Source organism: Cyanistes caeruleus, chromosome 4 (genome assembly GCF_971803275.1).
Source record: "Cyanistes caeruleus chromosome 4, bCyaCae1.hap1.1, whole genome shotgun sequence".
NCBI lineage: Eukaryota > Metazoa > Chordata > Aves > Passeriformes > Paridae > Cyanistes > Cyanistes caeruleus.
In genome coordinates this window covers 15,682,339-15,953,205 of record NC_141704.1, presented here as the reverse complement: position 1 = coordinate 15,953,205, position 270,867 = coordinate 15,682,339, and the positions used below count along the sequence as shown (strand labels likewise).

The window sequence follows — 270,867 nt, the reverse complement described above, 5'->3', positions numbered from 1 at the left end:
CTTCACTGCAGAAGGCAAAATTCTAATCTCCATCATCATAATATCCACAGTGTGTTTGGGGGTATATTTGACTTATTTTAAATATTTTCTTTAAGAAGAAAAATGTTTTTTGAGTAATTCTGGCTGAACTTCTAGAAGACAAGATTTCACATTTCCTTCAGCAAGAACAGGATCAAGACATTATATGCTACGGTGCATGTAAGAATCACACAACTGAGAGACCTCAGAGGCAATGAAAAGGAATACCCTGAGACCAGAGGGATCACAGCAGTTTTTTCTAAGCTACCATTGCAACGTTAACTGCTGTAAAGCTCAGAAGCAAGAACCCACTGGCTGGGACATGGTGGGAAATGCAAGGGCTGTATATAAAATTACTATTTTTCTTTATTTTAACTTCCAGTCTGGGATCCCTTTTGGCTTAGAGCTTTTATTTTTATTTTTTTTTTATTTTTTTTTTATTTTTTTTAAATTTAAGTTTCATTGAAATAAAACAAAACATTACTGATTTTGAAAACTTCCTGATCTCTTTGAAGAGCTGACTTGGAGACAGTCTGCGTATATTGACCTCACATTTGTGGTGTGGCACCATTTCAGCCAAGAAAATACAAACAAGCTAAGACTAATAACCTAGTCTCTTAGTTTAGGAATTGTATGCTTATCAAATTGCATACAAGTGGAAGATCTCTTTTGCAAGTCCTCTACTTTAAATGGAAGGACAATATAGTGTTGCTTTATGTCATTAGGTCTACATGGTACATGTGTTCCTTCATATCTAGGAGACCCCTTAAAATAGTCCTGAAGCAAGTGGTCTGGTTAGATCTGCAAGCACTATCTTAATCATATTCTGTGAAGAAACAAAACAGTCATAGCAAACAAAGCTTTCATTATTTTTCCACTATCATAAATGCAACAACAAGAAATGATTCTTTCTCTCCTTAAACCAAAGTTCCTGAAGTGACTTGGAAATACAAAATAAGGTAACACTACGTAGACTTCATTTTCTCCAGCATAAATTTGCTGAGGAGATAGTTAAGAAATTAAAAAAAAAAAAAGAAAAAGAAAGAAACCAAAAAAACAACCCAGCAAAACACTGAGCAGGATCCTTCTTTCCCTGGTTAAAAGGCACTACCACGCAGATGTTGTGTAAATGGTTCCACACCATCTGGCAGCTATAAAGGGAAAACAAACCATCATTTGCAGGTTACTGTACTTCTCACATTTTTAATAATGTACCACAATGTACTCATTGTCATAACACACAGCACAATGTACAAAATATTTAAAGTGCAGTATGTTCCCTCTCATCCATATTTATGCTACATAGCTCAGGAATGCACTTGCATGGTGTGCCATTGCTGCTCCCCATGTTGCCCAGCTGTGTAGATTGGATGGGATATTTGAGAGACAGTGTGTTGTACAGCAATGACATACTTCCCACAAGGCAGCCTTGCTCTGCACCATGGATGGCAATCGCAGCAACCCCTTCTTCCACCATGCTGATGCAGGGACCCTGTCACCACCCCACAGCCTGCTCCAGCACTCCCACAGACTGAAGCCTATCCTGCAACTCTTCCCACTGCATCCCTGCAGAACTGTACAGACATCAACAGCCAGCTCCCTCAGTACTTGGCCAAACCCTGGGTCTAATAAGAATCAACAGATTAATTTAGGACGTGCCATTTTGTCTCTGAGAGAGCCCTGCATCCACTTGCTTCAGTGATGATGAACGTAGCCCCAGCATACCTACATCTATATTTTTCTCCATTCAGACAAGGGGAGACAAGTTTCTCCATTTGCCTTGCTTGATTATGATGGTCACTGGAGGCACCAGTATCTGGAAGGAGTCAGAAAAGTTGTAACCTTTGTAATGTTTGCAGCTCCCTATGTTATTTTTGAAGCCAGCCAGAATGGCAACATAGTCCTCTGCTTCTTTGCAAATACATATCTGTCCATACAGAGTTCACTGACAGAAATTTAGAGAGGACAAGTAAGGGGCATTTCTCATGGCCTAGAAACAGTGACAAGAAGGATGTCAGGACTTGGTGCATACATAGTCTTAGAAATGAGATGGTAGCAAATTATTCCTCACAACCTCTTTCAGCAGCTCTCACATTTTTATAAATCACAGTCTCTATCAGATGTAGCTAAATTGGGGGGAAAACTCATGATTTCTCTCTTCCTGGTTGACACTTACTAGACCTCTTTTTTTCCTAAGGAAGGCATCATTAAATTTATACAGCCAGACAACTTAGCATGTGTCATCCAGTCTGGGATAGCTTTCTATACATATCTTCTCAGCCCACACCAAGGCAATTAGCTATTTTAACCTTCTTTCTCTGAAAGTTTACATTATGGAAATGTCTTGCTCTAGCAATTGGAGAAATACACTTAGTATCATCTTCCTCACCAGACTCTCATGCCTTCTGTTATAACAGTTTTTCTCTCATCTTTCACTCCTGTACCAAATGCAAACTCCATGCCCACTCCTGCTCTTTCCTCATCCGCTATCCATCCTACGTCCCCTGCTTCAACTCAGTACGGTTTTTCCTTCATTATGTGTGCATGCTATCCAGCAGGCTGAGCCACTGAGTGAAGCTGGCATCCTACAAGGTCCTGCCTCTGCCTTCTGTACATCTTCATTACACTGAGAAATACATTATCTTGTTAGTTACATTATTATATTATAAGTTGACAAGTAAATCTTATTATAAAAGTGTAATGATACAATAAGATATTTTATTCATGCATTTAGCCCTCACTCTCTGACACTTAATTATATCTACTGCTGCATGGTGATCTGAAACATTAATTTGAAAAATCAACTAAAATCCTCCATAATAGACATTTCCTGCCCTGCTCTTAGGGTTCTCTTTTAACATATACTGAAATTACTTAAAACATGTCCAGTGAACCTTAGAAGAGCTTGATGGTAATGGGAAAAAAAAAAAAAAAAAGAAGCAGGGGTATTTTGTTAAGAACTGTAGAGAGAATCAAATCTTAACTTGTGTACAGGATGAAGTTTTGCAAGGGCAGAAATAGGATCTTCCCTAACAAGAGCAACTTAACACCCCTGCACCTGCCCCACCACAGTACAGAGAGCACATAACCAAAGAGTGTTATTATTGCACAGTGCAGCCGAGGCTGCTTCCCAGATTTTCATGGTGCTTTGGCCCAGGGACCTTGATTCTCATGAAGACATGCACACATGTCCATACTGGCCAAGGAAGCTGTAGTGTGAGCTGGACACTGCACACCGTGGAGCCCTGAGCACTCCTGGGATACAGCAGATCATCCATTTTTTTTCTTTAAGGCAACCAGCACTCAACCTGAGTTTAGATTCCCTGCAACTCCCCACCACCACAATATGGATATCCCCAGAGCTGTCATGGGTCTTGAATGGAAAATTAGAGGTTATTCCTCCTGCTCTGCAAGTGTACACCCCTTATCTCATGGTGGGAGCTGACGGGGAAACCAGTGACTGCAAAGAGAGTCAGGGCCAGACATCTCACAGGTAAATCAGACCTGGGGTCCACTTGTGAAGTAGAAGACCCATTTGAAGCTCCCCAAGAACTCTAGCTCCAGCAGGTAGACTTCACCACAGCCCTGAAGATATTCCAAGACAAAGAGTTTGATATATTCATTGGAGCACTATTTTAGGGATATTTTTTAGGAGCACTATTGAGATGCACCAAAGCCCTGTTGCACAGCTCTTCTCCACCTGCCTCCCTGCATCACTGAAACATCCCAGTCTGCATCTTAAAAGAACCCCAGAAGTGCTTGTAGGTGTAATTGCTAGAGACTCACCTTCATGGAGGTGCACACTCTGCGTGGAGTTAGAGCTTGAAGGGGGAGGCAAGTCAATTGGATCTGCAAATCTTAAGGTAAAAAATATTCTGAAATTTAGAAAAAAAATTATAGTTCCCAAACTACCTATAAATTGTGTTCCTGACACAGGGTTGATTTCCTAGCAAATAATCTTCGCTCACTCTGAAAACTAGTCTGACCCTGCACACTTTCAGTAAGGAGTCCACAGACAGTAGAACAGGGACATTTTCCTCTTCTTAATGTGAACAGAAAAAAGCATCTCATAAACATGAACATCCACTCTCTTTAACTAAGCAAGCTGAAAAATTTTCCCATCAAGTGTAAAGGAAATTGTAAGAAAAAAGTCTGAACCTCTCCTTGTGGTGATAAATAAGTCTAAGAAAATTCCAGTAGAGTTGCTGCACAAAATGTAAAGGACAGCTTAAGAAACTTTGGCACTCAGTTTTTGCTGAACATCACCTGGAGGTAAATGACTAACTTTTCTGCACTCCTTCAAAAGTCCTTCTGAAAACTATATTCACTTCATCATCTCAGTAAAATTTTGTCTTCCACTTGCATATCACATATCCCATCAAACCTGGGACTTGCCACTTTAAACATCAGACTTACTATCAGTAAACATGTCTTTTCAAGACTTACTCTTGCATGATTCTATTCATCAGTAATAAACTCCGACTATAAATCTTTTTTACTGCTGTACTTCTCTCTGTGTCAAAAACTCACATATAGATTTGGTACAAGCAAGTCCAACTTCCTCTGAAAGTTTAGGAGGCAAACTCTGCAATGACACAACACTGCAAGTTATAGGCAACTATAAAAACATTCGAGTGACAAAATATGCCTGTTTGCAATTCAGGGAGAGTATCAAGACAGCAATTCATGCTACAGTTTTCAGAATAACTAAGCCTCAATAGCTGCAACAAAAGATTAAAAATTCAGATCTCACTAAGACACCAAAGTAAGTGACCAGGCTTTAATATAAAGTGAGTCCACAAGTTGTCTACTAGGAGCTCAGCATTTTCTAAAAGTCCAACTCTAATTGTGATCAGCTCTACTGAAACTTCAAAAATTAGCACATGAATTATATTCAAGGACTGTTCCCTAAGGACATTTCAACAAAATTCTGGAGAAAATGATATGAAGAGTAAAGTAGCTCAAAATCATGACTTAACCCACATGTCCATACTGCTGAACCATAAGCTTGGGTGCAAATTTACCATACGGTATTTAAGTCATCTGCAGAAGACATACTCTAAGTTACAAGTCTCCTTCAGTTAGTAATATTTAGGCAGTAAACATAAAAATGGTGCTGCAATGTTATGAATGGTTTAGGGTTTCCTATAATGGTTTACCTCAGACTCTTTCTAAAAATCAGCTATCTTCTGACTGGGAATAGGTGTAAATTAATCTTTTCATCTATGAATAAATAATTCCTTCTTAATACAGTCTCCCTCTGATTTTCCAGTGATTCTTTCTTCTTTAATGCTGTTTTAAGAGGTATCTTCAATTAAAGAGTAAACAACCCATTATGAACATGTTATTTTTAGCTCAAGAAAAATTACTGGTTCAGTTCCTTGTAGTTAAACTATCAACTTAGACAATTATTAAGGTCCAATTAGTTACAAAGCAGTTCTGAAAGAAGTCCTTAAAAATACATGTATGAATATAACCTAAGTTCCACCAATAACATGGAGAAAGAATTTTATATATTAATCATTATTCTATTTTCAGAGAACACATTTGGTTTTTAAATTACAGGTCTGAAAAACACGCATGAAAAACTTCTTTGTTTAGTAACCAAGAAAAAAGTTTCAAGAATAATGTAACTCAAAAATATACAATATTATCCTCAGTAATTAGGAAAATCAATACCTTACTGCATGACATATAATTTCTGTTCCTAGGGGCAGAGTAAATTGAATCTACTTCAGAAGAGGGAATAGTGGTAAACAGAACCCTAAACTTTTCTAGAACTTCATTTGTCATGAATGATTTATCATTATTTTTTCATTTCACAATGCAAGTGTCACTTGTTGGTTTCATCTTCTGTAGAAAGCAAATTGTTTTGATGAAGGTCAACTGTATGAGTTGGGTAAAAAAGGCAGACTGGTCATGATAGTTCACTTAAATGGAAAACCATCTACATGAGTGCCATTAACAGTATCCTTCCTGATGGCAGAGTATCTTTATGCAGTGACCCAAGAAGGGAAATGCTCTATCTCTGAGTTTTACCTCAGGCATATTGAAATATTAAGTCAGAGTGTAGAAGACTAAATACCAAGCATTTTTCAGCCTTCCTTGCACATAAAAAATAGACTCTAAAGAAGACAGATTTTATTTGCATTTCCAATTACATTATAACACCTAGAATTTTCCCTACCCCTTAACCATGTCTTACCCTATTAAGTACTCATTGTGTTAAATACTGTTGATAGATAGAAGCCCCCATGGACTGCAGCTCAATTGGAACAAAATGAATGAGAAGAAATGGAGTAAGAAGTCTGGAAAAAATCCCATGGTTATTATGTTAGACTATTAACATTAAAAATTTGTTGTACATACACAAGTGATGAGGGAAGGACCATGAACAGATGACCTTTCTTTGGGAACTTCTTTATGGGATTGATGATAGGGAGCAAAGAGCACATTGTCTGTAGAAGTGATTGGACTAGTGGAAATTGGTGCTGTTGTCAAAAATGGGGTGCATGCACAAGAAAAATTTTGAAGGAAAAGCTGTGAAACCTCTACAGGACAAGAACCTGTGATGTACCTCGATTGCAGTTTAAGGTTCAGTCTGATACTGACATGACCATTTTCATTATAAGAGAAAAAAAGCACAAAATTTATAGTTTTTGTAGGAAAAAAATTGTAAATACTTTGTAAGAAATTAGTGTCATGTAAACTCTTTGATTTTGCAGAGTGTTCAGGGAGATTCCACCACAGCTATCATACTTCCATGTTACCATTGGGTAGCACCAGTTTTTTACATAGACCATGCTCTGAGTGGAGCTAGCACAAATCTGCATTATTCAAATACATCTGATATGTAAAGCAGCCACATGTGATGTAAATCACATTTAATCATGTGATTAAAACCTAAACCTAAAGAACTCTGCTCCCTCTAAGCCCCAAAATTCTCTTGAATAGAAAAATTAGATGATCTCCAAAATGTCAGTCTCTTTCTTTCACACAGTATTAAATCAAAATCTCTCTAATGCCTTGTGCTACTCAATTTGTTTTCAGTAATGTAGTTTTTTCCCTCTTTTCCTACATAAGTAAAAGTTTTTTAAAATTATTTAATCACTGCATAGAAATCTGTCTGACATTAAACTACTAGTAATTCAACCACAGATCTTTAGATCTTTCATGTCTCCTTTAAAAGTGAGCTGTCTCCTCTGAACAACAGAACTTGGAAGGTGAATTTAAAAGTCCACATCAAAAAGAGGTAGCAGTAAAATGGAAGACTGATGGATATAAAAAAGACTGAAGCAGCTACTGTTTTATATTTTATTTCAATACTTAAATCTCTTCTGCACTAAAAGTTGCTAAATCTTTTCCCTCGATCATGATTTGTGAACAATTCACTTACCAGTTGCTCAGATATTGTTCATAATTCCAGAGGAAACGGAACTGTCCATACACTATGGTCATGCTGCAATCTTCTGAACTACAATTATTTTTTTTAAATATATAAAGATATCCTTCTGGGTAATTATGGGAGTAACATGGGCCAGGTGCTCAGTCCTGAGGTGAGCTGAGACCCTGGAGCCCTGGGTAGGGCGTTCTGGTAGGGTCTGAGGTGAGGGGAATCAGGGGTTCCTTGAGGACCCCTAATACAAATAATTTCAAAGGCTTGTCTCCACTCAGGGGTAGCATATTAGCTACCACAAGTAGACAAGTGAAACTTGTTCTGAGTCATCTTTCATCCTAAAAGGATGGCTCCCTGGGAAACCTGAAATTCATGCAGCTATCTAAGGCATTCTGTGATCAGTTTGGTCCTTCTCATCTCCTTTCTCATGTCCTTCCTCTTGTTTTCCTCCCAACACACAACTCCCAATCATGGAGTATTCTGCCAAGCATGGTGGAAGCTGAAATATTAAATTCACTTTGAATTATTCAAAGAAACAAGATTAAACACACTTCCACCTCTAGATCAATTTCTCAACTGCTTAACCTGCATTTGCAAAAGGGAAGGAAACAGTACTGAGGCACAAAATGGTGCCCACAGTGGCCCATTTCAGTTTTCAGGCAACCTCGTGGGCCCTGGTCTCAGGGCTGGCAGCAGTGGATAAAGGAGGGGAAGAGCAAAGTGTAAAATTGCTGGAATGGTGTGACAAGCCTCTTTGGCAACAGTTAGTGACTGTCTGGCAGAATTAACAAAAATCAATCATGCAGTAAGTTCATTGGAAAAAGAAATTAGAATAACAAGGGGCAAGCTAAACAGTAGCTCAATAAGGTGGAAAGGCAGATTCTCAACAGGCTGGTGAGAAGCAGTTGATGGAGGGTATTACAGCCACTGAGGCAGAATTAGGGCAAATAATTAAGCATAGGGACGTTGTCAGAAGTTGGGCTTGAGCTGGGAAAACACTACTGATCAAATGTGGGAATGGCTCTGGTCATTAGTCCAGCAGAGCTCAGCAAGAGGATGATCAGAGCTGTCAGGATGAAAGAAAGAGTCTGATTAACCCCTGGGTGGATGGATAGATATATTTTTTAACTACTGTGCCACGTACAGACCTGCTGCCTTACAATAGAACATAGCTCAACAGGGCTTATAAACTTTAATGGCAGGACTTTCATACTCATATTTCTGTGTCTTGACATAAGAACTTATTTTTACCTTCCCCATACAACAGAATTGCATAATCTAATATCAGTGTTTAATCCCATTTCATCCACAACAGTCTCACCTGCTTCAAGAAGATAATCATGAAACTCTTAAAGTTATCCAAAGGATAACTTTGTCCATTCATTAGTAAGGAAATAAAAGGAAGATAGTATATAGCCTAATAGCAAAATAGGGATTCTAGCTTCTGTTTACTTGCATTTAAAATGTTTGATTGTTTTAATAACAGGCTCACTGGCAAACTTCTAATTTGGATCTATTATCTTCCTCATTAGAATTCCAGTGGCAGGGTGAGCACATGGGCTGCTTATTATACAGGAGTTCATTATCAAAATTTACCACAGATTGATTATCAATAAAGTGTTTTTCATTTCCTTAGAACTCTCATCACAGCACTCTTTTTATTTATTATCCTTCCACTCTCTTTTCTTTATCTAATCAGCCTGTGTTGAATCAGCTGCTAAGTATTCAAGAGCAAATGGTTTCTTCAGCCTCATAACCATTACAAGTCGGTAGGAGCTATCCTTCAGACCAAACGTGTTATTGTTCTGCTTAAGATCCAGCCCTCCTTTCATTTTTAAATCCTTATACATCAGGAGTGTAACCATACCAAATGACAACCAACAGTTTTTCAGTTAGATATAGAAACCCACTTCAAACAAAGAATTTACCCTTCTGATCTAGAAAGCCGGAGTGTGGACATGCCCACTGGAACCCTCCTCCTCACCAGCTGGGCAGATCAAGTACTGCCCTTTCTGAATTTCTGCTGGGAGAGGGGCCTGAGGAGGAACCCAGTCAAGCTGGAACCCAGCAGCTATATCTCAGCTAGATGGCTGAGGTTGAGTTGCACACAGCTGGTCTCTCTGGATGCCTCTCTGATTAACGAGGGTGTGTTAGGAAACAACACATGGCAGCTGAAGTTCCTGCTCTTCTGCAGTCGGTGAAATGGAAATAAGCCTCTTCCAGGGCTGTGATTGGTAAGAAACAAGGAAATCGTGGGCAATGTTTAGACACATCTTTTGTACTTAAAAGTTGCCAAAGGTCACATCAATAAATTATAGAAAGAGGAAGTGCTGGGCACTCCTTTCAGTGGAAAAGAGGAAAAATAATTCAGGAGGCTTAAAGGAAGACCACAGATCACCCTGTGATACTAAACCAGGGAAATACTTCATTCATCACTTATTTGGGCTGAAAATACTAGAGGGAACTGAGATGACTGGAAAATTTTAGTAGCTCTAGTAAAGTTCATGTATATGAAAATTTAGTTGCATTCTTTGAGTCTTAGTATGAGTAGGTGGAGATAAAATTGGAGATATCTGCCTCCACCCACAAGCTAAAAAGAGAAAAACCTAATTTCTGCTCTATGATTTCTGTCCCAGCTGTTCTTATTTACCTGAAGTGTAGTACAGCATACAATATATTACTCTGAACTTTTCTATTTTCCTCTTACAATGAATGAGACTCAAAACTAATAATGACTCAACTGACTTAACTGATAACATTCCATGAACTGCTCAAAGCACACCCTCATTATCAGTCGTGAACTGACTGTGGTTCCATCAGGCATTTGGGAAAGAGTATTTCAAGGGGCTTTGAGATGAACTCTCCAAAGTTTCCCAGCTGGCCCATGATGTGTGATGGTCCATGTGTGATGGCCGGTTTTGTGATGGCTGTTTTTGCTGTGCCAACTGGGCTATCCTTGGCTGGAAAGGTGATGGCTCTGCTGACTGGAGACTGTGGCACTGGAAACCTTCTCTCTGCAGCTGAGGCAGATAATGCACAGTTTTAACTCGTGAGTGAAGTTTCAGAGTGGAAGGAGGACAGTATCAAAGCACTGGCTCCAAACAGGACAACCACATCTGAACTGGAGCAGCACTGCAGCATATGGCTGATTTCCTGCTGGAATTTTACTCATCTTTGAAAAGAACATGTCACATATTTTACCCACAGAAGGCACACGTCCGATTCTCAAGCATTTTTTCATAACTGAGGAGAAAAAAAATCTGTAAAGACTGTAAAGTACCCAAAAATCCTGTGACACTGCATCCAAGGTATTCGTTTAAGAGAAGCTCCTTAGCAAGTGGCATCTTTGTGATTCTCTCATCCCAAAGGCAGTGTTTTTTAAGGAAACAAAACTACTGTCTAGCTACAGGCTATCCAAAATTTTCTACCTAAACCATTCTTCTCAAATCTGTCTTTCTAAAGTGACTGTCTCAGCTCCCTGTCTCACCATTGAGCTTTACTAGAAATAACCCTGCAACCCTGTCCTGTGTGTTCTCCTGCTGTAGGTCTACAGAAATAATTCTCCTTTTCATTTGGAAAGCTGTTATTTTTCTTCTTGTATCTTGGACCAGAAGTCCAGATAGAGTGGGTGAAAGACTCAATTTAATGTTCTTAAGAAAAATCTAGGAGTCATATATAAACATGAAAACTTAGAGGGGAAGGATCCTGCTCCAAAAAATGTGCATAAAGTGAAATGCCTTTTTTTCAGTTGTTTTGTTTATATATAGGTAGACCACGAAAGTTTTTTGAAAGCAGATGTTTTCTTAGCATTGAAAAAGGCTTCTCATGTTATATGCAAATAACCAACACAGTACTTTTTAGCCAAAACATTAAAATTATAAAATCTTACCAATATAAAATACAAGTACACAAAAAAAGGGCCATAGGTAGCTCATACTAGCTGAAATAAGAACAGTAAAGTATATAAACTAAAGCCTGAGGGCTCAAACTAATCAATGCTGGAAGCCAAAGAGGATTTATACCATCTTATATAATATTTTATTCCTGTCTAGATATCCTGTGAGCCTTTTCTGCCCTCTTTGACAAGCTAGTAGGCTTGATGAATCATTGTTTGTTTTCTGATTTGGCAATTCCCATGTTCTTATAAAGAAAATAACGTATGACAAGGTCAAGATTATGAACACAATTATAAAGGAAGCTTGACAGATCAGATAAAACTTCTGGGGTATAAAGGGAAAAAAGTAAATAAGGAGTTTGAGAACAGACATTAGTGAGCATAGTAGGAATACAAGCAAAAAAAAGACAGCTTCAGTCCTGGAAAGGCACAGCAGTCAGTTATTTCTCAGCAATAGGAAAGAAGAGGGGAGAAGTAAGCATTATTACCTGCTTGCAAAGTAAACCAGGACTGTTAAGGTGTACAGTCATTATTGGGTTTTTTTTTTAACTAGACTAAATTTAAATGAAAGTGGTAACAAAAAAAAAAAAACAAAAAAAAGGAATCCGATTCTGAGCTAGCATAATTGCAAATAAATCAAAATCAATGTCAGCCCACCTACAGGGCATGCTCCCTGTGAGGATCTGGTCTGGATACACTGCAGTTGGTGTTCAAAAATGTGTGCAAGCCAAGGGCACAGAGTTTGTCAGGAAATGAAATGAGATGAGTAGATTCAGAATGAAGAAAAATAATAAGAAACAGCATATCAGGTTTCAGGTAAGCAAAGAAAAGAAAGTCTTCTTGAATGAAAAGCAATTTACAAGTGAGCAGAAGAAAAGAAAAGATCTGAGGAACATCAAGTCTTTGGTGCAAGAGGGGAAAAGTTTAATAAAAATTAAATTGTTTTGATATAAATTACGGGAAATATGAAAGGATTTGGGGTGACAGTGAGAGATGGGCATACAGGAAGAAGGTGTAGAGGGGAGAGAGAAGAGCTGAGGTAGAAAGAGGATGGTGTAGCAGTCCAGGTGCTGCGGGTGGGACTGTGATGAATAGCATCTCTTTAATTTTCTGGTTTGCAGTTAATGTTTTTTATGTTCCTTTTAAAAATCAGGGGCTGGTAGCAGGTAAGAAGACTGCTTGTCTGTCTTGCCTTGACTACTTTGCCACTGGGCTTTGGCAACAGAGGAATGTTTTACGGACAGGGCAGTGGCTTTTTCAATGACTGCAACTAAACTTGCTCAGCAGGGAAAAGGTGAAGGAGAGCAGAGCTCAGCATCTGGGAAGGGACAGACTTGGCAGGCAGGGAACTGCTGAGGTGGAGAAACAGGTGGAAGGGAGCAGAAAACACACATGTAGTCCAGAGCTAAAGAAAAGGGAGTTTTCTGAGATACTGGGTGGGATGGTGGAAGCTGATCCAAAGCAGCAGGCTATTTAAATGTTCTAGATTAAAAACAGGGTTGGAAAGACAGTCCTGCCAGCCCAGTACAAGAGATGAAGGTTTGTAGTCTTGTTTTCAGCCCTTATGAGTTTTTAACTTGAAAAAAATACTTACTGTTCCGTTCCAATAAAAAATAGTTAGACATTCAATGTACTCTGATACATTTTGCAATAGCCACTTTAAGAGACAGAGTCAGACTGTGGCTTTACTTCAGGATGAGAATATATTCAGCTCAGTTTCTAGCCCCAGCACAGACTTTTAGGGCATGCTGTGTAATATCCTTTTTGTTTCTGCTTCAGTCCAAAGTTTCTGATATATACACAATATATAGTCAGTGTATGACAATAAACTTTTGCTTAATTCTGGAAATGGCACATATTCATATAAGTAAAAAGAAACTACCTCTGTATGTCTTTCAATAATTTGTTCCGTTTATCTCATTTGATACTTTTGCAAAAGCTTTTCCATTAACAAAAATATCTTAGGTTTTAGATGTGGTATAATACAGTATTAGTGCTAGTGTAGATATGTACACAAAACAAGAATATATGGAAAAATGAAATGCCTCAGAGAACAGGGTTAAATTTTAAGAAGGGAGAGGGAGCACTGGAAATGGAGTTGCTTGGTTTTGTTGCTTCTGCCAGATGATTCCTGCAAGCACACAACACTGTCAGCAATGACAACAGGGAGAAAACAGGATCTGTCATGAGCTAACCCAGACCTTGTGTCCTTTCATTGTGAAAATCCAAAGGAAGACCCTCTGCATTCTTCAAGCTCCTCCATAAGACCACTGAGCCTGGCTCTGAGCTGTAAGTTATCTGAGGACTCCATTCTCTTTAGCAGAAAGATAAAAAAAGGGTTAATTCCTTATGCTAATGAGAGCTACTGGCAGCATGCACATCCTTGCTTATGGACCTGCAGCAATGGAAGAACCTTGTCAGTGAGAATGCCTCTGGTCAAATGCAAAGGGTACCTGAATCATGATTTGGTTGCATTATTATAGACTGCACTATGAAACCTGAACTGAGTTTGTGAGCCTACAACAAAGTAATGCACTTTCTCAAAAGCCAAGATATAAACTCAAGAGCTCATCATCACAACAGTGATGCCTACAATTAAGTTGATAACTGCTACTGAGGTGAGCAAAAACACAGGGCACTGAAATATTGTGGTGTGATTTAGCCAACCATATAGGTGAAACAACTAGAGGTATTTTTGTGTACTGAAACACAGTGCAGGCACTTCTTGACCCATATCCTTGTAGTACAGTACAACCTGTTCAGTAACAAAACTATTTAAGGAAGGAAAGCTGATATTTATTTCATGAGACCATAGCGCAATACCACCGCTTCAATGCCTCTGGCTCTGTTTTGGCATGGATGTTGTTTAGGACAGAATTCTGATAAGTAGGCTGGAGAAATGTGGCATATTAATGTGCTGAGAAAAGTGACATATTGAATTATGTGTGCATTCCATTAGCTGACACTATCTCCATATCACCAGGCAGTGTGTCACGCCTGCTTTGAGATTTTTTTTAGTTGATAAGTTATAAACAAAGAGAGTAAATTTTTTAAAAGGTGCACCTGTATTGCACCAATAAAATGGGCAATTTTGTGCCTAACAGGCCATACAGATGCACTCTCATGCTCTTGAGGATTTTCTAAGCACAAACATTATTATGGACCTAACTGAGATTGAAGTGACAAATGGTGCAGCCAGAAGCCATGTTATCTATTTATAATAATAATCTTTCCCTCTTGAAAGCTGTACCCAACCCATTACATGACTTCAAGGTAAAATTAAAGGAATGTGTTTCCTGAAATGGAGTTTGGGTCGATCCAGCCAGAGTTGGCTGAATGAAGGATAGTCTCAATCCTTTACTGCAGTCTGAATTTGCAGGGAAACACCATAATTTGAACACAAGACCTGTGTAACTGGAGAATGGAATAAAGAAGCTATAATAAATTGTGTTACTCTGTTAAGGACTCAGAATCTTACAGGCAGCTGCAGCTAGTGCCTTACTTTTTAATTATGTAAGATACCATCTTTAAACATAGAGAGAAAACCTTTGTTAGTGACTTGTCCTTCTGTCACAAAAAATGTGTATTATTGCTGAATTCAAAGGCATTCTTTTTCATGACCCATTTCAGGTCAGAAGTTCACAAGTGCTTTAAGCTGGCATTTGCCAGCTTTGACCCTAAGGAAATTGCCCTACTGACTTCCTCCACTTCTCCAGCCCGCTGTTGCATTTCTGCACCCTGGCACAAAGATATGTGTGCAGCTGAGTGGCAGACTGGGGCAGGGAGCTGAAGGAAGCTCAGTCTGAAGTGAGAAAGGGGACAAAATGTTCACTATATTATTGCATGGGAAATTTAAGCATAAGGATGAAGGCAGTGAGCTAACAAGATCAGGCAGAAGCTGCTGGGGAAAGGTGTTCAGCAGGGTTGGTGCTCTGAGTGCCAGTGCCAGCTCCTGGAATTATGGTGTGTGATTATCCTGCTCTTGCCAGTGACACTCGGCACTCTTCTCCTTCCATTCACTGAGAAATCTTCAAATGCTGAGAGGAGCAGGCTAGGCATAGCCCTAACCATGTAAATGTGTGCCTCAAGCATTTTTTAAGTCACTTATAGGTACCTCTAAAACTACAGGAAATCTGTAATTTACATCCTACAGAGTTTTAATTTGCACACTGAAAACAAGTTTGTCAAAGCAAAATGTCAGTTATTTGGTATTAGATTCAGGTTAGTTATTTGATTCATGTCAACTCTGTCCTAGGACTTTCTTTTTTGCTCTTCTGCAAGAGTAATTGTGACATTATTATACAACTTTGGTCCAATCTAAGACATGTGTGATGTGTGTAGTTTAAGTATGAGTATCTTGTATCCTATGCTTCCAAATGGAAAGTAATTAAACATCCTGAATTACAGTTTGTTCAGAAAATACATCACATGAATTCTCTGTGGGCGATAGTCCACATTTTGTCTCCCATTCCAGGACACCAGAGCAACAACTCTGCTAGGGCATTGCATGTCTAAGGAGGTAAAGCAGAAGTTCTAATAACTATTTTAATAAGTGCTCTTTTTTACATGATTTTCTTTTTTAATGGATATGAGTTCAGAAAAGAGCATCTCATTTTTCTATGAGATAAAATAGGAGTGGGAGCAAATACTCATCAAAAGCTGATAGGTCATGACATGCCTGGTTTGGAGTTGGTATTAACTAAGGAGAAAAGCTTTTGTTTCTCTAGGAGGGAAAGGGAAAAATATTCAGTGAAATAGAAAACCTGAATGATGATTTCATTATGTGAGGTCAGTGATCCAGTTTGATGGACTAGGACAGTACCAGCAAATCTGGCTAAACATGCAAAGGAGAAGGTTACTCACCCTTCCAGGCTTATTAAAAAAGACTGCAGGCATCATGGATCCTTTTAAGGACAGTTAAAGATGCCAGTTGTCTTTGCTGGTCACATATAGTTAGGTAACTTGTTGCCTGGAAACACAATCTCAGTGGTTTATACACTATAAAGAGTCAATTAAAAAGCTGCCTTTGTTCCAAATTTTAGGTATTCTCCTATTTTCAGCTTTTGCCTCCTATAAGGCAACTGCTCTATATCTTATAAATTAGCCATAATAGACATTACACTGATTAAATCCTTTCATAAAAGTAACCCTTAGTAAAAAGAACTCATGGTAGGAATACTTGAAAAGCACAACTTAGAAGTGGTGTAAAGGACTGAGCATCCTTTTGTCCATTCTTTCTTGATTGACTGAGTAACAGAAAGGTGTGGCATAAGATAAAGATCACTTTAAAGTGCCCAAGAGGTAAAAGTGAGGAAAATAAAATAGCAGTGGAAAGCTATTAAGGGAGCTGGCTGCAGGCAGCACACTTGTGTTTGCATAAGGGCTGTCCTTCAGACAGACTCGTCAGTGTGCTTGGCCCTTTATGGAACATCAGAGACTCCGAGGCTCAATTTAAAATAAAACCTGATCAAACACTGTATGTAATCTATGCCTACCCTGAAGTGAAGGGAAATACTCCTGAGGAATGAGCTATGTGCTGCTTCTGAATTACAAACACCTCAACCCAGATTACAAAGAGACAAGGTGCTCAGTCTCACAGCCCCATTTTAGGAACTTGGCTCACTATCTGAAGAGATGCCTCAAGAAAGGATCACAAAATAAACCTGCTGAAGGGGAAACTGCTTATCTAGCCCAGAGGAGTCAGAACAGGCTTTTCCCTTTTTTTTTTTTCTCCCTGTTCTCCTCCCTTTCCATCTCCTCCCATCTGGAGGAATTTGTCTGAGATACTCACTGCCCAAGGGTAAATCTTTCTTCCCAAAAATAGCAGGCTTTTACGCAGTTGCATGGTATTTAACCCACCTAAGATGCAAGCTGTTTCATTCCCTTAATCTCTGCATATTTTGAAACGGGAATTTCGGAACTACCTCCCTGGAGGAGACTGAACTGCTGGCCAGGCTGAGGACAGGCTGTAAGGACTTAAGAGCAAAGCAGCCTGTCTCAAAACACTGATCCAGAGAAGAATCTTGCCATAAGAAAAGCCACCACAACAGGTACTTGAAATAAGCACAGAGGGGAGGAATTTGCAATAGGAAGTGCTAATTCCCAGTCTGGTGAGGCAAAATCTGGTTCGCTCATCCTGGTTAATGTATCCAGACAAAAATTCCCACTGTGGCAAACTGAGGAAGGAGGCAACTGCTCATACACATATCACCCAAGTTATAGGGACAGCATCTGCAACCACCCTGTGGATACCCTGAACTTGGGCTGTGTACAGGTGGTACCCACATAAGAACGACTCCAGGCCCCCACCACTGAGAAGCCCAACATGGACCAACAGGACACCACTGGATCCATGGGTGGTGCCTATCTTCTGCTTGATCTCTCTCCCCTGCTGCCACCCTTCTCTATTTCTTTCCACTTCTCTACCTTATTATTGAATAAAATCCATGTTACTGACTTTGGCATGTGGTCTCATTTGCACCTTACTTCAGACAGAGGCACCTCTCACTAACCAAATCATAGCGCCAGCTCTCACCCTTCTTGAAGTCACAGCACAGTCCTGGCTGAAAAAACAACCAAAGCACAAAGAAAGCTCCCAGCAATGAAACTGGATTACTACCTACACCACAAAGGAACATGCTGGGGAGGGGATCTCTGGCATTTCAGAGCCAGGTGTAAGCATTGTACAACTTAGCTAGCATTTTACTCAGATACTGCATAATATATCAGTATGTACAATATATCCTCAGAAAAGGACTGCAACTCAGGATTTTCCTTTCCCTTCTTTCAAGTGAGGATCCCAATTTCTGATCCAGGAGTTAGGCTGAGAGCATGTCTAATACACCAAATATCCATGCTGAGACAGATGGCACAGCATCCACTTTGTGAAACGTGAAAGCACTCAGGTGTAACACCGATGCCAAAATGTTCGATATTGTCAAATATAAGGCATCTGTGAGCATGCACAGAGGCGAAGTTCCGTGTTTCTATAGTACATAGGGTTATCTAGCAGCTGAGCAAAATGCTTTGGGATTTAGTCATCAAACAGTACTTACGTCTTTCAGAGCAATATAGGATTTGATCTTCAAACCCATGCGTGGGATTATTGTTTGATACTTTGTCACTGGCCCATCTGGAGCCTGCCATTAAAGCTTCCTCCGGGACAAACCATTTCAACATGTGGAATCTGCCACCGGAAAAGAATTAAGCTCTTTTAATTTGGAGGATTAGAAATCAGTCTACAGGACTGTGTTTTGTGAGGAATGGGTAGGTGTGGTACAGATTCCAAAGTAGCGGATAAGTCTGCAAACTAATTGCAATATAGGAAAATTAATTAGTAGCTATTAGCTTATTATCCGGCTTATTATGCACTCCAGACCAAAGTCCCAAATGCATTTGTATATTCTCTCACACAGTACTGCCACATTTTATGTCCCAGACATGGATTCCCTTTTCTGCACCCAGGAGGAAATGGGTACTTTGGTCTGGAACTGTTGCAGCAGCACTGGGAGTGTGGAGAAAGGTCAACAAAAAATGAATGCTGAACTGAAACCTGTATCTGAAATATTTTGTGCAAAGGGAGTCTGAAAACATTTCTTAGAGTGAAGTACTCATATCAGTCTTGATATACAGACCTTTCATCTATGGGTTATTTTTGTTTTGTTTTGTGGGGGTTTTTTTGTTGTTTTTTTGTTGTTGTTGGTTTGGGTTTTTGGGAGGTTTTTTGTTTGGTTTGGTTTTGGGTGGGATTTTTTGTTTGTTTTTGGGGGCTTATTTATGTTTTTATTTAGTACAATAAATTCAGAAGGGAAGGGTCCTCGGGTCACCCTGAAGACTCAGGATGTCTCTAGACAAACCTCCTCAGAGCAGAGACAGCTCTTAGATAAGACCAGGATTTTCAGGGCTTTATTTAGCTGAGTCTCGAAAAGCTAAAAGGACAAAGACTGCACATATTCTGTGGGCAACCCAGCACATAGCTTCACTGTCCCTACAGAGAAAAAGGTTTTCCTTCCTTGCCTTTCTTCCTTTCCATTTCTGACTGAACATCCCTGTTCCAGCTCATGCCTGTTGTGTCTCACTCTCCTTCCATTTCCCGCTGCGCAGGGCCTGGCTCTGTGACTTCCTGCGGGTGCCTGGAGTGGTTCTTTAGCCCACCAGAAGCTTTCCTTGCTCCAGGCCAGACAACCTCAGCTCCCTCTGCCTCTCCTCACAGGGCCATGCTCCAGTTCCCCACCATCATGGTGGCCCTCAGCTGAATTCATTCGTGGTTATCAGTCTCTACCTACGGCTGGGGACAAAAATCCTTTTCCTCTCTTTTCTACAACACTTCCACCAGATGATAGAAATACTCAGGAAATAGAAAACTCCTTTTCAGAGCCTTCCTCCCCTTGTGGAGTCAGCTTCCAAGGCACTTCTCTGTGCTCTTTAAAGGCTTCTAGATACCCGGTGCGCTAGGATGGGAAGGTGTGTGCTCTGCAGGTTCACCTGGCCTGTACAGCTGGGGATGGAAGGTGATCGTGCCACTGTTTCAAATTTTTATCTCCAAGCTGTGTAGGAAAGGGGGAAGAAAGATGATTTTTTTTTTGCACTTTTGCACTTCTTTGTTTTAGCTTAACAGCTGCTTCATTCAGGTGAACTTTATCATTTCTCATCCAGACTGATTTTGAAAGTCGCAGCTTCTCCAGCTGTTTTGCGTGGCTGTAAGCCTTAAGTTTCCTTGTTAAGATGAACTTCATTTTCCAGCTATTGATCTTACCTTCTAAATTTTTCATGTTCTTTTTGAAGCTACAGCCAAATAGAAATGTTCCTGCCACTGACTGTGATTTTCTCACCTGAAAATTAAGCTCAGTGTATAGTGGTACGTGAAGGCAATGAAATCACGTCATCATCTGAGAAAAATCAAAGCCTTTACCAAGTAGCTTTTATGAAATTTTTCTCTGTTTTCCTGTGCAATGGAGGGCCACAGTCTCTCTTGGCCTAAGTGGGGCACTGCTCAGATGATAAAGACATTCTGGTTCCATATAAGATTCATAATGACTCTGTTTACTCTCATAGATTCACTTTCAGCAGATTAATGATTGTTTTCTTTCTAGAGAAGATGATTCAGTAATAATACTTTCAGGTAAGAAAGAAAAAACTGGATAGAATTGCTAATGTTTAGGTGAAATATTGCACAGGACAGAATTTTAAATTAATGCCACATAAAGACACGTGAAATGCCTAAAATTCAGCTGAATTTTTTGTACATTTACTCTTCTGTGAATGTGAGGAAATTAGTTAGAGTAAGGTGGTGATCATTAGTCAACTATCATATTAAGAGGTAGGAAGTGTTGACTTCCTGGACCCACAAGACTATGTAATTAAATTTTCTTCCATTTTTAATCAGTGCAACCCTAATTATAAATTCATAAACCAGTCTACTGACCAATATACTCCATGTAAATTGTTTCTGTGCACAGCACCTCAGTTGCAGGAAGGGTATTTGTCATAGAAATGGAGGGACAAACAAGAATTAGAAAAAAAAATCCGGAAAATATTTGTTCTGAGTTCTATTTAATCATAGCTGGGAGAGTTCTTACCTATTGTAGGAAAGCTACAGTCAGACTTTTTAGGCATCAAGTCTAAGCTCTAAAGCCTGATCTTGCACCTCCTGGAGGCAGATGTTTCAGTGTCCTCACAGTCACCAAGTGTTCCCTGAGATCTCAGTGTCCTTCTCTGAGTGCAGCTGAAGCCGGGCGGTGGCAGCAGCTCAGGCACGATGGTGGGATGCTCCTGGAGCCTGCCAGTGTCAGAGCATGGGTGCTGTGCTGTCTGAGGAGTGCTGGGCTGCAGGACACACTCAGCACTTGCAAAGCCTGGCCCTCAGCTGTGGGGGGATGCAGTGGCACCTCGTGGCTTCCAGAGCCTGGCAAGGAGGAGCGGTGGCTGCCAGCCCAGACGGGTGTCAGAGGGGTGACACTGTTGCTCCTGCACCTGGGCCAGCTGCAGGGCATGGGAGGGCCAGGCACTGCCCTGCAGCTGCAGAGGGAGAGCTTGTAGCTGGGGCTGAGCAGCCCAGGGGTGTGGGGACACAGTGGGGCGTAAAACAGGCTCTGGTCCCCGAAGTCAGATGGGTGCAAGACCCATACAGATGGCACCAGATAGAAAATTTCCCTCTAGTTTGTATTCTCAAACTAGAAAGACTTTTGGCTACCTTCTACCTTCCTCTGGATTTAAGTTTCAGCTAGCAGTTTTACATGGAAGTCACTCAGATACCCCAGGGATGGAAAACTGTTTCAAGCAAACTAACAATTACACTTCCTTCACTCCTAAGCATGTTTATCACTGCAGATGTTAATACAACTGTTAATTCTCCATTTCATAATGAAAATGGCTATCTCAAAACCATCTGACTTTTATCTGTAAGTAATGATTCGACAATGCTCTGGCCATCCTTTGATCTTAGATACAATGAGACTTTGAAAAGCAGCAGACTGTCCATTGCAGCCTCAGAAGTCTCCTCTCTGATCACAATGTTTCTGTCAGAACAACCCTACTTTTATGCTGCACTTGCAAACAAAGGTCCTGCCTTCTTTCCTTGCCTCTTCACATCTTTCATGACCTATTTCCCAACAAAACTTTGTTCTTTTCAGAATGGTAGCTAAGAAAAATTTGCATTTTTTCTTCATTTCTGTTTTTTTTTCTTTTCCTTTTGATGCCATTGGTGACATGCTGAACTCAGGACTCTGCTCTCAGCACTCCCTTCCTCCCTCTGGCTCATTTTGTGCCACCCCTCCCCACCTTCCTGTGCTCCTTCCTCTTTATGCTATTTGGTTTATGAACTCAATGAATGTAACTGTTCTGTTTAGGGAAAAAAAGATCACCTTTTCTTTTGATCCACTTCCAGTGCTCATTGTACTACCTCTTATTCCATTTCTTCTACAAAAGTCATTGTTAAGCCATTTTTTTTCGAAAGTATATGCCTTTTTCTGATTCAAAAATCACTACTTCAGTGCTTTTTGAGAACTCTTTTATCAGTGCTGGTATCTTTTGTCAACTCCCACCACATTTAAGATCTCCATTTCCCTCAGTATGATCTCTGAAGAGTTGTTGTATTTTTCTTTCCTCTCTTCTCAGTGCTCATTTCACACAGGTTCCCATGTTACAAACAGCACAGTTATTGTAATCCTGCATATTTTTGGACAAACTACACATTTACCTTCTGAACATTAGTACACTGAAATTTGTTTCATGCCTGCCATTCCAATTCATAAAAGTCATCATTTTTTGTTCTTCAGAAATAAGTGATCCTGCAAGTAGTTACATTCACCCTCCACTAATCTTTGAATACAACTTACAGTTTCCCTGTCTAAAAAAATGCCCATGTTGTGATTTTCTTCATATTTGTGATGTATTTACTTTCCAAACTGAAGAACCAGCATCTTTCTGACCAATAACTTATTTTTGTACCATTGTCCCCAGCCACTTAGAGCTCAGCTTTTGAGTATACTGTGCCTAACAGTGCACTGGAGCACTTAAACATTGACTTACTGTTCAGCACATGTGCAATCTGCCCCAGCTGTAAGCACCTGCTCACATATTTAAATTTAAGTATGAAATTAAGTCCTCAGGTGGATCACAGCTCATGGGTTTAGTCACAGAGCTGAGCCTTATGTTTTACTCTGACATCCTGGGGTGCTGCACAGTGCAGAACCACATCCATGCAGCACTGAGTTCTCCAGAGTCAGACCTAAAACATTTTTTGTAATACTAATGGGGGGAGAATTCTGTGTCTTCTGTGTCCTCCAGTGCTGACATTCAATTTCAGTAAAGCCAAATATAATGCTGGCAGACACACCCACCTGCTAATCACCACATTACCAAGTAGCTGCCTATTGATGTATCAAGTCATTTCACCAGTTCTCTGTTGAATAATTCCCCCATGCTCTTCAACCACCACCCCAGACACTCCCCAAATTAAACTAGATTTCCTACAGTACTGTTGCAATAACTTTAACATACACCCTAGATTGCTTTTCAGTACAATGATCTGTTCCTTGTAGCATAGGAGAAAATACAGCCTGAAATATAAATTTGGAAATGAATAGAGTCCAAGTAATTATAAAACCTGATACTGGAATATATTATAGTTATGAAAAGCATGCCAGAGAAATTGGAATAAATTGAAAACTTATAGGAGAGAGGATATTAAAAGAACAGTACAGTGCAGGGATCAAATTTACTCGTGAATATCTGAGCAAACTCAAAAGTGGTAGTGCTGCACATGCTAAATGGTTAAGAGAATTTTAACACAATTTAAAATAATTGTGTCTTTCCTACAAAGCTTTCTCATTTTCTGCTTACAAAAGCAGATGATTAGTGTCCCTTGAATCAGTGTCCCTTGAATATCAACTTTTTCCTGTGCAAACTTGACAAGGAGTGATTGAGTTTCAGTAAGAAAGCCGTAACCCAAGCTTTCTTGCACATTTATCTTATGTAGTTGCTTTTCCTATCTAGATAATTTCTGCATATTTAATTAGAAATTCATATTTTCACTCTGGGTCAAGATTTTAATTTACTTTCTAAAGTATGTTCCCCTACTGAAAATGCAAAATATAAAAGCAAACCATACAAAACCCCCACTTATTTCTCTCTGTTTTAAAAAAGCCACTGTCTTGCAGAAAATAAGTACCAAACACTGAACCTAATCTTCAGAAATAAGTGTTTAGTTTTATAGCACCTGCAGAACAACAGGAAATTGAATAAGACATTTAGATTAAAAAATATATATTCTGGAAACTGATTGCTGAAGAGCAGGTTTTATCTGGCATTATTTTAAATCCTTTATAAATTTTTAAAAGGAATGGAAGGTGAGACGTATTTTGCAGATTTAAATAGTTAAGACACTGATTGGCTAAGAGGACTGGATTACTACCAGTGGTGCCCGAAACTTCCAAGTGATATGACTGCTAGAGCCATGCACAGTTGCCCTGTCTTACCTGAGTTACTGAAGTTACTTGGGTTTCCACCAATGAAATATCCCATTTGGATATTTTTTTGGAGATTTTTTTACATCAGGAAGTTAGAAGCTTGACTTGAACATCTGACTCCAGAAAAATAAGGAACAACTTCAGTATTGCAAGAGCCTGCATTGGCTCCCTCCAGGGTCGAGTCCCAGGCAGCAGCAAGAGTGACTATGAGCTGCTTTAAAAGTTTCTTAAGATTCAACTGAGAGCTTGGGCACAGAGCTCACAACTGAGTAGGAGAGATAAGGACCTGAAAATCTCTTTTGTGGACTTCTTTGGACATGCTCCAAACACATGTGGTGTGAGCAGGCTCACAAGTTTAAAGCCAAACAGATGCTGAGACATCCATGGCCCTGAGGACTGCAAGAATCCTTTGGGAAGAGCTGTGATGTTCAGTGAAACAGCCGTAGTGGCCCAGCACCTGCCCGGCTGCAGAGATTGCAAGGCAAGCTGAAGAAGCTTGTTAAGAAATGCTTCCAGCAAAACTACCCAGAAAATATCATTGTGAGGGAAAAAAAGGGAACACTTCAAACACAGCCTAAAATGATTATTCTGCAAATAAGTGCTGCCTTCTATCTCAGTGAAAATACCTGTTAGCACAAAGCTAGCTGTGGAGAGGAACAGTGCATGCTTTAATTTATAAAGCAAGGGGAGAGAACCTTTGGGGTCACACACCAGAGCAGCACAGCACAGCATGTGAGACATCTGCTTCCCTGCCCACTTCTCCTGTGAAATCCCCACAGAGCTTTCCTCTGTGCCTCAGGGGACATCTCAGCCTCACGGGGACCAGCTGTGGAGAGAAAGGGACTCAGTCTCCCCCAGGCATTCCCTTGCTCTCATGCCCAGGTTTCCCAGGGCTGGCAACACCCACAGCACAGCAAGGCACAATGTGTGGGCACCTGCCTGGCAGCACCTGCCTGGCACGTCTCCCATGCTCCAGGTACCTTCCTCAGCAACCAGCTTAAGGAACAAAACAGAGAACTCAGTTGTCCATGGTAGAGACCCATTTAGGGACTGTTTTACCAAGTTTCTTTGAAAACAATTAAGTAAACGCAGAGCAGCCAGCCTGTAAAACAAATTCCTTCTTCCCTTACAGCCACTTTCACTCCTCAGTTCAGGGAGCAGCAGGACTTAAAAACAGATGGGATCCTCTGGAGGGAGCCAGGCTTTGGAGTTTGTGGTGTCTTTGAAACACTGTGTTAGCTCCAGCTCCTCCTTGCTGTTCCTCTGGAAACTCCGGAGAGGAGGATGCCGTGGGCCTTCCCCTGTGTGCTGCAGGGCTGGGGCACTGCAGGCCTGGCTCTGTCAGCCCATCTGGTCACGTCCAAAGGAAGGGTTCTCAGGCTTGGCAGCATTCTCCAGTGGCTGTGTGGTGCTTCTCCCCTGCCATCACAAAGCAACTCTGTCTTCTCCTGAGTACTGCCCACCACAAGGGGAATTTTAGCACTACTCAGCATTCTAATGGATTGGGATTGTACTGATGTTGTACTTCCTCTCCTCAGAGGGTCTTCTTTGTGAAACTGCCAGGAAGGAAGGTGGAACTTTGTTAAGTGTTGCCAAATCCAGTAGCCTGGCACAGGAGAGGCTGCCACTGCTCCCTGTTCCCAGGGCCATCCCAAAGGGACCCGAAGGTCCATGCTGCCTACTGGGAATCCATGGGGCTCCAGGGACCATTCACACCAGGTTTCTGGTCCCTCCAGTAGCCAACTCTCAGCATCTCTGGACTCTCCAGTGCTCATCCCAGAGTGGGGGCTGTTTGCCTGACTGAGCTACTGGAGCTTACCCTCTTGCCTTCCCTTCTGCCCCTCTGTTCTTCACATCTGCATGGAGAGGGTCGTTCAATCCCATCATTTAAAAATTCATAGTAGTATCCCCATGTTGTACTGAAATGAGAAGTTTTACTGTGGAAACAATAATTTGGTGGGTATTTAAATTTTACTGGTATTCATGTGATCAGTAAAAATATGTACCTTTTAAGAATATCTTCATATTTCCACACCATAACCATAACTTTCTTCAGATGGGCTGAGATTTATCACAAAGGACTAAGGAAAAGATCATGCTGTTTCTACAGCTGCTGCCTTATGTCTCTGTTTTCCTCTAATGCCTCTATGTACCCCCCCTAACCTAGAAAAAGCTTCTCTTGTTGAGCAACTGAAAATCTTGGGAGTGAGACATAGAAAGATACTGTGCACTTAGTGTTATATTTGAGACATTTCTGGATGATTCTTATATTTCCGTTTAGTAGGTCACTTAGAAAGAAAAGAATATAAATTATTAATGGGAGAATGGATCTCTTTTTTTCTTTTTTATCACTCCCACTGGGCCCTGATCGGTGGAGTTACACCAGAGATGAACTGTACCACAAGCAGGTTTTTTTACAGTCTACTTTGTACTAATCAAAATGCAGGCACGACTTGTTAATTAAATTATTTCAGAAGTTGCAGCCTAGTGTTCAGTGATTGTTCTAACTCATTACTTCCAGGGCAGAATCAGCTTTCAGATTCTTTCCTTTTTTGCCATTATGGAAGTGTGTGCACTGCTGCGACATAGAGGAAAGGAATAAAGTTCATGTATTCACAGCAGAGATTTCATGTCATCAAATGTTACTTCTGCATGCTGGTATATGTTATTGCTCTTAAATAATCAGACCTTCAATTTGTGCCAGTAAAAGTATTACCATGATTACTGGGGAAACATCTTTTGGAGATAAAAGCCCACTCTGAAAGGCCAAACTGTAGCTCTCAACTTACTGAACTCAGTAGGATTTAACTTAGGTCCAGTAACAAAATTTCTGGCAAATTCAAATGAAAAAAGGATCTGTCTTTTTGATATTACACATCTCCTTTTCCTTTCCATCTCTACAGTTAAAAATACTGAGTTTGTTTCCAATTATCTTTTATTAAGCTTGTATAATAAATTGGGCTTTTTAATTACAGAAATAAAAATATGAAAAGCAATTTGAAACACAGAATGATTTTTTCTGCCACCAGAGGTGGAAGATAATTACCACCAGAGTAAAGCATTATTTGTAAAAGACATTAGGAGAGGAACAGCTTTTCACAGTCACAAGTGGCAATTATACACTAACCTCTCCAGGAATCTCCATGGCCACTGAATGCTATCAATGCTTCTGTGAAAAATAACCTTGTTAATGTATTTCAGCATCTCTTGCTAGCACTAAAATAGGTTATTACCTATTTACAAAATAAAATGCTAGAAAAACACTGGCAAATCTACAAATGCCACAGTTGACATCCAGAGGTTTGTGAAAGTCTAATGACTGAAAAGCTCACTACTGCTGTTGCCAGGTGAGCAGTGAAGGAAGCATGTCCATAGACAAATTTTATTTGACAATTATGTGGTCCCTTCTATGGACTTTCTTTTATGTGCAGAAGCAGATAGCAATGCCTAAAATATTAGTTCATGTTTTACACTACAGCCTTAGGTGGAAGAAGATGATACTGGCAAAAGGAAGTGTCAGTAAAAACCACTCTGGAGTAAACACAAATTTTAGATGCTACTCAGTGGGAAGACGTGTGGTTCAGAAAGTGCAGGGAAATACATTACAAGAGTTAGTGCAGGCTAAGTAATGAAAAGCATGCAGAAGCACATTCTGCAGTTATGAATCATTTTTCTATAACAACTATCATTTTTATTAGCTACAATACTAATTGAGTTTCTTTGTAGCTACTTCAGTTCATCTCACTATTAGCAGAAGAGATATTAAATTGCGAATCAGAGCCTGTGGTGATCTCATAGAGGTAGGTTCATCATGAAGGAATAAAAGTGCCCATTTCTGCAGCTATGCTTCCTGAAGCTGCAGAGAGAATTTACTGAGGTCTCACTCAATTTTCAGCTTCTGAAGCTGACAGGTAAATATTTACATGCCACAGGAAAATTAGGAAGAGTGGGAAGAAATATGATGTATAGGAACCAGTTATGGTTCTCATCGTGCCCTGAGCTTATTAGAGCCTTCTTAGGAGCGAGCTAGTGGAACCCCAGCAGGAACAGTGCCCGAGCCCTCTAAGCTGCCTTTTGTCCCTTAAAGCCGTGCTGGCTGGCTGCATCCTCTGCTCACAGGACTTACAAGCAGCGTTCTCTGCAAACCTGACATCACCCCACAAAGATGTCAAATCCTGAGCTCAGTCAGAATAACAGGGCAGCATCCATTTTTCTTTTCCACGTAGCACAAGGGGATAGCTGAACATGAATTCTGAGCAAAACTGTCACCTAATTATGTTTTTTCCATGTGAAAACCAGCCTGGAAAATAACAATGCCATGTCACAGTTTTCAGTTATTAGCTGGCAAGTTGATCGATTTTCAAATAATAAGTCAAATGCATCAAAGTTCTGCAATAAAGATCTGGTCTCTCTTTTTCTGTTTACAGTAAAATACTTTGTACGCATTTATGTATCATTGCTACATTTCTGAAATTAAAAGGTTATCAGGTAATGCTGTTAGTAATTAACTTTGGGGCTAGAAAGTGGAAGTAGATATGAAATGTAAACACTGGCATGTCCCCTGCTGTCTGGAAGGATTTTGCATGCAGGGAGCTGTAAGGTTTGGGATGTCTGATATCCAAGATCAAAGTTACCTGCCTGCAGGTCTGTCCATTGTGAACACAGCCAGGTTAATCACAAGGCTGGTTTATGCAGGTGAGAAAAGGGGATTATAAACTCCAGTAGCACAAAGTGGTGAAGGAACCAAAGGTGATTTAAAGCTGTAAAATATCATTGGTGCCACCAGGTGGACTGAACCAAATGGCTGCCAGAGAAAGGCAGAGCATGAACAATTCTGTAAGTAGAAGAGGAGAAAGAGACTGACAATGACTTAGTTGAGAACAGGAGACTTTCTGCAAGTGAAGAAAACAGCCAGAATCAATGAATCAAATTTATTCAGAAAGAGAGAAGAAAGTCTATGTGTTTGCTTGTTCATTTTTTAGGTTTTAGCAGAATTTTATTTCCTGCAGAGCTATATGTTCTGTGTTCTGTTGTAGGATATGTTCTTAGACCTCAAAGTCACAATAGGCCGTACCTCTTTCAAACTGTGAAAGTTTATCAACATGCATTTGCATGGAGCAATAACTGCTTTTGACTGAAACTGTTCTAGATGAGCACTAAGAGGAGCTGAAGCATTCAACACTCTCATAGTTTGCTGTAACAGATAATCCTTATGTGGAGGACCTGAGCTCTGTTTCCTCTCTGAAACAGGAAAAGAGCTTTGTTCATGGCAGTGGTTGCTCAGGATGCTCCTGTTCTGTTTGAGAGAGCTCTCTCACAACAATCCCATGCAGTGTTGTAGGCTGGAGGCAGAGTGACTGGAAACTGCTCAGCAGAACAGGATCTGGGGGTCTTGGACTTGGGGGGTGCAGAGCCTGTGTGTGCCCAGGTGGCCAAGAAGGAATCCTGGCTTTTATCACAACCAGTGTGAGCAGCAGGAAGTGATTGTCCCTTGGCAATGGTGAGACCACATCTCAAACCCTGTGTTCAGTCTTGGGCCCCTCATTACAAAAGAAAGACATTAGGGTGCTGGAGAAGGGCAACAAAGCTGGTGAAGGGTCTGGAGCACAAGTCTTATGAGGAGGTGATGAGTTAGTCTGGAGAAGAGGAGACTCTGGGGACCTTATATCTCTACAACTGCTGGAAAGGAGGTTGTAGCCATCTGGGGATCAGTCTCTTCTCCCAGGCAGCTGGTGACAGCAAGAGAGGATGAAGCCTCAAATTTCTCTTGATGAGGTTTATGCTGGACATCAGGAAGAAGTTCTTCACAGAAAGGGTGATTAATCATTGGAATGGGCTTTCCATGGAGGTGATGCAGTCACTGTCCCTGGAAGTGTTCATGAAATGACTGGATATGGCAGTTAGTGCCATGGTCTTGTTGACAAGGTGGCAATGGTTCAAAGGCTGGACTCAATGATATCAGAGGTCTTTTCCAATCTTAATGATTCTGTGATTCCTAGATATCAAATGTATTTTTTCCTGGGAGGTACTTACACATTGGAGTAAATCATCTCTCTTGCCTTTTTCATAAACCTAACCATAGCAATCTCTTTAAATGTGATATTATCAGGCTTATTTTCCAGCCTGTAATCATATTTGAAGGTTTCTTTGACAGTCACTTGAATTTTTCAGTGTTTGTTGTTTGTTCAGTGTTTGCTCTACGATTATTCACATGTATTTGATGAATTTATAGAGAGAAAGCCCCTTCTCAGCTTCCCTTCTCCTAGACTGTAGAAGCTGAACTTCCATCTTCTAAAGCAGACTTGCCACTCCTCCACCCTACAGCCTTTTCCTGTAGCTAGTCAACACAGAAATCCCCTTTCCTCACCAGGAGTCACCAGAAATACACACAAACATTTTATTCATCATCTTACCCCCATGTCAGTGGTTTTCCTTACAGAAGTCTGTAGTTTTTTGTGGGTTTTTTGGTTTGTTTTTTCTTGGGAGCCATTAAATATTAACATTTGTGCCTCTGTGCCACATAATCATTTCCCAGACTGAACTTTACAGTGTTCCCTCTGTCTTTGGCAGTAAATAAGTTCTGGAATATTCAAGGAATGTCTTTTTCAGTCATTCCCTTGTTGTCCATATCTGCTACCTGGTATGCAGTGATAACCAGCAGTCCAAGTGTGCTGCCCGTGCCAGCAAGCCCTGCTGGAGCTTCAGTCAGATGTGTTTGAGAATGACTGGGGCAGAACAAGGTTCTGCAGGGACCTGAGAAAGCCCTCTACATCTGTCATTTGTACCTAAATAGAGACACAGCCATACCTCCAAAAGAATACCTCATATTTATTCTTGCTTTCTCTCAGAAACCATAAACTAATTTTTGCTGCTTATATCTGTTTATTCACTGAAAGAGGGATCATTTACTCAAGGACTGAAAACCCCAAGTCACCTCAGATGTCTAAAGATCTGAGCCCAGTGCTCCTCTCAGTCAAAAAAGAAACCTCTTAGACATTGGCACCTAATAGCCAAAAACACAGAAAAATATATAGGAAATTTATTCCTTGCAATATCTTTTGTTCCATCCCTCTGCATTTGAAGGCAGTCAACTCGTTATTCAGGGGAATCAGTGCTGTGGGATGTAGCTGTTGGATAGCCAAGGTCATTTTGAAATTTATGTTTCTGACTGAGGCATACCAAGGCACCTGTGGTGCAAAGTTGAGATCATTTAGAGTGTCTTCACATAAAGGAGTGCACATATAAAGGAATCAGTTTAGCTTTTTGGCTCCCTGTATTTAACTCACTGGTAGCTACTTCCCCAACAATAAGAGCATCAGCCATCAACTGATTGCTGCATTCGGCTGTATTTCATTGAAGTGAAATTGAAAGTTCTGACAAAGAAAGGGGAGAGACAAGATCTTGTTTTATCATTTTGTTGACTTGTTTTCTAAAGAAAAAATAATAAACTGTAATTAATAAAACAGTTCTTCAAGTGAACACCTCTCTAGGTATTAACAGTAGACAAAATGTTCTGAAGGCTCTCAGAATAATAGAAATTTTATTAAAGAAATAGAAAAATGGCATCTTATATGACTCAGAGTCTCAGACTTCTGTTGCAAATTGATGCCTAAAGAGTCATGCTCAGCAAGCAAAAGGGTCCAGTTCTGCACATGTTTTTCAAATATCCTGCAGTACAACTTGGAAAGAACCCCTACTGTGTAACATCCAGGCTCGGTGCAAGGCCAGCCACTGAGATCAATACAGACACTCAGAACCCTGCAATACTTACAGGCCATTACAGCAATTCTAAAATCAATGAAGTATTTTAACAAGGTGCTAATGTAACTCCATTGAGACCAAGATAGTGAGCCAGCCACAACATGCTTGTGACAGATTTTTGCAGAAGCATTTTCAATTACTGTGTAGTTTTGAAGAAAGGATAAATAGCAGTTTTCTCTGTGCCTGGCATCCTAAACACAACCCCATCCCCAGCCTGCCCCACTCTGCTGCCCACTCAGGGTGCTGTAGTGAGGCTGCTGTGCTTGAACCAGCCCGACTGCTAAGCCAGTCCTTTCCAGCAGTGCTCCTCAAGGCAGCTCCCAGCATCCAGTGTCCCTGTTTTAGTACACTGCCAGAAGATGTACCAGAGATAAAAAAGCAATGCTCAGAGCAACCTCTTCAGCTGCAGCCAATTAAACTCCTCTAGAGTGACCTATATACAATATACCTCAAAGGCCACTTCTAGCTTAATGTAGGCCAGCAAGCTGCCCCTTCTTAACATCTAGTGTCCATAGCGGGTGCCATGGCAGCAGCATTGATGGAAAATTCTCTCTTTGCATGGAAACGTGTGACCTGCAACTGCAACTTTTTGATCCCAAAGTAAAAAAGGGACAAGAGAACTGAAATGATACTGCTGTAATGGGTCATCTCATTATCCAGTCTTAGTCAGTGACTAGATGCCAGTCCTCTACAACAAAGGCAATATAAGAAGTTCCCCTCATTGCAAACATCTGTTGGAAAAATGTTCTAAATTGGAGCAGTCAAATGACTGTGGTTTCAAAAACAATTACCATTTAAAAAAGGACGACAACTACCACTCAAAAATAATTTACCTTGATCCTATTGCACAAGTGGTTTGGATCACGGACAACAGGACAACAGGCCGTGATCCATTTGTGAGACCAACTGCAGGCAGCTTGTGGAAAGCTTTGCATCACAAAAGAAAATCAGCATGAAACCTGAAAAACCACTTTATGATTGTTGCCTTAGTCCCAGAGACCTTGCTTCTGGAGAGCTCATAAATCTGTCCTCTCTTCCACCCTTTTCAGCTGCTATAGCGAGCTGCTGGAAGATGCCTCTGTGATACAAATTAAGATGCCAGATCTATACTGATGGACTTGGGAAATCTTTGGTAACATACAGAAATCTTTTATTAACTTTCCTAACTTACAGAAAAACTGTTGTTCCAAAGTCTTTTCTTTGATGTAGCATTTGGACACAGGAATTTGAGACTGCAGGGAGAAAAGAAAGGGTAATTTTTTAAAAAAATAAAATTAGGGAGTCAGTCAAAAAGGTAGATGCAGCTTGCAGTTGTTACTTCATGCTTTTTATCTCAAGAGTCATAGAATCTTAAAATGTTTTGGGTTCAAAGGAACACAAAGATCATATAGTCCCCCTGCCATTAAACCAAGTTACTCAGAGCCCCATCCAATCTGATCTTGAACAGCCACAGGGATGGGGCATCCTCAGCCTCTCTGGGAAACCTGTTCCAGGGCCTCACTACCTTCACTGTAAAGAATTTCTTCCTAATATCTAATCTAAACTTTCTCTCTTTCAGTTAAAGGCCATTTTCCCTTGTCCTATTACTACCTGCCCCTGTGAAAAGAACTGAGTAAAGCATCCATGTAAAAGGCTAAAAAAGGTAAAAGCACTTGGACTCCATTTCCCCCTTGCAGTCAATCAATACCTGAAGCTGTGGGGTTGAGCACAGCTTTCCTAAAGGGAAATATTTTCTTTTGCACTCATCCATCTTGCTTCTCTCCTTTCTCCCTCATCTTCATCTCTTTTTATCTGTTCCCTGAATTCTGCTTTTATTTGAGGTCTTTTAAATTCACCAGTCTAGTAATTTTTACAGTTCAATCTTCTCCCAGAGACATTTAATTGGGCCAGAGATTTGTCTCTGAATGCTAGTTCTTGCACAAAGTAAACTCTGCATTGCTAGGAACCACAGAAGAGAGGGGGATACCATCACCATTAAACCATGATGCTGCATGAAGCCATTCACTGGGTACCTAATGTCAGGGTTTCTTCAGGTGATGTTCTCAAGCTATTTTCACTGGGATATGATGCTGCAGTCAGTAGTCATTCTGAATGACTGAGTTGTGGTACAATTCTTTGAGTCTTGATTTCAAGAATCTGGAATTATCTACTGCCTGGGAATAATTAGATACCCTTCTGAAAAACAAGCTCTTTTTGCTTGGCTGTTAGTACTGAGTATTAGGATATTCTTAGTTCCTGGTATACAAGTATTTCTCTAAGGCTGTTTTTATAACATGTATCAAGTTACAATTATAAGTCAAATAGCTTCACAATTAAAAGACATACTTGGCCTTTTTTTATCTTGTGAACATTTGCGTGAAATTGGAGCCTTGCTGTGGGGCTTTTTTTTACATAATTGAACCTTTTAGTGAATCCCTCAAATAAAAGATATAACAGCTCTTTATAAAAAAGAGAACAAACTCATCAAAACAAGTAACAGCCCAAATTGTCACCAAATTGTTGCTTCTGTGTTTCCTTGTCACCTAGTTATATATCTGGAAATTAATGCAGAGGTGCAGATGACATTTCATTCTTCTTCACTGATGTCACTACAGAATCCCAGCACTCCTCCACCTGTTCTCCTTCAGGACAGCAAAATCAGTAGTTCCTTAGGAGCATGACTGCTATTTGCAGCTCATTGATAACATCTTTCTACTTAACTATTGTTTTACGTGGTCTTTACCATTAAAGGTGTTTATTCAGCAATAATACAGTCCTTCTCTTCTCCACAGCCCTATATATCATCTGTCAAAGGGATTTCTACTCAAATGGAAGAACACATAATCCACTTTCTAGGAAAACAAGTTATCTTTATCCCTCCTATCACAGACCTACCTAATTTCAGAGAAAGCTCATTTTTATTCTGTCATAGACTCCAGCTTTCTCATGTTTGTCTGCATCATAGCATGGTGCAGTAAGCCTATGACAAAACATGAATTAATTTTTTGTGGCTGCAGGAAAAATCTTGTGTGCTGTAGGCTGCAGTAATTGGGTGATCCTACTGGGACACTCTGATTGTCACTGCAGGATTTGAAGTGGCAGGTGTTTAGTTGTGATGCAGATTCATCCTCTCATGCCTGCACTGCCTAACAGCATGAAGGCAAATCCAAAGCTTCCAAAAGCCTGTAAAACTCTGATAATCCTGCTAAGATTTATTGCAATGGTTCAAGAAAGAGATACAAGCAAGTCCTACAATCAGATAAGGAAAAAAAGAAACTTTTTTTTTTAAAGATAAGCAAGTCCACTCTAAAGGAAGAAAGCCTGTAATTCACCTTAAGTACTATCCAAGGAGAAACTAATTCCTTTCAGATGTGGGGTCAAGTTTTATGTGGAGTCATCTTGACCTGTAATCAGTTTGGCTATGAATAAACATATGTACTCTAAGGAAACATGGAGTGAAGATAAAATATGATCACTGACATATCTAGTCCAGCTCTCTTGGAGCTCTGTGGAAAGGCTGCCACTGATTTTGATGGGATTTGGATGTAATTCTGTCATTCAACACAGGTGCTTTGATTCAGGACATTTTGGTTCTCTCAGTGTCAGAAAAAAAAAGCAGTCCACATTACCATCAGGAGAAACCAGAAAAAGCACAGTACTTCTCAAAATTAAGCCAGAAAATCTTTTAGAAAGAGTTGTGTTACCCTCAAATGAGTCCCTCTCTGCTGGTGGTGAACACTAGTTCAAATGCTAGCTTAAATTGGAAAAGGGTTTTCAGCACAGCTGGAAAAAGCAGGGAGAGATTTTGCGAAGCTGGAGGTTTCTACTTCTGTCCTTCCATGAGTGGCACTTTGTTTAACATATGAATTCTGGGGAACTTATTGATGACAGCCATCACTAAGCAGTGGTTCCACTTCCTAAAGCGTAGGGAATAAAAATACATAATTGCATTTTGCAGTGGTCAGTGCATTAACAAAAGAGTTCCCTATTTCAGTGATTTCTATAACTACCAACAAAATGACCCAAATTGCTCTTTCTCAGGCACACCAGCTGTAAAACTAAATTCACTTCACAGCAATGAGATCCACGGGCTAAGTTCTTCTTGGTGCATGACAAACAGGGCCATAAAAAAATTTAAATCATACTTCTGATTGTTAGAGCCTTGGAAAAGGTATAAAGAAAAATATCACTTTCCTTGACTTAAGTATTTGAATTTCAACTTTTGACTGGAACAGAAGCTAGAGGGAAGTTGCAGAACCTTGGAGGCAAGGCTAGAAGCAGCTGTTTATATCAGATAGTCATACCAATCCACTCTGACCATAATGACATTGGACAGCAGATCAATGGCTGAGCATAACTTTGGCACTCTGTATAGCCTGTTGATGATATTTTGTTTCACAAAGTTTGTGTCAGAAAACAGTCTGAAAATGAAAGCAAAATTCCTTGTGGAAAAAAGTCAATATCAATGATCCTTTCCACTAAGCAGAAGGAAGGACCCCACAGACTCTTGTCAGACTGGATTCAATTGGAATATTTCTGGTTTTTAGGTGGCTTATCCTCATCCCCCAGCAGAACAGACTCCTTGAGGCTGTACCCCAGCCATCAGTCCCCACACTCCATGTGAGCCTTGCAGCCTGGGGAAGTGGGAATGATGGGGATCCCCTGGCTGAGCAGCCCCAGTCTCAGGGCCCACCTGGGCTGCCCAGGACAGTCTATCAGCTCAGTGCAATGCCAGTTCCTAGTGGCACTGACACCACCTGCTCCTTCATCCTTCCCCCTTTCCTTGACTCTTGTTGGCCACTGAGGACCATTCTTTCTCTAGGAATTCAGGTTGGCTAAGTGGAAGCCCATTCTCCTGTCCTCAGGACAACCATCCAAAAATGATGGAGCCTTGCAGTTTTGCCAGTCACTCTGAAACTGCCCTTTGGAAAGGGTAGGAAAAGCCAAAAGCAAATCTGTGTACCAAATTCAAGGAGAGCAGCTCCACTGTCTGTGGAAACAGTTGGACAGAAATGAAGGGAAACGAAGCATGCCTCACACGTGACTGCTCCGTTGGCATGGCCCAGCTGAGAAGTTGCCAGCCACTGTCAGCCCTTCTGTTGAGGACACTTTTATCCAACCTTGTGTCCTTCATTTGTACTCTTAGAAGAGGATGGGGTCAGAGGGCATTCTGCTTTCTTTCACAATCCAGCTCCACACCTGGGTGTAAGTCAAATTCTGAACTTCAAGCAGAAATATCTCTACCTCCCTCACATAAACTCATTGCCTGTTACAACTGCTTTGCATGGGCAAAGCCACTCTCAACTGGTCATTGCTGACCAGAAGCAACAATGCCCACAATAAACCTTAGTAGAGAATTAGCTTACCATAATGACTTTTCCAGGGATGTCATGCAAAGGCAGGAATAAACATTTTCACATGTAAAACTTAGGTTCTGCATATACATCCACCTTGTAAATCATGTTCAGTAGGATGTCACAACCAGACTGATACATGCAGTGTGTTACCAACAGTCAGCTTAGATACAATGGCAACCAGCTCTGAGAAGGGAACGAATTTGGGATTTTCACATCATCCTCTCTCCTACAAGCTTGACTTTAAGGTTCACTTTGAAGGCAATCATCTGGATAGCAGGATGGCAGTTAAATTTTCTGGACTCTGAAAAGCAGACACTCACTGGCTGGGTTTCCTAGGAAGCACCTGTCAGACCACACATGGCTGTAAGAGATGCAGCTGAATCAAGGCACAGAAGACAGCAAATCTGTAGCCAAGCTGTCTGAAGCAGTTGAGAGAAGAAAAACTTTCAGTCATCCAGGCTGGGAAATTACCGTGTTTGGTTTTCACAAGGTACAGTAACACCTACATTGTTTGCCACTGAAAAATTATATTTACAGTCTGTTGAGATGAAATAATGTACTTTAATCCATGAAATTTAGAAAAGCTGACAGGTTACTTTTTAAATAGCATTCTCTGTTGCCTGAAAGTTTTTACTGCAGACTATAAGACACAGCAGTAAATGTAGTCCCTCTTCAGAGCCTGAAAGCTAAAGTGGCAGTGCTGACATACAAAATAGTGAATAATACAATTAAAGTAGTCTGCTTTCCTTCTAATATGAGCTTGGAGATGTCAGTGTTAGTACTCTTCAGAGTAATAACATTGTGCATTATTAAAGACAAGATCTCAACAGCTGTTTAATGTTAATACAAGAACCCTAAACACATTCTGAGAGGCTCCATGTCAGTCCAATATAGGCACTGCAATTTTAACTTACAGTACAGTTACTACTTTTTCTTGCACTCTGCAAGTTTATTTCCTGTTTTGTCAGGGAATCATTAATCTTTAAAAAAAATTTGAAAGTTCAGAAAAGAACTTCTAAAATGTACCCACAGTTCTCCATATCCTTATGTGAAGAAAAAGAAAGTTACTTTAGAGTCAGACAAATATCTGTCCCCTTCCCCACAGCCTTGGTATTCATTCCTCGTCTTCATTTTGCCTTGAGTAGAATTCCACCGTTCCTCTTTTCCAAGACCGAGCAATACTGGCAGCAGCTGTGATTCGTAAAGAGCCTCATGCAGGATCTGAGTTTAAATTCTAGCTGTTCACACACTGTGTGCTAGCATATGTTATAAGCAACTATAAATTGTGTACAGATGTGTTCCAGAATTCCAGTGAAGCCAAGCTAACAACATTGAATAACGGCTCGTGTGCTTTGTAATTATACATAATGAATGTGCTGTCATATAACAGAGTCCATCTCTGTGTCAGGATTTATCCACTGGCTTTGGAAGCAAGGAATAAGAATTACAGCGTGAATTTTTAAGCAAGATTTTTAATAGAAGATATGCAAACCAAAGAGAGATGACTGATTTCTGGGGAATATTTTATGTAAGAGATTCTGATTAAATGAGTGCACAAGCCAGGGCTCAAAAAAATATTTGTTTAGAATACTCTTGAAGGTTTAAAGAAAAAAAAATACATATAAGTAAAAAGAAAAAACAAGCAAACATTGGCCCAGTTGGAAAAGCAAAGTGCCAAAAAGCAGAAAATAGAAGGAAGCACAGTAAAGGAATGGGGTGGGGTGGGCGAGGAAGAGGGCAGGCCGCTGTCAGAGGAAGATGACTCTAATCACCAGGAAGAGCAGGGCTGAAGGGAGATAAGCATCCTTAAAGTACCCTGTACATATTCTCTGTTGTACTCTTGCACAAAACTGATGATTTTAGAGAGAAGATTGCTCTTTGTAAATTAGAGTTTGAACAATAAATGCTGGGAATATTGACCATCTTTGTTGCGTGGAGAGCGCAGCCCATCATTGCTCAAACACCAGATGTGCCCTTCCCAGGAGTCCAACAGAACAGCAGCACTGTTGTCAGTTGCCACTGACCAGTGGCAAACACCAAGAAGATACAGAAAGTATGACTAGAAGAAATAATTATTTTCTTTAAGCTGTGTAGACAAAGCAGTAGAGGAAAGAGAAAGGCTTGAACACAATATCAAAATGTGACCATAAGCTAGCTAGCTGGCAGAAGATCTGTGGCCTGCCCCACTTAGAGCCCTCAGAAAAAGCATCTCAGCATGTATTTTAAGTTAATCTTGATCAAGCTCTGGTCCCACTATCCTGCCCATTTCCAGCTTTTCATGCCCTTCTCTGTGACTTTAGCACAAGCACTTATTTGATTGCATGGTGAAGTGCTTCCCAGAGCTGGAAGAACTGAAAGCTTATGAAATAAAATAATTAGCTTTCAGCAAGGCAATTTCTCTGGATGGGATCCATGTGAAATCAGAGAGCTGCCAGGGTTAATGCAAGGGTGGGGATAGAGGTGTGCAGCCTTGGTCCACAGGGTGTATGAAGGTTACACTTACCTAGTCCTAGATTACCTTGAGCTGCTCTGGAAGCATACTCTGATGCCTCTCAGAAAATGCCATAAGCTTCTTTGCAATTCTATAGATAAAATTTTGCTTCTTTGGCAAATAGAGAGAGATACCTTTTCTTATAAACTAAGATAATTAGTGGTTCCTCTACCCCAGGTTGCTCTCCTGATTGAAAGAGGGCTTGTAGGTGTAATGAGAGTACTCTCCAGCAGACAGTAGCAGCAAATCATTAGTGAACAGCATCAGCTCTGACAGAGGCACAGCTTTCAAGATTCATCCTGTGTTTGAAGGTGATTTGCTACATCAAAGCTGAGAAAATATATAAATAAGGAAAAGGAAAAAAACTCTGATTATATCTTGCTTTTTTGTTATTGAGCTTACCTTTTGGTATAGATCTTCTTTCTTGTGTTATACATTCCAGTGCATTTCTCCATATGCATTGTATTTGCATCATTTGGCAAAGAACATGAAAACCTAAACGATGATCAGACTGTGCTGGAAAGGATCTGTTAACAGAAAATACAGGCAGTTAAATCACATCATATTAAATCAGCAACATTCTTACCCCTGAAGCATGGCATCTTATTATTTATGGACTATTTATTTTTGACTCTTTGGTCTCCTTATATCTCATGAGCCTGATTAGCTACATATTTGATGGTTTCATTTTCTCCTCTCTGAAATTCCTTGGATTAATCCATGCAGGTCATTTTGCTAACCCATTTTGTCCAGACTTGTGATACTGCTTGGTACCCTCAGAGTCTACCTTACAATGTTGATATAGCTTAACAACTGGCTGGTCTCCAGCCTTTCTCTGCCACAAACAAAAAGATGAATACTCCTATCCCTTATCTGGGAGGGACAGATGCAGCTGTACTTCCTAGCTCAATTTTAACTGCATATTTCTGAAAGATTAAGTGCTATATACGAATTCAAAGTGAATCTTTTGAAAACATATCTATGGAAAACATGTAAAAGCACAGAACTAACACTAGAAAGGGCTGTGGCTCAAAAAATCTCGGGTAACATTAGATTGTCTGCCTACAGACTGTCAATGAACAACATAGATTTCTGCTATTTTATTGTCCTGCTGCCTTTTGTTGTGTTAGATGCTATATTATTTCCCTGAGTCTTCTCTTAAGGCAGACTATATTTGAACGCTTTATATAGCAATGGTTCCTGATTTTCTGGACGAACTGATCTGAATTACATGACATTATGTCACATAATGATGATGGTAAGAGGCAGCAAAGTCTGATACTGCTTTTCAGACAGGATAAACTGCAATAGAAGAGGACTTGGTGACAAGTTACACTGGAGGAATTTTTGCAAGGGATGACACTTCCTCTGAGTGTCCTAAACTTCACCTTAAAGCATGTCCTGTGTTGGGCAATGGAGTTCAGTAGTAATGGTGCAGGACTTCACAAAGGGCTGCTGTCAGACCAGAGTCACTGTGGTAATCTTGGTAGCAAGCACAGGGTGACTCAGTAAGTAAGAAAGAAAATATGAAGGTAGTGTTTTGCACATATAGAATAACCTGGTCTCAACAACAACAAACATCTCTTGTTGCTGGCTCTAGCCATTTTAATACATTTTGGAGAAAAGCAGCACAAGAGGAGTTGCTCCATCCCAAAGGGTATGTGTTGCTACATCAAAGAGCAGCTAACTACATTGTCAGGACTTCAGCTGTTAAGACTTAGCATGCTCCACTGCATTCCCAAACCAGCATTCCTTACTTAACAGATAAGGAATTAGTTTGGTGATTAAATTATTTCCATCAAATGCTCCCCCTTTCAGCTATGTTAGTTGTCCTTTGTTGCTTTATTGACCCCGTTTTCCAGGCCATTACTTTCCCAAACAGCAGCCCTCAGAAGAACTATTCCATTAGGGAAACAGTAAGTTTGCAGATTTTAATTTTTCTGGGGCCTAACTGGTATCTGGTTGCATTTCTTCACCTGTTAGCTTTCTTCAGGAGGTTTTACATGGCTTTGCTGCCAGTCCAATCAATTGCTTTTGTTTATTAGGAGAAGCACTAGCCCAGATGCAAAGACCAATGCCCAAGTACTAGACACCTTGTGCTGATGTGCAGTGCAGCAGCTCCAGAGCTTCCCAGATTTCAGAGGCAGGGAGAGAGCTGCTTGAAAATTTTTGCCACAGGAAACAATTGTCTTGCCTAAGGACAAGTGAGTTCAAACTGGAAAAGGTGAGATAAGCACCATAATTAAACTTTCAGAGGTTGGTCTTGTCTCAAGGACTTTGGCATGGTCTCCCCATTGGTGCAGGAAGACAGGGCTGCCTTGTGCAAAAAAGGAGGCAGGAACATGACTCTGCTTTTTCTCCTTCATGATACCATGGGACAATACCTGTCCTTGTAACAAAGAAACTATAGACACTTTAACTGGGATTCATCCCTACGTGATGCACGTGCTCATTTTTGTCTTCTTCCGTTTCAATATTGAACCAAGTTGCAGAGACAAATTCTGGCCCCATGGTATTACCCAAGGTGAACAGCTGAAGCATTCAGATAGTCATTTTCTGAATCAGCTTGCAGAGCCTAAGTAGCTAGATTAAAAGAATACAGGTGGGAGAGTGATAAATCCCATGATCAGAGGCATTTACAACGAGCTATAAGACTCTGCTTTGTGCTGTTTGTTGCTTTAGGCTGGGATTTTTAAATCCCAGTCTTTGTTGTTTTCCCAGCTTTGTTTGCTCAAGGCAAAGTGATTGTTGAATACCTCACACAGAGGCCCCTAATTCTGGCTGGGACAGCCTGTAATATAAAACTTTAATGAGACACAGTACCAGTATGGAAAGATGTGTCATTCCAGTCTTACTGCTGCTGGTATTTCACTAATTTTACCATATGGTCCACGTCTTCAGTACGCTATTTTCCTGTAGTTTCAGCCCATATACCAAAGCATAGAAAGATGTACACTAAAGGCCACATTTTGCTAGGTTTATTCCCCTGAAGATGTGTCCTGTCAGATCTGACCAGCCCCCAAAAAGCCACAGAAACCATGCACATGATTTCCCTGGTTCTGAAGGCAGCATCATGGCTGGTTAAGCAAATTTTTTTTGACTGGCCTGACTGAAGGGAAGCGAGTAATTTCTGAAGCCTGGCTTGTAATGTAACTATCCCTGCCTGGCATAAGCTCCTGGACCGCGGCTATTTTTACAATTCCTGTGCTCCAGCTGGAGACTTGATTGCCTAAATCGGCTTTTGGATCTCAGAAGCGAAGGGTTAGTGCTGCAGAGCCGGCTGCCGAGCGCAATTGTAGGAGGGATGCGCCCTCCCGTGTAGCAGCCCTGAAGTGCGGCAGAGCCACAGCGCCCGGGCAGCGAGGCAGCTCCCCGCAGATCCGGAGGGCTGGGGCTTTTAACAAAATGTTCTCAAATAGCAACTCTACAAATACTGTCGTTCAATCTGCCAGAACTTACTCATAAAAATTTAATTTGGAAAAAATGGAGGAGCTTATTGCTAAAAAGCAATAATAGTGGGGTTGAGTCCTCCCCACATGGCTTTTTTTTTGCTTGTGCAGCGAACCCAAGTCAGAAGAAACAAGAATACATACACCAAGATATTTTTCTACTCCCAAAGAGGATAGAATAAGACTTTATATATCAAAAAATCAGTAAAATCTCTGTCAAACAGAGCAGGGTAAAGAAAGAAGCATTTCGAGGTGATAGTCCTTTTGCACTAATTTCTTTGGAGGAGTGTAGCACCAGTTGCACATTTTAATTTCAGGGAACCAGCGGAGTTTAGGTTGAACCACTGAGAAATCTTTTACTTTTTACTTACTTTGATTTTGACACCATCATTGCTGCATCGATTCATCTCAAAACATCAAATCAAAGTAGTGGCCATCAGTATCTGTGTCTACCAGTGAAAATTATTATGTTTTTCAAGAATCTGTGTTTCTTCTTAAAGTTTGAGTTCATATTATTAAATTGTAAGGTATCCAAGTACCTTGTAATACAAGAATCTCCAAACTGCCCAAGAGATGTTCTCCATTGGCAAGGAAAAAGTCCTGAAGATAATTCTATTTCAAGTAGCAGAAGAGTTATGTCAGCTATTCCCTATATTTTGTCTCAGCAGTGGCATGGAGTAGCAAAGGGAAGTATTCCTTTTCATGTAGCTGACTAACCCATCTCAGCTCTTGGCACGTGTCCTCAGGGGCTGGGAGCAGGACAGAGGTTGGAGGATGTCTCTGTGTCTTTGTCTCTTCATGGTCCCTGGAAGCAACTTAAAGAGAGATCTTCTGAGCAATGTAGGCAGTAAACTGGATGTTTGAAGGTGGTGATGTGAGTAATAACTATTGGGTGACAACATAGCTGCTTCAATAATGTGATTTGCCTTCCTTCTTTCTTTATTCTCCCTTCTTTATTCTTTCTGTATCCAAGACAATCAAATGGTCAGTATCTTTACTTGGTTATAGATGTATTGGACTGCTTTACAAGAATGTCATAAAAAATACAATCAGTGTATGCAAGTAGCAAGACAAAAGATTGAAGTTATTAATTTAGTTGAGGAACAACAATTTAAAGTGGACTGGTTGGGTTCTGATACAAAGATGGGTTTCTAAACTAAAGAGGGGATGATATGGAAACTTGCTATTTCTGAAGCCCTCTGCATCAAATTTGCCTTTTCTCCTGGTGGGGTAAAAAATACAACCCCATTCATAAAAATGAATGCAAGGTTTAAAAGAGCTCTGGGAACTAGTTTAACCTCTAATATGCAGACACTGTGTGTCACCTATCACATGCTGGTACTTTTCAGATCTTGGATTCATTCAGCAATAGCTTCCAGTTTTTCTATTGATAATACTGTTGCTTGATATCAGTGTATTTGAACAATGGTTTCACAACAATGAAGTTGCTTTGTTTATCCCATGGATTGATAATATGCTACTGGTGGATTATTAATTTGAGAGGGTTGTTTATTTTTGTTTTAATAACAACACATTCAATCAGGACACAATCAGGCCATTTTGTTGCAAACAAACTGTGTTCCCAAGAAACATGCAGGTGTATGGAGTGAATGTATTTCACACTAATTTGTGGATTGGAAATCTGGTCAGCTAAGCAGGGCCTCTTCTGGACATTTGTCAAGTCCTCGGTCCCTGTCAGGTATCACCATCCCAGCCAACACTCCCTGTAGTGCTCTGCACATTCCATTCTGTGGGGTAGGATCTTTATCTTCCTTACTGTCTGGAAAACAGATTATACAGTTTGGATGCTACTTAAAGAGGAAGAGTAAACCCGACCATTACTATTACTTTTGGTTAGACAGAATGGGAATTTGTGTCCTATACATTTTACTTAGCAGCCTATAAAGTTTATTTACATAAGAAGCGGTAGGAGGAAGATCACAGTGCAAAGATTCCATTTTAAAATGAAGTAATTTGTCAACATTTGTTTTTCCACTCATTTCAATTTGCATGCAAAGATACTAAGTTTTATCTCTGGCTGTGCTACAGGGCTATAGTTTATTCACAGCAGGAGAGAGAGCAAATATAAACAGCAAGCTAATGGGCTGAGCCACCATCTAGCTGGAGCTGAAGCTTACCTTAAGTTGATGTCACAGTACAGTAGCTGCAGCAAACAAGTCATTGTGACCTGCAGATCATAACTTATTTGGGCCATGAGAATGAATATAAGGTTTGAAATTTCAGTGTGCATTTTAAGAATGTACCTGAGACAGCTTATGATTCTTTCTAATTTAGGTACAGAAATGCTGTTTCAAACTGTAATTGTAGCAGCCACTTCAAAATACCAAACTGGAGGTGTTGACATCTATCTATAGATGTCTGCTATTTGTCCTCTGGGCTCCTTTAGAGCCAGTGGAGAGACAGGAAACATTTTGGGTGTCACTCACTTAGAATCACAGAATCATAGAATGGTTTGGGATGGAAGGGACCCTAAAGCTCATCCAGTTCCAAGCCCTCTGCCGTGGCCAGGGACACCTTCCACTAAACTGGGTTACTCAATGCCCCATTTAACCCAGCCTTGAGCACTTCCAAGGAGGAGGCCTCCAGAGCTTCTCTGACCAAACTGTTCCAGCGCCTCACCATCCTCACGGTAAAGAATTTCTTCAAAATATCTAATCTAAATTTCCCCTCTTTCAGTTTGAACCCATTACTCCTTGTCCTGTCACTACAGTTCCTGATGAAGAGTCCCTCTCCAGCTTCCCCCTTCAGATACTGGAAGGTTGCTACAAGGTCTCCACACAACCTCCACACTGAACAGCCCCAGCTCTCTCAGGCTGTCTTCATAGTGGAGGTGTTCTAGTCCCCTTATAAATTTCATATTCTTCCTCTGGACTTTCTCCAAAAGTTCCATGTTCTTGTGTTGGAGGCACCAGGACCTGGCTCTGGCACTTGGCACACCCCAGGAGTGTACCCAGAGGCAGGGGCGATGGCACCTTGAAGGGGCTGAGATCAGCTCAGCTGGCTGGAGCCTGGAGCAAATAACAACACCAGGGTTGTGAGTTCAGTCCTCTACAGGTCATTCACCTAAGAGCTGGACTTCAAGATCCTTGTGGGTCTCTTCCAAGTCAGAATATTCTGTCATCTGAAAATAAAGACCTGATTCTCTCCCCCGGCTACGAAAGGAGCATGACAAAAGCTCAGAGGTGGATGTCTCTCCATTTCTGACATACTGTTAGACTGGGGAAATAGTAACTTGAATAAGTAAGCAAAGTTGCTACTTAACCAACACTAAATCTTTTGTCCATTGACATCCCCCTGTAAAGACAAATATTTTGTGCTTACTACATTTTGTGGGAAATGCTTGTTGGACTTGGGAATCCTTTGCTGGCTACAAGTATCAATTTAACTTAAATTTCTATGAAAATTGAATAATACTATATATGCATATTATATAAAAATATATTATTTTCAGAGTTTTTCCATAATGAATATAAATTTTTGAAACTGAACAGGTGTCCTTGGATGAGGAAAGATGGACTTTTTATTATTATTCCTGCATAAATAGCAGAGACAATATTGTCCAGTATGATTTGAATTATTTGGAGTAGCTATTACAACCCAGAGGATGAGTGCACATGCAACAACAGGCTGGCTCGTACCATCAAAACATCCACATAAAGTTTCTTTACTGAGTATGTGATGGCTGCTTCACCTGAATGTGAAGAAGTCTGATGCCCTGTATTTGATGACAGTGATGGAGAGAAAAGTACTCCTTTTTAAAATTTATACAGAATTTTTCACTGATGCAATAATAGTAAAATATATGGGGAAAAATATAACAGTGAAAATTTTCTTCACTGATATGCCAACTTTATTCATTTCTGCATGCAAAAGCTGAATTATTTATTTGCATGAGACAATTTTTTCTATACAGTTACAGCAAATACTTGTTGATGTCTTAGGAAAAGTTTTTACTTGATCAGGTAAGCATAAGACTAAATTTCTTTCATCAGATATATAGTTTATTGCTAGCTACAGTCTGAAAGTGCACAGCTTTGAGATGGAGCTACAGACTTATTTTTTGACCACAAGAGATGAAAAATTACCAAGTCTGTTTGCTGTTTGAATGAGATTTTAGGAGTGAGATAGCCATATAACTCTTGATAAGACTGGGTATTTCATTACCTCCTGTGAGCTGTCATGACAGCTATGTATTTTGTATTTCTGCTGCTGTTAAAAGAGTGAACAGAATTGATCAAATGGGCTGCTAGCAAGAACTGTTCACTGGAAATCTCAGATCTTTCCGGAGGAAGATGGAAATATATGAAAATACTTAAGCTGAATTCCAAAAAAGCTCTATGTGAGAGATTGTATCATGAGTTTAAGGATCAAGTGGTCTAAATACCCCAAGAGGCACGTTTTCTCCTTTCTGTAAATCAGAAATTAATGGGAATAAAACTCTTATATAACTTATCTTATAACTCTTATCTCCCTGTTTGGTTTTGTTGGGTTTGGTTTTTTTTCCTTCTATTGCTCTAAATTTCAGAATGCTCTTCTTCCCATGAGGAGGATTTCTGAGAAGGCACAAGTAAGTGATGATTGAATAAGAAATTTCTGGAATAAAGTGTATTGGATCCCCAAATCCAGATCTCACAGAAATGAGATCTCAATTCTGAAGGTTACATAACAGGAAAATCAGATAAATATGTATACTCAATCTTGATTGATTTGATAACAAAGACCAAACAGACATTGTGATAGACTTCTGCTAGAACTTTTGGCCATTTCTGACTTGCCTTTCTAGATGATTCTGTACAAGGAACAAAATTAATAACTGTACTGTAGTTCAGATTTTAAGCTTGTGCCTGGGGCATGAGTTTCCAAACACCTCTGTCCATACTGGTTGCAATTTCAGACTTCTATTTTCTCCGATGTAGAAGCTTGATTACAACAAAAATGGAAGCCCAGTTCAAACAACTATGTACTGTGCACATTAATTCTTCTTTGCAAGCCTGTAGGAAATTCTTCTGGCCAGAAAAAGCCCAATTTTCAGAGCACCTGTCTCTGAGAGGCTTTCTCTAGCATCACATCTCTCAGCCCCTCATTTCTGGCCCATGCATTGACTCTCCTGTGGGTTCCACATAGAAGACCTTGAAGTGTTAAGAGTCTTTGATATAGTGCCACAGCAATTTAATTATTTTCTCCTGTGCTGCCTCAGCTACACTAAGCTTAAGGAATTAGATGGGATGCAAGATTTTAGCTTTAATTTATAAAAATGCAAATGATCTGGAATTAAATTGCTCAGAAACTTGACTCTCCATCATACAGTGATAAGCAGCACTTGAGCTGCAGCTCTTTCCCATGGCACAGAATTCTGCCTGAGTGATCGCTGGACTGGGAGCTTTTCTACCTCACCTCCTCTTCCCGTCTCCAAAGAATTTAATGTGCTACAAAGTACTTCCACTCCACTCTGTTTTCAAGGAGGAAGTGACCTGAAGCACAGACCAGATTTTCAGAAAGTCCTTTCTGTTGAACTTCCCATTCATATCCATGGAAAGTCCTCCATCTGCCCAGAATATCAGTTTTCCAGGGCTCCTCTTGCACAAGAAAATCAACAAACAAATACCAGCACATACCTTGTGACCCCTTGGGTATTTACTCCACCTTCTTGATCTCTTCTGCTTTTGAAAAAAACAATTTGAAGCATCTCCCATTGCTGATTTTATGCAGGATCTTTAGAGGATTATAGCAGATAAAGAAACACAAGTTTTATTCAAGGTGAGAAACCAGCATGATTACAATTCATTGTCATTCAAGCACATAACACACAGACTGCCTCTGCAACCCTGTCTCTTCTCCCTTGAATATGGTGTGGAGTTTTAAAGAGTTATTGTCTTTGCCTTCCTTTTCTCACCAGACACACTGGATTATTGGAAGTCTGCCAGTAGCTTTCTTGACTTAAGGGACTTGAGATACATATACATACATACATATACATATATATATACATATATATATACATATATATATACATATGCATCTCTCCCTGATAGTTAATCTGTTTAAATCATCTTAGTTTCCAGATCTTATTGACCCTATCACCTGTTTACTCTGTTTACACTTAAACTGAGCTGAAGTTTCCCCTTCTCCTGCACCCCCAGGGCCATACAGAATTCTGTGCCTCCTCTGTGCGCCTTGCCCCGATTTACTCCACCTTCTCTTCAGTTTAATTCTGCTGCAGTGTCAAATCTGTCATCATCTGCTTTTTCCAGAAAATGCTCAGTACCCTGTATGTCCATGATCTATGCACAGATATACCCTTGGAACTTGCTTGGATTACCGACTTGCAAAACTTACAAGGTACACGGGTGGAGTGGCAGAAATGTAACTGAGAACCGAGGTTTGGTTAATGCCTTTCCTCTTGTGATCAAGGTGTTTGAGGCTGTAAAACAGACTTTGGTGTAGGGTGCAGTATGTTTGAAGAAAACAATAAACACAAGCTTTCCACTCTGTATAGCACTTGATAAATATGTGTTTATTTCCTCATCTTTCACCAGTTTTACAGTTTTAACCAGTGCCTCAGTGGTTATGTTTGTCAGAAGCATACAATGGAACTTCAAATAGTTCTATTCTGTAGTTATGAAATTAAAAACAAATTAATAGGCCTTTCCATATGGATCTGCGCCAAAAAATAACAAAATTATTTTTTTATAACATATTACAGAGTTACATAAGATTTCAACTTACATTTCTAACTTACTCCACGTACTGTATTTACACAGTTAACTAATTAATTATTTACATTTTTCAAATTCTGTAGTCATAAATCTTTTTATATTGTACATTCTAGTTTAAACTTTTATTACAGAAATTATTTAACACGCATTTCAGACACTGGAATTTCAATATTTCACATGAGTTCTAAGAAATTACTGCCTGGTTTCACTAGTGATGTGTCAGGATGCCTCCTTCATAAGAAAATACATATATTACAAAGGAATTTTATAATATTCAGAATCTTAAATTTTGAAAAAAACTAGGTACATGGGATGTAATAATGATAATGCTATTTTTGTTTCTATGTAATATTTTTTTTTTGGAATGACATTTTACCTGAGATGTAAAATTGTTAAATGTGTGGGCTTTTGGTAAAAATCTGAAATTTTACATAAATGTTGGCCTTCTATTTACTGAGAACTAATCCTATCTGTATAGATATATAAATGTTATTTATATATCTATATCATATTTTCCAGAAAAGTCTATATCTACATAAATAAACATTGGTATTATATTAGGAAACTTCCCACTATCCTTAAAAAGCAATGTGCTCTAGTACAATATTCAACTTCTGACACAGACACAATAGTAAATGTGACCTCTAATGGTAATACTTCCTTCCAAGGGAAGTAAGAGGTACCTGTTGAATTTGGAAGACGTGGCAGACAACTTATGTGGACCCAATGAAAGAAATTTTATATATCCAGTCCCAAAAATGTTATGCAGGAGCATCTGACACAGCAGATAACTTTGGGTCAACTTTCCATGTTACATGTAACTACCTAAACACCGTCTTAATAGAAAAAAGTTAATTATAGAAACCCCTTACAACAGTTAATGCTGTGTTGTCTTCTCTCGTTACAATAATATGCATTTCTATTAACAAATGATTGCAGATACCTAGTTTAAAGCAAAAGGTCATAGATTTCATGTTTCTTTTATTCTGTTATTGGTAGACACTGTTAGGCACAACATGACATTCTTGTAAACATGAATTTTGATACATTAGACCACAAACTGAAGTTACAGAAAGCAGTACACAGACATGTAAGAAGCACAGACCCACTACACATTCCAGGCACAGATGCAGCCATCTGGGAGGCCTGACCCTGTATCCATCACAACTGAAACACCCGGCTGACACCAGTGGAAAAGAAACGCATCCGGCTGCCAAACACTCCGGCTTCTGAAATAATTCTCTTTTTGTGTCTTCTACCAAACATTTCATAGACTTTTAAAATATAGATGGTCTCATAATCACACGTTGGTAAAAATGTATTTTATTTTTACCCTGAAACACCTAATTATTACAAAGTTTGTATGAAGAACTAAGGCCCCTACAGCAAGTAATGCAACTAACACATTTAGAAAGCTCTCTTCAAAATATGTATCTACATATTTTCAAAGAGTTGAAAATAATCTTCCAATAACAAGTCATAAGAGAAAATCTCTGGAAGAAAATCTCTTTTTTATTTCCCAAACTTAAAATTGCACTACACTTTCTGTGCAACACTGTGCAACTCAAAAACCAAACTGAGGAATAATTTCTGAGCTTTTAAGTGTATTGCTTATTGCAACTCCCACCCTTCATAACCTGCATGTGTATGGTAGGCACAAATTAATATGAGTTATTTACATCCAACAGAGAAAAATTAGAATTCTTATCAGAAACTATTTATTGAAAAAAAATAGTGCACTTGAATTATGTAACTTTTAAGAAATTGTTCAGTATCCCATGGTTATATGAAGAAACACTAATTTTAGTCTATAAACTCATAGAGGATTTTTGTTCCACTAAGGACCCACGAGCAATCTGAGTAGACAGTTACTGTTATTGTTATTGGGAGAGAGCTCTCTTCCTCTGAATAATCAGGAAAAAAAGGTGGTAAATTATTTAACAAACAAGCTTTGGAAAGATATATTAATTTTCCTTTTCTAACTTGCTAGAAATGGAGAATAAGGCAACAACTGAGATAAACATATATCTTGCTTTGTAAACCAAGCTTCCTAATACATTTCTTAAAAGTGAACTTTCACGCTGAAAAATTGCAAGGCCTTAAAAGAGAAACTTTAATTACTTTGACAAGACCATGCCTTCTGTTTAATTCACTATTTTAAAGCACTCCAAAAGATATTGGGAGGGATTTATTTCAGTGTCATAGATGAGTCTTCAGCTTTAAGTAACTCATTTTTATGGGTAAAAAGTTTCTATAGCATCCTTCATGACTGAATAATGTTTAGAAAAATGCCACCAATTTCCATTACAACCTTCTATGGAAGGTTTTATGTTTATATTTGTTTATGTAGGTTTATATTACGGAAGTATTCTAACCTAATTCCATGGAAAAACAACAGATGGTGCGCTAATATCAGTGTCTTTTGACTGGTCTTATAACCAGACCTCAAAACAAGGGCCTTGCTGTCTCATATGGTCTGGATGAACATGGAAAAGTTCTTTTTTGCCACTCCAAGTAGATAATTTAACCAACCAGAACTGGCTGATAAAGTCATGGCAAGTGACACTGAAGTGATGACAAAATCATTCCATAAGTAGTTTTAAGTCTAAAATACGTAAAAAAAAATGTTCAACATAAATAAGACAGACTACAATTCTCCTGTTTAGAGAAGGGGATAAAGGAAGAAAATTATGCTATAAGACTTCTGAACTCATTTTTCATGCTGAGCAAAAAAATTCACTTTTAAGTTCATTCAGTGCTCGATATCCTGCTTTGTCCACTTCTTTGGTATTCTGTTCTCATTCTGCAAATTCTAACAGAATTTTAATGGTCATCTTACTTCAAATGAAAGAGCAATGAGCTGAAAGCATAACCAGAATAACAGATGCCATAATACTGCAGAACACATTGGTTCTAATGATTTCTGTCTCCTTATATTCACTTCTTGTAATGATTGGGGGCATCCGCAAATGCAAACTTCAGTCTGTAGGCCTCTGCTAGGAGTACACTGATGTCTTCATTTCCCCAGTGTACTGTAGGCAAATTCTGTAAAAATATCAATAACTCCTAATTGAAAAGAAAAAAAAAGAAAATAAGTAAATATGTTTTTTTCAAATATCAGTGCAATAACTATGTATTTTACAATGATCATTTAGAAGAAACCACTCAGGTAGCACCTCTGTATTCGAAACAAATCTGGGATGCAATTAGGTTTAGTGATTTTTACACAGACACTTGCTATTCAACCTAGAAACCTGCTATTAATTGTAGCTGAAATATGGTTATTTGCTTGATTTTTTTTTTTTGAGGAAAATAATCTATGTTTCTGCCTATCGAAATTATTTTTATGCTTCAGGGCATGAAGTTATACAATTTGCTACATTTTCAAAATTATGGATGATCGTTAAGTCTGGATTCTCACACACCAACGCAAAGATAAGCTACTTCTCTACTCATACATGAAGAATTATGAAATAAATTACTATTTCGGTCAGTTACAATCAACTCCCACCTCAATTCTTAGCCCAGGTTTCCCACTCCCTGCTGGTTTCTGATCCCAAAATATTCTCCTGTGGGTCAGCTTTCCCTCTCTCTCATACTAGGTTTAGGCAAAGTTCACTTCCAAGAAGCCTAATCCCAGAAACAGAGGTAACAAGCTCACTGGGACAGTGCCTCTATGTTCACTTCTGATGAAGTGAACATCACCACGATCCTCAGCAGCACAAAGCCTCAAATCCTCATCTGTAGGTTGAAATCTGCCAGCTCTGAGAGGACTCTTTGGAAGATCCACCACAAATTATCTCCTGACTTCATGCAAATGACAATTTTTATAAGGCACATCATTTGACTAAACTAAGGAAATTAGTTTGCTCTTTAAAGAAAAAAAACTGGTGACCCATAAGGTCAAAAACCCCCAAACACGATGCAAAAGCCACCCTAGGCCAAATTTAAAGTTCATGTTTGAAGGTTTCCATAGTGCAGATCACCTCATGCTTTTAATTGTTTTGATAAACTGGGGCAAACCAGAAAAAGAAGTTTTGGATGAGTCAAAACAAAATGAATGTGGATTTTTATGATGGGAGGTATAAGGCAATCTTAGGAATAAGTGAAGCTGTTAGGCCTGCTTGTATCTTCTAGGTGCTCTGTCTTTGTAGAAAAAATGCAGACAATTTGTGCATATTTGTATACATGCATTTGTATTTGTGAGGATGTGTATATTTTTGTGTATGTCTGTTAAGGTTCATTCTAAAGATCAGAAATAAGTGAACAGGAATGCAATTAAAACCACAACCATTATCTTGTTATAAATCAGAATCCTGCAGTATCATGCATAAGTACCCAGGGAAATTATTCTTCATAAGAGTCTTATTCTGGTTCTCCCTTCTCCCTCCTCTGCACCTGCTTTCATAGAAGATGGCTGTAGAAGCCCTTAGCAAGAATTCAGTGATTTTAGGAAACAGCCAGGAGCAGAAATTAACATTAAATTATTTCCTTGTGTTTGTGAGAAAATTATTTTGACTTCATTTATTTCACAGTCTTGCTATACTGGTTCTTGTAATATGAAAAGAGAAAGGACAGAAGTTGAGCAGTACTGTATATTTAATTATGAATAATAAGTAGTAATACAACAGAGTTAGCATGAGAATGTCTCTATTACACTTGAGAGAACACATTTTTAATAAAGTATTGCACAATTGTCAAAATCCCACTCTTTTTCCAAAATTTCTATGTACTTATTTGACAGTTATGCTGATAACTGTAATTAATAAATTAGCAGTAGAGAGTAGGAGGGTTGGGGGGGGATCATAAATGCCTAGCTCCATGAAAGTTCTTTTCTCCTTTTACAAAAGTCACTTTCAAGCAGCCTAAGACACAGCAATTAATTCAGTGAGCTTTGTGAAATTACCTCTTTTACTGTTTTTAGTCTCAAGAATTTTCTGGGTCAGACTTCTGGTGCAAACTGGTGCAAATGATTCATATTGCTGGAGCAATATTTTGGTTTTCTTTTGGGCTTTGGTGTCTTTGGGCTTTGGAACATCCAAGGACTATAACTTCAATATCCATGCTATATGGAATTTAACATATAGCTCAAATCTGAAATAAGACTGTTAATGATGAACTAGTTTAATACTTCTACCATTAATATTAAATTTGATAAAAATTTCCATTTGAATTAAATATATATATATATATATAAATGGCAGAGCAATGCATTGACTGAGTGGGCATTTTGCCATATTTACCAAGTGGAAATACCAATGTCTAAGACTGATACTGACTAGTGAATATAAATCCAAGTAATCCAAGTAGTGAGTTATAAATCCAAGTAAAGTAACTGGCCAAAGACATGCTACTTGTATGACCATCTAAAGATAAGGATGATCATCCTGTGATCTATTAGAGAGCTTCAAAACTTGCTCAGATGGAAATAAAGGTTACATCTTTTTTTAAAATAAAGTGAAAGTTGGCAAAAATTTTACTAAAGAAAATGCTATTTTTGTTAAATAAGAAAATATTATTTTTCTTTAACTGCTAATGAAAATCATGATGCCTTTATTGCTGCATATGGAGCATTCTTTGGAAATAAGGAAACAAAAACAATCAAAAACACCCAAAGTCATTGGATTTGAAGATTTGTACAAACACACTACTAATATTTACAAGACCACATGACAAGTTTGTCGAAAACTGCTCAATTCAGTATTTTACAGTTAAAAAAAAAATATGAGTAAGAATTACTACAAGTGACTCAAACTTGCTAATTTATTTTAAATTATCATTCTTTTTTGTCAACAGATAAACAGGAAATACTAAGCAGCATGTACAAATAAGGCATGCATACTAACTTCCTAGATTAATTTTCCTATCCAAAACAGTATTAAAATATGAGGCATTCTTTGAAATATTATGAATCATAATGTGAATTAATATTTAGCATTAAAGACTTGTAGGTGATAAACTGCCTGGTCTATTTCAGAATAAAACTAAGTCTAAAAATCAATATTTGTAAAATATTCCTGGAAGAGTTTTCTTTTCTGCTTAATTTAAATGGTATTGTGATGACACCTGGCTGAAGAATCAGGGCAGCCAGTAGATCATCATCAGAGCTGGGGTTTCTAAAATCCCAGTCCAATGTTTGTTTATACTTTGGCTGTATCAACAAAAAATATGCTCAAAATTATGTCCTCTCAATTTGGCAAACAGAGTGCCCTGGTTTCCTGGACTCTTACTGAGAGGAACAGGCACACCAATCCCTTGGACTGGGGCCCACCTGCATGGCCCAGCCTGCCAGAACAGCTTCATCTCACTCATAGTTTGTGATTGTGGTGTCTGCCCTGTCACGCCACACCACGGAAAGGCATCTCCATCCTCCCGCCCTCCTCGCCAGCCAGGCAGAGCAGGAGCAGGGACCACTTGCACAGAAAGTGAAGGGGTTTTAGGCACAGTGTTACCACCACAGCCAGGGGGCTGCAGCTGATGTCAGCCAGGACAGTGTGAGAAAACTGGCATTTTTAGCAGGGAGAAGAGAAGGTGAAGGCAGGATCTAATAGCAGTTCTACACAGAGGGGCTTGGAAAGTAGAAAACAGGTGCCAAGAGACAATAGTAACAATCTGAAGCTAACTTGTCACACGAAGTTAACTTGTCAGAAAACAATCCTTTGCCATGAGGGTGCTTGAGCAGCTTGCCAGAGAAGCTGTAAATCTGTCCACTGGGATTTTCACAGCCTGCCTGGCACACTCCTGGACAGGCTGATCTAGCTCTGATGCCAGCCTGGCTTGCAGCAGCCACGTGCACTGTGAACCTCCCTCCACAGTGAAATTTGCCAGTGTTTTATTTTTTAAAGGACATGGGCTTAAATAGAAATCCGAAAATGCAACAAAAACAAAGCACTAAACATTTACCCCTTTGGAGCATTTCAAGAAACAGTGAAGTTATGTTTCTTGACAAGCAGAAGTATTGTATTTTTCATTTGTAATTAAAGGATATAAGGGGCTGGTGCAGCAGGGTCAGACTATGAATAAATTACAAATCTATAAATCAAACTGACTTTTAAGTATGGCAGAAGATTTGAAAGTAAACTCTGTATTAGCCTTTGTAAGAGAGTTCTGGTTTATATTGACTTATTTAACCCACAATTCTGAAATAATTCTCCAGTACATTTGAAATTCAACATTTTTGTTACCAAACAAAAACCTTATATTTTGTAGAATTTCACTCATCTTATTTCCACAACTACATTTGGATTTACATGATACATTACATATGCGTGTTTGTAAAATATGCTGAAACACTTTATAAAGCAAGGTCAACTATGCTACTATATATAAAGTATTTTTAAGCACTTAGAAGCAGCTATCTACAATTCAACTTTAAAGTAAATGTAAATTCAAAATGTAATTTTTCTCAGATAATTAACGTGTATTCTAGAACTACTCTCTTCACATTGTAGTCAAGACAAGACAGTGGCAAACATTCTGGAAGTGCTGAGGTATAAAAGCACCTCTAGATGTATGAAGAGTAAAAGCATGAGGTCTGTGTTTCACACACCACAACAGTAAGAGTAATACTGCAGGTTAAGCAATGGCTGTTACACACAAAATTATTCTTGAGGGAAAAAAATGTTATCCCAGAAGATCCAATGCATGCATCTAAAAGAAAATACCGGACTACCAGCTAGCTCAAAAAGGTGATTTCCAAAGCCTTTATTCCTCAGTTTCTGCTAAAAGCAAAAAGGTCAAGGTCTGCTCCTTGTAGACTAAATCAAAACTGAATATTAATAAAACTCCACAAAATATAGTAATTATTACAAAGTTATCAGCCTCTTTCTCCTCATGGAGATTTTAATCCAGTGAAACCTCAGCATATTAAACAATCTTTAAAAACCCCCAATCCAGAGCAAAGAAAGAAAATTTTATCATGTTTTGAAATCTGGTTCATTACCAAATCTCCTTACAGTATGAGATCTGCTATAATCCTGTTTGAAGTACAATTTTTAGCATAGGATTGGACAATAATACTGGTTATTTGGCAATGGCTATCTGTAGCTGTTATGCTATTTATTATCATCCCTACTCTGACTCCATATGTGGGTCTTGAAGGAAGGAACATCAAAACCAATTACAGAAAAAATAACACATTGATAGTTTATAAAACATAAAAATGTTATTCTAATGAGTAGAACACTACGTCATCTTCTGTGCTAACCAAACCAATATATTTACTTTGAAAATCCAGAGTTTTTGTCTGTGTGAATTATTGACAAAGTTCAATGGCAAGATGTGTTTTTTTTAATAGAAGAAACTTAATAGGACATAAAAACTAGTAATAGTGTTTCCATTTTAGATAATATAAAATGGCAGTAACTAAAGTTAAAATCAAACTTGAACATACTGAGGACATTAACAGAGTTAGTTTTTAGTGTCAAAACTGAGAACTGATCTATTAATTTAACAAATAAAGGCGCTCCTAAAATGCAGTACTTTTCTACGAGAGTTGTTAATCCTTACTGCTGTTAACTGCAATGTAATTATGGTCTGAGTACTCCTGGCCTACCACAGCTCTCTTTTATACTGATAGGTAGAACTTACAATCTTACTATATTTTATGATCATAAACTTTACAATATTATACTTTAGGACTATATATAAGTACATAAGTAACTGAAAGATAAATTAAATGTATATAAAATCTTCAATGATTTGATAAGAATATGCTAACAACTATAATTTTAATGAGCTGTATGTATTACACATTATGAACACATATAAAACACCGCAAAATTTATGTTGCCAATTTGATTAAATGGCCCCTTTATGAGAGTTATTTGTACTTTCCAAAATAGTATTTGAAATACCAGAACAAAGCACCTACTTTTAAAGAACTAATGAAGTGAAATTCTACTAAAATTTACTTAGAGTAATTATTGAGACAACCAAGGAGGAAACCAATTATTGCCAGGGGAAAAAAATGCTCATTTATCTTTTTAGATAATAGAAAAGAGAAATAAACCCTATGCATGCATTAAAGAAATCTAAATGTTTTTATGGTTTTATGAGAAATTGCATAATGTTGGACCAGAGACAGAGCTGGCTGACGATTCATACATTTGTTTGCAAACAGATGTACCCACTTTACAGGCAAAAAAGGAAATCCCTAATATAGGGATTATTTAATTCCTATTTCCTTTACAACATTCTTTTTCACTTGATTGCGTTTGGGATTGTCAGGTGTGAAAGGAAAGGAAAGGATGGCTAGTGCCAAGTGGGCATCCCCTCTGTGGCCTGCACTGTGGAGCAGCCAGCCAGGTGTGCCAGAGCTGCAGGGCCCCACACCCTGTAAGAGCTGCAGTAACCAGGCTGGCACGCTGCTGTGCCATGTTAACCACTAATCCTCTTCACAGATATTTAGGATGAAGGATACCTGCTGCTCTGGGACTCAGCCAGGCTCACTACAAATCCTCCCCCTCCAGCCTGCTATCAAAGCAGTAACTGCGCTGGCTGGTGCCATGAAAGCACAGGTCCAGCACACCCTGCAGAGCCTGGATGACCTTGTTCAGCTGCCTTAGTGCTGCCTTTCCCTTCCCTCTGCCCCTTGCCGTTGATATGAGAGTGCACCAAATTAATGTGGCTCTAGCTCTGAGACAAGCTCTCTTTTCTTTCTTTGGTACTGTTTCTTGCAAAATGCTCAGCAATATTCCCTATGCTGCTGCCACCTCTTACTTCTCCAGATGTCCTGACCTGCTACACAGAGTTGCAAATAATGAGCTCTATTTCTAGAGTGCTGTGCATCTTATTAATTACCTGTGTCTTGGAGTCAGAGAAAATATTTTCTTCCTGTTGGGCCCAGCTGGAATTGAGAACACTAAGATTTCAAAATCTAATACTAAAGAGATAGTAGGAATAGGTCACCTACTGCAGCTTAAGAAATATTTGCTGCAGATATAGGTTAAGAGGCATAAGTAAACCCGGATGCTTCAGTGGTACAGCTGAGCCCCTGTGCTGGTTCCTGAGCATGGAAAGCACATGGCAGCAGTGGCTGAGGCAACAAAGAACAGTCCCTTTTGGATCCTGGATGCAAAACTGCCTTCCTCGTTCCTGTAACTTCAAAGACTATGGATGAACCACTACTTTGATAGGCACAAGATGGGGCAACACTGGTTTATCTACGCCGAGTGGTAGGAGCATTGAAGTCTGCACTCAACACAGTCTGAAAGACTTAAGAGACATATTCTTGGCCAGTCTTAAATCAGTGTCACCCAAAAATTTCCACCTGGACTGTGAAAGTTTACAGGAAAGAAACAAGAGTCATAAAACCACAACTCAAATATTTGCTGAAATACTGTAATGTTGAACATCCTAAATTCAATGCTAAATTTGATCTTCTCTAGTACATTGCTTTATTACGCATTACTTACATTATGCTCCTATAATTCCTTGAAAGGAACATTAATTCTTTAAATCAGCCTTATACATCTTAATTTTAACCTTTTTTTCACACAACATGACAGCTCAATGAACAGACTATAGCACACAGAACTCAGAACAGTTGGAATCTAACTACAGAGAAAAAACATTCAGAATTCCAAATAGACTTGTTGCATCTTAAAATTAATATTTTTTTAAAAATCTAAATACTTTAAAGGTTAATTTCTTCTGCTACCAGCTTACATTCAGCACTTCAAGGACAGTGGTTCTCAACAAGTTAGTATTTTTTTATCCTTTAAGTCAAACACATTATAAATATATACACATAAATATATATATTCTTTGATTCAAACATACATTTTAATTCTTCAATTCTTTATTTCAACTGATCAATTTGCCATTAATCTTATGAAAACATAAAGAAGTATGCTATTCTTATAATTAATTTCATATTCCTAATAAGAACTTCACAGAAACACACCTTAACGTCCTGAAAATGAAAGCTTATGGAAAGTTGATGGTTTTATCATTTCCCTTTCATGTTTTCCTTTTCATGACTACTGAAAAAGATTCCAGGACTCAGCATACTAAACTAGCAATTAAAGTCCTGTTTCATCCAGTACGGATCTCTTACACAAGTCATTAGCAGCCTTAATTGCTAATCATAAAATATGTGGTTCTAAAGGACTATGTCAGAGATGCTGCGTTTAGCTTCAGCTCACTTAGCTGAAGAGAAGATTTACATCTTCATTTCTAAGAGTATTGGTTAAAAAGTACATTAAAGGACCACATCTCAGCTGGTATTATAGGTAGTCTTATTACTTTGGTCTCAAATAAAAACCAAACACACAAGTAATCTCCATCCCTAAAACAAGAATCAAATTTGCATGCTAGATCTTTTTCTCAACTAAATTTACTATCCACATGTTATTATCCCAAGTTTATAAGACAAGGTTAAGGAGTTAGAATCAAAGCAAGCATTGCCACAGACCCTAAAGGATTTAAGGTCCCTTCCATCCCAAAACCTCCTATGATTCTATTTTTTATTATCCATGATAATAGATATCTATGTTCTATGATTCTATGATACTTGAACACTGATTTAAATTCAAACTTAAATTGGACAGTCAAACAAAAAACAGTCCTAGGTTCTTTCTCACATTAAAACTAGAGAAAACAGAACTTCAATTTTACATATCTCACATGGAAAATGAGAAATGAGTATCTCAGGAAGCTTCACACTTCTATCCAGGAAAGTTTCACAGTTGACAGAGCAGTTCCAGTAGAGCTGACAGTTCCAATTGCTAGAGCTCAGAACAGAACAGCCCTGAACTGCTCTGAGTATAATTTTTTCCATATTGTTTTATGAAATATTATTATATTGATGGAATTTGGAGATACGTGTACTTCTCATGTACCAAAAGCCCAAGTATGTCATTTACCACTAGTTCCATCCGAAACTCAACAAATAATTGAGAACAGATGCAAATATCCAGAGTATAAAAAGTCATGAAGTTTGGCTGTCATTCTATAAAAAGAAAATCCAAACAAAATCCATCTAAATGAGGAATGTACTGTGCCAATTAAGGCTGCAGCAATTATGGCAGAATTTAATTTCTCAAATGACTTACCAATAAGTTACTATATTCTATCTGTTTTTTTCTGTAGTCAAGCAAGATCAAAATATTTCTATAGCAGATTCCAAGAGAAAATTTACAATTCTGCCTCTCCATGAAGTCCATATGCTAACCACTCTTCTTGGTTTGGTTTTCCTGACCATAATTTGGCAATGCATTTTAAGTAGGACAATTCTACAGCTACAAATTCACACATATTTCTTTTCCTTATCTACAATGACTTAGATTTTAACACTGGAGTATGAATAGCTAAAAGCTCAGCCAAAAAAAAAATGAAAAAAAGAAGAAAATCATAAAATACCAACTGAATATAATGAAGCACAGGACAAAAATATATCAAAATTGTGTGTATTTCTAACCTAAAGTAATTATTACAGTTTGAGAAAATGCTGTAAATTGTTACGAGCAAAACCTCATCTTGTTTTAGAGAAAATATATATTAAGGATGACTAATGCAAAATTACCTGTTTTTTATAACTTAAGCAATACTGTCTGAGATATGTAACTTTTACATCCAATAAATATGTCACAGTGCAGAGCCTACTTAAACTAGTGTATTTTTAGGAGTAAAACAAGTACTCCTAAAGAGAGTTCAAATGGAATATTGTCAGTATCCTAGGGGATATAGGACTGAAAGGCAATTCCATTACATTGCTCAATCACCACCAAATGAAGCCACATTTTGGTGTTTTGCTCTGAAAAACAAACAATCATTCCCCACTTGCCACATCAAAGCCCATAAAGCATTTGTGCACCTCAAAGAGACTTAAGAACAGCAGTACAGAGAGGCCATGACTTGGCAGTGGAAGAGACCTTCATGAAGATATCACAGTTAAAGGAAACAACCTACCCCATCTGATAAGTGAAAATTTCCCAGTTAACCTGAGAAGCCTCTCAAAAATCAATAAGAAGTAATCTGGAAATCCCTCCAGCTCTGAGGAAAATGCCACTGTTCAAATTAAGAAATCAATTAAACTTCCTTGGTGACCACAGAGGCACAAGAACACGAGACAGGGGATCACCCAAGCTGCATAGGTTTTCCCAAAAACCTTTGTACAAAAATAACAACATCTCCACAAATTTCTATCCATTCCTTGATGCTTTAAGAAAAAAACATATGATACAGAATGCTTCAGTCAGAGAGAAACTCCAAAAGTACATCCATAGACAACAGACTGAATTGTAATGCAATTCAATTGTACACTATAAGCTAAAGAATTAAAATATCCTAAACCAATAAATGCTACATAAGAAACATGATTAGTAACTGAGACAGTGTTCAAGACACCTTCAGTTTGTCTGGGGACAAGAAACATCCTGAAGCAGGATTAATCTTCCTGTACCACACAATAACATAAATTTATCAAGCTTTGTTAAAAAATATATGCTGCTCTTCATGCCCTGATATTTCACATACAAGATGCTTCATTTTGTATAATGGTTTATAAATCAAAGTGAAATAATTTATGTACTTTTGATCTTTAATCAAAATTACATTATCACTTAAATCTTTACCCTCATTATAAAGCAATCCAAAGGCATTCTATAAGATGTTCATATTCTCTACCAAGCTTTGCTTTACAAGGTTAAACAAGCAACATTCTTCTAATACTCTCTGCTAAGGTCAGTTTTTCATTTCCCAGTCTACTGTTGTTAAACACAATTCTAAAGAAATTACCAAAACCCAAATATCTAATTCTCATGCAAATCCCAGAGAAATGCAATTTTTCAAAACGAGAACTGAAACCACAGAAAAATAATAACTCTAAATGGAGTACCTGGAAACCCTAAGGTACATACAAATATCCTAAGGCCCTGGATTTTTAAGACAATTAAAATACTATCACACATTCTTTATATAATATTTAATTGCCTTGCACATCACTATACTGATAAAAATAGATATCTACATTACAACTTTGGCCAGCCAGAATTTGAGATGAAATTTCTATATAAGATGATAAATACCTCAGCTTTCATAAAAAATATGTTTGTAAACCAACAGCTGAATGCAGGGTTTATTCTTTACTTATTTACAAAAAGCCTCCAGACACAAACATGAGAGAACCAAACTTCTTTTCAGTACAGTGGATGACAATGGGCTACGTTAATCTTTTCTGACTGCTCATTTTTAAGACTTCCAAGATGAAAGTCCTAAAAGCTCTCAGGCCATGACTACCTCTTCTTGGTAATCCTGGTCCACACACATAAAGAAATAAACAAGTTTACACTCCAACTTCAAAAGAATTTGCACATTGAAAGCAGCGGTCTCTGCCATAGTATCAATATCCAAAGAGCTGTCTGGCCAAGGAACACTCTGACAATTACACAGCTGCTCCAGAATGGTCATCAAACATCAAATAGGTCCAAGTCCTTGATTTCTCACTATGTAAGGAGAAATATTACTAAAACCAGAAAGAATCAATATGGAGAGAAAAATACTGTTTTCATAATAATTATTTTAGCCTGTGACAACTAGTATTACATAAACTGAATATGAGTAATATTTTTCTGTATTTCTCCCAAGTGTCAGATTCTTATGCCTACTTGGTTTTGTAAAAATTCCAATTACATTAAGAAGAAGGTTGTGGCATATCAAAGAAAAGCTGAAAAAAAATCTATCTGAAATGGTTATCCAAAGAATCAAAACAACACATAAACCAACTAGGTTTTAAAGACAACTTTATACCTAAATTAATTTTCTTTGGATAACTGGACTTGTAACAACATTTTTTCTTTTACAAAACCATACATTTTGAATAAAATATCATTTTATTTAAATAAATAAACACAACCAAGAAGTGTTTCCAGGTCTGGCAAAAAATCTGCTAACAGTTGTAATGGATAAACATTTCAGTGATGCATTGTATGGTGTAACCTAAGTGTTTGATGGGCTAGTCTGACACTGACGCATCACTCATCTGTTTCTGCTTCTTTAGCAGGCAGATGAGAGGAGGAAATCCTGTATTTATCACAATAATCTCCTGGAAAGGAAACTATAACACAGCTTGGAAGATGTGACCTTTTCTCACAGAAGAGAATAAAGACATCAACTACATGAAATATCTTTCAGAGGTATATTGCTGCTGGCAATTTTGGGTTGCTTTGATAGGCTTGCCTGCGAGCTGGCACTGCCATAGCAGTCCCGTGCCATGCTCTGCCATCTTTTCTCAGGGGTGGCAACACTTGAGAAAGGATGTGGTAGAGAACAACTGTTACTAAGGATTTCAGATGCCCCTTTTTAACCTGCTGACCTATGGGGATCAGCACCTGAAACTAAGCAAGATGTGTGAGAATTGTGAGGAGAAAAAATTAACACAAAGCTTTAGTGGATCAAGTCTGGAGGACTGGATGGAATCATTGCTATTCATTCAGCTAACAGCATGCAAATGCTACTGTGAAGAAAACAAATTAAGGAGGGATAAATGACAGCTCTTAGTATGTTTGAAAAGGGATGTCTAATGCAAAAACACTACAGAGAGCAAACAAGTTGTGCAAAGATTTTACTCTTTATTGCAGCTGAAAGATCTAACCAGGAGGCTACGATAGTAATAAATGAAATTTCTGGAAAAAATCTAATCCTGATTTGTTTACAAGGGTGACAAAACAATAGGCATTTCAGTTCTCTTTATTTTTACTGTCTTGCAGTTGCCAAAAGACAACTTTGTTGTAAGACAGCAAAATCTACAAGCACAAGCATTTAGGAAACCATAGGCAAAAACAGAAAATTGAAAGAAAGAAAATTAACCCTCCTCCATCTTCTTGTCTCAAAGAAAGGCATATGTCACTTCATCCCATTACTCAGCTCATACTCCAAAAACTTCTGGTTTCTCTTTGTTCTCTTATCAGTAGTTTTGATTGAGTTTGGTTGTCAAGTGTACAGGCTCCTGTGATTTTAGTCTTCTCCAGGGTTACACACTGATAAGGCCAATAATTGACATTGTTATGCAGCAGGTTCTGCTGAACAAATAAACATGGAAAGAAAACAGTTTTCTTTATAGAGAGACGTCTCCAGTGACAGCTGTGAATTACTAACTAAATGGAAGTCCTGCCAGTGCATTTAGTTTAGCAGGTCACTTAAATTGCTCAGGATGAACAGGAGTTCTTCCTTTGTTCAAGAAAAATCCTTTTTATATTGAAATGGAGAAAATGCAAAGATCCCTTTGTGGTATTTACTGAAAATAAATTAAAATACTGGCTGGTGAGAGAAACATATCTTACAGAAATCAGAAAGTGCTTTTTCTAAAAACGTACAGGACAGTAAAATCAGATTTTCATTGTGTGGAAGATTTGATTTAAAACTTGGACAGTAACAGCAGCACTGTGAAGTAGAAGCCATAAAGCAAGGCTTACTGCAAATCCCTTCAGATTACACACACTTAGCATCACGTCTTTCCATTCCTATTGCAGGAATGAGAACAAACACAGCTCTTGCCAACATGTGCAGATGAAGGGTCTGAACAGAAAAAATACATATATTTCTTTTTAGTTTTTTTTGAGCCTTCGGGGACAAGGAAGGACACAACTCAGAGGCAGAACAACTTGCTTCTAGAGTTCAATAATGTTATTGGATACAGTGACAAAAATTAAAAATAATAAGGAAAAAACAGTGGTTACTCAACAACTACTGAACTTTTTTTTAACCAAAAATAGCGCTTTTCATCTGCAACTAGGCTTTACAGAGAATCACAGTTTTAGACATATTTACCACTGCAATGTGGTTCTAATACTGTGTGCTTTCAGTTGGTAAAGATCACTAAAAATTAATAGATTCCAAAATGCTTACAAGGTATTTGTTTGTAGACAAAAACATTATACATGTTTTGGAAATGGTGACTGACATTTCAAAATTATACTCTAAGGCCAGTTCATTACCTGTTTCAACAACTGCTTTTTGTACCTATACATGATAGGAACCATGTCTGTCAGTGGGAGTACAGGTACAAAACATAAATTTGACAGGTACAAAACATAAATTTGGGGCTGGTTCCTAGCATCATAGATGATACTGCTAGAGAGGATCATTACTTATCCTGGTCTGACCTCCTGTGTGGATAATAGGAGCCAAACCTAAATATATGGTTGGTGTTTTTTTTAAATTTCAGGAAAAACACCAATATGAAATCTTTAAGAGCTACAGAAATTCATTATTAGTTAATGTCTTGGGGTTTTTTTTCCATATCAAATTTCTCAAATATGAATCAATTCACCTGTTGGTTTTCCTTTTGACAAATTAAGTAGGTCAAATAATTCAGTCATGCTCTCTGAGCCCTTTCTCTGTCTTTGACATCAGAACTGGATGCAATATTGACAAAGAAAGAAAACTACCAAAAGCCAAAACAAGCTTTTAGGTTCATTAACCCAAGGATCCAATCACTCCCACGTGCCACAGCATCATTCTGGGAGCTGATTAGGAGAGATGTAGGCATTCCCCACCCCACAGATCTCTTTTGGAGCCACACATCACAGGGTACAGTCTCACACTCCAAAGGTATGACCTACTCTAATTTTTCTTTTTTTTGCAAATTTTTTTCATTTGACTGCGTCAAAATACGGCTCGCCTGAAGAGCTCACCTGAACAAGTGATTCAAGACTTGTTTATGTAACTGCTCTGTTCTCCACACTTTGTCAGAATGGTACATCTGTGTCATCTGCAGATTTGTGTTAGCAGCTATTTTGTCAGTGGAAGTGCTGAATAGCCTCATACTGACTCCCACAGATACTCATTAGACAAGCCTCCTCTTGAAGATGATTAACAAAGAAAAGTATTTTTTTGTAGGATGTTGTATTATATTTCTGTTGATACTGTTAAATGCTATTTAAGTGTGCAGAATAAAATGCCACACACACCACAGTATGAAATTATTATATTGCACATTTGCATGCACCAATGTAGATTCACTTTTTAGAATTAAAGACAGAAATGAAGCTGTTAAGAATGACATGGGGGAAAAAATGCTTCATTTGCTCTTCTTAATTGATAGTAAGAAAAAAGGCTAAGTAAATAGCAATAAATAGTAATTATCAGGGAGACAGTAAGTAAAGATGATAGAATTTAATACTTGTAATCAAAACTATATCTTCATTATCTTCCTGAACACAGTATTTTCTTCCCACAGTGCCTTCTGAGACAGATAAACAAAAATTGCCCCATATACAGGAAGCACTTTACATGTTACAAGATTTCCATTACAATCCATAAAGGAAAATGAGCATAAAGCTCTTTTTGCAGACAATATTAATAACTCATTACTATTGTTAGCTGGACACACTGTGGTCATTTGAAAACCAATCTCATTACAGCATTATCCTCTGATATGTTGGAGTTTCCTTATTTACAGCCTTCCTGAAAATTAGGAATAGCTTTGCATAGCATATTGAACAAGCCTATCATTAGGAGGAGTTCTGATACACATGTAGATATATCACCAAAATTGACTGAGTATTCAAAACCTACATGGAGGCAAAAATAAATATCCAAAAACTATCCAAATAGCTAAAAATATCAAAAATCATTTTAATTTCCTTCTGAAAAGTAAACATAAATAAAGGTAATAAAATGACAAATTATTTCATTGCAGTTCCACATTCATCACCTAGAGTGTATTGCTTACTGGTGAGTGATCATGTTGCCACAAGGGAAATGATAACACACCCAGCAACACTGAAATAGGACTGAAGCATGAAATAACATGAAATAACATCCTTGCAGCCCCAGCAAAGCACAAAGTCAGACTACTTATGGTGACTGGAACCATTCCAAGCCTAAAGCTACCTCATTTATTTTCTAACACTGTGTTGAGATAGCAAAGTTGCAGCATGGATTTGGAACGCCACAACAGTCCACTACTGACTTATGCTGTTACTACATTATATTTATGCTGTTATCACACTACTTTATGATGGGAGATTTCCTTATGGTCAGAACCAGAGCAGATGATGAACTACATGTCAAGAGGAAACAACAGGTGCTTGAGTGAATTAAAAAATATATTCTAAATATCAGGTGAAACTAATTCTAGTGATTAAGAACAATTACTAGTTTCAGATATCGTCACACAGAACCCTGTTTCAATGATTCTACAACATACAGCCATGTTTTGCCAAATGGAAGATTTTACATGAGAACAGCTTATTTACATTGAGACTTTAACATGAGTTTTTATTTTTCTTTGATCCATAGAGCCCTTTTTTTAGCTGTGTGTGTTCTTTGTATCTTCAGGAATACTGTGGTTTGGAATTTCTAGGGTTTCTTACAGTGCATCTTCAGCATTTCTATTTGCCAACTACAACCAAATACTTTGAACAAAATTCCTGGGAACACAAACAGCAAGAAACCCCCCTGGCTTACTGACAAGATTTTATCTGAAAAGCCAGATTTAGAAATACTGTCTATCAATCACCTGCAAGCTCCAGTCAAAAATTCACCTTATAATTTCTAATTTCTTTGATCAAATCTTCAATAAGTTCAATCATTCCACTGGAGTATAATTTTGGGTACTGAGTTTCTTTTGATGAATACCAGGACTTTGGTTGCTCTGAAATAAACTGGAATATTTTTTTCAATTTTGTGATATTCATTTAATTACTTTAAATATTTTTAGATATTTTCATCTTTTTGTAAGTAAAATCTATATTTATTCTGTTTCTAATTCTCTCCCCATTAAGATTGTAGAAATGGACATCATATAAAATAAATGCTAAACCAAAATGCTTCCAATTTTATCTTTCCAGCATTAGTCATTTTGTTTTGGTCAACTTTCTCAATGCTGTTGTTCTTCACCTCAGCAATTTTAGCTGAATTAGCTTCAGTATAATTTGTTGATACACTTGACAGTCTGGCATTGCTTTTCTACAGCAAATATCCACTATTATGCAGATATTTTTATCCTGAGTCTCAGATTGTTAAGACAGGCAACTTTACTGAAGTTAAAATATGATAATTCTGCAATTAAGATGAACTCAATGTTTCCTCTGAGAAAGAAGTAATTATGATGAAACCATTCAAGATACAGCATAACTGTAATGTAGCAAAAATGAAATCTGGACTGACAAGAACATCCAATGTAATTTAGAAGAATCAAAAATCCCCTCCAGTGCCCAGAAGTGTACTGTTCTGTCAGGTGAAAATTCAAACATCATGGGAAGTTACACATTATGTGCTGTTCCAATGCACAAATCATAGTTGGAATGTATATAAATGAACCCATTAAAAAGCACAGTTGTGGGCTTTTTACCAGATAGCAGAGACTGGTTTGAGAGCCTCTTCTGGTTTGAACTGCTCTGGCTGGGCTTGTTGGGGCTTCTTTTGTTACTTGCTTGTTTTTTTTAACATAAAAGGAGATTCAGTACCATTGAGGTTTTTTTTTCCAGACTGAACATTTCTGGCAGTAATTTTATCTTCTGTTGGTAGAAGGCCTTCTCTGGTTTTGGTACTTACTTAAGATCGGCTAAGAACAGCACGTCCAGAATGAAACAATACTTTTAAAAAACACCAGAATATGGATGCAAAAACCTCAGCTCAGTGTTTCCATACAATTTTCTGTCAGGATTTTATGCAGTATTAACAACAATATGTGTAAGTCTTAACTATAAAACAGAAAGACTAAAACCTTTCCATATTGGTAAAATGCTCTGCAAATTATATTTGAATTGCTCTGCATATTTGCAAAACATTTTTTGTTTTGAAGCCTATTTACTGAACTTATATTCTATTGATTCTCAATGTACCCAAGTGAATATGCTTTGAAAACAGGTATGATTGTATTTATGTAGCAGCAGCGTGCCTCTGGATCCATGACAGTCTATTCAAAATATTCAAAGTACTATGCCTTGTTTTTTGCCCTGTGATCAATTTAACTCTTCAACAGCAGCATTTACTAAAAATGGTGAATTCAATTTGTCAAATAACTCAACTGAAGCCAAAATCAAATTATTATTCTGGTTCACTTAAAGCCATCCAAAGACCTAGAGGGTTATCAAGAAACTACTTTATGGATAAGAGAACAAAAATCAATCTTTATTCTTTATCCTTCCCAAAGGGTTTTTAGACCAGCAATATTCATCACCCATTGCAATCTGTGTGAATACTTTTAATCTTATTCTTTTTTCTAGAATAAGCAAAATAGAATCCTGTTCCAATTATGACATGCATAATGTGATTTTTAGATGTAATCACAACTACTTAACCTAAAAGTGATTAGAAAATTGTGCCAATACCATAAAGAATTAGCAAAAGTTATTTATATAAATTTACTGAAAAAAGAACAGATCTGTTAGAGACTGTCAAGAGTCCTCTGTCCCTAAACACGTATTTCTCCTCTTCATATGTAATGTCTTTTAAAGAGTTGGAGGAGAAAAACATTCCTACCATCTTCATTTTAACCTACAGATTTATAAATTCTAGGATAATATTACATTTTCATAAATTTGAATTCATTGTGCTCTATGCACATTAGCAGCATTAGTGATATGTGTCTTTCTGAACAGCATAAATTTGCTACAGCTTTTCAATCTCTGTCTTCTGCAGTTAACTATAACAAAACTGCGGTTCTCCTGGATCACAGGAAAAAAAATGGTACTAGGGTTTTGGCTAGTTTGCTTGGGTTTGTTTGTTTGTTGGCTTTTTCTCTAAAAAACCTATTTTCACCCTGTGCAATATTCTGATAATGTGAAGAAACATAAAAACCATATAGGTACATATATATATGGATACATATAAAACTACATTACAGGTCTGTATAAAAAAAAAAACCAACCAACAATAAAATATACAATCCACATTATAAACAGCACTGTAAAATCGTTTTTTTGATCTTGCCATGTTCAGGTACTTGCACAGTAAAATCCACAGCAGAAAAATCCAACCCACAGTATTCCTGAAGATATGGAGAACACACATAGCTAAATAAGGACTCTTTGGAGCAAAGAAAAATAAAAACTAATGTTGAAGTCTCAATGCACATAAACTGTTCTTATGAAATTAATGGCTCAATCTTTCATTTGGCAAAACATGGCTATATATTTGTATAATCACTGAAACAGGGTTCTGTGTGACAGTATCTGAAACTGGTAATAGTTTTTAATCACTAGAATTAATTTCACCTGATTTTTTTTTTTTTCATGTATGTTAATGCAGGCAAGCAAGTGTGAAACTCCAAGTACTGCTCTTCAGCTCAGGAAAAAGTTGTTATCCATCATTAATTATTTTATGCATGAATGCTTTATGACCCCATCAGAATATTTGGATCCAAATACTGGTTTCTATAACACTGTTCACAAAGACACCTCCTTTAAAATAGCAATGATTATGCTACATTTGGTCCAGGCCAGTCTCATTCACTCTAAATGTTGAATTTGCTATTCATTTTTGTTGCTACATCTGGGCCTATTTATTAGGTGGGAGTTAATTCTGCAAGGACAACCTTCAAGAAAAACAATTGCATAAGGAACATAAAGCCATGTTAAACATTTCCCTGCAATTAAAAACAGCATTAACAAAAACAATAAAGAAAAAAAACACTTAATCTAGCACAAATTTCACTAAGCAATTTCCATTAAAAAATTGAGTATTAATTCCTGTGGAAAACAGGAACAGCTGACCAATTACATTATAAGGTTAATGGGATTAATCTAATCACATTCAAAATATGCAATTTTCAGGGAGCAAAATGAAATAAAGATTTTGGTAAACTGCAGAACTTTGCAGAAACTATGTAGTCAGCTTCAAAAGATTAAAGAGCTGAGATCCTAGAGCTTTTATGGTACTCAGAGTTCAAGACAGAAATTGTTACTATGCCATTGTTATTGCAATGATCTCTGAAGTTCTATATCCAGGAAAATCACCACGTCCTCAATTTGTTTTAATCCTTTATATTTCCTTCTTCAAGAAATTCTCATTCTGAAGAGAGTGGCAGACAGGGACTAAGTGATATGTTGGTAATACTCTTTTTTATGTTGCTCAGCTAATTAGTCACTTTACAAAATGGGACAGGTTTAAACCCAATCAAATAAAATACATTAAAACAATTATTGGTAAGAATATACAGAACACATAGTATAATTTTACAAAACAACTATAATGGAAAATAAAAATTAATTTTAGAGCTCACTTGGTGACAGTAAAAGATAAGATCCATTACTAAACAAGAGTTAAAGTCATTTTCCTATTATAATCACAAGGGTGTGTTTCCCACAAAAAAAGCCCAAATTGTATTCAAATCTGTAACACTGAATTCCTTAAATTCAAATAACAAGAATAGGGGTGCACATAAAAGCAAGGGCTCAGGTGCCACTGAAGGACATGATGAATTGAGGGTTCCCCAGATAATCAGACAGACACCAGCTGCTTCGTCAGGCTAAAGCCTTTATTGTGGGGTTTTCTCAACCCTTTTTATAAGGTGTTTCAGTCCAGGTTACATGACTGGACAATAAACCAACACCCCCTTTGGTCCCATTGGTGGGACCAGAGAAAACACACCAAGAACATCTGTTCAGTATTGTTTTGAGAAATACAATCTATTTACAACAAAACAATCCTTGAGAGAAAACTGTTCCCAGGAACTTTTCCCCTGGGAACAGATGAGCCCCTGACAGGCTGAAACTCTCTCAGGCTCAGAGAATGATGTCCACAGCTCAGGTGTCTCTGAAGAGTTACGTAACTCTGTCAAAGAAGGAACGTGAGCTAAAGAAACAGATACCTGCCCATGGAAGCATTCCAAATGTAAAGGGATCTTCCAAGCAATATGAATTGTATAAACTCTACGTCCTACAGTTTTTCTCCACACAACAGCAAGTTTTAGAGGAATTATGTTCAATATCTCTTTACTGAGCAGCCTCCCCTGGAGTTGCTCCTGGATGCTTCAGCACTTCCATCCCTCTTTACTGGCAACATCTCTGGTAACATTCAGTACAGGAAACAATATTTAGGCTTGCAAAGAGACATTCACATCCTCATGGAAGTCTTCACAGAGTATTTATTATTTAGACCATTAAATGTAGATGAATTCTAATTTCTGTCAATGCCATATTCCTTCATAAATAATACAGTGAAATAAATATTTGCAAAGGATAGGATCAGATCAGAAGTGACTAATTCATACATGTCTTTCCATTGACTACAAATGTAATTTAAAGTGACTTTATTTCTAATTTAGACCTGAGTTACAGGACTCACTTTATTTCACTAAACTTTAAACCAAAGTACATAATGTGACACATTTTCAATCTAACTGGTCTCTGAAACATGAATCATATCTTCACGTAATATTTGTACTGAACTATGCAGCTGGGTTAACATCTCTGTTACTTAAAAGATTAGTATTTGAAAAATAAGGAAGACATTTGCTAATATCACACATAATTAATTTAGAAAACAGAAATAACTGCTCTCTTTGTCATATGGTTGCTTAGGGTTTTTTTGCGGAACATGGAGAAATACTAGAGTAAGAACTGTCATCCTAATACGTGGTATAATGAACTCAGCTGTCAAATACACTACATCTGTTGTTAAAGATTTTGTTCTGTATGAAAGAAGGGCTAGAAATCAATAAATTGCAGTATGTCACACATAAAATCCAAGCACAAACCTGCACTTTCAGTGCTTACATTTGAACTTTTTAATTTGATGCATCATCTAAAATTGAAACACATCCCCTGACTATCAGAAAAGTAAGCTATTCAAATAGCAACTTAATTTGAAACTAACTATAGAAAAAAAACTGGTAAAATGCGATTTTTCAAATGGCAGGAACATTTATGGAAGAAAATACAGACTATTCAGGACTATAAATACCTATATCTATTTTGTTTTTTTTTTTTTTCAAATAGTAAGCAAATGTGAAAGTATTACAAACTGACACTTGCGTGTAATGAGTCAAAATACACCTCCAAATTGTTCTGGTGAGAGACAAAAGTTCTTAAGACCTTTGCTCTTCAAGAATGCTCCCTATCTACTTTCAAGAAAAAGTAGCTGGCCATCACCTCAAAACAATTCTCTGTCCTCTTACATCTTACACATTTCCTCTAAAAAGAGCCACTGCAGCTTTTACAGTGAAGTAACTCCCTTTCAGACACTCTCAGCTGGTGTGCTAGGGAAGAAGGCACTTGTTACTATCTCCCAGTACCTTGATTTTCAGATTTGTTAAACTCCTGAGAAATAATTACTTTGTAAAAGCCACATGCCTTAGAATTACACTTAAAACAGGTGAGGGTAAAAATGAAAAATCTCAATTCTCATAACAAAGATTAAAATTAAAATATTTACAAAATATTAAGATCTTTTAAAAATTTTAAATATTTATTCTACTTATATCAATATCAAAAACTGAAGATCCTTGTCCTGTTTCTTATCAGCAAGGTTTCAGTTTTCCACTTTTCATTCTGCATTCCAAACAAAATTTCTACAGATACAGTATGTTGGCCCTGTGGAACTAGTCTCCTTCAGCAGGGATTTTGAAAATTTCTTTCAGTTTTTGAACAACCTATTTCAGTACAAAAAAAACCCCAAAAAAACCCTGGACAGACTTCCCAATATAAGTCATGGCTGCAGGTGCTCTGATTAGGTGATTATGGCTGATTAGGTGTTCAAGGACTACTGTTCCTCCTCAAGTGCTTTGGAGAGAGTTGGGCTTAGTCTCACCGCTGTGATTTATCTGATAATATTAGACTAGATCACATCACAGAAAAACTTCTGAGTTTCACTAGCAAATACATATATCTAAGCTACTTGTAATTCAAAATAATTGTACTATAGCTAGTAATATTACTATGTGCCACTATTCCAAACATCTTGAGGATGAAGGAGGACTTCTGGGAGAGAGCTAGATGGAAGGAGGGCAACAGAAATGGGCAGATTTCAGAATTCAGATATTAAAAATTTTATCTGTATTAATGAAAGTACATTAATTATTATTTTTAACATAAGAAAAATAGGCCTACAGTATAATCAAAAGAAAACGGAAAGCCATACAGAAAGAGATATGTAAGGGTAGTGTTACAATTCTTATTTCCTTTTCCATACTCCTTAAGCCATTTTTAGAGTACCATATCAGCTGGTCAGAATCTTCCAGTAGCTTTCCAGACAGAGGGCAAGTTCTCCTCCTAGTACTGGACAAACACCAGTATTAAAAGAAGGATGACCTACAGTCTATCTGTTACATTTCAGTGCAATATTAAAATTTTTCAATAATAATTTCTATGGGATAAAACCTGTACTTCTAAGACTGTATGTTAAAACATCTCTGCACCGTTGTATTTAATTTACAATACATTCACATATGGAGACCAAGTCAAAATATTCATGACAATCAAAATATGCAAAAGCTTTTGACAAAGTTGAGTAGGATTGATAACAGAGCAGTTAAACTATTACCACTCGCATAATTCTCTGTTCATTAAGCCCTGCATGCAAAAATAAAGTCAGCAATTTTATTATTGCAAATTGGCTCTTCTGAACATAAATGATTCAAGAGTGTTGAATCCCAGCTGTCTGCTACCAGTACTCAGAGATTAAGAAGTGATCTCACGTTAGGTTGCCAGCTATGACTTTCAAAGTCTAAAACAGCAGAGCTTCCAGTTTCTTGAAACACATGACAATATTTGGAACATCTTCCAAAAGTGCTCTCAGCAGGGAATAAAATCACAGCAGTGTCAGTAGTCAGGCTCTTTACAGTTAGAAAGACTTCCATTTTCACAGTTCTTAATTCTTTACAGGTTTTGGTACATCCACAGAAAAGACCCTATTAGCTTCCATACACAGAAGAATGAGGGCACAGGGTGCACAACCACAAAATCATCTAATCATAGAGCTTAGAGAAAAGGAGGACAAGCATTCCACTGTTCAAAAAACTAATTCTTTCAGAAACATAAATTTTTAATTTTTTCTTTAATTGAAAAACATTTAATTTTACTGCAGGAGCAATGGAAACTTATTTTTTAGCACAGTATATGCCAGGAAACTAAGTTAAAATAGATTTATTAGTTACACCTCATATAATATGAAGCAAGCACTCCTATACTTCAGGCAGCAAAAGTAAAATTTGAACTCTGTAAAGATCACAAAAAGATGAATGAAATCTTTTTATTCTTTAATATTACTGTGGTTGAATGTAGAAAGACAGTATGAAATTATATCTCTGATATCTGACATGTTTCTATAGTAGGTCACTTGCAAGAAAGATATTAATACCAAACTTTTTAAACTAAAGCTCGTTACTTATATAGACAGCAGAAATGAAATGAAATGAATTTGTCTTCTAAGCATCTTGTTATTCAGCATTTATCTAAATTTTAATAAGACATACAATTGTGCATGCATTCATTTTGGTAAACAAGTCAATAAAACTTACTTCTTATATATGAAATAATTAAATAATAATTATTTAAAACATTATATAGATAAGAATAAAGCACAGTCACTATCTGAATATTTTATGGCTCAAGTATAAAGCAAGAGACAATAAATTCACAGGAAAGTAAAAAGAAGCAACACAAAACTCATCAATGTGACTCTAAGTGCTACTAACAGACTCAAGCTAACCTGCCAAATCTATTCTGGGCATAGCAAAAAACCAGAACTTAACGTGACTTAGAGTGAAGTAGCTGAATATCTGCATTAGGTGTTCCATTTAAGTGGGGTGGCAAAGGGGGAGATAGCACCGCAGCTTTCTCACGAGTGCCACTGGGTGATGAAGCTGTCATCACGGGCTGATAGACCAGCATCATCATCTGAGATGCCATGGAAGGTGTCACTATTAGTCCATTAAAGGCCTCAAAAGAGGAAGTGTCTGAGCTTTCCTTGGTGCTCTAAAAGAAAAGGAGCTAAGGGAAATGCAGAGCAAGAAACAAGAAAAAATGATGGACTGAAAAATTATCTTTACAGCTTCTTTGCAGTCTGGGTGAATATAATTGCAGCAAAAATGCATTTGTCAAAGACAGAGAAAAGGACAAAGCAGTAATAAAGATGTGAGTTTGTGACAGCATGGGTGAAAATGTCTTTTAGACAGACAGAAAAGCCTATATCTTAAAATTATGAATAAGAAAAGATCTTCAAGACAGATTCCTTACTACAACTACTGAATATATTTTTGTAGCTCAGCTATGTCAACAAAATGATAACTTCCTTAAGGGAAAAAGTTAGCAGATAAGCCAGTAGGAATTCAACTATTAATAAATTAATTATAATTACCATTAGCTCATATTCAGTTCAACAGCTGAATCTAGTCCCTGAAGCTTTGTATCTGTAAAAATCGTTTAGATATCTCGTACATTCCAACAGTAAACTCAGTAGCCATATTTTCTATTAATTCCAAATGTGTTCAAAATCATGCATTAATATTTTATCACTTAACAGCATCAGCTATCTACACCTCTCAAGAATTCAGGAGAATTTTGGAATTATGGCTGTAGTTAGGAAAATGAATAACAGCAAGTAAAAGTCTGAGACATGCTGGTGAGTAGGAAGGCTTTATTACTTGCACATTTAATTACTTAAGCCTAGATAGTAGAAACTAAATTAATTTCATATTTTGTATTCAAAAGGCATACTTTATCACATTAAAAAAATAATTTCATTTATATTATGCTTCCTGCTTTTTATTTTTTTGTTTTGTTTTATTTTTATTTTTATTTTGTCTGACACTAGTATGGAACCAGTAAATTAACACAGAATATTTGTATCATCAACAGAAATGTCAGAAACCAAGAATGACCTGTTTGAGTCTATAAAACATCACACTGGTTACAAGGGAAAATCTAAGGCAGGATTAAAATTTCTGCCATTTACTGCCCAGCCATTGTGTTCCCTGCTCCCCCACATGTGAAGCATAAACTGCTAATCTGAACTATGAATAGAGTAACAGAGATATCCCAACTACCTCTCTGTACCTGGATTTGTGGGGCACCCTATCTAGATCAAGAGGACTCTCTAGAAGCGAGAATCAAGAGAAAATAACAAGCCCTAATGAAAACTGAAAAAAAAAAACAACCTCACTCTTTTCCATACTCTTAATCTTCGTATTATACATGGGCATGAAATACTTGAAACATCACCCTGAAAACATGTCAGTTTAATTTCACTGCTATCAAAAAGTGTGTCGAGGGAATTTGAAAATTGCTGAATGTAATAATTTTTGTCCTCATTACACAGCATTGCATCACACAGCTCATTGCATTAAATAGCGAATTTCAAAATGGGATTATACCTTACTAGAAAGATTACTGAATAAATAGGACAAAATGTAAGCAGCTTTAAAATCCTAGGAAAATAAAACCATCTGATATTTTGTACTTAACCAAATAAATGGCAGCGAGAGCAATAACTTGTTCAATTGATTCAAAAGAAGACAACTATCATAATGACTTTTCATCTTACAGTGAAAAAATTATTTCATTATGCTATTTGAAACATGAAAAATAACTATACAGATATAAACCAAATACCAAGCAATTTTCAGGTTGTATCACTCTATAGTATGAGTCCAGCTTAACTCCTTTAATTTCAAAGTTTATTCCTCTGCTACATGACAATACACAAAAAAAAATTCCCAAAACTACAATCAGACACATTGTGTGTCTGTAATAAAGAAATATTGAGGGATGAACATTTGGTATCTAAGTCAATGAATCTGTTCATCAGGAAGAATAAATATAATACTTTTACTGACTGGTTGCAGATATACTTAAAAGACTGAAAACAAGTATCTTAAGAGCAAAGGCTATTTTTTGTCATCATCCTGTCTGAAACATTACTGATGTATACTTCATCAAATAATAAGAATAAAAGTTGTTGCATAACCAATTCCTTCAAAATTGGTCTTTCATTCAAAATCTGTTCAGTGTCTCTTCTGGCACAGTGCCACACAGGAAGTTCTTGAGAAATTATCCCAACTTAAAATTCCTATGAGGTCTGTATTTCTACTGAAAGAGGTCAAACAGACATGTGAAAGAAGAGCAGGAGTTTTCACAGCTCGTGGAAAAGAACAAGGCCCTCTGACTGACAGTTAGGAGAGACTTCCCTTATTGCTCTCATATGCAGAAAAACAAATACAATACACTCTATGTGCAAGAGAAATTACTCAATGCATGTGATTCTTGGTGCAGTTTAAGGAACAAAAAACTTCTGTACAAAATGTACTATAGCTATGACTTCTCAATAATGTGAATTCAATGCAATCAGAGTACTCCAAACAGCATATACTGAACTTCCCAATTTTCCAATGTAGTTTAAGTGCTTATTACTTCGACGACTAGGCAATGATCTACAGCTATTACTAACAAAGCAGAAGAATAATGGATATTATTCTTGCCTGTGGGACAGAAGTATCATTTAGAGAATTGATAACACTTTAGTTTGGCCATTTTAAAAGGTCATGTTACACAATAAAGAAGGCCAAGGCTTTTAGTGATAACATATGATGGTGATAAAACCAGCACAGATCTACAGATCCTCAAAATTACCAATTGCATTTCTATGCTGTAAGCAATCCAAACCAGTGTGATAACTGCATTCCAATGTATTCCTGACTTTTGTACGTTATATTCTAGTTTACAGTTTACATGGCCTATAAAGAAATTAAACCATACAGAAATACCTTAATTATTAAATAAGTAAACAAATCCGAATGTGTGCAAGTAGAACAAAACCAGTCTTCATAGTATCATACCATGGTGTTATTTACTTGAAGCATAGTTGAAATAGATTTGGTAGAGAGAGGAAAATTATGCTCTTTGGTGCAGGAAATCCACATGGAAAATTTAATAGGGAGGATTACCAGTGAACAATTGTAATCGAGAGGTATGGATACCAACATTAGAGATGATTTTGACAAAGTACCATAAATTGAAAAATATGACAGTGTTAGCAGGTAGTAGAAATTAAAGCTGTTATGTTGTACCCTTAGGGATTTATTCATTTCAAAGACAGGCAATGACAGTTCTGAATAAATCCTTTCATGAAGATAAAATAGATTGAAATGATACACAAATTTGCACAATGGTTCATTTGTAGAGGGCCACAGAGTTCAGTCAGCTGGAGAGAAAATAAGCTGGTAATGGGCCATTTCTCCGGGGTAGGCAATGGTGGGGGCTTTGCAGCACAGCCTATTCACATTCAGCCTTCAAACAAGACTTTAAAGCTTTTAGGCATTCAGTGTGTATCACAGGGTAAAATTCAATATAAATATTTTTATGAACGTGAACTGTCACCAGTTCACAAAAATGATTGGACTTCTATGGATGTATGCAAATGATTTCCTAATCTACCATATTCAAATCTTCTTACAAACAACTTCCTGACATGCTTTTTGCTGGAAGGTTGTGAAACATAGGGGCCTGAAGTCCTTTTACCTCCCAATGAAAATCAGGCTCTTTATTTTAAAAGACTGCTTGTCCAGCTTTTTTGAAAGAATGAACGTGACCTTGTTAGAGAATGTTATATTATACAGATGAGAAATTACAAATAAACACTTCAGTGATGCATTTAAGATTAAAAAAATACAGTTACCTTTTGAGAAAATCTCTGTGAAATACCAAGATAACAGCATCTTCAGAAATCATCTTTTCAAAGTCTGACTCAGTTAAAACAGCTTTTTTTTTTTTCCAGTGTGGAGAAAGAAAACATCTTCTACTGCTTATAGTCTATCAATTCAGGTCTAACAGTTTTGGAGCAACTCTAACTAACAGTAAGGTATCGTCAGTCTTGTTGCTCCTATTTTATATAAATCCATTTTATATAAATTCATCCCCAAGTAATGTTAGGAAGGTAAATCTAAGAAATGCCACCCTGTGCTTGAAAAATATTCTCTTCACTTACTTGAAAATCTTTCTCCTCCAGGATCTCTTTCCTCCACCTGACAAGGAAGGCAGCACAGACGTACAAGTGGAAGTGAGAAAAACCCTCTGGTTCAGACTAGAAAAAATAAAAATAGATCATCCTTTCAATACACAAATAAAATACTTTTGATCACCATATGCCTCAACTGTATTTTTATGACATTTACCTCAAACTACAAATGCCAGCTTCATCTGTCTCTCTTTGTATCACAAACATGCTTGCATTTAATCTATGCCAAACCTATTCATTGCTATTATCTGTAACGGGACAGAGGTGAGGCAGTTTCCATTTCTCATATTTAAATTCATTCTTTACTGATGTGTTTTCCATTTCTGGTGTTATCCATTAGCTTATATCTGGTATGAAATACTGTACTGTCCAGCTCAACACTGTGGTGTGAACATGTTTCATCTCCATTATTAAGTCACCTCTGCTACTAGTAGTAGCTTTTGAAGTATAAATTTTGATATAGGAAACTAATAAGCATTGTAAAAATAAAATATATTGTATTATATTGAACTGAATTAAATGTTTTTACCATAGGAAGAAAAACTACTCATAAGATGAAACTTTTACAGCTCAGTTTTGTATTCAGATCTGTAGCTTTCTGTTCTGATTCAAGTCAGCAGATTCCATCACTTTATAAAACTCCCCCTAGAAATTAGTATTTCAAAATTTCACATAAGAGTTAGAAAATTTTGTGATGACGTCTTTAAAAGACAGCAGTAAGTTTTCTCATATTATCAAATTAACATTATATTTTATTTTCTATACTACTAAGAACCAAAAAAAAAAATTAACATATTAAATTATCAATGTTATGACTGTGAACTAATGCTGTGTAAAACCTCATCAAAATAAAATTTGGAAATAATAATTATAAAATTAAACTATATAATCTTGAAAATTGAGGTATATTTAAATGTTGATATCTATAATTTACAAGATCTAATAGTGCTTTAAAAATAGCAAATTTTTTCATATTCTCTGCTGGTCATTTCAAAACTGAAGCTTATTCTTTAGGAAAATAGAGCGTTCTTCTCAAGTATAATGAACAGATACAACTCCTTACATAAATCATAACATGATAAAATACCTATTTTAATGCTATTTAACATAGAACAACACGGTCTTTAAAATTCATGCAATAAATATACTTCCCAGCTATAGCAAGTGATGAAGGGAAAATATTCTCCTACTACCACTTTTCCTTCTCCTCTGTCCTTGACTGATAAAAAAGCAGGGTGTGCTACAAGAGGTTTGTAAAACACCTTGTTAACAGCTACAGAAACTACAGACCATCTGGTCCACCAAATCAGTAAGGTGCCAGAAAAGAGATAATGCCACTTATTTGGAGCAAAGCTTTAAATTTAAAAGTATACTTGGAACTGAAAATAAGAATTAGCTAATTTTGGAAATACTTTTAAGGAATTGTAGAAAAATTATCTGGATATGTATAAGAACCTGTACTTTGTCTTGTGATTTTTCTCTAGGTTTTTTTCAGCAATAAAAGTTTCTTCAAAATGAAGCTCTTTTAAATGAAACAAAATAGGTTTAAAAGTGCAATTCATTAGAGAAAAAGTGCATATCCCCTATAGATTTAAAAATTCATCATGCTTCAGAGAGAAGTCCAGGTACAAAGTATTTCCAATGGATAGTTTTAGACAGTTTTAGAAATTGAGTAAAACAGCTAATGCATAATTGCCTTTTCTAACACCTGATACCTATTATACTTTTCCATTTGCAGCTTTTGAAGTTGCAAACAGTTTGATCTCTAAATGTACAGAAATGCAGACTACCAGCTAAAAGCTATTTAAAATCAAGTATAAACAATGACCTTGATTTAAATATTTTAGAAAAAAATCTCAAGGCAGATGTACAACCTTCCATAAGACTTATTCTGAACATACTACAGACGACTCTGAGCACATTATCCAAGAACCATCTGTCACTCTCAATAAAAATCATTTAGATTGTTAACATCACAAATATCTCATTGCCCTGAAAATTCTGCATCTCTTCTGTAGCTGAAATGAAAAACGTTCTTTGGATTGCACTCCCCAAACTTCTTGATTTAGACAACCACCAAAAGAATGCAAATTCTGTTGTATGACAAGACTGATTATTGTCTTGTCAAGGATTGGTCTAAGCAGCCTTCCACCCTGGATAATTCAACATTTAGGGAGTGTAATGCCTCATGCTGTTATATTTGTTTTTATATAGAATACAAAGTTATTGTTTAAGTACTCAGAGTAATTAAAGATATGAAACTTCCTCAGGATTAGGTATTAAACCACACTTCACACTCGAGTAATAGCTCAGACACAAGGACTTCCAAACACTCAATAATTACACATGAATAAAGCAACCTTAAGCAGCTCCATTTCCACCACATTAAGAAGAGCAGATAGTTTAGGTGAAAAGAAACTTAAATATTTTTTGCAGAAGTATCCAAACAATCTATGGCAGAAACAGAAGCCAACACACAAACATCATGAAAAGTGGAATACGTCTGGTGGCTGCTCCTCCAAGTTCTGCATTTTTGATGAGCCAGGAGCCTTGACTTCCTAGGCACAGGTCAATTCACTGATAAAACAGACTCAAGAGTTCCAGTCTGAGAAGAAACACAGCAAGAACACACCAGAGAGGTCCGTCACAGTAATCAGCCTCTCACCAGGAATGACCATCAGTAGATGACTGAGTATAGGAGGGCAAGATATAGCAGTACCTCCCCAGAATACTCCAAGTTTCCAAGGTTTCATGCCCAGAGATATCTTAAGAGAAGCTGCAGAATAAATCCATTTAATAGGAGTTAATGGATTTGTCTTAACTTCCTAAATCTTTTTGCAAATGTAAGCTTTTTGGTAAATCACCAAGTCCTAGAACAAAGAATTCAAAAACATGAGTGCATGCCATTTGGCATGTCAGGTTTAAACCTGCTAGTTTCATTCATAGTTCAGATATTTGCAGTGAAAGAGTATGAATCACTTCCTGTTCACTTTCTTCAATCCATTCATATTTCCCTCTCTTTTGCAGACAAGCTGTTTTGCTTATTCCACTGTTCTTCATATACCAGTTCCACCACCTTTGCCCAGCCTTCTTAGGCATCCTTTCCTGTAATTTTCTCATTTTGAAATAAGGTCTGAACTGTATGTAGCATGTAAGTGGTGGAAGGAATATAACTCTCATAGTGCTCATAATGTTATTTTGTTCTCATTACCTCTCCCAGTAATTCCTAACCTTTGGGGTTTTTTTAATTTTTCTATTCTTCACTGCTACTGAGCTTGTATTTTCCTCTTGTGCTTGACTGTAGGACGCTACCTTGAAGCCCATAGTTATAACAGTAAAGCTAGGATTGGTCCAAACACACAATGTCACATTATATGTCCACACCAAATTTCACTAGTTATTTATGCCAGGCTGTTAACAGAAACATGAAGTCCATTGTTGTCCAGCTCTCACATTTACTACCCTTAGTAACATGGTGTTGTCAGCAAACTTTGCTGTCTCGGTTGCTCCTGTATCCCCTTTTTATCTCTTCAGCAGAAAGAATTTAAGCCTCATGACAAATTGCAAAAGAACTGCATGTTATTTCCTTTCATTTTGAAACTTGCTTGCTTGCTCTTAACATTTGTTATCTATCTTTCAGGCAGTTATTATTCATACAAGGGCATTTCTTTGAATTCCACAGCTGTTTTCCTTCTTTAATAACCTTTAGTGAAGAATCTTCTTCAGTGTTTTCAATATTCTTCATCAACCTGGTACATGTGTTCACTGGTTCTTAAGCTTTGTGAGGTGTGATTTCTCCCTACAAAAATCATGTCAACACTTTCTCAAAATGGCATATTTAGTCATGGTGAAAGAATATTACAATCAAGTTTAGAGAATTGAAGTCACCTTAATCTTGTCATTCTAAAAGATACTGGAACACTTTGCAGACTGCAAATATTTTTATTGTACACAGCAGCCTGCCAGCAGCTCTTGTGGGATCATAACCTTCTCCCCCTTGTCAGTTTTCCAGTCAGTTATATAATGAAATTTAAATTATTTGGAAAGTGCTAAAAGTTTTAGTTTTATTCATTATACATGTTAAAGAGGTTTTTTTACAGTTAGATGTAAAAATACCTATTAACAACACTTTTACTGAGTTTGCACATTTTGGAACATCTTGTATCGTTGTTTTTGCTCACTAGGACTATTCCCAAGAGGATGATTCTAAAAGCAGTAAGTGACCAGGAGCACTTGTCTAAGCTGAATCCAATCTCACCATAAAAAACCAACAAAGTTGGATCTTTTATGCTTTAAAAGAGCAAAACAGACAAAAATAAAGCATAACCTATAGGTAAGGCCTACATGCAGCTGTTTCTAATGCAAACATCCATCAATTAACATGAAAATTTATGGGCAGGTTCGATCTTTGTATAAAAAAAATCCAATTCAAACATATTTCATAACGTTTCAAAATCTTTAATGGAAAGTAACATTTACGGGTCATAACATCAAGCTACAAATACCTGTCACAGCCAAAAATTAGGCAAATATCTCACCCCTTAGAATTCACTAAATCCCTCATAGAAGAGCTATTTTTAAAAAAAAACATTACAAGGACTGTGTTCACATTTCCTGTTTCTGCTAGGTATGTTTTAAAAAATTACTTATCGTACAATCTTCCATTAGATTTGGCAAATTTATGCTGAAAATGAGGTGAAGATCACTTTCCATAACAATTTAGTCATTGGCCTCTCTGATCTAATCAACAACAACTTGGCAACAATTCCTAAAATATGACTTGTGAAATAAACCTCTGCTGTGAAAACCCAGCCACAAAGAACACAAACCACTGCTGGAATTTTTTTGGATCAATACTTTGCCCTGTTGGAATGCTCCATATGGCATGCAAAATTCATGTTAAGACTGTGAATCAATGTCACATATAAATGGATGCTAGTGATAATTACTATTTACCCAATTTAACCACTCTTCAACTAATAATTTAGTTTTATGAAGCATCTTTCATATAAATTTCCACATGACCTTGTATTTTCAGAATGGAGTTTTAATTACTGCCCTCTTCACTTGCTAACACGCTCAATTCAAATAGATTAAAAAAAATAACAAAGTGTGCATTTGACTTTTTTGTCCTAGCTTTTCCAGAATAAACTGTGGTGGAAAACAAAAATCAATGTTTCTCATTTGGTCCTTTTAAAGAATTCACCATGAAGTTTTTAAAGATTTCAGTCATGACTAGGATGTCAAGTGGATTCTCACTCAATGAAAGGCTTTCACGTCCAACACTGAACTGAACTGTCATCCAATTTTTCATCCAATTTTTCCTCTTCTTGTATTGGTTTATTACCTTTGCACATAGGAGTGTTGCTAGATTTTAGCAAAGGAATGGAGCTTCTTAGGCAACTTAAAGCTCTTTCCTGCTGAATTGGGTATTTCTTCTGTCAAAGAAAGTGGAGTAAAGCAGTTTTCATGCAAAATGCCTCGGATACAAATGCAAGATGCTGAACTCTACACATGGAGAACACTTTGCAACACTTATTTCTAACATTATTTTGAAAAGAACCTAGGTAGACACAGAAGCATTATGGATAGTGAGACTATCAGAAAACATAATTTCTCTAATTTCCCATATTAATAAGCCTCTTGTTATCTGTAGTGAAGAGTGACCACGAGTTGCTCTTTGTACTTGCTGGAGAAACTATTACTTAATCTACTGCTTTGAATTTCTACAACTTGAAAAATAAACAACTTCCATTTTTCCTAGTAGTTATAGCTACATAGAAAGAACATAGCAAAACAGATGTGGCAATGTGAGCATGAATTCGGCCAGTGACAGATCAATCACTGTGATTTTAGATAACAATAGTGAGGGCTTTACATAAAACCTCAATCTAATGTGCATATTTGTGAGCCCTCTAGTAGGAACAAAAAATTACTTTGTAAATTGTTTGGCAGTGAGAACAGGAACCAGCAGCAAGAACTAATGAAACTATTCCAGGTTGGTTTCAGTGCATTAACAACTAGAAGCCACATAACATTATAAGCAAACATTAATAACAATAGATAATTTACACTGTTTAGGTTTTAGAAAGCAGTTGATTACTTACAGCTGTATTTTCTTTGTTCACCATAGCTGATGTATTAAAAACAAACTATTTAGGTTAGAGCCATTAATATGGTTCCTAATTATCTTAGCAAACCATGACACAGTGTAATGACTCAAAGTAGCGAATCTCTGTGTAATTAACACTGAACACCACTAAGTCATTTACTTCCTCCAACAGCATGAAATACAAGCATGCAATTCATTCTGCATCTCATGTATATAAAGGTGAAGCATATACTTCCCTACACACCTTAGTCCTGAGTATTTTCCTCAGAAAAGGCTTAAGCAGACAGGTCACACAAGCTGTAGGAGCGTGTGAGAAGACAACACTGCCAACAGCCTTTTCAAAAACTTCCACATGCCTGAAAAGTCTAACTCTCCATCTATTTCCCAGAAAATTCACTTTGTATTTTTAATTTGCTGAGATTACCCCACCTGAACTTAAAATCTTGCAGGTGTGAAGTTAGGGAAGTACTGAGCTGTTATGGAAAGTCTGAGGAGCAATAAGGATAAAGGGAGCTAGCTGCCTCCCCAGCACAGGTGAAGCTGCAGAAATACTTTCCTAAAAGCTGCAGGCTATTTCTTTTTCAAAAGCTTATATGGCAGATTTGACTAAAAACATCCAGACAAAATATTTTCAAAGGCATGCACATTTGGGATACCAAAATTTCGACTTCATCTTTGTTTCACCACTCAATGATAGAAAGAATATGCATTGCAAAAACTTCTTTTATTTTAAGCTAGGCTGAAAACTGACCTTCAATTATTCAGACATGACTGTCCAGCTAGAAAGAAATTTGTTTTGAAGTTTCCTTCTAATTAAAAACCCATTCATTCTATTCAAAATTACTAATTTAATTTGTACTTAAACACTCAAATTCTGTCTTAAGACATGACTTGACACCAATTAGCTGGCCAAAATGTGGTGAGAAAAAAAACAAAGTTTGTCACACTAAAATCAACACTGCTTTTAATCACAGAATTCCATTTAAAAGTATGATTTAACTTAAAAATTCAGATAATTAGTAAATACGTGCCGCAACCGATTTAATTCTGAAGTACTTTGCTGCAAAGCAAAATATCTTTACATGAATGCCAACCTACTTCAAGCAAACTATTGATTTGATATAGGGACAAGCACAATTGATTAAAAAAGAATATGGCAGTTTTTCCACCTGTGAGAACTTCAGCAGATCATGTGAACCAAAACCAGACCACACTTCCTCACTAAGCTGCTTTTAAAAGGCAAATGAGAACAAATAAGCAGTATGACTAATATTTACTAAAATAATTCCCTATTTCACCTTTTGAATTTCAAAATTATTTACCTCATGTATCATTTTAATTATTTTTACAGTTCATTCCCAGAGAACCTCAATACTGGGAAATTAATTAATGGGCACAATAGAAGAACTGTCAGCATTGTTTAAATATAATCTCTGCACTAGCCTCATTTACATGTATCCCTTTATTCTAAATAGTGGTATTGCTGAATTTTTTGTATTAAATTGTTAGTTCCTTAAAAAGAACACAATGATATCCTTTTCTGCAGATATTCACGGATTATCAAATCTACTGAAATACATGTTTGAGACAATCACTAGAGCTTTTAGTCCATGGATTTCAAAGACACTGAAACAGTTGTGTAATAGTTGTATCATTGTTTAATTAATTGGCTTTAGCTTTATCATATTATTAGCTTTCATAAAAGTTATCAAATTAATACTTCAAGGCAGACCTACAGAAAGTAGTAAGTACTAGTCTACCATTTCACAACTAAAAAAAGCAGTGAGAATACCTCTATACATATTCCTATACATATATATACCTCTACAGTATATTTATACTGAAAGACTAAAGCAAAATCTAAGTAACAGTACTAAAAAATAATGGTTGCTTATTCTATCTTCTCAACAAATAACAAGAAAGTGCTTGCTGACACCCTACCAACATGTAATTCAAAAAGATCCACTCATGAAGCATGTTTTAGGCTACATGTGTCTCTTCCATATCGCAAGGTTCTCGTGTGCCTTTCTGGACAGAGTTGGTAGTTGGATTATAATGAACTCCTAAATAAAATATTAAAGGTCATTTGAGAAAAGCATGTGAAACAATCCAACAAAGATACTGTTGAATTCTTGTTCAGCAAATAAAAACTCTACAATCCCCAAATTCCTACTTCTGTAAATTGGGGGATAATTGCATCAATGTAATGCAAAAGTTTTGTGAAGATTTCTTATTAGACTGACATTTATACCAGAACCTTGTCTGTTCTAGGAAAAACCTGTTTTCTTCTTAATAATAAGAACAAATAAATTTTCAAGCAAACTACTTCCAAACCTTTTTCTTTCTCTCAGGGAACACGCCATAAGATGTAAGAATGAACAAATATGTCACATATTCAGTCATATGTTTTCTAATAGGTGCACTTGTTGACTAAGATGATAAGTAGAAATACAAAAAAAAAAAAAAATTTAGTTATAAGCATGAGATTTTACCTTCCTTCCCTGTTTTCCAAGCTAACAAGTTCAGGCAAGTCATAAGACAGAGTCAAGAACATCATCCAGCTTTCCAGTGAAACCATTATCAAGATACACATCACTGGCTGTTTCCCCTTCTCCCATCATTAAAGCACATTAAACCACATTCTACAAAACAACAAACAAGCATTAAAATCCTTCATTTCTGATCACAATTATTCCCGTTACAGGGTAAGAAATGGCTATGACTGGTATTTTCCTTCATTTGCTGTCCTGAAAAAATCTTACTCATGAAAATAATTCTGTTTCATTGCAGAGCAACACAATCTGTATCAGTCTCTATTTAGAAATGGCAATTGGCCTGAATGTTCAATCTTGCTTCATGTTGATGACTTCATTATCCAAAGCTTTTTGTGACCATATGACTGCTTACAACATTCCTTGGTCTGCATGCTTCACATTTCATTCAATGTCTATTAAAACAAACTAATAATGCCACTGAAACTAAAGTAGGCATTTGCTGAATGCAGCAACATCTTGTCTGATTGAAGAAAAGAAAAAGCACAACATCTGAAAACATTACTCAGCTGCTCTTCAGCTACATCCAGCACAGAGGCTCTATAGTCGTGATTGTGCTAAACTGCAGGTTTATAAAAGGGCTTATGTCAAAAGCAACTGAAAAGCCAACACCATAACTCATTCCAAGTATCTGAAAATTGCTAGTCACTCAATATCACAGCTGGAAATGTTAATAATGCACAAATTTTAATTAAATTCATTAAATACTTGATAGCTATCACCAGGAGCTTGATCTTGTTGGGATGAATAAGACTAGCTGCTTCTTTTCTTAATACAAAAGACTCACCAAGCTAATCCAAAAACTACTCTTGAGACCACTTTTATTCCCATCTACCAACTGCTTAGCACATTAAGTGATGATCAGGTGCAGCCTTCCTGAACTCAGATCAGAATGAGAGGCTACATCTACTAAATATGATTGCCTTTATTAAATTTAGCAAAAGTATTTTCTGTGAATAACACTACAGTTCTGAAGATGATAAATTACTCCAAAAATGCTACAGCCCGCTCAGAACTTAAATATCTTTCAGGACACTGAAAAAGATTTTTTTCATAATCATTAAAAGAGCTGAATCAAGGAAAGATCTTTGATTTAAACCTTCTTGATACGCTGACAATCAACTACAGAACAATCAAGATAAAGTCTACTTTAATAATAAGTCTTCACGTCAGACCACTGATCGAAGAGAGCAGCATAAAGCAAAGGACTCATGTGGGAATGCCAACACCTGTAGAGTTGTTGCAATCTGCTTTATCAAGGTTCTCTGGAGGTTATCTCTGATGCTACTATTCTTATCTCTGAAAAATGAAACTCCTGTGTTGACCCTGAATAGCTCTGAGCAAATATGAGATTATTACAACTAGCAGCCACTTCATTAGAAAAGCTCCTACAAGAATATCCAGTAGCAGTGTGTAAGAAAAGCAAGGCAAATTTTAAGGTACAACCACCTACTTGCAACTTTATTAATTCCAATATTACCAATAATGCTTTGGGTATTTTTCTAGGAAACCTTACTCCATCACAAACACAGCACAAGGGCTTAAAAAGCTCTTGCTCTTCAACAGTTTTTCCCATCCTGACAGCCTGAGGTAATCTGCACGGCTTCATGTTTTTCTTGTTTGACATGACATCACCAGACTGTAAAGTTTCTCAAACCTCTTACTGCTGTCAATAAACATGACTTGCTGTTCTCTTTCCATCAGCTTTTGTGAGCAACACTCCATTAATCCATGCTGACATTTAAAGGACTGAGTCTTCAGTTAGCAGGAGCTTGAGACACTTCCAGCAGATGACAAAGCAAACAAGAGTGCCCTAATCACTACCCCTACCCTTGAGCAGGTCAAAATAGGAGGACAGCTTTGATCCAAAGAAAAGATTTCTGGCTGACTTTTTTGACCAAACACTGAATCTTCAGCTGAAATGCACAGCATAACATCTAGTTTAGCACTTCTGCAAATTCCTTTATCAAAACCTATTGACCATATACTTTAAGAGGACAATACTAGCTCCACTAAAACAACCTGGATACTGCATTAGATCCCCAAGCACCTCTCCAAATTTTCAGAAGCATTTTACTTACTTATTTTATTTTTAAAAGTACATAGTGAAGTTATAAATCACTCTTCCTGGATTTATTTTCTACTATTATAAAAGAAAGAAATACATAGAATTTTCTTTAAATCTCTCTTATTAAGTTGTAATAGGCAACAACAAAAAAAAAATAATAAAAAAATCATGCTGCCAGGCTTCAAAATGAATTTTATCAACAATGTGAATGTGAAAAAAACAAATATGCTTCACAGTAGCAACTCAGTCTCTAGAAAATTAAAACAGAAACCAAACAAAATATTAGCTACCCAAGGTGTGAACTAAAATATTTACTTATTGAAGGATGTAGCATCAAAATGTACTTGTTAACTGCATCTGTCCTTCAGCTTTACAATTAAACTGATTTTTCCCATATGATTTTGCTTATAGCAATGAAGACTGAACACTCCGAACTTTTACACTTTAAAATCTAACTAACATATCCCAAAATGCTAGAAAGAAGGAAGTAAAGCTGTGTGTTCAAGCATAAATTTAAGTTAATACCAATGTTTTCATATATCACAAATAATGTAAACTGCAACTATAACTCCATTTGGTACAGAGCTATAAAATGTTTGACATAGCTCTGTTATTTTGTGTACACTATGATTCCTTGACTCCCAAACACTCTAAATCACTATCAAAATAGCAAAGGAGACAGAAAAATTAAATAAAATATAAACCACATTTAGTGCAATTAGATATCTTACCAAAAAAAAAAAAAAACAAAGCAGAGATTTTATAATAATCAATACCGATCAACCAATACCATTTTGGAAAACTGTTTTCTGTACACCTTATTTTTCAGGGTACCATTAAAAACTTACTGGTATAAAATCCTCTGCTATTACAGAATGGCTCACCACAGATGAGGCTCACCACACACTGACAACATCTGTAGCTCATTGCAGCCAAAACAAAGGCAGCACGGTGTGCATAGTTGGAAAAAAATACATTTGAAACAAGCAATGTGCAAAACAAGCTGCAAAACAAAGTGATCAGCTCACACAAAGTCACATTGACAATTTATCCACTGAAGAGACTCCCAGAGCCAGGCACAGTGATAGAAAAAGAGGTGGCAAACTACTAAACTGATTCCAGAAGTTTCACAATTCCTAGAACTAGTGATGAGCTACTGAAAATGGATCCCGGCCACCTTTGAAGAATCTGCATTTGCCTTATAACTTTCAGACAGCAAGGACTGTATCAGGAACATTCCAAGGACTGTTTATTTTCCGTGTTATCCCACTAAAGCTTGGCTAGCCCTTGAAGGCTGTGAAAATTCACTGCATCCCTGGGCATTTAAACAATAAACCAAATTAATAATCACTTCTCAAAAACGACAAGGTGCTGCTACTATGGAAACAGGTGGAAAGAAAAGGTTGTAAGCACTGCTCAGTGGGAGCCTACAGGGAACCAAACAGCAGAGTTCTGTTTCCATAATGGGTACCAAACCAGAGACAAAGATAATTAAAAACAAAAAGAAAAATAAGAAAAAAAGAAGTCATAGCCCAGATAGAATAAAAGCCATGAAGAGTGCATGTGTAATGAAATGGGACTCAATACCAAAGAATATGAGAATCTACAAGCCAGAAAACCAAAAATCTCTTTACTATATACTTAATTTACATAGCAGATATTCAGAGATCACATTAGTAATCACACTTAAAGCTTGAAAAAAAAAATATATGCAATCATAGAAATATTTCATCTGCATTTAAATATTTAACTGTAAAAGTTAAATCATCATGAAACAAAATGTTTCAAATTGTATCTTATGGAAAACAACAAAATTGCTATTTTAAATCATGAAAATGCTTTACTAAGCAGGTGTTGGCTTGTTTCAAGACAAACCAAGAGCATATAACAATCAGAAAAAGATTTTTTTTTCTGAAATATTAAAATGAAGTTAAAAGATACTTAAGAGACAACTTTTCTCTCTCTGCAACCTAAGCTTTATATCACAAATGAATGTTGCTTATACTTCTCAGAAAGGACAGATTTGATTTGTTTTCCCATTAAGACACTGATTTTCGACAGTTTTGATGAATTACTATTAACAAGGAAAGAATCCCATTAGAAAGAAGAAAATCTGTTCATTAATGAAAGAAAGATTATTAGAACTTAAGGGCTCAATCATGAAAATGCTACTATTTGTTTTGTGGAACTTTTTGAGCACAATGTATAAGATTTTTTTTCAGCAATATGAGAATTTATTAAAGGATAATCAGAAGATACAGTCTTTGTTGAGCTGATTTGTATTTAACAATTTATATAAAACTTTCAGAATGTCTGTTCTCCTTTTACAAAAAGGAAACAGTAGGCGATATTATCTGGAAATTTTCATCCATAAGTTTTTGCAAGAAAGAAAATCTGTCTGTATTTAAATGAAAAAGCTAGAAATCATACATATTTCAGCTGTTATCTCTATTGTCCTACCTACTAGGCCATGTTTCCTCTCCAAAATATTAATTTCTGCGTAGAATGCAAAAAGCCAGCTGTATAGCTATTGGTATCTATTTAGCTTATTCAAGGTATTATTACTATTTCCTAAGTCACTACATAAAACTTGCATTTTCAATTCTATTTATTGTGTTTCATAAAAGTTCCATTAGAAACAAATTCAGAGCAAATAGAAGTTAGAGGCATAATTTCCATTTATTACTTTTCATAATACCTTTTTCATTCAGACGTTATCAACACAATCTATGGAGTTTCTGCCATTGTTCTCAAAGACAGATAAAGGACAAAAAATAATCACAGCATGCAATTGTTCTAGTCTGCCAAAACCAATGGAATATGTATTAAAGGTTATGTGATACAATGTACAGTAATCCTATGGATATTTACAATGATCAATTGAAGAGCGTTGTAAAAGGTTACTATATGCTTTCAGTTTGTGGCGGCTGTATTCCTTTTCAAAAACAGACAAAGGAGGTCAGGATGATATCTCCAGAAGAAAAGTGAGATCCCTTAGCAGCTTCCCTTCAGATGAATTGAAAATTCCAGGGATCACAGGGAAAACCAGGAAAAAAATTACAGCAAAGAACACCAACCAGAGCCAGAAAGACGGATGAGAGGATCAGGAGGTAAACAGAGTTTGATGAAAAGAATATTGTAGAGGCCAGAGAGGGCTCCAAGGAGCTTTCTAGGATTCAGAAAGTCATTTCTGAATGACACAGCTACTGTGGTTTGGTTTGGATTGCAAACATTCTTTTGAAACACATAGTCATGTACTGAACCAGGGCCAACCTGAGGTCTTATAGAGCATCCAGGGTCTTGTCAGAGCTAGTACAGGTAGTTATGAACTACTCTCTTGCACATGAAAGCCTTCTTGCAAAGTTTTATGTATCTCCTATTCCTTCATTACTTAAAAGCATAACAGAAAAGTCATACTGGGAATTCCATGTAATGTTTTCCCAAACACTCCCTCTCTGAAGGGAAAAAACCAATCGGACATGAACTATTTTAGTTCCAAAGACGTTCAGCCAAACTAAACCACAGAAGAACCTTTGATTTTATCTCAGTCATCTGTTTCATTTACAAGCAAAGACTGTTCCTTGTATTGCAATAAATTCAAAGCCTTCAATCTGTCTCCTGTCATAAGAAAAACGAGACTGTTGCAGTGTGAAAGATGGGATAAACTATGCATTTCCATTAATACCTGAAGTGGACAAACACCTTCTGACTCCAGACTAAAGCAGATTATCATACCAAATTTCCTTTATTCTGATATTCAAAAATAGAGAACTAAACCAGCCACAACTCCAACTACCACTTTAAAATGAAGATTTCTCAGAACTTGGTAAACATTTTTGACATAATTCTTAGGACACTTAAGTCAAATGGACACCGCCATCTTCCCTCTAGGAAAGGAAAGCATAGCTAATTCAGAATTATTATCACATGCTCTCTTTCATTATTCAATCTCTTTAAGAAAGCATGGACATGCACAATTGCTAGTCCAACCTCCAGCAGTAATGGTATTCATCAGTAATCTTCTCGTGAGCCTTTACAATGGCTCTACTACTTGACTTCAATCAGCTGTAAAGCTCTTTTATTCTGTTATCACATCAGTGTGAGGGAATGAATGCCAAGGATTGAATGCCCTCCTAAAGGAGCGCAGTCATGCTGTTAGAATAGCAATGAGCTTCATCTGACACTGCTCAACACGGTCCTCCACACTCCTCACTCTCACAGAGAAACATATGCATGACAAAAATAAATGTCTGTTGAGTGGGAATGCTAAGAAACAATTCTGCAGAATAATATACTAAATAGAGCATAACACAGTTTAATAGAAAGAGTTGGAAGTTGATAAAAAGGATGCAATTAATAGACAACTGGCAGCAGTTGTATTCCATTTGTCAGAGGAAAAGGATGAGTGGAATAATTATGCTACTAGTGAGAAAGACTCAGAATTTCTACACAGAATGTCTCATCTATTAATACTCAATTCTTTTTAAGCACTTTTTATTTTTGCTTATGCAAGGACCTAAGCACAAAGCAGTTCTTAATCATTTCAATAAAGTGTGTAAAAACTAGAGGTCAGATCAAAAAATGGAAGATTGTTCACATATTCTAAGTAGAATCTTTTGGTAGTTCAGCCTGTCTCCTCCCTGCACTGTTTGGTGTTGTGTACATGGCTTTAGCCAAAAGAAGGGGATAAGCCTGATATGAAATCTCTGCAAACATGCCCCCAGAATCTAGACTGCCATATGGACAAGGCTATCACACAACTCAGGAAAGCAACTGAATTGCCATTTATAACTTAATATTGCTTTTAGGACAAACTCTGAGGTTTTTATTTTTATTTTTGTAATTTGAAATACAGCATCAAAACTCCACTATGAAAGTAAGCTATGCTTTGGCAGGAAAAATAGAAAGTGCAGGAAAAATAAAAAGTGCATTTTTCTAGCTCAGGTACACTACTGGCTATTCAGTAATAAATACATTATAAAGTGCTCAATAGTTAGTTATGATAAATTCCACTTTCTGATCAGCCATAAAGCAGTGTCTTTCCTCAAGAAAGTTTATTTCTACTAAATATTTTAAATATTTAAATCAAAACTTACTGTCACAACTGTATGGAAAAATCTACGCAGTCTTGCAGATAAGACAGAATGGCTGAAAGGAGGAAAGACATCAGAAAGCTCTAAAATAAAATGGATCAACTAAGCTAAGAAAACTGAATTCCTTTTGTAGGCCATTCTCTTTTAAATCAATACTAAGTTGCAAGTCCATTAATTTTCTAAATCTTATACTTCATAATCACAAACCCAATGGGTTTATACTTCTATTTTCTGACAGTCATTAAGATATTCTGACTTCCTCCCTTCATTTAAAATGTTTATACTAAAAAGAAATAATCCTCCTTGCATGAGAGCTTATTTAAATTCCTGTGCTGCCCCATAAAGGATGAAGGATGGTGCTGTAGACTGCAAAATGTCTGTGTTTGACCAGAAGCAGGTTATTTCAATAGTGCACTAGGCTCTACAGTCCATTAGAGTGAACAGGAACACAGTGAAATCCCTCTGCTGTGAAGTACGCCAGCATCAACTCCAGCTTGGAGAAGCAGAGAATGACTTTTGTGCCTCTTCTCAAGAATAAGGCATTGATGTGAGAAGTGAGTGAAGCTTCTGAACACTGTTTTCAGAACACAAACTGACATCTCAGCACACCAGAGATTCAATAAAACGTAATGAGTGACTTAACTGATTTTCTTGAGAAACTACACTGGTCCAGTGACAGAAACAGCAACTTTTCCAGTAGGAATGTGTTAAATATTTTCCTGCATGTCTCAATCATGTTTGTAAAAAGATCAAAACTCAGGATGAAGCTTTACATAACGTTCCCCAGTGAAGGTATATAGCTGATATTGTATTTGCAGCAGTGCCAGACTTTAGTGTATAGTATTTTGGTGACACCCTTTCCTTGTAATGTAAGGAAGAGAAGGCATCAGTATTAGAAAATCAGTAAAGGATTAATAGTTTTTTTTCCTTTTTTTTTTTTTTGTGTAGGTGAGCAACAAAAATTCATCATAATGTGGTCAGGCAGCTGGACTAGATGATCACTGTAGGTCCCTTTCAAATGAACTATCCTATTCAGTTCTACTAATTACATCATAAAAGACAGTTACATTATTAAATTGCATCATAAAAAACATGCAGCCAGTAAAACTGACATCTCAAGTAGAAATGGGCCAGAACTGACTTCCTCTAACGTTGTCAGCCAGCCATTCCCTGCCTCCTCTCACAACAGCAGGATACAGAACTGCCCAGCTCTGCCTTGCCTAAACTTAATCATGTCTAATAAACAATAAAGTTCAATTAGAAAAGGATGCTTCTCACGGCCACGGGCAGAAGGAAAGAACTTAATGGCAGCTGAGATACTGCAAGTTCAACCCCCTCTGTGACAGGAGAACGAGAAAGCACTCACAACTCACACTTGGTTTCAGTAAATAGCACTATTCAAAACAACTAGGCTGCACCAAAGGCAAATTGCCAGAAGATACATGCTTGATGAGATAGAGACTTCTCAAGGTTGTAAACACACTGTTTCTACACAACATTAATTAACACATCGGCATCACTTTCATATTTTATGTAAAATATTTTTATCCATTTTTTTCTTGACACTTTCTTTTGCTTATTTATTTGTCAGCAAATCAAGCAATCTGCTGATCTGGCCTGAATAAAGAAGCCAGCTCTCCTCACAGCTCTCTTCATGTATTTGAAGACCAAACAAGGAAGCTGAATTTTCCTACTGTATATTGCCAAGTGCTCAAATAAAATGCACATGGAAGGAAGAGCAGAAAATATATTTGAAAAGTAAAAGAGAACACATTTAAGAACATTGCTTTTAAACAAAACAAATTTACATTGAAAACATAGATTTCAATATCTCGCAAAGTAAAATGTTGCACTTTTCTATTTAAATATTTAAATTAGTAGAAAAATTCAGTATCAGCATTGCAAGTTAGAAAATATTGTGGACAAAGAAATGCTGCCTAACTTTGCATGTCAACTTTGCATTCCTTAGACCCTAGAGGTAACATAAAACATTCCAACCGTGATGTGGTTATGAAAAAATGCAGTGCCTTGTAGAAGAAAAAGGACAGTACTGAATCACATGGAGTTTATAAAAAATCGTAAAAAATAGCATCTTCTTCGGCCTTTCTAACCTAAAGAACTTTCTCTATGTGGAATATATGCAAATGTTATCAACAGTTTCAGAGTCCCAGTATGGCTACTCTAAAAGAATCTAGATTGAATTATCTTGTCTTTGAGTAAGGGAAAATCCAAGGAAGCGCAAGCTTTAGGTAACTTTTTCCCATCCACCAGCATCACAGCACAGAGGTATCTTGACCCAGATATTGGACTCTGCCTCAATTCCTAATGATAGATTTTTCTCTCACAAGGTTGCTTAGCCCCTTTTTGAATCCACATAACATTCAGGACCCACTGTGTGTTGTGGTAACAACAATTAAACTGTGCTGTGTAATGAATATCTTAGGCTTGGACCTGACACCAGTTTTTTGACTAAACTTTTCCCTATGTCACATGTACTTTGTACACCTATGCTACATTCTCCTCTTATTTTTTGCCCCCCAGACTAAGGAATCTTGAAGGTGCAATTCTTTACTTTGACTTATTCTCGACTTCTTCCAACCTGTTCCATAGGAACACCACAGATTTACATAATGGTAAAATTAGGGTCTCTTTCATTCTCTAACATTTTCCTGAAAATATTATGACCTCCAGTTCTTGTTCCTAATTGCCAACACACAGTTTGTGGTTAAAGATTATGTACCAGAATATAATTTCCTTTTTCTACCCAAATCTTTCTATGCCACTTTACATTTGCATGAATGGGAATTTCAAGTGCCATTGTATTTTTGTCATTGTCTCAGACGATCTTTCTGCTTTTCTTGGTTTGTAAGTTCAGTTCTATGCTTACTCTGAATGAGTTTTTATCAGCTGCATGCTTTCCTATTCTGTTATTCACTTCTTTTTTCTGATCACTTTGTGATGATGCTATATCACAGATGTACAACTAGCACACATAGGAAAAGTACAGACACCTGCAGTACTTACTATTCATCAGCTTAAAACTGTATTTGGATCTGAAAACTTACAACTTGTTATACTACCAGATACTACTCTTTTGTTCAGATATGAAACAAAGGAATATCTGTTTTGTTTCAACTTCATCTACTCTGCATTTCAAAGTAATTGAAATTGACCTTTTTAAAATTTCTAATCATCAAAGTAAGTTCCTACACAGTGAATAAAGGAGAAATAGTGGTAGATCAAAATACCTTTCCATTAGTTCTTCCCAGAGGCTCACACCATCTTCTCTGAATTGATAACTACTCAGCAACTTCATTATGTCAAAACTGATAACAAGAAAAGGTTCACCAAAGATACTTTAATTACAACCTTTCCTGAAATGTGTCTATTGGGGTTTTTTTGATCTGCTCCCCAACAGTAGTATTTCTGTGCACCTTTTCTCCAATTTGACATTTTACTAATAAATCACCACAGCTATTAATATTTTCTCTGTGTTTGGTTTGTGAAGTAATGTGATACAACAGAAAGTAATAACAGAGTTAAAATAAACTAAGTATATCTAAAGCATACTAGGATAAAATGACACTTAGACGTCATTCTAGTCACTAGGAAAAAACATCACATCAAATTTAGAAATAAACCTTTTGTAATGAATCTCTGTTTGAAAATATGACTTAATCTGCAGGTTGAAAGGTTATCACACAGGAAGATAATGTGAGCTTTGTATGAATCACTACTAATCAGCTATCTCAAAAAGGAAAGTAACTTTGATTGAAACACTATATTAAAAAATATAGAAAATATGCACTTAGTTCTTTTTAAAGTATCAGCTGCAAGTTTACAAACTATATTTTAATTACTGTTGATGAGCATGACACAGGTTTTCCTGCTGATTACTCACAGTTGCATACCAGCTTTCCAGTTCAATCTTTGTTAATATTCTCATTTTCAAATGCTTTGAGTGTGATCAGTGCTTACTTTTTGCTAGGAAAAAGGCATAAAAACATAAGTTCAAATGCTTACTGGGTTTATGAAGAAGAACACTGTAAGAAGGATTGCTCTGACAGTTTGATTAGATTAACACAATCCCTCAGCTTGCACAACATAGGTCGCTCTTCAAAATGCAGGTATTGCAACTTCCTTAGTGGATGCTAATGCATTTAAATTGAAAAGCACTGGTATCACATCTTTCCAATGCAAATTTCCATGGAAAATAAATTGAAATAAACTGAATGGCATCTGATAATGGCATTTATAAACAGTCTTCTCACAAAAGAATAAGTTAAAAAGAAATTAAGCACAAATACCTGTATGTTTTCTCATGAAGATGCAACTATATTTTTAAAAATGCAAATGAAATTTGTAGCTATTTTACATATATGGAAAACTACATGACAACTTCTGGAATTGTTGAGTTATACAGGAAAAAAAAATTAGTAAAACGGAAACTGAAAAATTTGTGAAATAGTCAGCATGGGTTTATGAAAAGCAGATCCTGCTTGACTAACCAGAGCTCTTTCTATGATAAGGTGACCTGCTGTGCTAGGTTCTGATTTATGGTTGCAAAAATAAATTAGTGATTTTATTATGTATTTTATCATGTAATCATGATACAGCAATGTGATAAAATCTAGATATATGTGAATTTTTGTTAATCAAGCACAAATAGTCTGAAATTACTATTGTAAAATGTGCACAGCTTTTCCATTTTTTTCAGAAGATGTTGAAGATGCACTGAGTAACATTCCATACTGACTAAGAACCATTTGATAGACTGCACTGATCTCCATATAATAACAAAATGCACTACTCTCCTTGACATAATGTCAAATTAATTAAATTATGTCATTACATAAAATGGATTGAATAGGGTTATCTGAAAGCTTATGTCAGCATTCACATTAATAAATAACTGAAGGCAACAGAAGATGACAGGAAGATCAGAGCAGTCTGGGCTGAGGCTCCTACACATATTGCCTATAAACACCTACAAGTACAAACCTCATAATGAACAGCATGGCTATTGACACCACAATGATCAAAAAAGCTAGAAGATTTCATTTCCATGGCTGTAAAAAATACACCTTTAAAATAACAACTTAGCAGTACTGGAGAGAGAAGACATTTTTAATTTCAAAAAACAAGGAAAATAAAAAAGCTGTAATTGAAGGACTTGGAACAAAGGTAAAAAGGTTGGTGAATTGTCAGCGCTGCTTAAAACAGTGGAGAAATAAAAGCTAGCTTGTGTGAAATTAAAGCATTGTGAACCCCTGCAAATGGAATGAAAAGAAATCACAGTAATCAACTAAATACAAGTGTGCTTTATTACTCTGCTAAAGTGGGCTGAAGTATCCTTAGTGTAATAATATTCAACATTTCAAAATAATAGTAGCTAGGTTCAGTATATAGCCCACAAAAAAACATTAAAGAAAAGAGTATTGTTCAACTTCTCAAATTACCAGTTCAACAAGAAGCACTAAAAAAAAAAAAAGAGAATATCACTTTTAAAATTCATTTTATAATTTACCTTCAAATGAAGTTTCCAAAGGCATTTTTTGCAACCTCTGTCAATGAATGAGAAACTTGTGCCATTTGCAACACACAATTCAGCTTCTGTGATTGCATGAACCCAGTATTTCCCAAACATCAGGGTTAATACAAACTGAGAAAGCCACACAAAGAACACTCTTCTTTCTGACAATATTTATTAAATAAATATAAAGTCCTATTTTTCCCTCCCTACTGTGGAAAAAGACAGTTCCAGAATTTAACCTACATATCTCCAGCTTGAATCAAAACTTAACTTTCTTCAATTACCACCAGTCACAGTTTTCAAAAACTACAACAGCAGATTTGGAGTCACCATCTCTGAAATATGTTTCCCACAACAGCTACTTTCACTGTGAAAACTCTTTCATTGTTTACAAAGTCATGACAGGACTGTCACACAGTAATTATGCTCAAAATGTGATTCAGATATTATACTTAGTCTTGAGTGTTTTAAAGAAATTTGAATTTTAGCTTCATTGAAAGATATCATTATCCTATGGAACATTATTGAAGACAACTGAGTTCGGTGAAATGAATCTTCCCCACTGACTCCTGTGTACAAGTTTGGTAAATGGTTTATTGCACACACAGTGAAAATGGATAGGGTGTAGCCAAAAAGGCTGAATACAGAAATAAATGTTCATTCACAGACATGTTTTCAAAAAGGTAAATAGACTAGGCAAAATTTAAAACCAAAGACGGAGGCATCAAATTAATTCACTAATTTAAAATACTCAGTTATTATTAGTAATAACTAATTTGTATAGTTAATCAGAATAACCAGTATCTTAAATACATATTTCACAATTTGTGCTTTCACATTATATATTCTGTTCAGAGATCAGAATAATCAAGACAACTTAATTTCTGAACTAGTGCCCAACTGAAGATTTCCATGCTGAAGTTTTTTGTTGTGTAGAAATGCATCCTAACAGCTAAAGGTGGCTAAGATTTAGTGGAATAGTGCTTACTAAAAACATCCCAGAGGACATTCAGAGGACTGCTGAAATCAGATTTAACTTGAAAACCATTGTCCATTTCTGATGCCATGTTAGGCATCACTTTAGAATGTCTTCATATTCACCTACACAATGCAGCATTATAGTAACATTATTTCAGTTTCATACTACAAAAGCACAGAGCAAACAAAATTTATCAGATTTATATACACTTTGAAACAGTTGGAGTTTTTTTGATCACTAGTTTCTGAACTACTGCTGGGAGAATAGAAACTAAATTGGGATAACCATATGAATACTTACAGAGAAAAATGTCAAGAAAAATGAAGGAACTGAATGATGGAACATCTGAGTAATGACAGAAGAAGAAAATTACATATTCTATCTGATTTAAAGGGATTCATATTATTTGTATTAGATGAAAATTAAAAAAAAAAAAAAAAGAATAGGAATTGGGCTTTTTGAAATTCTGTGAGGGGAAAGTGCAGCACATATTATCTGGAAAATGTAAGAGAAAAATACGTTGAACTAAAAAAATCCTATGCAGAATCTACTAGAAAAAGTGATGAAAAGAGAGAAGCAAGAGCTCTATTGAAGAAGAATTCTTGGTATCAGTAATTGTCATCAGCTATCTCAGGAGAACTGCCATACAGATGTTCCGAAACGCGCATCTTAACTAAGGAAGACAGGTCAGAAAAAAAAAGTAGATATGCAAATCATTGACATAAGCTGACAGTGAAGTTGTAAGAAAGCCTCAGATCACCCACGAGTAGGATGGAGGAGAAAAAGTGAAAAAGAACAAGAACCCCTGTGAGACTGGAAGAAAGGGAAGAATAGCTCTTAAAATAGACAGCCAAGGACAATGCAAGTGGCAGAGCAAAGCACCAGAGTATCATGTATCAGGAATACAAGAAAGGCCAGAATATTAAAGTGGTGATCACTACTAGGAGTTAAAGGCCTGGAGAGACAAAAGAAGGTATGATTTTTATTATTTCATGTATTTCTAACGAGGTTGTACATTCCAGAAACAAACAGTAACCATACCAATTTCAGATGCCTTTCACAACGATCTACACTGCTATAAAAAAGCTATTTTTTACTGAATTTTACTGGATTTGTCAAGTACTAGTTTGTCCTTTCTCCCCCCGGCCCCACCAAAGTTGTGTTTGAATTTAGGTATTATGTCTTACACAATGGCAAAGAGTTAGAAATATATTTAATGTTTAATCGATTTTCTGTGCAGGCTGTGTTAACTATGGATGTCCTAATAAATCTGAAACAAGAAACCAGAGAACTGTCCAGCATGTGAGGACCTTTGTACATTTGTTCAGGTTTTAACAACAACAAGGTATCAGAACAAAAAGGGAAAAGTCAAATGGCTGTTATGGCTTAGTTGTTAGTGCTCACTTCTATGAACAATAACTGACACAACTAACTAGAGCTTCAGAAAAGAAAACTAAGTAGATGTAAAATACTAAACCTAACAACTTGAAATGGTAGTGTAATCTTAAATGTAATGTAGTCTTAAAACACATCAGTGAAGCTCAGTGAGGAAGGGATCTGTGGGAGGAAGGAGCTTACATTAAAGAGCATATGGATGTAAGAAAGGCAATTTGCCTTTTTGTCTTCTTGTATAGCAACACAATTCTCTGTCTGGAGACTTTGGTCTTTGAGAACAATATTAATTTTAATAAAGCCTTCTTCTAGAAACACTGGCTACTTCAAAGTAGCCAAGGAGCAAAACAAACTGTTTTCTAGACTGTATCTAACTTTCTATAACTATTCTATATGCGTTCATCAAGATCCTGATCAATAAAGCACTTGAGAGTACATGCTTAAATAAAAAAATTCATGAGTTGTTCTATTGAAGTCAATGGGATTATTCACATTCTTCAAGCTAAGCTAAGCATCAGAAAAAGTACTTTCTCTCTGCATTCACAATCAACTTTCATTTAGGCACAGAAAAATTAACATCTATTTCAGCACTACTGGAAGCTGCCTAAACAACTTGAAGCTAGAAAAACCTAGGCTTCTCTATGCATATCACTGAGTTTTGATATTCTAGTTTTTGCTGTTTAAATACCTTCCTCTTTAAAAATCATGGGTTCTCATCTTTTTCCCTCTTTTATTTTCCACACTGAATCTTCCCTGATGTCAATGAATGCTACCAAAGAAAAACAGACAAAAATTAGCAATACCCAAATGTATTTCCAGTTCACACTTACATTAAAACAGTTGATCTAGTGGTCAAGAATTTCACGTCATAGGAAGTTCTTCTAAATATTATGGAAAGATTTTTAAGTCACTTTGCAAAAATGAAGAGAACTTCCATTTTGAGATGAAGATTTTTAAATTTGAGTGCCTACCAGCATGCTATGTACTTATGCTGCAGAGCTAATGAAGATGAAGTCAGTATGTTCAATGGAGCCTACAAAGGCATTCAGCTGATGAGCCCCACTAAACCATACAGATCATAAATCACTCTAAATCTTTCTCTAAGCTCCTGAGTTGATTTACTGGGTGAAGCTTACATACAACGCAGCAATGAACTCAAACTTATAGAAAGACACCTATCTTCCTGCATTTATATCTCAAACTGAACCATACCTCTGCTGTTCACAGCAAGACCACTGGTAGGAAGGACAGACCAGGAACTTTGGAGTTCTGGATATGACAGACCTCTAAACACAGAAATTCGCATGTATTGGCAAGTAATATCCAAACCCATTCAAAGGCATGCATTTATGCCAGTTAACAACTTTTTGGGGAGTCATATTTAAGCATCTCATAGAGGCTTCTATGGTCAGTTTTATATCTGCCAGTGCCAGTGAAACTGCAGATCAGAGTTGGAGCTGAATGTGCACACTGCTCTGTGCTAAAATGTGGTCCAGCAGAAAATCAAGACCCACTTCGTCTGCTTCCACTGAAAATTTGGGAACCTTATCTCTTGACAAGAAACTACAAAATAAATAGGAAAAGCCAACAAACTAGACATGGATGATCAGCCAAAGATATATGCACACACCATTATAATTCTACAAATACCATCTGGCTTTCTTCTATTTTAGGAAAAAACCTGTGAGCTATATTCATTTATAAAATACTCTCATATATGAATGACAGTATTCTAAATTCACACTGAAAAGCTGAATTATTGTTTAAGAAATTTGTTTTTTCTCCCTTGTGCACATAATCCTTAGGCATGTTAAAGATTGTACATAAAATTATACAAATATATATATGGTTAAAGCAGTGTGGTTATTTTTTGACTAACACTCTTACCTTCTTTTTTTTGAGTTTTCTATTATTTCAGGTTGCATTTAACACAAGACAAACAATAAGAGGTCAGTGACTTCAGTAGTGCTGTACAACTGAAATATAATTGCCTGCCACAGTAAATTCCTAATGAGCACAACTGTTGCCAGTGGAAGGTTGCCCTGGCAACAAAATTATTCCAGAATGTAACTATCCATTTGGTAGAAGGCAATGACACTCAGTTGTCTGACAAAGATTTGAAAACTTTTCAATTGCTCAAGTTCAACAGAAGCTTGATGTACCAGGACTCTCTTGACAGAAGAAAATACCGATTTGCTGAATACAAAGGGATTGAGAAACTTCCAAATGAATGCAGAGTTAGAACAAGGACATTATGTTAGAACAGGTACATGTTTGGATTGCCAGTCCTGCAATAAAAAGTTCTTCTCTCATTTGTTCATGTCTTCCTGAGGTTTCCAAATAACTAAATATGATTTAAACCATACTTTTACATTTATTTTTAAAGATAACAATGTGAAAAGGTTCTCATGAATTATAGTGGAAGTTGGCAAGATCAAGGCTGGGCTCAGTAGACAGTAGGACAGTGAATTCCAGCTCTGAGTTAGAGAGCTAAAAAAATTCCAAAGAGAAAACAAGAGGTGACAGAATCCAGAGTAGAGGCATGACCTGAGTACAAGCCTCCTGAAGACACTGATGCTTTTTAACCCAGGAGCTGTTTTCTCTTACAGTCTATAGCAGGTAGTGACAAGAAGAGTCACTACCAAGACACACAATATTTTTACCTTTATTTCCTAAGAAAATTAAACTTTCATGTTGCATTTTACATCTGGCAGGAAAGGTTATATCCCACTATGTCTGTCTCCCCTGCTCCAGAGCATCTAACCTATTGGCCAGTTTCAAATTAACAAATGCCTAGAAAGCTGAAAGACATGATCCTACCCACATGTTAGTAATTGGACATTAAATATTCATATATCCAGACACTTCTTACAAGGTACCTAACCCAGATTCTAAAGTTATGAGACTATTAAATGAGAAAGTGTTCATCAATTAAAAGGACAAAAATAATAGAATCTGTATTGTTCACTAAAATACTAAGTGGCCTTGAAAAATATTAGTTTGATAGCGATGCAAAATTATTCAGAGTATCTTTTACTTGTAAAAAATAAAGTTGGATTCAAAAAGTTGCAGAAAGCTGTTGTGCCACTGAATAATAAAATGACAAATGAAATTCGGTCTGGATATATACACCAGAGGTAAAAACAAGGCATAAACATCTGATGTCATCCATGACACGAACCACTAAGTCACGCTGGACTAACTGTGAACAATTACCTGAAGTACTCCCCTTTGACAGGTGAAATGGCATGAAAAAGTATAAATACAGAAATAAAAAAAAAGGAAACAAGTCTCATTTATGAATCTGTGGTGGTCTCAACTGTTAAAGTTTTCATTTACTACACAACAGAAACAAGCACAAAAATTACATGAAATGGCTCTTTTAAGTACAGGTATTTTCAGCCTGTAAAAAGGGTGATTGTATAAAGAGCTAGAAAACAGTTTTGAGACAGTTGATGGGGAAAAACTGAATAAAGAATGATTTGACACAATTTCTCATCATCAAAGAAATAAGTGGAAGTGAATTCAAAAAAATCTTTTGTTAAATCAAAGAAGGAAAATGTCTTTTCACTGCATAAAGAAATTACAAAAAAATCATTGCCACAGAATGTTTTAAGCAGTATTTTTTAAAGCAATCAGATAAATATTTAATAATACTTAATAGGCATTAAAAAAAAATCAGCATAAGAGATAAATATATGATGAAGCTTGATAATAGAAGAAGATGGGAGGGTATATACCTTCCCCACTGTTTTGCTCTCATCTACATGTGTCTTTGTTTACTTAACCTAACTCGGTTCAAGGATTTTTGTAGTCCAAAATGACCAGACTAGAGAGGTCCCACACTCTAAATTTCTGGCCAAGAAAAATTAAATTTGATTTTAGTACTCTTATTTTGAGTCTCTTGTCTCAGGTGGCTTGAGACTGACTGAGACCAGAGTACCAAGAGCATCTTTATTTTACAGATTCTATAGAGTCTGTTGAGAAATGTACTCCAGTTTCAACTTTAATAGATTTATTTTTCTTTTTAATAAGCACTAAACACAAGACAACTCTACTGGAAAACACTTAAATCACTCTCATATTCAGGGAACGAAATTCACTGATTGGGTCTATGTGAAAAAATGGAAACATAGGAAAAACTGTATTTTTGAACACTTCCTAAATTCCAAAGATGTATGGCCAGACAAAAATCATTATTATGTGTAACCTTTTTCCTGTTCTTTATCTCTCTTTTTTTTGTAGGTTTTTTTTGTTCTTGCTGTTGGTTTTTTGTTTGTTTTTTTTTATAGGAGGTGAGTGGGATGAAGGAGGAGCAAGAGGTGGTGTATTTATGTAACCAAAATTCTATTTTAATAATTCCCTAGACTTAGACATCTATTTTCCATTTCAAAAAAGAGAAAACTTGTGCTCCTGCAGGTTTTTGTGAGTTTTATAGGATTTCTAGATTCTCAGCACTTCTGGAAAATGGTACCAATATTATTTCTTAAAACATCAGATGCCTACTTTTAAACAAAATCCCCTTAATCAAAACCTAGCAGTGAGCTACATAAATGATATCAACAAATAAATGGGAAACAAATATGTCTGTTACGATATTGGTCAATAAAGCATGAGGTCCAATATGAGACACATGAAAATACAAATGAACACTAAGTCAAAGAAATGAAAAATGCACTTCAGCCTTCCTTGAAGAAGGGAAGATATAAATGGTAAATACATTTAAAATTTCCAGGAAAAAATACATTTATTTTGGGCAAAGAAAGCATGGGTCTCCTTGATAAAGAAAAAAGAAAAATTCAAGAAGGAAAAAAATGTATTTTGATGAAGATGGCAAAAAAGGACAAGCAATCATTCTGATCTAACACTAGGGCTGAAATCACAGCTCCTCTCTCATCCTCCCTCCCTTGCACTGGTTGTGGTATTCATCAGCCTTCTCTCCTCCCTAATGTGAAGAAAACTAAGAAATACTGCCAAGGAGCTGAGGGGAACAGAAACTAGAAGAAAAAGCTATTTCAGCAGTGAGACAGCAAATAAACTCACCAGTACTGTCAAATTCTATCAGTGTTATTATTTGGCTTTTTCTGTGTCTTTTGTTAATCTTTGTAACTGTTTAGCATTTTGCATGGTAGGATTTTATAAATTCTTTCATTTGTGCCAATTTTACACAGTATGCTTTAAGGTACCTTGGTAACAGTAAAGTTTTGCTCACATAAGAACAGGGCAATGCTGCAAAGTAGGACAGCAGGGCATGTAAACAGTACCTGCCTCACCTCCCTGGTTTGTGTTTCCAATGAATCTGAGTGCATTATTCATGCCAACTGCATCAGCTAATTACTGGTGATCTGGCAATACAGCAGTCAGCTAAATGGTACGAAACAAAAATGCATCCTGGCAGGTGAAAATATTAGGCTGTACGGTTCAACTCTAAACATTCATGCAGTATATGACAGCACGTATTTAGAACTGAAAACTTACATAGCTGCTAGTTTATTTTTCTTTTCTGTTTTCTTTTTTTTGAGCAAGTTTTTAGCTATGAAACCAGTGTTGCTGTCTCTTCTGCGAATTATGTACTACTACTATGGTGAGTTACACAGAGAAATCACTGCACAAAAGACAGCACAAAAAGGTAATTTATGTGAGAACATCAAATCAGAAGGTAAACACTTTAATGAAAATGAAATGAAAATACATCCACTCTATTCTACATGAAAATAAATAAAATTAAGTATTTTTATGTCTATGAAAATTCCTATCCTATTTTAAACACCAATCAGTATAAAACCCTGTTATGTTGCATCCAGATAATTTGATGGCATTGTTAGAGACTTCCTTCCAGCTACAAACTGCCTACAAATCAAATGTAGTTTTGAATCCTGTATTTAAGCAGTTAAAAAATACTGATACTCAAAATTAAATACTGTCCTGCTCTAAGTACTGGTATACAAGCACTGACATTCAAGTCCTGTATTGCCATTTCTAGTCAAGGATGAAGAACTGGGAATGGCTGGAACCACTGTAATGGCATTGCTTCCTATCCCCCAACACAGGAGTACACAGCTGCATAAACACAGAGGAGGGCCTGGAGGGCATCACACATTTTAAGAATTTAAAGAAATAAAAATAGAAACTTTGATGGAAACTGCCATAAAATGTCTTAGTCTGAAGAAAGGGCACTATCTGAGATTTGATGGTAAGCATATAAAATACTTATCTAGAGCAAGACAGCACAGACACTGAGCATTGAGGCATCTCCACCTTTTTCAATACAGTATATTGAATCTTGAGTTAAAGTAAGAAGGCCACAAAAGTTAGTTTCAAATAGCAAAGCAATCTTTAAAATAATGCCAAAGCATCCTTCTGTCAAGGACCAAATATAAAACTAACTTGCATTTTGTAAGTCCATAGAAATATGTCAAACGCTTATATATACTGAATTCAGCCATCGTGCTAATTCATTTTACCAAGTCTTTGTGCCAAAAAAGATGACAACATATAAGATAAAAAGGCAAAATATAATATAAGATAAAATTCAGGTCTTATGTTACACTATTTTGGTTTGTGGACATAAACATTCATATTAATGAGTTTCAGTTCTATGGATTTAAATTTTAAATGTCTTGGTTATAACAAGCAATTTCCATTTTGACATAATTTACAAGGTACTTACTGCATCTTAAAAAATAAAAAACTAAAATAAAATTTTAAAAAATTTAAAAAAAAAGGCCTGAAACAAGTGAAGAAGTGGGATAATTCACTCATTAAAATGCAATTCAGATTAAAGAACAAATCAATCTAGATACAGCTAAAAATGCTTTCTCAACATATCCTTTGTAAGCAAAATGCATAACGTCTTTACTTTTTCTTCTTTACACAGTTCTTCTTCAGAAGACAGTGATATATTTTATTGGATTTCATAGATACAGTTACAGAATGACAGAATATTAACTGAAGTGAGAAATTGGGAGCCTTTCCAAATTTCTTTTCTCTTCAACTTTAACTAGCTCAAGTACAGGTATTTTGGATATGTTCAATGATTTACTCCACAGACCCTAACAACTGACTGATGAATCCTAAATTAAACTAGACAAAGAATATGACTCCAGCCAAAGTACTCTTACTACCACACATTCCACTACAGAGGTGGACATCATTAAAGTGTCCAATTCTATTGTCTCGAAAGTCACTGGAAGAACAGTAACAAATACTGAGACAGAATGCAGTTCCAACACCTCCAGCCAACAGCAGTTATCTCTCACACGAGGAAATACACAACAGCAGACTGTTTAAGCGTGCTGTTATTCCCCTGAAAACCCTCTGTTGTAGTTCATGAGAAACTGGGGCCTGCTGTGAGAGTCACCAATCTAGAATTTAGGCTGGAAACAGCACAGTATTTATTTTTCCACTGAAACAGAGGAAAACAGGCAGCTTGGCAAAACAAGGCATGGTTTTAGCTTTAATAGGGAGAGTGGAAGACAAAAGAGAGAAAGATTTTATTTTCTATGAAAACAGCAGCAGCATCAGATCCTCTCTTCAAAAGGTGTCACTGGTCTCTTCTCAATGGATTTCTGCAGGAAACAGAGCCAGAATGCACTCCTGGTGCATGAAGGAATCTGACAGGTCTGCCGGCCTTTCTATTCCTTCCACATGAGGAAGTCCACATCTGACTGTCCCAGCCATCCAGAACCCTCCTCTGACACTGCTCCTATGCCATTCCCACATCATGACACACACTGGGACTAGAGAAGACTGTAAACAGGTGCCTTCAAAATGCCCCATCCTGTTCCAAGAGCAACAAGGTAGGTAGAGTCTGAGCAAAAGCCCAACATCAACAGTGTAGAGATGAATGGCTGTAGTCCCTGCTGATGTTACATAACATGATTAGTTCACCTTTCTGAACTTAAAGTGCAGGTAAAGCTATTTCAGTTGAGAGTAGCTTAAGAATATCAGAGGATAAAAGTCAGTACAGGCATATCCTAAGTAGCCAGTGAAATAGCAGACAATAAAACTGTGTAAATCTAAGCAGAATTCCTAAGTGTCCTTAATTAACTGCTTTAGGACACATGAGGTAGCAAAAGCAACCCTTGACAGGATCATTAGCTTTAGTTCAGGGAGAAAAGTAGTTAAACATCTATCCAGCCCTTACAATTAGAAGGATTGTTCCTCCCCTCTGGAAAGCTAATTATATTTTTTGCCTTTACTCATTTTACATCTCTCTTTCATATCCAACATCACAGGTTCATCCATAGTTAAACCCTCTGAAAAACTTCTTTAACAACGTATCTCTAAATGGGAGATATATTTTGGTCTACAGCAGTTAAAAATATGAGACAAAAAAAAACAACTGAACAAATTCTGTCTCTGAAGTGTTTTCCATTCAGAAAGCAGCACTGCTCATACAGTTGTAAACAATTAAGTTAGAAATTGCAAGCAACAGAATAACTTAATGACAAGTTGAGTAAAAATCTGTAACTTTAGCAAAAACTTTGCATGAACTTTACTGGCTCTTACAGGTTCACTGCATTTATTTTCCATATTATCAGTGTGAAAAAATACATATTACAGGTTGATAACCAGTGTAGTATAAGCACAACTGAAATCTGATTAGCAACTTGAGGAATTACTTGCAGTCGTTTCAGAAAAAGGTGTCTACATTAGGATATCCTTATTGGTTTTAAATACACTAGACATAAATACATAAATACACAAGACATGCATACAGAACAGCCTACTAAATAATGAAACCTAGGAAACTGCACAGATCTGGGGCACCTGCTGAGTCAAAACATAATTATTCCTTAAGCTTGTTTAATATAAAAAAATCTTACACTCTGTGTATAAGAATTCCATTTAGCTATTTAGATATAAATACCTTGAAGAAACCTTAACTTAAAAGATACCCTCAGAAATCTCATGCAAAGACTTAAGTATAAGGTTTTTAAATACTACTTTAAATACATCAGAAGTTTTTTAAAATTATAATTAAATAATCAGAAGCACTTATTTCAGATAAAGGTCCCATTGAAGCGCAACTTGAGACGTGAAATGAGGACTAGCAATGAGAAAGGGCTCCTTTCAGCACGGCAGTAGTTTGAGAAATTAACCCCAGACTTCACTTTCAAAGGAAGATTCTTAACATTATCACACAATCATAGCTCAGAGATGAGCTCAAGTTAAAATTCTGTCAAAAACATCTATTTTTGGGGCACATATGGATGGTCATCTGGATTAAGGAGGCTCTCTTACATGATTTTATCATATAGATAAGGCTAATGATCAGGTACCAAGTGGGGTGCTAGAGGTAGCATGGCAAAAAACCTTCAGGAGCTAGAAATACTGCAGCAACAGCAACAAAACTTACTCAAAAGGAGATAAATTAGTTACAGTAAAACATTTAAATAGCTCAATCTTTCAAATTATCAGAAAGGTCTTATAAAGAATAAATATTTTATACTGGAATAAAATGCCAGGTAATAACGGATATCACTATGAGTAACAGATATGATAATGAAACAAAGGAGGCAAAAGAACCTCAGATGTCAATAATAGCCATGTTCAATTCAGATATTTGTTGAAGATAAACTCTGCAAGGATATCTCCTCCTAGAACAGCTTAACAGTAGAACCAATAGATTCCTCATTTCTTAACGTGTTCTTATCAGATTCGGATACCATCAGACTTCACTGAAACACCTTACTGGACTCATTAAATAAAGAGCAAGCAGTTCTTCACCCTCTGTTACAGGTCTGGATAGATGATCTAAGTAGACATTCAGGTATTAAAGTGTATGAAACTAGAAGAGCATTTCTACATAATGACTAAGTATAAAGACAACGATATTTAAAGATATTACATCTCTTTACAAGGCATAAATTGTGAGTTAATCTCATATTTACTGACTAATATTGTTGAAAATTCTTATGGAATTTAAAATATTATTACTTTTCCCTCCCCCTCTACTTCAACAATGAAACTGGTAGATGAGGACATATAGTTTAAACATATAGTCAAAATTTACAACCAGAAACTACTGGAACATGAAGTAATAGAACTAAGAATGAGTAAACCACTTTTCTCAAATACCAATTCTTTCTCTTGACAGTAAGAAAAGAAATTATTTAGGAAAAATAATTATTGCAACAAGAGGTCAGCAACATAAAAAGTTTTGACTGGACAAACAGTAAGACAGAAGACATGACAAAGGATGAAGGCTGAGAACTGAAGACTGGAAGCTAATATTGGATTGAGTAGTTAAGCAGATGGACAATAAGAAACCTGAAACTCAGAATCAATGCAGGACATTGATTAGGCACAATCCATTGTTTCGCTTCTCTGAAGAGAAAGAAGGGAATATTGACATTAACTTTGAGTGAGTGTTCATTTTAGTACTATAAACTATCATGACATCAAGTGCTTGCCTTTGAAGGACAAGACTGAAGACATTAAATGTTTCTAAGTAGTGGTGATCATTGAAAGTTTTTTCTCTTATTATGGTGATTCTCAGATGACACTAAAGCAATAGGTTCAAGAAAAACCACTCACAAAGATACTGGCATGTCCAACACACATTACCAGAGTTATGGAGGTTTAAAAAAAGTACTTACTTGGTATGTGTCCCATAATCTGATGGTACACCGTAAAGGGACTTCTCTCATCAGCAAGTTATTCATCCAACGGAAAGCAAATTGCAAGTATTTCACCTCATGCTGATCCAAGTGCCTATGAACTTGTTCTGAAGACAGAATAAACAGGTATTTTACTGCAACTTTTCTGAAATCTTGAAATATCAAGTGCAGTGTCTAAAACAATAAAACACTCCTCCAATCTCAAGGAAATAACTTGTGGTGCTGCATGCAAATCCTCACAACCAAATGAGAACACCCAGAATATAAATTAGTTAAACATTACACTGGACTGATTTTTCTGCCACTACATTGATTAAATAATTGGTCTGAATAGCACTATCTTAATAAAACATTAAGATCAGAGTTTTACAATATACCACAAAAATATACAAAGTTATAATGCAAAATTATTAGGTACATATATCCTCATTATTTTCTTACGCTACAAATATTTGGGGCAATGCCACAGGAAACATGGTTTCCAAATAATATAATGGCCACCAAAAATAAAATCAAATTAATTTTTTTGGCAATCAAAAAAGAAAATTATTACATTACAAAGGTAAAGAAATATAAGGAAAGGACATGTAAAGGATGCATTTGAGACATGAAAAAGTGAGATTAATGTGTAGGAAATACAGTGAGAAAACTAATTTGCAGCTTAAATAATTTCTCAGTATTTCAAATAAATCCAAATAAAACCAATACAAATCAATGGTTTTTAAACCAGTGCTCTCACACACTGTATTTACTGTAAAACATATACTATTTGAATAATATATGTGATAATCACTTGCATGGGTTATTGCTAGAGCTAATAGAACTAATCTACTACATGTTTTGTCTATATTGAGAGAATTTTCTGCAAAAAGGATCACAAGCATTCTGTTAACAGGCTTTAGTTAACAGGCTCAAATATGACATTAGTATGGGGTAAATGACAAATACTGCAGAAATGCTAATGTCTTATTTTGGACAAATTTTGACATGAAGTTTTTTAAAGCCTAAATAAGACATTCCTATGGTCTTTCTCTATACAAATACATTCTTTGGAGATTTTTGCTGCCCCAGATCATCCCTTCATCCAAATTCACAGAGGTATATTATCAGATCAAACAATGAGTAAATGCTCATCTTCTAAATTTTACAAATCTAAGAAATATCTAAAAAGGCACTAAACCACTAAATTAATTAAAATAACAATCCCCAGAGTATGGTAGCACTATTACAGGAAACATTACTTAGAGATTAAAGTAACAGAATTAATACTAAATTATAATAAAGACTGAAGCTTTTAAATTTTTTTTCCCTCAAGATGTATTTTTTGGCTATATGGAAGTGTCATTCAATATAAAACAGTTGTTTAGATATGGAAGTTGGGAGTAGAAATCTTTCAGATTTCAAAAACAATCAAAATTAGTTGTTTTTTTAAAAAAAAATAAGACACCACAACACATTACTCCAAAGGTCTCCATATCACATCTTGTCTCCAATGATAACTGAAAACAAATATCAATGAAAATATATTAAGTACTGGTATTTCTTCATAGCATTTGTCACCCTCCATTAACCTGTGGCTAAAGCAGTCTTCAGCAGACCTGGTATCTATGTTCCTACAGTCATACCCTTCCACAATACAAATATGAACAAATAGAGACAAATTCTTAAAATTGTGAGGCCCAGAACTACACACCATGCTCAAGGTGATGCTGCACCAACACTGAATACAGTGGGATGATAACTCTTTTGACCAGCTGGCAATGTTGTATTTGATGCACCACGGGATGGGATTTGCCCTCCTGGCCAGGACAAACCAGATCTCTTTCTTCAGGGCTGTTCTCCCACCCTTCCTCTCCCAGTCTATACCTGTGCTCAGAATTACTTCATCATGGTCAGAGAACTTGTAACTTGTTCTTTTTAAATTTTCAAATCTTAAATAAATCATTGATGACTGCCCAATGCTCCAATCTAACAGGATGCCTCTCCAAGGCATCTTGTTCCTCAACAATGCCCCCCAGTATATTATCATCTGCAAACTTGGTGCATTCAACCCCTGCATCCTGATGACTGATAATATTGAATAGAGCTGGCCTTAGACTTGAACATTTAAGGACATCACTGGTGAATGCTCACCTGCCAAATGTAGCCTGACTTCGAGCCCTGTCCACTGTCACTTCTCCACCCACTGCACCATTATTAGATCACTTATTTACACCAAAGGCTGAATTACTATTGTGTGTCTGCCTTTGCTTTAGAAAAATTTAGTTGCAACTTAAATAGGCTGAAGTGAGATACTGGGTTGTATTTATTATTTGAATATCACATTTGGATACCTACATTACAGACTACTGTGATTCGACAATCTAGCACATCAAGCAGGATGCAAAAGAAAAAGCAGTTTTATTTCTAAGCAAAGTTACTAACTCACAAAATTTTTGCTCTTCACACAGCAGAAACAATTTTCATTTGGTTGTTTGTAGCCATTAAAAGTAAGTAATGAAGAACAATAAATTGTGCCAGTTGTGATATTTCAACTATGGTAGTTAATGGGCACAATGAATTTCTTGAAAGTTGCTTTCTAGTCTAAACAAGTTGAAAAATGGATTACTAAACTCTGTGCTTTATACCTAATTGATGCAAGACTGGAATAGAAGATGCACTGAGTAAAGAAGCTAATTATTCCTACTTTGTAAGTAATTGTAAGCAGAAGTTAATTTGCTGATAAAGGTAATTTGGACTGGCATAATCTAAATCTAAATTTTCCATTTCAATGAAAATAAGTATGTATGTGCAATGAACAAGAAGATATATAATTACTGTCAGCTTTAAGACTTCAAGTATTTTATAAAAACTACTTCTACTGCAGTTTCTGAAAGAAAAATTATTTTATAATTTAAAAAAACAATTCTTTAATCAAAATTCAAAACAAATGAAAATTACATTTACTAAGTTTCCCAACACCTTCAATAAATCTACACATAAAGTTTTCATGTAGGAAGTCTTCTGATTAAAGAATAAAATACATTACAGAGATGCATTCCAAAGTAGCATACTGTCAAAAACAGGCAACCTGTAGACAAAAAACATTTATAACTATTCATATTTTTACTAAATACACTTATTGGTACGTTATTTTGAATGATCATATTATGATCATTCAAAATAACTATTAATAATATAATATATTATATATTATATATATAATATAATATATATTTTATAATAATTATATATATATATAATATAATATATTATATTATATATGATAGTTATATAATAATATAACTATCATATAGCCACCTTTAACAGATTCCTCTCATACCAGATGGGCCTATACACATAAAATATTTATTCTTCATGTTCAATGTCAGCATCTCATGCTATTTCACTGAATTCAAAATTAAAATCTGCATGATTATGGAATCATGAACCAAACAGAAGGACAGAAACAACTTCAGGATGGTGTTAGAACGAGTCTCTAGGCAAGCTTACACATAAGCAAAGAAAAAACACAAAATATTGTAAGATTATGCCTGAACTGCCAAACTACTGCAGCATAGCATGGTGTCACCACAGCCATTTGTACAGTTCAACATTTCAGAACATTAGCCCTTAGGTGCTCACCTTTACTAAAAGATTCCTATCAATCAATCTTAGCAATAGCTTCTGACGTTTGACCTAGTTGTGAAATTTTGAATATTACTTAAAGTTTATTTTTCAGTCATATTTCATACCCTGAACACTTTGTTTTTAACTCTATTTTATCAATATTTTATATATATTTCATTGTAAATATATAAAGCACTAAGTGTTAAAAAGCACCTGAAAAGCTAACAATCTCTCAGAGGCTTTTTAGTTCAACAACAGAAAAGTGATTATTTCTCATGAAAAGCCACACCATTTTTCTTTAAAAGTGCAGGAGTAACTGCTCTGATACCAAAGCAAAAGCAAAATAAAATAATGAGCCAATCTTTGCCACAGGAGCTTATTGACATTGCCCTTTGCATGCACAATGATTTTTTTTGTATTGATCCTTAATGTACAAAAACATGCTATAGAAACATGTTAGCACTCCTCTTTTCCACGGAATCATATAATCATTTAGGCTGGAAAATACCTGTAAGATCTTGATACTAAACCATTAACCTAGCACTTCAAAGCTCACCAATAAGCCATGTTCCTAATGGCCACACCTACACATCTTTTAAATACCTCCAGGGATGGTGACTCCACCACTTCCCTGGGAAGCCTTTTCCGGTCCTTGATAATCTTTCTGGTGAAGAAATGTTTCCTGATATCCAATCTAAACCTCTCCTGTCACAGCTTCCTCTTGTCATTTTCTCCCGTCCTGTCACTTGTTATTTAAGGGAACTGACCAACTCCCACCTGGCTTCTGTTGTAATGCAGTTAGGAAAAATGGTATGACCCAAAAAATGTACCCCCAAAAATGTAGAATTGTAAGTTTCTTTCCCTTATCTTGTTCTCCCCAGTTCTCTTCATTGGTTGTGTAAATTCCCTCCACCCCTTTCCCCCTGCCTTCAAAAAGGAGTGCCTATCGATACCTCTTCCTCTTTCCCTCCTGCTACCTCACTCTGTAGGATCCCAAGAAATAAAGCTGTAACTGCCATCCCAGCAAAGGGAAAGAGCTCATTTTTAGGTTCTTCTTTGATAAACTAATCTATCTCCCCTGTCTCCCTGGCTGCTGCAGGGCAGACAGTGGTGGCAGAGAGGCAGGGGACGTTAGAAATCATAACAGGCCTCGTTTCAGGCAGTTGTAGACAATAAAGTCTCCCCTGTCACCCTTTTCCAGGCTAAACACTGCCAGCTCCCTCAGCCACTCCAGAGCCTTCCTCAGCTCCACTGCCCTTCTCTGGACATGTTTCAGCACTTCAGTGCCTTTCTTGTTATGAGGGGCCCAAAACTGAACATGCAATTTCAGGTGTGACCTCACCAGTGCTGAGAACAGGAACTATCACTGCCCTGGTCCTGTTGGCCACACTGTTTCTGATATTAGCCAGGATTACACTGGCCTTTGTCACTGGGCACATGCTGACTGATGTTCATCCAGCTGTTGACCAGCACCCCCAGGCCCTTTTCTGCAAGGCAGCTTTCCAGCCAATCTGCCCCACCCATAGTGCTGCAGGGAGTTGTGACTGAAGAGCAGGACCTGGCATTTGGCCTTGCTGAACCTCACATAACTGGCCTTGACCCACTGATCCAGACTGTCCAGATCCCTCTCCAGAGTCTTCCTACCCTCCAGCAAACCAACACTACCACCTGACTGGGTGCAAACTGACTGAAGGTGCACTCCATCCCAAAATGTTACAGTTCCCACATATGGAAGGAACCTTGCTGTCCAAAAGAAAGGACCTTGTCACCAGCCAATGACTGCTTCTGTTTTTAGTACTCTATTTGTTGAAAGCTAACCTTTAATCTAATTTTGTCTCCTGAATAATTTTTACATTGCTCAAAACCAGGATGTTTATAAGATAAAAAAGGTAAGAGTTTGGAGTAAAATCTCAATACCAGATGTTGCCAGATGCAGAAAAGGGCTTATGTGAAATTCTGAACAGAAGTAATTCTGTCAAGACTATAGCTTAGCAATGAGTTATTTGTAGTTATGTATATTAACTTATATTAATATACATTAATTACAGAAGAAGTTCCTGATGACTGAAGAAGACATTCTGAAGATCATAAATGTGCACCTCAAGACAAGATCTCATCATGATTCATAGCTCTACTTCAACTAATAGTAGGGATCAAAAGTCAAATATTTACATGCTGATTATATCTTGTTCCAGACTTAGTTCAATTTTATAACTGGTTAAAATTGTCCACTGTAAAAAATTACAACACAAGCATTAAAAAAATACACTGAAAAGTCCTAAAAATGAAAATATGACTTGCAGAAACACTGAAGTATTACCAATTACATTCTCCTCATGATCTACAGTTTAAAGATAATGGTCTATTTAAATTTAGCTCACTAAATATATAGATTGTAGCTAGGACTGAGAAGTATCTTCGTCTTAACAAAAGATATGGTCCATATGCTAATACTGAAAAGCCCAAGACACCCAAGACACCCAAGCAAAAGAAGAAAATAGTAGAGGAGGGAAGGAGAGAAGGGAAGGCCTGGTTGCCTCATGGAATCAAATGAAAGTAACAATTCTGCGGTATGTAACACCAAATGGAGAAAAATACTAAGAAAAAAATTTAGCAGTAATCAAGAAAGATCTACCCTTCTAGCTAAAAGTTAAGAAAAACAGCATGTTTCCAGGTGGACCTCAAACTTTATATTCCGAGTACAACAAACAACAGGGAAAACGTATGTTTGGTGAGACACTTCTACGTACCACCACTGGACTTCTCTAGCCTGTTCTTAAATCATAACTGTGGGCATCCATAAAAGGGCTTATGCCTGACAGTTTTTAGATTCCCCACATATAACATCTTTTTTCTTCCCTTTTTTCAATTTTTTAATTTGCCATGAAAATAATAAGGTTTGGCTATGTAACAGCTAAAGTGCTTACAAGCAGTCAGGAACTTACTAATTATTTTACAGTCAGTCTCAACTCTTCCTAAAGTCTCTGAGCTCTGCAATAGCATATAAATATAATCTCCACAGTAAAACATAAAATTATTATTTAAAAGATATATTAATTAATTATAATGCCCAGTGAAAAGCACTTACAAGTGGATTAAAGTATAATACAGTAATTACAACCATAAAATCAGATATAAAATAACTACTAGTGAACTAAATAAAATAGCTTTATTAAAATAAGAAAGAGCTTTGAAGTGTAAATTAATTAAAACAATTATGAAATGCTTACAAGATTTTCCATCACTTCAGCACCAAGCTGACATAGAAAGATGGACCAAGAAACAAGGTCCTTATTAATCAGTCAATCTCAATAGCAGCAGTAAGGTCTAAATAAATTTTATGCCCATTTCCAATTCAAAATGCTTTCACGTGGCTGAGAATACCAGTTTTGCAACTCTTGCAATTAGAGCTCTTTTTTCCTTAAGTTGATACTTCAACATAATCTTAATTCAAAGTTATTGGTGTCTGTAAAATGTTTTACAATATAATTAAACATGAACATAATTTTGCACATGCAATTATGCATTCTTTAACCATCAGTCAAAAAATCATTAGTATGATTGAATACGTAACAAAGACAGATCAAATGTCATCTATTACTACAGTTTTATTATCAGTTCATTGTATGAACACCCATGATTCAAATTAAAAACCAAATTAATTAATCTGCTTCTATCACGCATATTGAACAGATAACTCATTCTGTGAGTTCTGATTAAACAACAGTAAATGGATTAATAAGAAAATGTATTAGTATTAGTTGATGTTTTGCCTTTTTTGGAGTCAGATTTTCCTAAAGAAAAAAGCAAAACAATTTTCTCTGCAGTTTAAAAAGTTCAATCAGCAGAGAAACTGAATGTCCTTCAAAAACTATGAAAGCACTAAAACTACTCATCAGGTATCTCTCAATACTTTTTGGCTTAACTCATCACATGAAATTAAGTTTTGAGTAGAACTGTGAAATGTTTATGTTTGGAGCATTGGACAGTTCTATGGGAATAGGCACCTTTATCTCCTGGGACAAGAACCTGCTGAATGCAAAATATTCAGAGAAGAAGCTGTAAGAATCCCAAGTGAGGTCTGGACATTTAAAACTTTAGCAGCCCATTAAAAACACACAGCTCTTAAATATTAACTCAGACCTTAGAAAGGATAATCCTACCAGTACTAATCCTATTCTAATGAGGAATGTTTTATAAACTTCTCCAATTAAATAAGTAAATTTATTATACATAAATATTAAGAGCTTTATCAACCAACATTTTAGACAGATATACAGCAAATATTTCAAAGCATGAGAAGTAGACAGAATTAAATAGCAGTACAATTAAATAAGCCTTTCCACTGTGGTTAAACAAAAACACATATAAAAATAAAAAAGTTTTAACTGACTACATTTCATTAAGAACTTGATCTGCACATATTTACACACAACACATAATTATTTGCAAGAGAGTTTACTTAAAAATTTTATGTGAATAGCAAATCTGTGCAAAATATGAATTTAAGGCCACAACATGAAAGTGCTTTATTACAATTCCTTAGTTCTGGCTTCAGATAACAGCCCAACCCAGACAATTGTAATCCAAGAGAGAAGAATAAAACCCAGGAGTGAAACAAGTATAGAAAGTATGATTAGTGGAGCCAGAATATTAAGACAAGAGGCATTATGTAATTTGTCTGTCATTAGGTTTGAATGAAAACACATAGAAAACGTGGCAGCAATAAGAAAAATAGAAATCGTAAAATTATTAATAGAACATGGTTTTAAAAGGTGAAATAGCAATTTAACTGCACTTAGGAATAGCTAACAGTATTTCCTCAAACAACACTATTCAGTATTTATTAAAAGTCTTTTTAATTGCTTTTAAGCAATCCAAATATAACAACTTTAATTTTGCACTAAAAATATCTTCCTTTTAATTTTTTTTTAATTTTTTTTTCACAACAATAAAATGGAAGTAAACTAGAAACTGTCCCAATGAAAATATCATACGTAGGAATAGCTGTGCTAACTCTCCAAAACAGATGATCAGAAGATGCATTCACAATGGAAACAGCAGAAATTCTGAAATTTTACTGAACCTTTAAAAATAGTGGCTGAATTCCCGATAAACTTCCTTATGAGAAAGTTAAAATGCAACACTCTTTTTATGTTCTTAGATATTCTTCCATCACTTCTATTTTCAAGAAGAAGGGGAAAGTATATACAGCAACAGTAAGAGTATTTTTAATTATTATTTTTAATAATTTTCTTCATTTTTCCATCTCTTGCTTCTAAAATTCATGGGAGAATTCTAAAAAATGATTAGTGATTTTTGGTGAAAGAATGTGAAACAGTAATAACAGAGAATTTCTTTATCTACAAGAAAAAAGGCTCAGACTGTGCAGAACACAAATGCAAAACCTGGGTTGAGTTGTTGCAGAAAAGATGCAGAAAAAATCTTTTCAAACTTATCCCCACACAAGATGCAGAATATTTATACTGAGTTGTCAATACTGGCTTTATAATTTTCTGAAATATTAATAAGAAGCCAACAAATATAAAAATACATTAACATTATAATAGGCTAAGCTTATTTCCCTAGAACTGCCTTACTGCTAAGTTGGATAGAATGCTACATGATTTTAACGTCTTTTATCAACATTTATGGAATCCCCAGACTACTTTTATCTACAAATGCTCAGCCTTCTCCAAACAGCTACCTCAAACTCTCATGTAATTACCAGTTGTCTTCCACTAAAGTGAAGAAGTTGAGACTCTTCCAAGCACGACACCAGCCAAGTGCTAAGCACCTGTAAACTCTGGAAACACAAATCCTGAATTAATTTGGGCGTTCCTATACCATGCTATTTTTTGTATGTCCCCAACCTCTCTGTGACCACAGTCCAGCCTGCTGCAGCCCAGAGAGGGGGGAAAGATATGAACAGCAAGAACTAGAAGAAAGAAAACGAGGCTCTCTTCTTCCTGGGATTGTGTTCCAGCTTTATTCCAGGGACCAGGTAGAGAAAAGAGGAAGAAACTGGTAATGCACTGCTTTTTGAAGTTAGGAAAAGGGGGAAGGGCCACAGTTTTACAGCCAATAAGGAAACACTGGGCAGGAGGAGTTAAGGAGGAGCTAAGGAGAAGGAATTAACATTCTGTAGTTCAGGGGTACATTCCAGGATTATACCATTATTTTAAATGCCTTACAACAATACCATATCTCTTTGATTTCAAGCCTAAATGAAGTAAAAGATAGTGTGCCATGTGAGTATGACCTTTTACAAACCATGGGAAATGGTTCATGATTTAGAGCAGAGAAGATCTATTGGCATTACAGGAAACAGAAAAGATAATTAGTTATAAGAGATTCCTTATATTACTGAGATATCTATTGATCTTCCCTCTCAATTTTTTTGTATAATTCCGAGAAAAATCTGAATGATGATGACAAGTAGACTAATGAGATTGAATAGTGTTTTATCTTCAAACTCCATCTCATCTGTAACAACATTCCATTAACAAACTAAAAAAATTACATTAAACACAATTCATCAAAATAATTTTCCGTAGTTTAAGCAGAATGAGATTATGATTAAATTAAGAGAGTATTTTGGCTGTTTGAAGTCTTCTGCAATATTCTGGAGTGTACACACAAGGACAGTTACTTTGAGGGGAGCTGTGATCCATAAGGCTGGGTTAATGAAGGTTGCTTGAATCACTGACATAATGCATTAGCACTCTCCAAAGCACAAGCATCACCTTTCATACACAGGTAATCCATTATTATTAGCAAATAAGCACTACAGGCTTCATCTACTCACACAGCTACTTACTACATCAAGATTTGCTTCACCGTGCAGTTACCCAGCACCAAGAAAATAATGTGACATGGTACCAGCAGGAATATTATTTTCTTGCACAGTAACCTTAATGAGCACTTAGGATGAGTACAGCAAATACATGAGAGGCTCATGAGAGGCTTTTCTAAAAAGCAAAGCCAGTGAATTTATATCAGCCATACATTTCCCTTCAACTGCAGTATAGAATAAAAAGACAAAAGCAAAAAGGAAATGAAGAGTAAACCACATTATTCAATCAAACTGTCATGATTCCACCAAAAAGCCAACAAGTTTGGTTTCCCTTAGGTGAGGCATCCAAGAGGTTATGACTGCTGTACACAACTACCATTGTCCAATTAACAACGAAAACTTTAATTTAACCTTACACATACTTTGGTGTGCTTTTCTTGCAAAAGAAAGTAACTGAGTGGGCAATCTTCTAGACAAAAAGAAACAGCCCAAAGAAAAATTAAAAATGTGTATCTTTACTATACAAAGCTTCTAACCGTACCCCTGTTGTAATCAGCAATATAAAGTCCAATTGACAACTAAATACTAATGGTATTCCCTCAGTCAGCACTGGGGCCAATATCTTTGTTAAAAACTAATCATAGCAAAGAAGAGACAATGTGTTTGCCAATGATACCAGACCAGGGAGGAGTGCTTGACACACTGAAAGTGAGGGCTACTATTTAAGGAACCTTTGCAGGCTGAAGGAATGGCTAAGAGAAACCTCCTGAGGTTCAGGAGAGGCAAGGGTCATCACTTTGGGATGGAACAGTCTCATTGAACAAGCACTGACTGGGCACAGCTTGATGGAAAGCAGGTCTGCCAAGAAGAATTTGAGAATCCTGGTGGACAACAGGCTGTACCCAAGTCAAGGATGTCCTTGAAGTAAGAAAGGCCAAACATATGTTAGGCTTTCTAAGGATAAAAGGAGCCAAAAGGTCAGGGGAAGTGATTCTTCCTCTGTATTTGCCACTTGGGAAGCCACGTCTGCAGCGTTACATCCAATTCTGTGACACTGGCACACACGAGCAAGCCCGGTGGGGGGCAGAGGAAGCTGGAGCACTTCACACATGAAAGGAGGCTGATAGAGCTGGGTTTGCTCAGCTTTAAATAGAAGTCTATGAATAGCTGCAACTACCTATTGGGAGCATGCAGAGAACATGGAACCAAATTCTTCTCAGAGATAAAATAAAAGGTGGTGGACAAAAGCTCCATTTAAAAAAAAAAAAATAATTATTTATATAAAAAATAAAATGACAGTAAAAGTAGTCAAACTTCCAATAGTCTTACCCAAAGAAGCTGCAGAATCTCCATCCTCAGAATCATTCAAAACTCAACAGGGCAAGACTCCACACAGCCTGCTCTAAATTTGCCCTATCCAATTAGATAAAGAGCAATCGAGGCAAGGGCAAAGGCTTGGAACACTGACTTCCAGAGGCCCCATGTAACCCAAGCAGTTCTAAATTTCCATCAATATTTAGTAGTAAACACTCATGATGCCTAGTGAAAACTACAAAAAAAATTATAAAGACCTCACAACTTTATTTTAAATTAGATAAAAAACAGGAACCCACACTTCATTTTCAGTTACAAAGGGTGATCAAAGGACAGTATAAGATGACACAACTATTTGCTACAACTGACTTATTTTTTTTAAACTGTGAAGCATCAAAAATAATGCTTCCTAAACCTAATAACTGAGAGAAATTTTTCAGCTATATCCCTGAAGCACTGAAGGTACAAATAAGACTTCAGCATTTCTTTTTGCCTTAAACTAAACAATAATATATTGTATTATACTGAATATTTTTATTCAATTGAACAAACAAGTTGACTATCAGAATGCTCTTTCTAATTTTAAAAACTTGGTTAAACAATTTGTTTATATAAATGTTCATTGACCAGGTTAAAGAAGTCTATTTATAGGAATTTTAATTGTACACTTCATTTAATATATGATTATTTGCTTCTGAAATGTAAACATCAATACTGATGCAAGACTAAAATTACATATAAAAAGTCACATTACGAGAAGTTAGATTATTGTTTAAGTAACAAAATACACTTATTAAACTATATTTTAATATAAATATTTAGCTACCCATTATACAGAAATATGTCCTCATACTTTTCATATTCACTAGCATTTGAAAAAAAATATATCTACAACAACAATTTTTACATACATTTAAGTTTATAGTATAATTTTACACAAACATTTTTCACCTGCCCTTGGTTTTTCATCATTACAAATACCCTAATATCCTAGAAAAGCACAGAGACCATTATCAAATATTAAGGATGTACATACAAGCAGGCAAAATCTCCTATGACAAGCACAGGCACAAAAATACTTCACACTATATATAACAAAAAGAGGGAATTAATGTTTCCAAGAGGATTATCAAATATCAAGCTACACAAGAACTATTTTTTCTAAGTCATCACTGACAGGCTACTGTTGCAAATATATGCCTGGTTCTGCTTGGCAACATTTTGTTAATACTGTGTTCATTAATTTAACAAACTATCAAGAGAGTATGTTTAGAATGGGCAAGCATTATCTCTTGCATTTCATTTAATTAAACTCTGTTCTAGCTATATGACAGTCAGCATTTCATGAAAGGAATTCTTTTAAGGATGAAGGTAAAATATTTCAAAGTGCGCTGCTAAAACATGAAAGCATAATCTAAAATTAGCCCTGCACATACTGTAATTTATCTATAAAATTAAAGATGTTATTTCCAGAGTTCATAATTAATTGGATTCCACAGAGAAATTATGCAGGCATTCCAGATAGCAAAATGATGCACAAAGGCACAAAACATAGTGCCGAAGGACAACCATAAACAACCACCGTGACTTGCCTGCATTACAACAACCATTGAGGCTTAATGTGAAATGAATACTGGCTGCCTTTTGTATGTGGTCATTACTCTGCTGCAAAGAAATTGCCATTGAATTTTGATTATATTGCCTTAATAAAAAGTAATGAAAGAGGCTCATGCTCTAGTGGCTTTCTTTTAAATGATACACGACAGTGATCCGCAAAGGCCAGTGTGCCACAAACTAATGATGACACCTCACCTGAGGAAGGCGATGTTACTGCACCATTGCAGGTGACTGCAGTCATCTTGGCTTTTCTTAAAAACATTTTAACTAAACACTTTCAATTTAACATCAGTTAGAAATTAGTTTGCCTTTGAGGCTTACCATCAATCCGACTAACAAGTTCTTCCAACATCTTCACTTTCTTCTGGATTCCTGGCTGTGCAAATGTGTAGTTATCCTAAAGAGGAGACCACACGTAAGTATTAGTTGCAGAAAGGCAAAAAAGGTTTCTTTTCTTTAAATTTCTTTTCTATATCCATGTATTTTTCCCTGTTTTCTTATGGTGTTTCTGTTTTGTCACTACATTTCCTAGATCTGCTTCTACAGTAAAATAGTAAATCATCACACTGTACAGTCCTGAGTCCCCACCTCTAACAGTATATTCTGTGTAGCTATTCCTGCATCAACTGCTCTCCACTGGCTAATCTAGTGAAGTTACTTTATTGCAGAAATGCAAGTAGCTTTATAAGGCCCTCATCTTACATGACAAAATGTGCTAGAGATTTTAAGGTGATTTTTCTTCTCAAAATTTACAATTCTACAAATAATGTAGGAAATATGAAAAAATAGCCTATAATCAGAGAGAAAGAATTTGATCTTCTGAAGTACAGAGTAATAACTTCAAGAAGCATAAAAAATCAAAAGTCTGTTTTAATGTACCCGTAACTGTTCTGAACCCAAGATTACAGTTAATACCATGAATCAAAATCTAACACACAAGCTATGTAGCTAAAAGGGCATTATATTTGCACATATTTCTTTGAATGAATTAAGTCTAAATGGATTTTTAATTTGTGGATTGCTGCTCTATAATATAGAACTGAGTTTGAAATAATGACAACAAGAAAGATACCTCTGTTTGAAACCCAGTGATCAATCTTTTTAAATTATATTATTTAAATATACAGAAATGTTTCTGAATATTTAATTGACAATCCCTCCATTTAGCTCATTTTTTTACAATTGTCTTCCTGTGGTTCTCAAGAGATTCAAGAAAATAAAATTATGCATACATATTTTAAAGAAAAGTTGCTATGTAGAATTTTTTTTTTTTACGCAACCACCACATACACAGAAAATCAGGGTAAAGAATGTTTTGCCCCAGCTGCTATTTTTTGAGTAATTCCTTTATCAATTTGAGCTAATTAATCCCAAAATTACCCTAAAATTTTTTTCATCTACATTGAAATATTAATTTTTCTTGACTTTATTTTAAATTTTAACTTGTTCTTAGAGTAAAATACAAGATTGTCAGTTCATTTTTATTTATCCTGATATGTTTTTTCTATTTAAAACCAAAAGAAGTCTTATTGACTCTTGACTTTATTTACATGGGGTTTTAGGTTTTATTTGACTTATGAAACTGAACTGCAATTTAATCTTTAAATTCTGTAAAACTGCTATAAAGTGTGAGGCTTAAAAGTTCGCAAGGCAAAACGATACACTAATAATTCTGTAAATTAAAGTACTTCAGCCAACATGTAATTTACAGTACCAAAAAGTCTACTGTATTCTGATCACCTAAACCACTACAACTTGTAACTGACTACAGCAGTAGCATTTTAAAAATTATAGCTAAATTTTCTACTGGTCTAGCAGTAGCCCTTTCACAGTAATTAATATTAGAAAGTAATGTATAAGCCAAAAGAGTATGGATGAGGAAGCAAGAATAATTCCTAAATTTTTTTAATTTTTCACAGGAATCACCAAGCAAAATAGGCAACAATTTCAGCTTGTTGACATTATTTCACCAAAAGAACATAAGCAATAAGCATCCTTTTTAATGAAATAAAGCACCAAAACAGAAACAATGGAAATATTGACACAGAACTGAGATCTATTATAATCTCATTTCAGAGAGAAATAAACTATCCCATGCACTGGAACACTGCCTTTTATACAAGTCTGACACACCTGTATTAGTCATGGATAATATCCAGGGTATTATTAATATACAGCATCTTTAGGAAATCAAAATCACTTTCTTTATAGAATGTACTCTAACAACAAAAACTGTATTCACTTTTTTTTTTGTCTCAAAATGTTTATATACTGTTCTATTTATTTAAACCAAGTTAACTGGTGTTTCCAGAAGTAGTATTGCGCTCAAAGTCCAGCAACATAGTATTTAATTATTTCCTAACCTATCCTCTGTAAAAGAACATTTCTGTATTTAACACTGAAAGTCAGCACAGAGTTAAAACAATAGTGCTTTGATCATTAGTCTCTCCCCAGGTAGTGTAACTCTTGACTGTGATCTATGAACCTGAAACTACTTTCTTTCTCAAAGCCTAATTTACTCCATACACACCTTGAAATGCAACCCAAAACTGCCGTCTTGATTTGAAAACAGGTAAATTTACTTTCCACTGCATTTGATCTTTTGTCTATTTATTTTTCTGTTCATTATTTCAGCTGTAAATGAACACAGCTGGGGGGGGTCACACTTCTACTTGTGCTGACTCACCTAAACTGGAAATATCTTCCTTGGATTTCCCAGTACTCTCTTCTAATTAAACTGTGTTGTACATATCCCCTCCTATGACACTTGTAGTTGACTTCCTGGAGTTTGTGAAACTGTGAGGAATACTTTGTAAATGTGAAACGTATTCTGTTACCCACTATTCTTGCTCCTTTGGTACTTATAGATGAAAGAAAAGTAATACAACAGAAAAGAAAAAAACATGCCAAACTCACAAAATTAATGAACTATTGCTCAGGGCTGTTCAGCCAAGACAATTGTTTTCTCAATTACTTATGACTGTTTCAGAGTTTGTCTTTTGCTCATTATTGATGGTCAAAGTTTCAAATGAGGAAATAAAAAATTTCAGGATGAAAACAAGGAGTTCACATAAAATATCTCTTATTTCCAAACACTGTTCTTGACACTTTCTAGTAACCATTTATGACTAAGCAAAATGACAATTAATAACATATGACAAAGTATGTATGGGTACACACCAGAATCCATGATAAACATAGAAATTCATGCACTGATGTGCAATGAATATCTAAATTCCTTGAGGTTCTGCTCACACAGCTTCCAACACACTTTCAGTGAACTATGCTAACCTACTTCACAGCTGAATGGTTATAATATCTAGTTCAGACCAACACATAATTAGTTTCACCTCACAATACAGAAGGTTAGGACTTTATAATGTCACAAGAGATCAAAACTTGCTTCAGCTTCAAACCTTTGTGTTAGTAGTCTCCACTTATTCCGTAGAAGCTGGTATAACCATCCTACTTCCCTGCAACTACAACCAGGTTTGGCAGGATTTCTCAAAATCTAGTTGTTGTAATTTAAAATAAAATACTAACATTATAGACTTCACTAAACATTTTAAATATATTTAATTAAGCCATTCCTTACATTTTTTTTTAAGTGCAGAGAAATTCAAAATGGAAGAAACTTAGAAAAATTACCATAACAAATTTGCCTGGGACTGTCCTCCAGGGGAGAGCAGGGGGAAGAGAGAGGGAAAGGGAAGGAAAGAGACTTCATAGGCACGAGCTGAAGAAAATCCCCCCTCTTTTTCTCTCAATAGGTGATGATGGGATAATTTTAAAAGAAAAGGCAGCAAGCTGAAGTGGAATGGAGAACGGTCTTTCATATCATCATGAAGGAGGAAACAGAGCCAGCAAAATTAAAAGAAAAATTACTGTCAGTAATTTGACATAATGACTGCAGCCAAGCAGAGGTGTAGGCACAATGCCTCTGAGATGAGAAATCTTTTCAGGTCATACACACTGTTCACCAACAATCCACTGAAGAAAATGTCAGAAACATTTATGGAAGAAAATGGAAAGTTTTGACACAAAGTGTTCATGTGTTGTTTGCTCTTTTTAACAAGGTTTTATCAATGAGATCAGAGCTTTTAAATATAGAGAATACACTAAGCAATCTGTATAAATCATACAGACATATAGACTTGGATGCCTATTTTCTCTACCAATGCATATTTACGAATTTCTATGCACTAATTTAGTGTGTTCAAGTATATTATCACATGAACAAATGACAGCTGAAAGAACAAGGTTTTCTTATCCTCATTATGTCACAAAGAGATCTCCTGAATTCTTCTTCTTCACTCATTTAAGTGCTTCATTCACATATTTCTGAATTCTCTAAGCAAACTCCTATTAAAAAATCTTGGTTCACCTTGCTCAGGAAGTTATGCAAAAAGGTAGGGGCAGGAGGGAGGGAAGCATGACACTAGATAATGATAGCCACCACGTACATTAACACTATCAGTGGAAACGGAGTTTAACCAAAATGTGTCTTGAAGATGGAGATTATAATGTAAATTCACTCCTGAATACAGTTCAGGATAGAGTGTGCATGCACAAGAACAAACACACAAGTGTGCTGGACTATGCTGTTAGCACAGTCCATAGTATGTTCCATAATTACTCCAAAACACCTCCTTTAGAAGAAAAGGTCTGTCAACCATCCTGACTTTTTTAAAGTCAGTTTTCCTAAGTAGTAGGAAAAACATTTGCAAAGCATTGGAGCCCAAAATTTTTACATGCAAAACAGTATCTTACTTACTCCTATACAACAGGACAACAAAAACAACAATTTATTAAAATGTAGGTACTGAGTCTCATGTTAGAGTAGCATCTGTAAAGTGAAAAACAGAGATCCAACCTTCTACTGGTCTGTGTAATCAGTTTTACACAAGTGGATGTATTGTAAATTACAGAAACTGTTAAAGTAGCAATGACAAAAGTGCTCAGGGTATATTTTTGGATTATAGCATAGGCCCAATAACAGTTCAAATCTGGATTAGAGATAGAAATCATAAATACAAACATGTACAATCCCAAAAGCTGATACTGCAAATTTTAGGTAGAGGATAAAATATTTTTATGCTGAAATATACTGATGGCACAGTATATTTCATCTACTGATTATAAATAGATTTGTTGTCTTCCTGAAAATTTTATTCTCAGTGACAGGTGGAAAACTGCATTATTAGGTTCTAAAGAGAGGCTAACAAACTCATACACACAGAAAACAGATCTGCAATTCAGCATAATCCTAAACTAACCACCCAGGTGAACTGCAGACATGACCAAGAAACTTGTCTTGCAGGAGTTCAAAAAAAAGGTACAAAGAAAGCCATAACTGACCTATTTTTTCCCTTAAAATAAACCTCTGAAAGGTTCTGTGAAGAATTTTCAGATGAGTTATTTCTGCACATACTTCTCAACATTTGAAATGCACATTCATGTTATTCATTGGATGTGGCAGACCTCTGAAAGGCTTTCCAAGCACCATTCCTTCCTTCCATCCATCCATCCGTCCATCATCCAGACCAGGCATATGTTCGCAACAACTTTCCATAATTCAGGAGTGAGAAAGAACTCTGCAGGATTCCCTCTGAAGCTCATAAATCATGCTGTTTTATCAGCCACAGAAATAGTTAATATGTACCTCAGCACACTCCAGTCCCTGGATATGATTTATCTCACTTTTATTCTAAAAATTACCAGGCCCTGATAAATAATTATATTAATATTTTAGTGCTATTTTTAATACATCTGCTTAGATCATTATGCAATGCATGTATTTCCCTTTTGGTTATTTTATTACCAGTATACTCGAACTTAAAATGAAAAGTTATACTCTATTTTATACATGAACATTACGTTTTCAGGTGGCACAGATCAATGTGAACTTTTTACTTGAATGTTAATGAGACAGTGTGGAGGAAAGAGTTATAAAGGATAATTTAGTAATAAAAAAAAAGTTAATAATCTGGATATATGGGAATGTCTACTTAATTACATGGAAAAAATACTCATGGGATAATTCTAGTTTTCCCATATGAACAGCCACAGATGAAATTACAAAAATGCTCATGCATCATCTACAGTTCAGAAGTGTTGTAAAGACAACCAGCTTTATCACACACATGGAAGATGTATTTTGCATACGGCCACACACAGCCTCAGAGCCAGGTTTTTATAAATCAGCGTAAATCAGCACATCTTGCAAGAATACAGGCTGCAGACAGGTTCTGTGGAAAAGAACCTGAAATCTCAGTAGACAGAAAGCTCAGATTGAGTCACTGGTAAGCTCTGGCAGCAAAGCTAGCCAGCAGACTCCTGGCCCAGTAGATGAAGTGATTATCCCCACTCAGAATCACATCTTGATCACTGCAGAATCACAGAGGCTGGCAGGGCCCTCTGGAGGCCATCGAAGCACTGCCCAAAGCCAAGTCACCTGGAGCAAGATGCTCAAGGCCACGTGGAGTCTGGTTTTGAACTTCCAGGATGAGGATCCTACAACCTTCTCTGACCAAACACTTCCAGAGTTCAATATTTACTGTGTAGATTTTCCTTGAAATGTTTAAAAATAATTTCTTGTATTTCAAGATCACATCTAAAATACCACATCCAGCTTTGGGGACTCTGATACAAGAAAAAGGTAATGAACTTCAGAATAAACCGAAGCAAGCGTAAAAGGTCACCAAGATGCTCAGAGATATGGAGCATGTGCTCTTAGAGAGGAAACTGGGCTTGTTCAGCCTGAAAAAAATAAAGCTCCAGAAACACCTAATCACAGCCTGATAAAACCCATGTTACCAAGATGATGAACTTCCCTTTTTAATAGTGGTGCACAGTGGGAAGACAAGAGATAAGCAGGATAAACAAAAAATGTTCCATCTGTCTACTGGGGAGAAACTTCAACCTAAGGGCAAGGAAGCACTAGAATAAGTTAACCCCTGGAGACTGTGAAGTCTGTCTTTGGAGGGTTCAAGACACAGCTGGACAAAGCCTTCAGAAACTCAGTCTGATCTCAGAGCTGGCCATACATCGAGCAGAATTATCCTATGTTCTTATGATTTCAGTAGCTGTCATTTGTTCTCCTGAGATAAATAAGAAGCAATTGCAATGAGGCATAGTATTTCTGGGACAAAAATTGAAGAAAAAATTTAGAGCACAGACTCATGAAGCACTGAAAAGGAAAACCATTACATATATCATCATCCAAAATTGACTGCTATAAGACAGCTACAGATTTCAATATTAAATGATATTTTAGAGAGATAAATTTATATTCAAAAAGTCCTAGTATTAGTTAAATCAATTTTGAAAACTTTAATCAAACTGTGATGTGACATATGTGTAGTCACTTAGAAGCCTAAACTTAGATACAACCAACAGAGAAAGAAGATGCAAAGTAATCTAAGAACAAAAAATACATTAAATTATCATGCAAGATCAAACATTCAAACTGGAAAAGTTCTGCAAACTTTCTAGCTGGAGCCAAAAACATACTTGCACAGGAACCTACAGATGACAAAAAAAAAGCCCAGAGGAATCTGCTAAGAGATAAATGATTTGAACAGGTTTTTATTTCTTCTCTCAGCTGAGAACTGTATGCATGTCAGGAAGTGACTATCCTGCTGCCCAATGCCAGCTCCTGCTCATTACTGCACAGGTCTCCATGGTTCAAAGATGCATTCTTATATTAAAAATACACAATTACATTAGATACATAAGGGAGGGAGGGAAGATGAGTGAGGAGTGAAGAAATAATAGATATTATGTGTGGTAAAACTCAAGCAAGAAATGCAATACGTCTTAATAACACCTTTGACAATTCTAGAATCAAGAAAATGAGACTGTCTGGATGGATTGGAAAAATAAATGAGTTTTCTGTTAAGAATAATAAAGATGTACAAAAACAATCATACTTTCTTCCACCCTTCTGCACTGAAAAGACAAAACACACAAAAAAATGTACCTAGTTCATATTAGCAAAAAATTTCACAAGATAGCCCTAACTGTTATCAAATTGCACTCTTTAAACTTCTTCAATACTGGTAGGGCAATATGAAATGGAAGCTTATATCGATGAATAAATTAATGGAAATACTCTGCAGAGATTCTTTGATTGCAGTTACCACATGCCACATATCCCTGTATACTTTATTCAGACATCTCAGACAAAACCATCACATACATCACACAGGAATCTTCTATGCCATATTTTCAGAGAAAAAATGATTGTGCATCCAGAATGCAAGTCAGTCAGAACTATAGCATCACACAATGAACCCACTGGGAACCTAATTTAAAGCTCATCTAGTCCAAACCTCCTACCCTGGAGCAGGACCAGTGTCAGCTCCATCAGGCTGTTCAAAGCCACATCACTCCTAGCTTTGAACATTTCCAGGAAGAGGACATCTACGACTTCTTTGGACTCCCTCATCATAGAAAATGCATTCCTTATGTCCAATCTAAATCTACTCTCAGTTTGAAATATTGCCCCTTGTCCTATCATTACAGGCCCTGGTAAAAGGTCTCTCTCCAGCTTTCTCAAAAGCTCCCTTTAAGTACTGAAAGGTTACAGTAACATCTCTCCAGAGCCTTCTCCAGGCTGAACAAGCTCAATCTTCTCAGCCTTTCCTCATAGGAGAGATGCTCCAACCCTCTGATCACCTTCATGTCCCTCCTCTGGACCCACTCCAACAGGTCCATGTCTGTCCTGTGCTGGGGATCCCTGAAATGGCTGCAGCACCCAGGTGGAATCTCACAAGAACAGTAAAGGGGCAAAATCCCCTCCCTACCCTTGCTGCACACCTGCTTTGCATGCAGCCCAGGACACAGCTGACTTTCTGAGCTGCAAGTGCACATTGCCAGTCATGTTCACCAGTATCCCAAATCCTTCTCTACAGGGTTAGCTCTTCCAACCAACTCAACCTGCAGCTACACTATTGGGTTATCTGTTTAGTAAAGTGATATCATCACAGAAAGGAAACAAAACAGGAGAATGGGAGAAGAAAAACAAGAAACCCTTTTATTTCAGCAGCACTGCAGTTGCACTGAATTAACTGTAACATCATTAGTCACACTGCTAGCATAATCTTTCAAGCCTTCTTTTGATAGATGAGTGCATCCTTGAATACAGCCAACACTATTCCATTTGTATAACAGCTTAAATTTTCATCGATGCAGTTTAATTTCATTGCAATTGGTTTCCATATTTTGCTTCTCAGTACCTGATGGTTTTATATGAAAACAGAATTTTAAGGAGAAATTACTTAATCTGTGAACTTCCTTTCCTAGGAAAAAAAAAAAATAAAGCAACAGGCCAGTGACAATGACGTTCCAGAAGCAGGTAAAACAGTTGGAGGGTTGCATTTCTTTACCTGGCTTGCTTTCTTTCCAGTAGATTTCAAGCTCTCGCTTTTTCTCTATATAACTTTTCACGTATTTTTGCTCTGTGGTTAAGTACTTTAAAATTTAGGACTTCTGAGAGATTGAAATAAGCAAGCCAGTATTTGTTACAGGAATTGACATGAGAAAATTACTATGCATTTCAAAAATACCACACAAAACACTGAGCTATTTGACCATTAACCAGGAGAAATGGACTTAAAACACCTTCAAAAAAGTTAAAGCCTTTTGTTGCTGACTAAATTCTATAACTGTTTTGTCAGAAATGAACTCTGTTACAAGTTTCAATTCACAATGCACCTTAACCAATGAAACATTCATATTAAAACATGTCATAGGAAAGAATATTGTAGATACTTCTAGTCTTCATAAACTTTTATGCTCATGAACATTTATGCAAAAATCTACCATTATTAGAGTCCAACTTGCATGTAACAGAAAATTGTGCCTTTATTTATAGCTTTTCCACACAGAAAAAAATCAAACAGTGAAGCAGTGTAAGTAACAAGTTTTAAATAGGTATTTTAAAAATATGAAGATAATTTCAGGAACTATTATGACAGCAATCACTTATAAGTTGCTATATTAACAACTTAAAAATTAATAAATAAGCCAGGTTTTTACCACCTCAGTGAGATCATGAGCAACTATGCTTCATGCTTGGCAACAGATTTGCAAAACACGCATCTAGAACTGGAGGTTTCTGTTCTGCTCTAGAACATCACACACAATCAAACATGCAGACATTCTGATGAAGAGAAGTTGCACAGGTTTTTTTTCCTTTTCCTTTCTTTCCTTTCTATGCCAAACTCACAGTGGATTTCTCCAATGGGAAAATCAACTTTTCCCCTGTTTTTCATAGACGTATTCTTTTTCAGCCTTGAAGTAGTTCAAAGCCATGACACTAATCAGTTAACTCCACTACTTACAGACAGGAAAAATCAATTTACCTGAATGCCATCAAGCAACTTGCTCATGCACCAGTAACTATCAGCTTCTATGTTCTGCAGCACTTCTTCAGGCAGACTGGAAACATCAAAATTTTCCACTTCTTCTTCTTCTGTTTCAGGAAAAGAAAGACAAGCCAATGAAGTGCATAGAATAAATAAAGCAAGAATGAGGAAAATAATTGAAAACAAAGACAGACACCACTTATCTTCTAGTCAGAAACCAATGCACATTTACTTTAACAGGGACTGAATGAATCATTTACTGCTCAACTGTGTCATCTAATGGCTTTAAATGTTAATGAATACTTAATTTCTTGCAGACTGTGAAAATCTCAAATCATGCCTGGTTAACCAGAATTAATATATAATAAATTACTTTATTCTAAACATTTCACACCTGAAAGAGGATCAGAAGCACTTTGAGAGCCCTCAAGCTATATATGAACAATCTCTGAAGAAGAGGACTATGTTAGCACCATGCACAGAATGTGCAAATATGTCACCAGTCTTCACAGAAGAAAAAGCCCTGAAAAATCTTCTCAGAAAACCACTGAATTTTATTTAGAAAGCAGACTATAGCTTTTCAAGGAGGATTTGTTTTTCCAGCAAGTATTTGGAATAGAAGAAAATCAGACAAAAGAAAACAGGTGATTCCCACTCCCCATCCCCCAAAAACTCTCTGATTCTCAACACTGGAAAAGCACAGAATCCAAATGACACCTAACTCATGGAAACCAAGTCTATCAAACAAGTGCATTTAAAGAAATTCACTCTTCAACATGAACCACAATTTTACATTGTCTTTTTAAAGGCATGGAATTTGAATTAATCCATTTAGAAAAGAAACAGAAAGTGCTGTCCTGACTCTTTACTTTCAAAGTTCCCATACAGCTGCAGAAGAGAGTTTAAAATGCCCTGTGAAGGCTCCAAGTAAAAGGTGTAGTTTCCTTCTTTCAGCAGCTCACAGTGCCTTACTGTATCAAAATGAATATCAAGGAAGCATCTGTCCCAGCCCTGGTTTATTCTCAAGGAGAGAGAGGTGCAGAAGAGGTTAATTCTACCTAAATTGTGCATGGTGTACCTAAGAAGGAATTTCGTCCATTACATACCTGCAAGGTAATATAAAATAAAAAGTAAGAGTAAGCCAAGAATATGTATCTTGAAACTCATCTATTAGCTGTCTCTTGGCTTTGCAGTATGTAATTAGAGATGCCCAAGGACATTTTAGGTTGTCACATTTGATTATTCTACCTTAAACAACTTATTTATCCATTGGCAATAACCATTACCATTACATATATTTTGGAATAATTTTAACATATCTGTGATTTTACCACTACTAGTAGGCACTGGTAGCAAGGTCTTACCAAAGCATTCCTGTGTACATTGATGTCTATATGTGGGTGCACACCTTCTAAGGGATAAATGGTTTTGGATTGTGAAATATTAATAGCTGTAGGACAAGAAGATTAGGCTGTGCCAATAAGGCATTACCTTAGATATTTACTTACTAGGGAAATCTGGTAAATGAAATGCGAGTGCAGCATAAAATAATAGCATGGGATGATCTCAGAGGTGGCAGGGATGTAAACAATTAACCAATAGCCATTTACTGGTAATTTAATGAATTCCACCTTTGCACTGGAGTACAGTTCTATAAACCCAGTTTCTAAAAGAAGATTCAACATATTTCAAATACCCTATATAATAAAGTCTGATATAACACTACCTTTCAAAACAGAGCAGCAGACTACAACACCATTTTTTTTTAATATCACATCCTTTGTTAGGAGAAGAAAATATTTATGACAGCAGCATATGCTATAAAAAGGAGGGAGATGCCCCACAATGGACAGCAAATTTTCTCTATGCTCTATGGAAACAATGGCAGTAAGTGGGAGCTAATGCTCCTCTGTCCTCTGGTCCTATCACTTTCTCTGTTAGACTCCTCTCATAAAAGACAGGTTCTAGAACAAGCCTGGCTTCATTTCACTCATTAAGCTTAATCCCTCCACAGAAAAACACATTAAGAGAAGAAGATAATATAAAAGTATTTTCATGGTAAAAATATTTGAAAACAATGGAGATAACAAGAAAGGTTTGAAGGAATGCAGACAGGTCAGCATCAGCCAAAGAACCGAAACATTTAGCAATAAAGAAACCTAACTCAAATTAGACAAGTAGCTAAGGTGAAGTGCATTTAGCAAAATTAATCTAAACTGAAATGCCAGCTCTGCAGCTCACAAAAAATAAAATGAACAGCATAAAGGTCCCTGAGAGGCCAGAAAAAGTTGCAAAGAAATACCAACATGTCCACTACCAATACCACAAATAGAAAAATTACTAAGGGCTGTAAGTAGGACTTACAGAAAGACAAAATATTACTAGACTTAAGATGGACAAAGTAAAGTCAATTTAAGATGACAAGTTTCACATGAACCTGCTAAAAACATCAATATTAAGTATTTATCTGTCTACTTCCAACCTGATCTGCCTCAGGATTTTAAACTCCACAAAGACAAGCCCACAATTTTCAGCAGAGAAGCTCTTTTTAACAGTTTCAAAAAATAGAATTAAGGATAAGTATCCACATGAATTTAGAAAAAAAAGACTTTTCCAAATAAACAAGAAAATTAATGATGAATCCACTACAGAAGGAAACAAAACTTTGGCATATCTTGTACATATTAACTCACAAAAATGTCTTACAGTTATACTGTTTATCATATTTTCATGAACCAGTGCCCCAGTGGAAAAAAAATTCTAGTTAATATTTTTAACTTTCATTTGAATATTTCAAACAGAAAAAAAATACCCCACTCTCACTCTGCCTATGTCTACAGAAAAAAACAGTAAATGTACCAAATGTTCCTGGTATTTATATAAAACACAAACATATACTGAACCGTCTTCCCTTTGAATGAAGTCTTCAGGCCCTCCTCCACTAAACATTTGTTGAAAGAATGAGATTACAACTACTTGGACAATGTGCTCCTTTGCAAATTTTCTGCCTTGGAGCACCTTTTATTTTCATGACACTGGTATCACATTTCTGAACGAAAAGGTAGCTATAAACCATAGCACAACACACGTGGGTACGAAAAGATAACAAATGAAAAATATTTTTTTAAGTTCCCTTTCTCATCTTTCTTATCTTACCACATTTTTGTCTGTCTCTTTCAAAATCTATCATTTCACACTATATTCTCACATCAGGTTTTAAACCAACAAAAAAGAGGAAGATCCATACAAACATCAAAAGCGGTCATCTTCACCTCCCTCCACAGCCAGTAAAGATCAAGAAGTGACAAAGTACTACCTGACTTGTTCTAAACTAGAAAGATAAATAAACCAGATGAATCACATTTTTTTTTAAAAAAAAATCTCGTTTCTCAGTATTAGCTATAATTTGCTCTTAAAAAGATTGTTTCAGAATGCAGACTTCTAAACTGTAGAAGTTTAAACCTACCTAAAATAAAGCTTTAAACACCCACCAAATGATCTGCCATCCTGCGACTGAACTATCTGCAAACTGTGAGAAAACCAGGGCACTTTGTGAAGGTAGGCTAAATGAAGCAACTTGGACAGCAGCAACACTCCAGCATTAATATTTTGGAAAAACTAGATTCTGATTCTTTTAATAAAGATGGATTATCAAATTAGAATGATCAATTTTATTTTTTTTTCCCCCAGAAAATACAATATAGGCTTTAATATCTTTCAATGGTTCCAATTACTGTTCATCAGAGGTATGTTCCTGAAGCACAAAGAGGAAGTCAGGACAGGCCTTTCTGAAAAGAACACAGGTCTGACACAAATTCACTACTCTAAGTAAAATTCTCATTATTCCATAGGGAACAACAGCAGATATAGATAGCTTTTAGCAATCTTTCTTCACTGAAAGAATCAGTAGTCCCCAGTTACAATGTCACAGAACCAAATGTTCAGCCATTACAGAAATAAAAAAAGCAGTTTTATGAAGTACTTGTCCAGCTGTCTTGATTTGTCTCCCCTTTGAAGAGATATCCAAGAACATTTTGCTTTTCTGTGGCTTAAAGAGACTGATCTTTAGCATTTCCATAAGCCTCTTAAACACAAAATAATTATTCAATATCTTTTATGTGTTCTTTAAATATATAAGCTACTTCTAGACCAATTTTCAATCCCATTGTGCTTCTAATGCATCATACTAAGCAATCTCTTCTGAAGTCAGATAATGAAGTATTGAAATTTAAAAAAATCTAATTTAATATTTAAGACAATTCAGTTGTATTTCTATTATACCCTAGCAGTATTTCCCCTGAGTAAAGCAACTGTGTCAAACTTTGGCTTAAAATTCTGCAACCAAGTATTTCAATGAATAAACCTAATTACTTTGAGCTACATGAAAATAATGTTTCATTAAGCTAAGATGTATATTTTTGGATATGTTACATTAACTGGTACTTTTTGATTTAAATGTGGTGTATGATGAACAAGGAGCTACCGTGAAAGAACCTAAGAACTCTTCTAATAAAGATGTCAGAGCATCACAAAAATCTCAAGTAAATTCTCAGTGACATCAATGGCTTCTGCTCCCTCAATCCACCTTACTTTGCTACACTTCATTGAGGAAGTTCAAAACTGACACTGAATATCCATATGACCCTTTTCCACAGTACAAATGAAATTTATAAAGGCCATCCCTTTCAACAAGCTCAAATTTAGGAACATTTGATTGGCAGAATGCTATGCAAAATCATAATCTACATATTTAGCATTTACTCATTTATTTGGCTATGCACGTAGTGCAAATGCTTTTTTTCTCCTGCAGATTTAAGGGAAAAGCAGTCAAACTCTTCTTGTTGCTCTCTCTTTTTTTTTTTTTTTTTTCTCTTATTTGGATGAAGAAATAGACGCACTAGAAAAGTTTTGAAAGAGAGACCACAAGGGATTTCAGGAAAAACAGAAGCAAAAATAACAAAATAACCATCCCAAAAGTACATAAGATATTATTTGTGCTTGACAACATAATTGCAATATCTGGTTTTAAATAATTTTAAATTTCTTTTCAATGAGTGAAATCTGAATGGATAATAATATAAAGACTGAATAAAAGAATGTGGACAGAAATAGAAGACCAGTGTGTGCAATATCTGGGGGAGAAAGATCACTGCCTAAAACTTCCCAATTAGGAAGTCTTACAGAAATTTCTCCTCTTTTTCAGTTTCCTGTGGAGTTCTTTATCATGTTATCTATACAACTGTAAAAGATATGAAAATGGTTGCCTGGAGAAAACCTGTTGTAGAATGGAGTCTGTGACATGCTGATCTGAATATGTGCATTGCTGTAAGCATGGTATTAGCTCTTCTTTACTCACTCCCAGGGTATTCTTCTGAAACCTCCTACCATGCAAAAAGACTAACTTTTTCTGAACAGCTCTAACTGGATCCACCCACAAAGGCAGAGACATAGGAATAAAATCCAAATGTAAAAAAATATTGCTTACAGCTATTTACAGATTTAGTTTCCCAATGACAGCAGAAAGTAAACATGCTAAACAGCTTGCCTCCATTGAAAGTAGGTTTTAATTCAAGATTAAACCCAATGGATGATTTTAACTGAAGTTGTTCAGCATGTTCAAATTAAGTTCACAACCAATTTATGTCTTTTAGATGTAATAGACTTCTTCTAAAGAGTACTGGAATTTTACCTTTTCAGTACAGATCAGGGTAAAAACACATGCAACCAATAAAAAGGCAGTTTGCATTCAGAACTTCTCTAAACCTGTTACCAACACAAAAACTCAGTCTTTATAAAGTGTGAATAAAATCAGTGTAACTTGATAGTTTTCATACTTCATTACACTGAGCAAGTTCCTACAAAAGATATATCCATTAAATAAAGCACACATTCTCTTAAAGGATTTTTTTTTTAATGAAACAAATATTTAATTGTTCTACTAATGTTTTAACTGTAGCTTTTTATCTTGAAATGGTTTCTCAACACTCAGAATCAGCAAAACTCAGATAAATCCACTGGAGTGCAAGGCAGGGGATAAAATGGATGTCAGGGTAGAAAAGATCTAGTGCTGAAGCCCAAAACAGACTACAAGATTACCAATAAATTATGATTGGTCTTTACATACACCTAATATACAAAATAATACATAAAAACATTAGCTTAGTTAATGATTTGAACATAAATTTGGGGGGGGGTTTAGCACTAATTTGTGTAAACATTGAAAAAGCATTACCATATACCTGAAGTCCAAATTAATCTCCTGCAGCAGTGCAAGGAAACCATTCTGACCACAGATGCACAGGGGTTTCTCTGCATAAAGCTTACTTTGCTACAATCTACTTCAGATGTTGCATCTTCAGGCAGACCTAACACAAAGGTTACCACACAAGTATTCAAAGTACAAAATCATACACATATGATTGCATGCAGAGGTGCACAGTAATATTTGCACAGCTAGATCTTACATATTCCACTCCAAACTCGGTTTTCAAAAGCCTTATGAAATACCTATTCAGTCATTGCTGCACTAAGGTAATGTTTTTCTAAGAAGATCAAGACATAATAGAGCATTTAAATGCAAATTCTTTCAGTAACAATTGCCTAATTAAATATGTATATTACCATATCAATATCACCAATTTAAAAATTTCTAGTTACATATTAATCTTGATAGAAATAGCTCTTGAGCTGTTAAGGATGAATCACCAAAGTAAAAGCTTCCCATTTCTTTGTGGTACTGCAGTCACAAAGGTAAAATTTAAAAAAAAACTTAATCATGTCATCGGTCCAGGCTGAGGTAAATATGACCTTACTGCATTTCAAATATTCCCCTATAACCAGACATGTTCTCACATATATGATATATTGACAACTTGTCAATTTTAACCTTGTCAATAATCTTACATTTGTTTTCAGTTGATCTTCCAGTTTCCTTCAGATACAGTAGGAAGAAAGGTAAGTATCTTTATACATCCATATAGGAATTATGTTTCAAATATTAACCACTATACTTTATCAATATGAAGTCTCTAAATAATATTTACTACATATGGCAACTGTTACAATCTTGTGTGACCCAGCAACCAAGGTAAATCAGCCTGTCCAAAAACAACATCAACTTGATCCTATGGACTGAACTTCTATGCTCATCAAAATAAATGTATGACCCTGCAAGTACTCTCAATTTGCTCTATCACAAAAGAGGAGATATTTAATATCCAGAATTCTGTAGATTCTGTATGAAAGTAATCAATAAATCATTCAGAGACTTCCTTTAGTGGGCCTACACTGCTTGACAGTAATCCTTTCAACCCAGGCTTTTTTTTTGGCTAGATTTTACCTGCAAATATATTTTTTTCCTCCACACTAAATAATCCAGAATTTTCCTTTAATTCATATTCATAACCTACTGTACATATATATATATATATATATATATATATATATATATATATATATATATATACACACACAAAAACAGACCTGTTTTTAAGGTCATTTTTTAATTTGAAAAATTGAAACTCTCAGGTCATGTTTCAAATTAAACAAAAGACATCAGCTCTTCATAGGCTGCAGACTGAGATTACTGGTCCTCAAGTCAGACAGAAGGAAGATGAAAAGCTCTGACCAAAAGGGCACAGAGGAGAATTAAGTAAAACTGGTGGTACCAACAGGTCTTTTGACTCACAGAACTTGCATAATGACAAATACAGGACTGAGAACCTCTTCCTCATAGGTGAATAATCTGCCAGTAAATGCAGTTTGAAATAGAAGGAAGAGTATAAACCACATTCCTGGGCATGACATTACAAGGAAACAGGAGCCTTCAAAGCATTTAAGATGGCAGCTCTTCTTAAAAATGGATTTCAGCAACAGTAAACACAATGCTCAGCACGAATTCTGCTCATAGTACTCACTTCAATAGGTTTGCTACTGTCAACCAAAACAGTTTGCCAGGGAGAAGCTGTGCATGTGACACCAAATTAAGGGACTCATAATTAGCAACCAGTATGCATGGTGAGCACAGGATGCTGATGAGTATTTTCTTAGAATGCCTCATAAGGGAATTCCCTGAGAAATCCAAAAGGTGCTTGGAGAATAGGAAATGAAAGATTAAAGTTTGAACATGTCTCCCACGTTGCAATTTTAATTAACTAGTTTGTGCTTTATCATTTAATTTTTTAAAGCATTAACACACATATACACAAACACATAGAGACAAAACATCAAGGGTGGGACAAGAGCAAACAACAGTGTGGTAAAACAAGTTTAAAGGAAACCTCAAGAACCCAGGCCTTCCCTGTGTTCAGGTATAGGATTGATTAGAGAGTTATTTCAGAACTATCACTCTAGCACTGGAAACGCCTTCAAAAAGAAACTATAAATTTATGTATTTTTGAAAAAGAACTATTTATTGGAGATGGAATAAACTCAACTGCACTAAAGGCTACAACATATTTAAAAGATAAACAGGTATATGTATCTGCATATGCAGGGGTGAACTTTAAAAGTACTGAAAATTAATATTTTCTACTGAAACTATTAAAAAAAAAGTCAAAAGAAGAAATTGCATGTAATTACTTAATAATAGAAGGCTGTCAAGAGAACTCATTTGAACAATTCCATAAACAGAAATAACACATTTCCTGGATAACTTAAAAAGCTCAAAGGCTCAAATCTAACTTGGGTGAAAATAAAAGTAGTACAAATTACCCAAGAACTCGTACATAAATATAAAAACTTCTGGAAATTCAGAAATGTATTTTTTCCCGTGACTGAAGACTGAAATATTTGCTGTCACATAAGCTCACCAACCATTTACATACGACCATAACTCTGTGTAAGTATAACTTCACTCACATATGAAGCAATTTTTATCCTAACCCGTTAATGTCATTGAATGGCATAACAAAGTAAGTTCTCAAAGAAAAATGGACAATAGAGGAAACAACTGTCCCTCAGTGACATCCCCACATGTCTGTGACAGTGGCAGTTTGCTGCAACCCACACTGTACAATATCCAATTTTCAATTGGATATATATCAACTTTCTTAACCAAAATTACATGCTTCTGTGTTTTGTAATCTCCCACATCATTCACAGCTAATAAGGAATCCACCTTCGAGATTTCTTGCCTTACTTAAAACAGAAATTAAGTAACATCCATTACTTCTGCTTTTTAGTATGAATGGCAAATACTAAATTTGAAGAAGCATATTTGAGGAGAATTCACTCTGCAGGAAACACTACTTCTTGTACTGTTTAATTGCTGAATGTATTCCTTAACTGTCTTAAATCTGCTGCAATTTATACTTTCCTAATGAAACTGCTACAAATGCTTCTGAGGCAAAAAAGCCACGAGGCTTGCTTTTTTCATAAAATTCAAAGATATTTTTACATATTGAATAGGTATTTATTGTCAAGATAAAGAAATAATCAAACCTCTAGGGAAAAAAAAAAGCCTGCTCTGTTCAAAAGTCTGTTCAAAAGTAATAATATGATCTCTAATTTTCTTGAACAATGTTACTGTAAGAAAGGTAGTTGTCTTTAAATTTCAGTCATACCACAGTAAATTTTTATGTCATAATTAAAGATGGGACATGTTCTTAAAAGCCAATTTTTTAAAAATACTGGGTTTTGTCAAAATGTGTGATATAAAAGCATTAAGTACTTTCTGCTTCTATGAAATAACACAATGAAAGTCTACAGAAGAAAAACTGTTCTACAAGAAAACTTTCTTTTTTATTGTGCTTAAGTACATAATTTTTCACTTCTGCTTTAAAAATTTGTTTTCCACAGCTTAAAGTAAAAATTTAAAACATCAGATTTCTCAATAAGAAACAAGCAAAATATCCCCCTGCTTATGAAAAAGCCAATGACTTCACTACTATGATTAAAAAAGGTTTGTATTTAAACTACAAAGCCAACTCAAATTGAAGTTTCAGCACACCAACTTGACAAATTTATGTGTATTGGTTTGACATCTATAAATTATTAACTAACCATGTATCTTATTGAAAATAAGACAAATTTTTTTTCTTACAGTTCTTTTTAAAACAGTGATCCGCCTAATTTGAAAATCTTTTCTTAGATCTTCACCTGCTACTGATCTATGCAACAGGATTGGGATGTTACACTTCTGCCATTTGTAAAACATGTTGTCATTGCTTAAGCCACTCTTTCTTTTGTAGCTTTTCTTCCCACAAGTTACTTCATAATAAACACACAAAAGTGTAATATTTGGATGTCAAAAGCCACTTCTAATGGCATAAAAGCTATTAAAGTAATTTCCTAGTCTGTTGGAAAGCATGCTTGAGAGGACTTCGATCTGGAAGTATAACCACCTCTGTGCCAATTCACTATAGAGAGATGACCACTAATTATAACTATATGGAGACCATGGGGAGTGGAGAAATAAGAATGCAGAAGCCAGAACTAAAATATGCTGCTCCCTTTGGAATACATATCTCTCCCACAGTTATATTTATTGCAATTACCTTCCTTCTTCAAAATTCTTCCTTTTTATTCCTGAAGAAACCTTTTGGTTTCTCCTCAATTTTAGTTTATTGTTTTCTACCACTACTCAAGATATTTTTTTCCATTTATTCCCACGACCCAACATTTCCAGTCTGTAGTTTCAAACAGAATACCCTTCACTAATGTCTCATTATTTACTCATCATATGAGTCTATTAGTTTCTTAATTTTCTTCAAAAATGAAACAATATAAACCACAAAACGTATTTCAAATTTGAGAAATGTTTCTTAAATTAGCACTAATAAATTAATAAAATTAATTTAGTTTGTAAAATACTGAGAGTTTGCACTAAACATCACAAAACAGCATCTCTTTAGACAGATACATTTGAAAATTTAGAAACATAAATACAGATGCAAAACAAACTTTAAAAGCAGATAATTTAAATCTACATCATCCTATGCAGTAAAGAAGTACTTTCATTGACAGATCTGTTTTAATATATACATGGGGAACAAAAATTCTTTCTCCTCAAGTTCTTTTTAGTATACATCAGAGAAGAAACAAAAAAAAAAGCAAACTTGAATACGAAAAGACAACAATTTAAAAGACAAATCTGAGTTAGCTGAAAACATCAAACACTTCAAATCAATAGAAAAGTAATCAGAATAAGTCAGGTCTAGCCTAAGACAGAAGTTTGATTAGTCTCATTTGATCTAAGAATTTTTTTTATTAATTTAGAGATTTCTTCTATATAACTCTTAGCAAAAATTCAAAAGAGCACCTCTGATTTTACCTGTAAGACAGGATTTGGAAAGTTTCTTCACAAGAAATATCTAAACAAAAAATCCAATCTCCTGCTAGGAGGTGGTATTTTATAGGTTCCATCAGACCTCTCTCAGACTTTTTGCCTTTTGATGATAAACTTCCTGACACTCATATGATTGAAGAAATTTTTATTAGTAACTTTCAAGTTCCTACTTGGCTCCTCCTCTAAGGCATAAAAACTGTGAGTCATAAGATGGGCTTTACACAGGCTTGAACTCCCCAGCTGCTTTTCAAAAAGATATTCACTTTAAATCACAGCTTTATCACAAAAAATAAATGGAGGGTGGGCCATACATTGTAGTTTGCTGATCAGTATTCTCAAGACACACTTCTTAGGTATGACATGGAAGCATGCAATAAATATTTAAAACAAACAAACAAACAAATTAAAATAAAGGCTAACCCAAAACACTGAATTCCATCTACAGATGCTTCCATTCACAATAATGGGGAGAGCAGTAAAACAAATAACAAGAAGCTGTAAGTTTAAGGAAATATAATCCAATTATTTTTGCTCTAACATCAATAAGAAAACTTTGTAATGTTAGGAAGAGTAGGAAGATGACTCTAATCTCACACCTACAGATTTAGTAAAAAAAAAAAAATTATGAAATGTCAATTTCCAATTTTTCAGTTCCTATCTTATGCCAACAAAGATGAAAAATTTTAATTTAATTCCTGACTTCACAGGAAAGCCAGTTATATACATCTTTAAGAAAAGAACATTAAATTTAAACAGTGGTACACTGAAGCTATTACTACCAGTCATCAGAAATTGTTAGGTCTGAAAAACCTCTGTCCAACACCTATTTTAATCTTTGAGGAAGTAGGTTTTTGCTTCTTCCACAGTTGCTCTTAAAGCTTTTCTCCACAGCCAACCTTTTTTAATTCCTTTAGATATTTTTTTTAAAGCTTGTAAGTCAAACACAGATCAAAAAATGCAGCAACTGTTACTACCCTTTCAATGAAAATATGATAATTAGGTATGATACTCTTTTGAAAAAGTTATTTATGGAGGGCAAAGTGACAGGTTTCAGACATGGAGCTCAGCAACTTCATACATAGATGCTAGTCTGAAAAAAAAAAAAAAAAGCTACTGAGATTGTCCTTTCTTTAAAGATCATTTAAAAATGAACAAAATTTGAAAGACTAATAGACCTTAAAATTTCAGGCATTAAGGAAGGTTGGGATTTTTTTTACTTTGTTTTAAACAGATAACTCATAAGAGACTATGAGCAATTAATACCATTGCTCAAAATACTGATTTTCTCTCACATACAAAGCTAAAAATAAAAGGCAATTAAGCAATTAAGATGATCTTAATGTCTCTTTTTCACTTCTATTAGCTATTGTTAACAAGAGCCAGAGAATTCTAACTTTAATTAGGCTTACTTGACTGCAAATAGAAACCTTTTTTAAAATTATCCACAGGAACGGTTTTAGTTGAATTACATTATTTTTTTCCTGAAAGACAGTGATGCTGAGGTACATCCTTCTTTGTCAACTAATACATTCTTATGATTCAAGTATCCAGGACTCTTACTACTCTCTATCTGTAATCAAACTGAAGAACATATTTTATCACAGCGCATACTATATTCAAGCTAGAATATGTGCCAGTTCATAACAACAAGAATTTTCATTTTACAGTTTTTCTGGTTAACTGAACAGATTTTCAAGAAATTCATTTTATTTCAGTGGAGGTAATGAAGATTACTGGAGTTACTTTCTTCATTGCATCAATATGATATGACTTTGAACACTCTGATTACTAAGAACTACAAATGTACTTTAAAAAGCAAAGATATTATAGAAAATGTGACAATTAACATTTTAAAAAGTCTACATATGAAAAGCAAAGGAAGGGGACAAAGCCCAAGTCTATTAGATGTAACAATGCATCCAGCATTTCAGATGAACTGTTCTAATTAGCTCAGAAATCTGACAGTATATTAGAGAGCGAAATAAAAATTGAAACAGAACTGATTTTGTAAACCTGCACTGTCTATAGCAGGTTTACAAATCAAAGTCATTCAAGACATTATTAGGATGCAAAATAATAGAAAAGCAGGTTGCCATATCCTGTATCTGTTTGTTATGCTCCCTAACCTTTTAAGCAAAAAGTAAGTGTAATTCACAAATCCTTAGCATGAGTCTTATGTGTTATTACACAGCTAAAGCAGTCTCAGTGCTACCTGGCACTAAACAGGCCTTTGCTTCTCCCTTTGTTCCTAACATGCTCTTATCCCCACATCAGCACTCACACTCTTCTCTGATCCTCAAGATGAGTGCAGAAAGGGAAAGAATTCCATTTATTATGGGCCTAGTTTCCAGCCAGTTTAACTGTGCCCAAGGAAAGCCAATGCAGACCAAAAAGAGAAGACAGGAATGCACATTGTGGGTTGGAAAAAAAAAAGCAAAGCCACCTGTTTTGACAGCAGAAAGCCCTGCTTCTGCTGTGCCATCCAAGCACATGGCAGGCAAACTCTTTTCTGACCAATGCAACCTAATCTGGAAATACTCCAATATGTGGTTCCAGTATGAAGTTTAAGGAACAGAGAAATGAAGCTAAAGCAGGCAGGGTACACTGACCTCTTGAAAGAACAAATGGGATCTGGAAGATTCTGCAGCACATAGGAATCCAGTTCACACTGTCCCAAGCCCTCACAGGGTATCAAATACATTAATGAATAAAACACATACAGTAATGTACTACTACTCAACTACGCTATACAGTTACTTGCAGATATATGCTCAGCTGCTCATTATTGACCTTCTCTCGAGGTTACTGTATTCTAAAATATGCCAAAATTGCGTCAGTATGATTAGCCAAAAATCCACTAACTAAAGAAGCAAATCACTTCATTTTATCAAAACCTATAGAGAGCACTCACACAAACAGATCTACTCATATGGTTGATACTAAATGCCACCACAAAATTCCAGGTTAATTAACTAGGAAAAAAAAGTAGGGAATAAATTCTATCACTAGCAAGTCACACACAAACTGCGTATCTGAGTAAAGCTTGACTACGTTCATTAGGACTTTTATACTACTGTAACTGTATTGAAAAATTATCCTTAAATTTAATGGCTTTATAACTCTAAGCCAGAACAAAGTGCCCACTACAGAAGGAGTCCACTGCAACTACAAAAGTAAAATTCCAACAAGTTGTGCTAAAAGATAAAGATTAATTTATCCAAGTAAATAATTAAAATAAATATTCAAACACAAAATGAAAGGGTCAAAAGATTAATAGGAATTTATAGTTCACTGGTTCTTATCAGTCAATTCTCTCTATTATGCAAGTTCTGCCAACATATTTGCCCTTCTTCATGCTCCCTTATTCCCTAACCCCTCACAAACTAAGCATGAGATGTGCTCTTAATACTCTCCCTGTTTTCCTTAGTTCTGTTTGGAATGTCTCCAAATATCTAGCTTTATGAACTAGCCCTATACAGAACAGTATATCATGGCAAGCACCAAGGTAGCTGACAAACAATTCAAAGAATTCAGTGCTAGTTATTTTCACATGGATTCTCCTACTTGATTAAAGGGAATAAAAGGATGTAAAATAGTAGTTTCTTTGTCCAATTAGGCCTGAAAAACAGTATTATATATTAATAAAGACAAGTGCTCAGACATTGTGAATAATTCATTTTTTCTTAAGTGAGACATACATAAAAACAAATTAACAATTTAAAAGCATAATCTGTCCAAGTGCTTCAAAAGTGTGCTTTTTAAAGCACTAAAATTCAGGTCTATATTCTTATTGTCTTTGTTTCCATGTAACTTATCTGAAGGATTTTTTTCAAAAACTACAACTCAAAAATATTTAAATTAATGGAAAAAAATTCTAACTGCTTTTCCACTGCAGTCAAAGTCGGTCCTGCCTCACATCACAGAAGTACCAAGTCCTCTGTGTGTGGGCTCAACACAGGTTTCTGCTTCCTTCTGGATCTTTACCATGGTGCAAAGCAGGAATCATCACTTTGCAAAACCAAATTCAAATACTGTCTATCTTACTCATCACAGTTCTCCCTTCCTTCAGCCACCCTGCAGCAAGCACAAAGTACTTTCACTGACAGCAGATTGGCACAGGAATGGGGAGAGTGGGGCAACATATTCCTAGAAATTGAAATTGAGAAGGTTCACAGTGGATATCTCCAAGCAAGCTAAGATAATGCTGAACACTTTTTATGCTATGTTACAGTTATAAATATATATATACACACACACACACACATATATATATATATATCCAGGTGTACATATATTAAGTGCTCAATAATACATGAAAGCAAAGAGTGCAGCAAAGAAAACTGATGGGTAAGTAAAAAGATTCAGGTCACCAAGTGGCTTGTGTGCATTGCAGCTTTTTCAGAGGAATGCACAGGATGTTTTCTAGACTTACATAGAAGATGTACTTGGCTTTTCAGTACTTTTAAATCTTCAATTCAACAGTTTTGTGTAAGACTTCTTCATTTTTTGCTCACCAAAATACCACAGATAACAATACTCCATTTAATTATCAGAGAGTATTTAATGGAATATTGTTCATGTTTATGATAACTTGAGTCAACTTGCTTGATGCCATGAGTGTTACTATAAAATTATGGAAATATTAAGAAACAGCACTGAAATATACTTTGTATATGGAAACTACATTACTAGCAATTTGCATTAAGGAGAAAAAAAATCGATGTGATTAAATGGAACTTGTACTATGGAATTTTCATTTGATAGAAAAGTGATTTAAAATATTTTTAATAGCTTTTCATAAATTTTACAAGGGTTTTAAAACAACATTTATTTTCTTAATACTTTTACAAATTGCAGGAAAACATTAAAATATCAATTATGCTTCATGTCCCTGCTTTTATGTAAATCCATTTTGTGTTTCATAAATCATTTCAAAAAAGAATGTGTACATAAAATCATTTTAACATAGTATTGTGCAAAACCTTTTATTTATTTAAACAAAGAAAAGCATGGAAACAGCAGAAGCTTATTACAAAGTTTAATGTCATAATTAAAAGAAAACTTGAAGAGCATACTACAATTGCAAATAAAATCTTTGCATCTCTCTCAAACTGAAGAAATCCCTCATATTCCTGAAGCTCAGATCTTCCAGAATTTCTCTCCTGGTAAAGCAGAAGACAGTGAAATTTCAAGGGCCTGGGAGAAAGAGAAGCATCCAGTTAATCCAGTTATAGCTCTTTGTTCTAGTTTGTAAAAACAATTTTTCATCCTTCAATTTCAGTCAGTTTCTTCTAAATAACTACAAATATGTTACATCTTTTCCATTTTTTCCTCCTCAAAACTTCTAGGTACAAGTTCTATCCATAATTCTCCAAGGATTAGTAGAATTGGTAGAACTGAATAATAAAGGTCTAGAAATGTAGACAGCAAGATAAATTATCTCAAATTAATTTATATATACTGTCGCAAAAGAGGTTTGGTCTTGTAAAGGAAATAATGCACACTGAACAAAATTTTACCTTATATAAGGTAAAATATATATATGTACATCTGTATATATATATATAAAATACATATATATATATATACCGGTAAGTATGAAGAAAAACAGTTCCTTAAAATCAGTGGGTTAATATTCTTTGCTCTCTGGCTTGCTATCTCATCATTCAGGAATTCAGTTTTATGTACATTCCAAACAGATCTATTTGTTCCACAAAAATTACAATTCTCCTGAAAATAAAATTCTCTGCTTAACTAACAATTTTTCCTATTTTATAAAAAAAACCACTGATGAATTACCTCCGATACGGCCATGATAAAATGTTCCAAAACTTTACTTCAATTATACAATGAAAATAACCATTTTTGATACAGTATTCAAAGTGGGGGGGGAAAAACCCAAAATGAATAGTTTTAAATACAATTATTCACTGTTGAAAAAGGTGAAAGGAAGACAAAATGAGACTGCATACCAGTTATAAGGGAAGGAAGACTTCCTGGAATATATGAGAGGGAATGGAAAAAGTGGTAAACAAGGGAGTTATAGACAGATGAAGGCACTTTAAAGACCAAAGAACCTTTGCTTATTTATAGTAAAAGTAGTCTTGGAATAAATCCTATCCCGTTTCCATTAAGATTTGGGCCTAGATTAATTATCACTTAAGTCATAGCAGTATCAATTTAAAAAACACTAGGTAACAGAAGTTTCATTTAATGTCATCTACAAAAGGATTTAAGATGACAAGAAAAAATACTTACAAGGGTAAGATCTCTCTTTCCGAAGTTTTCAGTTCATGAGTTCTTGTAAGCATCACCAGCTTGCCTCAGGCTCCTCTATTTCAAGAAGATTGCAGACAATATCTCAATCGCCATTGCAGTCTTCAGCAGCCTCATTTTTCTTGTCATTCTTTATCCGACATAAAATGACCAAGTACTCATTGAAAACAATAGTGGTCATTTCCTGCCTTTGACTTCCTACTAACTGCTAATTTTTCCTTGATCCAATACTCCTAGGTGTCTTAAAATTATTTCATACAGCTATTCCACTTAGCAACAATCTGACATGCATCCTTATCATGGTGGTACTTCTCTGAAACTTTCCTCTCTCTGGATGGTGAATAAATCCAGATCCTCTTTGGGGTTTTAGATATACACACAAGCCCAGGGAACGACGATGTACTGGAATGTCAGATAAAGCGAAGTGTAGGTGAGCAAGAGACCACAAGTAATTGTGCAGCACAACTTAACACTAGGAAACAATGTAGCTCTACAGGAACTCAGGGAAGCGGAAGGCCTACAAAGAGCACATCTGAAGCAACTTGCAATAAATATAGGATTTGCAATAGACAGTGCAAAATTTCCTTGTCCACATTAAGTCTACAAAGAGTGAGCATTCACATGGTATATCTTATTAACAAAAACCCCTCTGGTGCATTTGCAGGGAGGAGATTCATTTTGACACAAACTAATATGCTACAAACACAGAGGGCTTTCAGGAAAACTGCCCTGACAGTAATTAGCATTTGTTCTGACAGCACATGTTACAACACTACTGTGTCACGCAGGAGGTTAGAAGTAAGCCCAGAACAGTTTTCCCACACCTCCAGTGTTTGGATTTCTAAGGAGTCTGATATAGTATGATGAAATAAGATTAAATATCTCTAGCATTTTTCATGAGGAGGAAAAATTTTAAAAGAAAAAAATATTGAGAATAACACACCATCATCTGGTACAAGAAACCTAAGGTTTAAAATCATCGCCCTCCTAATTTAGGCCAGAAAATCAAAACTGAAACTACCGTATTCCAGCAGAGGCCAGTATCTACCCCCTCTGAAATTTTCTTCAATTATAGTTTTTCCTCTCCTGGCTTGGTTTGACAATTAAGTTTTATCTTGCTGAAAATGTTACAGCATTCTGCTTTTATTGCAAACTGGAAACTAATGAGACATTACCAGATTACACTTTCATCATACTGATGGAAAGTTTGAAAGAACGTCCTTAGCATTCAACATACTCAATTCCTACATTCAATAACTCAATATATTCTAAATGAAGGAGTCTATGTGCTAAAATTAGGTACCTCAACCCATACTAAACCATCAAAACATCTATCAGCCATTATATACAGACCCAAAAATCTATTTACGGCATTCAGATTTGAATGAGAAGTAAATTAGCATTTTCATCCATGTGATTCATATCTTCTGATGCTCCTTAAAAAGTTTCCCAAACAGTTCATTGATGTCTTTAGCAGAGCAAAAAGACTGCCATCACTAGAACAACTATGTCACACAATTGTTATACAAGATTAAGGGCTCTCTCAGTTGTCATAAAGCTAAAACAAACGTGGCTTTCCTCCAAGCAAATTTCGTATTTGACAAAACTGCAAACGTATTTAAAAATTACCAGGACGTACCATCAGATTACCTAATCAGCACAGATTTATTATTAATGCCATTGTTAATAATAAGATTTACTGTTAATACTTAATAATTCTTTGACTTTTTTAACTACAAAAGAACCTACAATAAAAGCATTATTACTTTCAACTGTATAAATTAGGATCCAAGTGACTTAGAACTGCAGTAAAAAAGGTCTCAGTTAAATTAAAAAAAATACAAAAATCAATAGTGAAAAGATGGCAATAAATAAAGCTGTTTAACGCACAAATCAATGTTCACGTAACACCAAGAAATGAGATCTAGAGTAAAAATCTGAAATAAATACAGAATATTATCAAAGTAAATATAAATACACTAACAGTGTAAACATTTTTGATAGGAAAATTCTGAAATTCTGTGTTTATTTCTACACAAATTACTAAAGTCCAATTCACAGTGTTAGTTTTGAGTCCTATAATTTTATAACAGGATTTTTGATGTGCTTGATAAATGCAATGTCCTCATTTCATTTATTCATTCTAACTTGAATGGACCACTCAGTGTAGCTTGAACAAATTAGAAAGATTCAAATCAAAAAACTATTTAAAGGGAAATCTTTGAAAGTTTTTATATGTCTCTGGGGGAAATAACTGCTGTTAGCCATGACCACCACTATAGTGAAAGAAAAAAAACCCTTCATTTTGCTGTTTTTCTTATTATATAGATACTAGTTCTTAAATGAGCTTTCAGAATACAGTTTTCTGAGCTTCATACATTTCCCCCAACTATCTTTTATGGTTGAAAGTTTTCACATTTTGTCTTTCTTCACCAAACACTTACAGGAACAGCTATACTCTCCAATATGACAGTCCTGACAAAGTGGCAAATACATTAACAATCATCAGGGTCTCCAAATGTAAGTTGGTGGTAAAGACAAACTTATTTACCATTTTAATTAAATGGCCTATTTAACATAGAATATCAATTCTCTAATCACATCTCATTTGAACTTCTTATTTCAATTAACAACCCTAAAGCCTACTAGAGACCCTGCTGTTCTAGGACCATTAAGAACATTTTCATGATCTGTCAAATGAGGGAGTAAAAGGCAGAAACTGCAAATACTCTCAGAAGTAGGCCTCTACCCTACTTAGGAGATGATTAGGGAGAAAGCAGCAGTAGTTCTCATTAGTTGCTTAGCAATGAAATGTCCCCCTATGAAACAAGAAATGAACAAAGCAACAGAGGCCATGCAAATGAATAAATGTCTATCATCCACTCAAGGATAATCTGTCCTTCATTAAAACTAATCTGGATTAGTACACCAATGGATATCTTGCACAGACAAGGTAGGAAGAATCCATAGTATGTAGCCCCACTGAAGTAGCCAGACAATACATTGCTCAAGTTTTTATACGCAATGATTTAATTTTCACTGTATGTGTCTATGATAAACACAAGTACAAGGAAAACAGTTTTAATTCAAACCAGATTAACACTGTTAAACCTTACCTTTTATATCCATAATTATACCCAAGTTATTAAGGACTTACTGTTAACAGTCAGTCATTCTCTTAATGCTTATAACAACTTAAATACAAATCTGTAAACTTAAGATTTAACCCACATCTAAGTTATTTATGTTTTCAAAAGTATATTCACACATAAAGCCACAAACCCGACACAAATGAATTTGTTGACACTACCATTATTAATAATGTTGTAAGTCTCATAAGAGTTCTTAACCAGAGAAATTTGATTGCTGTTGTCTTAATTTTCACACCCTAATTCCAGGATGCCATTATTTCAGTCAGAGATGCAGTTTAATGGGTTCACTTTATTTCAACTTCCCCACAACTGATTTAAAAATATTCATGTTTCATGAGTTATTTTTTTTGTTTCAGTGGGTTTTTTTCCTGAGGGGCAGGAATTTGTTGTTTTGTTTTGTTGTTTTGCTGCTGCTGTCCAGTTCATATGTATAATATAAAGATTAACAAAAAAACATGAATTAGAAGAGAAAGGGAAAATAAAACAGTGAACATTTCTTAAGCAGAAATCAAGATGATTCCTTAACTTCACTGACTACCTAAAATCTGGTTGCTTTTCAGAATATATTTAAAGTGGTACAGATTTATAATTACAAAAATTTATGATAAAATTAATGTATCAAATTGTGCTTTGATTAGCTCATCCAAACTGCTAGAGTAAAATGAAAATGATGTTTCAAAACCAATACTAATTTATAATTCAGTATTAAGATAAATCTTACCTATGTATTCACAAACGAAGACTACAAAAAAAGGAGTAACAAGATCATTTATGCCCTGAACATATCCACTGGCTGGATGACGTATTGCCCAAATAAACAAAATTCTTTCAAAGATCTGAAAAAGAGTTAAAGAAACCATCGATTTAATTTAACGAGTGATAAGCACATTTTAAACAAGACACTTGTAAATTATCATAACATCATAGAATTATAGAATATCCTGAGTTGAAAGGGACCCAACTCCTGGCCCTGTGCAGGACATCCCAGGAATCACTCCATGTGCCTGAAAGCATTGTCCAAACACTTTCTCATCTCTGTCAGGCTTGGTGCTGTGATCATTTCCCTGGGGAGCCTGTTCCAATGTTCAACCACGCTCAGAGTGAAAAACCTTTCCCTGATCCAACCTAAATCTCCCCAGATAAACTTTGAGTCCTGTCACTGGTCATGAGAGTGAAGAGATTGGACCTTCCCATCTCCTTTCCCTTGTGAGGATGTTCAAAACCTCTTTGCAGATAAATATCATGGAGTTAAGTAATATAAAAAACATGCATACAACAGCATAAACTGGTATTCATAACCCAGTGCTACATAAGCTCAATTCTTCAAAGGGAAGCATTTTCAGGGTATTAGCACATGTTAAAACCAACCTAGTATATAATTCAGTTACAGTAGTTAATACAAAGTAGCTCATATTCACTGGAGCTTTTCCAGTAATAAAAAATTACTCTTTTCTCAAGGGAAAGAAATATTAAATGATCTTCCCATCATTTTTCATCTCTTTGAATGAAGTATTCTAATAATGCAATATTCTATTTATCCCTAAGTAATAGACAGAAGGACTTGATATAGTTTAGATTTTTTAATAGCATGCCCATAAAAAGAGATTCCACAACAGTTAAGCTTGCCTAACACTGCAGTGTGGAGCTTTACACTTCAGGCATCTGCATACTAACTAATGAAAAACCTGAAACAATCAGGAAATGTAGAATTAAGGCCACTGCCTGCCATAGCACAGAACCTCACTTTCTCAACTCTGTAAACTGAAGCTTGCTTAGGATCTGCAAAAGCTCATGAGGCCTTACCATATCTCATCATGAGAAGACAAAATGAGCAAGGAAATGAGAGAACTATTTTCTTACTCCATTTAGGTCTGTGACAGGCTGTATTTCCTCTCAATTACTTGCTTCTGAAGATATCACATGTCTTTGAAAGACTGCAAATAAGCAGCAGAGTGAAAGTGCTACATGCTTTGTCCTAACAACCGGCACACAATCAGGGATATATAATCTTCTGAAACAAAAGAATGTTTGCTCATTCATAAGACACAAACTATGTTACTCTTCAGATCTGGCCTCAATACTAAAAAAAGGAGACATTTTGGAAAGACCCAAAGGATTCTGTAGTTTGCTGCAACTCCATAAGTCAATGAATGCTCAGGCTTCAAGAAAGCCAGTGAAAGATCTGCCTTGAAAGAATCCAATTGGTGGGGGAAGTTTATTTGTGCAGTCAGGATTGTTTATATTCAATCTCACTTTAAGTTTTTGTTAGATTAAGAAGCTGACTGTTTTAATTCCATTTTAAATAAAATCTCATTATTTAGCTTAAAAGTCCTACTGCAGTAATTTTTAAATAAGGAAAGGTCTCAGCATAAAGGACTCACATCCTGGTACTTAAAATTCCCATCACAAGCTTCCACCTGAAGCCAAAATATATTTGTACCTTTTGCTTTGAAAACAAGTCTCAAATATCAACATCTATCCTTCCCCTACAGGCTTTCTTTTGAGAGTCAACTCTCCTCCAGGTTTTATGTTTCGTTGGCTGAAAATTCACAGAACAGGGGAGACAGTCATCAGTAGTAAGTACAAAATGTTTTGGTGGGCACTGAAAAACAAGCCTTAAGACAGCTCACATTTGATCCATTACAATCACAACTGAGATTCAGTTTTTGCTCAGTGTGATCTCAGAGATCAGGCAAAAAGGAAAGTATTCATCAGCAAATCCTCCATAGAAGCCTCTTGTTTCCATTAGCCAAGATGCTCACTCCTTTAGCTACAAATTCTTGGTACTAGTCCAGTCACCTCATAAATTTTAACAAGAACTACATATTAAACCAAAATAAACAATATAACCTCTGCCCTTTAAGCAATAGCCAATGGTGTTTCACTGTCTATCAATAGCTGTATAAGGATTTTACACTCAGACATTTACAGCAAGCTTTTACATTTTACACAATCATACCCTGATGAAATTACAGTTATTTATGTGATATTTTAAATATTACAGGAAAACTGCCAACCTAGCAAGGTTATTTAGCTCATAGCCACTCTGCCTACTCCTGTCCATTACCACTTCTACTGTCTACAACAGTAGTTTCTCAGTATAATCAGAGTTATCATTCTGTATTTCAGTTCTGAAAAATGACACATTTAACATAATGCAAATACAAAAAAAGTTCTCAAAAAACAAATATCAGAACAAACTGACTAGAGGAACCTATTAAAGTAGCAACTGCAGAATGTAGAACAGGATTATGCATGAGGCTAAATAAAAAACTCATGTATGATGGGGCTACAAATTAAGCACAGTCAACAACCAATCAAAAAAAAATCACAGCAATTCAGAAAGAACAGTCAATCAAAATACCCATTGCAGAAACTATAAACATAGTGTTTTTTCATGAAGGCATGTCTGAAGTCAAACAATTCACAAATTTGTACCACCAATCTTTCATTTCCTCAGAACCTGATAAGATACACAGTTTGCATTGCAAATTGAGAAGTCAATGGATTTTAAAATGTTCTTAAAATCCAGGTATGAGGGAGGTTGGTGTTTGCATTTTCTGGGGGGGGAGTGTTATATTTTTGAGCAGGAAGCACCACTTAGCGATAGCACATCAGCTTTAATATCCCCAAATGCTTCCAATCAGAAATTAAACTACACACTGAAATTGCATTTTCAATTTCCTACCCATTTTCGTTACGTTTCATTCACCGTTCTGAATCAAAAAAAATGAGCACTGGAAACCTGAACAGCAGACTGATTTAAGTTTCTATACAACACTCATGACTGTGTTCAAATAGGACTCACTAAAAAGGTCACTTTCCCAAAAGGATCCCTTCTTGATTTCCAAACCAGAAACAAAAAGTGGAATTATTTTTCTACTATGAACCACTACATCTCATGAGATGTCATTACCAATTTATTATTCTCTTTTGAATTTAATTCTCATTCATAATTACAGCAAGAATTATATTCATATACATAAAGAAAAGAATCCATCAGCTTAAATGAAGGTTCAAATTACTTGTGGGTTTTGCCACCTCAGAGGAATTTCAAAACTTCCAAAGCCTTAATTCAAAAGCTTTTGAAAATTTATTTTTTGTTTTCTAAGTAGGGGAGGGAAAGAAAAAAAAGAGAGAGGAGGACAAAATTATAAACTATTTTAAATTGTGAAGTTTTCTTGGAATTATTATGTATAATATGCAAGCATAGATGGGAAATAGCCATGTGCTTTCCATTTCAACAAAATTCAGTTAAAGACAAAGCAAGAAAAGATAATAAATTAGACAAGTCCACGTTAGCTAATCAAATTTATTACAACTAAATAATAAGTAGTCTTTAAAACAACTTGACTGCACTATATGAAAGACCACCTCCAACTCCTCTGCTCTCCTCTTTCAGGGACACTATTAAATCATTTTCAGCCCTTTAAATCCTTGCTCCACCAGTACCTTCCCCTCACTCAGGATTCATATAACTCCCATAAAAATAAACACTTTAAACTGATTTTAAAAGGAACACATAATAACTAGTTATTTCTGCACATCAGATCCAAACCATCTTTTTTTCTATACTGCAACATTTTATTACAGAAACCAAACTCTGAGTTCAGATAAGAAATTAAACAGTCTTATTAACTCTAATTAAAAGTTCTTTGGCAACAGAGACTCTGATACCACCAAGAACAGCAAAAATCTTGGAATAGCAGCATTTGGAAATTTAAGTCAGGAGACTAAGGTTTATACATGTGCTGTCTTTCTGAAGCCTGAACCAGTGATTTTGTCCAGTTCCATCAATTACAGTCTCTTCACCTCGCTCTATGTGAGATTCTTCCCAGTAGAGGTATCATTACTCTAAATCTTTGCAGCATCAGAAGTACGTACAAAACTTGCCATGATATCCACAACAATGGTTTTGCACACAGTGTCATCCTTTAAAACCTGTCTTTGACCCTTACTCTGATTCCCTTTCTGCTGTATAGCATTTGCAATCTCACCTTAAAAAGGGGAGAGTGACTGTTGCTCACCAGAGACCAGCTCTGGGAACAACACACCCTATCTACAGGAGCCCTTGGGAGAAGAGAAGGAGCCCTGTGGGGCTGAAGGATTCAGTGGTGCTATGGTAGGTCTCCAGAAACTCAGAAAGCAAGAGAAATAAACACTGGAGAGGTTGAGTGGTATGACCTTTTCAGCATGTTTTGTACAATGGCACTAAGCAAGTAGGGCTTGGTTTTAACATCATAGAGAGATGCAAGCCCATTCTCCCAGAAGCTCACTGGTCTAAATAATTTCCTTAATAGTTTATTTCTTACTGGTATTGCTTCGTTCTTGTTCCTTCATTTTAGTTATACTACTCGATTCATCCCTAGAACAGCCCAGGTAAAACACCACTGTGTAGAAAGCAGGTGGAAAGCCTAATATGTATAGGTATTTCTTTTGAAACACTGTACTAGCCTATTTCTGCAAACCAATTCTCCAATGTGTTGAAGAGTACTGCCATTAAACAAATAATTGGAACAATGGAAAACCAAATGAAAGCTAGTTCTGCATTTATGTTCTTATAATGAACTACCAGATTATGTTCTATTTGGATCTGCAATTGTATGAACAGAAGCTACATGGAAAAGCACTTGAAGGTCTAACAAGAATCACTAGAAAGGAGAGTAAGTTGAAGAATTAAACCAAATAACTGAAAGAGGATAATCCACACAATCTATGCTATTTATAATCTATATGCTTCAAAACGAAAAGTCCCCATGAGATTCAATTCCCCAACAATAAAGGGCAATGTGATTAATATATTTACCATTAATCACATTTACTTACATATATTTATGTTAATTGTATAGTTACAACAGTACTAAAACAATTTAAATAGTGTACTCAATATACAAAACTTACAAGGAAGCAAAATCAGACAAGGCATTCAAAACAGTTGTGTTACACATTCAGAAAGGAGAATTTCCCAAGTGGAACACTCTAAGAACTTCCAGACTTTAAATGATTTTGACAAACACATAGAACCACAGAGCTATGCTCTGGATTACTTTAAAAATACAGTATTAACAAAACATTTAAAAATGAAAAAAAGGGGAAAAAAACCCTCAAGGGCACAAGACCAAATTAATAACTGACAGATTCAATACAGGAAATGCCTTTGCTTTTATTACTCATACTTACACTGCTATTCTTAGCCTCTACTTACATATCTTCATTTTTTTTACTTCTTTAAGCTAGTTCTGAAGTCAAAATAGCAAGTGCAATCAAATTAATTATTAATCAAATTGATATCAGATTCGTTAATAAAATGTTTTCTCGAACAAAAAGAAAATACATCATTCTTACCTCTGTTACTTTGGGCTGAAGTCTTAAAACTTCAGGACTCATGCGTGGTATATCTATGTGGATCTAATTAGACAAAGAAGAATACTGTAAAAGGAACCAACAGCACACTTTCTAAACAACATAATACTTAAAATCATTCTATTGGTTTACACTATTAGTTGTAATCCCATTTTTTCATAACTTTTGGGATAACATGGGCTTTTACTGTATTTAAAAACATACAGCCAAATTTCTAAGTTAATCTTTCAATTAAGCAAAATTTAAAAACATATATTTGTATTCGCGTTCTTAGATGCTTACATCACATTTTAATTATTTGCAAATTATAATCATATTGGCAGTACTCATTACCTCAGGGTAATTATGAGTAAATACATATGACTACTTCTGTAAAGTCATATTCAACTGCCACTATCAGAAAACCATTTAGGTTAGAAAAGACCCGTAAGAGCATCAAGTCCAAACGTCCAAAGGTAAAAGCAGAGTCTAGCACCTATTTTAACATATTTGACAATCAAGAAGAGAGCATAAAAATACATGTGTTTCTAAAATTTTTATTCCAAACTTCACAAAGGAGTTCTGTGCGACAGAGTGCTCAAGCACTGAGATGATGATGATGATTTTGGGTTCCCTTCACAAGCCTTACGTTAGTTATGCTACATACTTCTTGCTACTAAAGATTAGTCTTGAAACTGAAAGGAAGTTCTTGGCTTTTTCTGTCCCAAGGAAGTCTAAAGTACCATTGCTTAGTGTTACAAACTACTCAATTCAATACAAAACTTGAAGAAAAGTTATCTGCTTATCTGAGTGAGCAGGAAAGTATGACACTCCTACATTAATTGCACATCATATATAGTTTCAACTTCTTAAGCAGAAGTTGAGAGCCATTAAGGAACAGTCACTGTTGTACTCTCCCTGTCCATCTTCACTCACTTGAAAGAGGGTCTGAGCAGGACATGAAAGATTTGAAACTATTTTTAAACAGAAAACCATGTCAACACTAACACTGACATTAAAGAAAATCCACTATTTCGAATTTCAGATCAAAACTACTTCATATTTTTGCTTCTGAAATTCATGAAAATTATTAGAGGGTTGTCTATCTGGTAATATTAAAGAAACAGAAAAACAGTAGCAAAGTTCAAGAATAATCTCTAAGTGCTTTAGCAAGTATTCTGTAGATAGAAGTCAATTCAATAAGTATTCTACCTGTCTGTAGGTATCTTGGTGGTTTTCATCATTTCTGGAATCATAGTATTGTTCAACAAATGCAAAATACTCTTTGCGTTTTCTTTGTAAAGTGCTTTCTCTTCGGTCCACATTTGCAGGAAGATAACCCTGAAAAAACAGTGAAATGAGAAGGATATCACTCTTTCCCTTACAAAAAGCACTGCTGGCATTTGATTACATGTGACAGGAGATCTAATAAACTGATGTAGTGCCATGTACTCCCACACAAATCTAAATAATCCCTTACTAAACTATTTTTCTAATCACTCCAACCGGTACAAAAGTTCAGATACAGGCACCTTGTAAAAATAGCTGCTTTTTTTTTTTTGCTTTTTTTTTTCCTTCTCTTTTTCTTCCTACAAAACACAATTTCTCATCAAAAATACTATGATGGAGTTGACTTTTGAGGCGAAAAGCTTAAATAAGTAAGTTCAGGTAAATTTAATACTATGTGAGTTCCTTAATTTCTACGTGGCCAGTATTGGAGCAATTCCATTAAATTTTTAAACAATGTCTATTAACTCAGTTGCCTCCAAGTAGGAATTACATACATTAGCAAGGGAGGCATAGATTCAAAACTAGGAAAAACTTCTTCATGGAAAGGATTATCAAGCACGGCTGAGGAAGCAGCTGAGTCAGCATCCCTGGAGGTATTTACAAGACATGCAGATGTAGTCCTTAGGGACATGGTTTAGTGGTGGACTTGGCAGTGCTGGATTTATGGTTGGACTAGACAACCTTAAAGGTCCTTTCCAACCTATACAGTTCTATGATTCTATATTAAAATCACTGAAAATGTTATTCCTGTTCACTTTAATTTCTTCGTTTATAATGACAACAGAATAAGTACAAGCCATATTACATTCCAGATACCTTAGGAGGTACTTTCTTTGGCAAAACTAATTCCTTTAAGATATGCAGACTTGTGTCTGATACCAAGTACTTTAAATCCCACCAGCTTCCCTTTTGCCAAAAGACTTTGTTGGACATTTAATAGACTGTCCCAATATTTTGTGTTAAATATTGAATTCTGCTGCCCATTTATTCTCAACAGTTGTGGTTTCTTCCCTGTAGGATATCTTAGTTGATTGCATTAGAAAAGAATTCATTTTTGAGATCAAATGTGATTGTTTGAAGGACACCAATACTTTCTCAGCAAGTCTTTTTGACATTATTCTGTTTCAAAGACTAAGCTAATCTTTCAATTCGACATGTCATGTTTCCTGTTCACTTTACAAATTGGGTTTTATTTTTAAAAGTTGGGAAGGCTTGCAACATATCAGCAGCAAATAAACTGGTGGAGAGTTTAATCAGTTTATTCATTAATTTCCTCCAAAGGCTTTTGCAAACATATCTTTAGTTTTGTCATTCAAAAGAGAAGACAGCCTGTATAGCTATTCTTGTTATTTATATACAGTGTACTTAACATTTTTGCTCTCTTTTAAAAATAAATTATGTCAGTAGACATGCATCACATCAACAGAGTATTAGACTGAAAAACTGTCTTCATCAAACACTGGTTAACAATATTAACCTGCTGCCTATGTAGCAAATATATCAACTGATCAATTCCTTAAATAATATTTTTTAAATTCCAATTTCTGTGCCAGTTTTACAAACAAGACAATCATAATTTGCCTCAGATACCAAGTGTACTCCATTCCCTGAAAAAAATTAAGTTTGGGCTTAATTTTGAAACATATACTAAAACCATAACTATACTTTGGTTTCTTCAGCTTTCTGGTTGGTTTTTAGTATTGCAACTCATCTTTAATCAAAATATCACTTGATTTTTAGGAACACTTATTTCCCCAGGAGCTCCTGGTGCACTGTATAAAATCATAAAATGGTTTGTGTTGGAAAGAACCTTAAAGATCATCTAGTTCCAACCCCCCCTTCCACTAGACCAGGTTGTTCAGAGCTCCATCCAACCTGGCTTTTAATCTGGGAATTATCATTATTACTCCCCCTTACCTGGGACATTAACAGTAGGTCACTATTTGGTTACCATCAGAAAAAAGCATGGTAGAGCTTATGACCACAAAAATTGGAAGCACTTTTCTTTCCCACTCAGAAAAGATTATGAAAAAAAATGCTGCCTATATATAGTATAGAAAAGTAATGATTACTAAACCACATCTTTGGATTTCCAAAACATACTAAATGAGGACCACATAATAGATAAGAAACCACAGCAGGACTTACTTAAGAAAAGCTAAGAATGTTCAAAATACTGCCATTTGGAGGTAGAAAACACAAACAAACAAATAATACTAATAATAATAAATAAAATAATTTTAAAATAAAATAAAAAAATAGCCAGATTTTTGTAGATCTCTTACTTGAAAAAAAATCCACTTAATTGCTAAAGTATAAAACAAGTAATCTGAAAGCAGGTTTTTGCAGAGGAATGGCAAGATGAAGTTGCAAACTGAACTGAAATAGATTCCAAACTGGAGTTGTTAAAGCAACAGAACAAGAGAACTCTACATTTAGGCATTTTTTTAGATCAAGAATATTAAATCAAAATCAATTTATAGAATTAAGTTAAATCTTCTGGAAAGCCTATGCTCTTGCTAGAAATCAGGAGGAGTCAGCTCATTTATATTTGTATAATTTGCATAATTCCAACTCTCTAAACCTCAGTGTCAGTCTTCTGATGCAGAACTTAAAAAATACTTACGCTTTAGCTTACTATGTTTCAAAGTTTACTTTGAGTTAGCAATAATTTTTCTTACTTTTAGCACTTTAAAACAGATATCCTAAACTTCAAGAAAGAAAATGCCTTTTTTACTACCAAAATCACATATAACTTTGGAAACAGAACTAAACTAAATTGTAAGCTCCATGTTTAATTCCAATTACAGCAGGGTATTTGAATATCCACCATTAAGCTGCATCTGCATTTAGCATTAGAAGGAACGAAGCTGCTGTTTAGTTCAGCAAGAGACTCTTTCAGTCACTGGAAATCAGTGTCAATCTGAAGTAAATACTTTGCATTCCCTACAGAATTATTCTATAAAAAGCAAAGCTATTTAAGTCTACTCTCTGAAAAATTCAATAGTGCTAAACTGCTGTGTGTATAATTCAGAATTTTAAACAGTACTTAAATGCATGAAGATTTGCTGAGAAAGTGTCTTTCACAGCCTCTGGAGAGTAGACATCACGAGAGTTCTGCTTCTTTTTAATACAAACATCCTCATAAACCTTCTTCCAACCACAGGCACACAAACAACAGCTAAAATGCTTAACTGTTTGTCATCACAAGCATTATGGCTGAAAAGACTGACATGAAAAATACCTCTATGAAGAATAACCTGTGTTTTTGCAGAACTTTTTTAAACATAGTGCAAACACCAAGATGAAAAAAATCCTGTTCTGCAACACCAAACCCAGTGAATCACATATCCCATGAGCTTCTCTCTGACGCCTAACTGAAACACCTCCATGTACTTTAGCCAACCTACTCTCAAGCTACAGCTATTGCAAAATCCTCTGGCCACAGGGAAAAGATCAGAGTGCTCAGCCAGCCAAAAACTCGCACCACAAAAAAGTAATTAGCTTTTTAATGAGGTTGTCTCTCCAAACTGACTCACAGGTCTGACATCAGGAGAGCCAATGCCACAACTTAATTGACACGGTGGTTCAGAATTGTTCATCTTAAAGCACTATAGAAGAATCACCCAAAGAAACCTACAGATCCTATCACTCCTTTTCCTCACTACAGTGTTATTTCTTTCTTGCAGTTACTTTAATGTGAAGTCAGAATGAAGTCTTCCATAGGACACTGATAGTCTTTGATTCCCCCACTGTGCGTCTATTTTCAAGAAAACTGTTAAGAATGTACTTGTCTTTGAACTCTCTACCATTCCATCAAAACTGGTTGAAAGAAGCTACTGTTATCACAAGCCTTTCTTTCATAGAAAGCCAGGCTGAAAAATAAAGATACACAGCTGGCATGATTTACTACTACTTCTCATCCCCCTCCTTTCAATTTGATAGATTAATCTTGAAATTGAGTAAAAGAATGTAACTCCAATTACAATTCAGTACAAGACACGTTTCAAACCATCACTGATGAATTATGATTCATGCAAAATCATTTGCAAACCTTGAAAAGCTATTAGTACTAAATGCAGAGGAAGAATAAAATAAAAATAGAACTTACTGAAAGAAGCTTCCATGCAATTGGACGAACCCGTTTGGGAATGCCAGACCAACTCAATTTTCGTAATTCATCTATTAAAATACAATGGTTTCATGAGCAGCAAGGAAACGACAACCAATTTACACACACTGATATAGTCAAATTAGCACAAAGGTGTTTGCAACAATGGTCTTCTTAGAAAATTCAGTGAATAAGGTAACCCAAATGAATTAAAAAAATACTGGATAATTGCTATCCATAGGGACACCTATGGTAATAGGTTTGGATTGTGATAAGGTAACTTTCTAGAGTATTTCTCAGCATTACTTTTTGGTATACATGTCCTGTATTGTCTCAGTTGGCAACTTACTACATAAATGTATTATTCTTCCAAGTATTTTTGAGATATATATGAAAGGAATACAGTGTTCAAAGCAGGTAAAGCAGGTGTAGTATTATTAAAATCTACACAAAACAAGGAGCAGCAGCATAAGCTTTCAAAAAACATCAAGAAACTCACAGTACTTCTGCACACTAAATAAGCATGGATGAAGTACGAAAGCATGCTTATACACATAACCCCAAGAAATTTCACAGTTCACAATACATTTCTCCCTTATCCTTCATCTCAAGGAGTCGAGAAGCATTGGGAGAATAAAAAATGACCAAATATGACACGACTAGATTTCAGTGTGAACCAACGTCTCAAAGAAACAATGAAAGCAGAACTTGTACAGACTATAAACACAGATTAAGAGATAAATTCAAAAAGTCATAGACTGGCACAACAAATACACTCATTATGAGTATGCTTTCACTACAAACACAAGGATTCAATAGTAAAAAGATGCAAAAAGCAACTGAAACAAGTTTCATTCATTGTCATACTCCAACTGTGGTCATCACGCATAAGCTGCCTGACACAAACCCCAGACATCACCTGGTCACATCACTTAACCTTGCTTCTCATTTTCTGATCTTCTTTTTCCAGCACACTTCTACTTCATTTTCTCTGCCCCCATTTAGCAAAACTCCAATTATTTCTTCCCTTCATGGCCACAGCTTTATATACACAGTGCTATATCCAAATTTGGTATTTCTGAAATTATCATCAAGCACCACTGGTCTTGTAACACTGCACTTCCCTAAATGATCCCAGTGCTTCTTTCCATGCAATGACACTCTTTGGGCACCTCTCACACAATTCCCCCTTCACTAAATGTGAAATCCAGGCATACCATAGGGGGCTATCTACAACTTGTGTTAGCTTCTCACACTGTGGTTTGTTACATACAGTAATTTCTCACATTGCCTACAGTAGTTCTCCACACCCCAGGAAGTTTGCTCAGCCTCCAAGCAGCTTCAGCATTGGCTTGCAGCCCCTACCACTTCTGCACCAAGCTTCAATTCCATCCACAATATGATGCCAAGTAAATCCCCACTATACCAAGCACTACAGCATAAGTAACAGTATCCCTGGTTATATTCCTCTAAAAGCCAGAAAGGCAGGAACTGGTCAGAAGATGATGTAAAGGCAAAGTAAACATATAATATGAACAAGAGTAGAAAAACAGTATTTTATATAGTTTATGAACAAAAATAATCTTAAAAAAGAGATAATATCTGCCTCAGCTAAACAATCTACAAATTACATATGTATTTCCCTTCCACCCCAAAGCATGACAGTTAGCTCCAGTTGTTTTAATATCAATGAAAGTCCCAGGTCTTCAAAAGCAGAATTTCCAACTGTAAATCTCCCTGCTCTACTCCTCTTTGTGCAGTATTTATGAACATACATGCTTTACTGGGTCTAATCTTTTTGTGTCCAGGCTGAATGGAAACCAATCTTATGCATTAGTTTATTACTTCCTTACACAACCATTTTGCTCAAGTTTCAAGTTTTGGCTACCTTTACACACAACTATACCATTTATAAGCCATATAATTAGTATATGAGGAAAATAGAAAATAAATTGTAACTTAGCAACTACTTTTATTATTTTCTAGTAACACAATTGTCCATTCTCAACTCTATGCCTACCGAACCCACCCTGATCTTTCACCTCCACCTTTAACTCAAGTCGATAGCAATCCATGTCCAAACATGGATACCAACCTCTAACAACAACTCATGTAAAGAAATAAAAAGTATATAATAAAAAGAAAACATGCAGATCTACTGTCACAATCAGAAATGTGAAGCACTTGATTAAATGAGTGACAGATCATCCCAAATCACCCAGTACAAAAATTCCACTTACTTTTAAGTCACTCATTTAAGGTCAAAGATAGGAAACTCACAAGCAAATTGGAATAGAGCTTATTTTTCCTCCCTCCCCTCCTGATGTTATTCTGCAATGAACATACATTTAATTTAATTAGGGATAGCTTGGACTATCACGTAATTCCAAACAATAACACACACTATGGGAGTGGGTTCAAAAGGACTGCTCTTTCTGGAAGGAAATCTCAGCACTGGAGACATGGAAGTAAAAGCCAAGGGCAAATTATCTTTTTTTTACAATATAACACTTATTTGAAACAGATTCTCTATTTATCCATCATGTAGGATTTGGGAGTGAATACGTCCCTGCATTCTTCCATGCTGAACACAATTATTTATGTTGCTTTGCCACTGCCTTATCCTCTCTGGAAGCTCTTTTTACACCTAGATTGTCTGCTGGGCCTACAAAGTCTTTGGCAATGTTTCTTCTGCCAGTATATCTGAGAAAAAACATTTAAAGCTAATTTTTGTGGTTTTAAGTTTCTCAAACTCTCTTTTAGAAATGCTTCCATTCATTTGGCCCAATAGATTCATATTCTGCTCTGCTCTCCTTATTTGACACAGAACTTTACCTTTTGGATTGTATTTAATAACCTCCTCTACTCTGTTGTCATGCCATACTTCTGAACTTTTTCAAGGCTTTTGCTTTGGTTTTGCTTTTGTAAGTGGTACAGTAATTGCTTTCAGGACAGAGACAATTGCACAACTGAGAGTTAAGACAATTCCATCACAAACCATTACCCCTGTCTATTTCTTCACACTGACTGCTGTCCTGTATCACAGTCTTCCAAAATTCTAGTATCTCAGACTAATGCAAAAAAAATACAAAATTCTGGCCCTAACTTTTCACTACAGTGAGCTAACTCAACTATTTTCCCAGTGACAAAGAGCACACATTAGAACTCAAAGGGGCTACGCAAGAATTCTCATCGGTAGCAAACCCCAGAAGCACACAGTCTGACCTGACCCTAGCATGGCACTATTGCTAAAACATCAATTCACATTATGCTTTCCTCTGATGGTTCATCACCAAAACATGAAGAAAGAAAACAAAAGACCCTGCCCTTTCTAACAGTTACAACAGCCAGACAGAAGTTGCTCCTGGAAGACTTACTCTAACACTACTATAACATAAAATAAAAATGCTTCCGGTGACAAGAAAAAAAAATTGAAGCATATACACAAAAGTACCATTTTAGACATACATAAAAGACTCTCAGTAAAGCTAAATTCTAATACTGCTGTTAAAATACATTAACTATATGTGCATTTTATTAGACATACATAACTAAATTTTACAGCAAGTGTCTCTATTACAGTCTTTAAGATGGACTTTATTCTTACAAATGATTCAACAGGTGAATTCCTAAAAATCAAATAACAACACGTAATTGATAGTTCCCCACAAAATCCTTCTCTATATTGGAGAAAGAAATGGATTTGATGAGTGGACTCTTTGGTGAATGAAGAATTGGTTGAATGGTCACATCCAGGGAGTAATGATCAGTGGCTCAATATCAAGATGGAGATCAGTGATGAGCAGTGTCCCTCAGGAGCTCATACTGAGCCCAGCGTTATTCCATGTTGGTGACATATACTCCAGGATCAAGTGTACCCTCAGCTAACTTGAAGATGACACTGAACTGAGTGGTGTGGTTGACACACCCAAGAGCTGGGATGCCATCCAGAGGGACTTGGACAAGTTGGAGAAGTGGGATAATGGGAATCTCATCAGGTTTAACAAGAACAAGTGAAAAAGTCCTGCACCTGGGTTGGGGCAACCATCCACCAGTATCAACAAGGCCAGGAGATGGAGGAATTAAGGCAATAAATATGGGAGAAGGATTGATGGGTACTGGTGGATGAGACGCTAGACAGGTGAAAAAGCCAAACGTGTCCTGGGTTGCATCAGAAGCAGCATGGCCAGCAGCTCAAAGGAGGTAATTCTCTCCCTCTACTGCATTTTGGTGAGACCTCCAGGTGGGCATAGAGTACTGCATGCAGCTCTAGAGTCCTCAGTAAAAGAAAGACATGGACCTTTTGGAGTGAGTCCAGAAGGCCGTCAAGATGATCAGGGGGCTATAATGCCAAACAGATTTTTAAGTTTTATACATTTTCCACATATTCGCAGCTCTGTAGACTACTATTATATCGTTATATAGCTCCTTAACTAACTATAGTATTTTGCCTACCCCATTACTTAAATTTTAGAACAATAAGCTAACTTTCCTGGAATCTTATTTAGTCTTGTCTCTACAGTGTGAACCAAGGACATCCTTATTTTATATATATATATATATATATAGTAGACAAAATAATTGTGGGGTTAGAAGCTAAGGGCAGCTTCAGTGGGGGGCAGAACCAAAAGGGGGGATCACTTAATTAATTGTTCTTCTAATTGGATGATTTCTGTTAATTATGCTAATTTGTTAAACTAATAAAATTGTCAGGATCCTGAACTGCATGTGCATTTTGCCATATTTGCACCATGAAGGACCCTCATTAAAGGAAACCCCTTTTTATCATCTTAATATTGTTTGGCTTGCGGCATTGGCTGGACCATCTCTCCTATGAACACAGGCTGAGAGAGCTGGGGCTGTTCGGCCTGAAAAAGAAAAGCCTCTGGACAGACATTGTTGTGGCCTTTCAATACTTAAAGGGAGCTTATAAGAAAGATGGGGACAGATTTTTTTTGTCAGTCTATTTTGATATGACAATGGGTAATGGTTTTAATCTGAAAGAGAGTGGCTTCAAACTAGATATAAGGAATAAATTTTTTAGTTGTGAAGATGGTGAAACACTGGAACGAATTGCTAAGAGAAGCTGTGAATGTCCCATCTCTGGAAATATTCTGGGTGAGGGTCTCGAACCAATGTGATCTAGTTGAATTGCAGGAGAGTTGAACTAGACAGCTTAATGGTCCCTTCCAACTTAAACTATTCTATGATCTGAGTATTTTAATTAATCATTAAAATTAATATATTTTAAATATTTTAATTAATTATTAAACTATTTGTCATTGGCTGAAATGTTACATTCTCCCTAGACAAAGCACAACGCCAATGAATTGTCATTAGAAACTCCTTCCAACTGCAGATTTCCCAAGAAATTAGACATCATAGTTTTAAGTTGCTGAGTATGTCCCAAAGCACAGATTTTCTATGAAAGAGTTTTAATTGCACCTACAAATCAGACACACATTTTCAATCGAGATAATACTGAAAAAATATTCTTGCTTCAATATAATTATTTTCCTAAACTTCCAGAACAATTATTTTGAAAATGAGTATCTGTAAACATTCTAATTACAGTCATGATCACTTGTTAAAAGTGTGAGCAAAGAACCAGCTGACATTAGACAGATCCAAAAACAGTATCTGTAAAACCATGTCTATGAACTCGGTCCCACACTGAAAGGACACTTTCTGAAGAAACAGTTTAAACCTCACCTGTTACTCTTTTTCAGCTGCTTCATTATTTGACATAATTCTGTGAAGAAGCATATTAAAGAATTTATAAATCCCCATAGATTTTAGACAAAAAGTATCTCAATTTGCTCCCACTAGCCAAAAATCACTTCTGCTTAGGAGACAGGAGTTACTTCCCACAGAAACATTGTTGCTTTAGGACATCTTATTATGAGGGTATAATGTGGAATGAAAATTCTTCAAATTAATATGATTAACTTAATTTTGGAAAAAAATTGTTTCATCTGGTTTACTACAGTACATTTACAGATACGTTTCCTTTCTCTGAAGAAGAAAAAGTTTAAAGCAATTGCTCTAACAGAATCCTTGGAAGTATCCTTTTACTGTATTTAGATTTAAAGACTTCTCATATTCCATAAATATTTCATGGGGAATTTTACAAAGAAAACATGCCATTAGTTTACCAGCCTTCAACTGTACAAGCAATTACTGGAGTTATTACCCACTACACCTAAAACACATGAGGGCAAACAACCAAGTCTACAAGTATTTTTCTTGGAATTACAAGTTAATCATTCTATCTGTTACGAACATATAAAAAATAAGAAATATTAAAGGAGTTCAAAATTTCTTTGTATGTATTATTCATTTTTCATACAGCTGTTATTTCATTGAGCTTACTATAAATGGCTACATAAAGTGATGGCCTGCATGAGCAACTCCATGATAGATATGATAAACTAGATTTACATGTTTTATGCTCCTATAACATAAATTCCTTGGATATTTTAACTATACAAAGCTGGAAAATTCTTTCAAAAGCACAGATGCACAGAACTGCAGCTCCCCCAACAGTATGTTATAATACAGGCAGTACATAAAGAAAATAGCTTTAATAGAGGGTTTGTTATTACTATGGCAACCACAGCAACTGGTTTTCAAAATGAATAATAGCTCTGTTAGGCACTTCATTAATTTATTTTTTTTTAATCAAACACTGCCCTTAATCTTCTCAATGGAACAAAGAGCTATTCTGAATGCTGCAGAAACAGGAAATAAAGTCCAATCCACCTTTGCAAATACAGGGTAAGATGCTTTTCAGAGCCTTTGCTAGAAAAGAGTAGGAAACTACATCTTGTCTGCTACTTCATATAAGTCAGAAGCAGATGAGGTTGGTGTTACACGGTACAAAAAAACCCCAAGTAATTAGGAAAACTAAGACAAAAAGATTATTGAAACTCCTAAGACCTGAAACACGTGAAGCCAGTGATGGAAATGATAAGTAATGAAGAACAACTGTGGCAGCAGATGATGCTGCTTTACACTGCTCCGTCAAAACATTCAATTTCTGTGCATCATCAACTGTTTTTATTTTTACTGTTTTAAACACCAAAGTTCCCAAGTTTTTTCTCTCTATGTTGTCATGTGAACAAGGGAATGGTTGGGTAGTGGGGATAAAGGGGTTTTCTGGAGGTTTATTCTAGTGTTCTTATTCTTGTAGTTCTGTTAATAAACTTTCTTTATTCCTTTTAAGTTTTAAGCCTGTTTTGCTCTTGTTCTAATCCATATCTCACAGCAAGAAATAAGTAAGTTTTCAAGTAGTTTTTTTAGTTATTGCTTTAAAACCATGACAGGCTAGCCCTTAACCTCTAATCCACATAACTTCTCCTCAGTTAACTGCAAACATACATTACGTCCAGAGTAGTTGTCCATTGTGGCTAAAACACATGTGAGAGCATACCAATAATCTGTGTCAGGGAGACAGCATAGTACAGACATACACCGTGAAACTAGCTCCACTGTGTTTACCTTCCCAGACAAGTTTTATGTACATCTTCCAGTTTTGGGCATGCTGCTAATGAGGTAACAATGACTTATGTTCCTACTTTACTAACAGTGAAAGAGATACTGAAAACCTGAATGATTAATTATACTTCTTTCAGCCTTCGTAAACTGATTTACAAGCTGTGTGTGCCACTCACTACAACATGTACATTGCTAATCTTGATGTTCAAAAGCTTCAGGACACAGAGCATGTTCAAAGCTCTCAGCAGTCTTGTTCATGACATTCTTGGTAAGTCCCTCCCCTACCACAAGGTCTGCAAGAAGTCATGAGAAGAGGCAAATCTGCTCTCTCAGTCTATGACTTCAAGAGAGAACACTGAGCCTCTCACCCATCTACTTTAATGGATACTACAGCTTTCACAAAGTGTAAGTTCAGTTTTCATGATGCTATCAGGTACGGAAGGGAGACAGCACACCAAAAACAAACAGCCATACAAACACAAAAACTACAAGAACACTTCATCATATAGTACCTCTCTTTATCCTAGTTCATCCACACTAAAATATCCCTCTCACTGTATTGTTCACCACATGGCTAAGACTCACACACTGTTTTTGAACACCTGTTCACAAATCAGTGCAATGATGAAAATTCTGCTAAAACTTTACTAGACACAAAAACCCCTTTTAACTAATCTTGCAATTTGGAGTAGAATGCTATCTAATTATTTTCTTTTTTTTTTTTTTTTAACCACCAAGGCAATATTTTTTAACTACCAAGGCAATTTTGTGTGCACACAGGAATTTAAGTGATAATTTAGTGTTGCTTTTGGTTTTTTTTAACAGTAACTCCTTCCCATCAGCTGAACTTATGGGGGCCACTGTAATGCTCTACATCCAAATTCAGTTGGAAAAAGACATAGTACAGAACTCCACTCTTCATTAATGGAGCCATGAGTATAATATTGGAGTTTTAAGAACTGGCCCAAGAGCACACTTCTTTTTGAGCAGAACAATGGTTTAAGCCTCATCTGTGTAGCTGACAATGCCTCTTATCCATTTATTAATTTGAGTAATACTTGAAGACTGAAACTCTTGACCAAAAAATAAGGGAAAGCTTTAGGTTACAGGCTTCTTTTTCAGAACTGAGAAAAGGGAAAGATTACCTTATTTGTTAATAGGAGCTCCAGCTGTTCAGCCTTACTCTTTTTTTTTTCCTTAATAAAAACTTTATTCAATGAAAGGAGGTGTTTAGAACACATAACAGTAAGGAGTCTTCACTCAAGTCAAAATTAACAAATCCTTGTTAAAAGATAACAATATTAATCTTTTAATTAAACTAGAGCTCTTCTGTAAGACCTTTGATACAGACCCCCACAACATCCTTGCCACTGAAACTGGAGAGATTTGTTTGAGGGATGGGCTGTTAGATACAGACATTCAGTCAGTTCCTTATCCAAAGAGTTACAGTCAATAGCCCAATTCCAGGTGAAAACCAGTAACAAGTGGTGTCCCACAAAGGTCCACACTGGAGCCAATACCATTTAGCATCTTCCTCGATGACACTGACAGAGGGATGGAGTGCACACTCAGTGAGCTGGCAGATGACACCAAGCTGTGACGCAGTGGATTTGCTGGAAGGAGCACATCCCATCCAGGGAGACTCAGACAGGCTTAAGAGGTGGGCCCAGGCAAACCCCATGAAATTCAACAAGGGGAAGTGTAAGATCCTGCACCTAGACTGGAGCAACCACTAGAATCATCACAGGTCTGGAACTACTATGTCAATCTAGGTTCTTAACAAATAGAAAAATACATCCTCAAGAAACAAACAATGCAACATCTTCTCAAAATTGTTTCAGGAATCTATTATCATCTAGTTACAACAAAAAATCATAAATTAATACCTTTACATTGAAATATTTCCCTAGAGCAGTAATCAGAATAAATGCTTACTAGTAAATAAAAATAAATAATTATGAGAGCAACCCACAGAAAACGGGAAGACAAAATACTAATCCTGCAAAAAGTAACTAAAAAAGTAATCAATAATGGATATTTAGCATTCATTTCTTCCAGAAGACTCTGAATCAATAAAAAAAGATGTTACAAAGTCTATTGGTAGAATACTGCCCTTTTTTATTAAATTTTTTTATTAGCTAAATAGGAAAGCACATTTTGTAGCTAAAAAGCTAACTAGAACAGAACAAGAATCAGAGAGGACACCTTTTGGTGATAATTTGAAAAGACAGATATGACTGATGGCATGTCACACAAAGCAGCAGTAGGACACATGTTAACTTCATACTATATATCAACTAACTGAAAGAAGAATAAGCACTCACATGACCAACTACAAGTAATTCACAGCTGCAGGGGGCATTAAAATTCTAAATTACATGGATGTACTAGGAGCACAGAGATAAATCACTGTGTAGCTTAGTACAGATAAATTAATGAAGCTGGGAACAATATTAATCAAGTTCATTTCAATTAATGTATTTTGTAAAGTTATTGAAACTTTTCAATAGTACCAGTTTGGCAAGCAATTTAACAGAACATAACAGACTGCTGTTACAGAATACTAGATTTATGAGCCATAAGTGAAAGAAAAGTTAATTAGTATGTTAGATCAGGTTTAATATAAATCTAGAATGGATGTGACCATGAATAGGAAAATCCTACTTTTCAAGTTGCAGCAACAATACAGAAGACCACTCTGTTGGGAAAAAGAGACATCTAACATGTTTTCTTTCTGAATTTAATTTCCAGAAACCCACTCTTGAATTCACAGACAACATAGACAACCAGCTACTGTTATGAGATAATCCAAGATTGCAGCATTTTTAACTCCTGTATAACTACACAAGTATTTTTTGCCATAATCATACTAATCAAAAGTTCAGCTATTTTTTAAATGTTCTGACAGACTTCACAACATTATCCACTACTTCCATAGCAAAGGACTACCTAAGAGACAGCACCCAACTCAGGAGCTTGTAGTACCCTCTGAAAAGGTCTTCTTTTCTGAGATTTGGTCAGAAGAAAGAAGAGAGATAGATGAGTGTTTAAAAAAGTACAATGAAAAGTGCTCTTGAATCTGTACAGCAGCTGGAATAAATTTAAGATTGGAATACTTTACAATTTTCATGGGTGCTTTTATAGGGTTTTCTCTTATTTTTGTCAAGGTAGTATGTTAAAATGTCAACATATTATTTTATTCAGCTTGGGATTTGTCATGACTAAGTAGAAAAAAAAAAGTAACCCTAACATGCAAAACAATGTTACAACTGAAGAAATTAGTTGCTTTGACTCCGAAATAACACGTTATATTGTATAACAGTAGCATTAGAATGTTATGAAGTTTTATTAAATCAAGAGAACATGGTACACCAAGCTTACCATTGGTTGTTGTTTTACTTGAACACTTCTCACATTCAGTTAAATACTCATTAGCCATATAAGTGTAAAAAGGCAGAAAAATAGTTGATTTGAAGATAAAGAAGGAGTTAAGGAAGTTCTTTAATCAGATAATTTTTAAACTGGTATTAAAAATCCATCACAAATCTGCTATGCTGAAGCTTCAAGTATGCAATAACTTGTTGCTTTGTCAGATTTTATCAACGTTGCTTACATTGCATTTGAACAGTAAACAGCTCCCTGGTTTTTTTTCACAAACATTTTACAATATTATTGAAAAACACAAATTTAATAAAAATAATTAAACTTTGATTGGAAACCTGATAGACATAGCAGTACTATGTAATATGTACAAAGTGGTCTGTGAAGAAAAGAAAAACTTCTTCTCAGAAATACTCCCCCCATACTGTTTTGTTAAAGTTCTGTACCCTCTTAAAGCAAGAAACCGTTTGCAAAAGATTCTGCAAGCCCATCTTCGCTCAGTAATGCAAGGTCCATTACAAGGAAAGACAAGACCTGAAATGAAGTAAGTCTACAGCAAACTGACTGCAAGTCAAGCACGAACACAGGTTGATTGCACAAAACTCCTGTGAATGATTCCTGCTGAATAACCTGGCATGCAGTACGGGGAGTGGGAAACTATTCAGACAAATAGACCCCACAGTCTACTCTGCAGCTGTCTCCCAAACTCGGCTATCCTAGAGTCCCACTCTGCCTCCTGAACCTGCCCCCGTGCACCTCACAATAGGCTCCTTCTATTAGCCCACATTTCTTGCAGTGACTACCTATTTCCACAAGTTCAAAGTATCTAGCCTGTAGACCAAACCCAACTCCAAAATCTCTTAGTCGTTTCCAATGACTAAAATAATCTTCACTTCCAAATTTATACACATAATCCGCCTTTTTGAGAGTTTTCTTGTGAAAGAACACACCCTTTCACACCTCTAGTTGGCATACAAGACTAAACTTGCATTTTACACTATCTTCATAGGATAAAGATTATTCAAGCGTGACTGAAAGGATTTCAAGGTCATTTGTATTACTTTGTATTCATACTCAATGCTGATTTCTCCCATCATGATAAGAGGATATGTGCATGAAATGGCTACAGTTCCACAGATTAACTTACTTTTATTTTGCTATGAAAAGACTCGTTACATAATCTATTTCAACAATACGCAAAACTAGATCAAGGAAACAAACACAATAGAAATACTTTACTTCTGTTACTTCTACTTCCAAAAAAAATCAAGCCTAATACTTGCAGAAATGAAGAGAAATATTTACAAGAATACCTCCATGTCTTACTAATTTCATTCATTGTTACAAAAAAACCCCAACTATTTGTGGCTGTAAAACAAAACAGACCCACACATACCACATCACCACACATATGCACAAACAGAATAAGCCATCTGCAAGAGAATATCCACCTATCCCTGTATTACTCATCACAAATTTTAGCTTGGAGCCTACTGCCTAGTTTCTACCTTAGTACATTTCCAGTATTGTTCTGAAGAAAAGCATGGGGGAAAAAAAACTGCAAAACAAAACCACAAAAAACACTCTAACAACAAATTTAAAAACCCACCACATACAACCTGCCATGTTTTCCCAGTCTACTGCTATCATTATAAATCAAGAATACCTTTTAAACATAATCTTCACCGTAGCACAGAGCTGAACCAAACATCCTCCAAAAATGCATACATTAAAAATGCATATAGACATGCACACACAGATTCTGATTAATTGTGTATATGCAATAAGCATATACGTTTGCATAAGTATATATATATACACATACACTCTCCCTACCATATACCAACAATGCTACTACTATCATATATGGTCTACTAAGAGCTTCATGATCATCAAGAGCTTGCACATCATCAATAACAAGTTTATTTTTTCCACTAAAAAAATCATGTATTACCCGTAGACAGATAACTATAGATATATGTGCTATTAGATACAAAAGGCAAAATATTTACATCAAAAAATCAAAACTGGGTGTAAAATTCTATTCACACAACTTCAAACTGTACTAATCAGTTTGTACAGCAAGAAATTGTACAAGCTTCCAATAAACAGATGTAGAAAAGGCATTATTTAGTTGTTTGTACAAGAAATAATATTGCAAGCTTACTAGATATTTTTCACACTTGAATATCATGGAAGCATATTCAAATTTTACTTTCCTACATATATTTCAGTGTGAGATTCATAAAGTTCAATAGCAAAAAAAAAAATAAGAAAACACTAGTTTGTTTAAATAGCATTGACTAAGTTCGCCACAGGCGGGGTGACTGCAGTCCTAATAAGACTAGAAATTTTCTTCCAAAATTATTTCACCTTAATCCATAGATCAGATTTACTGGTAAAATACTCCCAACAAATTAGACAGCACAAGTAAAATGGATAGGTTTAAACTGAATTCTCTTTCCTCTGATTTTGCAACCTTGTGTAACAAAGATTTCTACCATCACAACATTCTTAAGCTATGAGTTTTCATGTTAACCACAATCACAAAGGTCATAACATCTGCTAGATCAAAGGGCTAAAAAGCAAGATTTGATTACCATTTTCAAGTTTACATAAAATATGTTTTAATACCTCCCTTTATTCCTAGCTGCATTTCATAAGAATGTCCTGTAACTCACTGAAATGCTCAATCTCCTGCAGTTATTATAGTTACCATAATTGTACTTTCCCAGCAGCAACCTGACAATAAGACACAGCATAGAGGAAAAAAAAATAGAAGTCACAACTTGGACTGTATTATATTGAAGAAGCCTCGTGACAATGACCAGGAAGGAGAGCATCAATTCAAGAACTGCAAGCATGCAATTTATACTTCTTTCTCTTTCTAAGTTTCCTGGAGATACTTCCAGAATGGTCAACCTCAAAGACATTTTCTTTATTCATGACTTTGCCCTCAACTCCTAATCACCAAGTTCTCCAAATGCAGTATACTAATTCTGCTTCAGATTTTCACTTGGGATACAAAGCCATTTGATTCTGTGATACCCTCTCAGCACTTGTATTGACTATTCAGCAGCTAAAATCCAGTATACAAAGGGAACAGTCAAGTTATCTGACAATACATTTGTTTTCCCATTGACTTGTTGTCAGCAATCACAGATGAGCCACAGAACTACTGTATCAGCCTGTGAACATGAAGAAGGCTCACTGAGTAGACAAGCAGTAATACTTACAGGGCTGATCATTTTTCACTCCTATTTATTTCCAAGCATGAAAATCACGCTTATACACCAAGCTGTTCCATTATCAGGCATTAACAATAAACACAGCTAATTATACTTTGGGGTGTTTTCTACAGAGATCAGTCTAGCGGGAAGAAATAATGTGAGAAAGAACAAGAAACCACTGAACACCCCACGTTATTAGCATATGCATAGGACATATGCAAATCATTGATTAAAAGCAGGAGTACTACAAACTTTCAATGTTATTCTTTCTTTTGTAAGATCAATTTTCAGTGTTGAAAGGATTAGATTCTAACCAAACCATATGGCAGGACAGTACATTAAACAGAAAAATCCTATAGTTTAAGAATAATTTAGATATAATTCATAGGTCTTATGGAGAAACACTCACCAAGATCTGTATTTGGGCCAGCAAGTAGCTGCCTAAATTTGTCTAATCGAGACGCTTCTCTCTCAGTTAATGCAGGAGTAACTGAGGTGCTGTAGTCTGCCATTCCAGTTGTCAAGGGAGGTATGGAAGTTTGTGGAAGTGACTGTGATCTCTGCATGGAAGAACTTTCACTAGCATTATCTGAAGGGAAAAAGAAGTACAGCAGTTAGTAGTGAGAAGGCTAGTAATCAGTTGAATTTAATTTGAAAATTTCAAATAGAATTCTGTTTTTGAAAAATGAAAACTCAGATACAGCAGAAGTGGACTTCAAAATACTTGGATTTAGCAAAAGGAGCTTTTTGCTTTGAAGCAGTATTCCACAACTAAAATACATCAATTAGAGATCATAGTAATAGCAAGGCTCGTGGATTTCTAAAATCTCTGTATTATTAAAAGCCATTTTCATTCTTCCTAACATTATTAAAAAAAAAAAAAATCACTGAGAAATCTTGAAATTATTGCAAGTTAAAGCTTTTTACAAAACCATGGAACACATCACATGAGGGTGAATCTCCCAGTCCACCTGCATTATTTTCTCCAGCTTTTCAATATATTTTAATTATAATTTATTTCTATTTTTTCACAATAGTAGCATAACTATTCATTGAATACAACTGAATTTAACCAATAAATTACATTCAATAGTGGAACTTCCTTCCAAAATTGGAGATTTTTTAAGGCTGAAAACAAAAAAGTTTAATTATTCTTCCCTCACACACATACATTACAATTTAGTAAGGCATGCAATCTTCCTCTCAAATAAATCACTAGTAATAAACAGTATTTTTCTGTGATATTAATAAAGGGTTGGGAAGGGTTTACTGTCTTACAGGGGCAAATATAGTAGCTCTCAACCTTTGAATTCCAACATCTTTTTCACTTTTCAACATACCTAATGAACTCGAAGTATGACCTTCACTGACTGATTTAACAAGCCTATTATCACCACATGCAGCTGAAGTCAGCTGTGCAAATTCCTCTTGTTTTTCTTCCTGTAGATGTTCTTCCTGAAATTTATGCTGTTCTTGTAGCTTGCTGTGATTCTGAATTACTTTGTGAGCTGTTTCCATGACCACTTCTGTATTTAAGTTTTCAGCAGCTATTGCTAGGAGTTCATCATCATCATCTCCAAGATCCCAAGCATCACTTGTGTTACTTTCAAATTCTTGGAAGGTGCTGACTTTCTTCAGTTTCACTGGAGTTGTAGGTGGCTTTGAACCTGGTTTTATCAAGCTGTTCAAAAACAAGTAATATTTAGAAAACTAGTAAGGAAGCAAAACACTCTGAGTAGTACCAAACCCCATAAGCTTATAGTTGACACTATATAGGTAGCAAATATTTATCTCTCTACACTCATGTTGCCACTACATCCACCTATGGCAATATACATCTGAAGAAACCTGAGAACAATGTAAAAACTGGCACTTTGTTGCTTTGAGTAGAAACTAAACAAATCTTTCCTTCCCTTTTTTTAAGAAAAAAAACCAAAAAAAAAGACCAACCCCAAAGTCACATGAAAGGATTAGTACTAGAATAGCTTATAAAATAGACAGGGCATACTGCACTGCTCTTGCTTCACCCATTTCTGTAGATTTCAGCCATTTCAATGCAATTGCTGCATAACAGCACAGGAGCTGCAATCAAGCCATGGTCTACCCCTAAGTCATCATAAGCAATCACGCAACACAATCAATGTCATAAACAAACCAAGTCTCACACTAAAGCTCATTAAGTCTATCATTCCTCCCCATCCAGGCATGCCAGCATGGATTTCCTTCAGAACTTTGCTCTTCTCAGAGGAAAGATAAAGATATTTCTTCTAGTTACTAGTCTAAGTGGACCCTGATCAGTTCCCAACCTTTCACCCCTCTGTCAATACAGAGTATGAGATATGACAAGTATCCCTCCCTAGCCTGGCACTTGTTCTCACTTACAGTAATGCAGAGCAATCACATCTCCCTTCAGAAGTGAGCTGAATAATGTATAAAGTTGGGAGGGTTTCTTAGTCTGTTCCCAAAAAATGAAGTTGCTACCATTAATTTAATTGTGCGTTCACAGAATGGGTAAGATGGGAAGGGATCACAGATGGTCATTTGGCCCAAACACCCTGTTCAAGCACATCTTGCACAGAATTGCATCAAAATGGTTCTTGAGTTAATTTCTGACCTCCCCATCTCTCCTGCATTAGTTTTACTCTTCTCTGTTAAGATAAAGGAGGCAGAACTGCAAATCAGAAGTAGTTCTTCCCCAGTTCTCATATTATAATAAGTTTCAACTTTTCTGTTACGTGTTACAGGGAATATCTTCCCTAACAGGTGATACAACACTTACACTCACCTGACTTGCCAACATTGTCTAAAACAGCAAGGTCTTTATTCTGTCACCTCAAACAATAAATCTGTTTTTTGTTACTGGGTCTCTATACCTCCATATTTTGAACCAATAAATCAAATTGGTTTTAATTTCACCCTTAGGATCACTCGTTTCAACTGCCTCCAACTCTGTATCATCTGAAAATTAACTAGAATGCTTACTTCTTGTACAGTCTGAAACTAGCCCTTGAAAATAATCTAATAGAAGCATGACATCCTTCCAAGCAAATACTTGTCTCTGTAACATGATGTTTTTCACTTCATCACAATTTCCCATGTATAAGGCATTATAAATAAATTATAACAGTTGGCAATCTGTGTTAAGATCTGAAAGAGCTGATTTGTTCCTGCAAATATGGTAACAACCAGGAAGTCACAAAGGAGAAGTCAGAACAGAGAAGTGAAGATTATGACAAAAATTGAAAAAGGAAGATTAACAATAACTTTACAGCCAACAGAAGAAAAAAAAAAAAACAAAAACAGAAGAGATACAAAATACTTATTTAAATATTTAAATATTAGGTTAACTTACGTTCCATGCAATAATGGATCAAATGGTGGATGCTGAGCTCCATATACATGTTGAATACTAAAAGAAAAAAAAGATAGTTATCACATGAAAAATAAACATATTTGGAGAGTTCCTGTGTATTGAGTAGTCAATAATAAACAGAATTAAGATGTTCCAACAACAGTTCTGTTTCAAAAACTAAAAATCATGAAGCTGTAATTGATGTGCATACTAAGAAATAATTTAATAAAAATTATTGATGTGCTAAACAAGAACTCTGAGACCTAAGCTAATGCTATTTTAGACTATTTTGTTTTTCTAACCAGGAATTAAAATAAGAAGTTAGATTCTGCAGTAAGAATCTACAAAAATCCTCTTCTTGGATTTATCATTTCTTCCTCTCTTGTAAAAAATTAAAAATTCTCAAAGAAAAATCTATAAAGATTTAATCTTCTATGTACCCTTGTCACCCAAAATCCAAGTAGATAATTATTAACCATTACTAATGTACAAGGATGACAAAGCAGCAGAAAAATGCAGAAGGTGACGGGTTAGAGAATAAAAGCCATAGGAGTATTAAAAGAATTAAAAGAAACAAGCTTCCAGACTTATTCACTAGCTTCTAACATTACAAAATAGCAAAATAGTGTGAATATCAAAACTCTCTACAAATTAGAAGTTCATTACCTCCCAGTTACTGTGTATAAAACTGTTTTGTAAGTAAAAAATGCCACAGAAGACACATCAAGACTTACATGTGACTCCAAAATAGAAACTATTACAACAGAACTCATTAATTGTAAGAGAAATAAATTATATGCAACATTAACACCTAGCCAAACCTATAATAAAAATCACATAGAACAAACATGCCCTGCTGACATACCTAAAACAACCTCCAGACCATAAGGATAAGCAAGTCCAACCTTAGTAAACCTGAGATAGAACCAAGCCAAAAAGACTGCAGTCAAAACATTGTAAGAGAGGCTTAGACTTTCACAAGAGGTGTAGCATTAACACCAGTGAAATTAGTCCCAGTGGTGACTGAAAATGGTGGTTTATCAAAACTCTTCATGATTTGTATGTGATTCCATGGAAATAAATTCCCCACCAGCCATTACACAGAACCACACGCCATCCTCTCCACAGGCACATTTCCTGTTCTACGCTCACGTGAGGGTCAGGTGTCACTGTCCATTTCCATACACACAGAATGGGCCTTTTCCTTACACCACTCTGTGAGTAACTGCAACGGAAATCCACTCAAACAGAAAGCAACAACCATCCTCTCGATGCCATGAAAAAAATAAAAATCAAAGAGTACATTCTCCACAGCGTCCTTGTTTTTCCACGAGCCCGCAGTTGCCTGCAAATTAACTGCAACTATTTATAGACCTTATGCAAGAGAGGAAGGCCAAAGTGTTTCACCAGCAAGAGATTCAGCTGTTACAAAGAAAACCTGTTAGAAGTACAGCAGTTGCACTGAAAAAGTCAGTTTGTAACTAAAGAAACAAAACCACGCCCAGTTAATGCTCATGGGTAACAAAAAATGTAAGGTAAACGATGAGCAAGACTATGTTGCTGATTCCCATAAAGGATATAGAATACAGAGTGACTGTTCTCTGAAAACCACAAGCACACATCATTCTTACAGAAAGAACACAGAAAACTGTACTGTGAGAACAATTTAGGGATGAGACCAGAGATTGTTATTGTTAAGTAATCATCTGAACACGTATTCCCAGCCTAATATAACAGTCGAAAGTGTTAATGTGACTTTGGGGATCTATTCCCTGGAAAATCTTGAATGGGAAAATGTGCTTGTAGCTCCTTGCATTAATACAACGACTGGTCTGCTGTTCACACTTCAGGAAGAAAGTTAAGAAACTGAAAATATTTTGAAGTACGTAGCAGAAACTAAAACATTTATATGCCTAGAAAATGCAGTGTCCTGTAAAGTATTTCCAAAATATCTTAACTTGTATCAAGTTTCAAAACATCCTAACTTGGCACTGCTGAGAGTTACAAACTCCCACTCAAAATTCCCCGGTGAACACATTCCCAAGATCACGTTAACTCCTTTAACCATGATGTCACACTGGGAAGGCACTTTCAGGTGACTATTTAACGACCTTTCTGACACAAGTTAGAACCAACGCTAACTGACCACCAGCAATCTCCAGCAGACCACCGGAGGTGCCAGCACTGGAAGGCTCCGAGCACTGAGCTAACAAAGCAACCCGGACTCGGCCCCTGCAGCGGAGACTCACAGGACCCGCGAGGTCCCGTTGGGCCGGGCGGCCGAGGGGCAGGAACGCGGTGTTGGGTTCACAGTGAAGCCGAACGGGCAGAGACGCCCCCCCTGGCCCGGCATCGTCCAGGGGCCCGCGACACCGGCCTTCCGCGGCTCCTCTCACCTGCCCGGCACCTTCGCGCCGCTCCGCTTCCAGAACTGCTTTCTGCCCCCGTCGCTCGCCATGGCGGCGTCACCTCATCCCCCTCCGCGCTCGCGGCCCGGGCCCGCTTCCTCAGGCTTCACTCCCCGCCATTCCCTTCCACAGAAGCACCACTGAGCGCCGCCATCTTGGGACGGGAAAACAACCCCGCGCCTTATTCGCCCCCCGAAGCTGTCCGGAAGTTTGAGCCAACCAGAAGTGAGATTGCTGCCGGGTGGGGCCGCTCGGGCCAATCGCAGCCAGGGGCTGCTGGGGGCGGGCGGCGGCGGGCCCTGTGGCGGCGGGCCCGGCCCGGCCCGGCCCGCGCTCCGGCAGGGAGGTTCCGGGAGTGTTCCCCGTCCCCGGCGTTCCTGTTACTCAGGAATTGCTTCGCGGCTCTCCGAGTGTCACCTTTTCAGACTTTAATCATTTTTGATTCAACCGTACAGAGCAATTCCTCGGAGTACTGCTTAGAAGTGCAAAACTCGCCTTTTAAATGAATGGAGACACTAACTGGAGATAAGCGAGCATTGGTTTATAACAAAACCCATCACATTTTTTTCTACTTCATATTTTTGCAATTATTGCCAATTATCTGTCCAGTTGGTAGGGATGGGGTGGGAGCGGGGGAACTTTAAGTTTCCCTTGTTTGAAAGTTCTCCAATCATTGTTCCCACTTCATTTATGGCTTTGAGATACATGAGGGGTTTGTACCTGCAGATTTCCCAGAAATTCTGATCCAAGGATACGTCACTTCTGCCAAGAAAATAAGTATGTTTTATGTTATTCTTTGGACTATGGCTCCTGAGAAAACGGTGTTGAGTTACAGGATTTTTTGCTGCATCTCAATGCAATTAAGCATACAATTTAATATGTCAACGATTGTTCAAGAAATATCCTGCTATGATTAAGCCGAAAAGCTGGCATATAGTACAACACCTGATCGGCAGTGCAACATTTGTTCCTTAGTATGTATTTCATGTGTAAATTATTTCTTAAGAACTGACAAAAAAGAAAAAAGTTTTCTTTCTGCTTTGGGATTTACTTTAGCAGTTGCCTTCTAAGAACCTACAAAAATGAAATGTTTCACAGAGCCTGACCATCCACAGGTGAAAGCTGTCATTTCAATGCCTTTTGTAGATATATATGCTGTAGTATCACCTTCTCTGTTTGTGTCCTTTAAGTAGGATTCATCTTACAGATTCTGGACCTTGAGTGTCATCAGCATTAATGGAATACAAGAGAAAAATAAATGTAATATGATCTATGTCTATTAGCTAAAGTGAAATGAAACCCGCAACGTCATAACTGGAACATGGCTTAGTCATAGGTAGATAAATTTAAATTATAGTTGTTGCTACTAGAACACAAAAATGAGGTATTTCACTTGTAACAGTCAAAACATATATTCCATCATTAGAATTAATACAGATGTTAAAACTGTGTTTTAGTTATTTTTATTTGTTCATTGTTGATATTTATCAAAGGGAATCATAGATTCAGCCTAGATAGCCCAAGCCACCTGTCATCCTCTTGACAGTTGACCTGAAGTGATACCATTAAATTTGGTGTCACAGCCACACGGCACTTCTGCTTCATTTTAGCAGTGGAGGTTTTGCTGAGTTACATAATCAAGTCAGTACAAGGTTAACTATATTGTTAATATTTCATTATATTAAGTATTTGCTACCTTGCTTTTAAGTACTTGTTACCTAAGTTTTTCTATGTGGTTCAGAATTTTGTGTTGGAAACAATTGGCTGTTGCATGGATTGTGCCACGAATACATCTGACTTGCAAACGGGGCTACATTTGTAGTAAGAGCTGCAAGCACCCTCCTGCTATTGTGGAGGGCTGCTGCCAGTTTCAGACCTGTGGACTGAATACAAAGATGGCTGCTGTTGACTTTCAAGAAGGCAAGGATAATGTTTTTATTCCCTTCCCATTATTTTTTATATTTTCTCCTTATCCTGAGTTTTGTTTTATCCCTGACACAAACCTGTGTTGCCAAGGTTCTGGAGATGCAAGGGATTTGGAAGGAGGGACCTTTCAAGACCTCATCAGGTAAGTTAGGTACAGTTCTTCATGCCTACCACTCATGTTATCTGTCCACAAAGTGTGTGTCCTTGAAGAGAACTTATCAAATGGTACTAATTGAGTATCACAAGAAGGTAAGTCCACAGCTATGGAAGGAGAATTTGGTCTGAACATGTATTTTAGCAGTGTTACTGCTTAACTTACAGAAATGTAGCATGAGCAGCTGAGGGCGTGGTTCCACTGCAAGTGTCCAGGTGCTGCAGTCACCACTGGGACTCACCTGCAGCTGGTGAGCACAGTCCTCAGGAGCATGCAAACAGCTGTTTCAAATCTGCACAGCTGTATTAACTAGGCTTTGCCTCATGGGGACTGCACTTATATTTCAGATACCATTTTTATGGGAATTTCTGTTATTTCAGAATAATAAAAAATATTAAAATATCTACTGTAGTATTTGCTTTGTTTCATGAAAAGTTGTATGCAAGAATTTATAATTAGGAAATGGTCTGCTACCAGTATGGTCAAATAATGTATTGAGCTACAGGGTAGCTTGTAGACTTCTTTTTTTTTCCTTTTCTTCGTGTTTTTTTTTTTTTCCTATTAAATTTTCTTTCTTTTTTTTTTCCATTTTGTGCTCATTTTAACTTGAGCATTTTTCAGAATCAAGTAACTGCATACAGCTGGTGACTGTTACTGAGGGTGCTTGGGAAGTTTCTGTATGTTCTAGAATGTACACATGTAGCCATGCTCTTGGCTGACTAAAATTAGGAGTGTTCTGGCCTGCACTAGCAATGTTTTGAACGAAGTGGGCACTGGGATGTTTATTTAGTGTGATAGCTGGTGAGCTGGGCATCCAGGTGGACATTCAGTTTGGGTTTTAGCTCATGTGTTCTGGAAAGCTTCTGCTGAGCTGGTGTAGTTACACAGGTGGACTTCTCTGTGGAGGTGCAGCAGTGTCTTGGGAAAAGGTTTTCTGACAACAGATGTGAGAGTATAGACTGGTGCTAAACATAATTAGCTAAGCTGACAACAGCACTCCTCTGCTGCATTCAGACCATGAGGATCTGCAGATAAAGTTGCATAAGCTGGGGAGTGCTTTTTCATGCTGATCCTTACACTGCTGTGTCAGCAACATGCTGCAACTGTAAGGTGTGGCTTAAACTCACTCTACAAGCTGACAAGGTCATGTGTCTCTACTTGTATTTTTTTTCTGTTTGCTTTAGCCAATAAGGAAAAAAATAAAGTGAATTCTAATGAGACACTTCCATGTTGAAACATTATTGTATGCACATTTTCAGTGCTCTAACAAGCTAGTGGAAATTCTAAGGCACACAATGGTTGCTGTTAGCTCTTTTGTCTGGTCCATGGGCATGCCTTTCTACCAAGTCATTGTCTCCATGTACTTTAATGTGAATATCATGGAAGAAAGTGTTCTTGGAAGTAAAATTGAGCAAATGGAGTGAAGTTACCAAATAAAATCAGAATTCAGGTAGAATCAGAGAGAGGAAGACAACAGTTATTCTTGGGTAGAAAACAATCCCAGAGTGTACAGTACTTGGTACTTGGACAAAAGGATATGAAGCAAGATAAGATAAAAGGCATAAGCAATCTTGTAGAACCAAGGAAGAAAGAAAGTAGGGATGTTAAAGAAGGATGAGCAATAGCTACATTCCAAGAGGTTAGACATGGTCCAGCAAATCACTAGTCACAAGGCCTCTGTCAGGGCGGTGCAATTTTTCTCCAGGAAAAGAGAAGGAATCAGCATGAGAAAGTAATGGCCAGGAGGAGTTATCATTGAAGAGAAGCCATCACTGCAGCATTTTGTAACTTTTTCTCTGTAAATGACCTTTCCTATTACACATGGATTGAAAAAGATTCTGGACATAATAGCAAATTTGCAAAAATACATTTACATTAGTAATGCACATGTATGGAATCATGCACACTCACACTCTATTCAATATTAGTGAAAGAAGGCTGTGAAACAGAGAAAGAAAGAAATAAACAAACAAATAAGTAAGTGCTGGTTTGGGGTAAATGTCTTTGTCTTGCTTCTCCATCTAGAAGAGTGATTGATGTAGGTAGTTTTCAAAAGTTGTCGTTCACTAAACTATTAGTGGCAATGCTCATGTTGACGTTTCATGCATTTTAAGTGAAGGTTTTTTGCTTTATTTTCATCTGTGTCCAAACATAAACTAGCACAGCCTGCTGGATGTTACCTGGTGCTGCACTCTTGTGTCCAAGGACTGCTGCTCACCAGCAGAAATGCTCTTTCCTCAAGTCTCATGCAATATGCAGTTACAGCTTAAATGACTCAGAGAAAGAGGAACACTTTTTAAGTGGAAGTGCTGGGTGGAAGACAGAGAAGTTGGGAAAAACAACAGGGCCTCTTTCAAATGTATTTCTATTTTCTTGAAATTCCACCTAATTGTGCCTCCTCCATACAGCAAGTGTTTGAACATAGCATTACAGCATGACAGAACTTCAAGCCCAGAGTAATAAATCAATGTATATTTGTCTCTGAGCCATGATAATTCTATTTATGTTCATTGCTGAGAGAAACTTATTTTCTTTAAATTATATAGGTCGTATCAGTTTCTGAATTTCACGTTCAACTTACTATCAGAACAAGGTGAAAAGCGAAATCATTGGAGCATTAGTTTATGTTTATTCAAGTTAAAAGGTCTCAAGATATTGGGTGAACTTTAGAGATTACAGAAGACCTGCTTAGTACTGTGATTTGATGAGGATATAAAAAAATAAAAAAAATTACAACTGGCCTTACAGTGTATTGCATAGATGTAATTTCCAGAAGTATCTTCAGTGTAATATATTATAGTTGTTATTCAATTCAAGTGAGTTGTATCAAAGCCACATTTTTTTTCTTCTGAAAGAGGAATGGAATTTGTTAATTAAGAGGTAAGTCTTATCAGGTCTCATAACCATCCATTATTGAAAATTTATTGCTGGTTTTGTGGTTTGTGTAGGCTTTTGTTGGAGAGAAAATGTAAACATGAGCAACGAGGGTAATGAAGATAATTCAGCTGGAATCCCAGTAACAGTCTTTCCAGCATGACTTTCAGTAGAAAAGAGTTACTGAGTGCTCCTGGGGTAATGCTGTTGGCTGAGCTGCCCATTTTACTAGTGAGAATGTTGGAAAGGCTTAGGATTTAGTAGTAGAGAGGTTGAGAGCCCAGTGAAAGAGACATAAACAAAATTATAGTGCAAGCAAAATAGAAGTAGGTACAGATTTTTGGGTGAAAATATATGATAAAGGTAACAAAGTATTTTATACAATTGCTTTTTGGTGTTGCTGCTCCTTATCCAAGAGGTATATTCTGTTAGTGAGTTGGATTTACAAAGTAGTCTTTAGCTGAAGATGATAAATGTTGTCCCATATTTAATGGGGGAATACTGGAAATGGGGGAAAAAAAAAAAACAAAACAGAACCTGCAATTTTTTCTTTTTAAAACTTATTACTTTTGAGAAGTGGGTAGGAATTGTAGACAGTTTTCAGGTAAGTGAAGAAAAGAAAACTCAGACTAAAAAGCAAGATTTAAGCATGTTTTTATCCTTATCACTTTTTTGTATAACACAGCATGTAGCATCATGTTGTAATAAAAGAGAACAGCTTAGCTTCTAAACCTAGAAATGAAAATTTGCAATTTTGCTTGAATGGTGTTGATAGTTGTGTCAGGACTGGCAGTCTTAGTGCAAGAAATGAACTGAAAATAGTGATGTAAAGCCACCAGAGAATTCCTAAGTTTTCAAGAGAAAATAAGGTAATCACAGAAAGCTCTCAGAAGTTATGGCCATTATAAATTGAATGAGCTCAAAGGTTTAATCTCTTTTACTGAAATCTTGAAGTTTAGTGGTAATAATTCTAGTATGCATGGTCATTAAATCATAATCATGGTCATTAATCATAAAATAAGATTTCACAAGTAACCAGATCAAATAAATATATTAAATGTGTCATTTTTCAAAGATCTCTCCAACACTGAAACTCAGCAACGGCCTGTAGGACAGGAACAATATTAGAATACTAATGAAGTTTGAAAACTTCTATGTTTTTTCCTTCTTGGTTTTGTTTTGTGAGAGGAAAGACTTGCTTAAGGAGATTGTGTCTTACACTGGACTCATTAATGTAGCCAAGGGAAGAACAGATAGATTTCTACCAGACAAAGCTTTGTCTGTTCTTTTACAAACCCAAATTTAAAAAAAAAAAACTCATGTTATACTGTATTCTTGTTCCCATATTAATAACATTAATAAATATTATAAATTATTTAAATATATATAATTTGTATAATGTTGTATATAATCATTATATTATTATAAATGTATAATATTTATACTATTATATATTATATTATAATATTATATATTATAATATATGATATATTATTATAAATATGTAATTTAATTAAATAAATAATAAATTAATATTTCTGTCTGATCCCACACCATCTTTGTTGTCTATGACTTAAATAAATTTGTATTTGTATTTGTATGTGATGCTCTTTGTACCAGTTCTCAGTCAACATTTTTACTAATGCTCTAAAAATTCAAAATCACTCGTGGCAAAAATTAGAAGTTTCAAGTAAGATAATGGCAATCACTACTCCAGAGTGTAGCAGAGCCAGAACATTAATTAGTTGTTGAAAAGTAGTACTAGAGAAAGTGTTATTACTGAAAACTTTGCTGTTTTAGCTATAATTCATCAGTGTTGACTGAGGTTTTTACTGTGTGAAAAATCTATGGTTTTTGTGCAGAAAATCAGAGGAGATGATCATAACCATCCCTTGGACAGCACAACTTATAAATTGCTCTCAAAGCTATACTGTTTTTCATTTCTTGGCATTACTCAACTCTGGCTGAATTCTGAACAGTATTACATTATTTTAGATATGGCATATATATATGCCAAATGTATGAATGCATATTAGATGCAGATGCTTACTCTTATTCAGAAATGAAATTAAAATGTGGTTTTGTTATAGTATCACCAAGAATAGTGAATTTTTCATCTTTCTGGAAAAAGGAAATTTAATGGAACAAATTTATTTAAATTGCCATCTAAAGTCTCAAAATGAGCTTTCCTTTGTTTGTGTAATGAAGAGAGGAGTCCACATGACTCTGCATAGGTTTTAGTACAACCAAAATCTAAACTTCTGTCTGAAAATTTGCTCTGTGACCACTGAGAAGTCAGGAGATTTGGCACTAGAACATGGCTTATGGGAGGGGGTCTGTCTTGGAACCTTTTCCTTTGGGAAGAGTAACAGGCAATTTCTTCATAGTTCTTAAATAATTACCCAGTTGAAGTGTGAATATATGGGGACAGCAAAGAAATAAATAACCACAGCAGCAGCTATATGCATTTTTTATAGTATCCCAATTTTCTCTCTTTCATACTGCACAATAGAAGAAAATGTCCACTTTGTTTCATCGCTAATAGCTGCCAGTATGCTGAAAACCAGTCACATTAATAAGGAAATTATTATGGCAGAGAAACACCACACAGTTTTTAAACATGATGGATCTAGGATAAAACTGCCTTTAGTAGGCTTTTGTTGCCGCCTGTTTATTTTGTTCTGGTTATTAATTTAAATGGTTTGTTCCTGATGTTATTCCCCCCATGAGTTGTGATGGTTTTACCCACTTGTCAGTTTTGTAAACCCCTCCCCTTTTTCCTGAACCTTCCTTGTCCATCACCCTGTTCCTGCCCCTGAACCCCATCAATCTATGTAAACCCCACCTTTTGTTCTAGCTCCTTCCCTGTCATTCATCCCTCACTCGAGGCCCCATTGGCATTGTGATTGCCGCCCCTCCCACGTGTTATTCCTATTGGTCCCCAACATTGTAAACCCTCCCCCCAACTCCTCCCCTGAGATGCCCTGATTGGTTCTTGTGTTTGTACCCTCCCCGCCTTAAATTGGAGCGCACGGAGGTGCTCCTCGCTCAGACCGTCCTACCCTTGACCTTTCCAGTCCTTCCCCCATCCACTGCTCCCGACCCTGGAATAAAACCTGGTTTCTGGAGAGAACCTGGGACTCTGAGCCTCCTCCTTGCCTTCATCGGGCACCCACGACGCACCTGAGACCGCAGAGCTTGGTGGCTCGCAGGCTCTGAAGGTTCGGTCTGGGACAACGAGCTCCCAGACCGTTCCCCACTCTCGGCGCTGCCAGCGGCTAGGGAGTAAGAGCTAGCCAGGGCGAGGAGAGCCGCGGCAGGGGCAGCGTCAGGCTTTGAATTTGGTCATGATGTTTTTCCTAACACCCTTGCTGTTCTGTAACCTTTCACTGTCTAACTTAGCTTTGGAAATTTTCTGTTGTATTTATAAGGTGGAAACTTGTCCTTTTGTTTTCACCCATCTCAAAATGGGAAACAAACATATATGTTAAGAAAGTCTTGTTTGCATTCAAGTTCTCCTTTCTTGAAGGCAAAAAGCTGTTCATCAGCACTGCATCTCATTGCTCTTTTCAGAGTGCTCAAGCATGTCTGTAGAGGGGCTGAGGTGCCCTTGGCTCTACTGGAAACATTATGTCATCATCTAAACAAGATGTTGTTATGCTAGGAAAGGATCAATACTTTGATGAGTAGCTGCTGGCTCAAAACTGCATTGTTATTTTATAAAGGACCACTTGGAATACATTCCAAAGCATTTCCTGTGGTATGAAGCTCTAGGGATTTGATTTGTCTCTCTGCCCAGGAAAATGAGTTGGTTCATCTGTAAGTACAAGTCTGCCAACCTCAGATAATAAGAAAAAATGCATCTTTTGCCCGCGTTAGGCTTCAGCCTTTCAGACATTTACATAGTATACTCTCTTTGTGAAGGAAGTACTTTGCATACCAAGAATTAATTCAGTGGGGAAAAGAGGAAAAGCTTTTAGCCTTTTTCCTGCTGCTGAGACCAGATGAGCCTACCCTTGGGTCCGTGTGACCACACAGCCCTGGCAGCGCTTCAGTGTGTGGGGTGCAAGGGCTGGTAGTCCCCAGAGGTGTAACTTCAAAAGGCTGCAGTGCTGCAGTCCTGGAGAGGGTGCAGTGCTGCAGACCTGGAAAGGATGCAGTGCTGCAGACCTTCCCCCTGCCCTCAGCTGGCTCCCCAGCCAGGCTCCAGTGTCAGTGCTGACATCTGCATCTGCCTCGGGACCTGCAGCTGAGACAAACCAGAGCCACCAGCCTCTGGGCCAGTGCCTTGGGAAAAGCAGGACAGATACAGCTACAGGGCTCTCTGCTGGAACAAGCTCAGCTCTCTGCTGAGAAACAAGTCTTGGAAGAGATAGTGTTGTTCAGAATGCTAAACTAATATAGCTTTGGATAATATCACTAGTATACAACAACCAAGGATTATGTAACTGGTTAGCAAAATTGATTAAAAAAAATTTTGCCATCTTCTTGTATCCTTTTCATGCACTCAGCAGCGGTTTTAGCAAAGGGTTGTATAGAAGTCCTGTAGCTCCTTATGAACAGCCTGTCATCTGAGAGGAAAACACTACCTTGCTAGATATCAAAGCATCATTTAGCCCTCCCACTGACTCCTTTGATTCTTCTATTGGCTCAAGTCCCAAGTAATCGAATTTGAGGATTTAGACGCATAAAGACATGGAATTATTTATTTTTCCTTTTATACCGGTGAGGAAAATAATGACTCAAATATCCTTAATATGGGAGAGCAAAAAAAGGAGATTTTAAAATCTTTCCATGATCTATAAATTTTCCTTACCCTTTTTACATTATTTTTCTGTTTATACTAAGCTTGATAGAGACTCAGTGCCTAGTACAGTTTTAAATGAATTTGACTTATCTAATAGAGAGAAGTTGCTCATTTGTGTTATCAGAGTAAACAGATATACTCACCTTGAGAGAAGGCATTCTTAACAATTCCTACTCACTTCTATCCTACTTGTTCAGTCCTAATTTGTCAAAAATGCTCCCAGATTATTCCTTGTGTTCTGGGGTGCTGAAAGAATTCCTTTTCAGTCTAACTCAATTTAACTATTGCAGCCCACCATCAAAACTCTGATTATAACATTGGGCTTGTAAGAGCTTCAGAATTTTTGATAAAAATGATGGTTATTTTCTGCAAACCTAACCAATGCAGACCTGCTTTTCATACAGAAACAATGTGATTCTCTGCATTTGGAAGGCAAGGTCAGCCTGAATACTTATTTCATCATAAAGTAATTCCTCAGTGTTTGTTTGCTGTTTTGTTTCTTTCAACAGTGAAGCCATATGATCTTTCAGCTGAAGAAACAGGCAAGGAACTTTATCAGTGCTCTTGTGAAAAGCCTTTCATAGTATCTGCCAGCTCCTGAAAACTTCAGTGGTACAAGGAAAAAGGATCAATATCTGAGAGATCTATTGTTAGTTTAGGAGCCGTGAAGAAATCAACCAGCAATAGGCGTCTGTGGTTCTCTGAATGTTTATTCTTTCATGCAGTCTCTTTTTCTTTTGCCACCTGTGCATCTGACCTGCATTGTTATTGATTTTTATCTGGCAGATAGGCTTCAATATACACATATACAATGCCTGGGAGAAACTGAACCTAGGTGGAAAGGTTTCACACTGCTCTGAGAAACACTAATTTTTCTATAAAGCTCAGATGTTATGAATTCTAAGAACAGTAACCTTGAACAAAGACTTTTTTTTTTCCCCAGAAAATATCTGAGAACATTTTAACAGACACAAGAAAGAGCCTTGTGTGCTTTTGAGAGGACTGGGCTTTATGACTTGGTCCCTTCTGTTAGAATTAGTACACTTCATTTGTTCTCTATTTTGCAGCAAACTGAACTTTTAGCATCACTGTATAAGTAGCTCTCACTATCCTTTCACACAGGATCAATGCCTTTTCTCATTTAGTAGGCAAAAATATTTTTTTTTCTTATTATTCCTCATACAAAAGTCAAAGTCCATTGTCTTGGTTTCAGTTTTCTGTTGACCAAGTATTGGACTTTAAATGTTCAGTCTTTGCCATTGAAAGAAGGTCATAGCTCAGGAGCACCTTCCCACTTGCAGAGAAGGAGCTGGGGAGGCCCTGCCTTGCCACCAGCATTTCCATCCTGTACACTACCATAAATGGAGTTTCACATTAACTGACAATTCCTCTCTGAGAAAGAGCAAGCTATTTTCTCTGAGGTTGCTGTTAATATCTCATTATGAGATTACGATAAGAGATCTCCCTGGAGTCTGGCAGCAAAACAGCTGCTGGAATAGATGTGTCGATACTGCTCAGTGCTGTAATGTTTTGGTAATCTCAGTCTTGAAGATAAAGTCAGGCATCATCTGCAGTATGTCCAGGTGTCAGTCAGCTGCAGACCAAGGAGTTCTGGCATGATGTTTGAACCTGGCCTTTCTCATGCCAGAATGACCACGGGGTGGCTAATCTGCATTTTTGGCACCTACCTACTTTGATAATGTATTAGAAAACAAAGTGTCTTTCTTAGAGTAACTGCAACATTGACAACATTAAGATTGTGATGGAAATACGTTAATACAGGAAAGGAAAAAAGAGTCCTTTCTGAATTTTGAAGGGCACATCCTACTTTATACCACACTTGGAAGTATTGTTCTTGTGTATAGAAGAATGATTGGAGGGTGATTTCTGCTTGAGACGAGTAAAAATTCCTTCATGTTTTTTACCTATTTTTAAGGTCAGTTTTTAGTCAATTCATACTTTCCCTATACAAACTTCACAGAGATTTGGCAAAAAATTACTGACTTAGAAAAGAATTCTGCTTAATTCCAGTGCTATGATAGCTGTACAAACTCATACAAAAGCTTCCTGAGTAGCCATAGTAAAAACTGTGCCAAATACATTCAGCTGTTTACTTTCAAGCTAGGAAGTGCTGCAGGGATCTTGGCATATGGCCCCCACTATTTGAAATCTGAGGAAATTCCCACTGGGTCTGAGACCAAACACTGTCTTGCAGCCATTTGGTGGGCTTTTACTACTGTGGTGTTTTAAAAGCTGTGATGGTTAGCAGCCTCTCACTGCTCAGGAATCCAGCTGAGCTGCCCTACAGAGTGCTGTTCAGTTTGCTTTGGTGGCAAGCACAATTCAGCCACTCCCAGCTGTGTTCTGCCTACTTACAGCAATGATTAATTTCTTCCCAAGACTTCAAATTAAAGTCATCTGAACTGAGTGATGTGCAGTGCTTCTGTTTTCTTTGCTATGTTTTTTAATATCAAAGCTGTGAATAATTGTCTTTTCATATTAGAATTTTCAGAAAAAACATCCTTTGCATTCCTCTTTTTGTTCTAGTGGCCCTACGTAAGCAGGCTAAAACAAATCAGTAACTGAAAATTAGGGTGTTTTTTTTATATGAGGCAGCATTAAGTCTCTTTAAACAGCACTTACTACTAATTGATTAATATATAATTCACATACTAATAAAAAGTGTTGATAAAACCCGAATGAAACCTTCTTTTCTTTCCCATCATTCATTTTTCACCAGTTTTGATGTTTCTAATGTGTGTTTTATGCTGATCAGGACATTATGGGAGTTAACTTGTGATAATGGCAGTAAAGGGTAGAAAAGTTGATTGTAGACTGCAAAGTTAGCAGTCCCAACATTTCCTACATTTGACCAAAGTATGGGTTCCAGAGCATCCCCATAGCTTCTCTTCACAGCTTCACTGCTGCAATTCAGACTGGTGCCCAGCTATGGGAGGTCAGCTGCACTGCAGCCTGAGAAAAGAAGGGTAACTATAAAAAACAATTCATACTGATTGTGCTAGGACATTGTAATAAAGTGTTTGTAATTAGAATAATTTCAAACAAGCCTTGAAACTATTCTTAAAGTTGCTTCATTTTACATCAAAGAGAAAAATGTTATAATTTGTTGAACAACCACTGATTTAATGAAATTTTTTTCCCACTCAGAAATGAACTGGATTTTAAAGCACAATGGAAGAACCCAACTGTCTGAGAGGGCTGCCCATGGGTGTTGTAAAGGTCAGCCAAATTCCAAGCAACCGTTTCCCCCACAATGAGCAGTAGTAAATGAGATTGCATCTTAGGGACTGCAATGCTTATGTTATTTTGTGTATTTGTGCTATGCACTGCCCTCAAATAATGAAGAACATTTACTCCTGAGCTATTCCATACTACAAAAATCTCATGCAGGATTTGATCATTCACTAATAGCTTGCTCTAAACAAGATGATTAGTTTATAGGATGATTTTCTGCTTCTGCTATCAATTTTCAAATATTGGTATCTCTAAGGAAAACAAAAAATTGTTTACTAAAGAGGAAAATGCATTATACCTTCCAAATTAATTGGTAGGAATAAACTTGAAACTTGACTACTTGTGTGGTTTAGTATTGCATCAGCATGAAGTAGCTTCTTCACCAAATTAGACACAGCCCTTCTGTGTTTACCATGCTCCTGTATGAATCAGAGGTTTCCATAGGGATTTCTGATCAATGGAGGATTCTGTTTTCTTAACAAAACTATACCTTTTTGGGTTTAGCTGGATTGACTGAATCTTTATTGAGTCATTTATAAAAAAATCCCAGAAGCACAGGGTAGTATGAATGGTTTGGGTTGACTCTATGAAAGTTAAAGTGACTAAATTAATCCCATACAGTCAGCTGGAATATGTGAAAAGGAGGATGGATGGTATGATAATACCTCAAAGATACCCTAGAACCAAATTTGACAGAACATACCCTGCCAGTTAGTGCTTCTGGACTCCTAAACCAAAAACAGGAGCCTTCTGCATGCTACAAGTGTTCTGACACTTGCCCCTTTACTCCAAGAGCATCTTTGAGACCATGATAATAATGAATGTGGTTGTGATTTGACAGAGTTGCCATTTCACTAGCTGTCCATTACACCTTTCAATAAAAAATAGATATGAAAGGAATCAGCCATTCTATACTATTTGTTTAAGTTGTGATAGATCTCTTGTGGCACTGGACAAATAAGCACTGTGTGCTGTGTTATTGGTAGATTAGGGAAGAGAAAATAATGAGGCGAGCTACTCAGACAAATTCTGATTTTGTAGAGGGTGTCTCTTTATATTCAGTTCCAGATGGGTGAATACAAGATTTGCTTGAGCCTGATAACTTCACCCTTAAAAAACTGTTTAACACCAGGCTATTTTAGTCTAGTGGTCACCAAAATGTTTCTACATTAGCTGCTATCTCTTGAAGTTATTGAAATATCAGCTTGAGGTTATTATAACTGAGCCATCGCTTTCCTTGAAACCTCTTTGGTTTTTTGAATACTTTAATTGTAGCTGGAACTTGAAATGCACGAAACTTGAAACTATAGAAGATCAGGTGGTGGCCATCAACTCTGAGCTGTCCTAATGAATTTTTACCAGGTGCCCGTGATGATTTGGAGCTTTGGGTGGAAAGGCAGGAGAGGTGCATTTTTTAAAAAAAGATAATATTTTCTGAACCATGGAAACTACTACACCAAAGTGTAGTGTTACAAAAAGTGAAGTTGATAAAACCTTATAAATGGTCTGATCTTGTGGCCCTGGGCTAAATCTAAGTTTTGAATGAGTATTGTAACCAGGTCTAGCTTAACAATATGGTTCAAAACAATAATGTGGTTTTGAAGCAAATACCTTGGTAAACTTCATTTACTCTCTATTATACCTGAGAACAACTGTGGTACCCATGAAACAGATTCTCTTTAGAAGAAAACCAAATCAATGGCTGCAATGCTTTTCAAGAACATTCCTGATTTGGCAGTGGAATATGCCACCAAAAGGTGCTCCAGTTTGTGCCTATCGTTCTTCCTTAAGCGTTGGATGTAATGGAGATGTCTTAACTGGGAAATCAGCTCACATCTAAACAAGGGGGAGCCTCCCAACCCTCTTGTAATGGATATGTAAGGATTAGCGTGACACACTTTGATCTGACTTCAGTCCCCTTCTAGTAGGGGACAAAATGAGTGTAATTAGAATTTCCCTTGGCTACGACACTAATCCTGGGATTTAGATGATAAAACTCTTAAGGTCTCCCTGATAGGGAGTGTCACCAGCCATGAGGCATGATATTCTGCTACCTAAACCTAGGCATTTAGTGCTATTCTAGATGTACAGTAGCTGTAGGGTACCCCCCAGTCACTGGCTACTGCTGCAGAGCATGTGGGTCTTTTCTGAGACTCTGTGTCATAATCTGCCTGTTCCAGACAGGCATCTTGGCTATCCAGAGGCCTCTCAATTAGCATTGGGCACTTTGCATTAGACAGCTGGATCACAGATGGGTTCAGCACCCAAGTATGTGCTAAACAAAACCAAAAATATCTGAAAAAAAAAATGAATCTGTGGACAGTGTCAGAAAAGATTAGAAATCCAATGGCTTCCATGGCTTGGGTCCAAATTCAGAGTTTTGGGGTCTGTCCAGAAAGTGAAAGAGGGATAGGAAGTGAGGGTGAGGACTTGCATTTTAAGTCTGCTTTATCTCCATATGCCTTTATGCCTTTCCATAACTCATACCTTTGAAAGTAATTTAGGAGACAACACTCTAACACTCATTAGGCCATATCTCACTTTCTGTGAAGAAAGCATTATTTATTCTCATATATCACACTCTCTGAACAGCTAAGTAGATTATCAGAGAGTTAAACATAGAAAGGAGAAACTTTTAAAATTTTTAGGATTAGCAAATTAAGTTTCAAAGATAAAGAAGTCTAGCTGCATTATACTTTCACCACTCTGAAGTGTTAAATAGTGGGTGAGGTGTTAACATCATTATTACCCAGTGAATTTGGAGGTTCAAGCAAATGTTTTTCCATCTGGCTGTACATAGACACCTGCACCCATACTCACATGTTTTGCAGCATCTTCAGAGAGTGAAAGGTATTAACATCTTTCTTCATTTGTCATTACTCATGTTGCTTTTTATCTGATACTTTTTAGTGAGCCACATTGTCATTGATTCAAGTAAGTAGGAGCAGTTTGTCTGTTTTAACCCAACATCATGCTGTGCTATTGTTGACACTGCTACGCATGTTTCTCTAATCAGCCACATGAAACATTCATTGTCTGTCTTCTGAAACACTGCATCGTGAGTACAGGGACTTGTGCTGGTTAAAAAGAGAAGATGTGGGGGTTTATCTCCTTCTGCTTATCCTCTTTGTTGTTGGGTACTATAATCTTCTGTTAAGTCTAGAGTTGCATTTCTGTTTTTTACTGAGGCAATCTGTAGCACACTTCTCCATTTCTCTCTCCCCACTTCATGTTCTATCCCACAGTGTTCAGAACGCTTCCATGCAAGACCAGAACGATTTGTGATGTTGAGATTACTAACCATATGTAAGTCACACATGCTTTCTCAGTAGCCAGTGATTGCTGGCTGTGAAAGTCACATATAGCATTACATTAGCTTCTGTTCTAAGAATTCTAGTCACAGCCTCATAATTTTCTAAAAAAAAAACCAAACAAGAGGAATGAAAAGTTGTACGAGTCTAATTAGACTGAATATTTATTTTAACTGAATACTACTTCCCTGGTTTCCATTGTAGTTGCTGTTCTGTCCCCTTATGGGCTCATGCCCATCCTTCTGTGACAGAAGAGGAAGTTTTTCACAGCTAAATCTAGTACAAATGTTTTATTAGTGCAAGCCTCATTATTGCATTTTCTTTTCTAATCAAGACAAAGAATCTGCCATTAAGAATATAATCTTTTTTCCCACTTATGGCTACAACCATAAAATCAATTGGTTTGAATCGTTCCTTTGCACTCAGGTTCTTTTTTGAAACATTGATTACTCCTAATTGACATTTCTCATCCATAATGATTTAGAATTGTGTCTTTCAGAGTCAGATTTTTGCAAAACAGTTCACATTACACTGTCTGGAGATAGTTTAGAGGTGATTAATTTTTCAAAACATTGCACTGAAGTCTGATTCACAGACCTGACTAAATTAACTGATTGACAAAAACCTTGTGCAATCCTTTAAAAACATATAACTTTCATCAAAAGCTACACTTTGTATAAATTGTATTTCAAATTACATGTAGACTAGTCAGCTCTAAATATGTTTCTGATAAAATGGTGTGCTCCAAATTAGTCAGCCATTGCCACCTGGTAAGACAAGCAGCTTATAAATGTTTATTACACTACTTTTCAGTCTTTGAATTTTCTTTTCAGTATACTCATAACTATCCCAAAATTACTGTCATCCCTTTGAAAAACTATGAAGTTGGGTACAGCAAAGTTACTTAAATATATTGTTTACTAGAACTAAATATTTAACTTCAGTTATGAGCTGAACCTCTTTCTTCTCTATTGCCCTCTTCTTTCTGATTTTATATTCTGTTCTTAGCTTTGCATTTAAATATAATACCAGAAAATAAAAAAGAGAGTATGTCAATTCAAGTCAACATGCATGCTGAGATGTCAAAAGGCATATGCAAAAATAACTCTGATTGTAAGTATGCAAAGTATTGGCATGTATTTGCATTCTAGTATCACTGATCAGACAACTTCGTACCAGCTGTCATCATCTCTACTACAGCAGCAATCTGAAAAACAATCAAAGTGAAAATTACTCTATTCTGAGTAATTCAATCCCTCTTTGATCTTACCATTCAGAACCTTGGTCTGAAAAAGAGAATTTGACCTATATTTCTAAGCATTTACTTTAGGTTTATATTGTATTTTTAAAATATTGGACTAATCACAGAAAGCAATGTTGTTAATTAAATCACATGAATTAACTAAACTTGTTCTTTGGAGAAAATTCACCCTTATTCAAAGAAAAAACCTCCTTCCTTCATTTACCTTAAATCTGAAAATGCAATTCTGAAAGAATCTAAAAACAGGATCTTTGTCTTTAAAAAGGCAGTAGTTATGAAAAAATAAATTTGTGCACCTGTAAACTTTCCAATTATATAATAAAGCAATAGCACAACTGATGAAACTGTGTCCCAAAGCTAATAAGATGGAGGAAAGAATTTTTTGTTTTTAACGTCATCCACTCGTATTTTTTTCTGGACAACTTTGTTCTGCTAAAGGTATTGTGTAGGCTTGCTTTTTCCTGCTGAAATCAAAATGTTGGAAAACTTCAAATGAAAATATGAAAATATAAAAATATAAATCTTGATTATAAACGATTAATTTTTTTAATGGACTTTTAGCAAAGTTAACTCTGTCCTATTCAATTTTACAATGATAGTATTCACAGGAAAGAGACAGTTTAATCTGTCAAATATTTTTAGTTTAGGCAAATGTCTTTGCCCTTCTGAGCATCCTTCCTCCTTACGTAGTAACTCTGCTGTCTTGTAAATAGTGGCGGTGTCTTAGAACCTCTCTTGCTCCTGTAAGGTGGAATTCAAGATCCATCTTTAACCAATTATTCATAGTCATGTAGACATAATGAGTCTGTGAATATCAGTCAAAATGCCTTCCAAGAAGGCTGGTGTGAATGCTTCTGTTTCATAGTATATTTGATAGGTGATAAGTTCAGAAGGAGAAAAATTAATGAAAGTGTTGAAGAACCTTCCAAATGTCAAATAGGAAGTAGGAGGATTTTTTGGTAACTGGTCATTAGGCATTTCACAAGCTTCTGGGTGGGTGAGCTCAGTCTACCCATGTTCAAAGGAATAACTACAGCTTTAGTAAGAAATGATACATCAGTGTCATTTACTTGGTGATAAGGATAAAAATGAAAATTATTTTACATAATAATATGAATTAGGTTTATGTTTCATCTGATTCAGTCTCTATCAGGTTGATTTTTAATCCTGACAGCTATACAGAATCAAGAACTTTTTATAGGAATGTAGATTCTTTGCATAAATATTCTGATGTCTGTGTTGTTTATGTTTTTTTGATTTACTAACATTGTGAGGCTACAGATATTTCCACTGATACTTGGAAATGAAGAATTGATTTGACTGTCATGGATGACATTACTGTTCATATGTTTCTTTTTATTTATTTTTATTTTATTTTATTTTATTTTATTTTATTTTATTTTATTTTATTTTATTTTATTTTATTTTATTTTATTTTATTTTATTTTATTTTATTTTATTTTATTTTATTTTATTTTAGTAAGATGATCATGGGTATTTATGCAGTATTTATATATTATTATAGTAAGACCATGGGTGGTGCATGCAGAGATGCTTCCATGGTTGCCTAAGTACTAGGTACTTTATCTGGTTTTATCTGCTAGACTATTTGGTCCACTTATGTATATCTTAGGTAATATCTGGTTTGAAATGCCATGATAAATAATGGGTCTGTACTTATTTGCTAGTGTTGATGATCTGATTATCTGCATTTCTCTTTAGTTCCTGTGTTGTTAATGAGGCTATCCAGAGCTGAAGGAATTAAATAATGTTTTTCATTGTGAGATTGTTTAATTTTTAAAATGTTTTACTAGTTGGTTATTTTAAGTCTTATAAAGGTACTCTCCAGATTTCTCTTTTTTTCTCTTTCTTCAGAGAAACAGAAACTGGTTTGGTTTATATCCTCTTTGAAAAGGGATTATTTCTACTACCTCCACTGTCTGTGGGATTTTTTTTCTCCCCTGTGCTTTTCTATTATTTCACTTGCAGTGTTTAGTAGTTTTACAGTGTGTTCTTTTAAAAGTGGCATAAAAATAAGTCTCTCCATCTTAAGTGGAAGAATAATTTTCCTTTATTTTTTAGTTTATGAAGGCCATGCTGCCTGATGCAAGTTAGAAGAGCCCTGATATGGATTAAAGCCCTGCCTGGTGAAGCAAAGCATTTAGAGAAGCACTCTGGGAATAAAAGATCCACTTAAAATGGCTCCACTTAGAGGCCTAAAAATGAGTTGGGAGAAAAATTGTTGCTTTGGTGATGATAGGAATTTTTATGTTAACAATACTTTCATCCCAAAGCTATTTTTATTGCACAGATTGGAGCCCGCACTTGAAATTTGTCAATAGTGTCATGCTGGTGGCAGACACATGCCCTGTAATAGTGTAAAAAACCTTTTAGGCAGTTATAAACCATAAAAAATCCTACTGTTCTTATACTCAGAATGTATAAAAGTTAATACAGTTGAGGGAGGTTCCTACTGAACATTATACATCGTTTGATAATACTTCAATACCAGAACTATAGAAAAGTATTTGCCTGCCCAGAGTTATGGCTCCTTAGAGCTCTTCTTGAGAGCTGGTCCCTACACATGGTTCTGTAAAAAAGTGCCCAGGCATGCTCCAGGCAAGGTCTGGTAAAGAGCAGATTTTCTGCAGCTTTGAGGGACTGGAAGTATCAGCAAAGCATATCTTGTAGAGAAAAATAGACTCTTATAGTACAGTTGAGGGGTGGACAGAAGAGAGAAACTTTCTGATGTCACCAGCAGTTTATTCATAGACTTACAGAATCACAGAGTGCTTTGGGTTAGAAGGGACCTCAAATATCTCATTCCAACCCGCCTGCCTTGTGCAGGGAGACCTTTTACTAGACCAGGTTGCTCAGGGCCCCATCCAACCTGGCCTTGGACACTTCCAGGAAGGGAACTGGGCAACTCATGGCAGTGTCTCACCAGCCTCCCAGTAGAGAATTTCTTCCTAGTATCCAATCTAAACCTACTATTTTTCAGTTTAAATTGTTCAGTCTGACACTGCCAAAGAGCATCATCATTATGGCAGAGAGGGGTCTTTATTTTTCATTGTTTTTCAAAAGTTGAGCAGGAGGGGGGAGTCTTATATCTCCTCTGGGACTTTGGTTCAGACTAACAGTTAAAATAGAAACAAGGAACTAAACAAAGAAATACAAATCAGTATTTCTGTGTATATCTGTAGGTGGGAGCCATAGCTGCAACAGCTTGAAATAAATAATAGTAAGTATTTTTCACAGTGATAGGCAGTTTATGCAGAGAATATACAGAGAGGTTGGAGCTTTGGAAGAAAGGAAGGATTCTGTAAATTTCCATGGTTCGGGAACAGCATGTAACATTTCCCTTCCCAAGAAAACAAAGTACCTTCTGGATCTCTTCCCACATCCTGCTGTATATCAACAACTTTCTCTCAATTACCTTTTGGCTCAAGTGATTAAAGGGCTGCAATCATCCTTTTTAACAAGCCTTTAAAATTGCACTTTTTTTTTTTTGGTTTTTTTTTTTTCCAGATCATTTCCAACAATAAAATCCAATTTAAACTTCTATGATAAAAGTGTAGAAGAGCTTAAAAATAGCTCAGGTATTTTTCTAGAGAAGGTGATGTCATTCTTTCCATCAGCAGAAAGAATATTTTACTCATGCTTTAGTCTTTGTTTGCTGATAAGTAGAAAATAAAATATTAGTCAGTATTTTGATATTTAAAATGAATTATTTTCCTCTGTTTTATTATCTTTGTCAGCTAGTTTTCATTTTCCAAGAGTATTTCAATTGCCAAATTTGACCTCTTTGTGTATTGACACTGTTCTAATGTGACTTGTGTATTTGAGAGCAGAATTTGATTCATGTGTAAGTACTTCAATCTGCCTGACATGAACTGAGATAAAAAAATTGATATTATTTCCAAGCAGCCTTCTAAAAACTTTCTTGGGATATTTTTCTTAGGAAGAAAAGAAATACTTCATAGTTACTTGTGGGCAGTAAAAAAGACGAAAATATATGAAAAAGTAAAAACCATTTATTGATTTTGGTTCCAGTTTTAAATTCTTGAGCAATGAGATTAAAGTCTCACTTCTGCACTAGCCGTCATTTGGACAAATCCACAGCTGATTTTCACATACATATTTAAGGAACAATGTTAGGAACACCTTCACTGATCTTGAACTTCCTCCTCTTCCGTCAGTGGGGCTGAGCATAATTGCAGATGTTCCTTGGGACGTGGAGGAGTCCTTGAGCCCACAACCATCTTCCTGGAAGCACTGGACATAGCAGCCGAAGGGCTCCCTTACATGTCTGTGACTAGCTGAGCTTTTCAGAACTCCTACTACAAATCTAGAACTGCAACACGTAACTGAGTGGCCAATTATGGTGGACTATGATTCCTCTTTGCTCTTCAGCATACTTATGTGAGAATTATGTGAGCTTTCACTGTGGTTAAGATCTTTTTCACTTTAGACTCACTCTCTCAGATAACATACACAGTACTTTCTACTTCTGCCAAAATACTACAAGGGCATGCTTGATTTTCAGTTTGGGAATAAATTAGTTGCAGGACCCTAATGAAGAAGTACACCCTTATGAGATTTGGAAGAGTGATAGCTGGAGTTTGTAATGATTTAAATCAATAGTTTGGTAATGCAGATCATGCAGAAGAATATGTCACTGCTGCTGCTGATTAAATAGATGTACCTGCTTAGAAGAGTTACTTAATTGACTGCCTGCATTATCATGTAATGAACCCCTTCTGTACAGCAATGTTGCTAGAGTGAAGTACTTTTTATAGAGATCTCAGAGTCATAGAAAGTTCCTGCTATGGGCTGGGACACCTTCTACTACACCAGGCTTCTCGAAGCCCCATCCAACCTGGCCTCAAACACTTCTAGGGATGGGGCATCCACAACTTCTCCGAGCTACCTGTTCCAGTGTCTCACCACTCCAGGTGGGGTCTCACAAGAGAAGAGAAAAGGGGGAGAAATGTCTCCCAGGGTGAGGATGGCTGGCCACACTACTTTTGATTTAGGCCAGGATACAGTTGTCATTCTGGGCTGCGAGAACGCATTTCCAGGTCACATTCAATTTTTCATCCACCAGCATCCCCAAATCCTTCTCCTCAGGGCTGCCCCCATCCCATGTTGATACTGGTGATTACCCAGGTTTGGGACCTCGCACCTTCCCATGTTGAACTTACTGAGGTTTGCAAGGGCCCACTCCTTAAGGCTGTCAAGATCCCTCTGAATGTCACCTCTTCCCTCAGGAGTAACAGCTGCACCACTTAACTTGGTGTTATTTGAGATGAATGACTTAGTCTAAACTCTGACACTGAGGAGAGAAATTTGGCTTTAAACACTGTGTTATTTTCTAGATAGGTAGTAAATGGATCATAGCAATAAACTTTGTAAGTTGTGTTACCTTCCTGCATTCTTCTCATTTGACATTGTGAATTGTACTTGTTACATAATGTATTATTGTTCCCAAGTCAACTACAATTGCAACCTTTCCTGTGGTCTCTCTGGACCTATGAATAAAGTAAGGTGTTTTTACAACCATGCCATTTCTCAGGGTGTAGCCCTGTGATGGGATGTCTTTACCACCAAGGCAATAAATCATGCAATTTACTGGCATCACTGCATCCACAGTAATGTCCCCTCAGTGGTAATTAAAGGCTTGGGTAATAAGTAGTAAAACAATAATTGATGTGTGTGCTTTAGTCTACTAAATCAGTCATCCTTTAGAAATTATTTCTCTGTTACAATCAGGGAAGAAAAACATAAAGTACTAAAACTGATTGAAAATAAAAATGTGTTGGTTCAAATTTGACCTTTACTTTCTAGAGACAGATGCACATGTTGATATTCAGAGAACTACCAGAGAGTACAAGAGCAGACCAACAAAGCACTTGTAAGACTTCCTGCAAGATATTCCTGTTAGCAGCATGGAGTATCCCAAATCATGGGCTCCTCAAGACAAGAGTCATGTTGCTCCTGGAGTAGGTCCAGTGGAGGGCAACAAAGATGATTAAGGGACTGGAGAATCTCTCTTACAAGGAAAGGCTGAAGAAGAGGGGCCTTTTCAGTCTTGAGAAGAATAAGATGTATAATACATTGATGTATATAAGTACCTGAAGGGTGGGTGTCAAGAAAATGGATCCAGGCTTTGCTCGATTATGCCAAGTAATAGGACAAGAGGCAATAGGAAGAAATTGATGCAGAGGAAGTTTCTATCTGAATAAGAGGAAGAACTTTGCTGTCAAGCTGACCATGGACTGGAACAGGCTTCCCAGAGAGGTTGGGGAGCTTCCCTCACTGGAGATCTTCAAGAACCGTCTTGGTGCAATTCTGTGCAATGTGCTCTAGGATGGCCCCGACTGAGCAGGAAGGTTGAACCAGATGACCCACTGTGATCCCTTCCAATCTTATCCATTCTGTGATTCTGTGAACAAAACACTAAAATAGTGTGCAAGGAGGAAAGTGGCTTCTTCTTATCTAAAGAAGTAAGACATGTAGATGCCATTCCTGCTAGTGGTAGTAGTACACCTTAGTAGACTTCTAAAGACCAGAGAATATTTTATCAGTTCTGTATTTCAGAGTTCAAGACTTTAGCTTTAAGTAAGCAAAAAGGAGTTTTCAAACTAATAAGAATAAAAGGAAACCATTATAGGCAGGAATGGTAAAAGGAATTAACTTTTTACTTCTTCAGCTAACATGGATCACAGTGTAAGCATATTGATTCTGATGACTGTAGGCTATAAAAGATTAAATCTCCTTTGCCCACTGGAGAAATTATAAATAAGTACCCCTGTGTAATATTTTCAAGATAACAGCTTTGTATTAGTGATCCATTCAATCTTGGAGCATGTCTGAAAGGTTCAACAGCAAAAGCCTTCTGTGGGAGGGAGCCTGTGTTGGAGCAGTGGAAAGACTCCTGTCCCTGCAGTGGCAGAAGCAATGTGTGATGAACTGACAGTAATGCCCCATGCCCCATTTCCCTGCCTCTGCAGGTGAAGAAGGTAGAGCTGGGAAGGAGGGAGGGGTGGAGGAAGGTGTTTTTAAGGCCTTACTTTATTTCTCATTATCCTGCTCTAATTTTCTTAGTAATAATTCAATTAATATCTCTGCTTTGAGTGTGCTTTGCCTTTGACAGTATCTGGTGAGTGATCTCTCTTTGTCCTTATCTCAGTCATGAACACTTTGTTACATTTGCTCTCCCATTTGAGCTAGGGAGGGAAGCAGTAGGCGTTTGTGGATGCCTGGCATCCAAACAAGATCAACCCACTATACCATCCAAGTGCAAGTTGGATGATAAGAGATGGTGTAGGTGGCAAAATACAAGGAACCAGTGAGATATTAATGACTGCTCAGAACTGCACTTAGCAGATTATTGTTCACAATCCATTTTTGGAACAAACTTTAAGTCTCAGTATAAAGAGCTCTGTTTGTGGACAAAGAGCTGTCACAGATGTTTGTGGAGGGACAGATTTAAAAATGTAAATAACAAAACAAATGACAAAGTATTCCTTGAAATTGTGGAAGTGTGGCATACCAGGCTTGTTCACCAGTAAAGGCAATGTGTCTTTCAAGGCCAGAGGAAAGACTATTGGAATGACTGTGCTAGACTATTGATGACTAGATGACAACTAGTATTTGTTGTACAGGAAGAGTATTTTCAACATGTAACTTCAATGACAGTGCCTAGCTCATTTGTTTTTAGAAAATGAAATAGTAGAATCACAGAATGGAATAGGTTGAACAGGACCTTAAAGATCACCTATTTCCAACCCCTCTGCCATGGTCAGAGACATCTTCCACTAGCCTCAGACACTTCTGGGAATGGGGCATCCATAGCTTCTTTGGGCAATCTCTTCCAGTGTCTCACTCTCACAGTAAGGAATTTCTTCCTAGCATCTAATCTGAACCCACCCTCTTTCAATTGAAGTTATTACCCCTTGCTCTATTCCCCCTTATAAATGTGTAAAGACACCTCCAGTTGTAAAATGTTAGTGAAATGTGAGTATATTATAAGGCTCAGAACAAAGCTGAAGTGCAGAAGCTTTTTCAGCCTAAGCAAAGCCAGTTGGAGTGCTGGCCCTAGGCTGGACCCAGCTAGGAACAGACCGGAGATGTTTTCTACTAAACTCTGTAGGAAGTACTCAGATTTGGAGGAAAGATGGTACTGCTGCTCTGTCTGGCCTGTTTTTTGGAGGATGCTGATGGTTACATGCTTCACCAACGCCAAAGACGGAAGGCAGCAAAGAATTAAGAGCTCAATTATAGTGAATTACTCTCCCTATATTTAAGGCAGACGCAAAACGTTTTTATGTAAAGGAAGGTGAAGTTAGATGGAGAGGCTTGTATCACCACATATTTGTATGTACTCATTGCATTTTCCTTATCTAAAGGAAAACAGGGAAGAATCCATCGCCACTGACATAGGTGCTTCGTCGTCCCGCAAAACAACCCACGAAAGCAATCCAAGCCCGTTACGGTGTCAGCCCTGGCGTCTGCCCGGAGCTGGGGGCTCGGGGCGGGCGAGCCCCTTCCTCAGGACTGTCCTCTCTCTGCAGCGGAGCGAGCGGGCAGAGACCGCCGGGCCCCGGGAGCCCTCGGCGGGCGGGCAGAGACCGCCGGGCCCCGGGAGCCCTCGGCGGGCGGGCAGAGACCGCCGGGCCCCGGGAGCCCTCGGTGAGCGGGCAGAGACCGCGCTGCCGGGCCCCGGGAGCCCTCGGCGGGCGGGCAGAGACCGCGCTGCCGGGCCCCGGGAGCCCTCGGTGAGCGGGCAGAGACCGCGCTGCCGGGCCCCGGGAGCCCTCGGGGAGCGGGCAGAGACCGCGCTGCCGGGCCCCGGGAGCCCTCGGTGAGCAGGCAGAGACCGCCGGGCCCCGGGAGCCCTCGGTGAGCGGGCAGAGACCGCCGGGCCCCGGGAGCCCTCGGTGAGCGGGCAGAGACCGCCGGGCCCCGGGAGCCCTCGGCGGGCGGGCAGAGACCGCCGGGCCCCGGGAGCCCTCGGTGAGCGGGCAGAGACCGCGCTGCCGGGCCCCGGGAGCCCTCGGCGGGCGGGCAGAGACCGCGCTGCCGGGCCCCGGGAGCCCTCGGGGAGCGGGCAGAGACCGCGCTGCCGGGCCCCGGGAGCCGCCGCCGCTCGGGAGCCGCAGCCCCGCCCCGCGGCTCTGGCGTAGCGCTGACGCCGCGCCCGCCCCGCCCGGGCCAGCCGGGGTAGCGGCGGGCCGGGGTCGCCGTTAGCAGCTGCTGGGCTCGCCCCGCGGCGCCCGCCCGTTCCGCCGGGCCATGCGGTAGCGGCTGCGGCGGGCCGGGCTCTCGGCGGCCATGGAGCGGCTCCCCGGCGGCCGCCGGCCCCGGCTCGTGTCCTCGCTGGGGCTGGGGCGGCGCTCCTGGGAGGTCACCTTAGACGAGGAGCGGGGGCGGCTGGCCTGGCGCGACCCCCGCCCGCCGCGCCGTGCCGCCGGTGAGTGGGGCGGGCGGGGGCCGGGGCGCACCTGCCGCGGCCTGCGGCGGGCCGGGGCCGCCCGAGGGGCGCCTGCCCTCAGCGGCGGGGGAAGGGCGTCCGCAGCGTCCCCGGCGGCGGCGGCGCGGGTGTCTGCGGGGGCGGCCGGCGCTGCCCCGGCAGCGAGGCGGCGGCTCCGCGCCCGGGGCTCCCTGAGCATCCGGAGAGCTCCGTCGGCGTGAGCGCTTCCTGCCCTCGGGAGCCCGTGCTGGGTTCAGAGTCCGAGCGGCGGAGGGTGGCGCGATCCCACGCGGGGCCGGGCAGGGCGCTGGGAGCGGGGAGATGCAGGCGGGACGGTCCGCGGCAGCAGCCGGCGGAGCCGAGCGCTGGTCGGGCCGGGCCTTCCGAAACAAAGCCGAGAGCTGCCTTCGCTGAGCCCCGGCGAGCGGAGCAGCCCGGCCGAGCATCTGCTCCCAGCGTGCCGCCGGTGGCACCGGGGGACACCTGTCCCGCAGCTGGCCGAGCAGAACATAGATTTGTTCAGCTCAACCCCATTGTTTCTCGGCGCCTCGAGCACCGATAAGTGTGTGGTTTGTAATGTATTTAAAGGAATCGTAGCAGTACGTAAGAGACTTACAAAACCTTAAAAACAGTTTTGGTGGGTTTTTTAGTTACAAGACTTGTGGTTAAAAACACTTTCATACTGCGGCAGTGTCTCAGGCAATGACTACTGTTGCTCTTTTTGTAGGTTTGGATTTTTTTTTTTTTTTTTTTTTTAGCTTTTTAAAAATCTCTTAGCTTTCTCAGGGGCTTAGTGTAGTGGAAATTTAACAAAGATAATTTAACTTTTGAGATTGATTTGGAAATGTCTAATATAAGATACTAGTTTGCAATGTGATAACAAAGATTTCCAAATAGTTCCCCTTTTTGCAATTAGCATAGTGTGGAGGTACAAAACTGCCAGTCTGAGAAGTCACTGATGAAAACACCTGAAAAAAATTCAGATTAACTTCTGAGAATATTTGCATGTCAAACTTCCTACTGTACTTCTAAGAGGTGTTCTTTCAGGGTCTTTGACCTTGGGGGTTTAATATAGTAATTATTCCCATTGTTAGTTTAGCCATATTAACATGGCATGTGAACATTTGAAAATGGGTAATGTCCTTTTTTTCAATGCAGCTGCTGTGGAGTTGGAAACTGCTGTCATCCTCATTTTAGCGATTGCAGAATCTGAGACGCTAATAGTGAGAAACTAATAATAGAAAAGCTGACTAGAAGTTTTATCTGAGAAAGCTTTGAATACAGATGTTTCCAATCCTAGGCAAGTCTCCAAACTTAAATAGTTAAATAGTTCTTCCATTCTTACCGTGTACTTTTGTTAAATATTTTTCAGATTTTATCATAATATCTTATTAGCCTGAGGCTTTTTTCAAAAAGGTGAGGGGAAAAAGGAGAACGAGAACTCAAGAATTGTAAGAATTTGGTGTTACAGTTTGCATGTCTGATATTTGGTTATGCTTTAAGTACAACCCTTCTTATTCGTAATATAGAGTTTGTTATCCTTCCCTGGCTATTGCGCAAGTAGTTTGACATAATCTAGTGTTTATCAACAATACTGATGAAAAAAGTAATCATAAATTCTTTAACTTTCCTCAGTTAAAGGAACTTAAGACTTTAAGGATAAATTGGTTCTTTAACTCTGACGATCTTACTACATTGGTGTGAAAAATAGGCTGTATACTTTACAAAATGAAATTAAATTAGTCTAGATAAAGGCATCTGGATCTTAAATTTAAAATAGAAAGTTTCAGGGCCTTTTGGGGTAATTGCTCCCACTAGGTAAAGTAGCTCTTACTTTGGAGATAATTTGATTTAATTGTGTAAAATCCTTTTAAAAATGCCTTTGCAAAGTCACTAGGAGACTGATGTGTAGGCTAGAGCAAGATCAAGAGGAGTGCCATTCTCCTGTTTGATGGATTCGTTTAGACCAAGTACGAGTGCCATGGATTCACACCAGCTCTCTCAGGAGCACTCTGAAGTTTACAGCTGCTTGCAGTTGTGAAGTTGTACTACTTTTTAAGTTGTAAGTTTTCTTGACTTGCTCCTGGTAGACCAAACGGTGTATGAACCTGCCCTGAAGCATGTTCTGAATGTCAGTTCTGGGAATGGTGGAAGGAGAGTGGGACACAGTAAATTAAAGTCTATATGAGTCAGTTTCTGAAGTAGTACCGAGCTGGAGATGCCTTAACAGGCAAGGGAGGTTACGGAGTGCAACCACTGTCTTGTAGCACAGCTATTTACAAGATTTTGGAAAACATGATGTGAAATCACAAGAGAAAAGAGGAGAAAAAGAAATGCCTAAGTGTTCTGGAGGCACAGGTATAATTTGTGTAGGGATCAATACAATAGATAATGTAACTTTTCTTCATAACACCCTCATTAATTCATGTGTTCCCTGCACTCAAGCTTTAATATCATCACAGTTTTGTGTTATTGCTGCCCTGTTGTCTCCAAGCTCTTTTTAAGACCTGTGATGATTCATTGTGCTCTCTGCAATTATTTTTGAAATATGAGCAGCATACATGACAATATATAAATAAACTTAATAATATGGAAGATGGTTAGTTAGAAGCATATAATTTCAGAAGAGTTGCTTGACCAAGATTAGTATCTTTCTACCATTTAGCCTTTGACTACATGACTACATTGTGTCTAAATACAGACCAAATTATGCAGTATAAAAGTGCTATATTTCTTGTTTAGTAGGCAGCTATTACAGTGAAGAAGTTGTCTTTAAACTGTAGAAACTCAGGGTTACTTATTTTCAGGGCATTTATTACTGTCTTGAATTTAGGTATATAAATCAAAGTTGTTTGGTATATGTTTTTTCAAGGTTTTCAGACTTTGACATGGACAGAAGTAGAGCTATAACTAGGTGTATTGTAGAAGTCTTGAAATGTTTACCTTTCCCTGTTGTGTCCAAAATCAGGAACAGATAGGAAGCAACACAGACTTTGTCCTGTTGTCCAGGAAAATACAGTTTTAGAGAGTATGGAGAGATTCTTCTGTTTTCTCATCTCTGTAGAGTGATATTTATATATATGCATACATGTATGTGTGTATGTATATGTATATATACAGATTAGTATGTATTTAAATCCTTTTCTGTCAAAATGTAGACATATTAATTCAGGAGAATTCTTTTAATGCTGTCATTTGGAAGATATCAACAATAACAAAAACATCAAATGTTTGCTCAAGTCATGGTGTATTTTAAAATTCTGAAATACAATTTATTTTCTACTGTTAAACTTTGTTTGACAGCATCATAGTTTCAAGTTCTCACTTCAGTGTAATTAGGTTCCTGTTTCCGGTTCTTTGATGGTTAGACATGTTTGAACTTGTATGGAAAAGTTTTACCTGTAAATTTTCACTTATTTCTCTGTTACTTTCAGCTGTACATCTTTTTTTTCCTAGGGATGCCTTCATCTTCAAATTTTCTGATGAACATTATTTTTCAACCTTGTAATATTTCCCTCATGTTGATGTCACAATCAGGTTTTTCTCAAGTAACACGTGATAAACATTTTGTACCAAATTCATAGCAGAGTATGTATTGTACATATAAACTTACAGGTATTTTAGAAGCATTGGCTAAGATTTTGTTATGCCTGGTACTAAAGCATTACAAATGTAGAATGAGATTCTCCTGTCATTTTTCTAGGATTTTTTTTTTTTCTAAAGTACAAACATGAAGGGGGTGACCAAACTAGACCCTGAACTCTGTGCGTTCACTTATGGTGTGCACTTTCTTTTAGTCTTTGTATTTCATAATTCTTTTCCAAAACAACCACCTGAGGAAGCCTTAGTACTAGTGTTCACAACGCAGATGTGATTCTGGTGGATTCTAAAGAAAGCTTAGTTTGATAAACAGGGAACTTAGCAGAGGCTGGACCAGCTTGGCAACAAGATCTGTCCAGCACCTGGTGCTTGCAGAGTGTTGGCACATCCTTAGTCAAGGTCATTTGTCATCAGTCATTCCCATCTGGCAGTGGGAGGTGTGCAGAAATGTGAACCATGTTTCTCTATAGGCAATGCCACAACTACATTGCGCGGGTAGGATGTGGGGAATAATTACTCCAGCAGGCATTGCTTCTTTGGAATGTATTGTCTTCTTGGAAGATACGTTATTCAAATAGAGATGCACGCTACATTAAACAGTACATGTTCCTTAGCTTTTTGCTAGATTGTTCCCCCCCCTTAAGGTGAAAAAATGCATCTTACTCCCTACTTTATCATTGAAATATTTATAGCTGAGCAGAAAAGATTTTATTTGGAAATGCTAAAGAAACACTAGGAAGACATTCAATAGTATGATTTAGATATTCAAGTTGACCCAAGTTCAAATTGCTGTGCTTTGATTCAGATTCATGTGATGTGAAGTAGCTGTGTGATGATAGTAGAAACTGGTCTGTTGGTTTACAAAGAAGCTTTACTTTAAAATAAAAAAAGCAAATTTCCTTATGTATGGTGAAATAATGGTCTTTGGATGTTTCTGTGAGTTCTCCACAGTTTTGATTTAAATCAGTTGTGATACCTTTTTTTTCTTCCCTCTCCCTTAGGATGTGAATTGTCAGTAATTCTGCACTATATCCTACCTTCTCTTACTCTAGTGTTTATTAAATACAGCTTTCTATACTTCATGGGTGGCATAATACCATGTACCTTCTGATAGAAAGTATTCCTGTTGCTTTTAGGTGAAGACAAATCTTAAATCTGAAAGCTTGACCCTTCTTGTGGATTCTAACAGGAAATTAGTTTTTAAAGTGACGGAAAATACACTTTTTCTTTAAACCTATATCCCAGCTTTTTACTTGTTGATATTTTTAAGTCATGAGAATATGCTAATAGTTTAAATTAATTCCAAATGCCACTGCATCCATGGGCCTCAGCTGAATTTTAGGAATAAAGCAAGTGCTGTGATCAGCAATGCTTTTGTCCTTGTGCACGTGTCTAGGTTGCTTTGATCTAACACATTTGTGAGGGGGAAGTTAGGTCTGTAGGGTACGAAGCTGGCAGTGATGAATGAACAAGTCTTGACTGAAGTTCTGAGTAAGTGCTCATAAACTCAGGAAGTGTTCTGTGGGAGTGGCAGACAGCAATGACACACCAAAAATCTTAACACAGAAAAACACACTTCCCAACTGCTGGCTGCATTTTGCGCAAAGAAAGCCCACTGTTAGTGTGATTACTGTGGTTTTGTTTCTGTGGGGTTTTTTTTCTCCTCTCCCACTTGCTTAATGTGGGAAAAGTAGTGTGCATCTGATCCAGTGTTTTGCTGATTTATCAGTTTGCTTTTAGGAAGAATGTTAAGATTAAGAGCACTTATTGACCCAGAATGAGTAATGACTGGCACAGCCAGAGTGCTGAGAAGATTGTCAGCTGTTTACTGTGCTTTTTGTTGGCTTTTAAAGTTTTTACTTTATTTATTTTATTTTTTTTCTATTTTTTTGCCATGCCCTTTCACCCACCTTCTCTGGATGGTCAGATCTTTGTCTCTAATATGCTAGCCATTGACCACATTGAAAATTCTGTCTAGAAGCTGTTGTGTACTACTTGGTTGAATAGATTGGACTGAGCCAAGTAAAGTTCTTTGTTTGATATTGTTGGAGCCCATATTTCAACCTTTTTTCATTAATGTTGATCTTGTAGTACTGGTATAAGCAACTTTTTTTGTATGTGTTTGTTTTGTTAATGTGACAGTAAGGTTTTCCCTGTTTTGGGAGAAGCACATGGTGAAGGTGAAGGCCTTTGAGTGAACACCTTTATGCTGTGTCAGTGAAATAAATGTCTCATGCTACTTGATAATAGGGTAAATGCTACAAAAGTAGGTGTGGAAATGGGCCATAATGAGTCAATTTGTGAGCTTTAAGGAGAGGCTGGGTTAGTGCTATTTTTTATGGGGCAGGTTTTGGTGACTAAACAGCAGTTGAGGGTGTTGTGTTCATAGGAGCAGGACTGTTGTGCTTGTACTGGAGGTCTCTGCTTCACATTGAAAGCTTCTTCCTTCTGGGGGAAAGGAGGAGGGGTGGTAAGATTAAATAGTTGGTTTGCCATGTGATGAAACAATATTCTGTGTAGCACTAAGTCAAATAGTGATAGAGATACTTGGGCTGATAGAAATTCTTGAGTTCTATTCAAGCACACTAGAATTTGTTGTTATAAGCAGTAGGGAATGTTCTGAGTAAGGCATGTTATTTGAGACAGCTTTGCATCTTTCTGGCCATCTGCAATTACTCGGTTCAGTAGTGTGTGATTTTGACTGCCTTAAGATTGGAGTATGCTGTCAGGAGAGTGGAGCTGCTTGATGCTTTTATGGTGCTAAGTAGTACTGAGGAGTATAATTGGCAGAGCTGGTATTCCCAGAACAGAAACCCTTCTGACTTTCACCAAAGCCAAAGGGAAGGCGGGATCTGTTCTTCACCTTTGGTGTTTCACCCTTCCCCCCCCAACCACTGCCCCCGATTTTTCAGGAATCAGTTTTTCAGATTTGAAACTCTGGTGCCATAAGATTAAAGATATATATACCTATAAAACAAAAAACCAAAAATATTTACTTTTTTCTTTTTTTGCCATGTCTGTAAAGAGATTTGCTGGAAAATCAAAACTGTCATGCAGCTGTCAATGCAACTGTTGGAGGGGGAACACAGAATTAGGAGAGCTTATAAGTGGTTTCAAGGTTAATAGAAGCTGTGCAATATGTGCTGAACTATATACTCCAAATAAATGCTTTTAGTGATACAGATTTGGAAGTGCTTTAGAATCTATTAGCTGTCTATACAGTTGGACAGCTTTATTGTATAAAAAATGCCTAATAAGACAATTACTTCAGTTGCTGTTCCCAGCATACATGGTAATAAGTATGCACTATCTACAGCTATTTCCAAAAATGTTATTTAGAGCACTGTCATTTAAATTTTTGATCAAAATGTAGTTTCTAAGTTTTATAACATATCTTTGAGCAGTAACAAAATAAATTGCCATTTAAGTGCAATCTTTATAGATGTAACAAGCTTTCTTTCATATTTTGACATATGAATCAGTGGCAGAGCTAGTAGACAAATAAATAAAACTAATTTTGGGAAAGATTAAAGAATGTGCTTGATTTCCTTTATTGTTCCATCCATGTTCTGTATTTCTTTTTCCTTGGATAAATGTATACGTTAATTATAATGAGATCCCTTTGCAGATCTTGTATCAGGAAGACCAAATAATTGTTACTGCTCAGCACTAGATAGAGTCTTACATGTGTGTATGTGCAGTACACATATACATCTCAGAGTTTATCTTTGCTGCTGGATCTTTATAACAACATTATGTGACTGCTGCACTTGCCTGTCATGCCTTTAATATAGTAAATGCAATCATTATAAGCTTAAATTTGTTTTTGAGTTGAAACATTCAAATACAGCCAGATTCCTAAAGGACCTCAGTGTAAAGTTTGAAGGCTATGTTTCTTTTGAATCATGCTAAAAAATTCAGGGAAGATAAAATCATTAAGTGAGTATAAATCACATCAAATACCAGTACCCCTTGAGTCAGTAGTCCACAAATTGTCAATGCATGTAATGATATGTAAAGCCTCTTTTGACTAAACCAATGAACTAGGATGGGGAAAAATAATAAAAGTGAGTTAGTGGCAAATGAATTGCAGTCATCACTGTGAAGAGGTCAGGAAAACTTTTCACTTATTTTACATTCCCCACCACTACCATTGTACTACTGCAAAATAGTGAGGAAAATGAAATATAGAATAAACTCCAATAACAATGCTATTATTGCCCGTATTTTATGTGTTGAATATCTCAATGTTTTGGTATCACTCTCTTTGTATATTTGAGAGAAGCAAGTATATTATAATTCTTATTATACAAGAGATTATTTACATAAGACTTTATTACTATAACAATATAAATCTTTTATACATGTGTATGTATACAGAGAGCACTTTCTTGTACACAAATACAAAACATGCATTTAAGGTTTCACTTTTTTGAGATGAAGTAACAACAGAGCAGTGTTGAAATCAGTAATGAGACAAAAATTTCAATTTGACAGGAATTAAGAAGTCTGAGATGATGTTTAGGAGCTACAAGAGAAAGGAGAATGAGGTTAGAGGAATTATTTCATAGTCTGAGAACAAGAGGCCTTTAATTCTGAAAAACAGTAGTTTTGAAGTTGATATGAGGAAAATATTTCACAGTGCATAAACATAACATCTAGAGTTCTCTTCTTTAAAAGCTTAGTGGGATTTAAAATCTTAAGAATTCATATGAATGCCCTTCTTTCATAAGCCAGCTACTTACTTGAGAATAACAAATAGCCTCTGTATCTGTGCACTAGATTTAGTTGCACATTCTTTGAAATAGCTTGTGCTGTTCACTGTCAAGTATCTGGACTAGGCCCCATAGAAGGGGCAGTTTAATTACACTGAAATCAGTGTTGCTGGGTTTTGGCTTCATGCAAAAATACTTTTATACATGAAATACCTAATTTTCTGAGAAGTCATATTTTAAATACCGTTTTGGGTAGTTTGTAAGTGGTTATGGATTATGTGCTTTGACTAAAGGCAAAAGAAAATCGAGAATATTCAGAAAATTTCTAGTTATACTTTTAGTTGTGCTTATTGAGCAACTGCTCTAATCATATGTCTGTATCATATTAGGTATAAAAATAATCATTCAGGTGATGTTTGAAGATTCTAATATGTGAGGTCTTGTGTTCATACAGAAAACTGTTCTGTACCTATCTCTGAGATCATTGCTGTAGAAGAAACTGAGTTTAACAAGAAACAACGTAACATTGGCAGATGGCAAAAAATGGCAAAGCTACATGCTTTCACAGGTAAGGCAAATAACAGTCTCTGGATGCTTGTCCTTGTTACTCTGTTGAAGGTACTTTAAGGCAGACTCTTTTGAAATCATCAAAGTTTAGGGGTTTTTTTAACAGAAGTGATGTGTTTAAAAAACTCCACCCACCCCACCCCCCCCAAAAAAAAAAATCCAAAAAACAAATGAAGAAACCCAAAAAACCCAACAGCAACAAACCACCAAAAAAGACCCCCCCCAAAAAACCAAGAAGAAATCCCCACCAAAATCCCAAACTGAAATAAACCCAAGCAAAAGTCTCACAATAACAAACAAAAGAACCCCCAACAAAAATCTGTTTATATTTAAAGATCCTTATTTGAAAAATAAAACTCTTCTTATAAGAACACACACTATGTTTAGTTATTTTTAATTTTAAACTAATGTCTGAGTGTTCATCCCAGTGTCTTTTTGTTGCTGAATGACTCTGCAGAAGGACACCTGCTTTCTACTTCTTGACTGGAAAATTGAGAGAGGGTGAAAGAATGAGTCTTAAATGTTTGGGGTTTTGTAAATGATCCCTAACCATTAGGATGTATGCATGAAAGTTTCTTTGTATTATCGTCTGCATTCTTGAAACAAAGTGCCAGAAGTAAGTGTCTGTTTTGGGAAGAGTGGCGACTTCTGTCCTAAAAAGGTGTCATGCCAAAATTTTATGTTGTGGAGTATTTTTCTCACCTTCAGCCTTCCAGTAAGAGGGATTTGAGATACTGTATATGAAGTGTAAGTATAAGGTCTTAATGCACAAGAAAAAAAAATATTTTTTTCTCAAATTTCAGCTTTATAGAATGAAATTCACCCTGTTAGTTACATGAGAGTTGATGTCAGTGTGGTTTATCTTCTTAAACTTGTGGCTTTTTATGTAGAACTTCTAAACAAGTATGTCTATAATGACTTGATGAGAATTGGCTTCTTTCAAAAGAAGTCTTTGGATGTCTGCTTGTAGCAAGTGTTTTCATTTATGTTTTCATTTGGACTCTACAAATGTGCTGGTCATACTCTGAATGCTTTTGTCATTTGTAGAAATGAGTAGTGAGGGTTAATTACAGGTCAGTATTTTGGAGATCGTTCTGAAATGCATTTTTCATTTCACAGAGCCATCTCATTATGTGTTTGTTTTTTTTTTAAATTTAAATAGTGTTTTATGTGAAGAAAGCCCGGAATCACCGCTGGCGGTGCAGTGATGTGACGTTTTGGTGTGTTGATGAGCACTTATGTAATCAGTGGATACAGGCGCTGAAGGAATTACTTGAAATGCAGAGTAAGTTTGAATAAACTATGAACATTTGCACCATCGTTTTGTAGGCTTGTACATAAATCAATGTTATTTTGATATATCTGCTTTTTTTGAACTCTTAAGAGCAGCTTATACTCAAAAATTGAGGGAGCCAAGAGTGGAGTTGAAGTGTTTCCTTATCACTACTTTATCTTATATATTCACTAAGTTGTAGTGAGTGCTTTAATAAGTCAGAACTGTTGGTGTCATATAATTTTGCCCAGATACAAATTATTTTTGCAAAATAGAGACACATTGGAAGCTTAGCAGAGGTTTTAAATGACTGTAGCTTTGGAAGAAGTAATGTACAGATGTAAGGTCAGGGATTTAAGGTACTCTAGAGATTTGAGGTCAAGGACTGTAGCAACTGGAAGATTTTTGGGTGTGTTTCACCTTTCCAGACTCTTTGTTTCATCAACAAAATGTGTCTCATGTAGTAAGAGTTCCCATTAATCATTTCTAAGACTCTTCACATGGGAAGTTAAAAGTAATTTTGAAGGAGTTATTCCTGAAAGAGATACCTTGATAGATGTCAGGAAGCAGCAGGAGTAGAGTAACTGATAGAAAGGAAGTGAAGGGTGATCATAGCAGAGGCAGTGCCCTTGCTAACCAGGGTCCCACTGTCTCTGAGCAGGGTGGACAGAGCAGGGGTGGGGAAAGAAGCAGGTCAGTTTTACAGCCCAGGTGAGATAAAGTAATTGTGTCCTTCTAGGGAGGCTGGAGCAGAACAGCTGGAGCTGGAGATAGGATTAGAGACGAGCTCCCTACAGTGTAGGCCTGAAGCCCATCTGAGATACAGAGCTGGAGAAGGGGTTGGTACAAGTACATCTACAGTGGGACTCCAGCAAATATTTAAGGCTTACAGAATAAATATGACTGTTTAACAAAAACTGTTCTGAACAGGCAATGGAAGCGTTCTTAATATGTTTTTTTTGTATACATTACATGTCTTTTTCCACAATGGGCTTTGTGCAGCTATTGTGCACCTGTGAGAGCTGTGGCCTCAGCACTCAATTCCATTTGAATGCAATTGTTCATTTTATCAGTAACAAATTCCTTCAGGAAAGGGAATATGTTCTCAGATGGGGTTACAGATTTTAACCACTCAGTCTGTCTAGGTTGGGTGATTTGTTCTAAAAGTGTGCTGATATAATAAGTCTGATATTTTTTTCCTTTTAAACTAATAATCTAGAATTCCTCTAGAATTTGAGGAAGTACAGATGTTAAAGTTTTTGTCTGTTTCATAAAAAAAGAGGATTTCTAGGTGCAACAGGTATTACTGTCTTGTATCTGTTAATACAGAGGTGTAATAATTGTTTTTATTGACCCTACTAGTGTAAATCCATAACTGTTTGGACAAATTTGAGATAGTAATATCAAAGGTGTTTTTGGAGGGGGAAGGGGTAACATTTTAGGGCAACTAACACTGTAGGACAAGCACTTGCTGCGCAGCACATAGTTTCGTCAGGCAGTCTTAATGTGACTTGATCACAGAAAGGAAATTGATTTTAACTGTGTTATTAAAGAAAGAAGAAAGTTTAAATAAATTTACGTAAAAGTATTTTTAGGTGTCCTTCACTTAAAAGTGGCTTTGCTATTGCTGCCCTTTTCATCTTGTATGCCCATAAAGCTCATGCAATATAGAATGACTTGTGTAGTGGGAAGGTACTGCAGGAATGACAAGTAAGAATGTGAGACAGGGAGTCAGAAGAAATTATTCTGAATTTCACTTGCTGTCTTATTAACAATTTGTTCTGTACTGCTGGTATCAGTATAATAAAGACAGCAGATAAAGCGGGCTTTTATACCTCTTTGTTAAGAGTTACAAGTCTTTTATGCTGTGTTTGCTTTGGTGTTAATAGGTTTGAGTTTGTATGGCTTGATGAATTTTTGGTTTGTATACAAAAGCAGTATACTATGGTTTTCTTTGCTGCAGGGTCTAGACCAAAGCACCTACTTGTGTATATTAATCCTTATGGAGGAAAAAGACAAGGGAAGAGGATTTATGAACAGAAAGTTGCTCCACTCTTCAGTCTGGCTTCTATATCCACTGATGTTGTTAGTGAGTAATGAACAGTTTAATTTCTTAATAAGCATAGTATGAACTTTTAAAAAATTCTGGAGTAGCTGAAGTTCTTTCTGTTAATTACCTTTTCTTACGAAGGAAATGAAACAAAGTGGTAGAGAATGTTTTCTAATTAAAGCATAGGCAGCCTTCTATCATCTGCCTGCCTACTAAAATAAAATTTCTGGTGCTCCTGAGATATTTGAGCTCTTAATAAAAGATGCTGCCTTTCTTCTCTTTTTGAGTTTCACTGTTAAAACTAATTGATCATTTGCACAATTTTTACTGAAATATTTTTTTCTGTATATACTGTGTATGTCTCCTTTAATTCTTTCCCTGGCAAAAATCTTTTGAGACACATCTTATGGACAGGTTGTTTTACAGTCACATTGGTAATAGAATCATGGTTATTAATGAATTAATTTTTATGATTCTATATTATATGCAGCTTTATAGTAGTATTTTTAATAATAAATTTTATTGTGTTTATTTATTCTTAGTAACTGAACATGCTAACCATGCTAAGGACAACTTATTTGAAGTTAATATTTATAAATATGATGGGTAAGTAACTTTACTTGCCTTTTTAAAATTATTTTCAAGCTGATATATGTAATTGGTCTGGTCTTGTCTCTAATTTAAAATGGTAGCCTTCATTACTAACATATTTATTGCAACAGCTGAAAGTCCTGGGGCATATTCCTTTTCATAGGAGATCCACATTCAGGAATACAAAAAGAAAGCAAAAGTGTTTCAGTAAACTTGTTCAACACAATATATTCAAGCGTAGTATAACAACGTTTGCATGAGATTTGTGTTCAAAAGATGAATGTAAGATTATTCTGCTCAGTTGAGCATTCTGTTACAGCTCAAAAGCTACCCAGAAATGTTCTGTGGTCTTGACATACATGAGTTCAGAGCACTGCACCAGTAGCATTCAGCGAGTGTGTAAAAAACATGTTCAGAAATGTTTCAGGTAGTTCCTCTTGCTGTAGATGACTGTTCAATAGTGGCTACATCATTTGGGTTTATTTGCATTTATTCTGTTTTGAAGTTACTGCTTTAAAAGAAGACCTGACTGAATGGTGATCTTGCATTCCATTATTAAGTCTGCTGTAGAAGCAGAATATTTTAATAAAAATGCTAATAATTTCAGTTTTCAGTTCATGACATGAAACAAGTTGCAAGTGTGGAAAAACATGAAAATGTATGCAGATAAACTCTCATAACTTCAGTATTTTAAAATTGTATCTTGTGCCTGTTGACAGGTACATTTAAACTAGTAAGTTGCAAAAAGAAAACACATTCAGTCTTTTCAGAGTACTTTTGCTGCAGTACTTTGCTATATACATTGTCTATGTCAAGTAAGGGCATGATGTTGGGAAATGGTGTTAGTAAGAAATGGCATTCATAGGCTGAGTTCCCAGACTTCACCTGCTTTAAAATTACTTGCCTTCAAATAAACAGTTTTGTCTATACTGTGATTTTTCTTAATTTTTCAGGAGTTCAAGGAAGGGAAACATTGATCATTGAAAAACCTAGTTAGCTGTTATTTTTCCTTTCATTTTATTTGTGATTTGAAGTAAGTGTACTGATGGTTGGTGAAATTGCAATGCAGAGCAGAAAGGGTGGCAGATGAGCCCACGTCAACTCCTAGCAAATTATTTTTTACAGCAAGTGACAGTGACTAATTATGGTGGTGTCTGAAGTGGTTTTGGCAGATTCAAAGTCTCGTATTGTAGAAATTTTTTTCCTTTGGTGGTTTTTTTTTTTATTTTTTTGTCTCTCATGCCAAAGTGAACAATAGGCCGGAGAAACTGCATCTTTTTAGAATCTTATGATTCTTCTATTCCTGGACTGGGCCTGAATGGCAGTTTCCTGGGGATCTGCAGCCTGTCTTTCCAAGCCTGACTTCTGTCCATAATGTACAACTCTTCTTCTGTGGTCAGCAGTGATGTTAGGAAGGATTTCCTGAATTAATAGTACTTTTTAAATAACTAATTATGTGGTCATCTGGAAAATTTATAAAAATAATTGAAAAATAATGAAACACACATAAATGTGTGTTTCTTCAGGTTTGACTTTCCTCACATACAGTATAAGGTTCTTTGGATTCCTGCATCTAATTGATGTTCTGTTCAACTGTTCCTGTAAACTGGTTCTGATGTGTGGCTTTTCCTTCATTCAGTGATGAATTTCTTCATTTCATCTCCAGATTTCCTATCTGGCAAAGCCATACATGGAATTCAGCAAGTACATACAGGATTCTTCATGATAATTGCTTTGCTTCTTTGCAAATGTTTTACTTTAGACAGCTAATTTAAATATGCTTGTTTCCTGTTTGTTCTTCCTATTTTGCCATATAGGAATTTCTTACAGGGAATGTAGTCACCTAATAGCTCAGTGATGGAACAGATTTTCTTTAAGCACAGTTACTTAAAATACTCATTTGGTTATGGTATAGCAGGTTTTGTCATCACTGTGCAGAGCAATTAGAACACTCTGCAGTATCATGCAGGTACAAGCCATGCTTGGAATAAATGACATGTATCACTGTGGTTCCTTATACATGTGTCCATTGCACAAGCCTTTGTAAAATTGTTTCTAGTTGGGTTTTTTTTAACTTTATGAGTTTTTTTAACTTTTTTGAGTTAGTTCACAGAATGGTTGAGATTAGAAGGGACCCTAGATCTTTAAAAACTCATTTGGCTTGTGAATTAGCTTCTGAAGTCCTCTAGCAGATGTTGTTTGCTGTTACCATCTGTCTAAGAGGTGAAATGCTCACCCTTAGTGAACTAAGTAAAATAAAACTGAAGAGTAAGAATCACTTAAGATGTTTCTTTCAGACATTTTTCACTTGGGGCCTTCATGTGTGGCGTATGTCTGACCCATACATTGGTCTTCTGATGTTTGCTGTGCATTTGGTTGTGCTGTTATAGCATATATGAGATTCTTTGTCATATTTATCTTTGATAGGTATAGACATTCAGATAACTGTCCCCTCTGAGCCTGGATGTAGTGTTTGTTATAGAAGATGATGAGAGGGCTGGAGCACCTCTCCTATGAACACAGGTTGGGAGAACTGAGCTTGTTCAGCCTGAAGAAGGGGAGACTCCAGGGAGATTTTAGAGCACCTTTCAGTACCTCAAGGGGACTTAAAAGGTAGCTGAAGAGGGACATTTAAAGGGCATGTAGCAACAGGACAAGAGGGAATGGTTTTCAACTGAAAGAGGGAAGGTTTAGATTAGGTTTAAGGAAGAAATTGTTTACTGAGAGAGTGGGGAGGCTCTGGAACAGACTGGCCAGGAAACTCACGGATACCCCATCCCTGGAAGTGTTAAAGGCCAGGATGGATGGAGCTTTGAACAAACTAGTACTGAGACAACGCTGACCTTGAACTGATGTGGAAATTCGTTTCTTTAGCGCATCTTTTTGAGTTTGCAGAGAAAGATAAGGCTAAAATCGAGGAATAGTGTAGTAAAGCTATTAGATGAGAAAAAAATTATGAAAATTGAAGACAAATATCCTTTTATTTCTTCTCCCTAAGTCTCCTAGGTCTTAATTTAGAGTTGGAAAGTTCACATTTTCAAGACTGTCCTCACCATTCATGGAAAAGAATGACTGTTTTTTTCAAGCTTTCCATCTGCTGAAAACACAACTAAATTTAAATTATCTACACCTAAAAATTAGAATAATTTGTCTTGTGAAATAAGTGCTCATTCTGCAATATCTGTTGCTGATGATGTGAAAGTATTAGTTTATGAGTTGGAAATTATTGTTGTGGATAACAGTACGCATTCCTAGATTTGTGTGCTAGGAACTACATATGTAACTCGGGATTTCTCATGTATTCCTTTAGAGTGTATTGGATTTGGTTTTTTTGTTAAAGACTGTTAATGCTTTTAGAGTGCATTTGATTGTTGCTCCTAAAAGGTATACTGCTGTAAAAGAGTCTTTTTACTTCCTAGTGTTTGCTTGGCTGTGGACTCTGCTGAGTTTTAACACACTCAGGATCTGTGCAGCTGCTGTACCAGCTCTGACCTGAATTAAATGTGTGAAACAAAGTTTTGCATCTGGTAACATTTAGAACTCTGTCTCATTATGAATGATTATGTAGATACACATGACTTCTGTCTGTTTGATGGGATCTGAGCATGTTCAAAAGAAGATGCAGGCATGCACTTCTCCGGATTTTGACTTTCTAAATAGCGTGAAATATACTTCTGCCTGAAGTGGCAAATATTAACTTTTCCCTTTTTAGTAAAAGTATACTGTTTCCCTTTTGTGCACTTCAAAAGCTGTTCATACAGTCCTGTTCAGTGTTCTATTTGTATAGTGAATTTCCACTAATATTTGTCTGTCTGCGCACAGTAGTAGAGAATAAAGATTCTTGCCGGTTGCATTCCAACATTTTTTCCTAATGTTACAGATATGTCTAGATGAATTTGCAGTTTTATAGCTTGAATTTTTTTTCTGCTTTTTGTTAATTGCCTAATTGACTGTGGGCTACTATATCCTGTAAAAATGGAGGAAGAGGATAGAACAACTATTTTTGGTGTGCCCAGTGCATGCCCCAAGTAGAACACTTGCCGTGTTGTTTATTGACTGTTAGTGTGCATTCTAATTTGTGTTTCCTGGCAGTGTTGTTTGTGTTGGTGGGGACGGCATGTTCAGTGAAGTGATGCATGGTCTCATTGGAAGAATGCAGAAGGACTCTGGCATAGACCAAAATAATCCCAAAGCATCGTTAGTCCAGTGCAATATAAGGATTGGCATAATTCCTGCTGGTAAGAAAGGGTTAACTTTCAGTTTAATTTATTCATTCATTCTTGAATTTTTTTCTTATTAATAACTTCTTGAATTTAGGCCTAAATGTAAGATCTGAGCAATGATATTCTATCAAAACACCTAAATAAAATTGTATCCATATAAAATTACTGATCACATGCAATTTTATTTAGGAAGAATATTTTGTAGAGGAAATCAAATCTGAATGTATAACTCCAGAATTTAATTTTTAATTTTTTTTTCTGGCTTACTGTGTATTAATATGATATAAGTTGTTGACAGTGATACTCTTCTAAACACATGAAGGATTGGAATTTACTAAAGAGAAATTTACCTGTTAAGTATTTTTCCAGTTCTAATCCTCCAATAATTTAGTTAGAATTGTAATGAAAACTTTCCACTGGTCTAGCAAACTCCAAACAAATGCTAAGATTCCTGGACTCTCTTTTCTTCCATTTGTTCTCGCAGCAGGTACAGGGCATCTACAGCTGAGGAACAGGTCTCATTTTCCAGATCAAGCTGCAGTTTCTTCCCCTTGTTAGAGGTGCTACACATTCACAGTTCTCAATGCCAGCCATTTCTTCAGGCAGTCCTGCCTGCTGGCATTTGAGAGAACTCATTCTTCAAATTGAGGTCATTCTTGATATTATTATTATTAACCATAAAGGCATTTTTTTGATCAGTCTTGCTATTTTCAGTCTGGTGTCCCAGCTGTTACCTCATCCTGCCCATTTGGTCCTCGAAGATTCCTTCAAAAGCAGATTAACAAGTTTTCTCTTGCAGGACTGAATTAACCATTGTAACTCTTTAACAGAATCAGTAATTTTGTGGTCTCTGTAGGAGTACAGATGGACAGACACCAATCCTTTCTATGCTGTTCACTTTTCTCGTCTGATGTTGAGCTTTGAATTAAAGAACTGGGCATGAAATGAACATTGTGAGCTTCTGGTTGGAGTTAAAATAAAGACTTCTGCGAAAATCTAGCACAGGTTATGAAAATATCCCAAGTGAAGTATGGTGTTTGTACTCTCAAGCTATAGGTGACTATAGCTTATCCTTACATCTTTGTGAAAAATATTTCCAGACCCAAACAACCTGAGTTGTTGCTTGCAAGAAGCTTAACCTTTTCTTCTTGCAGTATAATAAATTTTGGGTATCTAAAAGTTACAGTGTGAATATTCCCATATGGTTTTTCACCCTCAAACTATATTTAAGTATATTCTGATTTTATTTTTTAAAGCTTTGTATTAAAGTCAGTGTGTGTAATAAACTTAACAAGAATATAACATGATGTGTTCTTCTTTTCCTTTTTCTTACTTGGGAAAATTTCTTGAACTAAAGTTTTTGATTACATGACTGGTTTCAATAGATTTTGCCTACTGGTGATATGTGACTGTAAGAAGATACAACTGAAAAACCAGAACCTCAATATTAAGAGCTATTTCTTTGTCCTCAGGAAAGATAAACCTTACTTTTACAACATATTTCTAAATGCGTTTTTTCCAATTGCACCCAAAAAGTATGATCTTAACTGATATTTTAATTTTGTTAACATGTATCAATCAAATCACTCCTCTTACATATTTTTGTTTCATTTGTTGTGTTTTGTCCGCTGTATTCTTTTGCTATTTGAATGTATACTGTATGTTCCATTCCTTGAACTGACATGAGGTACAGCCTTGTAATCAGTGCTATAGCTCAAATATTTTCTCCAAGTAATTACTCAAATCCCACAAAAATTATTTATAAAGATGTGTAAGGAAGCTGGCCTTAAAGTTCTATTAATTGTTTGGAAATAGAATAATATATATATCTTGGTTTGTTTGTATATTGTACAGTATTTAAAATGACCCATTACTGTATATAAGGGAAAATGCTTATTTACTGAAGAAGATAGTCAAGCCACTGAAGAAATCTTGACACATCTAGTCATTACAGTGACCTTAAATTGCATATGAAATAGCTAAACCCTCCCTCAGGGCAGCAGGATTTGGGATTTTGTTCTGGTTTGTATTTTTCCAGCCCATGGTGAAGCTGTTCTTTATTCATGTTTGTTTGCTATAATGGAGTTCTGGCCATGTATTGACCCCAAAAGATTCTCTAGTTCTATCACTAGTGCAAGAAGTCTTTTTCAAAAATAAGTGAAATTCTTAAGACATTTTATTTTTTTTAACTAAACCAACAGTCCTGAAATAAAAGTCAAAAGTAATAATGAAATACTAATGAAATATTAATCATACATATAATAAAACTTCCACCATTGTGTTCTTTTTACTTCTTTATAACCAACCTCCTTTTAAATATCCTAAGAACTCATTAATAGATTTTGAAAACAAAGACTACCCATAGTTTAGAGATGAAGATCTAAAGCTCTGTGTGTCTTCTGATACAGAGAGATTGTTTACTCCGTGATGACAGGAGCCTGGGGTAACGTGACAGTGGATCAGTGTTTTCGCCTTTTTTATCACTTAGTTCCTGATATCAAGTTGTGTTAAGAGAAATGTGTCAAGCTGTGGTTTGTGGTTGTGATTAAACAGTTTCTGTATTCAAACAAACACTAAATTCAGCACATAGTCTTTTCTCAGAGACTGACAACTTAATTGTTCAAAAGTTCAAAATTACAAATGAAAGAGATTTAATGCTAAAACACTCATCTATATGACTGGGTTTTGATGATAAGCTTTATTTCATAGCAGAATTCCATTGTGCAGGCTCTCTTTTTTGGATGGTGAATACTATTTGTAAATCATGACTCTTTCTGGGGCAAGTCCCTGCTTGGCTCTTTTTTTCCTTGAACAGTTGTGTCAGTTTCCCAACAGCCTCTTTCTTCAGTGTATCTTATGGTCGAAAAATATAATTTATTCTTATGCATTATGGAACACTTCTTTGAATTGTTGACATGGATAAAAGACTTCTACTCAAATGGCAGTTCTAACTTATGAATTTCTCTTAGCTGCAGCCATTCTTCAAATCTGCCAGTGGAAATTGACTGTTTGCTGTAGTAAAGGGATTTGCTGTGAAGAGTATTTAGAGGCTACAGCTCTGAAAACCTCTGCTTAGTTATTTCTTCCTCTCAGCCTTAAAAGCAAGTTATTTCTTACTAGCCTTAAAAGCACTTTCAACTGTGTGATCTAGTAATATGTCTCCATAGTAAAAATAGGATCATTCCTGATACAGCTTGGACACTGAGGTTTCATCCATGTTTTAGTATTAAAATTGCACCCTCTGGAGTAAGCCAAATTAATTTGCTGTTCTTATTACACTTTGCATAGAATAGGAGGACAAAGCTATCAACTGCTGTTCTTTTTTGGTTTAAAAGAACTAGATTAAATACTCTTAATGATCTTAGCAGATAGGAGGAAAAAAAGCCCACTTCACTCTGTGGTGGTGTACTGCATTCATTTCAAAAACCAAGTCTGCAGCCCACCCTGGGGAAGAATCCAAGCACTTGGGAATACTGAGTAAAGTATAGACACAAAGTTAATAACTACAGTGATTTTAGGCTTCTATTATAGCCAAATCACTCTGTGTTCTGGTGGTCAGCTCTGTAGTGTTTAGGATTGAAGGATGCAGTGTGATTATAATCAGACTGTTGTGGTATCACTGTGGAAGTTAAGAATGCTGAAGACAATACAGGCTTCCTCTATGAATATAATGCAGGAAAAAGATGAAGGATTCATTCACAAACTTAAAAAATAGATTCAAGTCAAGTTGTGAAGTGTGACTGGACTCGTACTGCTGTGATTTAAAGTGTAAAAATTATCTTAAAAATGTATTAAAACATAGCAATAAAAGCTATCTTTCTTGTTTAATTACTCCAAGTGATCTGTTCTCAGTCTTCTCAGCTACAATGCTTGTAATATTTAATGAACTGTGCCATTTAGTTAGTATCTCATTTCAAAGTTTGAAATCTAAAGTACATCTTTTATGTTCCTCCTGCAGTATTTTAAATCCATTTAACTTCTTGAAATGACACTCTTAGAGCTAAATACTGCATTTAATATAGTGGGTCTGCCATGGAGACAAGTAAGTCAATATTACTTATTCCTGTGATGTTAATTTCATCTCTAAAATCTGCCATTATTAATCTGTTTTTGTTGTCCTGTGTTAATGAACTTGAGCTGAAGTAATTTTCTACCAAAAAAATCCTATGCCAAAGTCTTTCTGGTCTGTTTCACTTTAAGCCGGACTGATGTTCTGCAGATGTTAAACTTGACTTCTTGGTTTCTGTGTGCAGAAAGGAAGATGTATAAAACTTTGACCAGGTGCATGGGTGTAAACCCAGACCCTTCATCTCTCCCTGTAGCAGTAGCTTCTCCCCTTAGTTTTTAATGTGTCCTTTTCATTTAAAAGTCACATCTCAGAAAAGTAGTTTTGTAGAATTTTTCAAAATACTAAATGCTGTTTGATCCAAAAGCATGCAGTTTCTCTGTTATTAGGGCAGCTTACCTGACATTTTGTCTATGTGATGACTGCATGGATTATGGATTCACAAAAACTCTGCACAAATATGAGACACCCACTGAAGTTGCTATTCTACCTGTTTTCACTACAAATACTGTTCTTATACTAATTTGTCTGAGGATTCTGTGTGTGCCAGGGAGCACCTGCCTCTGTCAAGAATATATCACATAGAGCAATGCTCATGTGCTCTAAAAGTATTTCTATTTCTTTATTAAATTTGCTGTTTTCCATAGGATCAGCATGTAGCTGACTTGCTTCTGTCACTTGCTTAGCTTAGTACTTCAATTGTTTGTAATTTGTTTAGATTTCCATCAGTAAAAACATAAAAATAAATATTTGTAGCCACACCATGTGTGTGTTTTAGTTTAAGAAACCTTAGTTGTAAGTTAATCTAATCATGATTCAGATTATTAAGTCTAACACTTTGTCTGTTGTTTCTCCACCAATCAATGGCATGAACTCTTCCATACAACCAGCAAATTACCTGATTCTTTTTTTTTTGGTGGTTCTATTACCAGTTTAAACATGGTCTCTGAGAGTACCTGTCTGCATGACTTGTCTACTCACAAGTATCTATCAATGTTCATATGCAAAGGGGAAATCTGGTGATTCAGCTGTAGCACATTCCATGTAATACAGTCCCTCACTTTGCTTTCTTTAATATTGCTTTAGTAAAACTTACTTATGCAGAGTCCATGCTCTTTCATACTTCAGTAAATAATCTTGATCATTCTTCCTTTAATTAAAAGGAAGTATTTCCTTAATTTCTATATCATTAAATATATTTATGTAAAAGACTGTGGTTTTCATACTTGTGGAGAAAGAGAACACAGAAGAACTTGCCTGTATAATAGCTATGTGGATGTATGGTACCTCCTAGTAGAAAACAGACTTTGGGGAAAATGAGTGATGTATGGTAAAGATTGAAAGCAATTATACCTACTTTAAGAAAGACAAGCTGTTGTGCCCTCTACATATTTCATGTTTTCAGTGAGTTCTTAAAATCTAAGTATCTGAGATTAAAGCTTTCTTTAGCTGGGAGGATTCAGACATTTGGCATCTACCTATAGTATGGTGGTATGGTGCACCATCATTGAAATGTACTGGTCCTATGCAGGATGACTGTAGTACTAGAGTAGGAGGACAAGCAGAGTAATCTGCAGTATTGGTGGTTGGTGGCATTTTAGATAAAGGAATTAATCTCTTTAGGGTAGGTTTCAGTTTGAAACTGACACAAATTTTCATGTTCACATTTGGTGTCTGCAAGCAAGTTGGGCATCTGAACTTATAGCAGAGGGCATCTGGTCAATAGGATCAGCAGAGCCTGTTGATCTTCTGTTGTCTGCTTGTCACATGCAGATGTCTTGCTTCCTAAGGCCTGTCCATGGAGGCCTGTGTGTGAGTACCTTGATTCAAGGTGCTATCAGCTATTCCTGACAATGTGTCCTTGACCAGAACAGAAGCTTTGGCACATTGTCTGCAGTGTAACATGCACACAAATAGCTGTGTGTGACTTAACCTGAAACTTAATCATTGCTTTGCATGCTGATTTTCTTCTCTACTAGCAAACCAATGCAATAATTAGTTTCTATACTGAATATGTTTGTCTTTTTTTTAAGTGAATGAGGATCCACTTAGCAAGTAGTCCAACTATTTTCTTCATATTTTCACGTAGTTCTCTGCAACCTGTAAAAACCTCTTTTATGTTCCTTCACTCAGCCTGTTGCCCTTAAAAATCCCCAAAGAAAATCTGACAAAGTATATATATATTATTTATCTGTTGGTTTAGCCAGAGTGTAATAGCCACCACTTAAGATTAGTCAAGAGTTATGCTCTATGGGAAGCTTCTTGCCCAAATTGAGTGCTCTGGCAATCCTAAAATATTAATCATGGGTTATCATTCAAGCTTATTTACATTCTAATCCTGCTTTTCAGATTAGACTTGTACTGATGAAATAAACCAGATTTTGGTGGGTCTGTGTGTGCATCTGTTCAGAGCGCTGTTTCAGCAGTCGTAGATTCCATTTCTAGTAAAGAATCCCCATTTCTAGTAAGGATCTATGAGTTTTGTTTGGTTAAGTATTCAAGAGGATTTGAACCCTTAGTCATCATGAATGTTTTTGTGACCTTTAAACCTTACTGTTGGATTTGTACTTGGTGTGGTGTTATGACAAGTTACATGACACACACTCTTTTCATGTGTGTGAGGAATGCCATAGTAGTTATATTCATGAACATAGGTCACTGGTTTTGTTGCTCCATACTACCAGCTCCAAGAGGAAAGTAACCAACAGTGTTTTACTGCTGGTACATTCCCCAGTCTCCCATTTTTGAATCTCAAAATTAATTTCAGACTTCAGTTTTAGTTTTAGCCTTTCCTTGCTAGTTAATGAATAGAAATGAAAGTAAGTTCTTTTTAATTGCCAAACAGACGAATCAACTTTTAATTGAATACAGAAGATCACAGGGAGATGGGCCTCCGCTGTTGAAATATAGCTTGCATGAATTCCCCTCTTCCCATCTGTAGTGTAAAACTACTTGGAAGCTCTGTTTACAAGATCAAGACAAATGTGATTGAGGTAATTCTAGGAGCAGAATGCACACAAATCTGGAAGAAATGAGAAATGTTCGATATAGTGCTAGGCATGTTCATTCAGCAGTAAAAGTTTGGGTCACATCTCTCAGTGATTGTTTTTCTTTTCAAAACTAGTCAATTTTCTATTCATGAGTGTAGGAGACAGTATGAAACTTGGCAGTAAGGTATAGTTTCTGCTTTAGAAGTCAGTATTTTCTGCTATAGAACTTTAAATGTGGCACGAGATCATCATCTGTGTACCTCATCTGTTGTGATACTGAGGGAAATTGGAGTTCTCTGTCCTGCAGTGGCATATGCCTGTACGCTGGCACCATCTTGAACCTCAGCCTTGTAGCGAAAGATCTGTTTAGTCACACTGTTTCTTTTGTTCTGCAGTTCTGTTACATTCTCATTAAATGGCTCCTGGAGCTGCTGCTTGTTCCGTGCGGCAGATTTCTGCATAGTGTTTACTTGGTAGAAGCTTCTGTCGTGCCATTCACAGGCAGGGGAGGTGGTGTCAATTTTCTGAAAATTAAAGGATTTTCTTTGCTCCTTTATTCTTAACTAATATGCTAATGCCCTATTTCCAAAGTGAAAAAGAATTAAAAGTGGTCTTTAAATAATGGTTGCTCATTCCTCCATTTTTAGTTTCTGTTTCAATTTGATAGGGCCTCAGAAATCAAGTTCACAGTATTTGAGCTGCTCTTCCACCTAATGTATTGGTAGGTAATCTGAGAAACATGTATGTGGACAAAGTTTAAATTTTCAGATACTTACCCTTGACTTTGAAGGAATTCCGTTTCATAGAAGGGATGGGAGAAACTGTAAGATAAATTCAGAGTTAGGTGCTGCAACAAATACACTTGTGTATGTCTGGATCTGGGTTCCAAGTCCCTGCTTTAGTAGGAGTAGGAGTCAGCCTCTGTTAGGTTCTTGTTTTTATAGGGAACAAGGAGAATTGTTCATTTCTAAACAGCATATAGGTGAAACCTAAAGCTTCCCCCCTTTCTTCTTGTAGGTATTTTGCCTCAAGACTCTAAAGTTACATATCTATCCATTTTGTTACCCTATCTAGAAGCTAATTCCTGAAAGCAAGTATTTTTAGTAATTTTCAAATAATAGAACAGAGCAGAAGTTTCTGATATAAAATGACATCCTGTAATTTAGATCAGTACCAGAGAAAACAGCAGACCAGTCAATTTATCTTCTTTTTATGAGATCTCAATGAGCAAGAAATCCTAAACAGAGAAGAATCAATGTATGCCTGCCTCATTTGATATAGAATCTATAACATAATAATGAAATTTTCTGTGTAAATTAACTTACTTTCCTTCACTAACTGCTACATATTTATTGCTTATATTGTGAAATGTTTGTACATTGTATGGAGAGCAATAACTTGTATTCACGGGGGGGGGTGGGGGGGTGGGAGTTATTACAGTTTAAATAATATAAATAATAATATAGTATCCCTGTATTTACTTTATTCCATAAAATAGAAAGGAGCAAACCCAAGGAACATAATGCTTTTATTTGGAGGACTGTGCCAATAATGTTTTGCAAAGATACAAATTGATGCCTAGTTTTTTATTTTTCAGGATCAACAGATTGCATATGCTATTCGACTGTTGGCATTTCTGATCCAGTAACTTCAGCTCTTCATATTATTGTAGGTGGGTGGTCACAGTTTGTTGTTTTGTTATGAAAATGGTGAAAGTAGCCCAAAATACTATTTTCATTTAGTTTTTTCTTTATGTCTGTGAAATATAATTTGAACATAATGTCTGAGTTGAAATAAAAAGGTTTTTTTTCTGGGATTTAAGTCTCTGATTTGAAATACAAGAGATTAAAAACTAATTGCTTTCCGTACTGTAATTCATTGTTTTCAAGATATAATATTTTGAAAATTTTGTGCTTAAGTTTTCTCGAATTCTGTCATTCTTTTGAAAGCAGTAAAATACAATAAGCAGCATCAGGTGTTGGACTATATCTCTCTCTCTGTATGAATATCTTAGAGAAAGCTTTGAGCAATGCATGTACACTTGAATAGTAGTATTTTGTGATGGTTGTCCAATTGTCCTGGGCAATTCAATATTCCCTTGCCAAGTTAGGGTTAGGACACCTTCTGGTATCTTTACTGAGTATCTAACAGTTGCAGTTTTAGGATCTGTGTTGCAAAGATTTACACTTGTGCTTCTCTTACTAACCTATGGTGAACTCTGTTCAGCACCTGTGGAGTTAAGGCCTTTGGACTAGGATTGGAAGGATGTGGCTTTAGTGTGTCATAGTATTTTAGCTGTGTTATGAAGTCCCAGAATCACAGAAAGGGTCAGGTTGGAAGGGACCGCTGTGGATCATTTGGTCCAATCTCCCTGTGAAACAAAAAAACCTCCAAACGCCAAAATACCAAACAAGCAAAAAAGAAAAAATCCCAAAACATCCATGCAATTCCCACCATCATTCCAAAGCTTGCATGAGGAGGACATCAGAAAAGGGATGTACTCTTTGTTCTTAGGGATTTCCAGGACTTGGCTGGATAAGCCCTGAGTAACCTGATCTGACCTCATAGCTGAACCTGGTTTGAGTGGGAGGTTTGATGAGAAACCTCCAAAGGCTCCTTCCAGCTTCAGTTATCCTGACAAAGAGGTTTAAGTAGTACCCAGGAGATGTACAGGAGGCAGTGCATCGATCTGCTTAGGGAAAGGGGCCGTCAAGCATTGACACAGGGTGCCCAGGGAAGGGGTTGATTCACCATCCCTGGAGATATTTAGATGATGTGTAGATGTTGCACTTAGGGACATGGTTTAAGAGTGGCCTTGACAAGGCTGGGTTAACATTTGGAATTGATGATTCCAAAGACCTTTTCCAATCTAAATAGTTCTGCAAATCTATCCCCTTCTACTGCTACAGGGCAAAGGAGTGTCAATTCTTCATTATACGTTTTTGGCATACTGAGCCCTTTCTTCTCACTTAATGTTTAATGCTTTTAAACTATGAAGTTAAATTAGTATTAAAAAATATTTTTCCTTTTCTTCATGTGTATGAAGTATATGCACTTATGTCATATATATTGGAAGTAATGCAATATGTATTTTTTATTTTTAATGACTTTACAATGTTAAAGTTACTATCTTGCTTGCAGCTGCAAATAAAATATGGCTTGACAGACCCTTGCATTTGTAATCTTCATAGGTGACTGTCAGCCTCTGGATGTCTCCTCTGTACATCACAACAACACATTTTTGAAATACTCTGTGTCATTGTTGGGTTATGGTTTTTATGGAGATATATTAAAAGACAGTGAGAAGAAGCGGTGGATGGGTCCAATGAGATATGACTACTCAGGTAATTTTTTTAATTACTACATTCTTTTGTGAGCATGTAAACGTATTGAAGCAGTTGGTTTACTCTCTCCAACCCTCTTTGATGCTTGTAAACATCAGAAACAGACTGAACCTGATTTTAAACTCCTTGTAGCACCAAGTATATTGGATCACATTATATAAAGCTCTGTAACTTTGGGCTTAACACTGAGAGTGGGCTCAATAAATTTGTGTTGAACATGTGCCACCCATTGAAAATGGCCTGAAAAGTAATAACTTCTCTGTCCTAATAATTTTGACTTTCTTTTTAGTCACTTCAAGAGATAGAGGAACTCCTCTGTCTTGACCATTCAGCTGAATGAATTGTGAATTTTGTCCTTATTCTAGCACTCATTAAAGAGATGAGTGATTTAATCTTGTTACCTAATACTTGGATAAATCCTATGCTAGTGGAAAGCATCTTTTGCCTTGTTTGATTTATCATGTGTTAGGGAAAGAAGATGCATGATGAGAATCTTTGTGCAGGCCAATTTTAAGATTCAGCACTGATATATAACTAAATTTTTAGATGGTTTTTAAAGATGTCAAGTGAAACAATGGCACTTCTGACAAACGTTAAAACATAGGAGTGGTGCTATGGTATTTTCTTGTTCCTTACAGTCTAAAACATTGTAAGAAAAAGACTTTTGAGCTTGAGGAAGGCTACTTTTGTTTTGCAGTCCTTAGAGAAGGAAGGAGAGGAAAAATCAAGGAATGTATGCATAGATGTTTGCTGTGTGGATTTATAATGACTTAATGCTGCATAATGTCTTTTTTATGTAGGCTTCAAGACTTTTCTTTCTCATCATTATTATGAAGGAACAATTGCTTATCAACCAGCAAAACAGACACATGGATCTCCACGAGATAAAGAGAGCTGCAGAACAGGGTAAGCTAATGTTTATCTCTGGATATTTGGTGTGAACTATTTATAAAGGCCTGTACATAAATAGAGGTTAGAGAACTGTTGGTTTTAATATGAAAACACTTACTCTAAAAGAGATAAGCTTTTAAAAGCAATTATTGACTCATTAAAAAGGACACTTCATTTTAACAGGTCATTAAACGAAAATCTAATAAAATTTTGTTAGTTGGTTCTCCTCCTCTCTCAATTTTAAGTGAAGCAAAATATAACAGCACAGGACCCAGTTACAAGATGCTGAGGATATTATGCTGTGTTACTACTAAGAAATCAAAAATGTGGATGCCTTGTAGCTTCTACAAATGGAAGTAGTAGTCAGAAATTCTCAAGTGTTCACATTGTAACTGAATCTATTTTAGTAGTTGTTTTAGTGCTGTAGCAACAGCTGGCATGGCTTGTCCAGAGGACAAGTCCTCTCAGGAATCAGCCTATTTAGCCTGTTTCTTTGTATACTAGTATGATGCTGTATGAATTCTGTGTGATATTCTTCACTTGTTTCTTTAGCTGGGGGGGCCTGCCTTAATCACCCAGCGCTCCTTCCTTTCTCTTTGCTTTCACGTGTTTGAAGTTACGCACTAGTATTTATTATTCTTCTTTATATGTGGATTTAGCTATCAGAGATAAAGTACTTGTCACAGCACCAAACAGCACAGCAGGTCACAGAGGAGCCACAGACTTTGTCCAGAAACAATAAGACTGCTCTGCTAGTGCTGTGACACACTGGAGATCAGACTGGAGCAACTATCCTGACCCATCAGGTGCCCTGATGCAGGGGAGGCTCCAGAGGGAGAAAGCTGTCATCCAGGTCTCAGGAATGGAGTAAGGAATTCCTGGTGCCTCATATGGGTTTTTTTACTTCCTGATAACTGCCTGAAGGGCAGTAGGGCCAGGCACAAGCAATTTAAGAGAACCCTGGAGTGTGGTAATGAGATTGATCAAGCAGGTGATTGACAGTCTGGCTAGAACAGCTGATCTGCCGGTCTTGTTACAGAAGATAAAAAGTGGGGATGGGATGGTTGAGGGCAGTTTTGGCAGTGATTGACTGTGAGATTATAGAGTTTTATCTTCTGAGAAAAGTGAACGAGACAAAAAGTAGAGTTGCAACCTTGGACTTTCATTTGGTTTACTTGGGGATCTTGGCAAGATTCCATGGGAGACTGTTCTGGAGTACAAAGAGGCATAAGTGAGTTAGTTGGTACCTCCTCAAAGTTCAAGAATTATCCATTTTGATACTCAGAAACTTGAATAACCTGGATAGAAAAGTAATTAGGATGAGCAAGGAACGGAATAGTAAAGACAAGGTGAAAGTGGAATGGGTTACTTCGGAAGAACTCAAAAGACGTTGCTTAAACATGCAGAAATGAAATTGAGAAAGCCAAAGCTCAGTCAGAGTTGAAATCAGTGAGGGATGTGAAGGGTGTTGCTTCTTATAAAGGGATTATTTAATATACTGATCATAACAAAGGGCTGAAGGAACTGTGGGCTTGCTGCTTAGTGGCATGGTGAACATAGTGATAAGATGTATTGAAAAGACTGCAAGGTTACTCCTTTACCCCATTTTTTACTAATATAGTCTCACCTCAGGCCATACAGGTCCCCAAGCTCCTGGATGAAGGGGAAACTGGATGTTACATACCTTGACTTTAGCAAGACCTTTGGTCCTGTTTGCTGTAGTACTCTTAAAACTAAGTTAATGAGGTGTGGACTAGATAAGTAGGTGGGTAAGAAACTGGCTGGACTACTAGAAAAGTTGTGAATGCCAAGTCTAGCTGGCAGCCAATTACTAGTGGTGTCCCTTGGGAATATTGGGCCTAATATTGTGCAACATCCTCATTAGTGGCTGGGACAGTCTCAGAAAGCGTGCTCTCAGCAGTTTTATGGATGATATTAGACTGGGAGGTGTAGTTTATCTTGAAAGTCAGGGCTGCTATTCAGAGGGATCTTTGTGGGCTGAAGAAATGGCTGATATGAATCTCCTGAAGTTCAGAAGGCATAGATGTCCTGTACCTTAGGTGGAATTGTCCCATGCAAGAGTATTGACTGGGCACTGTCTGGATGGAAGGCATCTCTGCCAGAAATAACTTCAGGATCCTGGTGAACAACAGCTGTATCTGAGTGAGCATTATGTCCTTGCAGCAAGGAAAGCCTACCTTACACTGAGTTTTCTAAGCAGGAGGGAAGTCAACAGGTCAGGAATGATTCTTGCCCTGTGCTCATCACTTTTGAGATGGACTGTCTTCAGTATGTCAGTGTCTTTCACTGTTAGAGCAGTCAAATGTTAGAACGAGGTGCCCCAAGGTCTGTGGACTTTACCCTCACAAATCCCCAAAACATGACTAAGATACTGATCCTGTAAGACCAACTTTGATCACATCAGAGATCCCTTCCAACCTCTGTGATCTTGTGGCTTGCTGCTGCTGCTACTTCTGACATCCAGTAATCTTTAGAACTGTACTTAAATAACTGCACTGCCTGCAGGGCTATGATGATTCATGCCACACGAGGATTGTCAGTGCTGCGGTGCAACATGTGGTGGGGGAAGATCTTGTAATGACTGGGTAAAGTAAAAAAGTTGAAATTAGTAATAGTGGAGGTCTTTCAAGAATTGAATGGTATTTTTGTTTTCAGATGCTGCATTTGCAAGAAAAGTGAGAAAGAGCTGGCAGAGAAAAACCAGGAACATGGATTAAAACATGAGGGTAATTTGTCAAAAAAAGTAAAATATTATAGTATTACATAAATTATTCTTTTTCGTAAGATACCAGTTCAAGTGTGCATGTATTTTGTTTTTTTAAACATTTTGAGTTACTTGGTGTAATCCATTGTTTATTTCAGTTTACAGAAAACATGTGTAAGTGTCATTGCCCCCCTGTACTCAGCGCTAGTGAGGCCATACCTTGAATCCTATGTTCAGTTTTGGGCCCTTCACTTTCAGAAGTGCTGAAACATGTCCAGAGAAGGGCAACAGAGCCAGTGAAGGGTCTGGGACACAAGTCCTGTGAGGAGCAGCTGAGGGAGCTGGGGCTGCTGGAGAAAAGGAGGCTCGGGGGAGAGACCTCATCACGCTCTGCAGCTGCCTCAAAGGAAGGTGCAGCCTTGTGGGGGTCTCTGTCTTCTTCCAGGTTATGAGGAAATTACCTCAAATTATGCCAGGGAAGGTTTAGTTTGGGTATTAGGAAAAATCTTTTCATGGAAAAGATTGTTAAGCATTGGAAGAGGCTGACCATGGAAGTGGTGTCGTAGAAGGGTTCAGAAGATAATGAATTTGGTACTTGTCCAGATATGATTTAGTGGTGCTAAATTCACATTTGGGCTCTGATTTTAGAGGTCTTTTCCAAACAAAATGATTCTATGATACTATGTTTCTAAGTATGTGAAAAATATTCTTCACCCAAACCTCAGAAAATTCTGATAAAATTATATTAATTACTTGTATATTTCAGTGTGTTTAGTTTCTTTAGGAAAAATATTATTCTGTGAGCTAGGACAATGGGTTTTTGTGAGAAGGACTGAATGGATAAACTGTGAGCTGTCATAGAAGGAAGCAGTTCATTAAGATAATTTTTAGAATAGATCAGGATTAAAAATTTGTGTTTGTTAGCGTAAATGTCACCCTACTATCCAGCTATGAACTTGGACAGCTAGTAGCTGATCTAGTGGATTTTAGTATTTCTGTACAACATCCCACCAATGCTCATTCTAAATGATAAATGAGGCTTCTGTCCTCTTTCTCTAGTTACGCTATCCTTATTCTCTTTTTTATCCCTTTCTAACCCTTGTGCACATGTGTGGGTCTTTTTACTAATGGGCATAACTTTTCTTTCCTCTCATGTAGACAACTGTTAATGAGTTCTGTTCAGTCATTCCCCTAGTTGTATCTCTTTATGTCTGGCTACTACATCCTAGTAGGAAGACGTTCTGATATTGCTGCTTTGTGGCCTTGCTGGAGGAACATATGTAGATTCACTTGAGTTTTGCCTCCCGCTTTTGTTCATCATAAATCCCTCTTAAAGAGCAAGCAGGCTTCCTGTGGGTGATTCTTTCTGCCTTTACTCTGTTTTTATTTCTTCTTGTAGAGCCCAGTGCATACAATTGTAATTTTCTTGACAAGCATTTGGTCCTTATGACCTAGATTATCTTAAAATTACACTTTTTTTGCACTGTGACTGTGCCAGGTTCTAGGTGTTAATAAAAAGATGATCATACTGTGGATATTCACTGGTAGCATAAAGATTTCTGTGTAACTTGAATTCCTCTTACACATGTTTAGTGTTTTCATCCTAGCTGCTGCTTTCAGATCTTTGATACAGTCAAGAGATGGTCAGATCAGAATATTTCTTGGGTTATTTTAATTATGCCCATATTAAGCTAAAGAATTTTTTTATAGAGTATAAATAGTGCATATAAATAATAATATAAATATTTCAGTAGGTTTTTTGGTAAGAAAATAATTTGTCTTTTTGAGAAATTCTTGTAGTTAGTTATTACCAACCTCTTTTCTTTTGTTTGTCAGAGGTTTTATTTGCATTTTTTCATGTTCGTGTGTGTTGGTTGGGTTTTTACATCTGCCTTTTTGTTACCTTACACCCAGCAGAGGAACTACTACAAAGGTACAGGTTAGTTAGCAATCAAGACAGTTTTAGCCAACATTGCAGATGGCATTGAGCAGCTGATTATGTAGGACATGGTTTACTTTATTCCATTCTAATGGTAGCTGTCTTTCTTTGCAGCCTGTTATCCATGCAGTACTGGTATGGAAACAATACAACTAGCTACTTTTGATTCACAATAGAAAGGATTTTAAATCTCTGCTTCAGATAAGATTTTCACTCAGCAGGGTGTCTTGGCTGACTCTTTCATCGTGCCTGCTAAGTTTGTGTATAATTCAGATAAGTTTAGAAGGATGCTTGATTAGTTGTTGCTGAACATAATTCTTTGTATTGTGCAGGAGTATCTGGATGTGCTGAGTAAATGTTGAGTGTTAGTACTTTATGCTGATTTCAGCAACTTGCAGTGTGTGTACACAATAGGCCATTGAAATGACTGCCACTTATACACTCCCTGCTTATGACTGCCCCAATGTAGGATATTTTGAGCAAATAATTTGCTGCTACAGTAGTACACACTGCAAAATGGTTATGAAAACAGTTGTTCATGTAAAATGTGATTGATACCCTGACTTTCACTTACTTTGAACAGTGAAGGTGTTCTTGGGTAACATGCTGAGATTTATACCAGATGAAAACCATCTATTATAGTAACAGAAATAAGCATTTTGCCTTAAGTAAATTGAGAGTTATTTACTACAGTGAGCATACTTTAAATGTTAACACATATCTAGCCACACCGATGACTAAATCACTGATGCTTCTCAGAGAAACAGCAAAAGGATTTATCAGTAAAGGGGGATGTTTGCATTCTGTTGTTTGTGCATCAGAAAATGCCTGTTTTTTCCAGTTCCAGCAGTTTATGTTCTGTTCAGTTGCCTTCATCTCAAAGGGTTTTGTCATTTGCCTGCAGCCTGAACAGTCATTCTATAGTCTGACATTTAGGTATGTCTCATCTCTCTTATGATGCACATTTTGAATCTGATTTAAATTATTTCTTTCCGTAATGTCATGTTTGAAAACAACATAAAAAGATCAGTAGCAAAGCAAGCAATACTAAAAAGCAATGTGGCAAATGAACCAAAAATGTTGAATTTAAAAGCTGTGACTTTTTCTTGCTATTTCTGATTTGTTTCTCAGGAGGTAGAGGGGATAGTCTAGATGGAAAAATTATAATAAAGTGGTTTTTTTTCTTTAAGTCTTTTGCTGCATTATAAGCTTGCATGTTTTTCCTGGGAAAATGTTTTTCTTGGATTCTGTTACTAGCAGGTGGATAGTAAGAAGTTTCAATGAATTCCAAGAAACAAGAGATGTTCAAAGAGTGGAGAATAACTACAAAATATTTTGGGAACAATTTTTTTCTTTTTATTTTCCCTGATGTATAGGACTTGGAACCTGTCAATTCAAAATGAATGCAGCATAGACTTCAGGTTCAAAATAACCTAGACAATTGTAACACTGATTCTCTAAAGTAAATATGAAGTTCCTAGAACTGTAACAGTAAGGAATATCAGAGTTTCATGACATGAAATACATAGCATAAGCATTGTCTGTAATCCCATCAGAAAAGTACCTTGAAAGTCACTGTAAGTTAACCAAAATTTGGGGAACTGAATAATATTAGATGTTCAAATCCATACCAGTTAACATTCCTCAAAATCTCTGCTTTTTTTTAATTCATTCCTTAATTTTACTCCTAGTGACACTTCTCTCTTAGGCACTCCAGTCTTAGAACAACATGTATGTCCATAGTCTATTTTGCAGTCATTACTTCTGTGGAATTGTTCATTTGAAATGAGTCTACTTATATTGGTAGGAGAAAAAGAGTGTTTTGGCTCTTTTTAAAGCTGGTAAAGCTTTTTGACTTTTTCTTATTGTGATAATTGTGTAATCTAAAAATAAAAAATGCATTTTTCATGTATTTTTATCCATATTCAAGAAAATACAGTTTAGGCAGTAACTCTGCATTGTCTGCCAGTGCTTCTTTGTTCTAGAAAATTCCTCTGCTTCCTGCTAGTATCAATGCCAGTACACATTTAAACTCAGTCTAGATGTAATCTCCAACAGAGTTTCAAGGTATTGAAAAGAGGCTTTGTGTTGTTTTCCAGAAATCTCTGGAGATTTGCACACAGGAACATTTCAACTCTGTTAATAGTTCTAATCTAGGGACATCTGGGGCAAGAGTGGAAGCAGACTCCTAATATCCTTCCTACTGGTCCTTGCTGCAGCCTGACTCATCCCTTCCCTTTGACTTTTTTAAAACATTAAGTTGCTGCATTGAAGCAGAAGAGGAATATTGCTTTAGAAACCAAATACTAAACCACAATCTTTGCATCATTGTTTATTTAAGCATAACAAGTTAAAGAGAAAAACTAGAATTTAGAAGAATTAATCCCTTTGAGCTTTCATACAAAAGTTGTAACTTGCCTCTGTCTTTTTCCTTCCTGTGGCTTTGCAGGTGTTCCCGAATAGCACTGATCCTGAATTTGACATGCGTATGCCAGAGCAGGCAAGCAGTTATGGGAGATAGTCACAGTCTGAAGGGAGAAAGCAACTTTCTCTGTTAGTGTATGGAAAACAGATACTTAAAAATATAATTTTAAATGTAGTTTATTTTTGATATTTTTTGACAGTACATGAATATGCCCAGGGAAAACTTTTAAGTTGCCATTGATTGCTTTTTAGTGTTCTTGTGAGTAGATCAAATGATTACATATCTCCATGTCTTTGTTGATGTGTTTCAGAAGGTGAAGAAGAATGGAAGGTTATAAAAGGGAAATTTCTAGCTATCAATGCAGTAAATATGAGCTGTGCCTGTCCACGAAGTCCAAAAGGTCTTTCACCAGCAGCTCATTTGGCAGATGGTTCAGCAGACCTCATTCTAGTTCGGAAATGCTCCAGATTTGATTTCCTACGGTATCTTGTCAGGCACACAAACCAAGATGATCAGGTATGTATTCCTTTTGACACTGAATTACAGAGTCTATCAAAGGTGTAATTATTGGTATTCTTATAGGACAGAAATAGTATCTATAAGGCAGATTGGTTTGGTTTTTTTAAATTTATACATTTTGGGTGATGCAATCTCAGCGTGTGTACCATGAAAAAAAAAAAAAAGCAGCTCAAAACACTTTACCAAAGTCAACTCCTTGGCCATAGGACTCTAACAAAATTCTGCTTTTGCCAACTGAATTCAGTTTTGTAACATTTTCCATGTTATTTGTTGTTTGAACAATATTTCAAGTTATTTTATCACAACTGTGCTCTCATGTAGTTGTCATGAAAAACTGCTCGCAGCTTGAAAAACTACTCACAGCATGAATAGCTGAGGTAGATGTGGTGAAGAATAATAAATCATTTTTGTAAACTATAAAAATGTGATTTAGAAGAAAGTTACCAGAACTGCAATTTGATTATAAACTGCAGGCTTTTAGCAGTATTTTACTACATATAAGTGACCAGGATATGAGCTTTATGCATTCAGCTTCAAAATTATTTCTTGCATGTGTTGTAGCTGTCAGGCGGGAAGATTCATCACTGCTTTGGATTGTAATATCTCTTGAAAAAGAGCTATGACTGTGACTACACATATCTAATATTTGTCACAACCTTGATATTATTAGCATCTTCTGGAAATTATCTGAACAATGGACTAATGTCATATCTAGTGTATAAAAGCAATAACAAATCTCACGTGGTTATGATGCTAGTCTTCTTCCACTGTGAAAAAATTAGTATAGATTCTTTTTCCTTTATTTCCACATTGTGAATGTGTCCATATTTGTCCTTCCCACTGTTCTCAATCTCTTCCTCTTTCCTTCACTCCTCACACACTGTTTCCTTGAAATTTTCAATCATTTGAAGCCATCCCTGGCTACCTTTCAAATTGGCTGTAACCTTTATCAAGGTACAACGTTCTGCTTATGCTTGAGACATGAGAGCTTGGGTGCTCTCTGCTTAGACACAGGTGACAATGCAGCCCTGGGTACCAACATTTACATCTGAGCAGTTTTGTGAGTCCCTTTGAGTCCAGGAGCCATTGCTTCCAAGCATAGAGTTTTATGACTTCACAGTTCATTTATGGTTAAAAGCTGAGGGAACTTAAGACCCAAGAGGTCTCTCCATCTCTACTTTTTCTGGTTGTCATTATGGCCATTTCCTTTCCAATGCTTCCCGTTTCTCTCCTGGAATATGCTGGTTTTGCTGTGGAGAATAAATGCAGGGTTGTATATGTGTCCTTAGCTCAGGTTAGTGTGCATCATAAAAATCCTTCGTGGGAAACCCTTCTTGGAAACTTAAGGAAATTAAAAAAAAAAAAAAAAAAGAAGAAAAGGGTGACTGTATGACTGTACATCAGTACAGACTGGTTTGTGAGTAAACTTTCTTCACATTTGCTTCCCTGCAATCCCCTTCCTATAGACCCACACAGATATACTCCATGGCCTTTGCTAAATGACCTGTCTGTATTCGATACAGCTTGCTGAATAGTTAGCTCTGTATCTGTTAAGTTGCTTTCAGGGCAAAATGGGGGCATCCTCTAATTTATTGTCCCTTCAATTAATGTCCAATATTGTAGTGTAAATCTGCAGCTTTGGTTTTAAGAGCAGTCTTCTAATGGACCTGCTTTTTCTAGCTGAATTAACTACTTAAATTTTTTTGGAACATAATAATATTGCCCTCTGTTCTTATTTTCATGCACCCCCAGCTCTGTAGTTTGATCACAGAAGCTGAGGGAAGGCTTGAGAGGTAAAGGGCCCACACTGCCATGGAATTCTTGCCTTCATGGCATTGTTTCAAGTGCAAAAGCAGAAGACTTTCAGGAAAGCCTATGTGTCTTAAGGACTTTACTTGAACAGGTCCTAAGGATGGTGCAAAGATACAATCCAAACCTTTCATGCAATCCAGTCTAAGCACAGAAGAGCAAAGAAAGTCTCTGAATAAAAGGCATCGAACCCAGGAAGATTCTAAAAACAAGCAAAGTTAGTTGTTGATACCAAAAAAAGGATATATTTTATTTAATAGTAAAAGAGACAAAGAAAAAGAAAGAGAAAATAAAGAAAAGAAATTTTACAAAAAAGGAGGGGGGAGGGAGTCATACAAGGCAGAGTGACACATTAGAAACATGTCACCATTCTGTAGATTTGCTTCCCTCTGTCTGGTTGTCTTGGTGGTGAGAGTCCCCTGCCAAAAAACATAGACTCCAAGGGATTAATACACATTTGGGCAGATGGACACCCAGGTGCCTCCCCCAAAGGGGGCAGGTTTGACACTGTCCCTTGCAAGACTGTGGCTCTGTTGCATCATTTTGCATCATGTGCAGTGCTGTGGTGCAGGGTCTGGGGACCCCTTTGAGGGCAGCCTTTGATGATGTGCCATGACACCCCCTCTGCTGTCCCGTGACACCCCCTCTGCTGTCCCTCATGCGGATGTCCCTTGGATGTGCCTTGCCCGGGGTGAAGGGCCCCTGCAGCTGGGCTTCTCTGCACAGCAGAGGGTGGGTGTTCAATGATTCCAGAGGCTTTTCTCCCCAAACACCCAGATGTTCTCCTCCTCCCCACTTTGATGTGTGTGTCTGTTCCAGCCTGGCAGCTGATAGTCCCGGGGCTGTGCTCTCCACCCCCAAGATGCTGGGTTTAATCCTCCTGTGCATGTATTCTCCTCCCACAGCCCAGACCTGAGTCACTTTACCTTATATCCACCAGCTTGCAGTCCAGGGCCAGACAAGAGGTGAATTCAGGGTGGGATGGTCTTTCATGCAGCTTTTGTTATACATTTTTGCTGTAATAGGCACTATACAGTGACCATTAAGAAGTAAGATTTATTTCAGCTTTATTGTTTTTGACTTGTGCAACTTTTCAAAAACAACTATCACTTTGTATCTCAGGTAAGCTTCTTGAGAAAACTGGAGTGGACAGCCTTTCCTTGAGTACAAAAATACATGCTGAATTGCTTCACACATCTAATGTATTTATTTATCATTTCCTGATATGCTCTTTTTTGTTTTTTTGTTTTTGTAGTTTGACTTTCCATTTGTAGATGTTTATCGGGTGAAGTGTTTTCAATTTACATCAAAACTTTCAGAAGACAATGAAAGCAATGTCATGGATATAGGAAAGAAACGTTTCGGCCAGTTCTGCAGAGATCATCCAGCCTGTTGCTGTAATATTGTTAATAGCACCTGGAATTGTGATGGAGAAACTCTGGATAGTTCAGCAATTGAAGTGAGGTAAGCTTTGATTTTTCTGTCTATAAAGCAGATCTCATTACACCTTCTTGTTGATTTTAAAGATGCTATAAAGATATCCCAAAAAGATGCCTGTGCATAGCAAATTTGAGTCTTCTGATAATAAACCTAAATATTTTTACTAAAATTTTGAATCCTTTCCAGAGAATACTGCAACCATGTATGTTGTAAATCACTCTGAGTGAGATGGATAGCCCTACCTTTGAAGTCATACTTCCTAGGAACTGGTATTATGTGTTTAAAGTGCTGAAAGTGAAGCTGGTGTTGAAAGGATTCTTTTTAAGTGTATAGAATGCCTCATTACTCTGAGCAATAGTTTTTCCTGTTTAGCTTAAGTAAGCATCTTTGCCTCACAAAAATACTGAGTATGTGCCATACTTTGTGATTTTTTGCACACAGCAAAGAGTCTTATTTCCAGTATTCACATATGGAGAAAGAATTTTGCAGTTGTGCAAATAATCAAATTAGAAAAGAAGTTTTTAAAATTTAAAAGGTATTTTTTGTTGTTTGGGTTAGGGTTAGTTTTGGTTTCTTGTTTTGTTTGTTGTTTTTAGAACAAAGGGAACCAAATGCATAATATTTGCATACAACAGTGTTGCATTAAAATATAATCACTTAGCAGTCCAAAGGTGAGTTTTATAAATGCTGTATATTGTAAAAGATTGGCTCATCTAAGTGGCCACAGAACTTCTTGTGTGGACAAGGGGAGTAAAAGAGGATACATGAAAGCATCCAGCCCTCTTAGCAGGGGAAGATTGTATCTAAAATGAGGGTGTGGTTTCTGTAGTCAGGAGTAAGAAATGTTGTCCAGCTGTTTGAAATTAATGGATTATTAGAATTAAATTGTTAGAATTAAACATGTGGTATCCATTCATTTCTTACCAATTTCTATATTTTTCAGGGTTCACTGCCAGTTAATGAAACTGTTTGCAAGGGGAATTGAGGAAAACTGTAAAGATGAAGCTGCCTGCAGCCGGAGTAGCACTGAACAATTGCTATAGACATTGTTCCTCCAATGGGGAGAAGAAAAAATAAAAGCTCAAGGAAATTGAGTAAATATGCATTTTAGTCAAATTGACAAGTATTTTAAACTTCTAGGGTTTTTTTATGGCTTCACTATAATTTTAGACAACCTACTGTATTGTGTCATTTAAAAAAAAAAAAACAGCATTGTAATCATTCAAATATATCTTGGAGCAATGTAATCTATTGTTAGAAAAGATGGGATTGGCCTATATCTATGTATTCATGATGACTGATAAATTCTCTCTGCTTTTCTAGAGAGCTAATTTAGTAGTTGTGTTGCAATAATACCTAAATGTTATGAAACATTGGACTTCCCACTGGCACCAAGATAAGACATTTTCAGTATCTGAGAAGATGTTTTCTGCTGGGAGCGTTATGTAGCTGTGTGTGGCTTAAATGCTGGACAATGGTGTTGTCATTAGCTTTTCTTTTTTCATTTAAGTCTCATTTTGTAATTCTGACAATACCTTGCAACTTATCAATGCAATTCAAACACACATTCCTGGCTTTAAGTAATAACAATAATAGTGTACAGATATTTGAAAAATAAAAGCACAACTATATACAGGTTACACCTCATCCTATATATTCTGTCTTTGAAGGTTTTCTTGCATCATGCTTTTTGGGATTATAAAAGGTTTTATGACTGTTTGGATGATACCAAATACCACACAGTGCAACTGAAAAGTCTTGCAAGCAAATTGCAGGAGCACTTGTATAATATCAGGAAGGCACAGGAAAGGAAAATATAAATAAGTTCTCAAACACCAGCAAGTTTTAATTTTTAAAAATATCTGATACTAACTCATTAAAAGCTTCCCTCTTCAGTGCACAATTCTTTGGACATTCTGCTCCATACGTTAAAATGTCTTTGCAAAATAAGTGTTGAAGTGTTAAGTTTAGAAATACTATTTGATGATTGAAAATCCTTAAAATATTTTAACTAAAAATGAAACAAAATAACTTGCTTTGTGAGGCCAAGGGAGGAAATGGGCATCTGACAAATCATGAATCCACTGTGCTGATTTGTTTTTATAACAAATAACATTAAGACTGTCATATAGAGCTATGGAGTGATTATTTAAGTTGTATATAGTTTTGTGTATTGTGGCACATACATGCTTTGTGTCCTGGGCTGGGGCTAAATTTTGCTTTTCTTGTACCAACTTATTCCTGTTTGAGGACAGAAGATAGCCCCTGTTTTATTCTATCTTTTTTAGTGTTTCTATAAGTTTAAAGTTCTCTTTAAAACTGACTGTGTCTGAGGTTTTTTGTGTCCAAACAGCTGATGATTCTGTATTCATGTATATTTATTGGTACTTCTGTCATCCAGCTTGTGTTAACTTCATGTCTGTCATATATGTGGTCAGTGTAAGCCACAGTGATTGGTCATTTCATTACTGAAGCACTTGAATATTGTTATAAATGGCAGGTTATTTTTTTCTATTGAAGTTACTTACATTCCAATTTTGTGTATTATCAAAATTGTGTTATGTATCTTTGCTACAAAGTATTAGTCGTATTGCTCTATATGACAAAAAGCACTTGCAAATTATATTTGCCTCAAGTACAATCATACAAAGTTTAGGATCTTTATTTTGTTATATAGTATTTCAGGGAAATACTTGAATACTTTTCCAAAACTACTGCTCTTTGCTTTCCTTATTAATACAATGAGTTGAAATGTTGGTTCATCCAGTGTTTTTCTGACACTTGTAGCACAGGTGTTACATATACTGTATTTTTAAAGCCATGTTTAATAAGTGAAACAGTTCTTTTGAACTATCATCCCATTGAAAATGAAATTATGCAGTTCTATAAATGTGAATATTTTTTGAAAGTGTTATTTGTTAAAAAATGTCTATGGTTATTATGGTTAATCCATGAATATCTGAGAGTACCCAGACTTACAGGTTAGAGTAATTCCTGTGCAGGAGGTAATGGTGCGCACTCAGCTTACCAAAAGTGACGGAATTTGAGGCATTGCAGCTATCCAGAGCACATACTCATCAATGAGAACTGGAATAAATACTGGCCAGCTCTTTCCATTAGCTTACTAGCAAGTCATGAGACCCCCTACTTGAAAAATGGAGACTTAATCTCATAGTGAATGTATATTGAAATGCTTTGACTATTTGAGTATCTGCAGTGGAGTGCTTGGTGTTTCCAAAGAAAGCCACAGTGAAGGTCTCCTTTCTGAGAAAAAGCCACAGAAAAGGACGAAAGATCATTGTATAGTATGGTAAAGAAGTGTGAAGTAAATAATAAAGGTATTGCAACATAATAAAATTTAAAGATCTTATGTAATAGAAAAGCTGCATAGTTGCATTTGAATAATTCTATTTGTAGCATATTAAACTAGCAAAGCACCATATGTGAGTTGTATGACATGTCCAGTTTATTTTTAAGAGAGCTGTATAAGTAATGTCTGCTTACTTTTTAATTCTAGGGATTTTTTTTTTCTCCAAATGTAATCTTAGTATGGAAATTATGTGCAGGAAAACCAGCTTTGATTTTTCTTTTTTCCCAATCTTGCTGGCTTCAAGATTAGAAAATGTGTTCTGTTTTATGATGCTAGAGCATTTCATTAAAAAAAAAATAAAACTGCGTTGTACAACAGTACATTGGTTTCCTTCTTTTCACAACTTGATTTGAAAAAATAATCTCACTTTGACAGAAATCTGGCAGTAGTATGCTTTGTGTAGCCACTATGAGCAGATCAAACCAAGGGAAGCAATTCATAGCCTTCCAGTTGGGTTGATGACAGCTCTGTGGCAAGTGTGAGTGTGAACAGAGTGAAGGAAAGCAGCTAGTGAAGCTGGACTTAGGCTAGCACTAAGCAACTCTACAAGAGTAAACTAAATATGAAACTTACTATAATGCAGGTATTTACAATTGTTATGATTATGGAAGTGAAAAGCTGTTCTAAGAAGTGTGAAATGTGTATTATACTATAAAGAGCATGTGGTAAATAGATGGGGGGGTCTAGAATTTTATAATTGCTACAGATGAAGTGTGTTTGTGTTGTATATAGGTAAAGCCTTGTAAAATAAGAGCCTTGTTACCCTTGTAAAATCATGGCTCAGGCCTGCTACTTTAGCTAAGTACAGCTAACAGCTGGCCTGACAAGTTCCTGTGAGAGAGGAGTTTGCACCTGTAAGAGACTTCTAACCATGAGAATAATTCTGTACCCATGAAAAAAGACTGTAAACACCCTTAGAGAAGAAAGTCTTTGATGAACACATACACTAGCAACTACTAACCAATGAACTAAGTTGCAGTAAGTTACTAAGCAATTAGAATTAAAAATGATGCCTTTAGAAAACCATATAAATACGAGCTGTGAATAAAGATTGGCTATTGTGCGTGAAAAAATAAGTGTCTGTCTCTACTGCAACATGTATTCTAATAAGTTAAACAAGTTCTTTGTAGATAAACAATGGACACAGAAGGAGAACATGTTTTTCAGCACTGTAGACCATTCAATACACTGAAGTGTATTGGTTTTGTGTGGCAAGGTTTTGGTAGCTGAAGGCGCTGGGGCAGCTGGACAAAGGCAGCAGAGGATGCCCCCATGTCAGACAGTCATTTCCCTGGCCAGCTCCAAGATGGACCTGCCTCTGGCCAAAGCTGTGCTCATGGGATGGCATTGCTAATAACTTCTGTGGTAAATGAGATGGGGTAAAAAGTGCTGCTCAACAGCTGTGAAAAGAGTGAGTGGAAAATAAACATCCTGCAGACACTTAAGGTCAGTGAAGAAGAAGGGGTGCTCCAGGCACCAGATGAGATTGCCCTGCAGCCTGTGGAGGACCTCACACTGGAGCAGGTGGATGTGCCCACAGGAAAGCTGCAACCTGTGGAGAGCCCATGCTGAAGCAAATTTCCTAGCAAGGGCTGCAGCCATGGGGATGAGCACATACCTGAGTGGGTATTTTTGGCAGGAACTGTGGCCCATACTGGGATGCTTTCCTCCTCAGGAAGGAGGAAGAAGAGACATAAAATGTTGAACTCACTAGAACCCCCACTTTTCCATCCCCTTGCACTGTTCGAGACGGGGGGGATGAGGTAGAAGAGTCAGAAGTGAAGTTGAGCATAAGAATGAGGCAGAGAGAGGGGAGAGGAGGTGGTGCACTTAGGTTTGAGTTTATTTCTGTCTTACTCTGGTATTAATTGGCAAGAAATTAATTTAATCTTCCCCAAGATGACATTGTTCTGCTCCTAACTGTAATTGCTGAGGGGTCTCTCTGTCTTTAGTTTGACCTCTGAGCTTTTCAATCATTTTTTTACCCTGTCCTGAGGAGGATGGTCTAGAATCAGAATTTTCTCTAAACATGTGTCTTGCAATTCAAGTATTAGGATAAAAAGAATCTTAGAACCATTTAGGTTGGAAAAGATCTTTAGTGTCATAGAGCCCAACCCTTAAACCAGCTCTGCCACTAAACCATGTCCCTAAGGGCCACATCTACACGTCTTGTAAATACCTCCAGGGATGGTGTCTCAGCCACTTCCTGGGCACCCTGCACCAGTGCTTGATAATTCCTTCCATGAAAAAACTTTTCCTAATCCTGAATCTAAACCTCCCCTGACACAACTTCATAAGAACTTGGATTGGAAGGGACTTTAAAGATCAACTTGAGTCTAAAGCTCATATTGGCCTCAACTTGAGGCCATTTCCTCTATTTTCTCTTTTTCTATTGCTTTTACACAGAAAAGATTAACCCCCACCTGGCTGCAAGCTCTTTTCAGGTAGTTGTAGGGTGTAATAAGGTCTCCTCTGAGCCTCCTTCTCTCCAGAATAAACACCCCCAACTCCCTCAGCAGCTCCTCAGATTTGTGCTCTGGATGTCCCCAGCTCCGTTGCCATTTTCTGGACACAATCCAGCGCCTCTTCTAACGAGAGGCCCAGAAATGAACACACAATTAATTTCCCTAGAACTCTTGCTTTAATCCCTATGAAGTAAATGAGTAATAGGAATTAATCATTTTTATTCTCATTAGTGACACTGTTCTTATTTGAACTTTTCAACAGGAGAGTTAAGTAATTTAACTGATTCTAACTGATGTTTAAGTTGCAGTAAATGAGTTCTGTCCAGAATGAAGCAAGAATCTTCCCAGACTTCTCTGACCTGCTTTCTAGTCTTTGACTAGATTAATTGACTAGTCCAATTAATTAGGATGGGGTGGGGCATCATTCTTCAGTCATGCCTTTCAAATACTCTGCAATGATAGGATTAACTATGTTTTTATTCAATTTCCTGCTGTTGAGAAATGATTCCTAATATGTACCTACCAAAATTGCCAAGGAGGTTGCATTCAAAAAGTGCTAGCTTCCTTTGTGACTCTTGCATGTCTGAAAGGATGATTTGCTCTTGTTGGTAGCTATTTCACCTAAGGTGCAATTTTCTGGCTTATTTTATAGAAATCCGCCAGCAATAAATAAAATTAACAGGTTTTGAATCTTTTTTTTTTTTTTTCATCATTCCAACAGTATAGGACAGGAAAAATATAAGTGGAAAAATAATTATTCATAAAGGACAAACATTAAACAAATAACAGAAGTGATGCAAATTTAAAAATCCATGAAGACCAAATTCCAGAAAGGATGAAAGAGAGCAACTGCAAAGCAAGTATTAAAAAGAAGAAAAATAAAAGAAGAAATAAGAAAAAGAAATACCATTTTTCTCCCCCCATTTTTTGGGGAAAATGCCTGGGTTTTTTGCCTGGGTGTGTGTGCTATAACTGCACAGTAAAGCTAGCACTAGAGGCTTGAGTAGATTGTTAGAAATTTGACTATTTACAACTGGCAGAGAGATTAAAAGCTTCATCACCGTTATGAAGACATATTTCTAAAAAAAATGCTGTGTCACCCTCTGTATTTCCACTCACAAACTTTACCATAACAGCAGCATAGCTAGAAGAGCTGTTAAAGGAGAACTGTGAAAGCAGTTTCAGGGTTTCCTGTAGCAATGTGAAACACCCTGAAATTGACTGTTCAATTTAATTTCCAAAATATTGTTTTTCATGTTAATATTTAGCAGCTGCATTCCAGGAAAGGGGAGATTGGACAACAAGAGGAAATGCTAGGTTAGTGTTTCATTGCTGCTCAAGGTGGTAGGATAGCAATTCACACAGCTGAGGGTCTGTCCCATGGACCTCATAACATCAGAAGTCCCCACAGAAATACTCATTCCTAGAACGTGTTTGAATAATCGGTTCTTCTGAGCTTTCAGTGATGGATATTCAGGACAGCAGATTAGCTATCAAAACAGATTTCTTAAAGATTTTTAGTTAGAAACTCTTGGTCACTCACTTAGCTGAATCTCCCTTGCTGTACACGTGAACACAGAGAGCAGTTTGTTGCCTTTGGGGAATTCACTCCCTGGGCTATTCTGTTGCCTCTCCGCCTCCTGTTCTTTGCCCAAACAGTATTACTATTCAGACAGAGAAGGAAAAACCCTACAATATTCAAGTATCTATTGATATGAAAAACCACTTGAAGCTGATTTTTGTTTACCACCAAAGAGGCTCTGTAGAAGAGAGCTGGTACTGACAGGGTTGCTCTAGAATGAGTAGCTGCATAAAGTCTCCAATCAAATCAGATACTATTTAGCACACAGATACCATGTTTTCATGGAATGCTGTTAAAAGCTCTGATGGATGCATTTAAAGTAGGTATTTCCCTTCAGCAATACCTATTAGATAAACAGCTACTCTGAGGATTACTCTGCTGGTAGATGCTGCCCTGCCCCTAGACCAAGGAACAACCCAGTAAATAGCTCTCAGATATTTGGAGCCTCCAATTTCCATTGTGTCTCACAGTATTTGAATTTTCTATGGAAAACAGGCAAAACCTGAACATCTGTTTTTTTCTCTACTTGTAATTTTCTAGTAAAGACCTCCATAAAATCCTCAACACATTGGTAGTACGGTTGGGAAAGAGTAAACATAGGTGTATTCTTTTACCAGAACAGCAGACAGTACTATTTGTTCTCCTTTGTGTGCAGGCAAAGCTTTGAGCCAACAGAAGAATTTGTAATTTTTGCTGCATAAAAGAGTTTACAGACTCAGTGGAGGAAGATGAAGTGGGGAAGAAGCACAAGGTTGCTGCTTCCTGTGCTCAGGGAGTCCATCTTGAAGCTTTTGTGGTGGGAACACCTGGCACTAATGCATGGACCAGTGCAGAAGGGGGATGCAGTGAGCAGGAATATCCAAAGATCACTGGCTATGTAGACTCAGCAGTCCAAATCCACCCACCCAGTAAATAAAGCATTGCACTGTACCTGTGTCAATTGCTCAGGTTTGGGACTGAGGGCCATTGCTATCTGCCCTGCCTTCATTTGCCGGAGGAAATTTCACTTGTTTGGGATAAATCTGCCCTGTAACACTGCTATGAGAAAGCACAGCAGGAATTATTAGCAAAGGTTCAGTGTTTCACTGGAAAAAGTGTTTCACTGAAAAAGTGTTCAGTGTTTTCACTGGAGTGAAAACAGAGGAAAAAGGAGGCCATGAAAGGGCTGTTGATTCACGCTGCCCTTACTGAAGTAACCCAGCACAATGCACCTCACATTGAACATGCAAGGGGACTGGGAGGCTATGGCTGCTTGTGTTGGTTTCTACCAGGAGTTCTGGTTTCTACCTTCCAGCAAAGCAACTGAGATACCAGAACTCTGTTCTCCACTTGGCATGGGCACTGGCTAAGGGAGCGAATGCTGTTCACATTTAAAAGCACAAACAGCTGTATTTGAATTCTCTTCAGTTCCAGGGCACCACATACAGCCCATAGCAGTGACAGCCAGAGCTTCCTGTGGAGTGGAAAATGCCTTCCTGTGCTCTTAATGCAAGGTATCAGTGGAAGGAATTACAGTCACTGGTTTTAGTGTTTTTCCTGAAGCTACTCAGATGGGAATGCATCTCTGCTATATTCAGAAAGATTGGACAACTCACACAGGGCCATAATGACCCCTGCTGTGCGCTTTCTACTGACATCAGCTGATGCCTTAGACAACACCAACAGGCTATGGGCCATGTGAAGGTATAATCAGCTGACATTCATCAGGAAATGAAGTGGCCATTAGCTCTGGGTTGGGGCCTCAGACATTTAAGCAGAAGACTGCATATTGTTGATGACCATGCGGTTGTTGTCTTTCACACATTGAAATATGTGCTGGGAAACCTGGCCCTGTACCAGGAGGAAGAGGTGGGTTTCTCCATGGCTGGGCAGCTGGTATGGGTGAGCAGGGGTGACCTGTGGCCCTCAGGAGCACCAGTGTGGAGCATGCCTGGCAAAGGACCTCGTGCTAGGATGTGCTCAGCACTGATGGCTCTGACACAAGCCATGCTCTGCCTCCAGACTGCAGAAGTGACACTGCGAGCAACAACCAACAGGGAGCAGACAGAACAACTCTTACAAAACAGAGGAGAGGGCTGAGATGGTGTTAACAATGTCTGTAATGGACTTAGTGACTACGGACTGCAGTGCAACAGAGCACAGCCAACTCACTGAAAGCCATGAGGCCTGGAAGCCAGTGCACTGGCAAGTCAGGTCTAAAAATAACACACTTGTAGGTGATTATGTTTACTGGAAAGGCTGAAAGGTCCTGATGCAAGTCCCAGATCACTAAGACATAGTAAGCCTGACCTCATGAGTGGTGGCCTCCAGCAAGTTATTCATGCTCCATTGTTTAAATAATGGCTTGAGTAGCATGGCTTCTGAGATGCTCTGGGGCACGGCTGTGGTGGCTTCTCTGCCTACCCAAAGCTCTCCCCAAGCTCTTGTTTGTTAATTTGCCTTTCTCTTCTCTCAGCCAACTAGGCTTTGAGGGGAAGCCATACAAGGAGTGGCTGAAGTCACTTGCTCTGCTCAGCCTGAAGGAGACTGAGGGGAGACCTCACTGCGGTGACAACTTCCTCATGAGGGGAAGGGGAGGGGCAGGCCCTGATCTCTTCTCCATGGTGATCGGTGACAGGAGATGAGGGAGTGGCCTGAAGCTGTGTTGGAGGAGGTTTATGTTGAATATTAGAAAAAGGTTCCTCCCCAGAGGGTGGTTGGGCACTGGAAGAGGCTCCCCAGGGCAGTGGTCACAGCACCAGCTGACAGAGTTCGGCAAGTGTTTGGACAATGCCCTCAGGCACAGGGATAGTGCTGTGCAGGGCAGGGAGTTGGACTTGATGATCCTTGTGAGTCCCTTCCAACCCAGCATATTCTGTTATTCTGTGAATACCAGCCTGTTAAAACCTCCTAATGAGCAGGAAGAATACTGACACTGGAAGGTTGCTGTATCATGACCTTTCATTCAGGGCAGCATGGCCTATGTGGTGCATAAGAATTCAGGTGGAAGAGCACAGCCTTGTCATTTAGGTTTGTGTCACATGCCAGGTGACATGGATGTGGGATGGAGAGGACTGATGCAGTGAGTGACTGAAGAGCAGCTCTACTGCTGCTGCTCCTGTGGTAGAGCATATTTTTGACTGTGAATATTTGGGAGCAATTTGACATGATGAAATTATTGTGACAAGGGTGTATTTATTTTCAACACCTCTTCATGCAGGTCCTGTGGAAGACTTCCTTTCATTCTTGGATGTAGGCTGAGACTTGTAAACAACATCAAATATTTTGCTGTAACCTCATTTTTCTCTGTTCAAGAACCTGTCAAGGTCTTGTTTTTCCATCTTGGCTGACACTACTGACGCAGTGGTGTCAGCACAGAGAAGGCTCACTGGCCTGAGCAATGCTAAACATCTGTGAACAGCACAGTGCTCAGATGTCACTGGCTGGCCTGCCTTGGTAGAAATGTGTCAGAGGAAAAAGGCTCAGCGCGTTCTGAGTCTAAAGGATAACCCTTGAAAATGACACATCTACAGAAAATTGCACACACTCAAGTTTTGCCTTTGGGCAGAAGCAGATTATTTTGCATACAAATATCAGCGGATGGAGACAGCACAGGGAACCCTGCCTATTGCTCTCCCATGTGCACTGATTGAATCTCTGAACCTGCAGTCTACAGTTATATCGGAAATATTGCCACTATCTTTCAATAAGGGAAGAAGTATGGCTTTGTTTTGCTTTTGGAGTCTTTATATTACAAATCAGTGCATATAAGCCAAGAAAAGAGAAGATTATTTTTCAGTAAAAACGTCAAACAATGCCACCACATGCAGTTATATACGTCACTTGTTTTTCCACACCCTAAGGTGCTGTGGAGTGTTCTAAAGTTTAAATAATTTTATGATAATAAACCCCCTGGTACTGTTTAATAATTCTGCATGTTAACATAAATACTTTTAAATCTACCTTACTGCAGTGACTGCTATTCAATTTTAAGTCTGACCTGATCCTGCAGCTCCCTCTACTGAAAATTAGTTCTCTTGAAAATAACTCCACATTTCAAATAACAGCAGTCATTTTTAAGGTAGTCTGGCAACTCCATTTCCTATGCCTCCCTACAGATGAGATTTGCAGTAACGCATTTGAGTTCAAATTACTTGTCACTTCACACTAGTGATTTCTACTTTTAATTTTCTTTACAGGATTCAATGTGATCAAACAATGATAGATGCTATGTAGTAATTTGAACAATGCCTTCCTTAAAAAAGGACAGAAACAGGTCAAGCAGGGGAAAAGTACAATCATAAATTTTAGCATCTGGGACTCTTGTTCATATACCACCTTTCCCACCTCAGCTGAATTTGCCTGTATTTGCCTGTATTTCTTGGGCACACTATGAAAAATGGCTTAAATATTTGTTTCCACCAGGTCTCAGTTGTTCTAGTTACCACTTTGCTCTGCCCTAAGAAAGTGGTCAAATGTCATAAATAGAGAAAATCAGCTGCCATATCTGTTAGGCAGAGAGCCTGTAAGGATGGACCAGATGATCTGTCATTTTCACATGCCCCATGGTGTATGGGATGTGGGAGCAAACCTGACTAGATCTGGTGTGGTTTTGTTTTATTTTCCCTGCCAGTTCCTGTCTCTCAGACTCAGCCCTGTTTGCTCCTTTTATGGCCATAGTAGTATTGCTGAGCAATCCTGGTCTCCCCCAGTTTTTCCACTTCCTCATTGCCATCCTGACTTCTCTCACAATTCCCATTACTTTGTTTTACTGGCCCTTTTTGGAGTTCAAGTATGGTACCTGTATTACTGGCCTGTATTACTATAATACTGCTCTGTTTCTTTGGTCTTCTCTCCACCTTTGCACTCCTTCAGTCTGTCTGTCTGCTGCTCCAGCACACA

At 36.8% G+C, this 270,867-nt stretch overlaps 2 protein-coding genes across 7 annotated transcripts; one reads left to right on the top strand and one right to left on the bottom strand.

Annotated features, from left to right (window-relative positions):
* Nucleotides 1-49,828: 49,828 nt before the first annotated feature.
* On the bottom strand, nucleotides 49,829-192,522 carry TBC1D22A (TBC1 domain family member 22A). 6 transcript variants are annotated; one of them, XM_023918659.2, is made up of 13 exons: nucleotides 192,328-192,522; nucleotides 189,932-189,988; nucleotides 187,920-188,260; nucleotides 186,989-187,168; nucleotides 172,472-172,542; nucleotides 168,283-168,411; nucleotides 167,074-167,136; nucleotides 161,450-161,564; nucleotides 140,011-140,120; nucleotides 129,965-130,040; nucleotides 116,287-116,414; nucleotides 81,924-82,019; nucleotides 49,829-53,117 (listed from the first exon to the last, which is right to left on the bottom strand). In XM_023918659.2, the coding sequence occupies exons 1-13, from the start codon at nucleotides 192,387-192,389 to the stop codon at nucleotides 52,989-52,991; spliced, it is 1,557 nt and encodes a 518-aa protein (XP_023774427.2). In that variant the 5' UTR covers nucleotides 192,390-192,522; the 3' UTR covers nucleotides 49,829-52,988. The 6 variants fall into 6 exon arrangements, with proteins under 6 accessions (XP_023774427.2, XP_086742993.1, XP_086742997.1 ...); XM_086886867.1 differs by having other exon boundaries at nucleotides 192,078-192,339; XM_086886871.1 differs by lacking the exon at nucleotides 192,328-192,522 and adding an exon at nucleotides 192,043-192,220.
* A 26,597-nt stretch (nucleotides 192,523-219,119) lies between these two features.
* CERK (ceramide kinase) lies at nucleotides 219,120-262,259 on the top strand. The gene is made up of 13 exons (XM_086886866.1): nucleotides 219,120-219,402; nucleotides 228,172-228,285; nucleotides 229,447-229,569; nucleotides 231,521-231,646; nucleotides 232,150-232,213; nucleotides 236,291-236,436; nucleotides 245,075-245,149; nucleotides 246,669-246,821; nucleotides 247,622-247,727; nucleotides 250,389-250,459; nucleotides 255,112-255,317; nucleotides 258,385-258,593; nucleotides 259,513-262,259. The coding sequence occupies exons 1-13, from the start codon at nucleotides 219,264-219,266 to the stop codon at nucleotides 259,610-259,612; spliced, it is 1,632 nt and encodes a 543-aa protein (XP_086742992.1). The 5' UTR covers nucleotides 219,120-219,263; the 3' UTR covers nucleotides 259,613-262,259.
* Nucleotides 262,260-270,867: the final 8,608 nt, after the last annotated feature.

Bases quoted from the DNA above. Each gene is read 5' to 3' on its own strand.
- TBC1D22A (XM_023918658.2), bottom strand. From the start codon at position 191,999: ATGGTTAAAGGAGTTAACGTGATCTTGGGAATGTGTTCACCGGGGAAT. The intron at 172,543-186,988 runs GTGAGTGTTTCT...GTATTTTAATAG, and splicing joins TGGCCCAAATACAGATCTTG to ATGAATTACGAAAATTGAGT. The intron at 161,565-167,073 runs GTAAGAATGATG...ACTCTTTTTCAG, and splicing joins TTCAGCCCAAAGTAACAGAG to ATCTTTGAAAGAATTTTGTT.
- CERK (XM_086886866.1), top strand. From the start codon at position 219,264: ATGGAGCGGCTCCCCGGCGGCCGCCGGCCCCGGCTCGTGTCCTCGCTG. The intron at 228,286-229,446 runs GTAAGGCAAATA...AAATTTAAATAG, and splicing joins AAAGCTACATGCTTTCACAG to TGTTTTATGTGAAGAAAGCC. The intron at 246,822-247,621 runs GTAATTTTTTTA...TTTTTTATGTAG, and splicing joins AATGAGATATGACTACTCAG to GCTTCAAGACTTTTCTTTCT.